The sequence below is a fragment of the Typopeltis vanoorti genome, chromosome 21 (assembly GCF_054136105.1).
Source record: "Typopeltis vanoorti isolate ZY-2024b chromosome 21, IOZ_Tvanoo_1.0, whole genome shotgun sequence".
Classification (NCBI taxonomy): domain Eukaryota; kingdom Metazoa; phylum Arthropoda; class Arachnida; order Uropygi; family Thelyphonidae; genus Typopeltis; species Typopeltis vanoorti.
In genome coordinates this window covers 36,446,855-36,735,212 of record NC_143569.1, presented here as the reverse complement: position 1 = coordinate 36,735,212, position 288,358 = coordinate 36,446,855, and the positions used below count along the sequence as shown (strand labels likewise).

The 288,358-nt window shown below is 34.4% G+C and overlaps 1 protein-coding gene across 1 annotated transcript; it reads right to left on the bottom strand.

The window, feature by feature from the left end:
- Positions 1–81,268: 81,268 nt before the first annotated feature.
- On the bottom strand, positions 81,269–252,095 carry LOC150094742 (cell adhesion molecule Dscam1-like). Its single transcript, XM_090411346.1, has 24 exons — positions 251,830–252,095; positions 219,028–219,348; positions 198,447–198,605; positions 194,227–194,397; positions 191,595–191,888; positions 158,004–158,273; positions 157,505–157,912; positions 148,966–149,127; positions 143,234–143,512; positions 138,324–138,443; positions 131,538–131,711; positions 129,703–129,850; positions 127,562–127,710; positions 122,381–122,515; positions 118,882–119,040; positions 108,848–108,918; positions 108,435–108,672; positions 108,085–108,183; positions 106,457–106,642; positions 100,284–100,577; positions 92,122–92,289; positions 91,841–92,020; positions 82,054–82,205; positions 81,269–81,640 (listed from the first exon to the last, which is right to left on the bottom strand). Exons 1-24 carry the CDS (start codon positions 251,876–251,878, stop codon positions 81,521–81,523), a joined length of 4,506 nt encoding a protein of 1,501 aa, XP_090267472.1. The 5' UTR covers positions 251,879–252,095; the 3' UTR covers positions 81,269–81,520.
- Between the last annotated feature and the right edge of the window lie 36,263 nt (positions 252,096–288,358).

Here is a 288,358-nt window from a genome sequence, read left to right as displayed (position 1 = left end):
ACCTCCATATATGAGCATTTCATTAGTCGAATATCATCTACTCCAGCTGGCTTTTCGTATTTTGGGTTTTGATGGTTTTGTCTACCTCAAGTGTTAATATATTCCCTGTTTCCATCTCTTTCTTGAATATATTATTTTACTGTTCTATCACTTGCTTATTTTTTAACAGTCTTTCAAAGAAATTACTCCAGACATCTAGTATATCCTTATCTTCAATTTTCATGTCACCTTTTATCATATCTATTTCCTTTTACAGTACCCTTTCCTCCATTTCTAAGCTTCTTCTCTCAGAACACAAGCTGACTTACTTGCCAGGAATTTTCAATGTGCTTTCTCGTTCTTATCCTTGACTACCTCTTTAACTTCCAGAATCCATCATGCTCTGTCCAGCTACATGAGTTCTAATCTATCTTTTCAGACAATCTTAGCACGCTTACAGTCTACTTATCCGTGATTTTCCGAGGCATGTGTTTTTTTTTGTTATTATGTTTTTTATATCCACTGTAAATGAGTCAAATGTGATACCGTATGTTAGGTTTTGAGGTGTTTACATAGTGAAGAAGCTCCCACAAAAAATCCACACGTGATACTAATAAATTTATTTCACAGAAAATCAAACGTTAGTGCATTTTCGAAGTTTACGGATTTAACAAGAAAGATCATATCATTGTAAAAACTAAAACAAGTGGACATGTGCTGTACTGTTTTAAACATCGTTTTTTTGTTTGTTAAAATTTTCATGGTTTTTTATTAGTAAATAAAGTGGGTGGTTTTGATTGTGTCATTATTATTATAAAGGTTTTCAGTTTATATTTTTCTTTAAAATTTGTCAAATTTTTATATTATTCTTATTATTAAGTATAATTTACAGTTGCGTTGAAAAGAAACGATGAGGAACATTTTTGACATATTTAACAGGATATCATTATAACAGCAACAGTTAGACGATTTTATTGGAAAAAAAATGATCCTTTTGTTCATCGATCGTTAAATTCACTTACCGAGACGTTCGTAGGTACAGATTAGTCAAATAGATCTCGGAGCACGTTTCGTACAAATTCATATGTAGAAAGAGATTCGATAGCAACTTGGTCCCCATTTTTGATTCCAGTTCATCACAACCAGCAAATTTCATAACCATTAGGATACCTCTTCTCTTCAACAATACAAGTATTATAGTTAAAGAGAAGAGATATGATAGTATAGAATAGTTAAAGAACTTTTCGCTAAAATATAATAAAAAATATAAATATAACAACTATCATATATTATGAAAAGATATTTATAGTTTATATTCCTATCCATTGCAGAATTATACTTTCCTTGTAAATATTCTATAGAATAAAGAAGGTAAGAATTTTTTTTCTATACGTAATTACTAATTGACTTCACACACAACTTTAGAAATAAATTTTATTTTCTTCCCTTTCAGAGATTGTCATTTTTTGAAGGGAGTTTATCACTTAAAATTATCAAAAGTGATCCACGCAAAGAGAGCCATTCAATCGATAAGCCATGGAAATGAAAATATTTTTATTTCATTTTAAAAGCACAATATTAGTGTCATTTTATAAATCAATTTCAATAAATCAGTTAATTCTACAGAAATCTCATAAATTCTAATTTTTCAAATAAATTTTTGATTCTATAGATCTTCTTTGAATGATTTCTAAACAAATAACGCTTCACACAAGTTTTGCCCGTCTACATCCAGACGACTTGAACGAACCTAGAAAAATTGTCTGATATCACTCATGCTTGATTGAAAATATTAGTCTTTTTCGCATAGGGATTTCTGGAATATTTTAATGTAAGTTTTTAAGTATTTATTATATTTCAAAATCTACAAGAAATATTATTTTGTAAGAATTTTATTCATGCTATACGTATTTACATCTCCTTTCAAACTCGATTCCATTTCGTTTGAAATGAGATTCTTGATTTTTAGCTGTTAATATTATTGTAGATAAAAACAGCATTCTTGACATGCGCAGTTTTGACGTCTATGGTGCATTATTTCTCGTTAGTGATTGTGTTTAGATTGACTACATCTGATTAGCTACATGTTGCCCTTTATTAATTTATCTATAAATGCATTAAAATATACACTGCACGATAGCTCGACAATCCATATCCGTCAGCAGCCTCTTCCTACTAATAAAGCATTGATTTCGTTCCACCCTCCTTCGTAGAATACACCCAGGTTTATATCTATGTTCCATTTTATATATAGGAGAGTTGAGGGTATCCATTGTGGATGAGATACAAAATAAGCACTTCATCTCGTCCTTCTCTGAATAAATTTAAGTATTCATTTGAAACAAGAAAAGATTCACGTTTTCATTTTGAACTTGCTATAAATAAATAAAAAGGTTGTTTCTTATTTATTGAACAGTAATATCTGATATCTAAGTGATACACAAAAGATTGCAGTGTGTGTGTGACATTTCTTTTCTGTTTTTGCGATAAAATATGCACTGTGAAAAGTGCGCGCGCATCTTTATTGTAAAAAAAAGTTAGCAATTCGTCATATTCATCCAACAAGCTCTTTATCAATAAACATCTCTATCGGTTTTTACCAAAGGCAGAAAAACCTTTGGCAATAAACAATGGTTCTAAATGGCTATGGGCTCGTTGCTGTTTGTATATTGAAGATTTCGCTTCCATAATCGTTAAAAAACGTACAAATAACGGATATTGTGACTATTTATAGTAATCTCTTGTCCTTCAAGAAATTTTCTACACGGAGGGTCCCGTCTGTCAAAGCAAACATTAAAAAATACAGCACTTCTTAATAGAATTGTTATTGACTTATGAGAACAGAAAATAACTCGCTATGCAATTATTTTGAACTATGAACAAAACAGTTCATTTTATGAGGCCAGTGTAGCTAGTCTTTCCTTGAATGCGTTCTCCATCCAGTCCATCTGATTAGCGTGGTGAAATATCCATTTGAATGGTAGAAAATCCTGGTAGAAAATTCTTGTATACAATATCCGTTTGTATTTATATGGAACTGCTAAGCTTTGATACTGCTTTATCAACATCTAACTCCGTTAGCATCGACGTTATCCTGTTGTTGGAGAGACCATGGTTCGAATCCTCTCCCAAACGCGAACTTCAACTGAAGGTGAGTTAGCTTGTCTGAAACTGAAATTTTTTATTTCGATTAATTGGTTCTTAGAAGCCCACACTACACATTTACCTAAAACAGACTACTTTAATTCTTTTCGAACTGCTGACTGAATTACTAAATGCTCATAACGAGCATTATTCACTCCATCTGGAGTAAAGTTCGTTTCATCGGCGAGTAAAGCTTACTTGCAAGCATGGGATTGGCCAGTACCCGAAGTGGTAATTCTACTAGAGGCTCGTAATCTTCCTATTCAAGGGAATTAACTCCACTGCAAGAGTTGCAAATGCAAGCGCTGTTTACTTAGCGCTTTGCAAACAGTGTATGGTACCCTAATGCATATGGACGAGTATATTCGGTGAGTTCGAGGACTGCATTTCCCACAGAAGTCGGTATATATATATATATATCAATAAAACTGTCGATTAGAGAGAATACGATCATGAAACTTCCGTCGGTATTATTCTACAACAGCTCTCTCGTTTGCGGTTACAGAAACCGTAAAGGAAGTCGATGTCAGCATATTGAGTTCTCAACTTGGGTGACATTTTTAGAAGCGCACAGTTAAAGACGGTCAAACTAATAACACACCAACTGAACACTTTAGAAACTCTGTAAACTCTCAACAGCAGACAAGTTAAATATATATATAATTTATTTCACAAGTGAATGAAAAGAATTTATGTGAATGCCGTCCACAAAAGATTGTAAAACTATCATACGTGAGTACTGCATTTGGGCTAAAGGTTAAATGAGCTGGAAATTGTGCTCTAGCAACCAAGAATGAAACCTTTTTAGCTTCTTCAGTCTTCCAGTAAGCAGGGAAGGGGGAGTCTTACACTGGGATATAAAATTCATTTGCCACCTAAAATCTAACGAATATCCACGCTTTAATGGAATCTGAACCGAATCCACATTTTTGGTTAGAGAACGGAGACTATCTACTAGGACAGCTAATAACACTCGTTTAAATGGACCTCTCTCTTAAATCTATCCAGACATCTCTGGGTTAGTAATCCGTGATGGACTATGTAGTGTACTGAAGTAGTCAAATGTGGGGAATGTTTAATAATAGTTACTGCGTGGAAAGAGGAGCTTTTTATTAAAACCAATAAACGATTTTCGTAAAAAAATAAATAAAAGGTAACCAGGATGAAAAAGCGATTGTTGCTGGACAGATCTTGATTTCTTTACTTCGTATTGAAGACTTCATATACGGTCAACTGACAGTGGAAATTCTGTACAACTAGGGATGAATAAGTCATTCAGTTATGTGGATGTTTAGTTTTATCCTACAATCCGAGTTACCTCGTGTTTGTTTTGTACATCGGTACTATATTGCTTTTTTAATCACAGACTTTGCAAAAGAAAACTATCTCAAAAAAAGAAGCACTAGAAGACAAACATCTGCTAAGCCATAGCTAGTTATAAGGAGGGAGAGATCTTTGGTGTAGAGAAATCGATGGCGCGTCTCTTGCATGGCACTTCCTCGCACCGTACCAAAAAGAACTGTTATTAGATTCATGATTAAAATTTCATCCGGACACGATCGTTAACATGCGCTCCTTTCTATTTCTATTTTCGATTTTTGTACGTTATAATCCACATATTGAAATTACAACGTTAAGGATAATCATCTTCTGTCGGTTCTCATTATGTTTCCTATCTTGGTATTATGTTTTCGATATTGGCAATGAGGACGAAGCGTTGTAGTTTTTCAAAGCTAGAAAGACGAAGAATTAAAGATGTAAATATACTTCTGGATTTTATTAAGAGAACTACTTTCCGTATGTTCTAGTTTATTAAAAACTGATAGTTTTCGGAGTTATTCCAGATAGTTTTCCTCTCGTATTTTTATAACCAGATAATCTTTGAAATTCCCAATGTTTTGCCACCATATCCTCATATTACAGATTAAAATATTTGTTGATGCCAAGAAATTATAAAAGTTTCATTGAATTATTTTATTTTTATCAGGATGTCTAACACTTAGTTGTTTTGTCTTTTACATATATAACATATTTTATTAATATTTGGTATTTAAATTTTTTATCAAAATGATTAATAATTTTCATACTGAAGCTAGAAAAATTAGATTAGAATCACACACCATTTTCTATCTTTTTGTTTATTTATATATGTAGATAGATTTCCTATAATGTGCTTTACGGGACGTTTAGGAATCAATCGATAGTGAGATGCAGTGATTGATTCATTCAATCCAATACCCTTGAAGGGTAATGAATGGCGATGCTGTAGCCGATGAAGTTCTACCTGAGGCTCGGCTATTGCTGTTACCCTCCTGCCATGATCAGAGCTTTAATAGCTCAATAACACCTTATCCCTACGCTGTCCTCTACAGATGACGGGGAAGATGGAAAGCATTCTTGCTTCGCCCCTTTAAGCCAGTCCTTATAAGGACTATAATGTGCTAGGAAGAGAAGATAGAGGGTGGTGGATTAATACCCTTGGAGGGTACTGGATGGCAATGCTGTAGTCAATGAAGTCCTAACTGGCTCAGCTATTGCTGTTATCCTCCTGCCATGATCAGAGCTTTAATAGCTCAAAAACACCTTATCCATGCATTGTCCTTTACAGATAACGGGGAAGATGAAAAGCATTCTTGCTTCGCCCCTTTAAGCCAGTCCTTATAAGGACTATAATGTGCTATCTCATAAATTTTACTCTCACTGTAACCACAACAGATAGCGGAGAATATGAAAAGCATCTTGCTTCACCCCTAAAGACAAAATGTCAATTATCAGCTCATAATGTGCTATTCCCCGTGTGGTTGCCGGGATAAGAATAGCGCCAATGTAGCTCATGCGTGTCGTAAAAGGCGACTAAAATGGGTACCTAGGGAGGGTAATGGATGGCAATGCTGTAGCCAATAAAGTTTTGAGGCTTGGCTATTGCTGTTACCCTCCTGCCATGATCAGAGCTTTAATAGCTCAATAACATCTTATCCTTACACTGTCCTCTACAGATAATGGGGAAGATGAAAAGCACTCTTGCTTCGCCCCTTTAAGCCAGTCCTTTTAAGGACTTATAAGGATAATGTGCTTTTTATTAAGGTAAATTTTGCCATCCTGGAGTGTATATAGGAAATCGAGTTGGTTTTATTCATGTTATTTGAAAACGAGTGAGGAGTGAACTTTGTCAATAGTTTTAAAATATTTGTATGAATAACCATATAGTGGATTATAACGTATAAGAGATCAAAGTACTTTATGAAGGAGGAATGCATATTTCATTAAGCAGATAAGCAAAAAAAAGTGTATTTAACCGTAATTAATATGGAAATTAAAAATGTTTAGTAAATTTAGAAAATATTAGGGAGTCATTTTCAGCAGAAGAATTTAAAAATCATCCATGTAAGAAAAAAATATGCATGTTAAAATTAATCAACTTTAGATTCTGAGAAAAAAAGGCATTTTTTTGCATTTAAAATGTAATTCACTATTCATGATCGCACATTCCAATAAATGATTTCTAAAGAACTGCATTGTTTCTTAGTTATCGTAGGTAATTCTTGTAAGCCAATGCCATCTGCAAACGTGGTTGTTTATTGTTATAAACTTGGTATCTGGTTTAGTCAAGATTACACACTTCGGAAGTTCGATTTCAGCCATTATCGTTTAACAGGATGAAGCACTTGCTCTTATAAGTTTGTCTCCTGAGTGCAGTAAATTTGCAACCTTCCATCTTTGTCTTATTTGTCCCACGAGACTTTATCAGCAACCATACGGATTGTATTTAACTTGAAACAATTGGACTGAAGGAATACAATAGAATTTTTCCAAACACTTCGGAATTTTATCTCCAAAATCGGAACATTATGTGTCAATTGATTTAGTTTTAACTATTTCTGTGACACATTGATTAAATAATAACATCCGCGTAGAATTGCATGCTTTTCTAATGATCTTCATGGAACAGAAGTTTGGTATTTCCGATTCAGATGCTAATACCTTTATTTTCGTTGTCGGAGATAAAAGCAAAAGAAATCTAAATTGGTCCTTTGCGTTTGTTGAAAGCGGCTTAGTTAGTTTAATGCTTATGTTTTCTTTATCACTAGACCAATTCTGGAATACGAGCCTTTTATTAGGTTTGATTTTTCTGTCTCATTTTAGTTAATCAAATAAACATACACATATTGTCTTTGTAAAGAGAAATTTTTCTAGACAATCATCTGAATCATAAATGTAAATTCTAGTTCATGTTTGTTTTATCAACCACAACTGTTTGTTATTGAAACTAGGCCTGAACACATGGTTATTATGGAAGTGCATCAACATTGGCTGGATAAGAATAACCGATAACATCTGTAGAAGGTGGAAAGAGATTCACGAACAGCTGAGATATTTGTGCAATATTTGATATTTTAACCCTTGATGCATACTTTCCCAAGAGGTGATACGCAGCACTATAAAAGGTAGATTAATCAAGTTATAAAACATTATTGAAAATTTCTATTAGTAAAATATTTATAAGGAAGCTGACATTCGATTATAAATGTATGAAAGCTTCTTTCTGAAACAAATTATTATGCATGTTGAAAGATTTGCTATAATCACTCCATTTTATCTCCTTATAAGGACTGGCTTAAAGGAGCGAAGCAAGAATGCTTTTCATCTTCCCCGTTATCTGTAGAGGACAGTGTAAGATAAGGTGTTATTGAACTGTATAAAGCTCTGATCATGACAGGAGGATAACAGCAATAGTTATCAATAACAGCAATAGCCTCAGTTAGAACTTCATTCGCTACTGTATAAGTAAAGCCATCTCTAAAAATTAGGACGATCCCTAGACCACTCGATAGTGGCCGAAAGACAGTCCAACTCAGCGTTGGCTCTCCCACCACCGACACAGCCCCTCACCGGGCAATTCCGGAGAACACTCTCCCTCAGAGACTCAAAATGCTCTCTCGGGAAAACCCCCCCCTAACCGGGAGCAAACCTAAGAGAGCGAAAGTGAGCATCCCAACTCTAAAATTCGGACGATCCCGAGACCGTCCAACTCCGCGTTGGCTCCCCCACCACCGAGCAGAACCGCTCATATTCCGAAAAAAAGCATTTGCCGACAAAGCCCCTCACCGGAAAACACTTTCTCCGTAGACTCAAATTGCTCCCTTAAGGCAAAAAACCTTAAGAGAGCGAACTCAATCTCTCGAATCTCTGCGCCCCTGGGGGTAACAGCAACAGCCGAGCCTCAGTTAAACTTCATTGGTACAGCATTGCTATCCATTATTACCCACCCAGGGTCTACATTCTCCATCTCCTTTAAAGGTGTTTTTATATTACACTTCACAATTTGACCAAATAAAAGTGTATTAACGCATTTATTAAATTATTTCGTTATTTTTTTACATTTAGATATAATTTTAGACAAAGTTTTATATTTTATAGGACTTTTTATAATTCTATATAATTAGCTTGAGTTAAACCATCGATAGTTTTTATTTTAAAATCGATTGCAGCTCCCTCCAACAGAATGACACAGCGCATTACATAATCAGTGATATAAACGAATAGCAATTATTATAATATATAGAGATTTATTAATATAAACGATATTATATGTCCATTTTTATATTTTTTGTATTAATAACAATATCCTTGTTTGAATAGCATACTTTTGCCAGTATGAAGTCTTTGGGGTTCTTTATTTTATAATTTAAAGATTTTTTTTTCATTCAGTAAATTTAGCTAAATACAGTATTTGGAGGGCCTTAACAATTTACTCCTTTCAATGTCTTTACAATCTAAGATACAATTCTAAGATCAAAATTAATCTAAGACTACAATTCTAGTCTTAAATGAGATGAAAAAAAATTCAATCAACAGTTGTGAGATAACTTACATTAAAAGACTTTCATTTACCTTAAAGGTTCTTAGGGTTATATATAGTATCAATAATCGCCCTTATAGAGAGCTCTTTCCCACTTTCTATGCAACTAAATAAGCGAAATAAGGTGATAAACCACACTTTATTCTTCTCTTTTGTGAATGAAGGCTTAATGACGTGGAAATAAATGATCCAATCATATTCTTTAGGCAATATATTATGTGAATGTTAGAGTAGTTTTTCAGTCTATTCTTAGAAGCTCGTATTACTAACTCGAAGATAATGATGTAACTTGTCGTAATGGACCCGTCTACCCTCTCTTTAATGTCTTGCTAAGATTGGCTATAAAAATCTGAGAATACATAATTGCCAAATGACACCAGCGAAGATTCATAAAGAAAAGAAAATTATCATTTAGTGTACCGCATAATCACAACGCAATACTGTGTAGGGTCTTGATCATGTTAATTATCAGAATCGGATTCGCCATCTCGAGACACATCAAATCGTTTATTAACTCAATCAGTGAAAAGATTTTAATTCTAGAACGAGATGGTAGAGGGCAGCACTTTGGTCAGGCAGATCGAAAATATATGTATAGTATCCATCTCCCCCCAAAAAAATTCACCAAAATTCTGTTATTAGTTTCTTCGCATCAAGCAATAAAATACCAATCTTGCAAACATTTTTAAACCTACTCTCCACATCCCATTTTACCCTGAAAAACATCCAAACACTTCCCAATAAATCACTATATTTGCTTGCTATCTATGAAGTTTGACGTCATTGTAAATCCATTTCGATGCATTGAATATAAAGTAATCAAATGACCATTTAATATACATTGAAAAAAATATGCATGTTAAAATTATAGTGCTTTATTCTCACATTTAACTATACTGTATTTTATTTACTCATACAGCACACATTTAACGAAAAGGGTTCGATCGAAATAACCTATTCAAAGAAAAAACGTAACGGCTGTAAACATAATGAAAGAGAACAGGAGTGGTGTACTCAATGTGGAGTACTCTGAACTCACAATGTCGTACTTTTCGGATATAAAAATGACGAGCTAATTAATTATCTGTGTAGCTTATGTTGCCTTTGTTTTCGTAATGAGTACTTAAATGGTTTTAACTATAAAGGATTTCAAAAGCTCTACAGTATTACTTTCATTCAACTTTACGAAATAAAAAACAATAGCATGCAGCGACAACATCGTTATCCAGTTATTAAAAAAGGCAAATATATATGACCAAGTTCGGTTTACGAGTTGGCACAACCTCGTTAAGTAGGAAAAATAATGTATTGTGCCGCTTAACTTCCATGCACGAGAAATACTCACAAGAGGTCGCTGCTAAGTGTGAACAGTGACGTCAAGTACGTTCTTTGTTTTCTGTGGAGTGTAAACATGTAACCACGTTACTGTGAAACTTAAATATTTTCATTAGTGAACTTTTTATGATGACATTACCTTGGGGTTGTATCTAGTCTCTATTAATTATTTAGTCTATATTAATCAGCGCAACTGGAAAATCGACCCTTTGATAGAAAAAGACCTGAAAACGTGAACTGTCACAGGTTTATCTTTAAGAGCGAGTGGAGATAAGCTCAATTATATGTTACACTGATAGTTAATATTTCTATTTCACTTTAAATTCGTGTTATTGCAGTTTTAAACATTTTTATATGTCATCGCAGAGATTATTTACGATTTCCATGATCAAACTTGTCTAAAAGCTCTTTGCAATCTACAATAGTTATTAATTCGATGAGATTTTGAAAATTATTTTTGTAATCTAAGCAGAAATGCATTGCGTCGTGCAATCATATATATAAATAAAGATAAATGTCACTTTTCAGCAATTTAGAATATTTCTTCCATGTTTTTCGGAAATATTAATTTTAAGGATAAAATAGAATCCAGTGCATGATGGTTCATTTCTAACTAGCTATCCTTGACCTTTCCGGTATGTATCATTTCAAAATAAACTTATTTTAGTTGATAAAACATTAAGCAGTTTTCTTCACCAATGAAAAATCTTATCGAAGCTATTTCGTTTGTATTATTTATCACTTGCAGGGTCATTTACAAAAGTTCGAGTTTTCTGTTTAAGACGATTTTTCTCTGATAAGCTGATCCCAAGAGCGACCTACAAGCGAAAATGGACCACTATTTACGTACATCGTCCATTCTGACAAGAAGTTTACGGGAGAAAAAAATAAATTCACGAGGAAATGGTTTCCACATTGTGCAATCGATAGTAAAGTAATTTAAAAGATACGCTGTCTCTCGGACACACTTCAGTAAATGCAAAAGGAGAGAAGTTGGTGTGACGTAATATATAAATAAAGGAGATGTAATTGTCCAGAATCCAGATACAACTTTTTTAGCTTATACAGTATTTTTTTTTTTTTTTTTTTTTTTTTTTTTGCTAGATGGGCGAAGCAAGAAGCTTTTCATATTCCCCGCTATCTGTAGAGGAGACAATGTAAGGATAGGGTGTTATTGAGCTATGATCATGGCAGGAGTGTAAGCAATAATTAGAACGTCCTTAGTTAGAACGTCATTGGCTGCAGCATTGCCATCCATTACCCTCCCTGGGTATCCATTTTAGTCACCTCGTACGACATGGATGGGCTGCAGTGGCGATTTTTAAGTAAAGCCTTTTCAAAAAATTAAGACGATTCCCCCGGACTACTCCCTACGAGTGGCCGAAGGATCGTCCAACTCAGGGTTGGTTCCGCTCAGTGATTCCCCACCACCACTGAGCAGAACCGCTCATATTCGAGGGGAAAGCATCCACCGACAAGACCCCTCATGGGCCACGTCGGAGAACACTCTCTCCAGAGACTCAAAATGCTGTCTCAGGGCAAACTCACCGGGAGCAAAATTCCAGAAGAAACCTAAGAAAGCAGAAAACGAATCTCTGCGTCCCATTTTAGTCGCCTCTTACGACATGCATGGGTTACAACGGCGCTATTCTTATCCCAGCCACCTCACAGGACATCTTACTGTATTCCTTAAAGTTCTTGACTGGCTTAAAGGGGTGAAGCAAGAATGCTTTTAATATTCCCCCTTATCTGTAGAGGACAGTGTAGGGATAAGGTGTTGTTGAGCTATTAAAGCTCTGATCATGGCAGGAGGGTAACAGCAATAGCCGAGCCTCAGAACTTCATTGGCTACAGCATGCCATCCATTACCCTCCAAGGGTATTAGTCACCGCATCTCACGGCTGTAGTATTCCTTATAGTCCTTATAAGGGCTGGCTTAAAGGGGCGAAGCAAGAATGCTTTTCATATTCCCCGTTATCTGTAGCGGACAGTGTAGGGATAAGGTTATTGAGCTATTATTAAAGCTCTGATCATGGCAGGAGGGTAACAGCAATAGCCGAGCCTCAGTTAGAGCTTCATTAGCTACAGCATTGCTATCCATTACCCTCCAAGGGTATTGGATTGAATGAATCAATCACCGCTTCTCACGGTCGATTGATTCTCTGGCTGTAGTATTCCTTATAAGGACTGGCTTAAAGGGGCGAAGCAATATTGCTTTTCATATTCCCCGTTGTCTGTAGAGGACAGTGTAAGGATAAGGTGTTATTGAGCTATAAATAAAGCTCTGATCATGGCAGGAGGGTAACAGCAATAACCGAGCCTCAGTTAGAACTTCATTGGCTACAGCATTGTCATCCATTACCCTCCAAGGGTACCAATTTTAGTCGCCTTGTACGACATGCATTAGCTACATTGGTGCTATTCTTATCCCGGCAACCACACGGGAATGGCTGTAGTATTCATTTTGTTATGAGGTAATTAGATTATTATGATATGAAAATATAAAAGGTAGCTGATTGATATTTTAAGGTATCTTAAAAATTGAATTAAATTTTAAGCAAAATGTATTATTTCTTTTATAACTCTTATATTTCTAAAACGTTTTATACATATAGATGTTATTTTGAGTATACTTCCCTAAAAATTGCGTTGGTATCAATAGTACACCAACTTGGCTGTAGGGACTAGAGTGAGTATTTGGAGAAAATTACAGAGAAAAAAGAACATAGTACACTTTTGTAGTAATTGTTAATGGTAGTATTTTGCAACGGAGAATCTAATAATTTGTATAAGCGGTGTACCTTCACTTTAGAAACTTGAGTTTTAATGAGAATGCAAAGAACATGTTGACTTGCAAATTAAATTCATATCTTGATGACAAAATGCTAATTTCAGAGCAATTTTTGCATGCATGCCCAAATTAATTTAACAAATGAGTACGCTCGGCTTATCTAATTAAAGTAAACCGTGTGTTCTTTTTACTGATGCGATTTTAAGTAAAAATTATATTTTTATTATTGCGTTTCGATGTACACAAACAAGTGTAGCTGTCTACAGTGATTCTGAATTTTTGTAACATGAGTAAGATAACAGAAGAGACTGTTAGGAAGGAAAAGAAGACCTACTTTAAACATATTTACCCCATAAATCTGTATGCATTAGTGTGCTTGGGTGGTAAAGAAAAGCCAAGACTTGTTTTCAATTTATTTTTAATTTCAGAGACACTTGTTTACGATTATATGTTTGTAAAACTAACATTATCATCTTTATGATTCAACTTCAACGTTCTCTTATCAATCAATAAATGCACCCTGAATGATAAAAAGAAATAAAAGAACCCTTCATCGAAATAGACTCTCAGGAAACTATCGATATTGCTTTTACTACAAATCTATTTATAATATGGTTGGATACTTTCGGAAAAGTAAATTTCCATTTATTTTCGCGTACGGTATTGGATTACGTCTGGAATATTTAATTTAATAAACTTAAATACTAATATTACATTTTAAAGTCAAATATAAATACCTCACTTTAGCCAAATGTGCAATGGATTTGTTTTCATGGGTTAGAGTTACATAAATTATAGCATAATAATATTTACGTGTTATACCGGAACATTTCTGATTCAGAGGGTGAAGATTACCGCATTTTATACTCCTGTTGTCTGATACCTAGGAAACAGTTATGGGAAAACATTTGAGCATTTAGCTCGCCCTGTGTGGGCAGGGAGGGATTACATAGCACCAGTGGATATTAAACTGGCTTTAGGTCTTTTTCATTGTACTTTTCATTGTTGTACCAGTTGATTAGGGTATGTAGTCGTTTTCGAGAAGAGCTTTGCTGCTAGAGAGCGCAAGAATGAGGGGATATTTGTGTCCCGCCGATAAATTTGAACATTTCGTTGCAATTTAAGTATATTAACATTGAAAGTATGGCTCCAAGCTCGAGAGGCATTTGTAATTATAGGACGAATCACCATCTGGTAGAGTAGCAGTTTGTTTCTTGTGTTTAGTTTGCTGTATCTATTAATCAAGGGATAGAGTTAGGTGATGGCTTTAGATACTTCAGCACATATGTTCCTAATATGGTTATTGAAGCTTAATCTTTTGTGTAGTAGTATGCCGTTATATTTGGCTTCTATTTGCCAGGGAATGTTGATATTAATCAGAACGATGTACCCTTTGGGAGATGTTAATCGTCTAGTGAAGAGTATAGCTATACTTTTCTGAGAATTAACTTGCAATCCCCAATCAGAGAACCATTGTTCTAGTTTTAGAATGCTATCTTGAAGTTTTTTGGTTACAAGGTGTGAATGAAGTGACCAAGCTAATACTGCCGTGTCAGCTGCGTAAAGGGCCATAATGTCATCTGCATTATGGCCCTTTATGGAGTTATGTGGGATTTCTGCCATATAGATTGAGAATAGAATCGGGGCCAGTAAGGATCCTTGTGGAACCCCAGACAAAATTCGACATTGGGTTGAGACTATTTTGTTTATCTTTCTGTTCATGAGATGATTTGATTAATTGCATCATCTTCAATGGAATGTTAGAAATTGAGTTTATACAGCATACCATAGTGCCAAAATGTTGTCAAAAGCCTTTGTCAAGGAATACTGCACCAGTGTGTTGTTTCTAGTTGTATCCCCTGTATGCGATCAGCCTGTGTATTTGTTGGGTGGTGCTATGATATGACCAAAGCCACATTATTCTCGTAGAATGATTTTTAGATTGTCAACTGATTCTTGAAGTCTGCGGAGGATGATTTTTTCAGCAATTTTTCCTAGATTTGAGCAAGCTAATGGGGCAATAATTTTGAGGTAGATGTAGATCTTTGCCCGATTTGTAAACTGGGACAATGTCAGCAATTTTCCAAGAGAGGAAAATATTGCATTCTGAAGATTGAATTTATAATGTTAGCAAGTATACAATAGCTTTATGGGGTAATAATTTGATAAGTTTGTGATGCCATCAGGATCTGGAGCTTTTGTTTTTATTCTTGAGGTACTTTATGATGCCAATTAATTCCGCTGGTGAAGTCGGTGTGACCAGACCAGAATTATTGTCTTCCAGTGTGAGTCTAGCATGGCGATGAACTTTGTATATATCGTTGATTGTTAAGTTTTCAAATGCAGGACTACACTTCTTTTCCAAATTCCTTGTTATGGCTTCTGCTTTTTCAGTATCTGTGTGTACAAGACCTTGACCTAATTGGAGAAGGGGAAGCGTAAATCTTCTAGATGGAGTGATCTGTATGAGTAATGAACGATAACTTATTTTTCCATTGCTGATTTATGTGACTATTGAGGAGATATTTGTCTTGGTGGGTGCGCGTGTGTGTATTGTGATATCTTTTCCTTGCTTTATTTTTCTCTCTAATTTTACTCATGATATCTTCTGGGAGACGATTGGGCTTGAATGCAGTTGTAGTTTTGGTGCATCAATCAAATCAATAAAGCCCTAGCAGCAGTATTACTGCTGCTAGGGCTTTATTGATTTGATTGGTGAGATTTTCAATTGCTATGTCAATTTCTTCCTTTGATCTTATGCAGGCTACAGGGCCAATATATTCAGAGAGTACTTTAGGTAATTGTTCCCAAGCTATGAAAGAGTGGGAGGGAGATAGTTGTTCTTGATTTCCTAAATGAAGCAATATGGGATTATGATCTGACAATAATTCATTTAAAGATTGGAGGATATACAGATATTCAGTATTCTGTAGAATTGCAATATCTAGAATGTCAGGTGCACCAGTAAGACTGTAATGAGTTGGTTCGATGGGTTCACCCACAACAGCGTAGAAAAGGATGCGGCCGTTTTTGTTGGTAGTTTAGCTATTCCAAGCCGGATGTTTGGAATTCAGATCCCCAGCGATGATGATGATGATAGGTTCCCTTATGCCAAGGATGGCGTCTAAATCAGAAAATAGTAAAGTTCGTATAGGTGAGTTGTAGGTAGCATAGATTTGAAGCTTACCAGCTGAGTTGATGTATACTTCGATGCTTGTAATCTCTAAGTTAGTGGTTGGAGGGTTGGAAATTGAATTGTGCTTGATGTAGTTTTTGATAAAAATGGCAGCACCACCGCCTCTGAAATTCAGTCTACCATTTCTGTGGAGCAGGTATCCTCTTAATTTCGGATTATCTACAGGTCTTAGATGAGTTATATCTTTGTGAGAATTCTTGCAACACTAAAATCTTTTAGACTGTTGGAATTCCAAGCGACAAACAATATGGAGTGAGTTTGGGAGAAGATTATTTCTGTTCATTAGTAAGTGCTGTTAGAATAGAATGTGTTTCTGAAGGAATCGTTTTGTATAGGTTAGCGATGGGTTTGATTTACTAAAATCTTGAAGCATAGCGAGAAAAGTTTTAATGATTACAGTCAGCTTAGAATGTGCTTGGTCCTGAGGCGTTGCCTTCATCGGGAGCGCCACCTCAGCATGGTCCTGCCCTGGCGGTGATTATCCACTCTCTTTACCTCTACCTGAACTTGTGGAGATTCTGCTTTCTTTTGTTAAGCATTATGATTTTGGGGAAACTCTGCTTCCGTTAACTGCATGCGAGTTTAAGAGGACTATTACTTTACTGACTATTTCTTACTGTCATCCTGTTCTTTGGGTAGTAGATATGCCCCCTATAATTCGCCGGGTGAGGGCCACCGCAGTTCGCACATTTGGCTGGGGTAGTTTTAGGCTTGGTGCAGGTGTTAGCATTTATAGTCAGCTGCAAAGCTTTTGAGCATGCCCACATTTTTGACATCTGTGGCACTTGACCTGATGAAGCTCGTGTGTCCTCAAAGGTTCATGATTTTGAGCCCACAGATCGATGTTTGATCATATATATTTTTGAAGGAGTTTTGAATATCCACAATAACTAGTGGCATCGGGCTTCTGTCAGCTCGTAACATTCTGCTGAACTTCACTGGTGGTAGTCCGTGGTAGCCGAGATCTGCTGCTATTTCCTCAGTGTTGATATCTTCTGTTTCTCCTCGGAGCATCACCTTCAGATTACTCTCCGAACTGAGGGAGAATGTGTGATATTGGATATCCAAGGCATCAATAGTTTTAATTAGGTGACGAAAATCACCCACTGTGGCAGGTTGAATCTCAATGGCCTCATCAACATTCTTCGCCCATGACTGTTATTTTTTCTCTCTCTGATAATTGATACCAGAGTCGTCCACTTGTTCTTTTCCCAAAGGACAATCGGCGTTGAGGGGGGGGGGTCATCATTGGGGATGTCATCCTCCAACCTGTGTCATTGTTGTGTGTTTCTGATGTTCTGCATGCATGCACTTCCTTGAACTCTGTAGATGAGAAACCACCAAATCAATCGCTTCCTCCTCTGGTCTTGTGTCTTTCCCTTCATTACCTGTTAATACGGAATATAGGTTCAAAAACCCTGGTCATTCCTCTTTTTCTACAGCTTTTTTTGAGTAGCTCAAAAGCAGGTTTTTTGTCTAGGTTTTGAATTAAATTGTCCATATCCATATTATTCATATTTAAATGTGACTTACCTGTTTGCCAACTATCACTTCTATCAGTAATAAAATCAACAGTCAGAGTTCATAATAAAACAAACTACATAAAAGAGACCACAATCATCTAAATAATCCTAAGTTTCAATTTTTGATGGTAATTTTTAGACCTCACATGTTATAGTCCTTATAAGGACTGACTTAAAGGGGCGAAGCAAGAATGCTTTTCATCTTCCCCGTTATCTGTAGATGACAGTGTAGGGATAAGGTGTTATTGAGCAATTAAAGCTCTGATCATGGCAGGAGGGTAACAGCAATAGCGGAGCCTCAGTTAGAACTTCATTGGCTACAGCATTGCCATCCGTTACCCTCCAAGGGTATTAGATTGATTGAATGAATCAATCACCGTAATGTGTAAGTAAAGGTGATATCTCAAAAATATCGGACGATCTCTAGGCCACTCATTCGTGGGCGAAAGACCGTCCAAATCTCAGCGTTGGTTCTACTCAGTGAACCTCGAGTACCGAGCAGAACCGCTCATTCCGAAGAAAATAATTCACCGGCAAGTACCCCTCAGCGGGCCGTGCCGGAGAACACTTTCCCCGGTAACTCAAAGTGCTCCCTTAGGTCAAAACCTAAGAGAGCGAACTCATTTACCCAGGATAACAGCAACAGCCGAACCTCAGTTAAACTTCATTGGTTCAGCATTGCCATCCGTTACCCTATATGGGCATCTCATATGAAATCAATCACCGTAATGTGTAAGTAAAGGTGATATCTCAAAAATATCGGATATCGGACGATCTCTAGGCCACTCATTCGTGGGCGAAAGACCGTCCAAATCTCAGCGTTGGTTCTACTCAGTGAAACTCGAGTACCGAGCAGAACCGCTCAAATTCCGAGGAAAATAATTCACCGACAAAGCCCCTCAGCGGGCCGTGCCGGAGAACACTTCCCCGGAGACTCAAAGTGCTCCCTTAAGGCAAAAACCTTAAGAGAGCGAACTCAAAAACTCATCGCCCAAGGGGATAAGAGCAACAGCCGAACCTCAGTTAAACTTCATTGGTACAGCTTTGCGTTGCTATCTATCACCCCCAAGGGCATTAATGAATCAATCACCGCATCTCACGGTCGATTGATTCAGCCTCCTCCCACCTCACATGTTATAACAACATGTTTTGTCTTATTAATACGAACCATTTAATTTAACGGTATGGTGTACTTATGGTATATTTTCTAAAACATTTAAAATTAGTTAACATTTTAAGGATCCATATTTAACTTTTAAAAATAGATAAATTGCATTATTATTTTATAAATATATGTGATTTTCGAAAATCACAAAATCAAGTGGAATGATCTTGTAAAATTTCCAGCCCTGTTTTGTTTTTGAACAGTATTGACGAAAGGGAATATTGCTGTTTGTAATGCCTAAGGTTATTGCAGATCATTAAGTTCTGTAATCTTACGAAGAGGACACGCAATACGTTATAAATAGAGGAACAACCGAGAATAGTTTCATTACAGGCTCTGAAATCCTTAGCTAGACAGACCATTCAGACCAGACGTCCACTGCCAAATGATGTATCATTCGCCGTGATGTTACAATTTCTAACGGCACAAGAGATCGTGTCACAACCAGTATTGGGTAACATGTTGTACTCCATCTTTGATTAGAACAAAGCACGAGCAATATTAATCCAGCTGTATACGTGACATATATTAGAAATGACCTCTGATTACCGCAGATGGTAACCTTTACAGAACAATAACCATACAGATGGCACGGGGTTCATTATTGTTAATATTCTTAGTTCGTTTACATAATAAGAACATTATTCTGAAGTGGTATAAAAATGCAACTGTTATTTAATTCATTTTTTTATATATTCAGAATTTAATTTGCTTTTCTTCCAAAATTAGAGCAGACTTATATGAATTCTAAATTATTTTAATAAAATATTTAATGAATTAAAAGTTTTTATTAAATTTCATTTTATTTAACTAATTTTTAACTTATATTTTTGGTCTTCTCTTAAAATTTATACACCTGATTAATTTTAAAACTGACTAATAATATAAGCTGCAGCTTAACAATTTTTATGCAACATTAGAAAATTCTAATTTAAGAAATGCGTATAATCATCTTCTTACTTAATTGATAATATGTAGGTAAAAAGAGATACTCGTGCTTCATCTTTGCTGATGTGACCCCATATATCACTGCTATCATTAAAGCTCTTTATCGAAGAATATACAGCTAAATGAATTTCTAATAAATCGCATATCCAGAATAATACACAATACGAAACTCAGAGTTCAGTCATATTTGGTTGTTTTTCTACTAATACTGTATTATGTAACTGCAGTGCATTCTCTGTTATACAGTAACGTCATGCATTTCGTTAGCGAATAATAATCACAGTACCTGAAAGTAATGGCCAATGATACAACTCAATATAAAATAGCAGTAGACAAAAGCAAATTTGAAATCTTAATCATCTGCATGAAAATATTTTTTTTTTTTTTTTTTTTTTTTAATTAGCAATATCATTGATTGAAGAAAGTGAATTCAAAACTCAAAATCTATTTGTATAAGTAACTTTATATACTTAATTATAAAAAATGTAAATATTTGAATTAATTATAAGTGATAATTAAATTTAAATATTTTAAAAAAAAGGAAAAAATACTGCAACACCAATTATTTTCCTTCATATGGTTTACCTTATTCAATTTTTATGAACTTGTTATTTTGTGCCTTTTTAGGACTCCCAGGGTAACAAATGGCAATGCTGTAGTCAATGAAGTTTTAACTGAGGCTCGGAAATTGCCGTTACCCAGCCATGACTAGAGCTTTTTAGCTCAATAACACTCCATCCACACAGATTTTCTTTATTCAGATGACGGGATAAAGAGTCACGGACTCAGTCCATCGCCCAGTTCTTTTAAGAACTTTAAGAACTTGTTATATTTTGTAATGTGTAATTTTATCGTTATGTATTTCGTAATTTGGTAATACGATTGGGTTTTTGCAACTTTTATATTTATATGTAATTGTTTATTAATCTCTTATGCAATGTTTATATACTTAATATGTAATATTATATATATAATTGATTAAGCTATGTAATATGTCACTCTCTATCACGAAAGATTGTGGACTTATGGTGCATCAATAGTGTGGGAGGAGCTAATGATATTTATAATGATGTAATTAAAATAGTACAATTAATATTAAGTTACTTATTAATCACGTCCTCAGTCTTATTAATATTACTGACATACTTCTCAGTACAGTTCTAGTTGATCTGAGTGACAAATGTAGGAATTAATTATTTACTTGTGCCACCACACTTCATAATGAGAATTTCTATGCAAATACTAATATTTAATTAACTACCGTACTGAGTTCCTGTAGCATTATAAGACAACGGATCAACGCACAAAGAAATTTCATCCATTAGTAATAAATGAAATGAGGGAGTTCTTCGACGAAAAAAAAATCCTTTTCACCTTGATGGGAAGCAGCAGGTGTTTTCTACATAGAAGTGCAGTTAATGTCCCTATAGACCTGTCACTTACGAGAACACATCCAAGTATCGACTGAGGATTCTCGAGCTTCCCGACACCACTTCAAACACTTAACACTCTTGAGTTTAACAGAAGAAGTGAAAGTTGCAATTGAAAAACCCGCTAATTGTAAATTACTTTGCTTAATTAACGAACATCTTAATATTTAAAGACTTAATGGATTAAACTTTTTTTATTTTATTTTTTTTTATTTGGCAATCATCTAAATAGTATACATTTAATAATTTAAATGGATATGAATTGTTAAAAATGTGTTAAATAATACTGTCCTATTCAACATATAGTGATATTTATCAACTCTCTCGAGACTAAGATTCTTCAAGCTGACCATGATATATTCGTGAAATAAAACCATACATTGTAGATGATAATATAACACACGTTTTGAATTCTTCTTGGATTTAAACTCCCGCTTCCAGGATATAAAGATTTTAATTGTAAACATACTTTCTAAAGGTTCTTTTGCTATGTAACTTCCAATTATGGGTACCTGGACAGTATGTTAGCACGTCAGCGCACATCTAAATGTAGTTTTCTTGGCAGATAGGTTTACTGGACAACAAACGCATTAATTTATCAATTTATATAAATTACTGTCACAATTCACGTAGCCACCAGACTACATCTGTTGATGATGTTCCTGTCACACTTTGACAAAGCTTCCTTTTTTTGACAAGAAGTCGTCATCGCCCGTTGGTGCAATGGTCGAACGTTAAAATAGCGTCCACTTGCTACTCTGACGTTAATTGTTTACCGAGATATTTCATGTCAGCGCGTAGAAAGAACTCGAAAATAAATCACTTAGAAAACACAAGCTGTCATCTCAAGAGAAGACAGTAATTGCCCGAGTCTTGGGCAGCCACAAAAAATTCTTTTCATGTGAAAGCATCGGCGAACTTAAAGATCAGTTGATACCATGGTAAGCACAAATTAGTTATAAGTGACCATTAATCAGACGGTTCCTTGGTGGAAAGGTAGGATATGAAGTAAAGAATACATTTCAGACGTTGTTTATTTCATGTGAATCCCACCCACAAAAATATGAAAACCTGTTGTACATTTAAGTTAAGAATGAAATGATACTGGAAACTGTCTCTAAAGATAAAAAATGACACTTTTCAAGCCATTTCAGGTCACTCGTAAAAAAAAAAGTGGTGTCACACCGCGGGAGGTGAAAATCATCTAGCATAAAGTCGTAAACTTGCATACCTTCGGTGAGATTCTAAGCCATAATCGATAGCTCGGAAAGCAGAGACCAACAACAATCATCAATGTTAAACACTCGCCTTAATACCATATGGTTATTGATTGACAACTGAAAGAAAATTATGGAAATAGAATTCGATGACATAATTACAGAATTTGCACTGTAAAAGTCGATATTTTAAATACTTATCGTAATGTTCTTTTCTTAATTATATAATAAAATTAGTTTTTCTTTTCTGCATCTAATTCTATTTTTGTATTTTACTGTTTGGTTTTTTTTAATATAGATTTAACGGGGGGAGGGAGGGGGGCGTGAGAACTATTTATGCCAGTGTGTCGTATATCCTTGATCCCGCCTTTCGAATCATGCTAATATTCGAAATCAACTTATTGCATTTGAATCTAACAGTATGACCTGTCTGATTGCAAAATACTTAAACAAATATCGTTTGTAACTTGACTAGTTCTGAGTTAAATTAACTTCCCCATGCATTTTTAACGAGATGCAAATTTATGTATAGTTGGCTTATTACAGCTGCTTCCACGCGATGTCTAAGACAATGAAGATTTTTCATTTACTCTACGGAAGAAGAGTTCGCTAGCGCTAATTTATTCAGCATTTCTAAATCAAACACGGCTACATTTACTTAAAGAATTCGCAAAGTCAGTTAGCCGTTTGTCTTGTGAAAGGGAAAAATTCAGAACTAAGACAGAGACGTCTTGTTAAATTTAAGTAGGCATAGATAACAAATGAACTTAATGGAAATGTCATGTTAGTTGTAGTGTCTAAAAGTGACATCACTGCGTTTGGAGTCTTTATGAAATACGGTAACACTGTAAGCGGAAGTTAATTTGCAAGGCATTCTTATTAAAACTGCCGATAGGGTAATTCGAAAAATGGTGTTTGGAAAAAAAAAAACTGGGAAATGCTCGTATTGTTTCCTTTTTTTGTGAACACTGACATACTTTCTGCTAACAATAGATACAAGGAGCATTTTCTAATCAGTTCCTTTTAAAGGTGTTCAGTAAGCTTCCCTCTAATATATTTCTAGTTATTGATCCCAACATATAAACAGAATTTTTTTTAACAGATATTTGTTAAATTTGTTCTTCAAGAAGGCAGAAAAGACAAAATTGATGGATGACACGTATGTCTTGTCGTAGCCTGCCCACCCTAAAGATACGTGTTTGGGGGTATAATGGATTTAGTAAATATGAGGTTAATGCATTACCTGTTAATTACGTGTGTTCTTTTAGCCCTTTTGTCTGTTTGAAGGAGGAAAGTGTAGAAGTGGGACAATAAAAAGGGATTTTGATTAGTTAGACTAAAAGAGTTAAGACTACGTAATCACGAGGGATTCTTTTAAGTATAAAAGAATCCCTCGTGATTATTTCACCATTTAAGCAGTATACATCGCATCGCTATAATTGCCATCTTTCCTGGTAAGTAGTATTTGATATTTGACAGGCCTACACAGTTCTGTGACACCAAAATTTCATTGATTGACAATGAAAGTATGTCATGATACATACTAACATGAATTTAATATTCCTGTAATATATGCTTTTTAAGTATAAATTATAGTATAAATGTTAGGCTTACACTTTCAAAAATGAATACAATCATACGAAAACAGCTTTCATTATCAGTAGAATGGAGTCGCAGAGGGCACTGGTTTGTGGCGTATTCGTATAACAAGTTTCTATTGGATCGCATAATGTGCAATTTACTTTTGCAATGATGTCTATTAAATATCTCTCTCTATTTCTCTATATTCAACTTCTAGAGCGAGGTTGAATCAGATTCATCCTTGTTAAGGATTTTTTTTCCCCTCCAAGAACAGAAATTTGCCCGATTGTTATATTAGACTTTAAATGTTTTTGAGGGCTAGAAAATTATTTTAAGACATTTTTCAATGATGCTTAAATTTATTTGCCTTCGTTTAGAAAACATTTTCTTCTTCTTTGATCCAAGTCATGTTTTTAATGTGGAAACTTTTACATTCAAATCGAGGAAAAATCTAATTTGATTTATTCCAATGTTTATATTCTTTTCACATTGATTTCTTTTTAACGTTCATTCATGACATTACATAAATTATAACAGTTAAGTTTGCGAATCGCTATAGAGTGACACTTTAGTATTTTTTTTAATAAGTGAACTCAAGATGAGTAACTCATAAATTAGAATTTGAAATGTTCGACTCAGTGAATAGGAATCTCGCTTATTTTCATTCATGAGAATGAAAATAAGCGAGAAGTTCTGTTAATGCAACTGACATCTCGAAGAAGAACTGATTAAAATCAACAGCGACTAAAGATAACTACACTGCGTGCACCACTTGCTCTGTGAATTTACTGGTATTATTGCCACAATGAAAAATGTATTTGGTCTTCAGGTGAAGTGATAGTTTCATTGTTGGATTTTAACAACAATTTAAATCATAACGAAACTAATAAACCTTTGCTTGCGAACGTCCTGTAAAACTGATGACGCCAATTGGAGATTCTGAATTGTCTTTAAAATTCTATGTTTGATCTCTAGAACAAAATTCTTCGATTATTTTTGGATTACATACAAATCGACCATAATACATATACAATTTTCGACCAAATCTACTATTAGTGGCGGTAGATGGCGTTGTATTTGGATTTCGGCCTTGTTCATTCAAAATTAAGTAGTGTAGACGATGAGCTGCATGATGTGGGGGTGCCTTTCCGCGATGATTCCTTGAGATATCACATGATGATCATAATTTAATCCTTAATCAATCCACCGTTCTAATACTAATGTATGAAACGTTCGTTGGTGGGACTCTAAAAAGAAACAAAAGCAAACCATATTTACTGTTGGCATAGAAATATACGTCACTTTTCTGATTAAAATGGACGAAAAATAACTGGTAAGTGACTGGGTGTTGATCATTTAATGAGCGTTTCCTGTACTTGGGATGAACTATCCTAATTGCTTTAATATTGAATTTGGCTGTTGGTTGTTAATTTACAAGCGGAGAATCCACTGCTGTCCAGCAACAACAAGGTGGTGTTCAGAAGAGTTAGAAATGGATTACTAATTAATTCATTAACAGTTAGTGTTGATCAAGATAATTACACGCGGTTTATAAGCAAATTATTATATCTTAATGGGAACATTGGGAATACGGAAATAAAACTGACAAGGAAGTTGGAGTATAATAGATTCAGTTTTGAAAGTCATTATGTATAGCAGCTAGACAGAATATTGGGCTCTTCTCCAGAAAGAACATTTTAAAATTGGCTTAAATTATTTAGCAGAATTTTAAATTTACATATTCATCATCAACAATAACTTCTACAAATTTTTCCAATCAGATGGATCAAAGATGTGTATTTCTTGACATTTTCCCATATTTCTTTCTTGATGAACACTGTTCCAACTCACTAATTATTTTCTAAATCTTCCATTATCTGTCCACTTTACCTTTTCCGTGTTTTTTTTCTCTTGGTCTTCTTCCCTGAAATTTCTTTTCATGCGTTTTTCTTGGTATTCATTCTAAACTAATTTTCACTATGTATCCAAATCACTTAAACCGAGAGTTCATAATCATTTTGCCAACACGTTCTAATCCCGAAGCATTCATAATGTTCGCATTTCTTGTTCTTTCTCTCGCTGTGTTTGTTAACATTGCCCTTAAAACTTTCTTCATTAATTTTATTCTTCTGATGTCTTTTTTTTTAGATGTCTCTGTTGCATAAAATGAAATGTAACTTCTGTTAATCAAAAATCTTACAACTTCAGAAGGACTTTACTTTCCAAGGCAGGCTCTCCTATTCTAAATAAGCCTTCAATTATCAGCAACGATCCTCCTGCTCCGGGCTGCACTAAATCCTATAAACTAAGTTCTATCAGAGTACACATAGTTATCGTCCTTATCCCGGATAGGACCTATATTTGTCTGGGTTCGAATTCCACTACTACTCTTTGAGTTTTTTTCAACTGAAGGTTGAAAATCTATCTCATCCGGTGGGTGGCAAGGTGTTTCTCCCCCCCCCCCCAACACCCATTGGAAAATTCGTCTTTCATCCAGAAAAACAGGCAAACCAGCCGTGAGAATTTAACAGACAACAAATAGCATATTGCTTTTCGTTTTCATTTCAACCTAACTGAAATTATGCATTTTTTTTTTTTCTCGCAGAATAATACGCTCATCATAATATAAGAAAAACAGGTCACCTGGTTTTCTTTGGAGTAACATTTATCTCTTGCCTTTCTTAGACTGAACTTCGTCCCAATGGCTATATTGCTTTTAAAAACTTAACTTTCTTATTCGCTTTAAGTCTTTCTTCGCTCTTGACCAATTTGTGCACGTTCCGTGTTCGAATGTCCTTTGTAGTGTTCAAGGAATTTTGAAACCGATTTTTATTTGTACGCAATTTAGCCAATTTCATACCGAATAGAGAGTTTCTTTCTTGTGAAGACTTGACTCCTCTTGTTAAAAAAGAAAAAAAAACACCTTAGCTGCTTGGGTTTCTTAACGAACAAGATTTTATTCCTTTTTATTATGCGACTCCCATCCAAGAAAGGGGCTTAAAACCTAAAGGACATTAATACCGTGGACAGGCGAAGCGTTTTTCAATATTCCTAAATTTTATGTTATTTATTTTGTATTTTCTTTTGCAAAGTCCAGTAACTGCTTTGGAGACAAACATGGAACTTTTCGAACCACGTGATCTCTAATAAGTGGGTAGTTAGTCTCACACCGGACGATAAAATTCTTCTATTTTCTAATCACAAACACCTGTGCCAGTGGTTGGATTAGAACCTAGCTGATTAGATCGAGAGAACGTTGACCACCTAGCCAAACACTTGGAACATTCCCACTAAGTTTTCCCCAAAAAGTTGCTTTGTGTGCCTCACACCTAATACATTATGTTTTGCACCCTTTCGTTTGATCGATACATAAACGTTTTAATTTTGAAAAACGGTATGCGTATTAGGTAGTTTATTAATATATCTGTTTTTGTTCGGTTGCAAACCTATTATTTCTATTTCTTATGTAAGCTTTGTATGCATATGTATTAAACTTCGGCTTTCTAGGTAGAGGCGGGGGGGGGCAGTGTTTTGGTCCGAGATTAGCTCACTTAGTTCGGTAGTTTGAACCTTCGTTTATTTTCCTAGGCAAATGAGAAGGGATGGATCCGTACGACAGAAATATATAGTGCTTTCGATATAATTAAAAACTTGTGAAGGCAGTTAACTCTGTTCTTAAATGAAAACAAGTTACTTTATCAGAAACGAAATAAGTGAACTACACACATCCTGCTGCTTACTTCAAAGATACAGACAGCTTGCAACTGTCAGTTACTTTATAAAAGTGAATGTGTAGAAAATATAAACGGAAAATGTAGAGAACTTTCAGTTATTGTGCATTTATTTGTTTATTCGTGCGGGGTACCCCCGTTCCTCGATCGCCCCTTAGGACTGGTTGAGCCCTCCTAATGAGGGATTAAGTATGTATTTTTTTTAATATAGCCTGTGTGTGTTCACGGGTCCGGTTTGCCTGCTTGCGGGATGAAACCTCAGATAAACTGGGGAGGGGGGAAACCCTGCTGTCCATGCCCAAGACTGGCTGACTTGGCTATGGCTGAGAAAGATCCTTAAGCTCCTCACGTCGTCGACGGGAATCGAACCGTGGACACTCCTTCCCCAGGCATATGGTTGCGAAGCACATAGCCACTAGCTAACCGCGTGGAGAGTTATTGTGCATTAAAAAATGAGATATAATATTTAGCACTTTAGGCGTGCCGAAGTTCTAGTAATTCGTAAAAGTTGTGATTAATAGGGATTCCACGAAAAAGGATACAAATCGACAAGTCATTCTTGTAAGATATTTATTATACTTGAAGATTGTCGAGATTTGAATGACACATGAAGGACTTTTCCCCCATCGATCTGTTAAATGCAGTTCTATTTTTATCAATGTTTTGCCACAGCGACACGCACCTTAATTAAAACAGCTAAATGAGTTTTCTGTAACAGGGTTACAGCGTTATATATTAAGAGAAAATTAGTTGTTTATTGAAGAAGAAATGAAACATGTTAGCAAAATTAATAGCTTACTAAACTCTTAATAAGATTTCAAAATTTCCTTTTAAATGATTAGTGCGAAGTTGTGTGTGTTGTTTGTACACCCTCTGTCCAAAAAGAAACCTAACTTTTCGAAAATAGGAGAAACTAGTGGCGCCACCTATTTTATCTTTTTGTTGTCGAAAGCGGCAATCTTCATTAGTGTTATGTCAACTGTTTATGACATTTGTTTCATTAGAAGCCGAGTTATTATAGTGCCAAGAGTGACAGTGTGTTTTGATGAACGGTCGGTCGTCACGATATTCATGACATACGCGACGAATTATCGCTATCAATCGCTTCAAAACTTCGAGATAAAACTCACCATTGACAGTTTGGCCAGGCGGAACGAATTCTTTGTGGATAATTCCTTTGGAATCGTAGAAACAAATCAGCATTGTCTTTACTTTTGACTTCTTCAAGCGACTTTTTTTCGGATGCCCTTCTTCTGGTGGTCTCCACTTAACACTCTAGCGCTTTGTTTCGGGCTCATACTCAAAACACCACGTTTCGTCACCAGTAAACGATCGTTTCAAGGAAGTTTGAGTCCTTACGAGCGGTTTTAATGAGGTCCTTGCAGTGTTCAATTCGATACATTTTTAGTCGTCGATCAACTTGTGGAGAACAAATCGCGAATTCAATTTACGAAGGCCCAAACTCTCGGTCAAAATGATGTGCACAGTTGATTATGGAATCCCCAGTTCATCTTCAATCAATCTCACGGACGATTGGGGGGTTTCCTTGATGAAATCACGCACTTTTTGGATGTTAACTTCGCTCAGTCCAGTTTTTGGACAGCCTGGTTTTTCGTCGTCCTCAAGCGTCTCACGACCACTTTGAAATCGCTTAAACCACTCGTAAACTTGAGTACGGGATAAGCAGTCATCACCGTATGCTTTTTTGAGGCATTTGATGCGTTTCGGTAAAATGTTTACCAAGTTGAACACAAAAGTCAATCGCAGTTCTCTGTTTGAAACTCATTTTCCGACCGTTCGTCAAAACACACTGCCACTCTTGGGCCCTATAACTCGGCTTCTAATGAAACAAATGTCATAAACAGTTGACACAACACTAATGAAGGTTGCCGCTTTGGACAACAAAACGATGCAACAGGTGGCGCCACTAGTTTCTTCTATTTTCGAAAGTTCGGTTTCTTTTTGGACAGAGGGTGTATTACAGACTTTAATGCAACAATGAATGCTTTAAAATCTTAGCATATCATACGCTGAGCAAATGATTTGTGGAAATCTTGAATATGTACAGGGGGTGGGGAGGTAGCTGGGGATAGACCTATAGCATGTTATTGACTTGTATCTGGAAATAAATTTAGATATAAACTACTGGATATCATAACGTAGCTGTAACATGCTTTGCAATATTGGGGATGTTACTGACGAAGAGAAAATGAACAATTTTTTCCGATTTATTTATTTATTTATTTAATATTATCCCAAACGATCTCGTGTACTCCAAACTTGGATAGCTGAAGAGTACACGAGATCATGCTCAGGGGAACGTGCCCAACAATACTATGGCATCTAGAATATTTTCAAATGTCAGCAATACGTTTATAAGTTATTTTATAGCTGTTGTTTTCTTGTAATGTTTAGTTTTGTATTTCTCTTCATGTTGTGCACCCGATGAAGTCTTCTGAAATAATATACCATTTCTAGTATAGCTGAAAGACTGATATACCAGGAATTTTGTTAAGACAAAAACTCGTGTATTAACTCTACAGAATATCAGAATTATTTTCTAACGAATTCGGGAAACGTCTCACTTTTTTTTTTCTTTTTACCATGACACTAGTGCTTAGTTACACAGCATTACCATAGTTCCTCACCATATCTTATTCGCCAGATTTTGTCTGTGCAATTCCATCCTCCCCCCACGGTTTTATTCCTGAAAAAGTCGAAATCAATAACATAAGATGTAAATAATTTGAATATTACGATTCATGCATTTACCAAAGAGGCATACGGGGAGTTGCGCAGTACAATGGAAGGATCGGTGTATATGATCAAAAGTTTGGAGAGCGCTTTACAAAGGAAAAGTCAGTGTATGGAATTTAAATTTTTTGCAAAAAGTTCTGTGTAACTTTGATCAGCCATTGTACATTTAAATCAACACACTATTAAATAAAAACACAAATGAATCAGTTGTTTCCGTTCATATTATTTTGTAACTCAGAAAGTTATATTTGCAAAGGTTACACGAAGGTTATATATGGAATTTCACATATTTTCTGTATTTCACATTATTGTTCTGTCTCGAAGTTTTACTTTTTGTGTATGAAGGTAATTGAATTACTCAATATTTATTTAATAACGGCGTAGTGTAAATACAAATTACGGGAGATTGGCACACACGTTTACCCTCCAGGGGTGCTACAAAAATATGCTCGCGAATCATTTTTACTCGCTTCCATAAAAATCTCCTCGGTTTCGATTCTGAATACATTCAAATAACTTTCTAGCAAGACTAATTAAGTGAAAATATTTTATTTTTATTATTATTTTTAATTAATAAACTGTTTCTCACAAAGACGTCATTGACTGTGTATGGTTGTGAGCACATAAATTTATAGTTAGGAAACTGAGCTCCACTGGATAATTCTACGGTCTTCTTCAATAGACCATAAACTGCTCATTCAGATTAGAATTAGAAGTACAGCTGGAGCAACTAAGGCAGTGATGCTAACATATGGTCTGCATACATTTCTACAACAGTTTTTTCTTGGATTACGAATCTGAGTCTCCATGTATATGTCGCAGGGAGAAGTGCAACTACACATGAGACTCCCTTTCAGCTTAAATTCCTTTGATTTTGTCATAGTATAATAACATCAAAATTAGATCGTACAATCAAAGCGCGGAGATTATACTTAATGGAGCTACTATTCATTAATATGGAATTCGGTAATACGAAATGTGTATTGATGTGTGCTATTGCTATCTAAATATAATATATCTGCTTGCCGATGGCTATTTATTTCAGCATTTGTTTGTACCCCTTTGAAGAACAAATTAGCATTTAAGTTAGACGAGGACTTGAAACACTACTTTTCAAAGTTTTTGTAAAAGCTCCTTATTCGATGCGAATAAGGAGTTTTTACATAATAAAGCTCCTTATAATATCGATGCGAAAAATAAAACCGCCTACACGAACACGTGTGCCATAAAGAGCAGATCTCTTTTTATTGTACATCTCTTGAGGGAGAGTTAGCAATGATAGACCTTTTATAACAGTTATTTTTAAATATCACCTTTTACGTTAGGATATTGTGGTTGCTTACCTATCTGATCGGGTAACATATCATTTGTTATCTGCTGTTTATGTTTGCTTGTGTCGTATAAATGAGATTTTGCCTTATCTCGCTATTTATAATGTCGTTATATATATGTTATTATTTTGAGAAACAGAATAAAAATATACTTGTCTATGGCAAATGACTGCTTATTGTTGTCTTTTAAGAACACTGAAGAGAGGAATGGTGGGTGGGGAGCAGTGGCGGCTCGTGGCTTGAAATCGTGGGGGGTGCTGCAACTTTCGAAATATACATACACACTAAGTACAGTGTATACGTGTTTGGATAAAATATCAAAATTATGGTAAAAATTAAAAAAAAAAATTAATCATGAAAAAAGATTGTTTATTATCGATAAAATTATACAGTTTGGTATAATTCAAAATTACTTAAAAATAAAATCCATTATTTTATGTTCTAAAATAATGGATTTTATTTTCTAAAATCCATTGTTTAAATAATGTTCTAAAATAAAAACTATTAAATGTTTAACATGTTCCTACAGTTCGTCAGCATGCTTCCCTGGCAGAGAATACACAAATGATTGGATTTAAGTGAAGTGACCGAATAAGATATGAAATGAATTCACTTAAATCATTCTAATTTTCAGGAAACTTGATAAAGATACTGCTGGGCCTCACGTATTAAAAATGTGGATCTAATTTATGCATGAACCACAGGTTTCTCTTCCATGCACAGGAGTCGTCATCAAACATATCATGGAACCGATGATGGAACTGAAACTTTTGAGATTTTGCAATAAGTCACGACTCAAATGAAAGGTACTTTAAGCCTGTGTTTGGCTAAAGGAAAACCCCTATTAATCTGTCTTCAAAGATACTTGTACATATTGTACGTTGATGGAGAATTGCTTCTGATGGCTTTAATGAATAACTGCATGTAGGTTTGGAAGAGCCTCACGTTTCCTCTGTGAAAAGTGATAGATCGTACCAATGTGAAATCCGATGCCAATTGTGTGGAAAAGGTGCTTGGATCTACTGGTATATGGTTCAGTAAAGCCAAATGTTTCATCCGGAACGCTCCCATGGAGGATTCTACATGCAAATAGAGGAAAAAACCACTTGAGAGTCATCCTCGTCTACTGTAATCTTCAATGTCGTGGCGCATGAATTCCATGCCAAAGACATGGAATTCACCATTCTATCGCATTTCGTGGGACAGTTGACTACGCGGTCCTGATGAGGACAAGTGAACTTTCGAAAACATGGAATTCGACGGCCAGAGCAAAGTCTCTTGATAAACCGCACGCGTATAATAAAAGTGCATATTAACCAATTTAGAAAACGTGAACACATCCTCCATTGCAAAACGCAGAAGATGCATGGCTTAGAAACAAATGGCATATGGCACTTGCTGGCGCGATCCTATTAGAATGAATAGCAACTCCAGGTACGCATTAAAGCGATTGTTTACAATCACCTGATTCATTTAGTAGCATGCTTTGAAAATTGCTAGCATTTACTGCAATAGCAAACGACTATCTCGAATATACATAACGGTTCTCGATCAGTTTTCTTGGGATATTTTCGCTGGTTTTCAGATGTTTAATACACTTAAAGTTTGGCATGTGTGTACACGTAGAATCATATCAGTGTGTCTCAAATTGTGATATTTCCTCCCGGCTTTACCTATTTTTCTGGCATATATATTACACACAGTAATTTGACAACTATTTTTGCTATTATAATGGTTCAATTATATCGAAAAAATAAAAATAAAAAGCATTTCAAATCATTTAACAAAAAACAATCTTAAAACTACTCTCTTGTTTTATATATTCACAACACAAGTCATCGGTAAAGTGTTTTCATAACTTCTTATGTCTGTGTGAATATTTCAGCAGTTTATAACACTATTTGTAGTGCGAATCTGATCCAAAAATTTCCATAGGTCGTTCCTCTTCTCAAAATTTCTAATATTATAAATAATACAGTTATAAGTAAATGAATTTCGATATATTCCTATGACACTAAACGTAGCTTCCATAAGCAGGTTAGAAGTAAAGAAATTATTTTCTCGATTAATCCTTTGTCCAAGTATAAGGAAACAAAGTTTGTGCATCAGATTAACCCTCTATATGCAAGTAATCCAGTGGTGAAGATATTTCGCGCGCAAACTTTGTTTGCTTACACTCGGATAAAGGTTGAAACCCTGAATATAATTTTTTGTGGAGGCTATTGATACGTGCATGCCAGGATAAACTGGATGTGATGATAGACAGCCCTAGAATGGGAAGCTGATCTTGAAGGGATAAAGGAACATTATCGAAAGATAAAGGAAGAGAGTGAAGCAGGATCGATCTTTCTTGCGGGTATTAAGACAGGAGCATGTTGTAATGGCTGACTTTGAAATTCAGTACGTAGTCTTCATCCCATTGTAGAACAGTAAGGAGAGCAGTATTGGTTATGGAAGATCTTTTCAATCATTTGAGTGCGTCTGCATGGTTTTCTTGAATAAAGGAAAGTACAGTTATCAGCAAAACTACGAATAGGATTTGCATTCGCAAACAGAACGCTATTGATATAAAGGAGGAAGATCGTGGGTTAGAGTACAGAACCGTAAGGTACTTCAACATGGATAAATCAGCTTGAATATCTTACCTTTTGATCGAAAACAATTTCGGCATTCAGGCTTTTAATCCGGAAGACTAGTAGATTATTTCGATCCATTTTCAAGCGAAACCGGCCGAAATGAATGACGTATATGCCGTAATACATCTGCCGCATTCCAGCATTCTTTAGTAACTGATTAAAACTCAAGCACGATGTTTGTAAGCGCCTGCTCTGGTTGAAGTTGCACTATTACTTGAGTTTAAGATTTGTCCCTAAAACGTGCAACAGAAATGTAACAAATTCATTAACATTGTATTTTCGTCTAGGGTTATTACTTCTCTCTACGATGGATCCATGTTTCTATGTTGTATCGCCTTTTTATTGAAATTTAATGTCTGTCTGCATTTTTTGATGTTTTTATATACTAAATGGTGTTCAGTTCACAATGCTCGCTATAGTAATCTGCTGATACTTAATTCTACCGTGGCCGTAGAATGAACTTGTCGGGTGATGCTATCAGACTGCATCGTCTTGATAAGATTGTATGATCTGCAATATGAAACTTGCCCATTTGCTTATATTGTAAAAGTATTGTATGAAGCGATGCTCTGTTATGGCCCCATTTTTCAATTTGATGGACTTATCACGTGTCATTGGATTATTCTCCCTTTATGCTCGATGACTGTTGTCTTAAAAACCCAACCTTTCTACAATAATGAGTTTCGATGAACTGAAAGATTGTAAGGTGGAATTCGGTCCGTTGAACGATGATGTTCTTAATTATTCGAACACCATTCAGCTGATTCTTCATTACCTTGTGCACTCGCCTCTTGAGGCAGCACCCTTCATGCGATTTTCAGCAAGATGTTTCTTTCTTCTTTGCTCGACAATTTTATATCTTGAGGCAACATCATTAAGCTCATGAGATTCACTGCAAGAAGTTCCAAAGTTTCGTCAGTAGTTTCTAAGAGCTGTTGAGGCGAAATTTCTTATGCGATTAGTAACACCGACATTCTTGTGTAATAAAGTACATTCGATCCAATTTTCTGATTAATAGAACTGGCGGGTCATCCGTTTGTATTTGTGCCTCGTATTGTGTGTTTAGGGGGGAGGGGTTAAAACTGTCTCTCGACAGCTGTTTCGTACGCTTCGTTTACACGTATTCTCTCCATTCGTGGTCTGTTACAGCACCACTTGTGTGCTCCTCTTGAACCTGCACTGATTATTGAAATTCATTTAAAAAAATTTAAATAATATCATTCGGCAATTTACATCTTTTAAAGTTGAGCATTTTATCAAAATGAAGACGGGGTGTTATATTATTTTCAGTTAAAGATGGTTAAATGACAAATTTTCGTCATCCGACTTTATTAATATATTTATAACCGGTTAATTTTGCTAACATTTCTGGTGACATCATTCTACCTGTTACCATAACAATAAATGCAACCCATTAGGAAGTTACAAAAATTGCATGCTGGTGAAGTCTTTATTGCAGTAGCGTGTAATTTCTTTAAATCCATTTAGTTACAAACGAAGCTTACAAAAAGTTGCATCGCAATGAAAAAACGAGTACTTTATAAAGGAAAAGTCAGTGTACTGAAACCAAAGTTTTATCCAACTTTGGTTTGAGATTGTATCTCCACAAACACTTAAATAAACAACGAATAAATTAAATCTAAATGTATAAACCAGTTATTTCAATCCATATTTGTTATTTCGTAATGCATTTGTAAAGTTGCCTTTACTGATTCTGTTTGTAAGTAAACTTTACTTTTCTTAATTTTGTTTTCCACGAGTAACTTTTCAATTAGATTGTGTCCCTTATGTTCAGTGCATCTATACAAAAGGAACGATAAATCAATGAACTTGTGGTATTTGATATATTTTCAGTATTTTTATTGCATCCAGAATTGCAATAATGTCCAAAGCTCTGTTTTCAGAACATGCATTATTCAAAAAAAGAAAATTAACCCACGAAGATAAAACAATTAAGCACACTTGGAATTAAATTTTGCAGCAAATGTATATAAAAAATATTGTCCTTGTCCTGAAGTTTTACTTTGTGTGTATAGATTTGAAGGCAAATTGAATTACTCAATATTTATTTAATAACGACGTAGTGTAAATACAAATGACGAGAGATTGGCACACACATTTACTCTCAGGAGAGCTACAAAAATATGCTCGCGAATCATTTTTCCTCGTTTCCATAAAAATTGCCTTAGTTTAGATTCTGAATAAATATATTCACATAACTAAATAAGTTTCTAGTAAGACTGATTAAGTGAAAAATATTTTATTTTTATTTTTTTATTAAGGACCTACTTTTTTACAAGAAGTCATTGACTGCTTGTGGTTGTGCCACAAAAATGTATAGAAGGACGTTTAGGGAAGCCACTTCTGTTTTCATTCGAATCTCACTGCGTTTTGAGCCTCATTCAAATATATATATAGCATCCATGAAGAAAACTACAATGAAAGGAAGTGATTTTTCATTCCAGTCAGAAATATTGAACCATCACGAATTCAATTCTTACTATTGACATGTGAAAAGCAGCTCGATAGTGGCATTGATTCTGCATCCAAGCCGCTTTAAGCTTGCATTGGTTGACAAGTACTTGATTAGTTAATTTCTTATGTTAATCTTATCTCCAAGATCATGGAACCTCGTTCATGGAAATGTAGGAAACTGAGCTCCACTGGATAATTTTACGATCTGCTGCCTTTCAATAGACCATAAATTCCTCATTCAGATTAGAAGTACGGCTGGAGCAACTAAGGCAATGATGCTAACATATGGTATGCGTACACTACATCAGTTTTTTCTTGGATTACGAATCTGTCTCCATGTGTGTAGGAGGAGTAGCCCAACTCCACTTGAGACCAGCTAACTCACCTTCAGCTAAAATGCCTTTGATTTTTTATTAGCATGAGAAAATCGAAACTAGATCGTGTACAGGTAAAAGGGCGGAGATTGTGTTCTCACGACTCTACTTAATGGAGCTGCGATTCATTAATATCGAATTCAGTAATACGAAACGTGTATTGATAAGTGCATGTGCTATAGATATAGCACATGCACTTATCGGTACATCATTTATACCCTTTGAAGAATAATTCCGCCGATAAGTGAGATAAGGACTGGCAACATTACTTTTCAAATGTTTTGTAACATCCTTGTCCTCTTTTTAAAATCAAATTTCTTACGAATAATATCGATGCGAAAATAAAACCGCCTACACAAGCACGTGTGCCATAAAAGAGCAGATCTCTTGTTACTGTGCATCTCTTGAGGGGGGAGTTAGCAATGATAGACCTTTTATAACAGTGATTTTTTAATATTACCTTTTACGTTAGAATATTGTGGTTGCTTACCTATCTGGTCGGGTAACATATCATTTATTATCTGCTGTTTATGTTTGCTTGTGTCGTATAAATGAGATTTTGCCTTGTCTCGTTATTTATAAAGAATGCAAGTATATCTTATTTTGAAAAACAGAAATAATGATGAGGCCTTAAATAACAAAGCCCTTCTAAAAATGTTTACCAATATGCAGGAAAGGCGAACTATTGTTTACGTCATTCTTTTCCCTTAAATATATTAAAAATTCAGAGCGAGATGTCCGATCAGCCAACTCCCGACATGATAATAGCTGAGGTGGTTTTCAACTCCATGGTAATTGTGCGGTACCTGCAGATATTGCTATTTATAATTTTAAGTAATATTTTTATAGACACACACACACACACAGTTGATGGTTTTAAGATTCTGCATAACATTCTCAAAAATAACTACCGGTGAAAGTTTTTTATGACCTTAACTTTCTCGGGAGTTTTGTACTTCTATCTTTTATTCCGTTCATGTGAAACCTCCCTTGCATATTTCTAATTTCGAGCTAATGAAAATGTAGGTGGCGCTTTCCATCAGTTTATTAGCTGCTCTGTTTAAATATGAAATAGGATATGATCAAGACTTTCTTAATATAATTTTAAATATAATTCCACAAATAAGACAATATGTAATAACGTCGTTATTCTACCTATTCTTATGTGTTCGTCACCCATTCATGTGACTTGGTCAGGTTTAATCCGTACCTAAGTGTTCGTTAGTATACCTGGTTTGCTTGCAACTAACAGGTGTTTATGATATTGTTTTTCAGAGGAATTCGCAAAGTAACATCACTTGTTATTTAGCCTAGTGTCTGATTAAGTTAAATAACTCAAGAACGGATGAAACGATCATCGTGGCTTTCATAGAACTGCCAAACGGTTTTCATTTGTTAAAATAAGACACTGAAAGTTCCCACTTTACAAGAAGACTAAGATACATTTTTAATTACACCAGTGATGCAACTTTCGAGTTTTGGTGATTTTAATAGTTCTCTCAGGAAAATTAATCGCATTAAGTGAAATATGACCACCATCTTCTCGTGTTTTTAGTTAGTTATTAATGAAAATATCTTAATATTGCAAACTTACCTGCGTTGGTGCATTGAGTTCATTTCTCAACGTATTAATGTTCTTCCTCGGATTTTTTTTTATCTGATACATTATCGGTATTATCTTCAGAGGAATCGCACTTTTTTTTTTTTTTTTGAAAAGAACAGCTTTAGTGTTTTTGTGTATGTGATATTTTTTATTCAGTATTGATTTCTGAATATTTCAATAATGAAAAATTTCTATTAATCATTTAGTTGACATTTTATATATACCTTTTTCTCTTATTACTTTTTATTTTTTATTACTTGCATTGTTCCAAATTCCGTGTAATTCGAAGATCCTGTACTACTCCCTTATCCACTCGGATGCTACTACTAAATAACAAATACGAAACGAAATTATCGTATGTAGACACTCATAAACAAGGTGCATCTCGTATAAGCATTCTTGGATCACAACAATTGAACTTCGAGCTGTTAGTGACAAGCTATCATTACTAGTATTTACAGATCCATAAATACAATCCATACAAGCCAGGGATAGTTGGTAGATCCATACAATCTATCAATTATCCCTGGCTTCCAAAGGTACAATCACAAATATGCATCATGATTCCTCATCCATGTCATAAACTTTAAAATCATACTCTTCACTTCAAATTAACACGGCCCAATAAACGTAAGTATGGAAATCTCGCACATCCGTTGTAGTGTGACATGAACGTTGGCGAAATGTGATGCAGAGAGGAGGCGAAATGTTAAACAACAAGAAATCTCTTGTAGCCGGCAAAAGAAACAAGCTGAACGTGCTTCACTCGTTGGGGGGGGGTTCAAAATGAGCTCCGTTGGATGCCACGCAGCCTGTGAGACGTCCCATTATTGACAGCCTTACACCCTCGAATGTTCCTGCCACCCCCTAATGCATGTTCAACATGTTCCTGCAGTTCGTCAGCATCCTTCACTGGCAGAGAGTACACAAATGATTGGTTTTAGGTCAATGACCGAATAGGCCATGAAATTGGTCCACGTGAATCACTCCAGTTTTCAGGAAACTTTTAGTACGTGAGGCCTAAGGGTATCTTTATCAAGATACCCTTACGTATTAAACGTGGTGAATTTAATTTATGCGTGAAACGTCATCATACACCATGAACCATGTTTTATATGAGATTTTGCAATAAGTCACTATTCAAAGGTCCTTCAAGCTTGTGTTTGGCTACACATATGTCCCTATTAATCTGTCTTTAAAGATATTTGTACACTGATGAAGAATTGCTACTGATGCCATTACTGAATAATGTATGTAGATTTTGAGGGGCCTCACATGCCCATCTGTGAAAAGCATGCAAAAGAAGTCGCTGGTAGATCGTACACTATTGTAAATTCCGATGCCAGTTGCGTGATAAAGGTGCTTGGACTTGCTGGATACAGTACACTAAAGCCACATTTTTCATCCAGAATGCTCCTATATGAAGGATTCTAGATGCAAATAGAGGAAAATGTCCACGCGGTTAGCCTAGTGGCTAATGCTCTTTGCAACCACATGCCTGGGAAAGGGAGTGTCGCGGGTTCGATTCTCGTCGCCGACGTGAGGAGCTTAAGGATGTTTCTCAGACATAGCCAAGTTAGCCGGTCTTGGGCGTGGACAGCAGGGTTTTTCCCCAGTTTATCTGGGGTTTTTCCTCCCGCTAGCAGGAAAACTGACCCCGTGAGCACGCACGGATTACAGTCAGGAATACTTAAGACCCACCCATAGACCTGATTCGTTAACTATGCCAGTCCCGAGCCCGGATAAAATTTGGGGGGGGGGTTGAGATGGTGCCGTACTTCCCCGTAAAAGGGGCCTCACGACCATTACATCATCATACGCTATAAATAAATAAATAGAAGAAAACTACTTGAGAGACATCCTCTTCCTCTGAAATCTTCAGTGTGGTAGTGCGTGGATTCCATGGCAAAAACACATTGGTAGGGAATTCACAATGCCTTTAATTTTCATAAACATTTTATATTGAATACAGATACCAGAAATGAGTGCTAAATATCAAACAGTACATAAATGAATACTGTAATATGAACGAAGGTAGTATTTCAGTCATCAACTGCGACAAACAAATCAAATCTCCCGATTTCGCCATCCAAATATTGAAGTACAGACATTCCCCAGTTCATTAGTGAATGAGATATCAATATAGTTCAACATCTTTATAAAATTTGACACGTTGTTACTGTGTTAATTACAAAAGTGGATATCGATACGGTATTCGCTACTATATTATTGCAAATATAGCAGAAGAAACTATAGCCACACGGAATGAAAATTAAATATGGATTATATATATACGAAAAGATTTTAAGTGTGAAAAAGCAAAACTGTTAGACAAACTGAAAGGGGGGGGGTGGATGGGACCCTTTACAATTCTTATTAATAAAACTCATACCTTCTTGCTGTCAGCTGCACATGTTAGTGATATATATTTGATTAATAATTTTCAACCGATATCATTTTGGTTGAAACTAGTCGATTGCATAGTTAAGAATCACGCCCTGATTTTTATTATACAGTATTTTTGTTACATTGTGTGGTAGTGCGAGCCACTTAAGATGCTTATTGGAATGTCCCATACTTTTAGACACTTAGCGCAAAAGACAATTTAAAATAATTACTTGTGATTTTTAAGGAAAGTAATACCTAATAAATATATATACTTTTTATTTATTAAATGTACACGTATACGTTTTGTTTTGTCTTTTTACTTCCTAATAGAAATTGTTCAAATACTGTTAAGAAGTCCGAAAACCCAACATGAAATCACGTAAGTTAGAGAAGTGGGAAATATCTTCTTAAAACGTTGATATTTTTTAACAACAGCCCCTCCCCCTCGTTCATAAACGAAAGATTAGTAAATCTTTCGTATATTAGAAGTGTGAGAAGACTAAGAATTGGTCGGTCCAGGAATAATATGGCTCTGGATACCAAACAATTGGAACTTTAACAGATCACACTTTTTTGCTCTTCAATAAGTAAGGTAGTGGTCTCACACCGAGTAGTGATAATCATTTGTCACACGAATTTCAAACTATATGGAGCTCTTGTTGAATTCTTCCATTAATCAGTCCAGACGTGATTGCATCAAGGATCCCTTATTTGCCTCAATGTTTGTCAGACTGCTTCTATTTGACGTACAGTGTCTTTAGAACGTTCGCTCCGCTTGCCTGACAGCTATTTATTTCAGCATTTGTTTGTATCCTTTGAAGAAAATCTCCGCAGATAAGTTAAATAACCGCTAGCAAGACAAATTTTCATAGTTTTTGTGAAAGTTTCTTGTCCTCTTCTAAAAGTCAAATTTTTTACGAATAATATTGACGCGATAATAAAATCACCTACACGAACACGTGTGCCACAAAGAGCAGATCTCTTGTTATGTGTATTTCTTGAAGAGAGTTAGCAATGATAGACCTTTTATAACAGTGATTTTTTAATATTACCTTTTACGTTAGGATATTGTGGTTGCTTATCTTTGTGTGCAGTTAATGTTTGATCCATTTTCATGTCTGCCTTCGTATAAATGAGATCTTTCTTTATCTCAGTTTTTTAAATGGAATGCAGGTATATCACGTTAAAGAAATTTTTTGAGACACAGAAAAAAATATTTGAAGAGTCGACAAATCTTTTCGTGTGGAGTAAGCGATCTGTGTTTTTTTTTTGCCATTTAAGAGCACTAAAGGAAGAGTGGATGGGGAGATTATAAATGCTGGTAGTGGCACAGATGAGTCTTTGAATCACAACGCTATTCTAAAAATGTTTGCAAATCGGCAGGGCATGGCCCTTTTAAGAGTTTGAGAAGCAGATCTCGATGCAAAGGAGAAGTACTATTGACATCATAGCATTATTATTTTATATTTTTCATATCTGTTATATATATATGAAATGTAGTCCAGAGCAAGATTTCGGGTTTAGCTAACTCTTTAGCATGGTAATAGTTTAGGTGATGTTCCATCCCCCTGTGTCATATAGTTCACAAATAATGACAGTTCTCAAGCTTTGCGGTACTTTGTAAACATTAGGACAGGACGTGGGAGATGCGAACCGATGTCCCACAAATGGAAATAGATCGACTCTCTACTGCAATTCTTAACCGGTGTTCCGTGGGTGAAAGATGTCACATGACACAGTTCTGAGTGTAATTGGCTACTCTGATCCTAACAACCGAAGACTGCTTTGTGAAATTTTAAAATTTCATGGGAGCTGCGTGTAGGGATTTGTATGGACGGTGCTCCATCAATGGTAGGCTCTATTAAAGGATTTGTTACCCTTGCAAAGAAAATAAATCGACATTTTATATCTAGCACTGTTTTTTTTCAACAGAGAATCCCTAGTTGCAGAAACATTACCAGTAATATTGCAATATTAAAACCTCTACTAGGCCAAGTTGTAAATATGGTAAATTACATCAAGTCCTTTATAAAAGCATGCATTTAAAAAAAAAACTTTGCATATCTATGGAAAACGAATCTTTTGCTTTTGCACACTGAAATAAGATGGTTATCCAGGGGTAAAGTGCTGTTCCGAATTTATTTTAGAACTTAAGAATGAATTATTGGCCCCCTTTTTCAAAATGAAGGTAAAGATGCTTTTGTAAAAATGTCTTCAAAATGATATTTGGTGCGCTAAAATGGCATATTTAGCCGATATTTTTAATTACTTAAATACCATTAATACAGTATCCAAGGGATAAATGAAAATTTTTGATATCCACTTTTCAGAAAAAGTATCTCTTTGGAAAAACCGCATATCAGAAAAAAATACAGCAGATATGTTTCCTGGTTAAGGAAAATTCATCGAAAAACAGTTAATCGACATACAATTCATCGAATAGCAATTCGCCGAATAAACAATTCATCGAACGACAATTTCACGAACGGCAATTCAATTTCATCGAAAAGTCATCACAAAATGACTTTTCGATGAAAGAATTCATCGAAAAGTCATTTGTCTTGCTAAGTATTGTTTAAAAATGTTCAGTAACAATACGGAACTTACTCATGATACAGACAACATATGGAAGTGGTTATTGAAACGTATTAATTATTTTCTTGCATTTTAGAACATTTAATGTAAGTGTACATCCTGCTTCATTGTGCAGATAGCGATTTATCTGTAGAGAAGACATTTCGTTCTACCAATTTTATTTTGTCACAATAACTGTAGTCCGACTGAAATTAAAATTTTCATTAAATTTTACCCAGCCAGAGCGGAATTGCTAATATCATTTCGGTTAAGGAAATGATATTAGCAATATCATTTCCTTAACCGAATAAACAATAATGTTATAAATAATGGATCACTTTTATAACAATAATGTTATAAAAGTGATCCATTTGGAACTAAAACTGAACAGTGCTGACAGCTTCTTGTACTGAAAACCTCTGCGAAGTTCGCTCTTCAGCGAGTTATTGTAATACATAATTTCGACACTTTTCTTTGTAGCTCTGAATATAGCTGAACTGAAAACTGGAACGGTTCGACAATTTTTTGTAAAAGTTTCAAATACCGAATCCGAGTAAAATTCTGTAGGATGTTATTTTCACGAGGATGAAATACCTTTATGAAATGTTCATTTAACATCTCAGCTATATGCGGCTCACTGGACATCATTCATTTCAACAGTGTGTCCCCCTAAAAAAAACCGCTTTCCGAACGAAGTCGGATAAATAGTAGTTTACCGTATATAAGTGACCTGAAAGATATATCCCTCTCAAAACAAAAAAAAAATTCACACACATCTTTATGCCTTATAATTCATTTTTCGGTGAACTGTATTTTTGATGAATTGTTGTTTTTCGATCAATTGCGTTTCGATGAATTGTGTTTTCGATTAACTGCTGATCGGTGAATTGCCTTTCGAGGAATTGCGTTTTCGATTAACTGTTGTTCGATGAACTGATTTTCGATTAACTGTTGTTCGATGAACTGATTTTCGATTAATTGTTTATTCAGTGAATTGCTTTTTTGATAAATTGTCGTTCGATGAATTGTCTTTCGGTTAACTGTTTTTCGGTGAACTTTCCGGATACCATGTTTCCTTCGTCCCATAAAATATGTCGAGGGAATTATTTCCGTTATAATAAAATAATTAAGAATATATGAAGAAAACATTTCAAGTTACTTTCCTCCCTTAAATACACACAATTATGACTGGATACGAAATCCATTTGGCACAGTTAATACATCGAGTTGTGAATTTTCATTACAAGAACAATTAGTTACCCTGTCAACGGGATCGTACTCTAAAAATGAAATTCTCTGAAATAACTCTTGAGGAAGTTTGGTTTTTTGTCCAAGCGAACACCCATCTCTATTCACAAGAGCACAGAAAATTTGTTACAGTTTTCAACAACATATTTGTGAGCTCGATATCTTAATATTAACCAATATAAAAACTAAAAAGCGTGAAAGACTTACCAATATAGACAAAGAGATGAACGTAGCTATATCACATACTAGACCTGATAATCTGCAAAAGCCGACAAGCTCAAGTATCGCATTAAAATAAGTTCCATTTTTATAAAAGGCAAGTCCCTGTAGGTTTATTGTTAGTTTTATGACCCTAATGTTTTTGGTGTTTCCCAAATTTTTCTTATAATCAAAAGTGTTCCGTGACTTCGAAAAGGTTAAGAAACACTACTCTACTGTGATGATGTAGATTGTGGTTTGACGCTTCTATTCGAATTTGGCTTATTTACTTTAGACTTTAAATTATGTTTATATATATATATATATATATATATAAACATAATTTAAAGTCAAATTATATATATATATATATAAAACTGTTTATTTTCCCAGATTAATCCAACTATGCAATATCATTTTGGTTATTCTAAATGCTTTATTACCGGAAGTTTTTCCTCGGATGATGATTATAAATGCTGCTCTAAATATTTTCACCCTTATTCCATCACTGTTATCTTTCATTTATTTCCAGAGGGGAAAAAACAGACAGATGTTCTACGTATTTTGAATATAACCAATCAAATTTCAGTTCTGAATGAAATGTCGCCATTAATTATTTTTTCTAACAGAAAAACAATTGAGCATATTTGAAGAATCGTAAATTGACAACCGAATTTTAATAGAATTGAAAATTGCGTGTAACGATAAAAATCCCACAGCAAATCGGAGCAATTGATTTTAATGAACATAGAAATTATTTTGCAATTTCGGTACATATTATCTTTATGAAAAGCGTTTTTTTTTTTTTTTACTTTTGTAAACTATGAATATTCTTATTTTATCGCTTTGCTACTTATATTACTTAGACCGCTGTTAATTACCAGTTTTTGTAGACAATGTGCAGCCTGCTAGAGGATTTCTGTAAGACGGACGCTTGATGTATATTTTTTCTCTACATAAGTTTCAATTTCTTTCAACAATAGCCTTTCCAGGTTACATTAATTGGCGTTTGCTCAACGAAGGATAGTGCATGGAGTTGACATTCCAGTGGTATCTGTCAGCAACAGATGGGAATGCCATCTAGTTGCAGCAATTAAAATTTAATTTTAGACTTTTAGCTTTTGACATCAGCGGTAGCGTGCACTAGGCGGAACGAATTAGCAGAAGTACCTTAGAAAGCAACAAAACTTTGATTTAAGATAGAAATACTTTTGAGAGTCTACGTCTTTGAAATCATTAGCTCTTGCTTCTTGACCTTCTTTTATTATTTTTTGTTATATATTTCATTGTATTCTCTCCTTTTTTTGTTAGTCCCCCTTTTGGGGACTAACAAAAAAGGAGAGAATACAATGAAATATATAAAAAAAAATCGAAACAAATCGAGTGAATAATGGAAAAAAAAAGTGCTAGAGAGTGCACTCATATTAATTTTATGCATTTTATAAATAAAATTTACTTTATTAATAAAAATATAATGCAACTTATATTCTACTTGTAATTTAAGTTTAATATTTAAGATTATTTAAAATATATTTTAAAATTCTAAAAAAATTAAATATACCTTTTTCTATAAATAATATATCTCTTCTATGATGCATTTATAGTTATGTGAACAGATTTATATTCTTTCTATAATGTAATATGTAAACAAATCCTTTCTATAATATCTAAACAAATACAGAATGAAATCTTAGACCATTTATTATGGCATTACGTAATTTTATTTATACATGTAATTCATCAAACACACTGCAGTTGTATTCTTTGTCAGCATTTCTAACATAATCACTTTTAAACTTAGTAACATGACTGATTACGATGCATCACGGTATAGTAATTAGTATGCTTACTTGATTAATTATTTATAAAATTGACAATTGCCGAAACCCTAGCGGTCAAAGCTAAAGTCACCAGTAAGGATTGTATCCATGGTTTGATTTGTTGAATCGATGTAAAACAAAGTGAAATACAAAAAATTAATTGCAGAAAATTGAAATTAATAAATTATGAATCAACTTCAGAGATTTAAATTAACTTTGAAAGTTGAAATTAAAGGTAGAAGATTTAATGCTTTATGACGAATACTTAAGACTTAAGTAGTCATCAAAGAGTTCGGTCAAATAGAGAATTAGGATTATTTAATAAGGATAATTAGAATTCATTATTGGAAAGCTCGAGTTAGAAATTTTAGACATCTTTCTAACTTGAATTAACACGAGCAACTATTAATTATTAATAAATTAGGGTAGGTAAGGTAACTGATTTTCAAATCGTGAAATGTAGTAATTCCATTTAATCCCATATACTTGTGATAGTAATTCCATTTAATCCCATATACTTATGAAATTCCGCCCCACGTGATATGTCATATGGCATGCCGTCAATATTCAAATCAATAAATTATGAAACAAATACAGTACAGTGTTAAAAAAGAGCGTTATTAACATAAGCTAGAAAAGCCTTTCATATTTTGTATTTTAGACAACAAATATAAAGAAATTTGAATTCGGTCCGTCACCAATTCCATAGCATTGTTCTTATGTTATGGAATAGGTGAAGGACCGAATCCGAATTTATTTATATTTGTTGTCTAAAAAAACAAGTTATATTTTAAAATTTGTTCTTTCTTTTAAAGTATAAGAGTTTATTAAATATAAGAAAAAAAAACTTTTTATTCCAGACTATGATTAGAATACAATTATACACCATTTTAGTTTTTGTACACTGAAGAGTTATCTTCAGTGGACAAAAACTTAAATTTAGCTTGCTTTAATTTAGCTCGATTTATTCTTTAATCTTAGATGTTGGGCAAAGATTTATTGTTTATTATGCAAATATACTGAGATTAAATGTCTTAAACTTCGTAATCTTTTTCTTGATGATCGAATTATTATTGCAATTTACACTTATAATAACTCTACTAAGTTATTGCTCTTAGTTATTCTATTCAACAAAAGATAATTCATGGAAAAACATGTTTGCAACTTTTTGAATGTTTATAGAAGTAGCACCAGTTGCTATTACTGAGCACACAATTTATACAATAAGAAAGATTGGGATGCATTGCTTATATGAACTGCTTCCATGCGCAGAAAAGAAAAAAGTGTTTTCATCATTCTTTTTGTAGCCACATACAATATGTGGCCTCAACAACCAAATCACGAGTTTCTCATATTATTCTTTCCCTGTTGTAACGGTAATGCTTTTCTACGTCAGAACACAATTTAGTTCAGATTTGGTGTTACCATAGAAACCGACCATTGGTATAAGATCCTATGCTTTGAAATGAAACCTCCAGACATTTTATAATAGATCCAGTACCTTTTGAAATAGCGACCATCCGACTTTCACATAACTTGACAGATTAAATAAATTAAATATATGAGTACTTAACCCACGTTTTTTTTTCAACGGTTGTTTTAATGAATTATGTTTGTCTGTTAGCAAGTTGTTATATAGCATTCTCGCTTCCTGTACAAAATACTTTTAGATCAAATCTTTAAATTTAGTTTCGCCGAATAGACACTTGAATGTAAAACCAGGTGGCTTTAAACATTAATGCGACAATTCACATTGCAGTTTCTCAGCAGTAGTTGTGTGATAGAAACTAAATAAGCTTTGCAGCCTTAGAAGCTACCTGTATTTCAAGTTTTTTGAGTTTGTTGCATTGCTAAGGCTTCCGCGAACAAAAGCGTCCCGAAGTTAGAACACCCATCAAAAAGTATATTTGTGTCTTCGCCTAAGTTCCTTTCTTTCTTGTTAGTAGAGAGTTTAAAGAGCAAGTTATTATTAGCAGAGAGGAAACAGTGTGGAGGAAATAAGTACAAGAGAGTTTGCGTGTGAGAATTCATTTCGTAGTTAGAGGAGGAAGAAATTGTTTGCACAGTCAAGTAGAAAAAAGGGGATAGTCGGGAGTGTGTGATGAGGTTAGTTCCGGAAGCTATCTTAATTTTTCCTGCACTTGCTAGTTCTGTTACTGGGAAATCTAGATGAACCATAGCTTTAGCAATAAGTCGTGAAGACAAGAAAGAAATCTATGAAACAAATTACGAGATTTATTAGTCATGCCATTTTTTTTCTTCTCTATAATTAAATAATTCTGTCGAATTTCAAGAATACGCATACAGAACAACAAAACAACAACAAAAAAAAACCGTTTTAGACATCTATGAGCGGCACTTATACAAAAGGAAAATCGTTTTGGACATATGAGATCTTCAAACGTTATATTTTTCTCCTGAAGTATACGTGAGAGGAGGTAAATCTTGTAAGCGGAAAGATTAAAATTTGTTCATGTTCAATGGTTGAATTTGCAAGCAATGAACGAAATAATAATAAAAAAAAATCATGCGAAAGCTGTCCTTATTGTTCTATTAACACAATACTTCATGAAAATCGCACTGTTTTGCAACTAAAATTAATTATTAAACGAAGCATTAAGTTGATATTAGCGCACTAGTTGTTAATGTAAGACTACATATATTTTTAAAATCCCAACGACTCATTAAAATTTTAGATTTTTATTTACAATACTTTACAAAACGTTTTCTACAGATGTACTCAAAATATCTGCTTGATATATGCTATTTTATCTGCTATTTCAGGTTATTTTCTATCTTTTATTAAATATACAAGGAAAATATTACTTTTCAACTAAAAGTGAATTTTGGATCCATTCTTTATTATAATCTAAATTAATCCGGTTTATAAATAAAACCGTTTTGCTTAATGTCAAGTTTCATTAATGATCGTAAATTCTTACAAGTTCGGGAGAAGATGCCGAAAATGGAACATACCGAAAATGTTCACTTTGGAGTGATGAATGTTTTAAGAAATTCAGCTAAGATTACGGAAGAAAACATGATAAATATTCATCTTGAAATTAAATATCAAACAGTTGTTGATTTTTGATTCTTACCGCCCTGAACACACATTTAAAGAAATTGTTAAGAGAAGACTGATGAAACTTTTACCTCTAAGCTTTTCATTTTTAAAAGACAAATAGAAAATTATTAGTTCCATTACGACAGTTTTTTAAAGTTGCTTCTTGTTTATCTTCTGTCGTGCTGTACGTTACGGTTTAGTGGCATTTTTCTGACACCACGGTTAACATTGGTTAAAAACTTAACGATTAAACTAGATAAATTAATATATACGATTTTGTTTTCGAAAATCATTCAAGTATAATAATCTATTCATGTATGAATAGGGAAATATATACAGAAATAATCATATAACTCGTGGAGATAGCAACTTGACTTACTTTCATCCAATAGACTGTTTTGTCCCAAAATAATTCATGAGTTGCATATTCAAAATAAAGTTTGCTTATGTATTTCCAGAACTGTTTTCTTGGTCTTCCTCGTGTCCATTAGTTGGCCTGTAGAGAGCAAGAACATTGAACGTAGGTGAAAGTGGATATCTAAGCTGTGACCATTCTGTTAGCGTCTTTGCTGGATTTTTTCAAACAGTATTAGGAATTTGATCTTGACAAATATATTGTAATAATGTTCGAAAGCATGTTGTTCTAAAGCTATTAAGTGCTCATTCGGTAGTGATGTTTCATGCCTGAGCACCATATGTAAATATGGCATTTAACTGGTTTTGTACAGACATATTTTCATATTTGTGATGAGATTGCATTTCTAAATATTAGACTATCAGACGTTTATGAAATTGAAGAGCTTTGTGTGTTCTTTTCATTGTCTGTTAGGAGTATCGATGTAGCAACCAAGGTACTGAAAATCACTCTTCAAGAACGTGGTCATTTAACCTAATGTTTCCTTCTGTTCTGTTCTTTTGGCCTTCAGTTTTTACTACTGTTGACTTCCAACCCAATCCTAAATTATCTAAGTGGTTTTGGACAGTCTGAATATTAGTCAATTAGTACATCTTCAAAACAGAGACAAGTTATTTGGAATTGTTCTGCTCAGTCTCAAGAGTTATTCCGTACCCATTTCCTTGAGTCTGAATATATAATCAAGGGTAATAATGAAATATAGTGCCAAACGAGTCTCCCTGAAGAACAGTTGTTTAAAAGATCTTTTTTTCCCATGTTTAATAGCCTCTGTTGTTATACCATCCAATCCAGGTACTTTCTCATTCTTTTTGGATTTTAGTGCAGTTTCAAATCCGTGCATTGTAAGACATGTAATGAGAAGTTCTTTTTGGATTATCATTTCTGGCAAAACATCTGTAGTGGAGTTTACTGATGATTTACTTAATCGTTTTTCGAAGTGGCTCTTTTACAGTAGGAGTTCTTTTTTCTCTTTAGGTACCTTGCCGTGTTAGCTTTTATACCTAGTATTTTGTGATTTCTTTCTTTGATGCATAAGGAATAAGACAGTTGATACATTTCTCTGGTTTAATGGATAATTTGATAGAATTCTCATTTTAAACCGATAGTCTGGATGTGGTTTTCCTCGACATTTCTAAAGGCCATATACGCTTGATCATTTAGCTCCTAACTATATAGAATGTGCATTCTCTGATTCCTGCTTAATGTCATTGCGTTTCTTTACCAATTCTTCAGTGGTGTGTTACTCAATTCCTTTGAGAAGATGAAGAGGTCTTGGTAACCAAATTTTTTGCTGCTACTTCATAGATGGATTGTGTATGAGCGAAACTCTAAGATGGTTCTTCAGGCATTGGTCTGATACTACAAAACAAATTTATGGAAGTAAATTTGTTTTGTAGTGCTCCTTTATACTGAATTTGTAATGGTAGAAACAGTTAGGTTATTCCAGTGATATTTATTTGTTATTCTGGTTTTTGGTTTAAAAGCGTTGAGACGAAGTTTTGTATGCATGTTTACTATTCTTTAGTCAGAATTCAGTTCTACACTGTTATAAATTCTGCAATTTTGAGCTGATCTCACCCACTTTCGATGGATTAAAATATGGTCAATTTGTGATCTTGTTTCATTTGGAACAAAATCACAAATTGACCTCAGACTTCAGATAATTCCAAACATGCTTTCTACAATCAATTATTAGACTTTCTATACACTCTCACAACGCAATCTCTACATAGGTGGAGATTGTAATACCCAAATAGAATGTTTCCAGAGTCACCTAAAATATAGGGCCTTTCATGTACCACAATACAAGAAACGAAATTGGATATCTTCTAGCTGAACTATGCAACACTCATAACCGTGTCAATCTATAGAGAAAATTTCCACACAAATCTAGAACCAAATGGACCCGGAAACAGACATAATAAGGAGAAAAATGTGCAAAAGTTCTTAAAAGAAGTTGGGAGATGGTCTGAGTCCTTGACTCTTTATCCCATCATCTGAATGAAGAAAATCTGTGTGGATGAGGTGTTATTGAGCTGAAAGATCTAGTCACGGCTGGGTAACGGGCAATAGCCGAACCTCAGTTATTAAAATTAAAACTTCATTGACTACATCACTGCCATTCGTTACCTTGGAAGTCCTAAAAAGGACTCTTCTTGGCTCGCCCTGTGCAAAAGTTTCTTATAGTCCTTATAAGGACTGGCTTAAAGGGGCGAAGCAAGAATGCTTTTCATCTTCCCCGTTATCTGTAGAGGACAGTGTAGGGATAAGGTGTTATTGAGCAATTAAAGCTCTGATCACGGCAGGAGGGTAGCAACAATAGCCGAGCCTCAGAACTTCATTGGCTACAGCATTGCCATCCACTACCCTCCAAGGGTATTGGATTGAATGAATCAATCACCGCATTTCACGGTCGATTGATTCCTCCTGCAAAAGTTTATAGTCCTTATAAGGACTGGCTTAAAGGGGCGAAGCAAGAATGCTTTTCATCTTCCCCGTTATCTGTAGAGGACAGTGTAGGGATAAGGTGTTATTGAGCAATTAAAGCTCTGATCATGGCAAGAGGGTAACAGCAATAGCCAAGCTTCAGTTAAAACTTCATTAGCTACAGCATTGCCATCCATTATCCTCCAAGGGTATTGGATTGAATGAATCAATCCTGCAAAAGTTTAGTCCTTATAAGGACTGGCTTAAAGGGGCGAAGCAAGAATGCTTTTCATCTTCCCCGTTTTCTGTAGAGGACAGTGTAGGGATAAGGAGTTATTAAGCTATGATCATGGCAGGAGGGTAACAGCAATAGTCGAGCCTCAGTTAGAACTTCATTGGCTACAGCATTGCCATCCATTACCCTCCAAGGGTATTGGATTGAATGAATCAATCACCGCATCTCACGGTCGATTGATTCTCCCTGCAAAAGTTCCTTATAAGGACTGGCTTAAAGGGGCGAAGCAAGAATGCTTTTCATCTTCCCCGTTTTCTGTAGAGGACAGTGTAGGGATAAGGAGTTATTAAGCTATGATCATGGCAGGAGGGTAACAGCAATAGTCGAGCCTCAGTTAGAACTTCATTGGCTACAGCATTGCCATCCATTACCCTCCAAGGGTATTGGATTGAATGAATCAATCACCGCATCTCACGGTCGATTGATTCTCCCTGCAAAAGTTCCTTATAAGGACTGGCTTAAAGGGGCGAAGCAAGAATGCTTTTCATCTTCCCCGTTATCTGTATTAGACAGTGTATGGATAAGGTGTTATTGAGCAATTAAAGCTCTGATCATGGCAGGAGGGTAACAGCAATAGCCGAGCCTCAGTTAGAACTTCATTGGCTACAGCATTGCCATCCATTACCCTCCAAGGATATTGAATTGAATGAATCAATCACCGCATCTCACGGTCGATTGATCCATTGAAAAAGTTTATATCAGTACAAAAGTCATATATTTTATATACACAAGTAGTAAAATGGTGTATTGCTATATTTGTAAAAAATTCGGATTAAAAGAGACCTTTATATTTTTTAAATTGAATTGCAAAGAACATTATACTTAGAAAGAAATTATAATTTCATTTTAATCCTTTATCCAAGAATAAAGAAAATTTGCGCATTCTTAAGCCCACAAATATTTGACTAATAAAACATATGTAAGATCCGATTTTTACTTTTATTATTTTACTGTTAAATCCCGAATTTCAAAAAGTATTGAGAAATGTATAAATATTTTATTGTTTTTCAGCTTATCATATGGAAATTCAGTTTAAACGAAAGTTATTTTAAATCTTGATTTGAGCAACTCGCTTTGGTTTCTCACATTCATATGGATCAGAACATGAACAAACACAAATAAGTCTTTCTCCTTATGTATATTTTTGTGCTAAACTATGCAATGTTCTATCAATATAATTTATTTCTCTTGGAAATAATATTAAAACTTTATTTTATGTATATCTTATAAGTTCTTATTTATATAGATAAAGCCTTTTTTTAATTTCTCAAAATATAGCATACACCTGTAATTATTTAATATCGTTTTATTACAATTAATTCAAGCCAGATATTTAATATCGTTGGGCGTTGATCATGGATTATTCGACCGTGAGATGCAGCGATTAATACCCTTGGCGGGTAATGGATGGCAATGCTGTAGCCGATCAAGTTCTAACTGAGGCTCGGTTATTGCTGTTACCCTCCTGCCATGATCAGAGCTTTATATAGCTCAATAACACCGTATTCCTACACTGTCCTCTACAGATAACGGGGAATATGAAAAGCATTCTTGCTTCACCCCTTTAAGCCAGTCCTTTTAAGGACTTAATATCGTTGGATATTCCGACACCCAAAAGTCCTTTTTAGGACTTCCAGGGTAACAAATGGCAATGCTCTAGCCAATGAAGTTTTAACTGAGGTTCGGCTATTGCCGTTACCCAGCCATGATAGAGCTTTTTAGCTCAATAACACTCCATCCACACAGATTTTCTTCATTTAGATGATGGGATAAAGAGTCAAGGACTCAGTCCATCGCCCAGTTCTTTTAAGAACTTATCGTTTTATTACAGTTAATTCAAGCCATTGATAATGTATCATTCCCCGTGTGGTTGCCGGGATAAGAATAACACCAATGTAGCTCATGCATGTTGTACGAGGCGACTAAAATGGGTACCCAGGGAGGGTAATGGATGGCAATGCTGTAGCCAATGAAGTTCTAACTGAGGCTCGGCTATTGCTGTTACCCTCTTGCCATGATCAGAGCTTTATAGCTCAATATCACCTTATCCTTACACTGTACTCTACAGACAACGGGGAATAAGAAAAGCATTCTTGCTTCGCCTTTTTAAGCCAGTCCTTATAAGGACTAACGTATCATATATCAATATCATATATTTAATATCATATTATTACAATTAATTCAAGACAGATCATAACGTATCATATATCAATATATATAATTTTGGAAGAAATAATGTCAGATCTTTAATATCCGGTTTTCTGTTTTTTAATTGATAAAAAAATTCTGTTTGCTAATTGTGCGTCTGGTGAATGTTGTTCGTATTAATAGGTATATTTTTAATTACACATGTGTTTATAAATATATTGATGATTGATGCGTTATTAATTTTAAGGGATATTTTCAGAAAGTCGTTTCAATACAAAAACATAAGGTCATAAATAAGCATGTCGGTGTATATATGTAATGAACATAACACTTGACATGAAAAGTAATATATAAACATAATGAGGCTCTCTTTTCCAATTTCAGTTTTGATTGCGCTTCAGATTATTATTGCCAAGCAGAAATCTTTTTTAATAAAAGAATCTTCACGATAACACAATTAATCAGAAAACACACTTGTGAAAGAATGCACGTTATCGTCATAAACTAAACCATTATCGAACCTCCAGGCAAGTACCAAGTAGTTTGGTTATCAAATTTACGAAAATCATTAATAACTAAAAATAGCTGAAGGGTCATGTTTGCATAGTGCCGTTACATTGTCTCATTTCGGTGGTTTAGTAAGGAGCTCAAAGTTAGAGAAGTCCTTTTAATAGGACACTGATTTAATAAGCAGTCGACATCAGTTGTTAATGGTTTTAAGAAATGACATTTTGAAAGTCAAATAATGAAGACAACAGCGTTATTGCTTGGTCTGTAAAATTCAAATCCCTACCAATAGGCTAAATAGTTATTTGCATTCTGTTTTATCTTTCCTGTTCTTTCCTCATATCCTTATATGGACTGGCTTAAAGGGGTGGAGCAAGAAGGCTTTTCATCTTGCCCGTTATCTGTAGAGAACAGTGTAGGGATAAGGTGTTATTGAGCTATTAAAGCTCTGATCATGGCAGAAGGGTAACAGCAATAGCCGAGCCTCAGTTAGAACTTCATTGGCTGAAGCGTTGCCATTGATTACCCTCCCAGGGTTTCACGCGCTGAATACAATCAAACTCCAACCTCCTTTTCTTTTCTTAAGTTCTTAAAAGAACTGGGCGATGGACTGAGTCCTTGACTCTCTATCCCGTCATCTGAATGAAGTAAATCTGTGTGCATGGGTTGTTATTGAGCTAAAAAGCTCTAGTCATGGCTGGGTAACGGCAATAGCCGAGCCTCAGTTAAAACTTTATTGGCTGCAGCATTGCCATTCGTTACCCAGGAAGTCCTAAAAAGGACTTTTTTTTTCTGCTTCTCATCCTCCCCCTCCTGTTCTTGTATATGAAAACTAAATTATTAAACAAAGGTATTAAAAGTACTTATTGGTGTATGTTTAAATCTACAAAAAAATGTAACCAAAAGAGGACCTTCTATTTTCCTTTAGAGATATATTTCTTTAAATTATTTTTACATAAATTATTTAAATTTAAAAGGGAAAATATGTTAAATTAACAGAGAAAGGAGCTTACAGGATCCATTCTAACCACCGACTAGAGGAATTTGTCTGCGTCTTTCTTTTTTCTTTGGTATTCCTTTCCGAATTGTAAGCAGACAGTGTAAACAGCGCAAAGGAAAGAGTATTGTCGAGAATGTAGATAATAAGGAGAGATTGAGAAATTGTGGGCTGCAGATACTAGAAAACAGAAGAAATAAAATTGTTTAAGAAAGTTAATGTAGTTAAAATAGTTACTGTACAATTAATTTCTCCAAATAAGTAAATTTGTTACGCTGGAAGTTTTTTTTTTTTAAATTCTCCATGAGATATTTCTTGTTGCGATTCAATGTATCTGTTCAAATGTTGTGTCCTTAATGCAATTCTTATATTTTTGTTATGGTTGTAGATATTTATCTACTACAAACCATATAAGTTACTCGAAAGTGCAAAATCTTAAGTTTGGAGATTGACCGCCTCTCAGGATCTAAAAGTTCGAGAGCGTTAAAACAGCCTCACATGCTTCCCATGAACAGGCGTTAGCGGATATATTTATTTTGATAGAAGTTTAAACAAATCCGTTTTCTTTTCTTTTTTTTTTTTTAAATCTTCAATAAATGCACCTTTGTGATAACCTAACATAAATGCAGTTGATGTTTGGGATTTTTACTTTAGCAATATCAACTTTGGAGGCCTGTGTATAGGTTCAAGTATAGTCGCCGACTGGAGGAACCCTTTCTAAGCCTATCTTCGACCGGTTCCCGAGTTAGTCGAAATCTGGCACTGGTAAGCGAGTTTTTTTCTCCCGGAAACTCAAGAAAATCGACCGTAGAACCCACATTATTTCAGACAGTAACATATCATGTTAGGGTTAGGTACCAAGATATGGCAGCACTTGTTTGTCTGTCTCTTCATCAGTGGCCTCCCATAATTAGCGATAGACATGGCCAGCTATCTCTGATTGGCTACCGATGGAGACTGAACTGCCCGCTCAGTCTCCAAAAGCTAGATAGGGTATAAATGCCTCGACTAATCCATATAAGGGAGTAAAAGGCGTTACTGATTTCTTTATTTTAATCTACTTTTGAAGAATCGTTTAATAATATTATGGAATTTTAAGAGCATTGAACAGATAAGAATCCAAGCTCTGACTAAAGTTATGAATAAAATTTGTTATTTTAATAGCTGTCACCGAAATGTTTTTCGCCGGCGCTGATTTAAACTATTGTATATATCTATCAGCCTGTTTATATGTTGTATATGTCTATTTGTCATTTAATATATTTATTTAGTGTCGTAAATGAGCAGTCTCAAAAACAGCCAAGTATATTTTTGTTTTTTTTCTGACTGATGTCCAGATATTAATTTTCAAAATTAAACTTAAAGTACACTGATCTGAAATAAGATAAAACTGAGGACTGCTTAATTATAACAACTTTATATATAGACTAGGGGATCCGTCCCACCCCCCCCACCGAGTTCCGAACGGGTAGGCCTGTTCTCCTTGAATTCTGATGACTCGAATTTTGAAGAGTCGAAAGGGGTTTTCCCTGGCGCCTACGGCACCCAATCCCCCGAGTTCCGGACTGGTAGGCCGGTTCTCTTTGAATTCAGATGACTCGAATTTTGAAGACTCGAAAGGGGATCCTGGCGCATACGGCGCCCAACCCCCTGAGTTATGGATTGGTAGGCCTGTTCTTGAATTCTGATGACTCGAATTTTGAAGACTCGACACTCAGGGTAGCCCTGAGTTTAAAAAAATTTTCAAATAACTTGACAAAAAACATGACACAAAAACGTTACAAAAAAGGCTTATCATTTTATATTATAGAGTAGATTTATTTTGGAGTTTAATCATATTTAGATGTAAAATATCTATTTAACTGAAGTATTATTACAAAATTATTGCATTTTAAAATATTTCAGTAATTTATAAAAAAGAAGGAAGTCCCGCGCGGTTAGCCGAGTGGTTATGCGCTTCGCAACTATATGCCTGGGAAAAGGAATGTCCTGAGCTCGATTCTCGTCGGGGACGTGAGGAGCTTAGGGATTTTTCTCAGACATGGCCAAGTTACCCTGCTTTGGGCGTGGACTGTAGGGTATTTTCTCCAGTTTATTTGGGGTTTTTCCTCCCGCAAACAGGCAAACCGGTCCAGTGAACACACGCATCTACAGACATAGGACACGTCTGGAGGCATAGGGCTAGCCACCTTATCCTCGAGAAGAGTATTGCTTAGATGGGCTAAGGATAGCTCCGTAGCAGGCCACTAGGCCTAATACGTGAAGGGAAGAAGTTAAAAAAGAAGGAATCCAGATATATTATAGTTTCCTTATTTCATAATTATACTACTCAAATAATTTAAAAAAAAGAGGAATTGCTTCTTAAATCTGGAATTAACTTAGAATATTAACATTGCACCATTTTGCTTTTCGTATATGTCAATTATTAAGTTTAGACTAAAATATGATTATTGATGATCCCTGTGTGGTGGCCGGGATAAGAGTAGCCCCAATGTAGCTCATGCATGTCGTACGAGGCGACTAAAATGGGTATCCTGGGAGGGTAATGGATGGCAATGCTGTAGCCAATGAAGTTCTGAGGCTCGGCTATTGCTGTTACCCTCCTGCCATGATCAGAGCTTTATACAGCTCAATAACACCTTATCCTTACACTGTCCTCTACAGATAACGGGGAAGACGAAAAGCATTCTTGCTTCGCCCCTTTAAACCAGTCCTTATAAGGATTATTTGAGCATGCGTAGTGATGACAGTTGGGCTAGACATTTTAAAATTCATTAATTCATTACATTAATTCTGTTGTTCAAATATCAACTTGACACGGATCTAGAATAGTCTAGAATTAACTTAGAATATTAACATTGCACCATTTTGTTCTTCGTATATGTCAATAATTATATTAAGTTTAGTCTAATGTGGCATATTACAAATACTGTATACATATAGCTCGATTTATGTCGCATCTGAATTTCTGAGCATGCGTAGTGATTACAGTCGGGCTAAACACAACGATGTTCGTGATTCTGTTGTTGAAATATCAATTTGGCGTGGTGATAGAGAGATTAAATAATTTTTGTATATAACTGAAAGAGATGTCTATAAGAAAACCTATTGAAATTTTAGTAAGTTATAACGATTACAAACATAATTCCACTTTGCAGACAATAAACAAGGAAATTGATACTGAAAAGATATAATCTTAATTACGCATTGCATGATTTTCTAGAACTGTCTTAAAAATGGAATTCTCATGAGGTTTATTGCTGACAGGTTAACAAAGGGGAATTAACGTTTTACAAAAACAGTCTTTGTGAAACCTCTCATTATAATTGGAAGAAAGGAATCGAAATGCCCTCTGAGTTAATTATAAGGAAGTTTTCTTCATTAAAGAATATGAAAAGAATTTCAGTAATGAGGTGGTAAATGCAAAGAACGGATTAAAGAAAAATCTTCTCTCTTCTATTTTCATTAGGCTGTAATTAAGTGGGTTAAAAACAACTTTTTTTTAATATTTTAAACAGCAGTGCATTCTGACAATTTCGAAATCAACTGGATTATTATTGTTACACTTGAACATTAAATTAGTCTTGATTTTAATTTCTATTCGTCTTTCTTATAGATGTAATTTATAGCAGAATATGCAAAAGATGAGTTGACATACTCTATGAAAATCATATTTTCACTTTTGCCACTCATTTATGGCCTTTGTAAGCTGGGATTTCTATGCCTTCATACATAAGTTTCTTCATATGACTCATCAGGCAGCCAACTGTAATACTCCAGGCTCCATACTTGCACGCCGTGTTAATTTTTCGGTGGTGGATAAACCATGCTCTTCCACACAGATCACAGTGGCTTTGATGCTGATCTACTTGACCGTTTAGCGATACACAGATGACCCGTGTTTAAAAAGTCATATCAATTCTTCACTACGGATAACCATAGCCAAGAAGGTGCATCTTATGAAACTTCGGGTAAAGTGTACATTGAGCTGTTGTTGATTATTTCGTTCCAGGTAACCACATCACTCATTTCGCGAAGTAACTACTGCATACACACGGGTGACCAACTTCATGTGGCGCCATCTTGCGGTAAACAAACTCTTGGGATCTGAAATTTGGAGATGTTCTCTATCCAACATTTCCTGTTTCAAGTGGGCTTCCATAATAAAATTCTAAAGGGAAATAGAAATAATCCTGTATAATGGCAACTTAATGAACAAAAGACATTTACTAATGAGGGTATTGATGTTTTGGTGGGATAACTCAGAATATTGAAGAATGGTGGCAAACAGAACAACCATCCCAATCAGGAAACTAAAAAAATTAACAGCAGAATTTAAATAATTGTACTAAATGAACAATGACATATAAGAAATGTTCATAAATACTTTAATGAATCTAGTTAGTTTCATAAAACGGTTCGAATCTTCTCGGTTTTAAGATCTTTACATGTAAGAAAGGCAATAAAGAACTTCTAGGGATTTCAAAGAACTTGCATATGGAATATGCGAGTTCTTAGAAACTTGCATATATTCAAGCTAAATTGAAATTAATTTGCTTTATCAGACATCCATATTTATGTTGATTCAATGTACAGAAGTAAAGTTCTTTAAATTCTACATAGATCTTTTCGTATTTCTGTAGGATGGGTTAGTTGGATGGAGGAGATACCAGGTACTTTTGATTTATATTGCGCATGGCTTTAAGTAAACACTTCAATTTTTATGCGACATGAAAAAATGCACTCACGAAACATCTAATCCAATTAATCTTGAAAAAACATTAGGAAGAAAGTAGGCCTTAATAAAGCACCTCACAAATACAGTGTTGGGAAACGTGTCTGAATCGCATAGACGCAATGTTCAGTAACATAAAACTGAGTATTGATCCTTTTTGCTGTCTGTTTAGGTATATTATACGTAGGGGGCGGGGAAGATCCCTTTCAAAAATTGCAGCTCAATGACATTATTTGAACAGAAAAAGAGTGAAGACTGTTTAACATACTACTTTGAACATTGTTACAAACATTTGCAAAATTAATTTGATTTTGAAGCAATAATTTCGTGTTATTTAAGTGAAATCAAAACTTGGTTATAATAAATGCTAGAAAGTATAACATTCTGCTTCACATTCTTTAATTTTATATACTATTAAGCCAAAATAAATAAATCGAATATTTAAAGTGATTCTGCAGTTTATTACGATCTAATGATGTAAGTTTGATTGAGTAACAAGATTGGTGTGTGTTAGCGTTATTGCTGTAATAAGAGCAAGACTTTTCTTGTAATGTAGGAACACTTACAAAATCCTGAATAATTTTAAATTTATATGGAATAGAGTTAATATTTGCTATTAGTTATTGCGTGGAGTTAATAATAGCACGTAAATAAATTTTCAAATAATGGAAACATCCATGCAAAAGCGTATTTTGCAAAGCTGATTATCATTTATACATCGAGAGTCCGCCAAACATCAGAGGTTTTATTTTAGTGATTTAAACCGAAAACAAGTTTATATCAATACGGATCCGATTCCTAACGAATGGGAAGATAAGATCATTTTACGAAATGGCTAGTAGTAATTTCAGTGACTCCGATCGTATCGTAAGTCCAAAGGTCCCCTTCAAGGATTGTAAATAGTGTTTCATTTTATGTAACGATATTCAACAGTGTGGTTGAATATGTCTGTAAACGAGGAGTACGCAAACACCTACTTCGTTTACGTTTTTTGCAACGGCAACGAGAGACACCTGCTGTTTAATGTCGATGGCGATTCCGTAACGTGTTGTGAATCGGCAAGTTTTTAAATTGATTTCGCCAAATGGAATCAATTTCATTTGCAAAGGTATGTAAATAAATCAATTTTTTTATATACCTGAATAATATCCCCCCTTGACTTGGAGTTTCTGAAACGACTGCGTAGACGATGCTAGTTGAGGAAAACCGCACCCTGAAGAGGAAGATTTCGAGTAAATATTTTTTACTCGAAATCTTTATTTGTGAGTGACTTTTGTCTTTGGGTGCTCGCATAATCCTAATGTATGAAGTACCTTTTAGCCAACGATCAAACAAAATCTTTATAATGGGCCACCTAGATCTACAGAAGTAATTTAATTTAAGATTATTGGATTTAGATTATCTAGATTTTTTCTTAAAATCCATCAAGAAATTACTAATAAATAAATTAACACTTTTTTTTTTTTTTTAACGAGGAGATAGTACAGAAGCGCCATACAGTTAAAGCGGCCATATTACGAACTACTATTCAATCGAACATTCCATTTGCCACTCCTTGCAATATTTTACGATGTTTACCGAAGCGAGAGATATTTGATATATCGAATGAAAGGTTTTACTACTTTACATCTGTTGCACATGCTTATAAGGTGGAAAACTGTTAAACAATAAACCAAGTGTGAAATAAAAAGCTGAAAACATATGAAACCTTCCTTTCAAGTAGTTCTTGAAAGGTACAAGTACAAGAAAAGGTTCTCGAAAGGACAAGTAGTTCTATATAAAATGTTTTATTTGAGATGGAAACAATGTCGTGCATTTTATACGATGTAAGAAAGAAATTTATTTCTTGGACATAAAGTGTAACTATTTTAGTTATAGTGCATAAATCAACATTATAAATTACTTTCTAAAATTTGAGAAACAAATCTTTTTAAATGGTTCGTATGAAAGTATGACAATAAACTTTGACAAATATATATGAAACTTCATAATTACTTATTGCATTGTGTGTGTGTGTGTACACATAATTTTCATATATAACAAATATGGTAATATTTATCTATTTAGTTCTACGTGGATCAAAGATTTAGAAGTTTGGACTAAGTATGTGTATTGAAATTCACTATGTGAAAAGCTTCCCCGATGATTTTAGTAAAGTCTTGTGCGTCAGTGAATGTATTGGGTAAGTAGCCTTTAGAGTTTGCATTTCTACGAATGTGTGATATAACGCAATGAAGCTGTCCATCAGTAAACTTAATTCGATTTCGCACTCATTTACATTAAAGAAACTAATTATATCGATCGCAATAGCATGATCAAAGGTAGTCGGTGATAGCAAATTCTAGCGTAATGAAGTGCTAGGTATTGGCTAAAGAGCCCATATTAAGTCAGGAATTTATGTAACTCTTAGGACTAACTATTGACAATAATAATGTATATATATATATATCCTTATAATAAGTCCTTATAATTTCGCCCCTTTAAGCCAGTCCTTATAAGGACTGGCTTAAAGGGCGAAGCAAGAATGCTTTTCATCTTCCCCGTTATCTGTAGAGGACAGTGTAGGGATAAGGTGTTATTGATATATATATATAAAGATCTGATCATGGCAGGAGAGTAACAGCAATAGCCGAGCCTCAGAACTTCATTGGCTACAGCATTGCCATCCATTACCCTCCCAGGGTCGACATTCTCCACCGTCCCTAATAATAATGTATAATTGACAATTGACATTTATGTATTTAGGGGTGAAGCAAGATGCTTTTCATATTCCCCGCTATCTGTTGCGGTTACAGTGAGGTTAAAATTTACGAGCAGTATGCTCGCCCTGAATGGGCATGGAGATTATGCATCGCTATAGGAGGCTAATATAGCTTTTGGTCTTCTATATTTGAATATGTCCGTTGGATCGTATGCTGTAGCTTGTTGAACCAGATCGTTGGGGTGTGTGGACGTCTTTAGGAAAAACTTGGGATTGCTAAGGATTGTAGAAAAGAGAAAATATAAGGAATATTTGTATCTCTATGAAGTTTGATTGTTTCTAACATACCATGGGGCGTTCAGAATCATTCTCAAGCACTTGTTCTGTACTCGTTGTATTTTGATAATGTTAGCATTAGAGGTGTGGCTCCAGGCCGGAGAGGCATAGGTGATTATGGGACGAATCGTCATCTGGTATAGTTGCAATTTGATTCTGTTGCTGAGCTTGCTATTTCTATTAATTAGCGGATAGATCTGAGCGATGGCTTTAAATGCCTTCGCGCACGTAGACTTGATGTGCTGGTTGAAAGATAGCTTTTTGTCGAGAATTACACCCAGGTAATTTGTTTCTGTCTGCCAGGGAATTTTAGTATTAAATAGTAACACATCTCCTACAGGAAATATTGTCCTTAAACCCAAGTCTTAATTTAGCTGTAATAATATGAAATATTTAAAGGTGTATCCTGTTCTTCATGAAGTTAAGATAAAATTTTCAATGTAAATAATTGATTTTCAGGTTATCAAGAAACATAATATTTACTATCATTTACAAGAGAAATATGTTATATTATTAAATTATATTTATTGTGTAAAAGGATAGCTATAGGTACCCAAATATGAATCATAAGAGCTTGAAAAACAGCCGATGCAGGCATATTACACGAGTTTTTTAGGAATTCCATACCCTTGCACGTGTAATATTTAAGGAAGTCAGTTCCCTATTCAAATTAGGACTTTTATTGCGATTTTATGTATTTGGTTCCTACCCACGATAGGTTTATTTGGGAACCTATAGTACATTCGAACCGTGGGTTCGAATATATACTCTCTTCTGCCTTCGTAACCAAAACAATTCCATAATTCCAATATCACATTTGTTGCTCTTCTTTGAACCCTTTCCACAGCTTCTTTGTACCCTCAGAATCCAGGAAACCAGATCTGGGCATACTAGTCCAGGTGCGATCGTATTTCCAGTCTTGTAAAGAGGAAAAATGACTTATCCTTATGTGTCAACGTTCGTTGCAATTATCTTCTCCGTTATATTTGCAATTTTTTTTCGATGTGGCCTTTTGAACTTCAGGATCTTATGGAGGATAAGAACCTGAAGAATCTTATCAACCAAGATTCTTAGCCTCATCAGTTTCTTGTAACAATCCTACCAATATAATATACCATTGGAAATCCCGCCGTTGGCATAGATGTTTGCGATTGTGAAAATACTAGTGGTGGTGGGAGGTAGATTGCGTTGGCGTAGTTGGTGAATGGAGTCGTGGAGACAGTTGTAGAGTAGATATCCTCCCTCGATGAGTCATTGAACTCCCTGGAGGTATTATATAATAATAATAAATCTCGTTGAAAAGTTATATTTGGTCTTTATTAACTATAATTAACACAACAGATATTTAGATTATAAGACCATAGGTTTAACACATATATGTACAAATTCGTTGACTAGTTTCGCTAGCAAAACTTAATCAGTAAAATGCTCTATAAAAACAACCTCCAGCAACAACGTATAACAACTCAGTACGTATCAACTATTGTCATACCCTCTGTTGGTTTAGTCTCCAATAAAATAGCCAGAATTTTAAAATCTTATAACATCAGAGTGTTGTTTAAACTGACCGCTACCTAGACACTTTTTAAGATCTCCTAAAGACAGTGTACCTTTTTTCAGATATGTAGGTGTTTACAGCATACCTTGTACATGCGGACTATCATACATAGGCCAAACTTCGAGAAGCTTAGAAATTAGACAGAAGGACATTAGAGACGTTAATCATAATAGAACAGACACCTCAGGTTTGGCGCATCACTTCTCAACTTCAAACCACGCTATAGATTGGGATAACAGCTCAATGCCATACATGGAGGAAGATTACAGATGTCGAATATTTAGAGAAGCTGCAGTGGTCCTACGAACAGGAAACAAACTTAATAGAAACCAAGGAGTAATATTAAAGGATATATGGAAAGAATCTTATTAACTCATTAAGTTTAGCGGAACTACAGTATGCCAAAAACTATGTAACGCGTATTTATAATGATGACTGAAATATCTCGCTTCACGCGTTTCCATGTCACGCGTTTATTAGTTTTTTCACTTTAGTCTTGACAAAGTTAGTCAGTTTTGCTAGCGAAACTAGTCGACGAATTTGTACATATGTGTATTAAACCTATGGTCTTATAATCCAAATATCCGTCGTGTTAATAATAATAAATCTCATCAACCCAAAGTGCATAACTTTACAATTCATAGCCGTTATCATTTGCCCACTGTATTTCAACTTATCCAAATCATTCTGTACGTACTTCCATGATTTCCCTGCCTATCTTTGCATAATCAGAAAACAGTCTTGAATAATCTCCTTTCATATCCTTACCAATATCATTAATGCTCGTGTACATTTGAACAAGGATGGTCCAAGAAGTGATCCCTGGTCACAATAAATCTGATAGATTTACACCCACCGTATATTATTTTCTGATGCCTATCCATCCACTTATGCAAGTCTATAGTTTATATTCCAGTCTTATATTCTACAGTTTATTCTTCTTCTTCCAAGTCTAAGTGTATCAAAGTCTATCGAATTCCTTAATCCAACTCAGCGTAGCGTTATTAAAATGAGCAAATTGCTAAGACACGCTCCCTCCTTTTTAGTAAACCCTTTTTAGTAAATTATACTTTTCAAAGTATACTTTGTCTGTCAATCAATTTCTGTATCCGAGTTCTTACCAACCTCTAAAATTCCCTCACTACACTCCAAAGATACAGAAAGATCGGTGGTTAGACCAATCGGTTGTTGCACCTTCCTTGTACAACGGAACTGCCATCCATTCTTTTCAGTTCTGTGTGATCTTTCTTAATATAAGACTCAAATTATACAAACATGGGTCAATCCAGTTTGGCTCAACATTCTTTTAGCACACGTGCTGATATCTTATCTGTTCCAATTGCCGAGTTATTATCCTAGTTATGCAACTGCTCTAGAACCTTCTTCTCATGCACATCTCTCTTTTCATCCAATGCAGTGGTGAGACTCTGCACTGTGTTATATATACGAGGGTGGTCTGAAAAGTTCTCGGCCTAACAATGAAAAAACGAATTTATGATTTCAAAATTATTTTTATTTTTTCAATATAATCTCCCTCAAGACTAATACATTTATTCCAGCGATGCTCCAGCGCCATTATCCCGTCCCTGTAGTGGTTCTCAGTAAGATCTGCAAAATACCCCTCTACAACTGCAATCACCTCTTGATTCGAAGAAAAACGCTAACCAGCGAGGAAGAGTTTTAGTTTTGGGAAGAGATGGAAGTCAGAGAGAGCCAAATCTGGGGAATAGGGTGAATGTTTCAACAATTCATAATGCTGATCGCTTAATTGCCATTGCCAAAACACCTTTGTAGGCAGGTGTATTGTCCTGATGAAAGATGATTTTTTTCTTCTGCAAACCGGGTCTTTTCTCACGAATTTTTTCCTCTAGTCTGGTTAATATCGGAATAATATTCCCCTGTATTGTTTTACCCTTTGAAATATAACTAATAAACAAAATGCCTTCAGCATCTCAAAACACCGATGCCATGACCTTTCTTGCTGATGGAACCGACTTTGTCTTCTTTGGCACTGAACAACCGGCTTTTCTCCACTGTTTTGATTGCTGTTTGGATTCTGATTTATTTATTTATTACTATGGAGGAATCTAAGTCTCATCCATAGTAATAAATCGACGCGCAAAATCAGTTTTATTCTTGTTAAAACACCCCAAGCACTGTTCAGATATTTTCATGCGAGTGCGTTTTTGATCTGCTGTGAGCAAGCGCGGCATCCATCTTGCGCAAAGCTTTTTCATATGCAATTCTTCATGCAAAATATATCCACGTTCTTTTGAAATGCCTATAGTCTCAGCAATTTCACGCACTTTGACACCCAGGTCCTCCAATACCATATCGTGTACTTGATCAATGATTTCTGGTGCTGTTAGATTTTTGGACGTCCTTCACGTGGATCATCTTCAAGGCGGGTACAGCTACGTTTAAACTCGGTAGCTCATTTCTTAATTGTCGAAAACGAAGGAGAAGTGTGCCCATAAACGTTTATGAACTTCCAATGAATTTATTTTGGCGTTAAAATTTCTTTTAAAAAGAATTTTATAACTGCATGATACTCAATTTTATTCATTTCAAGGGATACAGACAACACTTTTTCTTCAGACAGCTGTATAAAACTAACTACTTGATAGAATGACTTGCAATTTCACATGGATGCTTATGACAGATGTAATGTACCGACTTAGAAAAAAAATCTTGAAGATAGTGTTGCCATCTGTGGTCGATGCCGAGAACGTTTCAGACCACCCTCGTAATAGATTGATAGATCTTGGCGAAGTGAGCGCTCATTATTTGAACTATTACATCTGCTTTTGATACAAGGGTACCGACTGCATTCAGTAGTCATTATTCTTTTCTTTTACTTACAGCATAACGATAAAATTCTTTCTGGTTGCCAGCACATTCAATTTCTTTTCACCGTGTCTTAGCTTTTCGTACAAAAATCGTAATTTTTCTGCCTGAGTTTTATATATTTCATCATAGCTCATCTCACTCTACTTATTCTCCCTCTCATATTATCTTCTTATAGATCTCTTGTTTAATGACATCCATTTCACTCCCATCCTATTTGTTATTTGAACTATAGAAATACGTTCAGATACTGCCTCATTTAAGCACCTTTTCATAGCTTTGCAATCGTTGCTGATATCCTTCCCATCCAGGAACAGATACTAAAGGTAGTATTCTCCTAAGTAAGTCATAGTTTCCAGGATCATCCATGTAGTTGGCCACTTCACAGGACAGTACGGCATGATTACTGTCACCAACTGGTGATATTAGTATATCACCAGGGAAAAGAGAAAATTCTAGAACAAGACCAACTAGATTGCATATCTAATTATAAGAATAGGCTAGGTCGTAATTTGTTATGTCTATACACAAATACCAGGAGCATTAGAAACAAAGGGGTTGAGTTTGTTGCTTTATTGAATACGATGTGGCCTAAGATTGTTGGCATTAGTGAAACTTGGCTATCAGAATCAGATATGATAAGTGAGATCGAGTATAACGGGTATACTATTTTTAGGAATGACAGAAGAGATAGGAGGGGAGGAGGAGTGCTACTAATGATATCAGATAACTTAAATCCAGTTAGAGTAGAAATACAAGAAAACAATGATGGTAACAATGTAGCGTGCAGCGATGAGTTTGTCTGTCTGGTGTGAAGTGGAGGTTAACAGAATGAAATATATGGTGGTTTTTTTTTTTTTTTACCTACAGACTTGTGGCTCAGTTGTAGGGGCGAAGAAATGCATCGTCAATTTAGCCTTATGGGTACCAAGCGAATGATCATTATTGGTGACTTTAATTTTCCAAACATTGATTGTTAGAAGAGAAATCTCATGATAAAAAAGAACGGGAATTTGTTGCGAGACAACTTTCTCAAGCAGCATGTGAAAGAAGGAACTCGAGGGTCAAAGAGTGATGGATTTGCTCATTACGTCAGAAGGGATCTGTTAAGAATATGGCTATTTTACCAACAATTGGTGACAGTGATCATGCTGTTCTTTCTTGGGAAGTATCTACTTTTATTGAAGCTCAGATTAAAACAGGCTGCATGCTGAATTACAAAGCTGGAAATTATGACCAAATTAAAAGAATACTATTTTTGGTCCCATGGTATCAGTTACTGAATACAAACAATGTCAGCAATGCAATGAATATTTGGAAAAGTGCTTGAATAAGGTGGTTTCTGAATGTATCCCTAGTGTTCGAGAATAAATAGTTGGGAGTGAAATGGATGTGCAACCTTGTTAAGCAAGAGATCCACAAGAAGAATATCACGTGGAAAGAATATCGTGAGAATAAGAGTGAGAGGAGTTATGAAATATGTGAAGCTCAGGTCAGAAAAGTAACGAGTATTGTGAGAAAAGCTAAAAAGGAGTATAAAAAGAAATTGGCCATGCAAGCTAAAAGCAATCCCAAAGAATTGTATCGTTATGCCGCAAGCAAAAGAAAGAATGAATGTGGAAGAATAACTTTATTGAATGTAGATGGTACGCGAATGTCGGAAGCTAAGCAGATTGTTCAGTTAATGAGTGCTTATTAATAATTATGTTAATAATTAGCTGATGTAAATAATAATATCGTATGAAAATGAAACACGCGACCCACATTTAGAACTTCGATATATTAACCTCAGGTTAATCACCCACATCTCCATTTTTTTTTTTTGGCTATCAACAATCTTGATAGCCAAAAGTAAAGGGTGAAATCATAAATCACAGGAAAATTGCATGCTGAATCCAAAAATCAGACCCTGAAGATGAACAAGAAAATAAAATGATGAGCAATCTACAGATGGCACAGCTATACATTCAGAATACAAAGATGCAACCAAGAGATGATTCGACATGGATTATTTTGGCTAGCTTTGGAAGTTAGTAACAAAGTGTGGAGCTGAAGAAAATGCTTCAGTGGATCTGAAAGTGATCACAGTGTAAATAATTCCAGTCAATAGTAGCTAACAGGTTAAGCTAGCACAAGGAAAGCCCGATATTCAAGAGTAATGGGAAGTTTTTCCACTTCACATACCTCAGAAAAGATGGAGACAGAGGAGGAATATCGTGAGATCCATACAGTAATAGATAGCTTTTGAAAAGCTATATTTGAAGCTGAAGTTATTCTTCAATAACTTCAGAATCAAAACAACATCAAAACAGAATCAAAAGTAAATAAAAAAATATAAGGCAAAAAGAATGCGTATATGAAAATCATTAGTGAAAGAGGTGTAATTTAAAATTGAGCAGAAATAAAACAATTTGATTGGCAGTGTTAGCACAGATAATTAAAATACTATCCCTTAACATTAGGGATTCACATTTCTAATAGCAATAGCTGAAAATTACTGAAAATTTGCTAATGCTAGACAGAAATATGTGTGTATCAACATTTTTAATGATATAGACATAGCTGATGAGGTAATATTGGAATGGGAAAATCAATAATGTTATGAATACAAAGATAAGGTTATTCATCACCGTTTGGTTCACGTTTGCTGCCATATCTTATTTTTGGGTATACTCCAAGATATGGCACTAAACATGAACATGGATCGGACGACAGCATTCTGTTTAAGAGACACCAGACGTATAAAAACCATCGGAAATAGGACCCACCGCATCTTCCAAATCTGTCGTTCTGAAATTGATAAAATTATTGCTGGTCGCAAGACACTTGCAGTATGTTTATACCAATCAATTACAAGATTATGTATAAATATTATGCTGTTGAAATACTTCTCGTAAATTTTACAATTCTAGAATATATCACAGTTAAATAATGTAGAACAGGGAATATTAGTATGGATGTAGCAGAAAGATGGAGCAGGAGAGAATCTAGCAAATTAAAGGAAAATACTAGAAAAATACAAAAACTTTGTACCGAATTATTAAATTATCTGAGAGTTTAAATAACAATACATATTGTAGATATTCAGAAAGATATTTTACAATGCTATTCACGTATTCAACAGTTAAAGCGTTTTAGTTTGCTAAACAGACAAATCCAGAGTAGAAAAATTTAAACCATAAGCACTTTGTCCACTCCCTTTTGTAGATGTAAACACAAATAAAAATATGAATTGTTAAAGTTAAATATGATAACGTTTATATCTCAACAAGACTTTATGAAATTGTTTCATGATTTTTATGCTAATTTCGTTTTCGATAAAAAAAAAAGATGGCTCTATATTTGGTAAAAGATAAACCTGCAATTTCTGAGCTTAATAAACTAGCTTTAGAACAGAATTAAAACAACAAAAGAAGCAACAATAACATGAAGACTATTCATGATATTGTATCGTACCCACTAATTGATGGATCGAACGTAGTTCTGAAGGATTTTTCGGAAACGTTTAGGTAATACTGGAGTGTAATGAAATTAGGTAACAAGAATATATATTTTTTATTGGATAAGCTCAAGAAGAAAATCCATCGTTACTTTATTTAACGAAATACGAATATGAATTTAATTGACTGAGATCAGTATCACTTCACACTGCGAATTACAAGATTTTTAACTAGAACAATAAATTATTACTGTACAAGAATTCTAGTTTCCACTAGAGTAATGAATAGTATTATTTATATCACAGATGCTACTAATTACTTAAACTAGCAGAATTATCTATTATTTATTGCACTTTGATCAAATCAGAGCATTCTAGAGTTCATCATCAGCTCATTTTTCAGACATTATATGCACGTCATTTTGGTGAAAATGTGTTTGCAGGATCAAGGCTTTGTATAATAATATAACTAGTCAATTTAGAGTTCATAGGAACTATCAGATATCATACTTGCAAAGTATGATATCTGATAGTTTCTACGAACTGTAAATTAACTAGTTATATTTTGGAGAAAACATAAAATGCAGAGATGAGGTCCCTGATAGTTAAAATGCCTTCTATATACAGATATCGCTCTCTGAGTCATTCACAGTAAACCACCTGAGTTTACTGTGAATGGCTTACCATATTATTTTAGACAACCAGTCTAAAATAATAAAATATTGGTAGTCATTTAATCAATTTTTTTTATCCGGTATGAATCTTATGAATTTCTTATAAGGTATTTATGATGTCTGTCATCTGATACTTGCATCTATCGTTGCCTGCTCTTCTGCTAAAACAGTGGTTGATCAACTTAGGACATCGCTAAATTTTGTTTGATAAACTGAAACAAAAGCTATGATTTATTAATACTTGATTCGATCGAAATGTATATTTAAGGATACATTAGCACTAATAATTAAATATAATAACCCCCTTTATGTTTATGACAAGAGATCAAGTTAGGAGCTCACTAGTTTTTCCACCTTTTACGATATTAACTTCAGGGTTATTTATTTTTATCGCTTACTTAAAATTAAAAAAAAAATAATTAATAATATCTAGCGAACATGTTTAAGATTTCTTACCGACCTTGATAACGTGGGAAATTTTAATTAAACCTAACCAAGGGTATTGGGTAGTTAATGATGTAAATTGAACAAGAGCGCTTCTCATTCTCAAGATTAAACTTATTCTTCGTTAATTAATTACGTGGCTAATAACTAACTAGAAATATCAAGTTTCACTCTTGGCGATGTTCATAGAGAGTTAATTAAGAGGAAGTGATGAACTGTTTTTGAGTTCACCAGAAAAAAAAACAAATATGACATTAACGAACAAGTGCCTAAGCATTTAGCACTGTTAGGGTATAATATGCAAAGTGTTAGTCTATAGTCATACGAAATAGTTGTGGAGTCCCTCTCAGCCATTTCTATTAGCAGCTTCTTCCCCCCTTTATGTTGTATTTTGGGCTGTTTATTTTTTTAAATTTTCATCTTAACATATTCCTCTATCTCTCACGTACTTTCGTATGTGAAAGACAAGGATTGGTCTCTTGATAGTAGCTACATCTTTCCACTAGCTATATTATAAAAGAGTTATACAAATTCTCCTTACACTTTGAAACAAATATCGTATAGGAATTGACTTTGAAAGAGTGGGGGCATAACTTTATACTCTACGTTAAATCATTGCAATTAAAGTTCTGCTAGTTGTTATTTATGATCAACAACTAGCAGTTGTGGTTCATAAACAGAGACTCGTTAACAAAATTCCTCCCCTCCAAAAAAGAAAAATAAAGCCTTATCGGGCCTTCATTTGCATTGCTTTCATCCCTCGAGTAGATTACGCAGAGAATTCGTTTGATTTCTGGAAAATATTTAACGTATTCTATTCACAGTTCTTTTATAAGACAACTCAATTATATATCATATTGCTTTCACCAAGCGTTCTCCATAAACTGAAATCAGAAATAAATGATTTACTTTTCATGTGATTCATTAGAGATTGGAAACAACTAGCTTAGATGAATTCCGTAATGATTGTTCGAATCTCTTTAAATGCTTGGGAAAAGATTCGTGAAATTACAAAACAACGTATTTATGTTGGTAATATGGCATGCCACCTAGTGCCAAAGGTTGGAATTAATACTTACACTTGAGTCAAACTTTTGAGAATGATTCTTCTTATTAGCGTGCAAGCCTTTCAGTTTTGTTATGTTTCAAGATAAAGATTTTACTATAACTATATAATGTGGTATATTTTATGGGAAATTCTTATAATCATAACTAATGTAACGAAGCGTATTCTCACTAGTTGCTAGTCTAATTGTCCATTATAATCGATTCATAATGCAACTTCTAGTGAAATCAATTGCTTTCACTATATAAAAATTTAATCTAAATTTTTAAAACTTTCTGAATTTTCTTGATGGTATTAATTTTTTACCATCCTCCTGAACACCCTTGGAGGGTAATGGATGGCAGTGCTGTAGCCAATGAAGTTCTAACTGAGGCTCGGCTATTGCTGTTACCCTCCTGCCATGATCAGAGCTTTAATAGCTCAATAACACCTTATCCCTACACTGTCCTCTACATATAACGGGGAAGATGAAAAGCATTCTTGCTTCGCTCCTTTAAGCCAGTCCTTATAAAGATATATATACTTTTCTTGATTTAGATTATCTATCACTATCCTATATCCTATAGAGTTTTCTATGTTAGATTACGAATTTAAATTTGTTTTCTTTCCAAGGAATTTATTCTATCCAGCTTTCGTTTCATTTGCAATTGTTAATAATCTTCTATGAAAGAAGACGGCTGTTTGTACGCTAAAGCATACCTATAAAGCGGCTTCGGGCGCAAATTTCTGTTTGGGTACTGCTAGTAATATACTACAAAGACAAGCGAGGTGGGAAACTTCCATACATATACTGCCCTACCAAAAGAAATGATAATGCAGAATATACTGAAACATTTTTATTAACAAGAATTATATGTTGCTGCCCACCTTTGGCTATAATAACTACTTACAATCGGTATACTATACAAGATTTTCCACTAATTTTTGATAGAACTTGGCTATATTGTGCACCACACCTTCAAAACATCATTCAGACTTCACCAGTCATGTCTGCATTCCAGTTGAGTTTAGCACATTAAGGTAAAAAGCATTCGTGGTAGGCATTCTCCATGGCAAACATATCCATCAGACTGGACAAGCATAACATGATTTGGGGATGCTTAGACACTCATTTGTGTTTGGAATTACACTAGTTTTTCTGTAATCATATGTGCCATGTCCGAATTTAAGGTCGTTATGGCTCCTCTATTAGGTAAATTTTAAGTTATATATACCGAGGTGGAGGGGACCTCCGTTTGTAATGTGAGGCCCTAAGCTGTAGCTTGCACTGTATCTTTCTGTCAAGTGAGTGTATATTTGAGTTGTCTGGCAAGTCGTCAACAGAAATATAATCTGAAAGATGCATTATTTAGAAATATGGGAACTAGTTGAATATAACTTTATTAGACATAATTATGGAAATTAAAAATGAAATAAATAATTTGATTCATACGTACCTGCAATAGGACTGTTCATTCTTATGGTGATTTCATTGAATTTTACATGCTTTCAAATTATATAAGAACGCCTTAAACTTTGAAGATTTGATCAAACTTTAAACAAAAATTGAATACGTTCTTCTATAACAAGAACTAAAGATACTTTGATTATTTTCAATATCAAGTTTTTTTAGGCTTATAGAAATTACAATATAAATTGACTTACAACATATCTCACTGATATTCATCATCCTATAATGACCACGAACGGTCTTTAGGTCTTATATATATAATTTGTCGCAGATAAGTGCAGGTCTATTACGTAGTTAATTTCTGAACAACTAAAAAAAATCTGAAGGAATTTTTAAACAAAATGTCTCTTAGCGTGTATCGATCGGTCTTCATTGGGACCACGTCTAGTTGAATCCACAATCACATTTGAATTGCGTGGTTTGACCTGTTCACATTAAACGTTTACACTGAAATAGTTCGAACCATGCAGTTAGAACTTCCAGATGAATTTGGAATCATTCGTGCTTTAAATGGTAACTGCCTTTAGCGATTCACGCATCCATACATGTTTACATCGCATTGGTGTTATAAGTTGTGACAGATTTACAGCCTAATATAAATAATACTCTTACATTTTCGGCAGTTTTGTTGGTTACTAACAAACCTTGAAGTGAATTCTAATAATAATTAACATTTATATTTAACATTATTAATACCTTTTGTGTTTCTTAAACACTTTCATTTAATGGATCGCTGGTTATAAGCTCGATGTTCGAAACGCACAATAAAAAATAATGAAAGAAATAAAAATGAAATTAACTGCAAGGACCAACACGTTGATACATCAATAATTAATTAATCAATAATAATTATTGGTGCTTGAATGAAATATTACTTCAACTTCTCCAAAATTGTCTTTTCCTCTGAGAAAAGGGGGCACTGAAAGTTTTGAATACATTGCATAGTCGTTAACCATAACTACCATAGCGCCCCCATACGTTGAATACCGCGCTACTGTTTTCTGTGCATTTAACAAAATATGCGAGTACCTATTGCATTCAGCATTTGCGATCTCTCAAAAATGTGAACTATTTCAATTCTTTTTACAATTCTCCCATCTGCAAGTGCTCAAAGGTGTCGAAGAACCGAATCAAAATAATACTGCAATAACTCCGCTCTGAATGGGATGAATTCAGCGAAAGTTGAGATTTCGGAAATTTATCCTAGTCATTTTAGTTGAGCTATTTTAATGTCAAAGATAAAAGAGAATTATGTCACAAACAACTCTAGGTTTGATTGCTGCGATGACGTCACACTGCTGGAATTCTATTACAAAATGTAATGATTTGTTTTTGTGATTGCGCAGTCATTCCTTTTCTTGTTAATTTGATTTTAATTGAATAACACGATCTATCCAGATATCAAATCTTGTGGCATTTTTTACATGCATACATGTTACCGAATACCTTTGACCGGTTTATATATATAACTCGTCAAGTGTTTACAAAACAAGTGTAAAGTGCTGCATATTTGAGCTTGCCCTCAATTATCTTAGAAGCACATGAAGTGTCTTCATGTACTTCTAAGAAAAATCAATAGAACTTCCGTTTAATTGCTGTTGCTTTAACCTCGTCTAATTTGCATCCTGATTAATCACCAGTATCTGTGCGGACTCAAGTGAATTTTCTCTTCGTTAAAGTTGTCGAAACGAGTTGATTATTGCATCTGATAGCCTGGATTAACTAGGATACAAGTGATTACAATATCCGGTACGCAATTAAAGGTAATATGCCATAATTTAGATGCGACTCTGCTTAAGTGTTTGTTAACACTGTAAAAAAATAAACACTCGTCTGTAAGCTGGTTTCGTATGACGATTAACTTCACAGTAAAGTCTTGTCTTGTTTTTTCTTTAACCTATCTTACAGCTTTGATTATAGTTTTGATGCAACAGTTTCGTTTCCTTTTTTTCACTTGATAAGTTTTAGCCTGCAATTCAAACTGATTCCATTATTGTTGTTAAATTCTCATGCAAAACAGATTATTAAAGGGAAATAATAGCTTTATTCGCATTTCGCAGAATGCAATATCGGAGAAATATTGACATCCTGCGAGCATCAGAGAGATTTAAATGGTATAACGATGGTCCAAACTTTAATGACAGAAGAATAAAGGATACATTTATAATCAGACTATTCTTCTCTCTACCAGTTGTGATAGAACAGCACCGTCTAATTTTTTCATGTGATGTCCGCCTACTAAAGGTTGTAAACCTATAGATACTTTGGCATCGTTTTTTTTTCTCTAAATTTTTACATAATTTGGAAACTCTGTTGAAGAGACAAAGGTATGAAACTTTTTCAAACCATTTCAGGCGTGTGGAGGTAGTCGGACGTCGATCAATGAAATTTATCCTCATCTAGGCCATTCACAAACGTCCAGTGCTCACATTGGGACTTGTTGAATCGGAGAGCAATTATGCTATCCACTCGGTCGAACAGGCTGGTAATTATAATTAAAATCCTTGCAATGTTTAGCAAAGAAAAAGTATTGCCAAAAAATGAATTAATATTTGAGTCATATTTGAAGGAGTATGAGGATAAACTAGGCCATCGTATATATTCAAATCAGAACGATGTAATACTCCTTTATAACTTTTATAGTCTTTCCAGAAGTAGGATTTGTAGGACTTCGTCGTTTTTTTGGCCAACAAAATGTGGGATGATAGTATGCTAAGCAAGCCAAACTTGTTCTGACTTCGCGACGAACAGCAAAAATTTCTGAAACGTCGCTAGAAGCATAAAATACCAGAAAGCAGAACAGTTTTTACTTGTGCAATTTACTATCATTTCAACATACGTCAGGTAGAAAAGACTGACGTTATATTTGTGGAAAGTAGTGCAACTTCGGACTGCTTATCAATAGTATAATATCTTTTTTTTTAAGTTATAAGTAGATCGTGCTATTTTCCCTACTTTGTATACCACTTCTGTGATGTTCACATACAACATTGTTACATCATATGAAAGATGGGCATGTGAAGAGCGAAAATGGTACGAATAAAAATAGTCTTACGTAGTTTTTGTGATATAATTTAAATCTCAATAAATATTAATGAATGATGCCCTTAATTCTAGGCTTTTATCATACTTTATTAAGGTCACAACAAACGTATTTAACGAAATGATTTTTTTTTTCTATTTACATCTAAATTTTTTGTGTCTTATATGTACTTCAAAATGATATTAAGGAAGTACGAAAGAGGAGTACTCTGTTATTCTTTAAGTATGTAAACAGGAATTACGAAATAAAAAAATAACACGTATATCTAATGTAATACTTCTTACACAAAAAAGTTCTATTAAATCTTTATTTGAATCTTACGCTATGTGCTTTGACTTATTAACTTTTTGTTTTATTTTTCGTTTTAGTTAATCATCCATTAAAATTACTAAATGACACTCATTCTAGGGTTTTATGAAATTTCGTGCTCCAATTTCCTTTTCACAGCACAGCACAGCACAGTTTTATTAAAGTCATCACAGTTCCTCTACCGTATTGAGAAATTCGAGAACCAGGATATTAAATTCCTCCTAAATGAAACATTTTCTAATTACGTAATTGTTTTCCATAGGAGTAAGAAAAAAAAGAAGTTTTTTCTCTCATCATTTTCTGTATCTATCCTTTACCAGAGATCAAAGATGCTTTATTTTCTCTTCAATGTTTCGTGTCTTAAATGGTAACTGCCTTTAGCGATTCACGCATCCATACATATTTACATCGCATTAGTTTCACAAGTTGTGACAGATTTACAGCCTTATATAAATAATACTCTTACATTTTCGGCAGTTTTGTTCGTTATTAACAAACCCTTTATATTTCACTCAAACAAAATCATTTTTGAACTACTTGCAGTCTGATAAACACCTTTTCTATTCTCTTTCTCTGCAACTAATTGCGTCTCATCTCAATGAGAACTTAAATGTAGTATTCGTAATATAAAGAAATATTTTCGAAGAATCTTTTTAAGTTAATTTAAACTGCGGTTTCAATTTGGAGAAGTAAGAAGTTTGATAGTTATCAACATGCATTTTTAGTAATAAAATCCCAAAATAGCAGACATTGTGATCTGTAAATGAATTGTAAAACCGGGTTTTATTTCCCAAAACAAATAAATCGGTCGTTGGACATCACTTAAAAGGTATGAAGCGAGATACTCGTTTCCTAATAGCCTTGGTAACTTCGAGAATCATGGACAGTAGGCTACTTGCAGCACAAAATACGAAACACATGAATTGATCAAACACATCTGTAGAAAAACAAGCAAAAAACATTCGAATCTTTTTGACACAAACTAAATCAGTGCATTGAGAAATCATCGGAGATTGCAAGTGACGGAATGTGTAGCTTTTTACTAGTTATAAAGAAATAAAAAAAAATCGCTGTGTGAAGATTGCAATTTGTAAATCACAAGGGTCTTAACCTTGAAGGCAATAGAGTAGAAAATTTACTCACTAATCCATTAAGTGCCCTTTATTGAATTCCGTGACGAATTAGTTTACTTTTCATTAGTTAATGGAATTGTGCAAGAGTCAATTTAGATTGTTTTTCTATCCGAATGACATATTACAACAAAAATCGTTACAAATCAAGGACACCGTCAGTGATTCAAGCATTGCCGTCCGTAATTTGGAAGTGTTGATCAGAAAGAGTTTGCGCAAGTGCCTTTTAAAAAAATAGGATTGTCTATCAGATACCTCCTTAACAGTACTAAGTTGAAACATTCCATAATATGAAAACAAAGGACTAAATCCTCGAAATAAATATGCGACAATACCATTTGACACGGTATTAAAGTTTAATGATTTCTCATCAGTAAAATCACAGTGCTTAACTCTATCGGAGGTCAGTCCTTTGAAAGGTATTTTTTTTTTATTTTACTGAAAAACAGCGACTGAAATGAATAAAATGTCAGTTTCTTAGTCTTAAAAGAATCGGTCAACGTCACTTTAAATGAAACGCTTCTGGTAAAACGTAGAACACACTCCACGTTTTGGGCCATTTCCAAAAGTACATTAGACTCGTGGAAATCTTCCAGATATGTACGCCATTTCTTTGTAATGTCCAACTCTGTCAGTCCCACGTATCTGGAACTTCGATGTCTTGCTGCTGAAATACGCCAGATGTCCCTTTGACTGCTAAAGGCGGAAGTACACTGGGCTTTAGTGCTTCGTACGGTCTCTCTGGACGGCACTAACAAAAAAAGAAAAGAAGGAAAAAAGCTATTGAAAACTTTTATAGTTTCCTTAATTTTAGCTTAATTTTATTTATGCTGTTTTATTTTAAAATTTAAAACCAATAATTTAATAGCATGTTTAGTACCTCTAAAACAGAATACTACAATCTTGCAAACTGCATATGATTTGATATATTTATTATATATCAGAAAATATATGGTGTATATGCTTGTTTTAAAAAAAATTAAGAAAATTCAAATTAATTTATCTTCATTTCTCTTCATAAAGTATTTTAGATTAATTTATATTATTTACCTTTATTTAAATATAATAAATATTTCCCATTTCGTCGCTTATATGACGAATATTTTTGTTCTTCCAGCTGCTAGATATTATGAATTATCTTTAAATCAACAAACAGTTACTTACCTGCCTGCTGTACAGGTTATCTTCACGTTTGTCTTTGCCTCGTTTGTTCAGCGTCCGAATCCCGGAAGTACCTGGCTCTCCCAGCTGTCTGTAGTCGGGAAGTGTATCATAGGGGGTAGCGTAGGGATGGACTTCGTCGTCTTCATTGGGAACTGCAGGTAACAAGCATCATGTTCTGGAATATAATTTGTTTTCAGTTAACGCGCAGATTATTATTAATATTATTCGTGTGCAACCAAGTTTTTGTGTTGACGATACGGGTGGTTTTATCATTGCTATCGGTGTGACGGACTTGTGTTAGCGCCCTATGAACTGTTTCATTATTAAAAGTTAGAAGTGTCTTGCAAGAAAGCAGTTAACGAAATATATTTTATTAATTTTTATAAAACATCATTATTTTAAAGTGATTTCTCCAACTTCCTTATACATCTAAAAGAATGTTTCATAATTGTTTTATTATTTCGTTATATAGACACGTTAAATATTTTTTCATAAATATGTAATATAATTAATTGTCATCTTTTGTTGATGTTGATATTGGTTACCCCGTGTAGTGGCCGGGATAAGAATAGCCCCTTGCATGTCGTACGAGGCGACTAAAATGGGTACCCAGGGAGGGTAATGGATGGCAATGCTGTAGCCAATGAAGTTTTAACTGAGGCTCGGCTATTGCTGTTACCCTCCTGCCATGATCAGAGCTTATAGCTCAATAACACCCCACCCATACATTTTCTTCTACAGATAACGGGGAATATGAAAAGCATTTTTGCTTCGCCCATCTTAGCCAAAAAAAAAAAAAAAAATGTTGATATCGGTGCGTGAATTTTTTTTTTATTTTTTTATTTTTATGCTATTTCGTAGCATTGTAAAAATCAATTTATTAGTTTTTTTCTGTTTCATATAAAGTCAAACATATTCGTCATTATGTTAATGAAATATGCACTTAAGATTTTAAAATAGAAAAAAATTAAGGGATCCAAGAAAATTCTGGATTTATTAGTACTTTTCTAAGAGTTTGCTCGACATGAGTACCATTAAACAAGTTTTCATAGCCAAAGACAATTAAACAGATCGTTTTATCCAGTTTAACTTGTGGCTGTCTGTCGTAAATATATTTGTATTAACAAGTGTGGATGCGATATTTGTAAATGGATGCTTCAAGTTTTCATGTTCTCTTCAAGATATCTCATATACCCAATACAGCAGTTATTATAAAGGGGGCAATGTTTGATATAATAATTTGAACAAATATATAGCTGCCTTACTTGATAATTTGATACAGTGCAAAAGTGTATTGCGCGCATTGGACCATCATTTTCAAATGTGCGATGAGTACCTTGTTTATTATAAGCCTAAAAGTGGCCGAGAAAGTTTCATGTTTGGATTTTTAAGATCAATTTTCTGGATTATGTTCAATAAATGTCCTTATGTACTGTAGATTTACTGTCTTTTTGTGGAGGATGGTGAGATTAAAATGTGAATACTGTTGGTTCCCAAAAGTTTAAATAGTAGAAATCGCTGTTTGAAATGTTTGAAGCAGATTAATGCTGTAATTCTGGTAATTAACCACACTTGTTATAAATGAATATCGCAAATGAAAAGACTCCGTGAAAGAAGTTATGTTTATTCTGTTTAAATAAGTATAAATATGTAAATGTATTCGTATTTCTGACACCATTTGGTTTCAGAAACATGAATATTTTAAAGAACTTTTTAACCAGAACGGAAGTCTCTTCTGTGGTGGCCGGGATAAGAATAGCGCCAATGTAGCTCATACATATCATACGAGGCGACTAAAATGGGTATCCTGGGAGGGTAATGGGTGGCAGTGCCGTAGCCAATGAAGTTCTAACTGAGGCTCTGCTATTGCTGTTACCTTCCTGCCATGATCAGAGCTTTATATAGCTCAATAACACCTTATCCCTACACTGTCCTCTTTAGATAACGGGGAATATGAAAAGCATTCTTGCTTCGCCCATCTAGCCAGTCCTTTTAAGGATTTAAGGAACAGGTTTATTTTATTTAAGGGACTGGTTTATTCGTTGAACACAGTTGATTAACGAATAAACCAGTCCCTTAAATAAAATTGTTAAGGCTTTCTCGGAGTTATTCTAAACAATTTAAGCATCACTCCATTCCTCAAGCCACTTCACTTGTTATATCGATTCTTACAGTAACGAAGATATAAGGTAAAATGTAAGAAATGCGTTTAGAATAGAGATATTTCCCTTAAGGTGTGCGAACTTGGAGAAATTCGATTACTGTATCCTGTTACTTTTAAAGAGAAAACACAATCACTCAAACAAAAACATAATAAAAAGATTGGGAAAAGGAAATCACGTTTATCCACGTAAAAATAATTCACATTTTCTCCGTAAAATATAAACTCCGTTAATATTTTATCTAATACCAAAATGAATATTTTTAGACAAATTATATTCACTTGTTGATGAAAAGAATTCGCTGTCTTAGAAAAGTTGAACATTTTGATTTAAGTTTTCTCTTTTTTCAAAAAGAATTCAATTCAAGAATTTTCCAAGCAGTATTGCAGAGTCGCTTCCTTTCATATAATAAACCCTTTTTCTCCGTTTTCTTTACCTGCAGGCAAATACGTCTCTTTAGAGTTCTCCAAAGGTTGCCTTTCATGTTATGTTACCTCTTTATTCTACAAGAGTGGATTTATCTCTCCCGTAATTCTCTCCCCACCCCCCGAACATCAGAAAAATAAAGGACACAGATAAACAAAATGGAAAATTTCAATTTGATTCAAAGCACAGTTATCTTACTGTTTGGCGATTTGTTTTGGGGAAATTCTTTAACAGTGGAGATTTAATTTCTAAATTTAAAAATTATAGTCTATCTACTCTCTGAACGGCCTCAATTAAGAATAAAATTTCACACTATTAGATATCGGGGAGGATGATAAAAATAAAAAAAGAGAAAGAATAAGATTTATATATTTGTTATCGTTAATTATTGACCTGGAGCTTCTGATCCTGGAGTAGTCTTGGGTAAGTCTCCTGATCGGCTACTTGGGAATCCTCCTTTCTCGGGTTCCTATTTTTACAGTTCCTAATTCAGCGATATTCTAGTCCTAATTCAATCATAACTAGATATCCTACAGAAAGGGTGGGGTGCGGGGATACTGCTCTTTCTGTAGCGCACACGCGAAATTTACTCTATGGGAAGAAAGAATCGATGTCCCATTTAGGACGCAAAGAAGACCTCCATAAAGTTTTTTTCCACCTGAAGATAAGTTTGCTTTTTCATTCCGTAAAACAATTAATTTATGACACCCAAGGAATTCTGCGCAATACACTGCCTTCCATTACCTCAGTTGATTCAACTATTTCAACCCGACATCCGTATAAGGTTTTTTTACTTTTACTCTTTTTTTACTTTTGGTTGAAAAAAGATCTTTTATTCTAAAGAAATCGGCAATGAGAATTGCACCAGAGGTGTGTGTTTTATCCCCTCATGTCATACATCCATTCGACTACTCTACTGAAATGTATTTTTATTATTGTGGACAAGTGTATATACAGTAATCTCTCGATTAGTGCGTCATTTTTTTCGATACGCAAATTCGATTAGTGCGCTTATATATACATCTTAAAAATAAATGTTGCAGATTTTAAAAATTTTCTATCTACATTTTTATGGCTAACTATTTTAAAAAATCACTCACCAGAATGAAATAATTTAGTTACCGATTTAAAGCATTTTACAAAGTTATTTTTAGTGACATACTACACTACTTCCATGTACACTATGTTCCAAGTTTTTACCGCTTAAATTTATGTCGTCTGCTATAGTACGCCCACAGATTCGAGACCCATCGACACTTCTGCGCATGTCACAAAAAGGAGAATCCATTCCGATAATAGGGTAATCAATCCGTCTTCTGGGATGAGTTATTTATTATTACACGTCGGAAAATTTAGCTTTTCTTTTATGATCCTTATAGTTTTTAAAGTGGTAACTATTTTGCTTGTATAACAGTCGGGAAATTTTATCTATAAAGCACGTGATTTCGCGTGTTGGCGACCAATTCGTACGTCCTTCATTTCTTTCTCTCCTTCAATGATAACGTCCAAGAGTTAATTAAATCTCATTCTGAAGAATTGAGTGATTCCGACCTGCTAAATTTAGATGCACAGCTGGAAGATCCCGAAGAATATGAAGAAAATTTAACCACTGATAGTCAGCCAAAAGAGATTTCACAGAAACAATTTAAAAAGATTTTTTTTACAATCGAAGTTTTTAAGCAGCAGTGCTTAGAGGCTGATCCTGATGAAGAGAGAAGCAGTAAAATTTGCAGAAGAGTAGAAGAGGCAATAGGGCCATAACGTCGGTTGTATGAAAAAAAAGAAACAAAATGCCCGCCAAACTGCGCTAGCTCAATTCTTTGTTAAGAAATAGAATAATAAAATTTATATTCTGAATATGTTTTATTGTCTTTAGCTTCATGGTTTTTCTTTAACTAGACCCTGAGACATACCGTAATTCTTTTGGAAAAAAAATTAAGGATCAAAAAAGAAATCTGAGGAACAAATTATACATTTCCTCATAGGTTAATATATTCAATTAGTGCGTTTTCGATTAATGCGCCTGTTTTAAAGAACGCACTAATCGAGGGATTGCTGTAGTTACTTAGGCATCATTTATTTCAGTCTTAAATTCCGAAATAATTGGTCTTTTTAATGGTATGTTTAGCTAATATTTAGACTTAATTATTGGTTGCATTTTAGAATGTTAATATTTCGCGTGTACTATTAAATGAACTCATGGTTGCCCACTGTTTTTATAATAAACAGTCAACATGCTTTCCAAATTAAAAAAAAAAAGTAAAATGTGCTACTTATATAAGAATAGTAATTTATACTCAGAGATACAATAACGAAAGAAAAAGAAATAAATATAGTAAATAATTTATCCTTAATAACAATTTAAAGTATAATACTCATTTCTGGACCATCTGAAATAGCATTTCGTTTGGGTGAAATCATGGACATATGCGATTTCATATGAAATCGCATATGTCCGGGCAGTTGTATTGATTTGGAGATCTTAAGACATTACGTTTATGTTAAATTCCAATAAAATTACAAACCAGATTTGTCATTGTTTCATAAATTGTTACGATCTTTCTCTCTCTCTCTCCCCTGCACGTAAACAGATGTATTCAGCGGTAACAAAAGATCCTAGGGTTAGATCTCTCCATCATCAGTCCTGATATGTACATCATTCCTCAAAGGAGCATATAGGAGATTATGATAGTACCTACTTCATTAAGTTTCTATTATTGCTGGATTCCTCTAATTTTTTCCAAATTAATCTGTGTTTGTTAGATCTTATTTTCCACTAACTGCATCGATCCACTTACATCATGGTCTTTCTCTGGATCTCTTCTCTGGCACCAAAATACCTATTTGGCTAACCTTTCATGTTCCATTCTTTCAAGTAACCCTACCCTCTTAGATTAGTTCTGTTTATTCATTCTTGAAGGCTACCAATGTGCTTTTCATGTGTCTTCATTTTTAATATGCCTACTTTATCTTAGACCCCCCTCCCATCTGGAGTAGAACTCTCATAGTTCCCATCTATAAAAAAAAGAGAATAAAGCTGAATGTGAGAATTACAGCAATTTCTCTACTGAGTGTTCCAGGTAAGATTTATGCGAGCACATGCTTGAAAAGAGATTGATAAAGATTGTGGAAGAGAAACCTGGAGAAGAACAAGTTGGGTTCAGGCCAAATAGAGGTTGTCAAGATCAGATTTTCACTTTAAGACAATTAGCTGGGAAATCATGGGAATATGACAAGAATCTGTACTTTAGTTTTGTAGATCTGGAAAAGACATAAGACAAGGTACTTAGAGAAACGCTTTTCAAAACACTACAATTATATCGAACATTATACAGAGACATAATCTATATTTAAGTTGTCAGTCGGCAGTTAGAAATGAAGGAAATACAGGAAGATGGTTTGCTGTAAAATTATGGGTAAGACAAGGATGCACATTATCTCCCATCTTATTCATAATCTAGCCGGATTACGTTATGAAAGAAAGTATCCACATCCAGGGTCGCTTTCGAACGTGCAGCCTGTTAGTTAGCGAGCAGATACGCTAACCAACCAGGCCGGCAAAGTTTTGGTCCCAGTTTTATTTTTACAAAAATATATAAATTTGAATAGGCCTGATATTAGAACTGAAGATGTCAAATATAGCTCTTGGCTTTATGTAGATGATGTTGTATATTTGGTACATCTAATGCATGTTTCCAGGATTCTCTAACTAAATTGAATAACAGCTGTAACCAATTTGGCATGAGAATCAATAATAAAAAGACCAAAACTATGAAAATAGGTAGAAACATTGAACACATAAACTGTATTCCGAATGGAGATCCTATAGAACAAGAAAAATATTTCAGCTATTTAGGCACAGGTTTCAGTGAAGATGGCAAATTAAATCTGGAAATAGATAACAGAATAAGAAAAGCTGGTATGGTGAATAAATTTATATTGAATAAGAGAGAAATTAACCAATACACCAAAGTAGCGGTATACAAGACAAGCTTTCAAACGGGTTTTAAGTTATGGATCTTAGAGTTGGGTTAGAAATAAAGCAATTGATCAAAACTAGAGACGATAGACATCAGGGTTATGAGAAAAATTAGGGAAGTGAATCGTGACATCAATGGCAGAATCATATTAAAATGAAGATATTAGAAAGGAATGTGACTCGTTTATTAATGAAGAATGTGTAAGAAGAGCTAATCTAAGGCGGTATGGCCACTTAAATAGAATGGGTGAAGAAAGGTTAGCAAAGATGCTAAGATGGCAAGGAAGAGACCCAGCGGAAGACCAAAGTCTAGGTAGATTGATTCAGTCAGAAGTGCCTTAGAAGCACGGAATGTTAGATATAACGATATTGGAGTGTTCACAAGTAATGGACTAATTTGGAGGAAAGATGCGGATAGGTGAATAATAAGAATGTAAACGTAATCATGTAGTGTTCTCATAGTAGCCTGAACATCCCTTGAGGGTACATCATCAAGGAACTGATGATGACTTTTCTGTCTGTGGTCTCTACTTAATACTACGGCTTGGATCCTTTCTTTTTTGAGAAAAAACTAAGTTTAAGTATTGGTGTGGCTTTAGTATAGTTCTAATCCGAATGCTGTACCGTATCGAATTAATATCGACACCAGAATATCTAATTTGGACTCTTAAAATAGTGAATGTAATGAAATGTCATCTATCATAACAAATATCCAATGTCGTAAGGTATAATCTGACTTTGCAGCTGGATTTTCTGTTGAAAGATTACACGTAGTTAATGCTGAGGCTATACTGGGCTATTAAATTCATCTTCCACCAAAACGCAATCACAAATATCCACGTCCAGGGTCGGTTTCGAACGTGCAGCCTGTTAACCAACCAGGTCGGCAAAGTTTTGGTCCCAGTTTTATTTTTACAAAAATATATAAATTTGAATTAAATATTTCTTTACACATCTAACGCTGGGGACTCTCTGTACCCTAGTCGGTATCAGCGATACCTTTTGGTTGGAAAGATCTAGGTCGATTTCCGTCTAGGACATGAAGGCCCTTTATGACGGCTTTTTAGGTGAAGGTGAGTTAACCTGTCCTGTAGGTGGAAGCAGAATTTTTCATCCAGAAGAATACACAACCAAGAAGAATATACGCAGTCAACAGACGTACAACACTGACCTCATAACCCAAGCTGATTCAGTCATAGATCAAAGTAACCGAATACTTGCACAACCGGTTTTTCATTCGTCTTAGACAATGTTTGTTGCAAATCCATTTTTCCATCATTTTCGTGGTACTTGTTTTTCACTTTGTATTCGGTTTAATACCCTTTCTTTTTGCATTTTGTTGACATCTTTTTGTCATCTTTTTTTTTCCTTCTGTTTTTTCTATCCATTCATTTACTGATTATAAAGCACACTTTTTGTATGTCTTCATTTCTGACCATATCAAAATTTGTTTTTCCTGTAATTTTCCTAAGAGTTTTCATTTCTGTAGAATTTAACTATTTGATCTTAGCGGTTTCAGCTATTTTCTCAAATACGTAAGTTAAAATTGGTGTTATTATATATACTTAGTTGCAACATTTAATTTTTTTTCACATTGGTCTTGTTAATCATCCTGAAATCTTATTTTAAGCGTTTGATCTTTTACTTCATTTACTGTAAATTCTTCTGAATTCCCAAGTATTTAAATTTTATCACTTGTTTGATTATTTTTCTGTTTATTTCTAGCTTGCTTACATCTGATTGGTTGCGTACTAATCACAAGAGTTTTATTTATTTTTCATTCTATTAATGTTTCCATATTATATTTTTGGCAAATCTGTTGGAAACGAAACACTTCTCTTTTTCAATCTCTAAAAGAGATAAATCGACAATTAAAACAGTTCATAGATGCATCATGTACGATATATAAGATACGATCAGAAATTCTCCAGATTTTCATTTAATAAATGTCTCTTTTAGTTATAGGTAGAACAGGATCTACTAGACTTTTATTTCAAAGTTGTAGCTTAACTCCGATTAAGAAGTAATGTTTTGTAAGATCTGTGCGACCTCTTTTTATGACATCGGTTCTGTTGAAAATCAGACTTCAAAGAATAGCACGTGCAAATCAGGGTTAGATTCACACGTGCTATCCTTTAGTAAAAACTGTGTATGAAACAATAATAGCAGAACCGAAACGTTTGATTGATTTTTTTCCCCATCTTCAAAAGAAGTGAAGGATCTAATATTTGTCGACCGTCGTGGAATCGTCTTTGCTAAATTTTGTTTCTAAGTGTTAAATAATTGTAGCATTTCAACTGAAATGCTTTGGATCGTCTACAGAAAGATATGTGGTGAAATCCGAGAAGTATTGTAAGAGATTAGTTTTTCTCACCATGACAATGATCCAGCTCATTAAGCTTAGTCTCTACGCTGGAATTTCTGATCATGCGCAGTAGACTCTGAATGTAACTTTTCTTTCAAACTTCAGTCAGTACTGAAGGAATTTGATTACGCCATCGTTATTAAAATTTACTGGCTCTACTTGTCGAGTTTTAAACAGAACTTCTGTTGAGAATGCAAATCAGGGTTAGATTCACACGTGCTATCCTTTAGTAAAAACTGTGTATGAAACAATAATAGCAGAACCGAAACGTTTGATTGATTTTTTTCCCCATCATCAAAAGAAGTGAAGGATCTAATATTTTTTGACTGTCGTGGAATCGTCTTTGCTAAATTTTGTTTCTGAGTGTTAAATAATTGTAGCATTTCAATTGAAATGCTTTGGATCGTCTACAGAAAGATATGTGGTGAAATCCGAGAAGTATTGTAAGAGATTAGTTTTTCTCACCATGACAATGATCCAGCTCATTAAGCTTAGTCTCTACGCGGGAATTTCTGATCATGCGCAGTAGACTCTGAATGTAACTTTTCTTTCAAACTTCAGTCAGTACTGAAGGAATTTGATTACGCCATCGTTATTAAAATTTACTGGCTCTACTTGTCGAGTTTTAAACAGAACGTCTGTTGAGAATACTGGAAATGTTGTGAAGTCACAAGGAAATTATTTTGGTGGGAACCTCACCATAATATAAGTTGTCTTTGAGATACACTAAAGTTTGCCACGTTTGGTTTACCATTTAGCGTGAATAAATCGTATAAGATTAAATATTCTCTCAATAAAAAATTCCTTACGAAATTTTATAATAAAATCTTTCCCAATAAGGACTTTTCTACCTACTTCCAGCTGCATTCACTAGAGAAGACATTGGACGCGATTGGCTAGTGGAAGACGACGACCTCTGGGTTCCTTCGTCACTGGATACAGTTCCTGACATTGGAGGCTGTTGAGCTGCATTGATGTCCTTAAGGACCATCGCTTCCATGGCTTGTCGTTCTTTGTGAGAGCTTCCGGAGCCATCTAGAATAAAGACCAAAAAGCAAAAAAATCTTAGAGTAACCAGTGCGATTTAAAAAAAGGCGTGACCACAGCATTCGATATATTGAAATTTCTACACTTACCGCTTCCGTAGGTGCTACGTTGGGATGCTCTCTTATGACAGAGCACACAACCCACTATAACGATTATAATCACAATAACGCCTGAGGTGATAACAGGGATGACCACCGTAATGTCCAGATAGAACGGAGAAGTACCGTTAGTTTCAGAAAGTTGAGGAGTTCGAATTTCTAGAGAAATAAAATACGATGCATTAAGAAGATGCTGTTTTGACACGGCATACAAAAGTTGCACTGCTAAGGGTTAGAGAATACATCAACGCATAAAATGCTTTCAGTAGCTACAACGACTTTTTTTTTGAAAGACTACAGTATACACGACTGTGGTTATTAGCATGGCCTTCGATGATGTGATGTAATTCTGACCATCCCCTTGATTTTCCTCTTTTAGTATGAAATATGTTTTATCGTTATAAGTTTCATCTTCATTGGTCTAAGGGAGGGTGAGACTACCAGAAACATTTCCTGTCCAATCTATCTGCAGATTGGACAGGAAAGATTATTAAAATTTCTATAGGAGTTCAAAGCACTTATACTGTTAGTGTTTTCTATCCGTTTACTTCTTGGTATTACGGAAATGTATCGTTCCTTATAATCTTTAAGGGTTTGGAGTATTTGAGGAAATCTTGTAGTAGGCATCTCTATACAAGTCCATACCACTGTAACTTTTTTTTCATGTAATTGAAATATGGTCGTGTGATTTTTCTCCAGTCATCGTGATTGGCATTTTATTTTTCAAAAACTCTTTCAAAGTCTATGGTCATTGAAAGTGTTTAATAGGAATAATAAAAATTATTATTTCTTCTGTTTGAATAGTCTGGTCCATAAAGCTGGATTATCTTAATATGTTCATTTTTCTATTTTAATGTAAGTGAGATTAATCCTACTGCTATTGGGATAATTTCTGTTACATTCTACATTAATACTGAATTACATTAATGGTTAAGGTGATATTTTACATTAATTTCTGTATTAACAGGTATCAGAAATTCTACTCTACAGTTTTTAATGTTTTTATGGTACTTAAAATTTAAGTCAATGATTCTTGTAAATTCAAAATTGAGACAGATCTATCGAGCTAATCTTGATGATAAATGTACACCAAGTGGACGTGGCCGGATAATTCGCCGTAAAAATTTAAACTAACAATCTGGTGACCTTATGAACCAACTAGTTATAGGAAGGACTTTAAAATTAAGCTTTTTAACTCAGAGTCTGCTTTCCTTCATCTCTGATGTCGTCTCTAGCAAATTTGTGTCGTAATATTAGATGAAGGCAAAAGAAAGGTCAAGAAACCCGTATCTCAACTGAAAGAAGTGGATATATAATTCCAGATGAGTATAAATTTCTAGAAAATGGAGAGAAGTTATTATATGATAGTGGTGAAGATAACGAAGAGAGAATTTTAGCGTTTGGTACACAAACTGGATTAGATGACCTTGAAAATAATAAGGATTGGGCATGTGACGGTACTTTTAATTAAATGCATCCCAAATATATATTATCAATTATTCAGGCTACATATAGTAATAGGAAAGTATTGGCATTCCACGTCTTTTTGCAATCATCATCATCATCACGAACTATGGGCTCACTGCCCGTTGGTGTCCGATGCCTCCTTCACTATCTTCTTCCACTGTACAGTGTCGCAGATACTGTATACTCATTCCACACCAGTCCTTTATGTTGTCTATCCATTCTCTGTATGGTCTACCTCTACTCTTTACACCATCTAATACCAAACATAAATGTCTTTATTTCCCGGGCTGTCTTCACTCATTCTACAAATGTGTCCAAATAATTGCAGCTTCCATTTTATAATCTTCAGCATTAGATTCTCTTTTGGTTGTATCTTCCGATAGAGCTCTTCATTGGTGATTTTCTGTACCCATCCTATTCTTAGAATCTTCCTGTAACAAGTTCCTTCAAATACCAAAATTCGTTTTCTTGATTCCTTATTTATTACCCATGTTTCAGATCCATACAGTACACCGCTAAATATATACATGTTTTCCATTACTCTTAGATGGAGGCAAAAGAAAGGTCAAGAAAAAAAGTGATTAGCCTGCAAACTTTTGTTTGCAGGCTGATCACTTTACTTTTCCAGATGTTATCCATGGATTTCAATTTGTTCTTCCCATTGCAATCCGGATCTTTATTTCTGTTTTGCAGTCCAAATCATACGTCATTTTACTCCACAAATATGTCGATTGTTATACATTTTCTATATCAGTTCCAACCACTTGTATCTTTTGTTTCATGTTCTTCTCACCAAATACCATTGTCTTCGTTTTTTTCAAGTTCATAACAAGTCCAAATCTCTTCCATTCCTAATTTAACAGTTTCAGTGTCTTCTTCAATAATAACAATGTCATCTGCAAATCTCAGATTTTTAATTCTCATCCCATGCACTGTGATATTCTTTTTGCATCTTCCTTCATTTTATCCATTGCTCTTTCTAAATGTGCGATGGAAATGCTTGGTGATATTGGGTCCCCCCTGTCTTAGCACCTCTGCTTGTTCTAAACCATTTCCCCAAATGATCTATTCTAACTGCTGCAACTGCATTCTGATAAACATCTTTTAATATAGCTATTAGTTTTCTATAAATTCCATAGGATTAGCAGTGCTAGAATCCTCTACTTTCTGGTCGGTACTCTCAAATGCCTTCTGAAAATCAACAAAGCAAGTATATATATATATATTTTTTTTCTCCTACCTTTCTCTGCTATTAACCGCATTCTCAAAATCTGTTGATTTGTAATTCAAAGTATGCTTCTCTTCTCAATCTTTCTGTCAATATCATCATCATCACCTTACCAAAGTGACTTGTCAAGGCAATTGTTCTATAATTTTTACATTCTAGCTTATTTCATTTCTTATATAATGTCACTAATATCGATTTCACCCACTCCCCTGGCATTTTCCCTTATTCCCGTAGCATACATAGTTCGGTCATTTCTGTAACCATACTTTCGCCACCATATTTAATAATTTCTCTGGTGATGTTATCGTTACCAGGACTAGTTGTGTTTTAGCTATCCTATTGCTTTTTCTATTTTTTAGAAAAAGTGTTTTTAGCCATCCTATTGCTTCTTAAAATGTCCATATCATACCCATTACCTGGTGGTGATATCTGCTTCAATTCTTCAGTCAGTTTCCCAACTCTATCTAAATGTAGTTTTTCTTCATATAACTCACTACAGTATCTTGTCCACCGCTGTACAGTTTTTTCTTTATTCATCAATACTTTGCCTTTTTCATCTTTAACTATGGTCTGTTTTGGTTGCCACCTTCTATTAATGGTTCTAATAATTTTATACACCTCCCTAGTTTTATGTTCTCCATAGTACTGTTCTATATTGTTGCATTGGGCTTCTAACCGTTTCATCTTATCCATTTTGACTGATTCTTTCACCTCATTATACTTTCTTCTATATTGCTCCTCTATTTGTTCTGATATATCCCTTATTATCTTCGACATTCTTTTCTCCTGTACTAACTTCAGTGTTTCTTGTCTAATCCATTTCTTCATGATCTTCTCTTCTGGTACTGTTTCTTTAACTGCATCTTTTATTTTATTCCTTCATTACTCTTTTCACTCTTAAATTCGAGCTTTTTTCTTTCTCCACCCTTTTAAGTTTCTCTTCTAACACTGTTTTGCACCTTCGTCCTATTTCTGCTTCACTTATTATTGCTGTATCTCTTCGTTTCTGATGATGGGGTTTATATTTTCTTTTTAATTTCTACTTGATGTTTGCAATCACTAAAATATGATCCGAGTCTATATCCGCCCCTTTTAATCATAATCATATCAATCACGTTCTTGGTTTTCCCATCAGTTGATCGCCACGTACATTTTCCACACTCCTTTTGCTGGAATCGTGTGTTACAAATCATCATCTCGTGCTCCACAGGAAATTCTAACATTTTTTCACCTCCTCGTTCATTTCTTTATTGAAGGAGATTGGCATTGCTTTGGTATTGTTTCTATTGTTTCAGATCTTTGTAAAATAAGTCAATATCCTCATCTGTGCTGTCAGATGTGGGTGCATATATCTGGACTATTGATATATTAATTGGTTTTGCTTGAAATCGTGCTGCTATGATTCGTTCATTAACTGGTTTGTACCCTAACAGTACCTCTCTAGCTCTTTTGTTAAGAAGGAAGCCAACTCCTGCTTTGTGCTTGGTGTTATGCCCTGACCATATGACTTCGCATCCATTTATCTCTCCTGATGATGTCCATCGCATCTCCGCCAGTCCTAGTATATCACACCGATAACTCTTCATTTCCTCTCCAAGTAATTATAGTTTTCCTGACATCCAAAGTGTTCGTACATTGCATGTTCCTACGTTCTGTTAGTTTCTGTTTCCTTTCGCTATCCCACTTTTCGATCTAACCCCAATCGCTCGATTGGGGTTAGATCGCGGACCTTGTTGATCCCGGCGACGTCCAAGCCGGCATGTTGTAGCTGTTGATCGTATAGGCATTAGATAACAATTGTGTTTTTTTTTTACGGTCAGAGCGTCGACCCTCCTCCTTTATCCAGGCTTGAAACTCGCATGAGACCCCCCACTAAGGATTTCATGGAGGCTTTTTGTTTTGCTTCCTGGCAAATCATAATTAACTTACAGGAGATCAGTGCCTTAAAGGGCTTGCATTCATCTTTAGATTCCGAAACATTAATGGGTGACTTCGGGAAAGCAATTACCAACGCTTTTTCTAACATATTTATGTCGACAACTATATAACAGGTTGTTTATTTCATATGGCACAAAATCTTTATCGCAGAAGTGTTGGCATTTGAAGTTATTCTATCAAACAGATGCTGAATTCCATACGAAAATTAAATGCTTCACAGCATTAGCATTTCTTCCAATGAGCCATGTTACTGATGGATTTGTTGAATTGAAGATCCGCAGCTAAAAGTTAATTATTTATGCAGCATCTCCTTTAATTTGCACAAATTTAACTGATTTCATTATGTTATGTATCACTGACATTCACCTTAATGAAGATTTGCCTTTTTAATGACTTTATAATACCCTTTATCATCCATTGATTATTTACAAAAATGAATGCAAAATGTCTTACGGCTTAAATGTTTGCAGCGAATTTTCCTAGAACCCCAAGAGGGATGTAATACTTTTAAAAGAAACTAGCTGTAATAAAAAAAAAAAAAAACGAGTCGACAAGACATCCAAGAATTTCGAATGCCAGCTTTGTTAGTTGGAGAGAAAACGACAAATTTCCAGCACTTTGATTTTTATCCCATTTTCTCTTTGGGATTTTGTAACGGAAAAGTGGATACAATAATGTGCTTCAACAGAAGTTGAAAAATACATTTTGAGTTGTTCCGGATACAGTTACTGAGGAAGCATTTCATTTCCAATTAAAAATGCACTATAAACTCCCAATATTTGTTACCTCTATATCCTGATTTTGTAATAAGATTTACATTTGAAATATTGTTCTTTTGTGGAAATAGCATATTTTGATATGCTATCGCATTTTGATCTATATAGTTTGATCATTAATGTGTCCTTATTTAGATTGCGTTGTTTTATTATATTCTTTGGCTTTCCATAGGTCCATTTAGCTGATTCGCTGAGAACAGGTTTTCCAGTATGTATTTTGTTCTCAAATGTTTATCCCATCTACGTTATTACTTTTTATTATTTTATTGACTATAATGAGAGGGAATAAAAAAAACAAAGGTAATTTACGTGTAAAAGTAACATGTAGCATCTAGATATGCTCTTAAAGTCTTCATCAATTATATAAATAAGTTGTGAATAAGATGAATTAAATCTCAATGTATATAACTAGTTGTCAGTGTTCCTTGTGTACTGTACAAAATACACATATTGGCTCTACACCTATAGGGAACGTGTCGCCAGATTTATCTCATTCAGAAGAGATAACATCTTCGATATTTAAAGAATAATGTTAGCGGTGTTAGGTAAAAAAGTGTATATGAAAGGAGTCAGCATGATCTACTTCCAGTTGTAACAATTGAACTCAGTGTGAAAATTTTCCTGGACGACCCTTTAATTTGGACTTTGACCGAAATGATTAACCCCTTTCCTTGGTCCTCTACAAGAAAGGTTTCATATGACGACGAAAGACGTGCCTCACTAGGAATTAAGTAAGCTCTTGGAGTAATTTAACAACTTTTGTAAAAAGCTAGAGAGATCCATGAAAAATAATACTCAAGTATCACGAATTCATTTCAGTTGATTTTATCGTCATATATACTTTTATCAGTTGACATTATACAATAGCGAAACTTCTATGCAATGGGTTCTATTTCATCTCTTCGATTTAAGGCTGGTGAGAATTCGTGTGACACATAACGGAGGGGCCCGAACCACACAGCATGTGACGATGTCCACTAAATTATGGATGATGAACTTAATAGATTGATTAAATTAGCATGAAGAATTCAGTTAAGCTTCTTCCTCCAGTATTAACGGAGTAATATTTATTAATATCTCATCTGTTGCATTTCTCAGACTTTTTTTCGAAATAAAAAAAAACGTATATTTACATACTCGAGATAATTCAACCAGTCGACGTCCAAACTATATTATTGATGACTAGGCCCGATGTGAGGTGCAAAAGAAGCCTGTACGAATTATTGCAGCCTGTTAGTATTAGCGGTTCGGTTCTTGCTTTTTTGGAGGGAGGGAGGGCGAACAGAACATGGTCTTGTCGGCTTTAATGACCATCGCCTGCTCTTATTTAATTCTTTCGGTAGAACGCAATGAAATTAAGAAAGGACCTGCATCAATGTATTGTATGTGATTTCTGGCTCTGCCAGACCAATGGTTCCTAACTTTTTCGGTTCATGGCAAGTCAGAACATGTCCTACCTAACAGTTGCTGTGCTCAGTTGGTGCAGTTAGGTTGGTTAAGTTAAAAAAAATAAATGAAACACGTATTTCTCACAAACAATTTATTAAAAAGTATTAAATGAGTACATATTTCGAACAATCAAATCATTGAATAAATAAATCGTAATTAGTGGGACGGGTGAGCCTGTTCTTCACCGTACATCTTAAATCTTGGAATCAAACCGGACGTAGCCACCCTCATTTCCTGTTCCACGTTGATTTTCTTTCTTAATCCCCCTCCTCTTTTACCTTTTACGGTGTCGAGGTGAGTATTCTTGTAACCGCAATAGTAGTCGAGGATAAGGTGGGTAGCCCTGTGCGTCCCGATGTGTCCTATGTCTGTAGATGCGTGTGTTCGCGGGACCGGTTTACCTGTTCTGGGGGACGAAAAACCCAAGTTTTCGGGTGAAAAAATCCCTTACCTCCGTATGAGACCGGCTAACTCATCTTTGGTCGAAAGAGACCAGATAAAGGTTCCTCACATCACTGACGGGAATCGAACCCAGGTCTTTCCGACAGAGCTATGAAGGCGCTTTTCGCACGGTACCTTGCTTTGTATCACAGCGACCACCGAAAACTCATATTCGTACAAATATGACATCGCAAATGGAATTCGAATTCGCCGAGCTTTACCACTTATCAGCGGATATTCATCTTTTGCTGATATCCAAAAGTCAGTTGGTTCCATGCTGCCAAATTTTGTCTTCAGTGTATTGTCTCAAGACAGCTCAATAAGATTTCAGTGAAAATACGGGAATATTTCCGGCGCCCAGTTTGGGGACCACTGTGCTAGATCCATACTTGTTTTCTGTGTTATCTCTCACGTGTTCAGAATAAGGAATTTCCAGGAATCCTCCGGACTATAAATATATTTCTCTGCAAGAGCCATATAATGTAAGCAACCCGTTTCGCTCCAACCATACACACACACACACACACACACACAGGGAGAGATATTCCGTTTGCTTGAAACCCCATCCGTAGTTTGACAAGGATAATTTATTCAGATATTCTTCTAAATAATAATATAACTTATAATTTAATATTGATATTGTAAATTATTTAAAGCATTTTCGAAATTTCTAAAAATATAGCAAATACGTTTTTTTTAATATTACTTATCATAATACATATAACAACGGGTTTTATCTTTGCTTGAATTAGCATGTACTGGATATCAAAACTTCCAGTGCTTATTAAAGAAAGTTGTAAGAAATTTTCATTAATTGATATATATTTTACTTAATAAAAAATCTTCAAAATTACCTTCCGTTATATTTTGAGTTTGGAATTCGTACTGGGCTTCTGTAGCACCTGCTGTGCTGTGAGCTGTGACCTGTAACTCATACCACGTTCCTGGATTCAATCCTGGTATTGTGTGCTGGGAATGAGATATCGTTGGTTGGCCTGGAACAGGAATCCAGTGAGGATGATGCTTCTTTCTCAGTTTTACTGTGAATTTCCCAATCGGACAACCTCCATTCTGCCAAGTGTGAAGTTGTAAGATCGCACTGCTAGAGTCAACCACGAGAAAATCCTCTTTGGATGGAGATAATGGAGCTAAATTGATAGAAAATTTGACTTAAGTTCATCAGAATACACTGATATATATATATATATATATATATATGTTGTTCTTATTTTCAAAACAAACGTGTAATATTAAGCAGCGAATCTCGCCCTCTTTTTATAAATTAAATAAAATAAATTTTATTTAATTTATAAAAAGTTTCGATCATTTGAGTTACAAGCGGATGTAACGTATTACATTTTACTTCACGTGGTTTATTAAGAAAATATTTTAGTTTTCTTAAATTAAATAATGTAATTTATATTCTCTTATAAATTTAAGTCGAATCCTTTAAATATTATAGAATGAATTCTTAAATTTAGAAGACACACTATATACCTTTACATTTTTTATATCTTAATATTACAATATCAAAAGTTTTTTTTCTGCGTCTTCCTCGTCTCCAGATGTGCACCGAGTTTTCTTTCGGAAGTTTTTTTTTAAAACCGATTCTATGTTCTGTGCCCATAGACGTTTCTCCAACTGTAATTCCAACATCCTAACCTTTATCCATTCCAAACCTGGGTCTTACTTTGGGTTTCTTGGTTGAAGTGACGTCCATACATCTGCTCAGCTTCTAATGCTAATATTCTCTACACTCCAGTTTGGTTTATGCAGGCTTTTTACGAATGTCATAAACAGACAGTCCCTTGATATATCAACCTATGATAACGCCTTTCTTGTAAGCTGTAAGTTTTCCAGATGTGCACTCGACTTTCGAGGGGTGGGGGGGAAGAGTGACAATAAGTAAAGACGTAGCATGTTTTATTCCAAAATTCGGATTATGTCATTCCTAAATTATTTTAATGGTATTACAACACCAAACCAACTAAATTATAAAAAAAAGATGTCTATGAACCGGCTTATATTTGGCTGGATTTCAAACCACCATGTTCAGAACACGTGACAATGAGTAAGTGAAGCAATTCATTTGACAAAAGATCTATAGTCAAAATATCTAAAGTTCTAATTTGGTGCCCTCTAATGTTGTAAAAAAGAAGTATTTTAGGTATATAGTAGTCGATCTTAAGATAACGGTCTCCCCATACGTGTTCAGGTTAGGAGAGTGTTTCATAGTTATGGCTGACTAGAAAACAACTTATTTTTAATCATTTTAATTCTAGAGAAATAACTAATGAACTTTTCCACAGATTTTATCTCTTGAGAACAAACTAAAGATTGAAGCGTTGCAGTCGCTGTCTTTCAGTGTCTGGCATTTTGCCAACCAGGATCACGGTGTTGAAAGTGGATTATCACATTTTATGTACTTCTCAAAAAATCTTTTTTTCTCTTCTGATCTCAAAATTGTTGCATTATATTGCTGAAGTTCTTAAATTCAGCAATATAATGCTGAATTTAATAATTAAAAAACTTAGAAGACATTATCGGCTTAAGAGTTTTAAGGTTATTAAGCTCAAAGCCGAAGTATATAAATCCGAATAAGTATTATCAAGAATATAACGGACAGAAATAGCATTAAGTTCACTGATTCATTTATAAACTAAAGCAGTATTAGTGAAACAGCGAATATGTTATATTATTAGAAAAATAATTTCTTTAAAACCGATCGTGACGAACACACACACAACGATGTAACCCCTCGCCCCTATTGTTCCCTCCATGAAATGTTGATTCAATTTTACTGCTGAAAAAGAAACATCCAACTATTGTATGGAATGGATCTATGTACCTTTTGTTTCTCTGATTAGAATTTAATCCCGAGATGCTCAAGGCATTTTTTAAAGAGATAATAAAGCAACTTTTTTATTTATTTTTTTTTTATAACTCAGCTGGATCAGGTGATATTGCTAAAATATTTTATATCCACTGTGAACATTGCTCGATTCGTGAATAAATTAGTGAATATCTTCCATACGAAATTTTTTTTTTTTTCTTCTAATATATAACTTTTCTTGTTAGCCAATAGTTAATTTTTAATGGTTTCGCCATTTTTTTGTTTCGGCTCAAATTATTCACTCCCTTGGTAATTTTATCAAACGACTTCACCAATAAATTTCCTGTTTTATGCGATTGGTACGATAATTAATACAAACATCGTAGAAAATAGGGAATTTTAAGCACATAAGATAGTAAGACTGGATGTCGTTTATTATATTGCAATCGCTTTGTTGATTTCCATTTTTTTTCCTCTCAAAAACATGCTTAGCATTTGTTTAGAGGAAAATTTTTACAATTTATAACTTATTGAAAAATGCTAAATTTATGTAACATTCATTTACGAGTGTGAACAATGAGAAGATCCTGATGAGTATATAACATAAAATTGCCAATCATAATATCTTAATTATGAGCCCCATTAAAGAAAGAACATCAGTAGTAATAATGATGAAACTTCATAGTTATAGACAATATAACAACGCATGAGATGTGCACTGTGATTGTAAATAGCACTAAATTCTTCCACTAACAGAATTGTTGTGTATCAGAGTAAACTGTACTAACAATGCGAGTCACAAGTTTTTTGTTTTTTTAATCTTCTGCCCCCCCCCAATTTTATTCTCCGAATGTAGTAGGCGGAACTCTTTTTAGCCATGACTAACTTTTTGGAAATCAGAGAAGAGGAGGATCCAGTTCCACCAACAGCCGTCACCGAAAGCTGAATCTATAGCTATCAATGATTTTAACACATGGAAGCTGCAAACAAGTGCTGCCATCTTGTGATCTAAATTGTAAGAGTTGTACTCTTATCTGAAATAGTGCAACTTCTAATATCGTTCTGAGATGCGGTTTAATATCCGAGTTTCCGAAAGAAAGAAATAAAGAAAACTCGACTTGCCAGCACCAGACAGAATAGCTTAAAATAGGAAAATATTTTTATATTCGACGACTAGAATCGAACTAACATTGCGGTAGTACAAGAAACGTCGCCATAAAACTGCACAGACACTTGCTATAAGCTAAAATATTTTTTTGATATTAATAGGTAGGGTGGTCAAAACTTGACTGTTTAAATTTTGCCTCACCCAATCCCAAGTAGCTTGAATGAGTAGTACCTGCTAAAATGCCTTAAACATTTCACTGTGTTTAGTTAATATGGAGGAACACGAGAAAGAACACATTCATACTACCAGATGCTTTATCTTTTTGTGTCGTACTGACTACCAGCATGTATTAACAGAATAAATTCAGTCAGATACTGCTAGTAGATCTAACACAGACTGGTAGGCAGTGGAGTGGGTGGTAAATCTGAAGACCTCGCAAATAATATGTAGGAGAATGCTTCCAGATATGAGATTATGGTTAACAAACATACAATATTTATGTCGAGCCCATAAAGAAGAGGATGGTTGATCAACCTATAGTACATTAACATCGTATATGGGTGGTGGGTTGGGAAAGGAGAAACTTGTTTACATTTGATTTAAATGACTGTATATTGTATTCCTTGGGAAATACATCAGGGGGAAGAATGTTCCACATTACAGCAGTAGTAGTAGGGATAAAGGATGAGAAGAAGAAACTTGTTCTGTTGGTTTCAATGTGTACTATGAAAGGATGTTGGACAGCAGCTGTACGTGTTCCAATGGGCTTAGTACAGAGTGGGGGAATTATTGGTGCTATTTCAGATGAAAACATTTTGGAAATATTTATAGAATACACAAATTGCAGAGGCCAAACGTCTGTGAAAGTGGGGGGGAAGTGAGTTGGTAAGAGATGGGTTATTTAAGTTGAGGGGATTGGCTTTTCATCTTAGTTATAAGATGGGTTATTTATCAATCTAATTGCTCTCCTCTGTATTGAGTCGAGCATTTTGAGGGAGCTTTTAGGAGCTCCGTTCCAAATGTGAGAGCAGTATTCGATAGCTGGGTGGATTTGTGACTTGTAAAAGGTTAACAGCTGTTTAGAGGTGAAGTAACGTCTTGAGCAAAAGAAAAATCCTAGGTGTTTGAAAGAAAGCTGAGGATGCAATGGTTGTGATGTGTTTATGTCAGAAGAGGTCTGATGTCAAGGTAATTCCGAGAAGAGAAATTTCATCTTGTATGGGAATTTGAGTGTTATCAAAAATAATACTGGGGGAAAATGGTTCCTTTTTTGTGAGAAATAAGACAGAACTGGGTTTTAATAGCATTGAAGTTGACGAGGTTATCTGAGCCCCATTGAGGATGTCTTGGAGATCAGAATTGAGGGCGGTAGTGGTTGATATTCTGCAGGTTGAAGTGAGTTGTGTAGGGTAAAGTTTATCAAATGAAAGGGAGGAGTGCAATGTGCTGCCATCTGAAAAACTGTGTATTGGGTTGGAGGTCAACTGAAGTAGGTCTTTGATATATATATATATATATATATATATATATATATATATATATATATATATATATATATATATATATATATATATATATATATTAGGATAACCAAGCAATTTTATATGCTTGGTTATTTTAGCTCCTAATCCCAAGTATGCAAACAATTAAGTTTGCGCCTGAAACAAAGTTCAAGTCTAAAGATGGTACAACACCAGGGCAACTCATTGTAAAGGTGGTTAAAGCTTTGATCACTATTCTTAGTATTTTCCCATAATGTAAAGCACATCTCACTAGAAGATGTATACTGCAATGCATTAAAAATTTATTCCCATATATATATATATATATATATATATATATATATAGCAGGAAGAGAACAGAACCTTGTGGAACCCCGGCATTAGTTGGATGGTGAGAGGGATAAGGAACCATCTACCATCACACAGTGTGCGTCCAGACAAAAAGCTGGCAATCCAACTGCAAAACTCCTGAGATAGTCCAAATGATGAGCGTTTCCTTAGTAAGCTTTTGTGCCAGACCGGTCAAAAGCTTCGGAGATATCAAGCGCAACCACTTGGGATTCGCCAGATTTCTCCATAGCATTTTCCAGAGATGGACGATATATATGAGAGTAGTTCTATTGATCGGCATCGACGGAATCTGTACTTGTGGTCGATTAATAGCTGGGTGCCTTCAAGGTAGTCTAGGAGTTGGAAATTGACGGTTTTCTCCATCACTTTAGACAGTGAAGTGGGTGAGATAGGGCGGTAGTTAGATGGCAGTGATTTCTGGCTCTTCTTGGGAATGGGTTGAATATAGGCCAATTTCCAGTCTTTGGGATAGATATCAGTAGAGTAAGAGAGTACGTATAGGCGGCATTAGATAGGAGTCAGTTCTGGTGCGCACACCAATGCCATCAGGGTCAGGAGACTTTTTTGTGTCTAATTTAGGCAATAGATTTCTGATCTCTTTCTGGAGGGAATATAGGGGGAAATTTTATGTTGGACAGCTAGAATGGTTGGGGGAATTGACCATTGTCAGTTATGCATGCATTGGAGGCAATGTGTGAAGTCAGGTGATTGTCTACAAATATACTGTGGTTTTATGTCATTTATTAATTCAGTAGAGACTTTTTTTTACTTGTATTTGGAAAACATCACGCAATTATATGCACGTAAAATATATTTCTACGTAAAATGCGTTTTAAAAATATAATAGATTGATTTAGGATTAAATCAATCTAATTTCAGGATGAGTTTGTTTACTAAGATTTTTAAATTTGAAGAAAAAGATACCGCATTAAATTAGTTTGTAGAGAGTGTGTGCGCGCGCTTACGTGCTGATATATAGATTTTTGTCATTACAGAGAACTTCAATTGTTAAGCATAAAGTTGATTTAATTAAAACATTTATCAATAAGCAGAAAACATAAACGAATTATATTTTCTTATTAATTATAAAAACTGTAAAAAGTGAAAATAAAGCATCTGATGAGATTTTTATTCTGAATTTTAAAATGGAGTAATCACTGAAGATTTAAATGTTAATAGAAACACTTTTGTTTATAATGAACTATGAGCATAGGAATAAATAATAATAGTTACCTGCTCCAGCAGTACGAGCCGTAAGCACATCACTGGGTTCGCTTCTTCCTACACTGTTATGACAAACCATGTAGAAGTGGTAGCGGGAGCCGCAGTCTAAAGTGGTGACCGTGTGGGTAGTACTATGCGAAGAAACGGTGTATTCCTGCCATTCTCCGTATTCCCTTCGGTGGTAGAGAACGCATTCTTGAAAAGAACAGAAATTAATTTTAGCCAAGATAAACCCAAATTCTAATAAAGAAGAGCACACTTTGATTGGTTAGTAAGTTTCTAGTTTAAACAAAATTATAAGGTACTTTATTTTAAACATTATGGAATTAGTTTAATATCATAATATTTATTAATATTTTTTGCACATTGTCATCTAGGTTGACTTCTATAGCTAAATTTTTAAGGCCTCAAAGCTAAGAAGTAAATTTTATTATGGCGGGGGAAGGAAAAAGTAACTTTGTACAAACATTTAACAGAAGATTTTCATATATGTGAATATTAAGATTCCATTTTAAATTTTAATAAGATTCCTTAGTAAAGCAACGATTCGCCACCTGTTTTCAGAACCGGTAACAGGATGACAGATGTGTTTTAGTTGGTATCCTCTGAACTGAACAGAAAGACCGATTGTAGATGTGATTGAGTGCTGTCCAGCAGAATTTAAAAGTGTATTCAAAGCCGAAGTTTGGAACTTTGTGCCGTTCATTTTGTTCAAATAGAGCAAGTAATGAATATGACCACTGTTTTACATAACCATATACTTTTAGTCAAGGCATTTGAAAGGTAGTCAGAGAGGAAGTGAACCGTAATTGTTTTGTGATAGGCTTGTATTTGGCTACTCGAAAAAATGGCATGAATGAGTAAAAAATGAAACTTAAAACAAGAGTTACAAACTCCAGTTGTGTATTAAAACTGATTAAAGTAGCCACCATAGAAAAATAAAACATTTAAAACTGTCATCGAGATAAAAGACAAACCGTAAATTACTGTCTGTCAAAATATGATTTAATTTCATAATTTTAGTCCTTAAAAGGACTGGCTTAAAGGGGCGAAGCAAGAATGCTTTTCATATTCCCCGTTATCTGTAGAGGACAGTGCAGGGATAAGGTGTTATTGAGCTATTAAAGCTCTGATCATGGCAGGAGGATAACAACAATAGCCGCGCCTTATATCTAAGTAAAACCGTCTCTAAAAATTCGGACGATCCATCTTAGTGACGAGCTCCCCCCACCACCAAGCAGAACAGCTCATATTCCATAGAAAAGCATCCACTGACAGCCCCTCACCGGGCCATGCCGGAGAACACCTTCCCCGGAGACTCAAAATGCTCTTTTAAGGAAAACTCTCCTAAATCAAGTCTCCCTCAGCGGGAGCGAAACTCAAAATAGCAATAGCCGAGCCTCAGTTAAAACTTCATTGGCTACAGCATTGCTGTCCATTACCCTCCCAGGATGGTAACCTAACTTTATGTAACATTATTATGTGAGATTTCTAATAGTGTCAAAAGGTTTACGATACAGATCATACAAACTTTAAAAATTAATAAAAAATAATTAAAATTCAGTATTTGTACTTCATTTGCAAAATATATTTATAATTAAAGTACATTTAACTTAGTTTACAGAAATGGACGATACCTGTAACTGGACTTCCAAACGTTCTCTTGTGTGACCAACTCAGCGTTATGGAAGAAGAATTGGTGGATATCACATGAAGCAAAGGAGCGGTGGGAGGAACTGCAAAGAACCAGAAAAAAAATCACAATCGGTATGTAGAAATGCATTTAATTTAGAGCAAAAGAATTAGTCATAATCAAGTAGTTAGTAACTTAATGATTATTTTGAAATGTCGTATATGTAAGGACAATTTAAATGAATAGTTTACATAAGGTTTAAATAAGCCATATGTTTCTAATCTTAAATATGTTAGAAAAATTATTTTGAATAAATTATTTAAACCCATTTTATAGAGTAGGTGGACTGCTTACCATCTGCTAATGTCTGGACAATGACTTCGTCGGATCTGGGTCCTGCACCTTTGCTATTAAAGGCTTGAACCGATACACCATAATTAGTTGACCTTCGTAAATTTGTCAGATGAACTTCTAAGTCTCTTCCTTTAGCGATTTCTAATGTCTTAAACATGGAAGGTTCTTTGGAATCCAAAATTTTATATCCAATATAATAACCTTTTAATCTTCCATTCCAAACTTCTCGTTTCGGCATCTTAATAACAAAAATAGTTAAATAATTAGGAAAAACGTTTTCACTCCTTATTTCAGTTATTAAATATTTTTTTAGAAATTTGAAATTAAAATATTTTTCAACTCAATAGTCCTCATTCAAGTCAAGTTTTTGTTTTTAATTTTGAAAGCTTTTAGAGACAACTTGAAATATTTACCTCCCATGTCACCTTGATAGAATTAGGTCCTGTAGGAGACACACGAACATTGACTGGTGGTCCCCCTGGTGCTAGAAAATAGAAACCAGCGGTTATTTCAAACTTTATTAAATGGCATTATGATATAGAAACATCTGTGTAGAAACAACTAAAAGATACATTAGTTAGTTCACTTGTTATATTGATTTCATATATTTCACTATTGAACCTAAGCAAAAGAGATGGAAAGAAACCCAGTGACCAAATTGAGACAATTTTACAGTTTCCGACTGTTATATGCATAGAAACTGTCTTATTGATCATTACTGTCCCGAAGTTGTCTTATCTGAACTATTCCTGTCAGTATTGCGTGTGCTAGATCACCTATAGACGGCTAATACAAACATCATTTCTATTTCAAGTTTGCAGGACTTTGTAGGCCTAGGAACGTACAAGTTGCGGAGCCTATATCGCTTGAAGCAAATGTAATTAATTTTGTAAACGGCATCACAATTGGTATTGCTAGATTGCAGAGACCTGGACTGGAGTCAAAGTCAAGCTTATGTGTTTCGTGATAACCAGCCCTTTTCTTTTTCTTGAAGTAGTAGAATTTGGCGTACCGTATTCAATATTCAAAATCTGTCTTTGCAGATAAATATAAAAAGTAAGAAATTCTTTGTACTATTTTCTTTTTGTGTTTACATGATTAAGTTCAACACGTCTTTAAGTGTTCGATGAATAGACTAGTGTTGTCTTTATAATTCTCATGTCTTTTTTCCAAGATGGGGCGTGCTTACCTGACACTTGAGAAACTAAGTTGCGATTAGCATTATGAAAGCATGCACTTCATTTTGGTAGTGTTATAGTATATATTTCATATTAAAATTGCTCCATTTTTATGTGCACATGAATTACGATATATATTTGCTCTAAAATGTTAAATGCAGTAAACTGCAACGTTGTAATGGAAGGCAGTGTTAAATTGGCGGAAGACTAGGGAATGACAATTTCTTCACAAATTTGAAGGCACTTTACCTTGGTTAATGAATATAAGGATGATGCCAAGTAGATCTGATATGGTATAACCGTACTGTTGCAAAAGAGTGAGGCTTAACGCTTTTTATATTCCCCGTTGTCTGAACCGGAGTAAACCTTGAATAAGAATAATTTGAGCATTTAAATCTCCCCGTGGGGGATGAGGGATTAAATGGTATCATTGGTAATTAAAACGGCTTTAAGTCTTTTGTGTTTGTAGAGGTCATGTTCGTTGTAGTCTGCAGCTTGTTGTATCAGTTGATTAGAGTGTTAGTCTCTAGATCTCTACATCTCTGTCAGATCTCTAGCAGCAAAGTTCTTCTGGTCGAGAAGAACTTTACTGCTAGAGAGCAAAGGAATGAAGAGATACATGGATTATTGGCATAACCGTGAATATGTTCGTTTCTGACGAGCCATGGAGCATCTAGTATCATTCGCAAACACTTGTTTTGTAATTTTAGTATGTTGACTTTGGAGGTATGGCACCGAGCTGAAGAGGCATAGGCAATTATTAGGAAGAATCACCATCTGATAGAATAATAGTTTGTTCCTTTGTTTAATTTGCTGCGTCGATTAATCAACTGATAGAGTTGAGCGATAGTTTTTGGATACTTCCACACAGATGTGCCTGATAGGATTGCTGAAACACACAATATTTTGTCTAGTAATAACCCGAGATATTTGGTTTCTGTATGCCATGGGATGTTGTACCAAACAGAAGAATATCCCGTTTGGGAGATGCTAGTCTTCTGATGAAGAGTGTGGATACACTTTTTTGAGGGTTTACCATTTTTCTAACAATGATATGCTTTCTTGACGTTTTTTTATTACAAGGTGAGGAAACGGAGTGATCTAGCTAATACTGCTGTGTCTGCGCATCGACCCATGATGGATGCCATGGAGGTCTGTAGTATATCTGCCTTGTAGACTGCAAACAAACGCGAGGCTAGTGAGGATCCTTGTGGAACTCCAGCCAAAATTCTACGATGGGTAGAGCTTGTTCCATTCATTTTGACCTGCATTTTTCTATCGGTAAGGTATGACTTGATTAAATATATCTTTGATATGTTGGCGGTGATGAGTTTGTCAATTTTGAAATTTATCAAAACTCTTTGCAATGTCAAGGAATACAGCCCCCGTGTGTTGCTTCCAAATGTATCTCGTAGTAGTAGTATACTCCACTAAACGATGAATTTGTTGGGTGGTACTGTGATTCAGATGATATGTAATCTGTCTGTTGATTCTTGAAGTCTGGAAAGGATAATGTTTTCCTAGATTGGATAGCAGGCTGATGGGGCGATAATTCTGATTATAATGCTGGTGTAATATCAGCAATTTTTCAGTAAGAAGGAGAAATATTGTATTCTTTGGATAGCGTTTATGATGTTGACAAGAAGCAGCATTGATTTGTGCGACAGCAGTTTGATGATTTTTGATGCCATCCGGACCTGGAGCTTTTGTAATGTTCAGATGCTTGATGTTAATTATTTGCTAGAGAAGTAAGGATAATCAGATTTGAATTATTGTTAGGTTGTCTAACATGACGATGCATCTTATAAACATGATTGATTTTGAATTTTCGTATGCTGGATTGCACTTTTTTCCAGATAGTTTCTGCTTTTTCAGCATCAGTGTGTGCTAAACTCTGATCTGATTGAGCTTCTCTGACTGAACTGTTCAATTTGTTGAGTTTTTCTATCTTGTGGAGCACGTGTGTTATCTTTTATCTTTCCCTTGCTTTATTTTTCTCTCTAATTTTGTTCCTGATATCTTCTGCAAGATGGTTGGACTTATAAATAATTGTAGTTTTGGTGACTGCTGCTTGTGCTTTGTTGATGTTTGACTGTTTTGTTGATTTGATTAGTGAGGTTTTCTATTGCTTTATCAATTTCTTCCTTTGATTTTATGCTGGGTATAGGACAAACGTATTCGGGGAATACTTTGATAATCTTTCCCAAGCTATCAAGAAATGATGGGGGAGATGGTTGTTCTTGATGCGTAATTTAAGTAAGATAGGATTGTAGTCCTAGGACAGTTCATTCAGTGATTGAACGCGGTATTGGTATTTGACGTTCTGTAAGATAGCAATATCTAAAACATCTTAATTGCTAGGGGAACCGTGATGAGTAGACTCAGTAGTACCAGCCACTACAATGCACTTGGACTCTGTGTAATTACATAGTAGGCGACCGTTTTTATTGGTTGTTTTGCTATTCCAAGCTGGGTGTTTAGAATTCAGATCTCCAGCGATGATGATGATGGATATCCTGATGCCTAGAATGGCGTTTAAATCAGCCAACAGTAAAGTTTCAGTTGGTAAGTTGTAAGCAGCATAGATTTTGAGATTATCAGCTGTGTTGCTTTAGACTTCAATGCTTCTAATCTCTAAATTTGTGGTTAATTATTGAATTGTGTTTAATGTAGTTTTTAACAAAAATGGCAGTGCCACCGCCTCTGTAATCAAGTCTATCATTTCTACAGAGCAGGTATCCTCTCAATTTCGGATTGTCCGCAAGCTGTAAACGTGTTTCATTTATTAGTATAATAACTGGATTGTATTTTAGTGAACATTCTTGTGGTTCAATATTTTTGTTGGAGAGGCCGTTGGCAATTAAAAGGGAGTTTAGAATAAATTTTATAATCATTAGATGCTGTTAGTATAGTGTGTTTCTTGAATGAATCTTTTCGTGGAGGTTAGCGATGGGCTTGATTTACTGAAATCTTTAAACACGGTAACGAGAGAGGGAGTAATAACAGCAGTTAGGTTAGGATGGGTTTGAACCTGGCATGTTGCTTTCTTGGGGCGTGCCAAGAAAGCAACATTTTTTAATATTGTTTGAGTCTGAGGAAATCTTGCTTCCTTTAATTGCGTGCGAGGAAGTTTGATTATTTCTTACTACCAATTTATTTTTTGGGTAGTAGCTACACCATTTGTAATTTGCAAGATGAGGGCCGTTGCAGTTGGCACATCTGGCCGGTATAGTGCTAGGTTTGGCACAGGTGTTAGCGACGTGGTTCTCTCCATATTTTAAACACCTGTAATTAGCTCTACATAATTTTTGAACATGGCCATATTTCTGACATCTGACACTGCCCTGTAGATGTTCGTTTTCCTTAAAGATTCAGGCGTTATCCTGAGCCCACAGATCTCATAAACATTTTTTATGGGGGGGGGGTCTTGAATTTCTACCTAGAGAAGTGGCATCGGTTTCTTGTCAGCTCTAAACATTCTGCTCACTTTCACCGGAGGTAAGCCGTGATAGCTGAGATCTGTCGCTATCACTCCAGTAATGATATCCTCAGTACTACTTTTAGATATTTTGCGAGCTTTGGGAGAATGTGTGATATTGTACGTTGAAGTTGTACATTACTTTGGTTAGATCACGATAGTCTCCCACTGTAGTAGACTGAATATTTATGCCCTCGTCTGTATTTTTTGTCCATGAGTAGACAATATTTTGATCCTTCATGATTGATATAAGCGACGTCCATTTGATTTTGTCTCGTAGGATGATTGGAAAAACTTCTCTTTAACAGTGCTTGATGTATCTGCATTACGAGTGTCATCATCCATTTTGTCGTCTCTCCGTACCTTTTCATTTCTGCGTTTTTTTTTTTTTTACGAACATGTACTTCTTGAAATTCTTTAGGCGGTGAAACCACCAAATCTATCTTTTCCCCCTCTGCATCCATGCCATCACCGTCAGGGTCACTGAATATAGGTTTAAGTAACCAGGCCACTCGATTTCAAATTTCTTTAAGATTTTTTTTAAGCGAATCAAGTGCTAGGTTTTTGTCCAAATTTTGGATTGTCGTCTGTATCAAGTTTTTTCCATAATTATTGCGGAGGATCGGTCATTGTCAATTCCGTTATTGTCGAGTGGTCATGAATTTATTAGGTGAAATAGTTTATTTTATGTTCTACAAGTGACTTGATTTTTACTTTGGTGTTAGTAAGGAGTAGTAGCTGTTCAAATAGCTTATTTAAAGATATTATTTTATGTTTTGTATTAAAAGTTTTTAAAAGAACTGGGCGATGGACTGAGTCCTTGACTCTTTATCCCGTCACCTGAATGAAGAAAATCTGTGTGGATAGGGGTGTTATTGAGCTAAAAGCTCTAGTCATGGCTGGGCAATGGCAATAGCCGAGCCTTAGTTAAAACTTCATTGGCTACAGCATTGCCATTTATTTATTACCCTGGAAGTCCAAAAAAGGACTATTAGTTCTCCTTGTATTAAAAGTCCTTATAAGGACTGGCTTAAAGGGGCGAAGCAAGAATGCTTTTCATCTTCCCCGTTATCTGTAGAGGACAGTGTAGGGATAAGGTGTTATTGAGCTATTAAAGCTCTGATCATGGCAGGAGGCTACAGCAATAGACGAGCCTCAGTTAGAACTTCATTGGCTACGGCATTGCCATCGATTACCCTCCAAGGGTATTATTAATCACCGAATCTCACGGTCTTCTTCCATTTTTTCTATTCCAAAAGATCAACTATGGATTTAATATGTACATTGACTATAAGAAAAATGAATTGGTGTGAATCGCCTTATTTTCAAGTTTGGGGGATGTTACTCAAATATTACTTGATGTATCTGTATTACGGACTAAATTTTTAAACACTGAGGAAAATAGGTTATTAATTTTAAATTTTATTATTTTGAAATATTTTTTCTTAAATTTCATAAGTGTTTTTGTTTTATTTAAGCACAAGTGTTAAAGTTGGGATTTCCCATTAGAAGGACCCATTGACTTTTTTTTTTTCATATTATAGCACATTTATCCTCCAATAAACTTGACGGTTAATTACATCTTCAATTATCTGTTTTTAATTAAATCTATTCGTAATTTACCGCATTATTTTATAACAAGATACTTGAATTGATCGATTGAGTTTTCAAAAGCATATGTCGCAAAAGAAGTTCAAGAAACCCTGATTTATATCGCTTTTTCTACTACAAAATATTGTCCACGTGTCTGATGTATGATTCGTTTATCCCAATTCGTAGGCTGTAAGCTTCTGAAGTCCTCACTCGGAATCCATTACGAAGCTGCAAAGTTTATTTTATGATTATGAAACTTCATTCGTGTTTCAGTCTTTGACGAAATCGAGACGATACCAAAATAGCAAAATCGTGGGTTGTCCTAATGCTGAACATTTTTATACTTTTAATGGTTGAAGTTGGATACTGCAATTAAGAATTTACTTAGAGGAGAGCTCATCGTATCACAGGATAATTGGTTTCAAAGGGCCCAATTTATATATATCGATAGCTAGTATTCTGGGAATTCTGCCATGTAGAATCTTAAGATCAGAGAAATATTGCCTTAAACTCTAAGGTATGCTATCATTTGATTCCATCTTAATTTATCTTCCTAAAGAAATCCGTAGTTATTTATCAAATAATCCGTCTAAAATCATATCAAATAAAATAATGAACACAAAAATATACCAGTAAAAAAATTCATGCCTGCATCTTTAGCGTTAACCCACTTTTTTTTAACTTGTTAACGCAAAAGGTATTTATTGTAATCAAAGTTAATCAAAAAAAAATGCTGAATCGGATTTGTTCGTAATGAAGTTAGTCATGGTTTCTGTAAGATTACATATCAATCATTAAGCTTTATTATACTATGAAAACTACGCTTCTAAAACACAGAATATTTTTACCGAATGCTTAATACGTGATTAACCCCTTAACATACAGAAACGTCTGTGACGCGTCTTTTGTTTATTGCACCAAAATTGATTTTGAATTTTGGTTTCACATATAAATACAACCGAATATAGACACTCGACAATCTTGTGCCCATTTCCTTTCAGCCGAGAAAAGTTGCCAAGGGCGTGTATCGGCTATTTCGTTTGCGTTTGCACAAATTCATCATTATTTGAAAAATAATGATGAATTTGATCCAGCAAATCACCCTCGCCCAAAAAATGGCATAAAAAACGACCGCTTTCTGATTTTTAATTGGTACGTTAAGGGGTTAAGTAAACATTTTTATAAGTGAAAAACACTTATAAAATTTAAGAAAGTATTTAAAAATAATAAATGTAATATTTAAGGAACATCGCATAAATTTGAATATAAAAGCGAATCGCACCAATTCGTTTTTTTATAGTCAATGTACATGTATTATGTATATTTTGGGACACTTCCTGTATGGTGACCGGGATAAGAATAGCCCCAATGTAACTCATACATGTCGTACGAGGCGACTAAAATGGGTATCCTGGGAGTGTGATGGATGGCAGTGCTGTAGCCATTGAAGTTCTAACTGAGGCTCGGCTATTGCTGTTACCCTCCTGCAATGATCGGAGCTTTATAGCTCAATAACACCTTATCCCTACACTGTCCTCTACAGATAACGGGGAATATGAAAAGCATTCTTGCTCCTCCCATCTAGCCTGTCCTTTTAAGGATGACATAGTTGGTTTTATGACATATTTTGGTTCTATGCGTAGTTGGTTTATGATTCCAGGGTAACGGATGGCAATGCTGTAGCCAATGAAGTTTTAACTGAGGCTCGGATATTGCCATTACCCAGCCATCACTAGAGCTTTTAGCTCAATAACACCCCATCGACACATTTTCTTCAATTAGATGAAGGGATAAAGAGTCAAGGACCCAGTCCATCTCCCCCCTCCCTCCCCAAAAAATTCGTAGTTGATCTACTGGTATCATCCCTTGTTGGTATACTTATTTTTAACAGTGCTTGAAGCATCTGTATTAGGAGTGTCACCATCCACCAAGATAAAGTACTTTCAAATTTATGAAAAAATGCTCATTCCCTAGTCTTCCGCCAAAAAGTAATTATAAAATCCTGAAGAGTTTGGATATGAGCAAGGCATCTGCTCCCGACAGTATTCCCCCCCCCCGCACACACAACAATTGTGCTAAAAAGAGGAATGGTGTATAAATCTTCACTGAAGATTGACTTCAAGCCAGTAAGAACAGGTCGTTTATGTACAATAGCAAGAGAATGGATGAAAGTACAGAGCCCTACGGCACTCCTTCAATTATGGCGATCGGATTGTAAAGTGTAGAAGTTGGGTAGGATGGTATTTCGCTGAGCAGTCTCTATGCTAGACCCGATCAGCAACTACGCAAGTTTATCGAAACCTCTCTGTGGTTTGGGTTCGAAGGTGGGTAGGTAAAGCCATAAAATCAGCTGTAAATCGGGAGTGACGAAATTAATTTTGCTAGTTAGCTGGTTTTTCTCCAGGTTATTTAATCTCTCCTTCTCAGTTACCTTGTTGGTTGGAAACAGATCTACATTTAGCCCATTCAAAAATGGTGATAAAAGTAAACAAAATGATTGTTCTCAATTTATTTCTGTCGAAAACCGCGAAGAAATTCTCAACAACCATCGTCTTCACCTGGAGGAAAACCAGTTAACTAGCAATATGAATTTCGTCACTTCCGATTTACAGCTGATTTTATGGCTTTACCTACCCACCTTCGAACCCAAACCACAGAGAGGTTTCGATAAACTTGCGTAGTTGCTGATCGGGTCTAGCATAGTGACTTCTCAGCGAAATACCATGCTACCTAACTTCTACACTTTACAATCCGATCGCCATAATTGAAGGAGTACCGTAGGGCTCTGTACTTTCATCCATTCTCTTGCTATTGTACATAAATGACCTGCTCTTACTGGCTTGAGGTTAGTCAATCTTCAGTGAAGCTTTATACACCATTCCTCTTTTTTTAGTGACAAACAATGTATGGTAGTGTGTAGTCCTTATCAACGTGTTGGTTGGTAGAGTAGCAGTATGCTACTTAACCAGGGAAGTGATTATGGAATAGTGTGGTTTCCCGTTGCCTTCCTTACCCAGTAAGTATTTTATTACTGTAGATGCGTGTGTTCACTGGGCCTATTTTGAAGCATGAAAAACTCGAGTTTCCGGGCGAAAAAAGCCTCCGTATGAGACCAGCTAACCCACCTTTAGTCGAAAGAAACCAGATAAAGGTTCCCTACGTCATAGACGGGAATCGAACCCAGGCTTTCCAACTAAAGGACTTCATCTATACCGATTGAGCTACGGAAGCTCGAAACAATGTATATTGTGCCTAATTATTAGAAGCTTGAAGATCTGTAACAAATCCTGATCTCATTTGCTACAGTAAGGTGAATGACTTGTAAAATTAATCGCTACCAAAATTCAGTTTGTTCTGCAGCCACTGAACAAACTCAATGCATTATTCCACGCAAGGCACTACTTCTTACTTGCACAGCTGCTAACTATAAATCGCAATCACGAAACTGTGCACCCAAACTGTCTCTAAGATTGTTTTATGCTATTCAGGAGAGAGAGATTCAGCTAATTGATGAATCCTCTCACAAATCCGATCTTTCTTTCTCTCTCATAATCCATGTTCTGCCATATACTTTCCTACAAGTATTTTCATTGGCGAAGCTCCTTTTCTTCTTACCTTCTGTCCATATATGGCAGCTATGCCTTGTAAGTCTTGTGAAATTTCGTGTTTATCAAATATTTGTTTATGCTTTCATATATAAGCATAAATAAATAAATATTATCTGATCTGTGTTTCAATCTAATTTAAATTTAATTTTTTCAGACTATATTTTTCAACTAATTTTATTTATTTGTATGTCATTTTATGTTTATAAATATTGTATTAATGAATTTCATATCTTGAGTAAGTAATGTTCTAGAACTTTTGAATCCTTTTTGGTGTTTTTGTAACACTTTGTTACAAATTGTCTTCAAAGAATTCATATTTTAGCAAAATTTTGTTTTGCTAAAAATGCGACTTTGTTTTGAGTTATAATAATTACAAAAGTCCTGACTAAATTCCTTATTGGTATTCGTACGTTGATCTCCTGTTAGTGAATTTCACATTAGGGTAATTCTACTTCTCTATATGCCACCCCCCCAGGATAAAATACACTATACCACACACACACACACACACACACACACACACACACACACACACACACACGAGCACAGTTAATATATATCAACTTATCCATTAAAATGATTTTTATTACCTTCTTCATCTGTCATGAATGATATTTGCTGGCTAAAGTTGCTCCTTCCTATAGCGTTCTCGGCCTGGACTCGAATGGAGTAGACTGTAGAAGGATGCAGCATACGGATTACACCAGTGGATTTCGATGAGGGGACTGTCACGTTCATCCAGTTATTACCTTTAAAGAGTTATGATAGGTGAGTACATTTACAAAACCTTATTAATTAAATATAATTGTACAGTATACTAAAATAACATTTTTTTTGGGTTCTGTTATGAAAACTTTCAACTGGTCTGATGGACGTAAACCAGTTATTCCCAAAGCTATTTTTTTTTCGAACTCAATCCTCGGGAAGGAGGAATTATATTAATATAATTCAAGGGAGATTTTTGTGGAAATACACTTGGAATGCTAAAGAATCGAATTAAAATAATATTGCATGCCTTAATGAAGTTGGTTTCAAATTCTTTGAAGAAGCGCCTCCTATATTTTCATCAAACAATACCGAACCAATAGCTTCTTAGCGTGTATTTTATACTAGTAAAACTGAAATGTTCGTCAAGTTTTTTTGATAGTACACAATTACACTTCAGATCAAAATAAAAGTAAAATAACACGAAGATATCTACTTTAAAAACTACAAATTTTAAATTCCTATCTTAGTATTTTAATGCCATAAAATATTTCATAAAATATTTAATAAAAATAAACAATTAGACCATTGCTTCTCACTCCCCCCCCCTCCACCTGGTGATGCGCGTCCACAGTTAAAAAAAAAAACGACTGCCTTAACGTGATATAAAATCATTTTAGATAAGACTACGGAGAGACATTTGTGGCTTGTTGTGATTATTTACTTTGGTTGGAAGTGGAATCCTTAGTGATGATCAAAGATGCCCAGTTGGTGAGATCAGCTAGTCAACATTTCCTAGACTGTGACGTGGTTAGATAAGCCACGATCGCTGTTCTGAAGATCAGTAACTTTCCGTCTCTTTTTTCCAATTCCTATCGAAAACGTTGCGTAACAGTTACATTAGTCTGTAACTTCTCATTTGGTCGAAATTCTTTTCTCTTGTGTTTTATAATCAGCATGTTCATTCCCTCTGATTTGAATTTGTGCATTCAAAAATATTTTACTACACCAGCACCGAAATTATATATATATATATATATATATATATATATATATATATATATTTTTTTTTTTTTTTTTAATAAAGAATTGAATGACTAGAACCGAGATTTAAGTAAAAAGGTTTTAATATAAAAAAAATCTACTAACATCTTCCGTTGCAATGATGAACCAGAGAGAAAAGTCGTGGAATCTAGAGAAATCATCTTCAATCCTGTTCATCTAAATAATAACTTCAGCTACAACCTTCCAGATTGTCATACAGCTGTAATCACGTACTGGCGTTCACGAGATGCTACCAGCACGCACTTTCCCAACAATAAACAAACGAAAGAACAGCTTTAAATACAACCACAACGATTTAGTGTCAACTATGTATAGAGACTCTCTATGATGTTCATAGTTTATTTAAGTTTTAGTGTTTTTTCTTTCTTTTATAATCTCACCTGATGAAGGCTGTTAAGCCGAAACTAGTCGTGTTTTTATATTAAAACCTTTTTACTTAAATCTCGGTTGTAGTCATTCATTTCTTTATAAAAATATGTGTGTTAACCGAGTTAATGATCATTCTTTCATATATATATATATCAGAATGTTTCTCGAAAGGATCTTTAGTTAAACAAAATTAAAACAAGTATGGAGATATGTTTAAACGGCATTTTGATGTTTTAAAGAAATCTCCCAATTATTGGGAAATGTACTAAGGAGATGGCATTAAGCCTTTTCGTTTATTAACTAACTAATAAACATTACGTGTAAAGTGGACATACGTGTTGCTATTTTATATATAAAAATATATTGATACTTTGGTTCAACCGAATTAGACAAACAAAACTTTCCATCTGGGAAATATATTCAGGATATTTAGTAGTGGACAGACTCACATGAAGGTGTAAGCAATGAATGCGGTGGTTGTAGAATGAGCAAGTATTTGTCGCAATTTTAGATACGCATTTAGCAGACATTTCTAATTATTCCCAGCTCAAACGATTGGCATAACAATTCTAAATTGTTTTGTGATAATATTACCAACTACATTGTACGTTACAGAATATCTATTGAACCTCAAGTTTGTACCTTTTTCTTATCTTAACATACAAATTAAAAAGTTAATTTCATCTAATTTTCGTGATAATTATTATGAAACAAACCATTTTAAGTTAAAATAAAGTTAACTGAATTTGAAAAGTATATGGTTTTGTAAACATTCGGGTGGGAGTAATCGCTTACATTTTACAAGAAAATTGATTCATAAAATGACATAATGTATCAATATAGTCAAAGTAAAAATATTTCACATTTTAAATAAAAAAATATTTAAAAATAAAAAAAAAAGTAAAAGTATATCAATACTTTTTATTATCAGCCAGAAAACAACAGTTTCTCCAAATTTATTTATAAACTTAAAGTACACCTACTTAAAATTCACATATTTTGAATATTTAAGATGCAGTGGAATTAGCTGATTCAGGTGAGAACCACCATACCCTTGGAGGGTAATGGATGGCAATGCTGTAGCCAATGAAGTTCTGAGGCTCGGCCATTGCTGTTACCCTCCTGCCATGACCAGAGCTTTAATAGCTCAATAACACCTTATCCCTACACTGTCCTCTACAGATAACGGGGAAGATGAAAAGCATTCTTGCTTCGCCCCTTTAAGCCAGTCCTTATAAGGACTGATTCATCATTTCCCATGTGGTGGCCGGGATAAAAATAGCCTCAATGTAGCTCTACGAGGCGACTAATCCAGGGAGGGTAATGGATGGCAATGCGGTTGCAAATGAAATTCTAACCGAGGCTCGGCTATTGCTGTTATCCCCTGCCATGATCAGAGCTTTGATAGCTCAATAATACCCTGTCCTTACACTGTCGTCTACAGATAACGGGGAATATGAAAAGCATTCTTGCTTCGCCCATCTAGCCAGTCCTTTTAAGGACTGATCCATCATGTTTTGGTCGTGAACTTAAGAGAGACACATTTTAATATTCGAGTTAGTCCGTGTTATTATATTATATTATATATGATATTTTCGGGGATTTTCATCTCATCTTATATTTATAATTACAAGATAACTATTATAATTATTATAAATATTCATTAAATATATTATAATTTTAAAAGACAAATATCTAAATAAAAAAAGCTTGATAGTTTAGGAATTTGCTTAACTTCAATTTTAAATAAATTTATAAATGTGAAAATGAATTCAAGAATAGTTTATTTATGGGCATATTTGGTATATTAAAGCTTTTGAAATTCAGTTTGCTTTACTTTTATTGTTAAACACTTCTACTGTCCTGATTAGCAGAATGCAACACGAACATGTTTGAACAACACAAAATATATTTCATGATAAATTAATTGGATTTTAAAGTTAAGCCTACCATCCTTCTTCTGCAAGTAGTGCACGATGTATCCTGTGATCGCACTATGGCCATTGAATGGTTCATCCCAGGAAAGGGTAACGGATCGTCCATCCTTTTCCAACACTTTGACACCAGAGGGCGAGGACGGAGCTTCTGCAAAAATCCTGTAGTCAAGTTAATGACAGGAGTCTATCACACCAGCAAAATGACGAATATTTTTGAATTATTTAATACTTTGCATTTAGGGAATGAATATATATCAGTGAAAGTATTTAATAAACCAAGAAACAAAGTGTTTTAAATATCAAATCAAACTTGACAATATAATAAAGTAACTCGGCTTGACTTTTCGTTATAGGTAGGAAAAATATTAAGGATAGTCCTAGTCCAACCAAATCATTAATAAAATATCAAAACAAATAAAAATTTTAAAATATTGAATAATAGATAAAATTTCAAATTCAAGCTATTTATAGTTCTTTCTTTTTCTCTTTAAAGTTAGTTTATAAATTCTACACCATATAATTATTCATATAATATTTGATGTACTAGCTGTTCGAAGATTACAATTACAATTTATTATTTCTATGGCATATCTCTTATGAGGGCAACATCACACACACACAAAACGTTGTAAAATACGTGTAAGGAGGGGGACAGGTGATTGAGAAGAAAGAAGGAACCTGTTATGTTTTTGAACAACTGAAAGTGGTACTCTTTAGGGAAAAGTGTATGTGGGAGACGGTTTCAAATTATACAAATAGATGGAATGAAAGAGAGCGATAAGAAGTTGGTTCAGTATGTTTCTAGCTCGAATGCTAACTAGTAGCAGCTGGTGTATTCATAGATTTAAGAGAAAATGGAGGATGAGTGAAAGCCAATTTTGCAGAATGTTATCCAAGAAAATATCAGAAGCAGAAACAGAACGGTGATGGAATTGGGAGAATCATACTATTTACACGTATTATATTTAACAGCAGTTCTGAAGGTGTTTTGTTGAGTGGAAATTTATTATCTGATACTCCAGGAATATATATATTTACAGAAGAGTCGCGATTAACTGACATAAACGAATTTGTACAGTTATACAGAATATGTTGGTTATTATGGAAACTCGAAGGTAAAATAATGCAAATGTGCATCCCAATCTGGCGTTATATTACGTTGTATTATTTAAATCCTTTTATATATGAAATAAACATCGTGGAAAAAAGTTTTAATAGTTAAAATGAAAACGTCATAGTTTGCATGAGGTCGTTGTGTGGATAAAAATATGTAGTCTGGTCTTTAACCAATTTTGTATTGGTTAAAACAGGGTGGTTCGGTACTGGGGACCCTTGTAAGCGGAAATCATTCCTTTCTACTCCAGTCATATGTTCTTGAGACGGTCATTACTTAGTTTTTTTTTTTTTAAACTCATTACACCACCGTTTGCTGCGTGTGTGTCATCGACTGGATTAGGCTGATGATTCGCTTAAATGCTCGCTGTACTAGCAGCTGACTCAAAATTTTGCATCAGATTATCGACAGTTTTGTTTCAAAATATTTGCGTTAAAAATACGATATTCTTTTGTGAAAACTCTGTGGTGAACAGACATTTTATGCACCCCACTTGTTAAATCATTCTCTGCTTCGGTAACTTGGTAGAAGCCAATGCTGCGGGTTCGAATCCTGCGCCAGGCATAGATGTTTGTAAAAATCTTGAAAAAAATCTAAACATTTATGAATTTAATGCAAATTTCTAAAACCCGTTAGCAAATATATATAAATGTTGTCGATTATTATAACTTTGTAATAATCCTACTTTCGATAAATATTTAATTTTTTTGGGAAAAAATTAAAACAGAGAAACTTGTAAAAATTACTTTGTTTATAAGTAACACTTTGATCGAACTCTGCATTATAGTAAAATAGTGATAATCACTTCGTAATAAAAGGGGTCTGTCGTGTGTTCATGCATTAATAGATAATTTCACTGCTAACTCCTGGAAAATAAAATCATATTAAGTTATACCGAAGTCTTCTCTCCTGTTTACCCAATCCAGGTTCTGTTCATTTAGTTGATATTTAAATTTTTCCTCGATTTGTGTGCGTGTTTATGTCAATATTTGAGGTTTTATTCTTATTTCCAATCAGAAGTTCACATGATTACATACGTAGTCCAATTTTTATCAGTTACTGAGATCTAGCAATTCGAAATATATCTTTACTCGAGTTGAATAAATTTAGTTTTTTTTTAATAATTTTTATGCGAATTAAAATGTTAGAAATATTCGCACATTAGGCAGGCTGATTGTTAGTTAATTCGATTCCCCTGCTCAAAACACAAAACATGGAACATTTTCTAGCCACTTCAAGCCCCCAGTAAGTAGGGTGGGTCTCATACTGGGGTCATCAAATGCATTCTACCACCAAAAATATTCACAAACATCTGCATCTGATCGAACTCTGCATTATAGTAAAATAGTGATAATCACTTCGAAAGTGATAACCACTTTCGAAGTGAAAGCGCTCTCCTCTTTCTGAACAATCTGGAAAAGAAATATTTATTGATGGTAGGGGTGGGATGCTTAAAATGGCTATCATGAACTTATGTCTACGCGTGACTCGTTTGTAGAAAAGTAATTTTAAGGACGGCAGAAAACAACTAAAGTTAGTTGAATTAGTTAATTTCATGTTTCCAGTTTGGGCACATATGACTTCGATATTGTGATTGAGATGGCTAATTCTGATTATTAAAATTATTATAATCAAAAGAAAATAAGTTTAACTGCTTATAGACATTAAAATATTTTATTGTATAATTCGCATATATTTTACTTAAGTCATCAGATAACAAATTATTTTAATAAAATAATTTAAAATATGTCCCCAACACGCCTATCAACCACGTCATGTTCTTTTCTGTATTATCTGTTTGGTTCTGGCCCTGCTTATGAACAAGCCACTACTTGCTTGCTCGCGTTTGTATATGTATACAGATTTCAAATGTACGTAACTGTTGAGTATCGGAACCTGACATTGACGACTTGGAATAATCGTAGGAATCAGATTTTGAATTACAAATATAATCACCGATAACCCTGTGTGTGTGTGTGTGTGTGTGGAGAGAGAGGGAAGGGGTGAAATGATAGTTCAATATTTCTTCAGCAGATTACATCTATATATATACAACAATTTTTGTTGTATTATATAGATGTATTTGAGAACAACATATACAGATATCCAAAACTATAATCAGTAACGTTTTACTAGAAAATGCAGTAAAAAACAGTAATAGTATTTAAAGATATGTTATAATAGTATTTTATATAATATTTAAGTGATTTCCAGAAAATGACATTTTTACATTTAGTGCTAAATAAAATCATTGGTAATTAACAAATACATATACAAAGCGGAGAAAAAAAATCACTTTTCGGTTTGCTCACTGTGCTACAAATTGTAGAATTCATTCAGTGATAAAGTGCATATTTAAGGGTTATTTAGATAGGAAGTCAAAATAAATAATCTTTCTCTCGAAGTGGAAAAGGCGTGTCCTTATGAGCTATGAATATTATGGCTCGATCATTAAAATCAATAATCAAACTAGGCGCTAAATTAACGATTCCTGCAGTAGGTGGGAAGTGTGGCAATGATAAGACAGGTGCTTTTGACTTAGTAAACACCGAGTTCTGTTCTGATACTTGTAAGAACATTTACATGGTTTTCAACTGAAACATTAATTCTTCTCAAAGGATGTTGCAATTTTTGTGTCCTAAAAACAAGTTTTTACATCTGCAAAAACAGACAAACAAGCCATGAAACACATACAATTAATAGATATAATATACTATGTCCATGTATTTGTTTCTGTGTAATGAATTAGAATATGCATTAGCATATTCTAATTAACAGAAATTTAGGATAACAAGACTAAAATTAAGGAAATTTTGTTAGCTTTAATAAGTTCGAACTTTTGTGTCCAACTCATGTTTATTAAATGCGTGTGATGTTGATTACCCAGTACAGAACACATTCCCATCGTGCAGTGGGAAATCTGTGCTATTGCACGTCTATGAGTGATTTCATCGGATGTAACACAATTTCCACAGAGAGCGAAAGATTGTCACAGCGCACTCATTAACAGTGATGAAAGATTTAAGATATCGAAACATCTCATCATCTTATTAAGATGTATCGCAGTACAGCGTTTCACCATACGACATGTTCTACTTACATCCCTTGGGTATAATCGGAGATCATAGTCTTCTTGTACGGCGCTTACTTAATTAAACTTAGTTCACATTCTTAAGTATTTTACGTGTTGCGAATAAATCTCTTTAATGCTTGAGTAGCGTCGAGAATGCGTTATTAGCCGTTCGTTCATTAATATTCATGCTTGCATCACCCAAACTTTAACTAATAGTGAGATGGAAGCAAAGCTTTTTATAATAGTACGTTGATTATTCTCCAGCACGCATTATTACAAAATTGGCAAAATTCCAACGTCAAAACATGCGGCTCTCATTTCGCGAGCTGGAATTACACCAGACTCTTAGTTTTCACGAAAATGAAAATCTCTGCCATGTTCGTGTATTATTCACTAGACAAAGAATACTGACCACCTGCCTATTATTTCCTTCTCTCACAAGAAGAGTAATAAAAGTAAGTTTGCTTTCTTTCGTAGTAGTCCGAAAGTTGTTCTGCGAGATTCACCGGTATTTGTACTAATTATTAATTTGTGAGACATAATCTAAACTCCACTTATCGAAAGACACAAAGCACAATAATGTAACATAAATATAATGTATAATATAGCATAAATATAATATATAATGTAACAAATATTTAAGTAAAAATTAATTAATTATAATAGCATTATATAAACTATTTAAAGGTGTATTTAATTTTTTCTATTTTAAAAATATTTTATATTTTTTTGAACTTTATATTAATATTTCTCTTACTTTGTTAAGAAATATTTTCTTATCCTTATATAAACATATGAAATCAAGTCACCAGATGCACAACAAGAATGGTTTGACGTCATTGAATAAAAAAAATATCCACTTTAAATATTTTGTATATTCTGGGAGTTAAAATTAGTTTTTAACGTATCAAATATCAATAATTGGATTATTTAAAAATCAGCTGATGATGATTGGTAGTAATCTATTTAAGAAAATACAGCACACTCACAGGTTTATATGGACTGACCTTGCACAACTACTTGATATGAAGCTTCAGAAATCCCATAGGCATTGCCCACCCGACATGTAAACACACCGGAGTCATTCCTTTCTGCCTGTTTCATCTTCAAAATCGAGTGGATTATATTTTCTTCAGTCCTTTGAGTTATGTGAATCCTGCATTATTAAATGCTTATCCATTAATTAATACATCAAAATTACAATTTAATAACATTGCAGTTTAATAAATACAGACATCTCACCGTTACGAACATTATTAATTCAATTATTTAAATTATTCTTATACTACTCATGGTTATCATAGCAACTTAGTACACTATTCATCACTTTTAAAATATAGGAAGATTTTACAATATTTTTGAAAACAGTAAACTTTTAGCCTTAGCTATTTTATTTCTTTATAGCAAGATATTAATACATTTTGTAATAATAAACTTTCATAACTTTAAACGTTTCCTCTACCTTAAAATGCCACTCCCTCCATCCAAAGCATTACAAATATACCTTTTGAGATTTTACCATGTACAAAATGTAGCGCCACCACAAAGCAATCACTAAAATGGCAGGTTAGTTCATAACTATATAAAGTAAAGCAAAATTGACAACATTTGCGCATTTAGTAGATCGAGCTATTTGATTGGGTTACAAAAAGAAACCACTGTATTTACTTTTTCCATAAAAATAAAGGTACTTTTCATTTATTATATTTTTTCATTAAAAAAACTCTTCTTTAAATATTCATTATCGAGATAAAAATAAATTTCTGTACTATATGTTTAAAACCATTACACACCATTTTCTAATAAGCTGATGACATTTTATATTTAAAATGGAAATAAGCGTAATTAGGAGAGTTTGTCAGTGGAAGAAAGTTTTGCTTTGTGTTGTAGTTTAGAAGTTTTATTCCAACAGTAATATTTTCGCCATTTCATCTTTAAACTCCGACATTTTATCATTTCCACCAATATTTCAGGTAGAAACCCAAGTTCACACTTCATTTCTCATTTATTTGTAACAAAGCTGCTCATTTCCCAAATGACACAGTTATGTAACTCATTCATCCTATTATCTCGCTTTAAATAATTAATGTGCGAACGTTGTTTCATTTTTGATGAGAAATATTCTAATCTGGACAGATTACTCCGCATGGTAAAGAACCAGTTAATTTGTAATCTGCGAACCACGGACCATCCATCGATCTTTACCGCCGTGCCAAGTTTTCCTTCGCACTGGCGCTGAGGCTTTGTAATTAACATACATCAAACTTCCATTATTAGTGTGTGTAGGGATGCTCCCATTCGAACGTGCACCCAAACTAACTCTGTAGTTACCTATTAAAGGCCTACAATCAACGTTAAGGTAGCTCATAGCGATAGGCACAAATTGCTTATGTATAAGATAATAGTAGAGACTCCGTGTACGGTTAAATGCAGAGGGGAAAGCTTGGCTACGTGCAAGAGAATCTGCTTGCGCCTTCAACTATTTAGATACTATTCTAGTGGTTATCAACAATACAACGTGTCGCACAGCTATTTCTGAAATCTCTTTTGTAAATGAAGATGACAAGTAGCTCCCTCTGCCGGGAGGTCAAGTTAATGACTTGTGCTTTTAAATTATATTTGTAATTTTTTCTTTTCTGCGAATGTTAGGACGTCATTTAATAAAGGAGATTATATTATACAAAACGATTTTTAGTTTAAATCAAACTTAACGATTGATGATTTTAGCTTAAAGAAATATAACGTGTGTGTGTGTGTGTGTATACACACACACACACACGTTTTGCCTCGTCTTATAATTACTTAAAAGTACGATATTATTTCGCGCTTATACTTATGATTCTAGTACATATTATTTTAAAATTTTTATCGTGTTTGTGTTCGGAAGCATGTTAAAGCATTTAAATACCATATCAACAATGCGATAAATAACTTCTGTTATGTACAATATCGCTCGTAAACTATGATTTATTTTTACTACAATAAGGACTTGCATGAAGAACGTTCTTCAGTTGCCCAACTTCTTATATCATAATATGCAACAAGACTTCGCTAATATATAGTTTCTTTATTTATTTAATTGCTACACTGATACGAGCGAAATAAATTGTTCTTGGCAGTCAATTGGTGAGGGAAATCTGGGACTTACCTTTCATCAGACTGGTTTAACAACTGAAGGTTGTCCTTCATCCAGGATGCTTCCAGCGGATGGTCACCTTTGGCTTCGCATGCAAGTTCAAGAGGTGATCCAAGACGAGTTGTTCTTACTTGATGTTGTGAACTGAATTGTGGAGGTGCTACGAAACAAAAGATTTAAATCTGAAATTTTTACCGCCTTAGATTGATATCGTTCATGAAGCAAACAAAACTCTCAAAAACAGTGACATACATAAAAATGGATCCCACTCGAATATTGGAGAGGAACTTTAATTTGTTATTCGACACTGAACGTTTTAGTTATATTTGAAAAAATTCTAATTCTATTCAGATCAAAATCGTATTTTTATATTTCGAAAATTATCAATACAACATATTCATGAACACATTTCTACGTTAAATGCAAATAACGTTTGCCGAAAAGCCATATAGTTAAATATAACAAATAATTATTTGAATTGTAGGTAAATGAAAAATATTTAATCCGAAACCAATGTCATTTTAAAAGTAATTCTTTAACTAATCTTAATTTTGAACTCTTGGAAAGGGATGGTGCATTAAATTGGTTTTTAGAGTGGAAATTTAAGATTAAAAACTGAGAAAAATGCAACTTGAAAAAATTCCTTTATTTGTAATCTAAATCGAATGTGAAGATGGAAAACATACACGCATATTAATGGACCTAAATTTATTACAATCGCATTCTGCGTCACAGTGTGGCTTTGCTGACGTTTTTAAAGCGACCACTTCGCTCCACCCAATCTAATAAGATGCCATGCAGGTTTGGATTACATAATATGAAGCATCTTCATGAGACATGCTAAAACGTTTTGCATTTGCGTATTACTGTTATGACATGTTATTCTCGCGAACTTTGTTAAGCCCAAACTGAAAAATCCAGCTATTTTCTCAACTAAATGACCTCTGACCTCCATGTAATCCGCTTTACGAGTATGGAACTCTTCCGAATCCTCACATCAATCTTCTTGACTGATGTATCGCAGTTAATTCTCCATATTTTTAAAATATCGTCAAAGTAGAAACCTCGGTCGTTTACACATTATTCTTCTATGACTTGCATATCCTCTCTCACTTTATAAATCATTTTTGTTTTCGCATAGCTTTTGCTGGGTCTAGTTTCGCTTTCTTATCAATAATGTGTTTCCAATGCTTCAAAAAGTAGCTTAAAGCATTAACATTAAGCTGTGCGACCCCACAATATTAAATAACTTGTTAGTTACAAAGATACAAGATCATCTTGTATGATAAAATATATAACACACATCACATATGAAACGCTTCTGTTATTTATAACTTTCCAGCGAGTATATTTTTTTTATTACTAACCAAACATGGCTGAGCTGTCGTTTACTGTAACATCAAGACTTGCATGAAATATGCTTCATACTATTAAACGAGTCATCCATTTTCTGGTGCTGTCAGAATAAAATACTTGTGACTAGCGTTATATTCGGATCTGCCTACGACAATTTAATATTGATTGCAACCACAAAAGCTATAATAATAGAAGAAAACGAGGCCGACTAAAGTTGGGAAAATATACATTCTTTCCAGTAGATGTCGCCATGATAGTATTTGCTAGACCTGTCTGTGACGTCACATCCTACACAAAAACAGTTTTCTGTTATTTTGGTACAGATTTGTTCGAATGTAAATCAGTATTTCTCCTTTCAAAAGACAAAATATTTTCAGTTTAACATGCTAAAAACATACATAAAATAAACAACTGAATATGAATTTTGTAATTTTCTCGTCAAGTGCTATATATAAACTATCTTAATTTATATATAAATGTCATACACTTACTGTGAACTGTAACTTTGACTAATTTTGTCAGCGCAGCTCCCACATTGTTTGTAGCTAGACACAAATAGTAACCTTCGGTATTAGGGTCAGAATCACGCACAGTTAGGGAGCCATTTGCATAAATAACATAGTTGTAGCTGTTATAGACAGGTTCGAAATCCCTTGGAGTTTTTCCTAGTTCGTAAAAAAAGCAGAGGCTATTAATTTACTTCTAAGGCTGAAATCACCACTTACCTTTAACAAAGTTACTAATGAAAACTACATAAAGTTTGCATAATTTCAGTTAAAGAAAAGTAATTGACATTGTACAAAAATGTTAAATGACACTTAGAACGACTCTCCCCCCCCCACACACGGATATTAAAACAAAAATATCTGATTATGTGATATTTATTTTCAAAAGTTTAAAAAAACAGTAAGTTATGAAATAATTTGTAGTATTTTCTTTATATAACAGTGGTTTATTTTTCATTTAAGAATGGATATGAATCAATATTAACAATAGATTGTTTACAGGATCACTACACGTTTTCCTATTGTTTGTCTGCAAGGTCAATATATGTCACTTTTTATTCTTGCTATTTGTTTCATGGTTTCTATCATATCATGACAGCGAGCGATTTCAAATCACTCGCTGAAGATTTTTGAGGCATCTGAATTACCCTTGGCTTTCAAAAAAAAAAAAAAATTGAATTTTCTCGAAATAATGTTTAAACGACTTCTCACCTCTAAAGTCTTCATACGAAAGGTGCAGAAAATGCAAACCTCTACATGAGGCTGTCGGGATCACTCCTTGAACTGTTCTGTGTCCAACTGCTACATCCCGTTATAAGCATGCTCTGTTCAAGTTTCGGATTCTGATCCTTTCTTTTAGTGTTGCATGGTGATCAACATTCATTTTAGAAATTACGGAATTTACACCTGCGTTAAAAATAACTCTTTTAATATCCCGAAGTTTCGATTTTCATATTAAGATCCTCATCTGGAGTATATACAAATACACAAGCGCAAGCTGAGTACCATTACATACAGTGAGTAAAGAAACAATGAATGTGATCACATGTTATTCTACTGGCATGACCTCTAGTGAAAAAAAAAATTAATTATTTAGAAATTACATCAAGCTAAATTCTATTTATGATAACATGAGCAAACATCCTTTCTTATAGATAGTTTTCTTTCGGTAACAATGATGTCCTATTTTTAGCATTACAATTGTTATCAGTGATTTAGGATCCTGGATTATCTACAGTCCTGTTTATAGTTGCTCTTAGAGAGGAAGGTTCCGTGGGTCGAATATGAGCCTTCCATGCGTTTGGGATTTTCAGACCATCATTATTGTTCAGATTGGGGTGGTTGATAAAACTCTCACATGCTTCCTTAAATTTGCGTTCCTACCGTGTTTTGGTGTGATGTAGACAGTACTTTTCCAGTCAATTCTATGTAAAGTGTTCGGGACATGATCAGAAAGGCCAACTTCACCATAATTATTATATTTGATGTGTCATTTATGTTCTTTTTGTCTGATCGGAATTGTGCGTCCTGTTTCCCCTATGTATGGTATGCTACAAGTGCAATAAATACGGTATACTCCAGGGTGGGTCAGCGGAGGGAGTGGGTCTTTGGATGAGTTGAGGAAGCTATTTAATTTTGCAGGAGTTGAAAGGTGGCTTTGAAGTTGTATTTTTGTAGTATTTTGTTTATTTTATCTGAAGTCCCTTTAATGTAAGGAATGGTTATAGTTTTATTGTAGTCTGGTTTGTCTTTGTTTTTTATTGAGGTCTTGTAGAGAATTTTGTTAATAATGTTTTGGCTGTACCCATTTTTTTGAAAAGTATTACTGATCACTTTAAATTCGTCTTTAAGTGCACGTTCACTGGAGCAGATCTTCAGAGCCTTGTTTTTCAGAGTATTAATGATACCTAGTTTTTGTGTTGGGTGGTGGTAGGAGTTTGTGTGTATATATTGGCCAGTATGTGTCGGTTTCCGGTTAACAGTGAAGGAAAGATTGCCAGAAGGAAGACGTGTGACAAGTGTATCGAGAAACGGAAGTGTATTCTGTTTTTCAATCTCAATTGTGAATTGTATACGTTTGTGTTGTTTGTTTAGGTGGCTAAGGAATGTGTCTGGTGGCCATGGGACCAGATCGCGAAAACATCGTCAACGTATCTAAGCCAGACTTTGGGTTTTAAAGGGAGGAACTTAAAGCTCAAAATGTTCCATTTAAAAGTTAGCAATGGAGGGGGGGGGGATAATGGCGAGCCCACAGCTGTGCCTTCTTTTTGTAGGTAGAAAGCGTTTTGCCATACAAAATAAGCAGAACGTAATACATGCGCAAGGAGCACCGTGATGTCTGGAGGGAATTTGTTCTGTAAAAGAAGGATTGTGTCATTGATTGGGATATTCGTAGAGAGGGCAGAGACATCAAAACTGACTAACAGATCATCTTTTTCTAATGTAATGTCTTTGATGATGTTTTTGAAGTGATATGTGCTTCTGATATATAAGAGGGAGAATGACTTACCAACTCCTTGAGTGTTGCGGCTAATTTCTTGGCTACGTGATAATTCTTTGCGTATGTATTACGTTCTGGTTATTTTGTAGGCAAAACGCTTTCTACCTACAAAAAGAAGGCACAGCCATGGGCTCGCCATTATACCCCCCCACCCTATTGCTAACTTTTATATGGAATATTTTGAGCAACATGCTCTAGATTCCTCTCCTTTAAAACCCAAAGTATGGCTTAGATACGTTGACGATGTTTTTGCGATCTAGTCCCATGGCCGCCAGACACTACAAACAACGCAATCGCATACAGTTCACAATTGAGATTGAAAAAACAGAACACACTTCTGTTCCTAGATACACTTGTCACACGTCTTCCTTCTGGCAATCTTTCCTTCACTGTTAACCGGAAACTAAACCGACACATACTGGCCAATATATACACATTAACTCCTACCACCACCCAACACAAAAACTAGGTATCATTAATACTCTGAAAAACAAGGCTCTGAAGATCTGCTCCAGTGAACGTGCACTTAAAGACGAATTTAAAGTGATCAGTAATACTTTTCAAAAAAATGGGTACAGCCAAAACATTATTAACAAAATTCTCTACAAGACCTCAATAAAAAACAAAGACAAACCAGACTACAATAAAACTATAACCATTCCTTACATTAAAGGGACTTCAGATAAAATAAACAAAATACTACAAAAATACAACCTCAAAGCCACCTTTCAACTCCTGCAAAATTAAATAGCTTCCTCAACTCATCCAAAGACCCACTCCCTCCGCTGACCCACCCTGGAGTATACCGTATTTATTGCACTTGTAGCATACCATACATAGGGGAAACAGGACGCACAATTCCGATCAGACAAAAAGAACATAAATGACACATCAAATATAATAATTATGGTGAAGTTGGCCTTTCTGATCATGTCCCGAACACTTTACATAGAATTGACTGGAAAAGTACTGTCTACATCACACCAAAACACGGTAGGAACGCAAATTTAAGGAAGCATGTGAGAGTTTTATCAACCACCCCAATCTGAACAATAATGATGGTCTGAAAATCCCAAACGCATGGAAGGCTCATATTCGACCCACGGAACCTTCCTCTCTAAGAGCAACTATAAACAGGACTGTAGATAATCCAGGATCCTAAATCACTGATAACAATTGTAATGCTAAAAATAGGACATCATTGTTACCGAAAGAAAACTATCTATAAGAAAGGATGTTTGCTCATGTTATCATAAATAGAATTTAGCTTGATGTAATTTCTAAATAATTATTTTTTTTCACTAGAGGTCATACCAGTAGAATAACATGTGATCACATTCATTCATTGTTTCTTTACTCACTGTATGTAATGGTACTCAGCTTGTGTATTTGTATATACTCCCGATGATGATCTTAATATGAAGATCGAAACTTCGAGATATTAAAAGAGATTTTTAACGCGGGTGTAAAGTCCATAATTTCTAAAATGAATTTCAGATGCTGACACTCCAAACAGAGAACATAAACTTCTGTTAATCCACCATGTCCCAATTGTGAATAATGAAGAGGTACACAACGGACTGGCCTATTTATTATTTTTTTTATTTACTAACCATTGGTAAGAAATTGCAGAGTATACAGAGGATGAAATATTGACTCAGACAACCATTTATTAATCAGTACTATTAAGGTCCCAAACCAAAGAAATAGAAACAATACAAGAACACAAAAGCAGGAGCAATTTAAGATAGAACTGTTACAGCAAGATAGTATCAAAGAACACTTACAAATCATACAAAGAAAATAAATGAAGATACAGATATAGAAAATGAATGGCAAAACATTAAACAAATAGTAAAACAAGCAGCATGTGAAGCCATAGGAACAAAACTGCGAAGAAAAAGGAAAGGACTAAGAACCTGGAACCTAGAAATAGAATCTTTAATAAGAAAGAAAAAATAAATCTACCTTAAATGGTTAAACGACAGAACCACAGGAAATGAAATAGAATATAAATGAATCAGAGCAATAACAAGAAGAGAAAACAGGAAAATCAGAAGACAAGACTGGGAAAATTTTTTTATCAAAATTAGAGCATGACATAAATGGACCTCAACTAAAGAGCTATAAAATCATTAAAAAATGACTCAAAAGACACAAAGGATAATCTACAATTAGAAGGCCTCCGCCACAAAAGAAGGACCAATCACTACACCCAGCTTCTAAACAATAATAATCAAATTGAAATAAAATAAGTAATAAAGTCAAGAAACAAATGAAGAACCAATACAGTGCTAAATGATCTAAAGAAAATATTTGAAAAATTAAAAAATAGAAAAGCTACAGGAGAAGATTGAATAAATTCAGAACTACACAAATATAGCTCTAAACATTTCAATTACGATTAATTAAATTTCTAAACAGAATATGGGAAGAAGGAAACATCCTACAAGAATGGAAGACAGCAACAGTCATAAACATATTCAACATATTCAATTCAAACATATTCATTTCCGATTGCGGAAACTACAGAGAAATATTCTTATTAAAAGCATGCTATAAAATATATTAAAATATATTATATTATATAATTAATGTAAATTAACACCATGGGCCGCTCCAATAAATTAACAAATTATTGGAGAAGAACCTTTAGGAAAGGAAGATGATCCTGCAAAGATCCCACATTTACACTCAAATTATAGAAAAAAAGAATAGAATCTAACCTGACCAACATATATGGCCTTTCTAGATTATGAGAAAACATATGATTAAATCACAGAACAATCTTGATCAATATACTGCATGAATTGAAAACTCCACCTCAAACCACAAAAGCAAAGCAAATATAATGGAAGAAAGCTATACTAAAATTAAAATTAATAATGAAACAACCGAAGAAATTAAAACCAATAGAGGTCTCATTGAAGGAAATGGATTATCACCAATACTCTTCAATATATATATATATATATATATATATGGAAAAAATTTCAAGAGAATGGAGGAAAAACAAAATCATAGGAATTAAAATAGGAAATAAAGAATTAATCAGCCTTTTGTATGCTGATGATCAAGTTATTTTTGCTGAAAATGAAGACCAATTACAGACAAATCTACACGTATTGAACAAAACAATAGAACAGTATGACATGAAACTCTCAATAAATAAAGCGAAATCAATAGCGTTTCGAGGTAAAGAAATTAAAAGATGCAAACTAGTCATCCACAACAAAGTAATAGAACAAGTGAACAAATTTTCTAGGAAATTACATAAGCCTCAATCGAGAAATCGAGAAGATTGCACGTAAAAAGCCAAAATTCTTAACAGTCGTTGGAAATTTGAACAAACACTTCAATAAACGGATGTTTATTGAACAACCCAAATAGAACTATATAAAATAATAGCCAAACCAATTCTGAAATATGGCAGTGAAACATGGACGTGGGGAGAACGAAATAAAAGACAAGTGGAAGCTGTAGAAATGAAGTTCTTAAGACCGCTCGCAGGCTATGAAAGAATAGACAAGATAAGAAATGAAGAAATAAGAAAACAATTATCCATAATTAACATAACAGAAGACATCACAAACTATAGAAAGAACTGGAAAAACCACGTAGAAAGAATGAATGAGGACAGATGGCCAAATATTGCCTGGAAATATAAACCAAAGGGACGCTGATCAAGAGGAGGACCCAGGAGGAGATGGGCAGAAGACTTTTTAAATCCTTGAAAATGTTACAGGCAAACAATTGCCTACGGGAAGCCAAGAAGAAGATTTAATAACCATCAGATATGGTGGATGAAAATGACATCACTTATGTGGAAAGATCATTACGGCTTAAGTTTCATGCATCGTATAATTTACGCTTAACTGCTACACAGTTGAAGTTTTATAATGTAGATCACGCCTTGTTTAAGACACTGTAATTTCAAATTTATGCAGCTCCTGTGTATTTGTATGTAGAGGGGGGGAGGGGATCTTTTTAGTAAACAGTCTTCTGAATTCTACTGTGCTTCTAACAGAAATTTTCGGTTTTTAAATAATTCTTAACAGTGAAATTTGTTTTATAATTCTGTTAACAAAACAGTGTTTTTTATAAACTTTTAAAATCAGCTATATATATATATATATATATTTTTTTTTTTTTAACTGGCCTTTTCTTTCTTAATTCCTGTATAGGGAATTAAACGAAACAAAGATAATTATTGACACTTTACTAATAATACACCAAGCTTAACTATTATATGAAACAATAATTCAACTCGCCTTCAGATTTTTTCCACGTTATAGTTGGGAGAGGAAGACCATCCGCTTTACAATCCAAAGTGAGAGACTGTCCAAGAATGACGGAGGCGTTTTTTGGCTCGACTATCCATCGTGGTGGCACTACATCGACCAAAAAAAAATTAACAAATTAATTACAGCAAAATATAGACTAATCAACAGACGACGTAAGATTAATCAAATACCGATCTTCTAATGCATTCTCTCTCTTCCACCCTGTATATTCTAAAATAAGTATCACTTACAGCGTATACAAAGCATATTCATAAACCTTGTCTTTTGGCATACCATACAACATTATGTAAGAAATATAATCGTTTTCTCAAATTAATAAAGTTATCGGATAGTTATCCGGAAGCACAGAAATACATGAGCGATGCTCTTTCACTTTGTCTTTGCTTTAAAATGATTCATTTCAAAGCATTGTTCCATTTTTGCCGATTATAACGCTCTAGCTCAATGAACTTTCTAAATCTGTAGTAAAAGAGTTTACTATAGTTTCTAAGTTTAGAATCTGTAGCAAACTCTCACCTAATTTCATTTTTGTTTAAATTGGATCCAATAAGCGAAGTATATGTAAGGGGGGGGGGGCTGACAAGTTGTGATAATCACCATGAAGGAATTGGAGGTAGACCCGTGTAACCTGTTATTCCACATATTCCCCACGAAGTGTTATGCACTTGTTACAACGCTTCTGCATCATTTGCAATCCTCTGAGAAAAACGTCTTTCCCTTGTTGCACAAACCAGTTTTTTACCCCCAGCCCTTCGTATATTTATGAAGGAACCCATCCACGAGAGATTGGTCAACTAGAGTACACTAGTACTGTGGATGAGCAAGAAGGAACTTGTTCACATTTATCTTGAAGAGCTGTAGATTGTATTCTTAGGAACTACATAAGATAACAGACTGTTTCAAGAATAGCAGTGGAAGGGATGAATTTGGAGATTCGCTGCGCACTTTTGAATTGGATTGACAGAGTGGAGGTATTATTGATGATAATTTCTGATGAGTAGCGGCCGTGGAAGTATTCCTAGAATATGCAAACAGCTGAGTGTCTGTGTGAATATTAATGAGTGAGGATCATCAATTAGTCTCACTGCCCTTTCTCTACAGTGTCCAGCATTTTTAGGGAGCGCTTAGGGGAATCATTCCAGATAGGGAATAATATTCAATGGTCGGATCGATTTGTGATTTGTATAATGTTAATTGTTTGGAGTTAAAGTAATTCCTTGAGTGAAAAATAAAACCCTATTTTTTTTAGGCAATATTTGTAATACGTTTGTGTCAAGAGAGGTTTGAGGTTAGTGTTATCTGAAGAAGATAAATCTCATCATGCATGGGGATTTGGTGTTGCGAAAAGTAAGGCTGGAGGAGAAAGTTTGTGTGTGTGTGTGTGTAAAATAAGACGATTTTTTTTTGCTTTCATTGATATTGACAAGATTATTCAAACCCACTGATGAATGGTTTTTGGATAGCTGTATTTAAATTGGCAGTAATTAAGAGTGCAGATATTGTGGTGATTTGTGCATTACTGGGTTTGTCAAATGAAATGAAGGAATGTAATGTGATGCTGTCGCTAGAAAAACCATGTATTTTGTTGGTAGTCTGCTGGAGTAAGTCACTTATATATATATATATATATATATATATATATATACAAGGTATAAGGTGAGTGAGAAAACACAGCATTGAAGGACCCCTGCATTGGTTGTGTGCTTAGAAGATAAGGGATCATCGACCATCAACCGGAGTGAGCGTCCAGTTAGAAAGCTTGGAAGTCTAGCTACATAAATCGGGAGGGAGACCAAATCATAGGAGTTTACTTAACAGGCCTTTTTTCCAGACTCGGTCAAAAGCCTTAGAGATAATAAGGGCAACCACTTGGGACTCGGTAAACTTTTCCATTGTATTTATCCGTATATGGGAAACATAAGTGAGTAGATCACGTATTCACCGTAATGACGTAAACCATACTGGCAGTCCTTGAAGACAATCAACGTACAGAAATGTAAGGTTGCTTACTTATTAGAAGTGTTTTACTGTAAAATACAAGAGCCTCCGTAGCTCAGTCGGAGGTTTTATAAACGAAGCCCTTTGGTCGGAAAGACCTGGGTTCGATTCTCGTCTATGAGAATCGAACCCAGGAACTTTTATCTGGTCTCTTTCGACTAAAGGTGAGTTTGCTGGTCTCATACAGAGTAGGGTTTTGTTTTACCCTGAAACTCGGGTTTTTCATCCCTCAGAACAGGCAAACCGGCCCGTGAACACACACACACACACACACGGATTTACAGTCATAAATACATAATTAATCCCTCGTTAGGAGGGCTCAACCCGTCCTAAGGGACGGATGAGGAATGGGGGGGGGGACTCCCAAACGAATAAATAAACTATAAAATAAGAGACAAGTAATCTTGGCATGGTATGAAGTGACGTTCCAGGATTGGGAAAAGGAAGATGACACAGAAGAATCTTGAAATAGTGAAAATCATATTTGCAAACAGGAACACTTAACGGATGTTTCATTTTTAATATGACTTCGATCAGTGGACTATTGTGTGCATTTGTTTTCTTTCTCTGAATTTCTGGGAGATGAAGAAACTAAAAGCTTCAGATGTAGAATAAAGGTGATAGTAGCCCTGGGGAATTTGATCCACCTAAATGGGATAAGAAAAAAATAGCAAGACTAAAACGTAAGTTCTTGAGAGACTGAGAAATAATTTATTTTAAAGATGGGAAGTGATGCGGGTGTGTAGTGATGCATATCCATGAGATAGCGAAGGTATCATCCTCGAAACGAAGCCTTTTAATAAATGAGTCATCCAACTTAATTATACATTACATTTTCGTTCCATACAAAAAGCTGGAATCGCAATTTTTCTAGAGAATTAGTTTTGTATTAAACAGAGGGAAGAATTCATTCACACGCTAATGCACTCAAAATTAATAAATTCTTAAAAGGACTGGCTTAAATGGGCGAAGCAAGAGTGCTTTTCATCTTCCCCGTTATCTGTAGAGGACAGTGTAGGGATAAGGTGTTATTGAGCTATTAAAGCTCTGATCATGGCAGGAAGGTAACAGCAATAGCCAAGCCTCAGTTAGAACTTCATTGGCTACAGCATTGCCATCCATTACCCTCCAAGAGTGTTAATCATCCTCAACCACTCTATTCTTATCCTTATAAGGACTGGCTTAAAGGGACGAAGCAAGAATGCTTTTCATCTTCCCCGTTATCTGTAAGGATAAGGTGAGCTATTAAAGCTCTGATCATGGCAGGAGGGTAACAGCAATAGCCGAGCCTCGGTTAGGACTTCATTGGCTACAGCACTGCCATCCATTACCCTCCAAGGGTATTAATCAACGCATCTCACGGTCGATTCCAGCATCCATCTCCAATAATTAATAAGAGACGCAAGACGTTGCTGACTATAACGGTGAAGCAAAATGCTTTTATAATCCCTTCTATCTGATAAGGTTGCTGTGTGAGGAAAAGTTTGAGCTAAGTGCTCTGCCTGAGTGGGTGCGATTTAAAGATCTTCATTTGGAAGTAGGATGGCCTTGGGGCTCCTATATTTTGAGAAATCTGTTTCATCATAATTGCTGCTTGTTGCACTAATTCATTTGGATGTGAAGAGGATGCTGAGAAGAACTTTACTGCTGAAGACTGCAGGAAAGTGTAGATGTAGGGGATGTTTGTATCTATAAGGAGTTGGACATTTCTGATATACCATGGTGCGTTTAAGATCATGCGGAGACATTTTTTTTTGCACTCTCTGTAGTTTGAGGATATTTGTACTTGAGGCGTGGCTCCAGGCTGGGGACGCATAAGTAATAATGGGTCGAATCATCAACTGATAAAGGAGCAGTTTTATTTTGGTATCCAGCTTGCTATTCCTATTGATAAGAGGGTAAAGCTGTGCAATGACTCTTGATGCTTTTGTACATGAGGCTTTTATATGTGAATTGTAGGTTAGTTTTCTGTCCAGAAGTACACCGAGATATTTGGCTTCTGCTTTCCAGGGAATCTTGGTATTAAATAGGAAGATGTCATCTTTGGGAGATATTGAGTTTTTAGTGAAGAGCATGGCGATACTCTTCTGAGAGTTTACTTGCAATCTCCATTCCGAGAACCAGTGCTCTAATCTCTGCAGGTTTTCTTACAGTTTCTTGGTGACAAGGTGCGGTTTAATAGATTTGGTTAGTATAGCTGTGTAGGCTGCGTATAGGGCAATGATGGATGACATTGGATTGTGCGGAATGTCCGCCATGTAAATCGTGAAAAGTATCGGTGCCAGTAGGGACCCTTGAGGAATAATTAATAAGGCCTTATAAGGTCTGGCTTAAAGGGGCGAAGCAAGAATGCTTTTAATATCCCCGTTATCTGTAGAGGACAGTGTAGGGATAAGGTGTTATTGAGCAATTAAAGCTCTGATCATGGCAGGAGGGTAACAGCAAATAGCCGAGCCTCAGTTAGAACTTCATTAGTTACAGCATTACCATCCATTACCGTCCAAGGGTAATAATTAATAAAGTTCTCAATAATAATATTTCACTATTTTTATGTTAATTTATAAAAGGGTGTCGGAATGATTTTAAAAATCTTTTATAAATTTCTTATAGTATTATATTTTTTATTTAAATATGTACATAAGATGAAAGAAGCTTAAATTATATATATATATATAATATATATATATATATATATATATGTAGGTCATCCCTAATCCTAATTCTAACATTAAAAAAACAAACGAGATTGGGTTGTATTCCTTTAGTGGGGAATATAAATTCATGAAATATGAATACAGAAAAAGAAATTCTGATTTACAATATATCACACTGGCACACTTCAGTATAATAATTTGTATTACAGTAGGCAGTATTCTTACCATCAACCACCAAGATGGCGCTGTGGCTAGCAGTGCCTCCAGCATTGCTAACAACGCATGTGTAATTACCAGCATGTTGTGGCCCAACACCGGAAAATGCCAGGATTGCGAACATATCATGCATTTGTACCGTTAAACCTCCTTCCGGGGTAAGTTTCTGTCCGTTCTTTAACCAACGAATGTCAAAAGGTGGGTCACCCTGATTAATGGCACAGGTGATAACCACAGAAGTTTCCGCCCGAACTCGCGGAGAATCGAAAGGCATAATTTTAGGTGGAGCTATAAAAAATGAGAAATCGAAAGACTAGATTAGTATCATAATTATCTTTTCCTAGGGCATAATTTTAGAAAAACATTGTTCGTAATTATTTTTATGTATCATTTTTTTCTTTTTGTCATAAATTTCTAGTATGTAATGTTACTTTTCTCATTAAGGACATTTACAGGAAATTTTTATTGTCAAAAGACAAGCAAATGAAAGAATTTGTGACGTGCTGCCATCTGATGGGAATCTCGAGCATTATAATAATACTTTTTTTCTTTTTAATAAACTAGCTAATTATTTCAAATGTTTTTGATATTTCTCTTTATTATTACATAATTTAAATATACAAATATTAGACTGAGTAGTAATAATCGGTTTATCATGTTCTTAGAATATTAATAAGTGACGAAAATTTAAAGTCGAAATAATTTAATTAGATTTTTAATCAATAATTCGTTCTTCCATCTTTAGAAACCGAATCTAAATCTCCCCTCAAATGCTAAGGATGGAAATTCATTACTTCTCATCATGCACATTAGTAAATGTACACAATTTGCTATGTTATCGAAGTAATAACATAATTTATGAATATACATTTTTTTTTTTTTTACTGATTTTACTATTCTCGTCTGAAATAAAATTGATCCAATCATTTCATGTGAAATGCTTGAAATCTTCGCTGAATGATAAATAGATTGAAAGTATGTAAATTTTGTTATTAAAAAGTGTTTTATATTCTATTAGCTTTTTTTTTTCTTTTGGTCTTCTGTCTTCCGAAAATTAGTAATGAATTTAACACACTCTCCAACACCTGTGAAAGTTCTAGTAAAAATGAGTTTTACGTACTAAAATAAGTGTCTAATATAATATATGTATGTATATATAATATAATGTATGTATATATGCACACAGATATACATCGTTTCAGTGTATGGTTAACGAAATTGACGATTATTGACATAATCGCTAGAATCGATAATTTTACTTGCTTGGACGCAGGACATATATGGCGCAGAGGGTGAAGCTTGACGCTTTTTATATTCCTTGTTGTCTGTTTCGGGAGCAGTGATGGGCGAGATTTGGGAGCTATTTTAGCTCGTCCTGAGTGGGCAGGAGTGGTTACACGTCGTTGAGTGTTAGGATGGCTTTCGGTCTTTTATGTTTCCAGTGGTCATTACCGTCATAGTTTCCGGCTTGCTGAATTAGTTGGTTTGGATGCGTAGATGTCTTCATAAAGAATTTTTCTGCTAGGGAGAGTAATAGTGGAGAGATGTAGGGGATATTTATGTCCCGGTGGATCTGGGCATTCCTGATGAACTACGGGGCGTCCAGTATGATTCGCAGGCACTTATTCTGTAGTCTTTGTAGCTTGAGGATGTTTGTCTTGGAGGTATGGCTCCAGGCTGGGGAGGCGTATATAACTGTGGGACGGATCACTGTCTTGTACAGTAGAATTTTGTTTCTTGAGCTCAGTTTGCTGTGTCTGTTGATCAAGGGGTACAGCTGGGCGATAACTTTTGAAGCTTTGGTGCATGTGCTCTTGATGTGGCTGTTGAAGCATAATCGCTTATCGAGAAGTATTCCGAGGTATTTAGCTTCAGTTTTCCAGAGAATTTCCAGAGAGTTGAACAGGCTCCTTTGGAGGATGCTCGTCTTCTTGTGAAGAGTATCGTTTTGCTTTTCTGGGGGTTTAATTGTAGTCGCCAGTCTGTAAACCATTTTTCTAGATTCAGGATGGTGTCTTGTAGTTTTTTGGTTACGAGATGTGGTTGGCAGGATCTGGCTAGTATAGCCGTGCCATCTGTATAAAGGGCGATGGTGGATGTGAGAGGATTTTGAGGGATGTCTGCCATAGAGATGTTGAACAGGATCGGGGCTAGCAGTGATCCTTGAGGAACTCCAGCGAGGATTTTCCGTTGGGTTGAGACTGTTTCATTGATTTTGACTTGCATCCTCCTGTTTGAGAGGTATGCTTTAATCAGGTGTATCATGTTTAGTGGAAGGTTTGCGATGATAACTTTGTAGAGGAGGCCTTGGTGCCAGATCTTATCGAAGGCCTTTGAAATGTCTAGGAAGACGGCTCCAGTGTGCTGATTCCAATTAAATCCTGTGGTGATGTATGCTATCAGTCTATGGATCTGTTGGGTGGTGCTGTGATTTTGACGGAAGCCAAATTGTTCTTGTGGAATGATATTTAGTTGGTTAATGATCTTGGAGTCTGATGAGGATGAGTTTCTCTGCTATTTTTTCTATATGTTGGATAGCAGACTTTATATTTATGTTTATATATATTTGCGTCATACGGACAATTTTTTGTACTTCACAGATATTAGTTTTTCATTGCTGTTTCATTTTATTTTTTAATATTGAATTATTTATAAGGTTAAACAACTTGCAAAGTTGAAATTTTCTTTATAATTTATATAACAACTTATCCATATTGCAGGTATTCATTTGAAAAATGTAAAATGTTAAATGAAAAATAACAAATGACAAAATCGCTAAATATCTAACTGTAAATATCTTCAATAAGCCTATGTAGAACTCTAATAATAAAAAAGCACAACAGTTTTTAAGAAGCGTGATTTTTTTGACAATTACTGTATTTTCTAAAGCTTATAAGAATTTTGTGGTTTCCGCTAATGTTACAAGCGCGTCTCTAAAAGGAGTATTATCCCCTAAAGAAAAAATACGCAACCTGAAAACTTATAAAATTTTTGGTATGCATGGATTTAATTGAATTAGAAATTTATTAATATCGCTTTTTTAAAGCATAGTAACTCAAATTGCTGCAATTATAAATTCTCACACAGTGTTAAGGTTAATGAGCATAACTATAGCGCAGAAATTGAACTTTGTAAGAAGAAATGCACTGCGCATGACTACATCGAGTGTTATTTGCGTCGAGGTGTCCTGCAAATGAATGTTTTCTCCTCAAAGTAATATACATTTTTTTTTTTATTCGTATGTTTATTATTTTTTACATGATCTCCCATATTTTGAATGAATGTATCACATGATTTTGTATCTTTAATTATCGTATTATCTTGTAATAAATAGTGGTAGATGTAGGATTTTTGTACAGATATTTTAACGCCTCTGAGGAGAACCAACAAGTTCGAAACCGTGCTATCGGTTGCGCAGAACTCTTAACAACAACCAAAGTCTAGTAAGAGAAAACTATACATTTGGTGATCGTATCTTTTTAGTAGTGTGCCACCAATGCAACGCGTGCTAGCGACGGTCGTAAACGCCCTGAACATAATCTCGTTAGCGCTTCCACGTCACCTTATTCGATGTTTCTGCGTTCAAATACAAGCTGGATATATTCATAGAAAAATCATTGGACCTTAACTGTAATATATTAAGCCATAATTATATAATGTGAACTTATCTATGAGGAAAGCAGGAAAGGTGATAAATAAATGGCGTGCTCAGCATTCGGAGATGTATTATACGTTATTACCACCAATAACGTATCAAAAAAAATCTCTTAGGAACATTATAAAGGTCGCTATCGTAAGCGTATCTTCAGAAGAATTTCGGTACATCATCAGCCGCTTTTTTTTTTTTTTTTTTTTTCTGTTAGAATTTAATACGTCCGTGCTGTTCAGTCGTATTCCTCTCTTTCCTCTGAGGCGCCGAATTGGGCAATAACACAGATAAGTGTGCATTCTCAAGCAGAGGGTTGTTAAATTTCACAGAACCGATGTGCGAGCTTTGGGTTATTCATCTCGCCAGTTGAGGTAACAACGTTTTGCTTTGAACTTTAAAAGTTTTCTGCGACACGTATCTTATGAAGCACGCGCGTCTCAGTGATGTCCCTTGCGAACGCTTCCACTTGGCTAGTTTCTGCATAAACATCGCTTTCTGCTATAAAAACCGAAGTGCGAAGCTTACATTACCGCATAAGTTACAGTTATCTGAAATCGTATTTTGCTTCTTAAATTAGTAGTGGGAGGTGGAGAGAGAGAGAGAGAGAGATACCAGATCAATTCTCAATGTATTTCTAGTTTCCGAGATCTCGGAGAGTAAGTGAGTAATGTTAAAATAGCGATAACATTGAAAGGAGATGAACGATAGATTACTTTGTACGTTTTATGAGGTTGTCAGTGCTCACTTTGTAGCATCTTATTTACAATTTTTATTCTGTAAGCATCGATTTAGTCTTTTGTATATTACGCCATGTTTATTTTTCTATCATGACTAAAATGAGCACTTCATTCGATTTTTATTTAATCAACTAAAATAATTTTACAATGCATTTCGTTATCCTTCATCTAATAATTAAAACAACCTTTTATATAAAATAAATTTTATCGTATAATTGCATTTTTTTATTCTTTCTTGTTTATCAAATTCAAAAGATACTATTAATGAAGTTATGGCGTCGACCCATATAATGGCTCTACTTAATTTTGGTTAGGTGGCCATGTTATTTTATGACTATCAGTCAGGGGTTCGAGCCTTTGTCGCTCAGTTGGTTTCGACGAAGCCCTTTCGTTGGAAAGACCTGGGTTCGAGTCTCGTTTATGACGCGAAGAACTTTTATCGGAGCTTTTCCATCAAAGGTTAGTTAGCCAGTTACATATGGAAGTTGAGGGCACACCCTTTCCAGGAACTCTGGTTTTTCGTCCCTCAAAACAGGCAAAAGCGCCCTGTAAGAATACGCACGCATATCTACAGACAGGTAATCCAGGACAAAAAAAAAAAAAAAGGGGGCAACACACCTTGTTCTATAATTATTCCCTAGTAATGTAGCATTACTACCTCACCTAAAAACTATGTGCAGTTATATGAGACACAATTTAAATCTTATAATTTCTTTTCTTTATTACTGTTCTGGATATGGATAGGTCCAGTGTACCAGTCATGTGATGATATGTTCTTATTCGTTTTATTTATTCCAAATGTTGTTACTGATAGAAAAAATATATATTTGCAATTCATTTACTTAAATTAAGTTTTTCTCCATATATATTTCAATTCTTATTTGATTAAAAAAAAAAGAAAAGGTTTTGGAATAATTTTCTTAACCTGTCCCTACGTAATCTCATTTTTTGTGAAATATCTGTTCATGAAGAACTATGCATAGAATCCCCCCCCCCAGATAATTTGTATGTAAAGTTATTTATGTTAAACAAATTAATTTAGATCGTAAAATAATTTTATAAAACAAATTCTTGTTGATTTTTATTATTAATTAAAATTACCTTTCACAATTCTTTCACAGCTGGCTACATTGATAGAAAAGTTCCATTGTGTGTCATTATTATTTCGTGGAGTGTCACAATAGCCAGGAAATAATGTATTATGAAAAAGAAGGTAATTTCGCTTTCTTCACATCATTAGCAAAATGATGTGAAGAAAGCGTTAGTTCATTGCGACAAAGAATGACAAAAAACCACCGCGAACTTTCTTTATAAATCATATTTGCTTATTAGAGAGGAACCTAAGCATCACTTACTAGTTACATTAACGACGACCGTTTGGGTGTGGCTTTGACCTTCTGTATTACGCGCGGTACATTTGTATAGCCCTTGATCGTAGTCTCTTTGAACTTCTAGGATAATTAAGGTTCCATTGGGATAGGTTCGTTGTCTTCTGTTTTCTGGAAGCTGAAGTCCACCTGCATTGATTAGCAAAATTAAAAACAACATAAAAAAGCACTCTTCGCATTCAAAAACTAATTTACGTAATGCACTTCGGTGAAATACTTTGAAAGTGATCTCTAGTTGCAGACAGGTGGATGATAGAAAATTAGCAAAAAAAAAATGAGTTGGTGCAGATACTTGAATAAAACAATTTATTATGAAAACCAGATTGCTTCTGAATCGTAAAACAATAATTACTTGATCAAGAATTACTTTTTCATTAAATATATTCAAATTCCATTTAAATTATAGAAGTCAGATTAAACTTTTAAAACAGCAAATTAAATTTCTGAAAGCAAACTAATCCTGAATCACGTTATATTTTTCATGTTAAAAATTTTGTAATGAGTTTATTTATAAATGCTTTTGTTGAAGTTTAGGTTTATTTATACAGGGTGTCCCAAAATTCACGCAAGGAGTAATTTTGATAGAAAACACAGGTTTTTAATTAAAAATTGTAATTTCTTATTGATTCATGAAGTATACAGTACAGGGTTATGAATGGAATAGCATATCGGGTAAATGGCCTCCACGGCTTTGCTGGCACATACGCACTCTTTTGTCGAAATTTTCCATGACCGTTTTGCATAAATGTGGCTGAATTTCGTTGATACAGCGCTCAATTTCCTCCTTCAAGGCGTGGATGGTCGTGGGCTTGTTGGCATAAACCTTAGACTTCAAAAAACCCCGAAGAAAAAAGTCCAATGGCGTTAAGTCACATGATCTGGGCGGCCAATTCTGATCACCAAAACGGGAAATTACACGACCAGGAAATGACTCATGCAGTAATTGAATTGTTTCTCGGGCTGTATGGCATGTGGCACCGTCTTGTTGAAACCACATGTCGTCCACATCCATATCTTGCAATTTAGGCAACTGATGGGAAAACCAAGAACGTGATTGGTATGATTAAAAGGGGGGATATAGACTCGGATCATATTTTAGTGATTGCAAACATCAAGTAGAAATTAAAAAGAAAATATAAACCCCATCATCAGAAACAAAGAGATACAGCAATAATAAGTGAAGCATAAATAGGACGAAGGTGCAAAACAGTGTTAGAAGAGAAACTTAAAAGTGTGGAGAAAGAAAAAAACTCGAATTTAAGAGTGAAAAGAGTAATGAAGGCGATAGAAGATGCAGTTAAAGAAACAGTACCAGAAGAGAAGATCATGAAGAAATGGATTAGACAAGAAACACTGAAGTTAGTACAGGAGAAAAGAATGCGAAGATAATAAGGGATATATCAGAACAAATAGAGGAGCAATATAGAAGAAAGTATAATGAGGTGAAAAAATCAGTCAAAATGGATAAGATGAAATGGTTAGAAGCCCAATGCAGCAATACAGAACAGTACTATGGAGAACATAAAACTAGGGAGGTGTACAAAATTATTAGAACCATTAATAGAAGGTGGCAACCAAAACAGACCACAGTTAAAGATGAAAAAGGAAAAGTATTGATGAATAAAGAAAACATTGTACAGCGATGGACAAGATACTGTAGTGAGTTATATGAAGAAAAACTAGATTTGGATAGCGTTGGGAAACTGCCTGAAGAATTGAAGCAGATATCACCACCAGGTAATGGGTATGATATGGACATTTTAAGAAGCAATAGGATGGCTAAACACAACTAGTCCTGGTAACGATAACATCACCAGAGAAATTATTAAATATGGTGGCGAAAGTATGGTTACAAAAATGAACGAACTATGTATGGTATGGGAATAAGGGAAAATGCCAGGGGAGTGGGTGAAATCGATATTAGTGACAGTATATAATATGGCTGGTAAGGCAATAACTGTTATTGCCTTACCAGACGCATTTTCGAAGAAGAATGGACCGATGATGCCTCCAGCCCCAAATCCGCACCAAACAGTGACACGTTGTGGATGCATTTGTTTCTCAACAATCACTCGTGGATTTTCTGAACCCCAAATGCGACAATTGTGTCGATTAACGAAGCCATCAAGATGAAAATGAGCCTCATCGCTGAAGATGATTTTGTTCGAAAAATAAGCATCCACTTGTTGTTGTTCCATAATCCATTCAACGAACTCTCTTCGCTGTGTGTGGTCAGTAGGCTTCAGTTCTTGAGTCATTTGAACTTTGTATAAAGAAGCAAATCTTTCGTGAGAATACGCTGTAGAGAGCTTCTCGAAATGCCCAATTCAAGACCACGGTGCCGAATTGATGTTCCTGGACTCTCAGCAACACTCTCACGAACGGCTTCGATGTTTTCTGTTGAACGACGGCCAGAGTGTATAAGATCACTAATTGATCCAGTTTCCTTGAATTTTTTAATTAATCTTTTCACAGTTGATGAAGTTAAATGACTATTCCGACCATATTTTGTACGAAAATTGCTAACTGTAGCTGCCAAATCTTCATTGTTTTTAAAATATTGCTCAACAATGAAAATGCGTTGTTCTTTCGTGTAGCGCTCCATTTTTAATAACCCTGAATTGTCAGCTGTCTTTTTTTTCTCGTTGGCAACACTTGACCGCACGAATGTCGCTAAATTTAAATTTTGCGTGAATTTTGGGACACCCTGTATATGGCTTAATATTATTAACATACTGTTATATTTATATATTACTGCTATATATATATATATGTATGGCTTAATATTATTAACATACTACTATATTTATACATGATTTAAAATTATTCTTAACATAAGATATATATATATATATATTTCAAAGATAAAATATTTCTGTGTAAAATATACTACAGCTTACTAGTAAAATCTCCAATACATTAGTAAATAAACATATTTCGAAAGCAATGATTCCAATTTACTTACACGTGTGAAAATAAGCCTCCTTATAAGGACTGGCTTAAAGGGGCGAAGCAAGAATGCTTTTCATCTTCCCCGTTATCTGTAGAGGACAGTGTGGGATAAGTTGTTATTGAGCAATTAAAGCTCTGATCATGGCAGGAGGGTAACAGCAATAGCCGAGCCTCAGTTAGAATTTTGGGACACCCTGTATATGGCTTAATATTATTAACATACTGTTATATTTATATATTACTGCTATATATATATATATGTATGGCTTAATATTATTAACATACTACTATATTTATACATGATTTAAAATTATTCTTAACATAAGATATATATATATATATATATTTCAAAGATAAAATATTTCTGTGTAAAATATACTACAGCTTACTAGTAAAATCTCCAATACATTAGTAAATAAACATATTTCGAAAGCAATGATTCCAATTTACTTACACGTGTGAAAATAAGCCTCCTTATAAGGACTGGCTTAAAGGGGCGAAGCAAGAATGCTTTTCATCTTCCCCGTTATCTGTAGAGGACAGTGTGGGATAAGTTGTTATTGAGCAATTAAAGCTCTGATCATGGCAGGAGGGTAACAGCAATAGCCGAGCCTCAGTTAGAATTTCATTGGCTACAGCATTGCCATCCATTACCCCCCAAGGGTATTGTTCATTCGAAACTACACGTGTGAAACCTCTATGATCAAATACTTCAAAATAAATTATTTGTAAACTAAATAGGTGTTTTTACAAATTTACTAATTTAATTCTTATACTTTGAAAATATTTAAGTTCATGTTTTGAAAAGCTTCATAAATTTTAGAAATATATAATGTGACTTAAAATTATTATTAATATATTTAAAATATAAAATGTTTAATAAAATTATAAATGCTATAGCATTGATAAAATTGGTAAAACGCTAATAAAATCACTAGTAAAAAAATAGAGCGAAATAACTTGGAGCAAAGAGCCGTAGTTTAGTGTTTACTGCTATTGGAATCAGTTTGGCTCATTTTGTGATGGAGTTTGTAAAGAAAAAGATTGCGACATTCCTTTTGCTGTTTGTCTGTTTTGAGTAAATGCCATTAAAACTTAATTCCTAGAAATTCCTGGTATTCATCCCTTTTAACTACTGAATGGCAAACGTCGATAAATAAAACTTTATATCCAAAGTTCAAGTGAGACTTTTCTCAAGAGATGAATGAATACGACGTCAATAGTTTAAAAGCCATTCGCGAGTTATTGATTCAAATCGGTAAAAGGTCGAATACATGGAGATAAGAAAAGCCAGCCGTCGTTGAAATATAAAGAAACCTAGCCGTTTTCAAAACGTGAGTTTGTAATACGTGGAATTAGAAAATCTACACATAAAGAGAAATTTGAAGATGCTTACTCCATAAGAATCCTGTATTGTTCTAATTATTAGAGCGACGTTTTAAGAGTCTTCTGACAAGATCCAAACAGAGTTCAAAAGATGTTTTGTTAGAAATCCAAAATTTCTGAAGATAAAAATAAATCTAGGAATTTTTGGAATTTCCTCTAGCGAGGAAATTCCAAAAATAAATCTAGAGATTTTAATATAATAAACCTCACTGAGAGAGAAAGAGAGAGAGAGAGAGAAGATTCGTAAGTATTTTATATCAGTTTTTATGCTATATATTTTATTCAACTTAATGAAGAGTATTAAAATTAAGCCATTGTAAACACATGCGAAGTAGTAATATTAGAACAGACGGATTTGAACCACGATAAGCTAATGCATGCCAAGATCGATTTAGGAACATCATTTAGCGGTGGAATTAAGGTGAACGGTGCAGGCTTGGTTGGTGTATTGCCGGAGTTCGATAATAAGTTCTAATTATGGTAATAATAGCAGGAAAGTGGATCTTAAGAAGACCTTCAAGAGTAGAATAGTCGTTCATTTATCGACCGTGTGGGATAAATTTATCGGCAGAAAGGGGGCTAATTCGATGAGATGGGATTCAGAATGGACTCAGTCAGGTATGTACGTGATTATAACACGGTTTAATGAGGGAGGACCGTTGATGAGGATGCTTAATTTAAATTCCGATATAGTATAGTCAGAAAGTCGAATTCACAAAATAAAATATGAACTTGCATTTAAAATTGCTTCTAAAGACCATTTTAGGAGGCATAACGTTGATATCATTTGTGAAAAGGAGAGAAGATGTAACATGTAGGAGATTGTGATAATTCTAAATTAAACCGTATTAACACTATCATGCTTGAGTAATTACGGTGTCTAATTTCTCTTGTAGTATTTAGATTCCAGGCAAGTAACTGTAAATATTTCCGAGAAGGAGGGGTGGGGGCGACAGCTGCTAGCTGATGGTTCCTCGAATGCTAGAAATCTGAATTCCTAAAAATAAATCTTGTGATAACTTGATACGGTGTGTTTAAAGCCCAGTCAAATTTTCTTACTTATATAAATCTAAATTGAAGAACGAATAATAGCTTGCTACTTGACTTGTAGATGGCGGGGATTTGCCATATCATCGGCTCATCTTGGTCAAACTAAACGTGTCTGATTTAACGTGTGACGACAACAGTGAGACGTGTCCTTCCATAGATACAACACTTGCCTAAATTATGTTATTGGTAATCATGGCCTGGCAACTTCCATACGAAACATTCATTAGCGAAGGTGGTGGTGGTGATTTATTTCTAGTTTCATACAAGGGATTATACCGGTATTTACCTGCCATTACGATGAGCAGCTGCATACAGGAAGGTGTGATAAAAGCATATAACACTGATACATGTCTGATTACGTAATTACTAATTGCACGATTGTGCACTTCGGCAATTTTCATCATCATGCGTTTAAGGATTTAGGCCTAGCTTGGCCTGTTCCGGCCTTAGAAGTCATCGTTGAATCGTTCAAGAGGACGTCCTGGTTTTCTTTTTCCTAATGGCTTGTACTTGAAGGCTTGTTTTGGTAATCTTTCCATTTTAATTCTTTGAACGTGTTCCATCCATTTATATTTATATTTTTTAATTTTTTCAATTACTGGTTCTTGATTTAATTCTTTCATAATTTCATCGTTTCTTTTGTGATCAAATAGGGTATACTTTGCAGTTTTTCTCATAAACTTCATTTCTGCTGTTGTTAATCTTTGTTTGTCTTTTTGTTTTATTGTCCAGATTTCACTTCCATACAATAGAACTGGTAGGGCTAATGTATTGTATACTTTTAGCCCGGTTTGTTTTTGAACTAGGTTTGGTTTAAATATAGAGTTAATTACTCCTGTTATTTTTAAATATTTTGCAATTGTTACGTTTATATCTTTTTCATTTTCATATGTGATCATACATCCTAGGTAGTTAAATGAATTCACCTGTTCTAAGATCTTGTTATCTAATACTATCTTTAAATGCCATAGTTGTGATTTTTCTGTTGATATTATCATACCATAATCTTTGGATATCTCATTTAGATCTAAAATAGCTTTCTGTAAGTTATCTTCAGAATCTGTAATTATTATCTGGTCGTCGGCAAAAAAAGGAGAGTGTTTAATTTCACAGTAGGAGAAAGTTTAATAATACCTTGATGGAAATTTTTATTCCATTTTATTATTATTTCATTTAGGTAAATATTAAAAAAAGTTGCCGAGAGGGGACATCCCCGTCGGATCCCTTGGTTTATCTCTCTCATATATGATAGCTCGTGATTTAATCTTATTTGTATTTAATTATTTTCATACATACTTGTGACAGCTTTTAGGATATTATTTGGTATTTGTCTTTCTTTTAATATGTTAAATAATATGTTTCTTTTAACTTTATCAAATACTTTTTCAAAGTCAATAAATGCAATATGTGTTTCTAAATTGTATTCTCTTCTTTTCTCTATTATTAATTTTAGGCAAAAGGCCGGGTCTGTACATGATCGTCCTTTTCTAAATCCATTCTGTACTTCTAAAATAAAGTTTTCGGAATATTTCATTAGTTTTCTATTTAAAATTCTACTCTATATTTTGTAACAGGAATTTAGTATACTGATACCTCTATAGTTTTCAGGGTCATCTCTATTACCTTTCTTAAAGATAGGAATCACAATTACCTTTTTTCCATTCTATTGGGGGGGGGGGTTACCAGTTGTATAAATTTTATTTAAAAATAATAGGAGTCTTTCTTTGAATCTTGTTCCTGCATATTTATATAGTTCTGAACCTAGCTTATCTTCTCCAGGTGATTTTCCATTTCTTGTTTCTTTCAGACTGATTTCTAATTCTTCTTTAGTTATTTCCTTTTCATTTTCATTAAATGTTTGCCAGTTGTCTTTTTTAAAATATTTATCTGTCCACAATTCTGTGTAGAAATTTAGAATTTCTTCTAATTTCAATTCGTAGTTTAATTTTATGTTTTCTTTGGTATCTGCATTTAGGTGTTTCAAAATCATATACATTGAGTCTTATTTTATATAAATCATGTTCTAAATTAGAAACGAATTTGTTCCATGATTCTCTAGGTCTTTTTCTAACTTCTCTTTTAGCTTTTAGGTAAGTAATTTTCATTACTTTCTTATATCCTTTTGAAAATATTTTTCAAAACCACTTGAAAAGTGCCTTTTTTCTGTTGATTGTAATAGACGGAGTAGAATTCACTACTCTTTGCTCGCTGTTATACAGAATCTGTCAACCAACCATTGCTGTCAGCATGGGCTTAGTCTCTCATTTTAATTTATTATTCATGTCGAGACAACGAAATAAATTTTATTTTAGTTTATACATCTTTCTTCAATTTATAGTAAACGTCTTTTTTTTGTTGTCAAACTTGACTGATTTTATTGCTTTTAGACTTTATTATTTTATTAGGATTACTTTATCGTTACCTCTGGATAGTTATACTTAAAACATACAACGAGAAGTAATGTTAGGTTTACAGTTTAAAATTTAAGTCGTATTTCAACCGATGTCTTGATTGAACACATCTTATATTGTGAATTATGCAATCTGAGTAAACAAGGACCAAATGCCCCAGATCTATGCGCATTTGGCATGAAGTAACAAGATTTCCTTGCTTGAATTATTACCACTGCAAACTCTGCGAATAAAAGTGCGAAGTTTATAAGAACTTAAATAAAATCTGAAGAAAATTATTCAAATCCTATTTATAGCTGAAATGTTTGCGTTTTTAGGTGGTAATGAATTTAAATGTCTTGCTCGAGGTGACGTCTTCTGAAGAAGTGGCTTAAAATTAGTTTGCTTTTCTGTGCTAGAGCAGGATTGCTGAATTCTATAACCTTTAACCCACCCTCGGTACTAACATATAAGTTTGCAACCTTTTGTGGGTGGGATTATCTTAAAAAATGTACTTACAGTAGAATCTATTTCCAGTATTTTTGCTTAAAGCAAACAAAGCGTTTTAGGATTGCTTGTGCAAATATTGAATTTTTAAATTTAGTAAAGAGAGAAAGAAGTTACGTTATCGTTCATTTGGCTTATCCAGATACATACTGATATATATATATATATATATATCAGTATGTATATATATATATGATGCACACATATCGTGACAATCTTACCTTTTTCCCAAGTTATAGCTTCTAACGGATAGCCTCTCACAGGACAATGGACAATAAGAGAATGACCTTCAATGACTGACACGTTGTACATAGGACGGATAGAGGGAGGCCCAAACACATTGATCCTCGCACTGTGTGAGACGCTGGCCACAGAATTGCTTACGACACACTGATAAAGTCCACCATCTTGAGTCAGTATGTGAGAAATATTTAAGTAACTCACTACTCTTCCCTGAGGGGTCAGCAGGTCCCCAATAATAAAACGACCATCCTGAGGAAGGGAATTGCCATCGACATTCCAAGTAATTACGGGCAAAGGATGTCCGGATGCGACACATTTGATTGAGACGGCCACATTGGGACGCAGAGTTCTTTCACTGAAGACTTCGTGTATGACGGGACCGACATCTAGATGGCGAATAAAGCAACACGAAGAATTAGACTGTGATGCCTCATGTTAAATAATTCCAATAACATGCACGTAATCTTCCAGACTTACCTCCTACAGTTAACTGTGCAGATGTTTGTTCTGTCCTGCCAGCACTGTATACAAAACACTGGTACATTCCTTGATCTTGTTTCCACACAACTGGTATATGCAGTACATTCGGAGCCAAGAATTGGACTCTTCCGTCTTCTGCTAGGTGGCGAATGTCTTTCATCCAAAGTATGGAATCTATCGGGTATCCGCTAAGACTACACGTGAGCGTTGCCGATTCTCCTGTGAGCACGATCAGCTGATGGGGTTCCATTGTAACTTGAAGAGGTGCTAGAGAGAAATGATGCAGTTCACATGCAAATACCGATTAGAATTATATTTGAAAATGTCAACAGATATTTTGTGTATTTGATCCAGTAAATGTTACAAATAGCTTAATACGCTGTTCCCCTCTTTAATTTGTCGATGGATTTGCAATGTTCATCCGAAATAATTATTACTAGAGAAAGAGATACGAGTAATATAGAACTCGAATATAGAACGTACCTCGCTTACCATATCCCACTTACCATACCTATTTTATACACCAGACAAAAATTAGTTTTCTTAAGGAATAGATATAATTTGTCCTCCAGAGTATTATTATGCACTATTTCGAAGTGTTTATTATCTAATATTCAGAATTTAGTCTGACACATGTAATACTTATTTAGGTTTTGTTGGAAACGTTCACGGTTTTTTATTTTATTTTAATATCAAGGTGAATTAACGACCGCTTGTGCGTTTGACTTGAAATTGTCGATTACTTTCTTAAACAGTCTAATTTATGCATATTTTATTAAATTATTAAAATGTTTTTATTTAAATGTTTATCATAAAATATTATTTACAATGAAGTAAATAATAGTAAACATTGCGACCTATCCATTTTACTTTTGGCTAATCCTCCAGTCTCTGTTCTTCAAAAACAGGAGTAGTTTGAAAGGAAACAATATAGAGCAAGTGGGTTTTTGCGAAAGCCAGGAAACATCGATTTTTGACCCTAGGTTACGAACTTTCTCGAATACTGCTTTCCTGTCTCCGTGCAGTTCGTAACTTCCGCCAGCATCTCTACTTGTGTTGAAGGACAACTGATTCTTCAGTCGGAAGAATAGACCATTTCCGAAAACTGTTGAATCCAATGTTAGAACTTGTTCTTACACTGAAGGATTCTCTTTCACACCTATTTGACTTAAGTCCTCCGATCTTTCGAATAACCAATTTCACTAAATTAAGTGAAAATCATAAGAAAAAAAGTAGTTTATTTTAAAATGTATACGTCAATCATATTATTTTGGGATTAAAAAAGGTTAAGCGTCATCCGTTAAGTTTCTATACAAGGGTTGAACCCGATTTTAGAATAGAAAGTGCTGATATGAATATTCTTATCGCATCTGATTTGTTGTATAACGATATATTCTGATAAATAACACATAAACCTTGAAACAAATGTGCTATAATAGGATGTCAGATCATTGGCCTATCCATTCGTGATGTAAAAGTCATCCAAAATCAACCTTAGATTACTGGAAATGTGAGGAAGCTAATTCTACCTGAACAAAGGATTATTGGAAGTATGGTGTGGAAATATTCAACTTTGAGTTCAAAAAGCTCTACATATGTTCAAGGTTTGTATTTGGGCACTATAAAGCGTTTCAATGTCTCCTTTTCGATTTGGAAAGATAGCTGTACATAATCCAAACGTCAATTATAGCAATGAACAGCAATGTCTAGAATACATGGTTTAAAAGCAACATTGACGGATCTGTAGATCCTTAGATGAACCTGATATGGTGGATTCTTGGGAAACGCTTTATGCGTGGTGCATATTATATTCTTCTTTTATGTATTAGGCCCAATTACCTGCCAGGGGTAAATAACTTGACTTCATAGAAACTTAATTATAATATACCACAATTTCGTTATAATTAAGTTTCTACCTACATGCCCCTCTTTGTCAAATGCGTGTATATATACTTTGGCCGGTTTCTCTTGCAGGTCGAAAACTAGAGTTACAGGGAAAAAAACATGCCTGTCTCATATGCAACCGGCTAACTCACCTTCTTAAAAAGTTAATTATGTCCTAAACGCATTCGAACTAATGTCATTTCCCCCCAAGGATGTACTCGTTATTACCGACTGAGGTAATAACTAGTAAACGCTTGATGGGGAAACAGTTCTTAAGGACAGTTGAAACCTATGATTTTTCGTCTCTCAAAGAATAATTTTTTGTGAAATCCCTTTATAAATTTCGTAGAGCCATCCCCTAAACTGGGCAAGCTAAGTTATCTAGCCCTGGTCTCCTTCACATTGCAGAATTTAGCAACATTTGAAACGAATGTTAGAACTTTTCCCTTGAGCGTTAGCATCTGAAACTTTTATGAGCGCTTCTCTTGATTCTGAATTTATTTTAAGAGTTCTCACTACAATCCATCGCTCAAATATTAGTCTAGAAGATGTTAATAAAGTTAGCCAGTTCACATAGTGATTGTTCATGTTTAACATAGCGGAAAAAAGTCTCGAAATCTTTTAGCCTCACTCCCTCAACAATAAGCAAAGCAAAACCAGCGTTTTAGTGTGTTTTATTTAAAATTAAAAAAACAAAAGGAAATCTCGTATTACACTACTGAACGAATTGGATTTTTTGAGTGCTTTTATTATTAAGTAAAACACAGAATGGATTATTTGAGAGAAAATTAAAATCAAACGAATTCATTTTTTTCTGGTAAAACTTGTTTGGAGGTTAATTTTTTGTTTGAATATCTTAAAAAAATCCAAATAAAACAATTGTTATTAAACAGAAAACTTTAAAAAAAGTGAAATGAGAATGGAAATGTTTTCGAAACTGATTACAAATGAAAAAAAAAATCTTTAGCAGACTCACGTTACTATAGATGGGGTATAGATATGCAACCTTTTACTATTAGAAATCACATAAAATAGGACTGGAGGATTTTCCCACTGTATAATAGTTTATAATTATGATCTTCATGATAAGGTTTTCATTAATGGCTGTCTTTATAATGAAAGAGAAAACACTAAATGAAATATAGTGTCATATTACAAACAGGTTCGTTTAGAATTTCATTTCCATAAAGGCATTGCGATCAAATTCTATAGCGAAAAACGTTCACAAATCTCTTTAATTCATAATTACTTGAAAGTATAGTTCGTAATGCTCATTCATGACTTTCTATCTCGCATTTCTCCGCAATGATGGGAGCCTTATGTGTGAACTAAAGTATACTGTTTTATACAATAGTCAAGAATGATGAGCTACATAAAAATATAAGGAGTACTTAACTCACCGCGGGGTGTTCATCATCTAACACGATAATGTGCTCCACAACACAGCTTGTTTCGTGAGTGATGACACTTGAATGCAGTCTGACGTTTGCGAATGTTTATGAAAATGATGGCATACCGTTTGGAGTTTTACATACGTATGCATGCACATCGCTTGGATATTATACACTATGTTTCAAAGATTACACGGATAATACTTGCACGTTTTGTGCATGCAGGATAAAGCACGAGTTACCATCCATAAATTGAAAACATTTACTTCAGTTGCTTATATGCTACTGGCTAGACTGTCTCTGCTGTGTAAAACAAAATGGGCAGAGTAACTTCTGTTAATCAAAAGCTTACGCTTCACTGAGGCCTTACTGTTGTCCCAAAGCACTCTTAGAAAACTGTGCGAATGTTCTTCGTGTTTTGGACAAGGCCCATTGTGGTAGGGGTCCGAAAAATAACACAAAAGTTTATATGGGCATTCTGATCAGAACCAGAATGTTAATTTGCTCATGCTACGATGATTTTATGGATCCCATCAAGTTGAGTATTAGCATAATATTACGATGTTAATACTGCAAAGGCTGTGACAACATGGCTTGAGTGAACTCAAAGGACAGACTAGCCAGTACAGCGTCCTGTTCCGAAACAAATCTATTATGCCATATTACTTTACCTGCTTGATGAATAAAGGGATATTTGTCCTTTCTAATTGTTTATTCACCAAGATCAAGCTCTTTTTTTCTTCGATATTAATTATAAGAGCAAGGACAGCCTTTCAGCGAAGCTCTGGTGTAAGACCTGCTTATTCGATACATTCTGAATCCAGAATCATACAATACTCATTATAATCTATTCAGATATCCCCCTATGATTGTCTATTAGACAATACATCCTACTGAGGACTGAAACACAAAATTTTCAAGCCTTCCTATACCAATTACAGATAATAGTAACTTGTGTTGATGATTTTGTGCTTCCTTTGCATGGTATTTGTTCATATATTCATATAATGTGTGTGTGTATGTGAGAGAGAGAGTCCGTGGGAACTAGTTTAAAGAACGTGATGTTCTTTAAACTGGTGTTTTTCCTAATTAACATAAATACAATCACTTTTTTCGAAAGCATAACAGACTAATATCAGACACTCGTGTAAACATAAATACGTTTATATCATTCTCCTCGAATACATGATATGCACCCTTTGATTCTGCCATCTGTTCATGCCCTTAATCTTTCTTAGAAATCTCATATCTTTGATCTCCAGTCTTTGAGCACGTGTTCTATTACTAATCTAGTGTTGTCACATCCATAAGTCACAATTGGTTTGAACACTGTCTTGTGTACAGCTAGTTTTGCGTTTTGACTACTTTCTCTCTTATTCCATGTAAATTTATTCACAAATTCCGACCATACCGGCTTTGCTAATTCTGCTGTTTATATCCAAGTTTACCATTTAATTGTAATATGCATTCATGAAGGCTATTCTCATGAACATCACTGAGTTCCATTCATCCATCCCTACTAAACACATCTTCACCACTGATTCTTAAGTGGGGATTGTTCCGGACTAGGTATTGCCTTACACGGTGACAATGTAGCCCAATGGAACTGTAGTTTTCCTAGAAGACGAGTTACTAGGATTCCATTGCTTACGCACTGGAATCCTAGCAACTCGTTTTAGAGATTTCGTTTGTTCCGCTGGCCGACTGATCTGATTCTTCTCATTTGGCATCCCATCGATCATTTCTGAGTTCATGTGGAATGAAACATAAGCCGGTTGACATTAATGCCTAGCTCGATCACCAACCTCAAGGACGCCATTCTGTCTAGTTGATTCAGAATACTTCAAGACATATTTCTTGGTCTAGTAGTCAATGCCAAGACGGGTGCAAGCATTTATCTCGACCCAACACAATTCTAGATAGGTTGTCATAGTGTTCGTTAGGTCATAAGTGTGTGCTAGTGTGAGTTGGTCTCTTATTATTGGCCTCCTGGGAGTCAGGAAAGGAGAGAGATAGTAAGATGATAAAATACGAGAGAAAGTTGTGTCACTGAATCATTTTTAGCTATTGATTGACTCACTGGTTAAAACTGTCGTTTGACTTTTTATTCCAAAGGGAAAAATGCACTAAGGACTAAAAATAAAGAACATTAAAATTGTGTAAAAAAATGCTGGAGACGACTTCAATTTTCGCACATGTGGGTATAAAAACGTTGAAAGAATGAAAACAGAAAGATCACTAAAACAAGCCTTAAATTACAAAGTTGTTCCGGCCTTAGAAGTCATCGTTGTTTTACATTTTTAAATTTGTTTTCTATTACTGATTCCTGGTTTAATTCTTTCATAATTTTTTCATTTCTTTTGTAACCGGATAGAGTTGTAATTGGAAAACAATTAAAAGAAATAGACAATATGCTAAACAGCAATGCAACATGCTAGAATTCTTCTAATTTACTTGCTTATATTGTGTTCTTGAAAGAAATTGTTCTCCTGCCATGGCACAAGTTTAATACGATTTCTTCCACTCAGATATCATCAGTTTAACACACTGAATTAAGCAGACGTTTTAGTAGAAATGAATAGTGTAAAAAAAGTAATCTAAGTAACCTAAAATTATCCTAATTATTGAATCAATAAATATTCAGTCCAATTAAAGAAAAAAAAATCTTGAAGAGAGCAAGAAATTGAAGTTATATCTTAAAGAAACTTTTGACTTGCTAAAAAAAAGTTCTTTTTATACAGAGTCGGATCATTAAGGAACGTGGGCATATGTAAATTAGTCTTATCTCAACACATCCACGAGAGAGATAAAAGTCAAGTAAATGAATAAAGTAAATCTTACTTTCCGCCAAATCCTGGCGCGTGAAATACGACGACATGCTTGAAAAGCTCTCACAAGATTACCTTTCTGCTGAATTAAGCATGAGACTCTGCATGTTTCACTCTTAAGACTTGAAGCAACTCTCGAGGCATCTTTAGATTCTCTGACGGCGTAGAGGGGTGGCCTACAAACTTGAAGTTCAAAAGTCAGTTCCAAGAATGAAGGAGATTAATGGGACTTGGAAATGTTGAACACTGATCGGATCCACCTCATTCGATATTTTGTAGTTGTTGAAATCTGCTTTGACTAGTTTCGGAATCTTTTTTTTTTTTTTTTTTCATTATTGAGGCGAGGAGTAAGAAAGATCCACATTTTGGCAGATTTGGCATCTTACCTGTCATTTCTCTCAATATCTAACACTATATTAATGTGCTGTTCATATATGCGAACAACGCCTCTAAGTTCTAAACGTATATTGGCCATCTGTGCCACGACCATGTTACTATTAAGTACTTAACATAGTCAAGCAGATTGAAGTTATCTGCTATACCCCTCTCACTACTTTCGGACTGAATGATTATCCAATCTCAAATTTCTGAGCCAATCAGCGAAAAGACATCACAAATTACTTCAACTACGTACAGCAGACATACATCTTTTAAAAAGGAGTTTAGGCGGAAAATATTATGTTATGGAATTTGTATGATTTTGGAATATTATCGATTATCAAGTTGGTAATTGATGTCTTGTATCAAGGGCATTCGACAGAGAATGCAAATTGCAAGTTTATTTTTCTAATAGAGTATGATATTACAAAAATGGTTTGTGTGTATTTTTATATTTTATTTTATAAATTATTCTTATAAATAATAAAATAAATGAACTAAATAAAAACAAAATAAATATAAATAATTTTATATAAAATTCAAACCTACTAACAGAAAACGCTGAAATTAATGAACTTATTAAATTAAAGGTAATTATTATCACATGCTGTTGCCAAACCGCGATAATAAGTTACTGATAATCTTAATGTGGATTCTTGCATGTAAATATTTGTAACACCATCTATCCGAAAAAGTATCACTTTGATTCTATTTGCATTAGAACTAGACGATTTGTTATTCTTTGTCGACAGTTTGCTTACCAGGTTTGCCTAGCGGATAGATTCTCCGTTCTCTCAACAGGCTGTCGATTCGAATCCTATTGGGTATGGATGTTTGTGGATGACAAATGACACGTTCTTGCTTAATGGAGGCCCGACGTGACTTAAAAAAAGGTCATGTTTGATCTTTAGAGTAGATAAGCGATTATCTAACCTTTAGCCTATCACTATACTAATTATTATACGATAGGTTTACAACCTTTAGTTAGTGTGAGTTTGTGGATTATGATGCACGTCAGTAACAAGTGCTGTGCCTAATAAAGCAAGAAATCGTTTGAAAAAATAGCTATTATGTTTAAACTAATATGTCACATTTTCGATATAAAGCTTTCATTTTTTAAATTACTTCAAAACACGAAATCATTTAAATAATTTTACCAAATAAAAAAAAAAGAAACTTTAACACCTTAATACACCTTTTACTTTTCAAAATAATTTTATTATAAAATGATCTCTTGGTAGGTAGGTGTTTCTTGTAGGTTATTGGAATCGAATCGAATCAATCGACCGTGAGATGCGGTGATTGATTCATTAATGCCCTAGGGGGTGATGGATAGCAACGCAAAGCTGTACCAATGAAGTTTAACTGAGGTTCGGCTGTTGCTCTTGCCCACTTGGGCGATGAGTTTTTGAGTTCGCTCTCTTAAGGTTTTTGCCTTAAGGGAGCTCTTTGAGTCTCCGGGGAAGGTGTTCTCCGGCACGGCCCGCTGAGGGGCTTTGTCGGTGAATTATTTTCCTCGGAATTTGAGCGGTTCTGCTCAGTGGTCGGGGAGCCCGTCACTGAGTGGAACCAACGCTGAGATTAGGACGGTCTTTCGCCCACTATGGAGTGGCCTAGAGATCGTCCGTATTTTTGAGATTTCACCTTTACTTACATAGTCCGTGAGATGCGGTGATTGATTCATTCAATCCAATACCCTTGGAGGGTAATGGATGGCAATGCTGTAGCCAATGAAGTTCTAACTGAGGCTCGGCTATTGCTGTTACTCTCCTGCCATGATCAGAGCTTTAATAGCTCAATAACACCTTATCCCTACACTGTCCTCTACAGATAACGGGGAAGATGAAAAGCATTCTTGCTTCGCCCCTTTAAGCCAGTCCTTATAAGGACTATAAGGTGTTTCTTAGGCAACGAATGGAACTGTTACCCTGGGAGGGTAATGGATGGCAATGCTGTAGCCAATGAAGTTCTAACTGAGGCTCAGCTATTGCTGTTACCCTCCTGCCATGATCAGAGCTTTAATAGCTCAATAACACCTTATCTCTACACTGTCCTCTACAGATAACGGGGGAAGATAAAAATCATTCTTGCTTCGCCCCCTTTAAGCCAGTCCTTATAAGGACGATAAGGATAAGGTGTTTCTTATCCGAGAGCTCAATGATATGTCGTTTGTTTTTGTATAAATTCATTTGATTTAAATATATTTCAAAGCCACGGAAGATTAATTATTACTATTGAGTATCATAATAGCAAAAAACCAAGTAAAAGTATTGAGGAAAAAATAATAAAAAATATTCCCATTTCTAAAAATAGATAATAAATTTTTTTATTATTAAAGTTCTGTTGATGACAGCAATGAAACAAATAAAAAAGTGGACGGTACCAGCTATTCTAGAATTGAATCATTCTGTTCTATATTGAATATTTGAATTATGTAAAGTAACATTGAATCAAATTGAGAAAAAAAATCTTATAATGTAATACTAAATTAGAGCTTTATTATATGATTCCCATAACTCAACAGTGCCACTGTACTGAAATTAGTGATTATCGAAACCAATAAATCTTATCCCGAAAACAGGAAGGAATATGGGGATATTAACCTCTATGCGTCGAAGATAACGGGTGAAAATATTACAATTCACACGTGGAACCAAATTATTTTGTCACTTGGTAATTATTTTGACCATAAAATTTTAACAGGATACAAAAGAGTTCCATTTGTGCTTTGTGTCAACCCATCATAATGATATTCGATTTATTTAAGATTATATAAAGACACTCGACGTCACGAAATGAGTGTATTTTTTCTATTAGTTGCTCATTGTTTTCTGCATTCGTTTGCTGTTTGTGTTTATAACTCTTTAAGGACGTTTCTAATCGTTTTGAAATACCCATCAGATGATATGAATATCTGCAGTAAGGTCGGAAATCGATTATTAATGGGAAATGTTGAGTAAATATATATTATTTATTTATTTTTCTTTCTTATCTTGCAAAAATCTGTATATTTTATTTTATTTCATCACAGATCTGTCTCAAAGTCCGGATTTATAAAGATATCTATCTGAAAATTGGAGACTACATAAGACACATGGATTCTAAAGATCTTAAATTGCCATTTATAATACGGAAAATTAGAAGTTGCAGTTGCTCCATTTACTGGAGGTAGAAATAAAATCCAGATAAAGAACGTTGGGATGGGGGGGGGGGATAAAGAGATGTACGCCTCTCGGAAATTCTCTATAGCGATCCCAATCTGCAAAGAATCCATGAAAGTGTGAAGTCACAAGAGTGTAATTTCATAAAGTAATTTAGAAAGTGACATTAAAGGACACGCACATCTTAAACTTCAAGCGTTAAAATCACAGATTTTAAGTCCCGGTAATGGAGAAGTAAATGAATAATAATGAGGGAATCTTAATTTAGGTGCTTAGTTTTGATAGATTTGTTTCTAGTGTACGAATAACATGGGAGTGAATGGAGGGCATAAATTATATAATATGAAGGAATTCGATATTATATTATTAGCAGAATATTGTGGTGAGATATAACACTGCTATCAATGAATGAAAAACTGACAGGAAAAACACATGTATGGATGAGTCGTTGCATTCTTAAAATCTTAAAGTTCTTAAAAGAACGGGCGATGGACTGAGTCCTTGACTCGTTATCCCGTCATCTGAATGAAGAAAATCTGTGTGGATGGAGTGTTATTGAGCTAAAAAGCTCTAGTCATGGCTGGGTAACGGCAATAGCCGAGCCTCAGTTAAAACTTCATGGGCTACAGCATTGCCATTTGTTACCTTGGAAGTCCTCTAAGTTTATCTACTAAACTTATTTTTCCTTTTATGTTAATTGATGAAGAATTTTTTTAGGTGTCTTATTGTAATCCCAAAATTCTTAGAATTGCTTTGTCTTTTTTGCATATTACGTTAATATTAATCATTAATCTTTATTTTAATATTAATTACATATATTATTAAATAATATATTTAAATTAGTAACTTATGTTTTTGCTATTATTACTATCTACAGTTCGTTGATAAGCTTTTTTTTTCCTTAAGCGAAGCCAGGATGTCAAACTCTGTCAAAGTTTTATAACACTGCCGCAATTAACATAGTGTTTTGGCATTCGCCATAGCAAAAAACAAAAAGCGGCTATTCTTAACTTTTTCCCTATAATTTGCTCCCCTCGTACGTTTGTAAAAAATGCCATGAAATGCGAATAAAAAAAAACTCAGTTTTACTACCGAGCAGCGCGCTTTTCTGATAAAGTTCCGAAAGAAATGAACATTTTATGTCAACTGGTATTTTTAAGCAAACCATTTAACTGATGTATCGATTTTCGTTAATGGTTTGGGCATACAGCGATAGCTGCTGCGTCACTTCAGAAATCCTGTCAAGATAAAGAAAGAAAGCAATATCTGTAGCAGTCTAGGTTTTCCACCAATGTCTCTCGTTATCACGAACAAGTATTTTTATCGGACATCATAACAATTATGTCACGGAAAGGAAAAGCACATTCCAAACTCCAGATGCACTTAGAAAACTAGTTTTTGTATCACTGTAGGAAGGAAAAAATCTTACCTAGATATTTAAAGAAATCTAATGGTAATCAAGTGATATTTTTTTATTAAAAAAAAGGGACAACGGAGCCATCCATATTTTTCTTTAAAAATGGATCATAATTCAAATAGAATTAATGACCATCAAAGTAAGACGAAGAACAACAAAGACGAAACGGAGATGAGAGGGATATTACTATATACACTTTGCATTGGACAGCGCAATTTAATTGTATTTTAATAATATGAACTTTTTAGAGGTGTATTATACATTTTTATAATTTAGAAAAGTAGCCTTAGAAATTTATTAGATAAAAGTCTAATTTACAAATAAAATATAAATTACAATATTATTACTAAGGAAAGTTTAAGAAGATAGATTATAACAAACCGTGTAAATGTATAATGCATGATTTTATTGTAGTCACGCTTTCCAATTATTTTTACTTACTATTGTCGTGAACGGAATATAAAAAACTAAGGAAGTTTTGAAAATGCGAAATATAGGAATACGCGTAAACATATCTAATAGTAATCCAAATGATGTAATAAATGAAACAGTTCTGCATATTTATTATTAATATATTAGAAATAAAAACTTGATTGGCAATATTATGCAATCAAAAAAGATGTTTGGTTTGGTGTCGATTTTCGATCAACGAAATTTTAATCCTGACAATAAGAGAAAATATACAGCTCTGTGCGGCACGTGACTGCGATTGTAAGAAAAAAAAATCTAAGGATTAAAAGTTAAAAGAAAATATTGAGTTAAAAAAAGATAGACCACTGATATATATAAGATATTTACATAGCGTATGATCAGATTTTATATCATATATATGCAAGAAAATGAAATAAATAGTCCAGAAAGGAAACTGCTCTCTACACAGTGCGACGAACAATCCTGCAAATATTCCAGTGTTAAACCAAAGAAAAACTGAATGCGTTTAAATATGAGTCTTTGTTAACTGCGCATGCTCCCAACTGGGAGTATGCGCAGTTAACAAAGATAATGTATTGGTCTCCATAACCTTAATTTGAAATAAACTAAATCGAACTAAGGTTACTAGACGAAATGAATATTATATTTATGATCATTTGTGCATTAATGTTGATGATATAATTGTTTCAAAAAAATTAAGTAATCATGTGTCAATCAACGGCAACTATTTTCAAATCCTTAAATATTTATTATTGTACTTTTCAATTTAATTGAAACAAAACTTCCAAAACTAAGTTTTATACGAGCCTTACATTTTGGTGCCCCGTTCACGTAATGTACGTTTATTTCCTAAATGTAATAATTTAATATAACGGACTGTAAAATGTCAGGCGAGCATTTATCCTATTCACATTCCACTCCTGATAACGAAGGGATGACTTAGATAGCGCTTGAGTTAGCACTTGGTTTAATCCTCAAATAATTACTCCCCCCCCCACTTTCTCTCAGGATTACGAAGTCTTCTCTCAGACGTTCAAATTAACCATCTACAATCCAGAAGAATTCTAATGCACTACTTGAAACAAACAGCGATGCTGTAATGTTTATTGCACCTTTAATACTTACAGATTCAATTAGTAAGTTGGAATTGGGAGTTTGGCATCGCGAGAGTAAATAACAATTAGAGATATTACAATTAAGGAGGTTGTTAATTTTCGGGAGAGGCGGTAACAGCGGAACTCAGAGATAACAATGAAAAATAAAGGTATGACCCTCGTTTTTCGAACTAGGAATGCCATTAGGGACACAAACTGCTGAGTATTTACTATCTAAACGACTTTTAGCCTCAGCTGATGTAGATTTTTATTTCTTTTAGCACGATTTTTGTTCGTTTAGTTCATCTTTTCCTTCTTTCACGGAAAGAATTTGATCCAGGGATCACAAAGAAGAGTCTCGAGTATTAAGATTGTTGTTACACAAGTCCTGTTCCTTTGCTTTTTAGGATTAGTATTAAGCCCTGTCTCTGCTCATTATACTTATAAATGAACTGAACCGTGGTCTGATCTTTTTCGTTTACGGAAAATCTAACTCGGCGTGAAATTCACGTTAATTTTAGCGCGCGTGCGGCTTCGTCACTAACGAAATAAGGCTTCAATGAAATACTCTAGTCGAAAAGGGCTTCTAATAATTTGGTACCGTACTATATGCACTCGAATTTTCAAATGCTCGATAAAGAAATGAAAATCGACTTTTCTTTGATCTAAAGTAGTACGGTAACTATACAATGAACTTTATTTTATTTTTTTAAACTATGCTCCACTAACTTTGCTTTTCAAGATTTCTTTGTAAATAGCCTTTCAACTGACATTTGATTCTTTGGGCACATAAATTTACTTTTCAATACAGTCGAAGTTTTTTTTTTTTTTTTTTTTTGATAAAAGGAAATATTTTTTTTAGTAGGACTATTTGATTTTTTGATGTCTTTCTCTAAGTCTGAATTTCACATAAATATTCAACTATTACAAGAGCCATTCTCTTCCACTATGAACGTCGACTAAACGGCGAGGGTAACAAGAGATAAAAGGCATTCGAATCTCGAAGGTAGCCTAAATACTCCTCCTAAATTGTTCAGATTAAAGAAGGATCATTTTTCTTTCTGGCTGTAATAAATCATTCTGCTCCATGTGGAAGCATTTTAAACTAATGATACAAATTTGGTTAAGTTCTCAAAACTAAGTATTGTGGACACTTTCGCTGACCAGACAGATCCCCTGTGGTGATTATAAACTCTTCAAGCTTGCAGGATATCGGAGTGATTTCTGTTGTAACTTTCCTCTACGTCAATATATCGCATTTTCAAATAAGAAGTTGGGACCATTTTTGTTGTTGTTCAGAGGTTATCAGGGGTAATTGAGAGAGGGGGGAAAGCACTAATATAAACCAAATTTAAATATTTTTTCCCATCCCTCGGAAGGATATTTAGTAAGCTAAAGCAATTGGCATACATGTTATTTTGTGTATTATTAACAGGAGTAGCAAAGTGTTGTTGCTGATATTACTGTACGAATCGTTAGTTCTACATATTAAGAAAGATATAAAGGTATTACTGGGATATTATATATATAATTGGAATTTTTATTTTTAAAGCGGTATTTTAGAATTTTTTTATAAAAAAAATAAAACATTTATTCATCTACCTTTTATTTTTTAAAACGATACTTGTTGAAAAGGAATTAGTCGATGATGTTGCGACGAACGCGTGTAAAAAATATTATTTTTGTTTTCGTTTCTTTAATGTGAAATCCACTATCGACCAATAATGTCCGGACATCCCTGCTATTTGAGGTTATGGAATATTCCAGGTTTGTTAATAACATAAAAACCTGGTGTACAGATAGTATAGTAGGAAGCAGTATTTCATCATAGCAGTTGAATAGAGGTGGTATAGCAATACCACGTGAACTCAGTGACTTCGAGAGAGGTGTCATCGTGGGCTGTCACATTGGTGGCAGTTCCATACGTGCTATTGCCGCTGAACTGGAGCATCCAAAATCAACGGTTGGTGATGTGATCAACAAAGGGGACGTTCTGGCATCATTAGTGCAGAAAAACACCCAGGGCGGCCGCCGAAAATGACTGACAGGAATAAGGGGTGTTAAAACGGGTGGCACGCAAAAAACGACTACAATCGGCACAGGCCACCCGCGATGAGTTCCAGAGCGCCAGTAACACCACGGTAAGCCCTAATACTGTAAGAAAAGAACTCCATTTACTGGGTTTCCACGGAAAAGCAGCGGCACACAAGCCAAACATCACAACAACAAACAAGGTGGATCGTCTGGTCCGGTGCAAAGAGAAGAGCGTGTGAACTGGACAATTGACCAGCACAAAACGGTATTCTGGAGTGATGAACCTGTTTTTAGTCTGATGGCAGGGTGCGGTGTGGAGGCAGCCTGGTAAACGCTTGTTGCCACAGTGTGTTGTATCCACAGTAAAGTTTGGCGGTGGTGAAGTAAATGGTGTGGGACCACTGGTCGATGTCCGTGGTTCCATGGAGGCAGCTCAGTATCTTGCTATTCTGGATAATCAGATGCTGCCTGTACTGTTGAGTTTTTATGGAACCGACCGTGTTACTGTCAAGACGACAATGCCCCAAAGATGCAGCTGTTATGGAATGGTATGACGAGATGGGTGTTAATCGACTGCCCTGGCCTGTACTCAACCCCCATCGAAACACCTGTGGGTTTTGATGAGGGTTGAGGTTAGGCCACTGAACTCAGTGCTGCTTTGATCACCTCCTGTACCATTTGAGGGAGGCTTCCCACCAACGCGCGCCGACATCAGGTAGGATTTGTCTCCATTACTCCATCAAAGCAGCACTGAGTTCAGCGACAGATCGAGGACGCGCTGCTCTGGACCTCAATCGCCGCTCTAATTTGTCCCATAGTTGTTCGATGGGGTTGAGGTCAAGCCTCAGTTGCAGGCCAAGACAGTCGTTTAACATCCATCTCTTCATACTATCCCATAACAGCTGCATCTTTGGAGGATTGTCGTCTTGATAGTAACACGGGTCCATTCCATAAAAACTCCACAGCAATTTACAACCGATACCAGCAGGGTTCGCCTGCTGGTATCAGTTGTAAATTGCTGAAGTGTCCGGCCAATTATTGATTGATAGTGTACTTTCATCTGAAAGCGAGATTTATTTAACCTCCAAAGTTAAATTAAAATGTTGAAATAAATATTAATTTCCTTACTATTAACAGACTAATAGCCGATAAAGAAATGGCCGTGCAAACGCATTTCTCTGTAGCCTGAGCAAAATCTAGTCCTCACCCTAAGAAACCCGAAACTACTATTTTTATTACACAATTAATAGAGAATTCGCAGTTAGGAATGTTCATTTTCGAGTGCTTAACACAATTTCATCTTCGTATTAGCTAGAATCCCTATTCCACTCTCCACGTTTCAACGAGGAATCGGACTGCCCTGCAGCAAAGACTGAAGAATAACTTAAGGTTTACGTTGAGAGATTAGCAATTATCGTTTGTGATTGAGCTACTCGTCTGTCCTAATAAAGTTATATTTGTGGTGAAGGTAGCTGTAATCAGGTTTATTAAGAAGATCAGTTGTGTCACTCCGAACAGTCTTATTTCAATCATCTTGAATTTTCTGGATTTAGTTAGAGCGACACAGCTGATCAATATTACAGGGAAAAAGTTGACCGCAGCTGTTATCAACATACTGTAATTACGATTAAGCAGCCTTCTATTAATCCTGTACTCTGTTTATTTTAGAGATGTAGAAAATGTTATTTTAATTAAAATATTTTCATTTATAAGAATTTTGATTTGATATGTATTCCGCGTTTAATATGGCATGTTTTCGCCGTAGAGGGAGTGACTTGAGATGAATAATTGATATGCTGTAGATGGTGACACGGCATTTTATCATGCATATCAAGAGGATTAAAATTAGTGCTGCCAGAAAATCCAAATACTATTGGCTACAAATCTAATGTATACATATGGAATGTGATATATTTTGCCAGTTAAAGAAAATACCAGTGTAGTCTATTGTATTACCTTTAATTAATTACCAGGTATACGAATAATAAATTGTTGTACAGTGACAATAATACATTGTCAAAAATGTCAATTGTTTTTTGCCTACACCTACTGAACACACACACAAAATATATACAGTTCGTGTATTGACTCACAGATGGCGCTGAATTTGTTTCATTCTTTTACTAGTTAGGCTTTTTCTTTATGATTTGCTAATGTTTTTTTTTTTTTTTGTAATCCATATAGGGAGATAATTTCAAACTAGAAATCTTTCTAGTTTGAAAGAGATTCGAACCGGGCATCTTCATACAGATGAAGATGCCCAATTCGAAGTATGAAGTCTTCATACTTTACTGCGCTATACGCACAGGGATACCGAGGCTCGATACGTCGTTTGCTTAAGTGTTGCTTCTATATCAGCTGAACCAGACCAAGCGCGCGTGCTTCATACGTATACTAAGCGTAAGAGATTGAACTGCATACGTTTTACAGTCAACTTCTGGATTTTGCTGAGAGATAAAACAAAATAAAATCATTTTAGCTGAAAAGTACTTATGAAGTATACGAGACGGTCTTTCTAACAGCGCCCTTTATTTGAAGAACTTTAAGGAATTTGATGCGATTCCTATTAAGATTTCAGAAAGGAATTTTTCTCCAAGGAAGTGTGCATGTTAATTATGCACACAGATTCGAATGTGCCCGATACACAAGGGAAGTATTTTGTTCGCATGTTCCGTGTTCTATTAGCTAATGGTTTCCCAAAAAAAAAAAAAAAACGTTACAGGTCGATAATTGTGTTATAAGCATGCTTGAGCTGCAGTTAGTCATGCGTTAGATTATAGCAAACAGAAAATACAAATACGCTTCGAAGAATAAATTCTAAGATGTTTCCAACATCTGTGAGTGTGGAAATTGCCTTTTATCAAGTGTTTCGCCTTTTTAAACAATTCGAAATTGAAAATTGTGAAAAGAATTCTTCTTTTAAGCGCCAAAAATAACTTCTAGCATTTCCAGTCTTAAACAGTAAATTAATTTCTTCAGAAAATTACAAACTAATCGAAGTCTATTTTGAAAACGATTTTTTTTTTCATTTAGTATGAGTTGGAAACACATTCGTTATTTTTCTATGCGTTGTGAATTATTCAAAACAAACAAATAGAGAAAAGAGTTAGTTTTTTAAGGAACGTGGAAGAGACGTTAAAATTATTATCTGGAAGAAAGGCGTGATTGGAAATGAAAATTTGTTAAAGGGATATTATGCTTTAACTCAAGTACATACAACTTATTCAGCAGCTAACAACTTGCGTTGTCTCGTTCAAGCTAAGTAGACTTACAGGTATTTCATCTTTAATATATTTCTATTAGGAATAATGTAATTTATATTATAATTAAGAAATTATTTTAATTAACTAACCTTAGGAATTTTTTAAAACTGTTAACTACACCATTAATTTTCCAATATCGTGATATTACTTAATCAGTTGTAAATTCTTTCAAGGCTAATTGAAAGGTTTGTACTGCATTAGCATGATTGCAATGTTGGGGAGGCTCGAATTTGAGAGTAAATTTGTATACTAGTAATCCTCAACTCTCTCCTCTTTAGACAAATCATTCCAGCAATAGGGCAAACACATCATTTTATTAAATAAAGTATAACTAAAAAATAAAAAGATTTTAAGCACGCGACGTTTTCCTACCAATACCTAAAAAAATCGAAGACAAATGCGAAGAGTACAGAACAATCCATCAGATAGCAAAAGTTATGTTATATATCATCCTAGAAAGAAATAAACATAAAATCAAATTGGAAATTAATGAAACACGATCTGGTTTTCAGGAAAATAAAGGAACTAGAGAAGGACTCTACAACATTAGAACTATTATAGAAAGATATCTGGAGAAGCAGAAAGAAGTCTACTTATGTTTTATTGGCTACACAAAGGCCTATGACAATATACAGCATGAAGAACTAATCAAATGCATCAGAAATTTAGAATTTAGAAGTAGATGGTAAAGATACCAGATTACTGATAAATCTATGTTGGGAGCAAATTGCCTCAATGAAAATATCAGGAAAAATCTCGGAGAAATTCCCAGTAAAGGACGGTGTCAGACAAGGCTGTGTTCTTTCTTCTATATTGTTTAACCGCTATACTGGAAATATCTTCCAGCAATTAGAAGAATTTAAAGGAATCAGCATAGGAGGCAGGAATATAAACAACTTAAGATATGCAGATGATACAGTACTGCTAGCTGAAGATACAAAAGAACTTCAAAACCTATTAGAAGAGACGTTAAAGCTAAGTGACAAATATGGACTTAATTTCAACTTCAAAAAAACTAAAACCATGCTGGTAACAAGAGAAAAAGGGAAAATATCCGATATAAATTTAGATTAAGATCAGTGGAAATACTTTAGATCAAGTAGAGAGTTATATATGTTTGAGTGAACTAATTACAGAGAATGGAAAGTGTGATAAGGAAATATTAAGAAAAATAGAAATTGCTATATCAACCTTCATTAACATGAAAAACATTCTGACCTCAAGGGAAATTCAAAAAAAAAAAAATAAGAATTAGGCTGTCCAAATGCTATGTATGGTCAACACTGCTATATGGAGCAGAAACCTAGACAATATCAAAATATTGCGAAAATAAACTAAAAGCCTTTGAGATATGGATCCTCAGAAGAATCATTAGAGTCCGATGGACTGCCAAAAAATTAATTTAGAAATATTAGAGAAGATAGGAATCTGTTGATAGCCATTAAGAAAAGGAAAACCAGTTACCTTGGTCACATACTAAGGCATGAATTCCTACAAAAAACACTTCTAGAAGGAATGATACAAGATAAAAGAAGAAGAGGAAGACAAAAAACAGATTGGATGAGAAATATTAAGGACTGGATCGTTTTGTGCTATGACGAATGCAAAAGAGAAGCACAAAACCATACAGGGTGGAAGCTCGTGGTAGTAAACCTCCTGAAAGGAGATGACATCTGACAAGACATTAATTACTTGCAGATCCCCCCCCCCCCCCCGAAATGACAAAAGTTTAATCGCACGTATCACGTACACACTTATTTAAATGTGCAAAGGCTCTTGCTTGTCAACATCAAACTTTTGTTCATAAAGGTCAGCAGCCTTTCTCTTAGGAATGGGAAAATATGCAAACCGAAATTGATTACTTTGATTATATATTTTTAAATTGGAAATATTGTCAGTCACCAGTGGCTCGAAAAACAGTATTCTGCCCGCTTGTACTAAATTCGTGATGAAGAAAGTGACATAAAAGCCTTAACCACCACCTGGCTTTCTGGTTTGTATTAAGAAACTTAAGGTAGGTAGGTAAGATCAGATCTGATGTACTACAGATGTGAAACCTACTGTACTGTGATTTTTTTTTCGGTAGGGGGAGTGCATAATTGCATCTCTGTTAAACGACTGTAATGATACATTTCAATTTATGGTAATAAATTGAATTGTTAATATTTTAAATATTACTTGTTAACGTTAAATTCCATTATGTAAACATCAGTCTAACTCAATTCTTGACCTTTACATTTTTTGTGAATAAAAACTATAAAATGATTTTTTCCCACTTCAATTTAGTGTATTTCTTACACTAAACATATATTATATATTTATTATAAACATATATTTTATAACATTACAAAAAAGGGGTGGGGGAGTGTCCATTATCAGAAAGTAGAGAGATAATAAACTGTTTAATACACTGGCATTAATGAATACCGGTTTTAAACCATGACAAAGGATATGATGTATACTATTTCTTTCCTCCATCGAAAATATATTAACTTGATCTACTTTATGCAACTAACGGAGGGTCGCCAATACCCTACAGCACCCTGAAAGATTCCATATATATACCTTTTCAGTATTTGGTAATAATTTCCAGCGTGGACATTGAGATTACTTGCTATTCAAACTGCAAAGATTGGCTTTCTGATCAGCTATTCAGATATATAAATATATAAATATTTGAAATATAAATATTTGAAAAAAAGAACATGCTTCATAGCATGTCTTCCATAAACCTAATTCTAATGCGCTTATTAATAGTTAATGTTTTTGAATGATAGATACATTTAAAAGGTGTAGTTTAGATCTCCTTAAGATATATTATTAATATCTTCGGTTTTTTTTATTTTATTTCATGATATCTTCAAGTATTTCTCAGCATTTTTTTATAGTGGAACTCAACATTTTAATGCAAATTATTCCAACTTGTTTTGTTACGAAGAAAGTATTTTTTTAACGCTACCTATGTGCCACGAAGTATAACCAACTTTATATTAATATAAAGAGTCCTTTTTATCCATAGAAAAATGTACTTGAAAACAGGCCAAGATAACATGTAAGACGTTGCTGTTTAGAAATGGGGGTTCTCATACTCCAAAAGAGGAAGATTTTTGAATTTGAATAGTGCTATAGAAATGTATGCTTTAAGTTGGAAATAGATACACGTTGTAAAACCTTCACGTTGTAAAACCTTCACGCATTATCAATTGTGTTTACTCGTCAAATAGAGTATTGCATTATACAGCGTAACACAGACATGCGACATTGCATTATGAATTAATGATTAAGCTCCCTGGATAGTAAGTGTAGCTGAAGTTGTTATCATATGTTAAAGAAAATAAGATATTGAATTACACGGTATTGAAGTGTGTGACAAGGAAAAAACCGCCCGTCCTCTGACGAAACACCCATACAAGAACGCTTGCATCACAACTGTTAGTGGAGCGGAAGAACAGGAGTTTCCATGGTGGCACACAAGCCTTAACATCAACAAGGACAATGCCATTGGACTCTGGAATGATAAATCACGCTTCATCATCTGGAGGACGAGTCAGGAGAAACGCTACGTGCACGAATGGACGTAGCGTTTTTCCTATTCTTAACGTATAGCGTTAAGAATGTTGTACGAATGTGTTGTACTAACTGAAGTTTGTCCAGGAGGCATCATGGTTCAGGTTTGCCTCCCCTAGTTGCTGTGACGTAATGCTGCGACATAGAATGACATTCTTGTAGACAATTCTGTGCTTCCAACTTGATGGCAACAGTTTGATGAAGGCCCTTTCCTGTATCACCCCAATATATCCCGTCCACAAGACTATGCAGGAATGATTTTATGAAATGTGTTGAAGAATTTGACTGGCCTGCATAAATTCTTGATCTTAGCCTCATCGAACATCTATGAGATAAATTGGAATGTCCATCGCAAGCCAGGCTGAATCGTCCGACATCAGTGACCGACTTTGCTAAATGCTCTTCCTTCCGAATGGAAGGAAATTACCATGGTAACATTCCAAAGTCTAGCGGAAAGCCTTCCTAGAAGATTGAAGGCTCTCTCTCATAGCATCAGAGAGTGAATCAACTCCATATTTAATGCCTTTCGTATTAGGTGAGAGTTGAGATGAGTAGGTGTCCGAATATTTTGTGATCAGATGGGGTTAACCGTGTATGGTTCTTAACAGAGAATATATCTTATTGAATACACCTACAAAAATACCTATGAGGAATCACGTGTGGCCAGCTTGTTACATTTTCCACGCTCATTTGCTAAAATTAGACCTACGTACTTCTTGCGATAACTCTGCACGTAAAGTATTATTTTGAACCTAGATTTGTCGAGCAATATTCGGTACTTAGGGAACATTTTAGTAAGTTTTTACTAAAACGAAAATGGTGTATTAAAATTCATCATCATGCGTATCAAGGATTTAGGCCTAGCATGGCCTGTTCCGGCCTTAGAAGTCATCGTTGAATCTTTTAAGAGGACGTCCTGGTTTTCTTTTTCCAAATGGCTTGTACTTTAAGGCTTGTTTTGGAAATCTTTCTGTTTTCATTATTTGAATGTGTTCCATCCATTGATGTTTATATTTTTTAATTTTTTCTATTACTGGTTCTTGGTTTAATTCTTTCATAATTTCTTCGTTTCTTTTGTGATCAAATAGGGTATACTTTGCAGTTTTTCTCATAAACTTCATTTCTGCTGTTGTTAGTCTTTGTTAGTATTAAAATTCTTTACATTATTTTCAAAAACTTACGTATTTATGTTATGCATAATATATTGAAATCTATTTATCAGAACAAGAAGAGAGTCTGAATGATCGAAAATGAATACGTATTGAATCCATTAAGCTTAAATATTTTAAAGCTCTATATATATGATTCATAAAATGGAAATCTATTTGTATTAATTACGCATATTTCTATATATAGTAATATTTTCATAAAATGTTTAAAGATTTAATGGGAATATAACAAATACTTGCGATTAGGAGTTAAATAACCAAGCTTATAAAATAATGTACTGTATATATATATATATATATATATATATATATATATATATATACTTACAGAAATGTGTGGTAAGAAATGCGCATAATGAAATTATATATATATATATATATATATATATATATAATTTCATTATGCGCATTTCTTACCACACATTTCTGTAAGTTTAGGAACAAAGAAAAATCACGAAAAGTGCAATAAAAAAACAAATCTGACATAGGATGTAAAGGAAACGTGTACATCAATTGTAAATGAATACTTTAATTCAGTAACAAACAGGTACACGGAAGTAATGGTCATAATGAGATTGTCAGAGTGCCTCAGAGGAATGAGCAGCGCTCCCAACAATGTTTCGTACTGTTGATAATGTGTCCAGAAGCTCAGTTGGTAATTGTGAGGAGAACTGAGAGGTAAACACGTCTACCTAAAGCATCCCGGGCATGCTCAATTGGATTAAGGTCAATAAACCTGACTGGCCAATCCATACAATTATGTTTCAATAAATTATTGTTTTGTTTTATCTGTCTTCCGAAATTAAGTTTAATTTGAGATTATGCCACATCAGCTTTGAATTCTTTTATTCAGGTTTATCTTTACGCATCCATCATCATCAAATTCTTTAATTATCCTCACGGGGTGTGCAGGATAATAATGATGGCACAGCATGATCATTACTAACTTATGATCAACAATTTTCCTCCAAATTAATCTGTTATCAATCAGGACACCAATATCGTCAGATCTTATATTTCTGTATTATAAGGCAAATTTTGTCTTAGGTCTTCCTCCGGATCTTTTTTTTTTTTTTTTTTTTTTTTGCTAACCTGGAAAAGAACACTTCTTTTGCTAATCTTTGCTCTCTCATTCTGTTTAAGTGACCACACCACCTGAGATTAGCTCTGCTAATACTGGGAACTTCTTTCTTAATATCCTCATTTTCACTGCACTAATCTTTCTCGGACGTCTCCAGTCTTTGGTCAATTGTTTTATTTCTAACCCAGCTCTCAGATCCATAAGTTAAAATTGGTTTGAACACCGTCTTATACAGCTAATTTAATGTTTTAACTAATTTCTTTCTCGTTTCATATAAATATATTCAGTTAACTTCCTACTATACCAGCTTTACTAATTCTGTTGTCTATTTCCATATTTAATTTACCATCTTCATTAAAAATTGTGCCTCATTAGCTGAAATGTTTAACTCGTTCTATAGGTTCTCCATTCACATTGCAGTTGATGTTTGTTTCTGCCTATTTTCATATCAAATTTATCACAACGGTTATTCAATTCAGTCAGGGAATCTTGAAGACTTGTACTCGATTTATTCAAGCTTAACTACTGACTTACAGCTTAAACAGAGACCATGTATTGCTTGATATAATGTCCCATTTACACCATATAACTGTAGCATTTTGAAGAGCTTTCATCTTGACACATGAATTTTCCAGATGTAAAAAACTTAAGGATTTGTATTTGTTATATTCCCATTAAATCTTTAAACATTTTATGAAAATGTTACTATATATAGAAATATGCGTAATTAATACAAATAGATTTCCATTTTATGAATCATATATATAAAGCTTTAAAATATTTAAGCTTAATGGATTCAATACGTATTCATTTTCAATCATTCAGACTCTCTTCTTGTTCTGATAAATAGATTTCAATATATTATTCATAACATAAATACGTAAGTTTTTGAAAATAATGTAATGAATTTTAATAATAACAAACTACTACTAACAGCAGAAATGAAGTTTATTAGAAAAACTGCAAAGTATACCTTATTTGATGATTGTAAAGGTGGGTAAAGCTCTGATCACTATTCTTAGTATTTTCCCATAATGTACAGCACATTTCACTAAGAGATGTATACTGCAATACATTATAGGTGGGGTCACTACCCAGACCGGTTTCAACCTTTTTTGAGGTCTCCTCAGTGAGTAGCTAGACCCTAAATACCAAGGTTTTAGTAATACAGAGTCTTATCAACTTTACCTATAGGAATTACTGCAAGGTGTTTTTATTTTTAATAAGAATCTCTGGAGGAGATATAGATGTAATTAATTTTCAGTGAGTTTCCCTGGTGTTGTACCATCTTTAGACTTGAACTATGTTTCAGGCGCAAACTTAATTGTTTGCATACTTGGGATTAGGAGTTAAATAACCAAGCTTATAAAATTACTTGGTAAATATATATATATATATATATATTAATATTATTTTTTGGGGGAGATGGACCGAGTCCTTGACTCCTTATCCGTTCATCTGATTGAAGAAAATGTGTGGATGGGGTGTTATTGAGCTGAAATCTGTTACCATGGATCTTCTCGTTATTTCTCCTATCATGAAATTGTATATTTCCCCCTAAATGTATTAAGAATGCCACACTAATAAAAAAAAAAGGATGCATGTAGATAAATTTATATAATTTAAAATTTTGTTTTCATATTTCTTCTGTTTTTTTTTAAATAAATTACATTTAATATATCATTTGCTTCATTGTGTTTAAACGATATTAGAGCAAAACTTAGGTTTTGTTCTGGACAGCGAATGATGCCTTTAAGTCCTCCATCCACACAAACACTAAACAGAAAAAAAAAAAAAAGTGATTTGCCAGAAGCCCGATTGTTTTTCATTTTAACAGCAGCGTGTATGCACGTGTGTCTTTTGTAATTTTTATTCCTTTAACGAAAAGTTTTATTATGAAACTACTGCTTATATTAAAATCGGTATTGATGAAACGATCAAGTGGATATTTTTATAAAGAAGTAAACCAGCATTTGTTATTCATGAGCTTAGTACGCTATTAATTAGTAATTAAAGACTTTATTATGATTTAACGCTATAAAGTCTTTAAAAGGGATGTGGTAAATGAAGAGAAAAAAAGACAGACACAGGCTTTTGCTAACACGACAACAGAATTGAGCACGACACGTGTTTTATAATACACTTTCGGCAGCTGAGAAGGTTCTAAAAGTTACGTCAGCTCTGTTGTTAGGGTCACAAAGAGTGTCGTATTTGATCGGAAGCAGATGCCACTGATTAGATGCATCTTCTTTTGAGTACCAGCTCCAAGAGGACAAAGCCTGGTTTGGGGTTCGTCAATGACATGACCGTTTCGCTAATGATACGAAACATTCCATCATTTAGGTTAACAAGCCAACCAATTTTAAGAAAGAAAGAATATTTGAGAATACTAAATTTGCTTCTTCGATAGCAAAACTGAAGTTATAGAAATATTTTATTTTTTAAATCGTATCATACAAAACTAGATGCTGGATAGACAGAGAGCTTTATATATATATATATATATATATATATATATATATCCCATGGTTGAAGATGCTGCAATTAGATGCTAAGGACGTCTAGAATTCAGTTGTAATGATGGCACAACTATATAATACGTTAGTATTAGGACCTGGGTTAGGCTGAGGATTCTAAAATCTAGGAACTCGGTTATTCAGTTTGTTTTTATTCTTTTCAACAAGGAAAAATTGAATGTTTCCTTTTTTTAATATAAAATTTTGACTTAGGCTGTGTATCATTTCTTAGTATCATACTATCAATAGAATTTTTATGCTGTTATGGCATTCAGCGATAAAACAATTTTTCAAGAAACTACACTATACTAATTACATTCAAACTGTGCAAGTTTATGGATAAACGCTTGTTTTGGTAATTGGTTATTAGTATTCTGAACTGCCATAATTTTCCACATTTATCGGTAAACATTTGAGAGCTTAGAAACATCCAAGCGTGAGAATTATGTAGAAGGGTTAAAATATCGATTAATGTAGTTTGCTCAGTTAATGTTTCCTACATTACTTTTGCGATCTTACGATTATTAGGCCATCTAACATCAAAAGTCGTTATAGGAAGGGATATTTCGCACGTGCGCAAAGCAAAGACCAATCAAAAATGCTCGTGTTGTACTCTGTCTATTGAGCATTTTCCCCTTCTCCCACTGTGTGTCAATCCAGTAACCAATTCGTTTTTCGGATCATAACTGTCACATAACGTGATAGTTATGCGTCATTTTATGCCTTTACTTCACTTTTCCGTAATTAGTATTTTTGCTTATTATAGTTTTTGGTTTAATAATTATTAATAGTACATTTACCTCCCAAGACAAAGTTATGTTTGAAAACAAAAAAAAAAAGAGTAGCATTGCTTCAACATTCATCTCATTCCAAAATCTTTAACCAAAGCATCTGTAATGTACAGTCAGAAATTCTTGCTTCTTGAGGTACTTTACTGATGCGAATCTACTATCATTGCATGCTTCAGTGACTCTTTTTCATTTGATTCTCCATTTTAGCGATTTAATGGGAGTTCACTCCCTTTTAAAACGAAGGAACCACTCAAACTCATGCACCGTTTGCTGCATCATCATTAAATGTTATTTGCATTCATTTCTGTGTTCCGCTTGCTGTCTTACCAATTCTTACACAAAACTAAATGCACTCACATTGCTGATTATCGAATATGATGTGTAGTAGCAATACACCAACTTTCATCACTTGATAGCTGAAGCAACACAATAGCACTTGACCATATTCCACCTGGTAGACGCAAGCAGAAACTGTTATTTCCATGGAAACATGACGTCACGCCTTCATGAGCAAATGAAACTCTTACTAGATATAAACAGTAATTGGGCAAAACGTTAATTTCTCGATATTAAATACACATTTATCACTACCATCCATGCATAAAGAAGAGGGATAAAATTGTTTATTTAAAGCATAAAGAGGACGGATAAAATTGTTTATTTAAAGCTAAGAACTGTTAAAATAGGATTGAATATTTATTAAGACAGAAACAGGACGTCTCCGGTTTAGAAATAGCACGATGATAAATACTATTGGGAAGTTCTCTTTTTTTTATAAAGAGAACATGAGCTTCTTTTTGAGACGATTATAATATTAATAATAGCTTTCTTGCTATGAGGAATTATAACCCTTAGTTCAATTCACCGTGGCAAAACTAGGATCAGTAATGATCTGCAACAAAACTCCCTATTAAGATGCTGGTTTTAATGACGTGGGGGCATCATCTCCTTTAACCAAATGAGTTATTTTTTCTCCCATTTTTGTAATCTTTCTAACTTAGACTAGGTTAGTATTACACCTTCCGTAGGGAAATCAAAGAATCTCCGGTGGTCTTCAAAAAAAAAAAAAAGTGTGTAAAACTGCATGGTAAAAATAACGTAAAAAAAGTCTGTATTATAAGAAATGCGTTGTAGGCGATGCAAGATCATTTAGATTTCTTAGATTACCAGCTGGACTGCATTCAGCAAACAAGAATTATTATTTAAAAAAAAATCTAAACGAGTTCGCTAATCATATTCGCTGTTTCTTGCGGAGCAGTTATCTTGAACAGAGATGTTTAAGACAACTGCTGTGCAAGAAATTCATTTAATGAAAAAAATAACAAATAAAAACGCAGTTCAGTTTTTCTTTGTTTTTTGATTAACTGTAAATCAATCCGTCCATATAGTTAACGAAGGTTGGAAATTAAGCGAGACTGAGTGCAATTACTTTTCTTAGATGACTACCAGGTGTCGCAACCATGCTCAGTACAAATCCGCTATTAGTTACTTTCGATTTTAAACATTTCAATATCGATCATTTATTATTAATAATTCAAAATAAGATAAACGAGTTGGAAAAGGTTACAAATTTGTGCTGTGTTTTCTTGTTAATGGAATTTATGAACATGAAACACACTAAGCTTCTCAAAGTTTACACTAGGGCGGCGCAACAATCTTCACACGAATGAGACAGTAGAAATAGTGAACTTGATCAAGGAACAATGAAACTATATCAAGTGTAAAAAGTAGAAACCGGTGGGCATTAGTAGTGTAAAGAATACTGATTTTTACTTTAAAATAAATGGGATAATATCGGTTTTATAGTGATTTGTTTAACTGAGATCATTGGTTTGAATGAGTATTTAATCGATATCAAAACTAAATATCTTCTTATACACCGCAAACTTTGATTTCGATTATGAATTATTTTGAGATTACTACTTACAAGCACTACCCGATGCCAATAAAGCAAACTTAAATAGTGATATTAGTGATATATATATATATATATATATATATATATATATATATATATATATATATAGTTTCTCTAGCGTATGTAGAAAAGTGTACTGATTATGCCAAACTCATTATATCGAAATACCCTCTGGGTCAGCATTCCTACTTAAGTGAAGTGTGTGGTTTCTTTAAGTCCGGATAATTCTACATCAAGAGAGAATTCATTTGCCTTCAGCCTCGTTTATTGTTCATTAGGATCTAGACAACAATCTTCTTTATTTCTGCAGGATTATGAGATTTTCAACACAGATACCAAACCCCCCCCCCCTTCTTGATGGTATTAATTTAGGTTTTCTGCTTTTAGCATAAGATATTGCTAGGGAAAAAATCGGATGTCGTGTGCATAGCTGCCTTACAGATTATGTAATGGTTTTTGGGAAAAAAATATCCTTCAGGGGAGAAATTTGTTTTAAAGAAACAGATGATCTGCAAAAATGGATCGCTCTGAACTCTGAATTTTCTTGTTTTGATGATAAAAAAAAATTTCCTATAAAAATCTTACAGATTAATTACTTGACCAACAGGCATAATAAAACTTAAGATATTCCGATTTTAAAAATGCAATTTTTATCCCGTACAGTTTATTTAATTACATAAATGCTCTTGAAGATTCCGCAGTTGTTAGAATCGGCCTCACCTCCTTGTTCGCTTTAACATTCTCCTTTCCACTACTTCGGCTACGTTTTCTTAAAGGCGAGGTCATCCTCCTTGCTGACATTGTCTCATAGCGAGTATATCGGACTTGTCCCGAGCATAAAACACATCATTCAGCCTCGAGCTCTTTCTTCATTCGAATCCATTCTCCGCATAATCACAGTTTCTCCAAGTCTCCGACGATACCCCGAATGGCATTGCTCCTTTCTTTTCCTTTTCTCAGAAACTGCTGGTCACTCGCCACTCTTACGATCATCGTCACGCTCCTCCTGGTGATGACACCCTTGAGGCAGAGCGGAGTTTCCCTCAAACCCGCATCTCACTTGAGAGAGAGAGAGAGAGACGTTCAGGGAACACGAGAAGACAAAACTACTCATGACTTTTTTTTTTTTTTTTTTTTGCTAGAAGAGACTTTAATGTTTATCATCCTTGGGGAACTTCTTTTGAAGCTGGGTATTTCTCGCCGCACGTGGTTTTTCTTTCAGACATTAGAACGATCGTGATAATAACGTTGAACTACCGAATTCAGTGACCAGCTACTGACTGCAATACGAAATTGCCTTATAGAACGATCTGTATAGCTACTGTGAGCGTGCAGATAATTAAGCATTAGAATTCGTGTTAGATTGTGCTTATTTAAAAAAAATGTCAAACTGTAATCCTCACTGAATTAAATAATGAGTTATTTAAAAAAATGTGTCAGCAGTTAAAGTATTCAAAAATACTTCGGATATTTTTCAAGATACTTAGTTTCTTTGAACCTTTTAGAATTTCTTCGAATCTCTTTAATTGAAAAACAACAATACCTTTAATGCTTACTAGATGTGAAACGTTTGTATTTAAAAAATAAAAGCACGTGGTTTTATCTCCTTGAGGCATTAAGAGAAGTATTCGGGGTTTTTTTTTTTTTGCAAATATTTAAAAGCATTTTTAAGTGAACAAAGAAAATTAAGACTAATCAATTTTTTAAGAAAACGATAGATAATCTATAACTGTCTGCATGACAACAATATTTTTCTGAATATAATGAGGTTCTTTTAATTTTATTGCTTTGTACTATACACACTTCTAAAATATGTCTTTTCTTGACTAAAGAATTAAAATTTATTTTATACCGAATAATTATGTTTTATTGATATTTTATTGATATATTAATTAAGGGAATATATTAATAAATACAACTAAGTTTTATTTTTTTTATGAATATAAAAACGTAACTTCGGTATGCCTTTTATGACATCTCTGCTCGCATAAAATACATTTAAAGTACATTGCATTTTTATAAATGTATGACTAATATTGTTTCGCTGGATGAATTATTTAAATCTGGTTTTATTGCATCGAATACTGAATTGAATTTATGCATTGAATTGAAAGAAAAAAAATGGATTACGTAGCTGAAGATTCTTTTCCAAGGGAAATAAATTAAGAATTCTTCATAGAACTACAACGGTGAAGGAAATCGCATGACACAATAGAGTTTGGATTTTTGCTATAAACATTTCCTCTTCATTCTTGCAAGCAAAGCATTTCTGACGGCTTGTAGCAAAACCACACTTATGTTGCAATCTCTCGAGAACAAACCTCAGATAATTTACCTTCATCTTTACTCTCTCTCTCTCTCTCTCTCTCTCTCTCTCTCTCTCTCTCTCTCTGTGTGTGTGTGTGTGTGTGTGTGTGTGTGTGTGTGTGTGTGTGTGTGTGTGTGTGTGTGTGTGTGTGTGTGTGTGTGTGTGTCGTATCTTCCTCATCTGTGGTTAATGACGCGAGAAACACTAGTGCCGGATAGATATCCTATTTTTGAACACGAAGATCACTTGAGCGGAACGTGTAAAACTGATAAGGGTCAAAATGCCAAGATTATGTACAATGGCAGTCCTGCAGCTTCCTCTGGTGATGAATTAGCCCAGAATTGCTCAGATCGTCTGAACGGAAATTGGATCCTCTAGCTCTCTGCATTAGAATTTCTGAATTGTCTTTTTTTTTTTTTTTTTAATATCATATATATGCACAGTCCGGATTACAAGGTCGATAAGAGGTAGGGAAACAAATATTTTCACAAATCAAATGCAGACGAGAAAAATAAATTTTTTTGTAATGCAGCATGAAAGGGAATCTGTTATTTTTCTCTTTCTATAATATTATAGTCCTTATAAGGACTGGCTTAAAGGGGCGAAGCAAGAATGCTTTTCATCTTCCCCGTTATCTGTAGAGGACAGTGTATGGATAATGTGTTATTGAGCTATTAAAGCTCTGATCATGGCAGGAGGGTAACAGCAGTAGCCGAGCCTCAGATAGAACTTCATTGGCTACAGCATTGCCATCCATTACCCTCCAAGGGTATTAATCACCGCTTTTCTATAATATGGTTAACAAGTTATATTTTATACTACAAAGTACAATTTTTAAAACAAGAAACACTCGCCATTATTTTGAATACGACAGTACCTTTCAACAATAGAACTATTGATGCATGGAGAATATTATAGATCCAGTCATATTTTATAGCCAAATATAGAAAGAAGCATTAAAATGTTTCGAAATTCACCACAGAGCTTATTGAGGATGTTACTTTGCACTACTTAAAAAAAAAAAAAGGAGTTCTGCCTAGGAGCCCGTATGTTCGTTTTTCATTAGTGCTTAAATTAGATTTCACTAGCCTGACAGTTCTTCGAACTGTTTCTGAGCAATGATAAACGGCAAACATACAGGCTCCTGGACATTTTTTAAAGTAGTACAAACCGAGGAAACTGGTAATTTTTTCTATGTTTAGCTATAAAATATGGATGGATCTATAATACAGTCTATTGTGTTGTCTTATATGCATTGAATTGCAGTTTTTTAGCTCTATATTTTTTAAATTACTTTTATTGCCTTTTAGTTTTTTAAATAGGGATTATCTTGTACTGATGGCTCAATCAACAGTATTATATAATAGAGATGCGGTGATTGATTCATTCAATCCAATACCCTTGGAGGGTAACGGAGACAATGCTGTAGCCAATGAAGTTCTAACTGAGGCTCGGCTATTGCTGTTACCCTCCTGCCATGATCAGAGCTTTAATTTAATAGCTCAATAACACCTTATCCCTACACTGTCCTCTACAGATAACGGGGAAGATGAAAAGCATTCTTGCTTCGCCCCTTTAAGCCAGTCCTTATAAGGACTATAAGGACAGTATTATATTATATATTTTATTATATTATATATTATATGTCTTATAAAAAGTTTAAATGCTAATTTACTCGGTTTTGATGCTATTAGCTGTTAAAGAAATGCAATTTTGATAATTTCTGCATTAGTTTTTGTAAAGAAAAACGCACTCATAGTTATTTTTAAATAATAGGTTTCTCATCGTAATTCTGTAACAAGATTTAATAATAATGCACTCGCGCTAGTAGAAGCTGGATAAAGAACCATTACCCAAAAGAGATAGCAATTTTCAAAAAGTGAGAATAATGGTAAACAGGAAGGATTGGTGTACGCATCGTATTCTGCTAATTGGATAGTGAATTCTTTTATGCCGAGGAAGGTAAGCATGAACCTAATATTACCGTTGATGTCGCATACATCTTAAGTGGATAAGAGCCCGTAATAGGATTACTCTTGTCGTTCTCTTGTTACGGAAAGAGGCTCCCATGGGATTACAGCTATAAGTGGTATAATTAATGAGTCCGCTTGCGCCTCTGTTTATCGCGAACGAACCCTCCTAACAATTCTGTTTTTGTATTGTTTGAGCGAACAGAAAATTTTCGAGACCACAAGCCGGTAGAAGTACTTTAAATTTTATTATACATAGATTAATGAGGAAATTTTTTATTCATTTTCATGTTTCCATAAATTAGAAGAAGAAATCATTAACTTGATTTACTTTTTTTAAAAGAAAAACATGCATTTTTTTATATATTAAAAGTCGATTTTCATACCTGTAACAATAAGCTCTGTTTCACTACTGTCTTCCCCATAGCTGTTGTTGACCATGCAGACGTATCTTCCACTATCTTCTGAGAGAATTCCATTTATTTTTAAGGTGCCATGGATTTGTTCGAGACGAGGTTCTTTATCGACCAGTAACTTATCTGCGAAGTCTTTCCTTATCCAACGATACGATGGTGGAGGTTGTCCCTGAGCTGCACAAGGTAGTAATGTTAAGTCTCCCTCGCTAGCCCAAACTTTAGGTTTACTGTCGATAATTTTAGGGGCCAGACCACCTTGAGGATCTGTAAAAATAACAAAAAATTCTTATTGCATTTAAATGGAGCGTTTAATAATGATATTATTTAATAGCAAGAGCTGTGTTTAGAAATGTTAAGTATCTTTGCTAGCGATTTACTTAGCCGATCTCATAGTGGTGGTGTGTAGAATTTGAAGATATATTGAAGGGATGCAATTTGCAGAGTCTAGTGGATAGAAGGAGGGGGCACGGACATGATTGAGACTTATAAGTTGGCAAGGAGTTATTAGCGGATTAATGTAGATGAGATTTTTCATGGAATAATTTGAAATGGGGGGTCTACACGAAGCCCACCCTGGAAACTGTAAGCAAGTTTTTTTTTTTTTTCGCGTGGTGAGTGGTAGATAATTGAAATCTATTGCCCGAAAATGTGGTGAGTGCGGAGACTGAATACATTTTAGCCTCCGAAAAATAGCTGTAACTGTGAGAGTGGAACCTGTCACATTGAGTCTTGACACCATGGAGGTCTTTTTTTTTTATATTGGGCCCATATACGAGAGGTTGGCTGGTCAACCTACAGTACGTATATGGTGGTGGGTTGGGAAAGGAGAAACTTGTTTACATTTGACTTAAACGCCTGTATGTTGTATTCCTTGGGAAATACGTCAGCGGGAAGACTGTTCCACAGTACAGCAGTAGCAGGGATGAATGAGGTCTACTAATAATATAAAATAAAAGTGGAAGGATTTTATTTCCTTGGAAACTTGGTTTTTACTCCCTCAAGAAAATAAGCTGGTTAGAGAACCTACTGACATGAGCAAGCAGTTGATAAGTTTAGCCATCCTATTATTACACTGAGTTTATGAGAGAGTTTCTAGGCCACAACTGTTAGGCATTATACCTAATATGTGATAAGATGGGATAGCAGACAAATCAGTCAAAAGGCGCTCAGACGTTGATTTAATTCAGAATACCCAAATTGTTTTGGGTATTCTGAATTCCCTTAATTCCAGATATTAAAGTGTAACCAGGAACGTAGCAGTATATTGGAATTAAGATCAATCTTTAATAACCTCTTCCAAATATTTGACCAGGCTAATTTATTTCAAATTCACACCTCAAAAACGCGTATTCATCGGACATTCTGACTGGTTTGCAGGCGTAGATGAAAAGGAAGAAAAATAACACATCAGATTGGTTTACTCAACTTCTATCAAAGTCCTGCAAAATTTTTTTAATTACCCATTTTTGACAAAATTAGAATTCACATTTTTTCCAGCAATTGATAAGTATTATTGTTTCAGCTGCATATATTTATTATTATTTTTTTTTCCATATCGATCAAATCCACTAATAGATTGTAAAATCTAATTATTACCTTGGATAAGCTAAAATTATATAATCCAGGGACCCTTCTCTAGAGGCCCAAACATGAAATTTAAACTCACTATTTCGAAGAATACAAAAATAAATAAATTAATTAAAATCTTTTGTTTTTTGAAGAAGAAGAAAATAATGTTTTCAGAAACCTGACTGGATACTCGAAATCTTATCACTGCCTGCACATCTCCACGTATAGATGTGACCTTTCTTTTTAATTTGAAATTTTGTTTTCCCCCTTTGTCCATCAATATAAACCGAATTCTTGAGGGACATACCATTCAGCTATAAATAGCGAGCGACTAGTTTAATACGCACATCAAAAAGGAATCTCTGTTGTTTTTATACGTTTAAACATTACATTTCCCAGCCACATAGTTAGCTCAGGAATCTTGCAACACAAAAGTAATTACCCTTCGCTCCATTAGGTTCAATCCTCGCCGTTCTTTCTTTAGGGAATAATTTTTCTAGTTTAATGCTTTCTGTAGCGATTTCTCCCAATGTTTTCTACAACACACACAGACAGTAACAAACGGCACACTTTCGTTTGTCAGAAAACTATTACCAATACAACAATGCTTTACAATACCCACACAAACTTTTAACTAGTTTCTGGTTGCCATAGAAATGAACGTGGGAGCGTTTGCTTAACAGGAGTCGCTAACAATAGGAACAATTAAACCGAATATTAAAGAGTTACAAAACACGTGCAATGTGAGAATGGGGAACAGTTGATGGGAAAATTGGAATTTTAACCCCAAGCAGAAGATGAATTTCGCGAAATCTTCAGAGAGATGACATGCAATACTAAAAGAAAATTGAACATATTTTCTAACTGACTGGTAATCTGAAGTATGTTTATCTGAAATTTTTTTTTAGAATTATCTATATTTTATGAGATGAGAGATTGGCCGAGGAAATGCTTATAATATTTAAATACGAACTGGTCACTCGAGGAAGATTTAGATTTCTGTCACGTAAAAATATTAATTATCTGAAAGTACCTGTGACGACAACTTTTCCGCCGGTAGTGCTGACTTTTTCTTCTCCTGTTAATTGATGAACAGATTTGCAGAAGAACTTTTTATGGCCATCTGAAGAAATAACTTGGTGGATGTGCAACTCGCCACTTGGGATAACCAAATACTTTTGTCTTTTCTTGGAGTCTAAAGAAACTAGATGGTAAATAAAATGTTATTAGGAACAAGTCGGCCTTAGTTGACGACTTCAATGGTATGAATCGCATTCTTGGGGACCAGTGAGCGTAGGAAAAGATCGGAAAACTCCACCTCTAGAGAAAGCGGGATTGCGAACTAGTTGTTCGCAATCCCGCTTGAAGACTTTAAATAAAATACATATTTTTAAAATTTTAATTAACAAGTTAGAAATATCCGTAAATTATAAGTATGTTTAATACTTGGTTTACTGTTGGACAGTGACTTTTTTTAATGTAGCAAAGCTTACTTTTATATGAAATAATTAAAACAATGAAAACTAACTGGTCAAAATCAGTTAAACAATTTCACGTCTAGAGATGTCCGAGGAAGAGAAGCTACTTTTCGCTTTCAAATTATTTTATTAATAGTTTTTAATACTGCACATTATATGGAAATAGTTTAATATTATAATATTCAAATAAATAAAAAAAGTTGCTTTTTCCTTTACAAAATTTCTATAAAAATCATACATGTAATGTTTGGCATTATATATTTTATCTAAATTCTGAAAAGTTAAGCTTATTTGATAATTAACTATAAATGATTTTATCAAGCAATTTATTTTATAAAATCAAAATACTTTTTTGGATGTTTAAGGTTGTGATATGATACTACTACTTCTGTGAATTCAAATTTCCATTTCAATGATAAACGCATGATGATGAAAATTACTTGGATAACTTATTCCCCCCATTATATAACCATCATCATATTCCTGTACACCGGAGAGGGGGCGTAGAGGAAAGCATAGTATTAATTTCCTATCGAACATTTTCTTTCAAATTAATGTTATCTATCATTACTCCAACATTGTCAGTTATAAGACACTTATTGTATCAACCATCTAGATCTTGGTCTTCCTCTAGGTCTTTTCCCTGCTATCCTGGCAGAAAAAAAATTGTATTTCTCTAACTTTTCTTCTCCCATTCTGTTTAATTGACGATACCACCTGAGATTAGGTCTGCTCATACATACTTGAATGCTAACGCTGTCAAGTTCCTTCTTAATATTTTCATTTTTAATGATTCTGCCATTGAAGCCATCTGTTCACTTCCCATATCTGTGATGTCCATTCTTTGATCAGTGTTTTATTTCTAACCTAGCTCATATCCATAACTTAAAACTGGTTTGAACACAGTATTGTTTGCAACTAAGTCGGTGTTTTGACTGATTTTTTCTCTCTTATTCCTCATAAATTTAGTAAAACTGGCTATCCACCATACTAGCTTTACGTATTCTGTTATCTATTTCCAGATTTAACCTACCGTCTTCACTTAAAACTATGCCTAAAGAGCTGAAATATTTTACTTGTTCTATGGAATCTCCATTCAGAATGCAGCTGACGTTTTCTATGCTCTTGCCTATTTTCATACCAATTTTATTACAACAGTTATTAAATTTAGGCATTGAGTCCTGCAGACTTGTACTGGATTTACTTAGGAGGAAAACAGCTGAATATTTCCAATTTTGATATCAGGACTAATGCCTGTCTTTCATAATGTGATCCATGTAGATGATGAATAACAGTAGAGATAGTGCTTACTGTTATTCGTCATCTTTTGTTTCACACCTGATTTTACATCAAACCATCTTCAATTCTGACAGCTAACTTACAACTCAAAATACATACATTATTGCTCGGTATAATGCTCCAAGTACAATGTAATTCTAATGTTCTGAACAACTGTTCTCTTGGAACCTTGTCTTTTCCAGATCCTCAAAATTTAAGTACAAATCCCTGTTACATTACCACGATTTCTCAATTATTTATCTTAAAAGGAAAATCTGATAATGAAACCTCTGTTTGTCCTGAACCCAGCTTGTCTTTCCAAAGTTTCCCTTACCACATACATAAATCGTACAAAGGGATTTCCACGTGGAGTGTCCTTGATAATTCTGAAATGCAGTTTTATTTTTATGTTTATGGATGGCTGCTATGAGAACCCTACACTAATCATCCGGAATTTGCTTTTAGAAGACCATGCAGTATGGCGACTATCCAACTCTTATATCCCAATATTTAAGCATGTCTGGTCGAATAGCATCTACTCTAGCTGCCTTTCCACATTTCAAGTTTTTGATGGTTTTTTTCCTACCTCAATACTTGATTTAGAAAAAGCCGTATCCATAGTATTTTCTACCACTTGTTTTGTTCGGTAATCTTTCAAATTAATTACTCGAGATATTCAGGATATCTAACTTCAGTTCTTATGTCATCTTTATTATCTGTGAATTTTAAAATTTTCTACTCAAAGCAAGAACAGATTTTAATTTCTTGAAACAGACACACACACTCATTTTTCTCGGCTTTAGTTTGTTTCCTTCACTGCCCATAAAAATGATACTTATCTGTAATAACGTAAAAAGAAATTAATGAACCCGTCGCCAGTCATGGACAACATACCTGTGTAAATGTTTTTTCCCTCTCAGTATCCAGTCAAGTAATAAAGAGCTTATATTAAAAGTTTATTCCATGTTTCCCTTTATAACAGCAATGTATTTTGAATTTTTCTCATAATTTCAGCCGCGTAATACGAGGATTGATTGAAATATTTGAACCAGAATTATGTTTTCAAGAAACTTAAAACGCGTACAAGTCTTTGAGGTCTCTCATTCAAGGTATGGTTGTTTTGTATCGTACGAGGACATTCATTCTTTTTTTCTTTCATTATGTTAAGCATCTCTTCTCTGATAAGCCTGTTTGGGAATTTCTACAGCTGCCGTGTCATACTCAGGCGTATCAGCATCTTCCTAAATTTATTTTTCCATTGGGATGTTCTCATCATGAAGAAAACATATTATGAGTACGGAGGATTTACAAAGGCTAAGAATTCGAGGAGCAAAAAAGATGTGGAAATGATGTTGGCAAATTCAGGGTTTGTTCTTGGGAAAGAAATACCTCACGTTACAGATCCTCCGCGCCAAATAAAGCAATGAACTTTCATCCATGAAAGTGTAACTAACTTTGAAGCTTGAAATATCATACGTTTCTGGGATTTTCGGACAAAGTTTACTACATACACGATACTCCTTCACAAGTCTCCATTTCGCAATGAGATGAAGGGGAAAATATGCTTCCACTTTGGATCAGCTCATTCCTGACTGGTAAAGCTGCCATTATTTGTAGTAAGTGGCCCTAGAAGATGTTGCTAGTGAGTGTATCGTAGTGGCAACCGTACGGGATTACCATTGTGGTACCTTCCTTAAAATCCCTCTCGGTTATATTTCTATCACTTGTTTTCTATAATCGAGACTAATTATATAAACTGAATAGGATTCAATAATATCGCACTTTTTTGGAACCTTTTCAATCTCCTTTTAATATTTTAAAATCACGATAAAAATTAATAATTGGAATTACCTTCACACTCTAAATTTTCGATGAACATTTCTTGGTATTATGGTCTTATTCTTAGATAGTCTCGCTAAAAATATCCAATTTTCTATTCCCCCTATCATAAAGTGTGATATTTAAACATAACTTTTTCTGTCAGTCTATTATATTTGTCAACTGCGTTCTCCTATCCTTTGTCTGCCTTGAAGAGAGGAAAAAACTCTTACGTCTGGTTAAATTAGTACCGCCACGTCTTGTCACGCCCGCTCTTCCTTGAATACAACATTTCAAATAATTAAGAATGATATCAGTTATTATTATTCTTTTTTTAGAAGTTAATGTAAAGCATAAATCATTTTGCGCAGATAAATAAAACAGCCAAAACAAGTATTTTTACAACCAGCAGATCTTTTTCAATGGAAAAAGTATTTGATCAATGACGTCATATGTGCAGGAAAAATTAGCTGAAACATGCATGCATGAGTTGATAAGAAAATCGCACTTTGGAATGGTCTGTAAGTATATTTTCTTATTTGCAAACAGTAGCGCGGACCAGAATCGATTGTAACAGTAAACCTCTCAAAAAAAAATCTTTATTTTCTTTCCAATTGTGCCGTTGTAGCTGTTTTATGGAGATAAAGAAGTAATTCTTGTAATTGTAAAGAAAAATTACCTTTCTGGGATATTTTCATAGAATTATTGTTATCCGACACCCATGATGTGACTTTGACATGTTCTCTCACCGAACTAGGGACGTGGCACCTCAGTACAGCCGTCGTGCCCTGGATGGCGTATTGATCGTAGACGTGGGTTTCATAGTCTTGACGTAAGGCTGAAACAGAGAAGATGAAAGATTCATGAGTACTCGGAGATCGGCACACTAAAGAAAGTGGAAACAAAACTTTACTTGTAGTTGGCTGTTCGTGTATCCAACAGCCTTTCGCATTTATTAAGGTTAATGCTGCGGAACAGGCTACACAAGGCGACGACACGGGCCCATGAGAACTTTGCGTGACAGAGAATTGCAAAATACTTTTTTTTTTAACCATCTTTCTCTTCTTCCGTAGTACTCTAGTTAGAGATGCATGTGGAAGAGTGTGTTTATGAGGCTGAATTACTTGAAAACTATGGACAATATAACAGAGAACTTTCTTTTTCGCGTGTATGTGTGCGAGGGATGCATCAGAAAGAATTTAAGACGGGGTAGTGTATAACACACATGTAACTTTCTGCTACTTTGGGAATAGAAGAATGTCTACGGCAATTTTCAACGTGTGTGTTAATTTTTCTGTTTGTTTTAGAGATTCATGAGCAAAAGGGAGGTCTTGCATGTTTAATGTCTTCAAATGAATTTTAGTGAATAATTTTATTGAATTTAATTTAATTTTAGTGAATTCTGCCACCAAATTTTCTATCTGGGGTCGTTCTTTAATTACAAAATTCCAAGAAAACTGCTCGCACATATTAATGATCTAAATGGCGAAAGTATCGACGTATATAGAAAAAACGAATGTATAGTCAGCTTCAGGTTATTAATAATATTAACACGCTCTTAATATTTATTTTAACCAGAAATAATAATTAAATTTTAAAATTTAAAATAATTATAAGATTAATTTACAAATATTTATATAAAATAAGTTGCAAAAGTTTAAAATATAAAGACACCTTTAAATTTGAAATATCACATTATTACAAAAGAAAATGTTACTAAACATTTTCTTTGGAGGGGAGATGGACCGACTCAAGAACTCGGTCCATCTCCCCCCCCCAAAAAAAAAAAAAAAAAAAAACATTTTGATGAACAGGTTGCACAATCGAACCCTTGAGAACTTTATCTGACAGAGAGTTGGGCAAAATAAATATATATATATATATATATATTTTTTTTTTAAATATTTTTTTCCCACTTCTCTTACTCTTCTTCCCTAATTGTGTGTATACTCCAGTTAGAAATGCATATGGAAGAGTGTGTTGAAGCTAAATTACTTGAAAACTATCGGGCAATATAATAAATTTTCTCTCTCGCGTGTGTGTGTGTGCGCGTGCATGAGAAGAAAGTACATCAGAAAGAATTTAAGGCATGGTAGTATATAACATAGGCATAACTTTTTGCTTTCTTGGGAATAGAATGTCTACGGCAACTTTCTACGACTGTGAATAGTTTTGTTTGCTTTAGAGATTCATGAATAGGAAGAAGGTCGGTCCCACATGTTTGTTGTCTTTGAATGAAATATTCTCGCACCAATTTTCAATTAGTGACTCACGGTCTTTGGTGTTCGAGCGTAGACTCATCTATAGCAACAATTGTTGGATATTATGCTTTATATTCATATTATGAATTAACGTGTTATTAAACTTCTTTAACTATTTCTCTAAAATTTATCGTATTTCTATTAGTAATAATAACATTAAATGAAAAATATAAGTTTTCCTAAAATATCAATTTAAAAATAATTTGGAAAAAGTTTAAAATATAACAACACCTTCAAGTGTTTCATATCATGTTAGTACAAAGATCCCAGAGAGATTGGGGAAATGAATATGGGGTTATGAATATGGGGTTAAGATGATTGATACATTCAATCCAATACCTTTGGAGGGTAATGGATGGTAATGCTGTAGCCAATGAAGTTCTAACTGAGGCTCGGCTATTGCTGTTACCCTCCTGCCATGATCAGAGCTTTATTAAATGCTCAATAACACCTTATCCCTACACTGTCCTCTACAGATAACGGGGAAGATGAAAAGCATTCTTGCTTCGCCCCTTTAAGCCAGTCCTTATAAGGACTATAAGGAAATGAATGTGGGAGAAAAGAGGTTGTGGGAATCAATCGACCGTGAGATGCGGTGATTGATTTTCAATCCAATACCCTTGGAGGGTAATGGATCCTCTACAGATAACGGGGAATATGAAAAGCATTCTTGCTTCGCCCCTTTAAGCCAGTCCTTATAAGGACTAAGGAAATGAATGTAGGATCAATTTAGATTAATACCCTTGGAGGGTAATAGAAGGCAATGCTGTAGTCAATGAAGTTCTAACTGAGGCTCGGCTATTGCTGGTACCCTCCTGCCATGATCAGAGCTTTAATAGCTCAATAACACCTTATGCCTACACTGTCCTCTACAGATAACGAGAAAGATAAAAAGCATTCTTGCTTCGCCCCTTTAAGCCAGTCCTTATAAGGAAATAAATGTGGATTCCTTAACCTGGAAGGGTAATGGATGACAATGCTGTACCAATGAAGTTTAACTGAGCTCGGCTGTTGCTGTTACCCCCTGGGGCGCAGAGATTCGAGAGTTTGAGTTCGCTCTCTTAAGGTTTTTGACTTAAGGGAGCAATTTGAGTCTCCGTTGAAAGTGTTTTCCGGCACGGCCCGCTGAGGGGCTTTGTCGGTGAATACTTTTCTTCGGAGTTTGAGCGGTTCTGCTCGGTGGTGGTGTGTGGGTGGAAGGCCATCACTGAGTGGAGCCACCGCTGAGATGGACGGTCTTTCGCCCACGATTGAGTGGCCTAGGGATCGTCCGAATTTTTAGAGACGGCTTTATCTTTACATATGGCAATGCTGTAGCCAATCAAGTTCTAACTGAGGCTCGGCTATTGCTGGTACCCTTCTGCCATGATCAGAGCTTTAATAGCTCAATAACACCTTATCCCTACACTATCCTCTACAGATAACGGGGAGGATGAAAAGCATTCTTGCTTCGCTCCCTTACGCCAGTCCTTATAAAAGAGATACATAATATATTTATATGTTTGCAATAAAGTTTGCTGGAGATTAGTGTTGCTGACTTGTACACAAGTGAAGTTGATATTTCGCGTCCATTTCATACACTTCAGTAACCTTTAACTTACATGATTCTATATTTCTCTTCATTAGCATGAATGCTTACGTTGTTTGCATATTCAGAAGACAAATGTGTCCGCTGATATTTGCTTGTGCTTGTATTAAACAAACAGGAGTTGTTCTAATGAGAATCTTACGAGAATTCCTAAGAGAAACAGTAACCGTTACATAATGCATTCATCCGTTTGTCTAAAACGAATAGTTAAGAATATTCAGTCTTATAATGATGATGTAAGAAATTAATTCAAAAAAAAAAAAGAGAAAAGACAATCATAATTTAAACAAATACCATCAACAATGACGATACAAAGAATCATTTCCATAAATGCTATTTCATTAGCAACCAAGTATTGTTATATTCTGAGTCAACAATGCCAAAGGGTAGCACGTGGCTTGTTAATTTCAATGAACAACAAATTAAAAATTGTTGTAAATGAATTAATTATTGAAAGATACATTTAATGTGCTCCAGTTTAATTTTTTTCATTTATAGGGCAACGTTATCATTTTTCGCATTATATTTTATTTCAATAATCGCCTAGAGCAACACTTGGAAAAATGACAAAATAATAGAGAATTTTTTTTTAAATGACGTAACACTTCAAAAACCAAAACAAAGATAAATACGAAACACAAAACTAATAGTAATTACCCATGTATAAATCATGATTATTTTTTCATTCAATAATATTTGAATGACAGATATAGTGACACGAAAAAGTGACCTAATGCAAACATCTTTCAAATGTAGCTGAAGACTAAGTGCTATTTCGCATGGTTTTATGACAAGCCGATTCATTTTTGATTTTTAGTGCGGCAACGAAGGTGTCAAATGGCTGATATCTGACTAGAAAATTTGTTAACCTATCTATATAAATCTTCCTGTGGCTAGACATTGTTTTAACATTTTCTTCCCCAGCTGGGGAACCATAATCGATGCCGAACATCGGTGGGCGCTGTTCAACATGCACGCGCTACTACCGGAGTTGCAAATAACCGTCACTCATGCGCGCCGAGCTCCGTAACGTGCTAGATCGATGACCAAGAGTACGGGGGTTGGCAAGGCTGTTGTATATCCGCACACAGGGTCGTTTTCCGTAATGACAGCTGAAAAATGCAATATGAAGCTGGGTTATCTGCGAGTCACGTGGTGCGCAATAATTAAAGCCTCGGATAATTATATTTGGTATGCCGCCAATTCCTTCAGGCTACGGGAGAAGAGAGCGTAATGAGAAGATCTGCAGAGAATCGCTGGTGTTCACGTGCTCTACTTACCCACCCTGTTTTCTCACTCGCTCCCTCTTTCTCTCTCTCTCTCCTCGGTGTTTGCTGGCGCCAGCGCTTCTCGAAACTTCGAAATTTCATTACAGCCCAATTAAAGTCCACTTCTCACCACAATTTTCCGAAAGCAACGAACTCTTGTTCTGTAATTATCACATTTTTTTATTTATTTTTAAAAAGCACAAGCAGGCCCCGAACCCTGATGGATAAATACAGCAAAAAAATTTCACTTGATTGACACGACCTGAAAATAAGTTCTCGTAACAACGTTACAATGTTTTTGCAAAAAAAAAAAAAAAAGGAAGAAAAATACGAAAAAAACTTGAAATTAAACAAAAAAAAAGTTTCATTTTCCTTTCTATCCCTTTTAAAGAGCGTATTATGTAGTAAATTTATGAGTATAGACACTAAAGGAGGCAAAGATTACCACTTCTTAGAAAGGGACACCATACAATGGCTCCCACCAGAAAAACATTTCTAAGAATTATTCTTTCTTTCATCATACTCGTGTGGTATTCACTTTTTCTTTTGTGTGTATATATATATATATATATATATATATATATATATATATATATATATATATATTCACAGAGGCGTGTTTTCAATACAAAGATATAATTATTTTTTCTATTTTTTTTCATCTTCTTTACATCGCTTACGTTAGAAAATCTCTCAATCTACTAGTTTCAGAATGATTAACCACATGAAGTAGCTTCATGTTTGGTTTCTAGAGCAGGAGTCCCAGATTATCTAGCTGTTAGTCAACTTACAATACTAACGTATTATATTTTCAACTTTTCGTGAGTGGGCAGAGTATCATTAAAAGAAAAAAAAGGCGATTTATTGGATTTCAATACCCCCCCCCCCCTCCCGCGCTTCTTCCGTCATCAGCACCAAAAAACGGGAGCCTCTACTATTCGCCTAATTCGAAAAAAAGGCCTTTTTAATTGCTAATATATTCAAATTAAAAATTAACTTACTTAAATGAGGCGAATACTTAACTTCGTCATTAGCAACGCAGAGTTGGATTTCCTACTAATGACGAAATTTAAAACTGTGGGGAAGTCGATTTACCAGATGTCATCCATTGCTTTTAATACGAGTTCCGATAATTTTTATATCCTTTGTAAAGCAATATTTATTAACCTTTTGGATTAATTTCAGTAAATTTAAGCCCTTTGTCTTGCTTATGACACCTTCAATAATGTTAATTCCTCTCCAAGCAACGACTTATCGTCGGCCACATACGATTAAAAAATTCCACTTAATCCAATGAACATCGGTGTCTCAGCATCATACAGAATTTATTTATTTTCAGTACATGGCAAATTATTTTTCTTTCATTTTAAAAGTGTAATCGGATTCCTGAATTATATTTATTACCAACAACCGATGTATTAATATTTGGTTGCTGCAAAATCATAAATCAGTAGATAACTGATTATGTCCAGCCTTTCAGGACGCTATAATCCAAGCAAATTCATCTGCTTTCAGATAGCTTTGATACCTTATTCTCCTAATATATTTATTCTCCTATTTTGCTGCGCTCTGCCACAACCAATCATCCCTGACAAGTCGCGTTAACAAGCTGTTATTACCAAGGCTTTAAACAAACATATTTGATAGATTTGTCTTGTGTTGGTTTACGTAACAAGTCGAAGGAGTTTTAATGAAGAAAATAACCCATCTTTGACATAATCGCTTTTAGACAAGTTAATTAACTTCTAGTTTATCACATTCACTTAAAGTTTTGGCTAACCCATAGACAGGAGAATGATGTGGATTATCGGATGCCATTGTATATCGCAAGGAATATTTTGTTTCGAAATGCAGTATTGTCATACAAACATATATTATTAAAAATTAGGTTTAATCACTTCTTTTTTCCACTCTTTTTTGTTAAAAGTCGCCCACAAAAAATCCATTTTGCGCACACTTGAATATACTGCACCCACGCATAAGCTGTAAACACCGAACAGACTTCTTTTTTCTCTCATAAGATTTCCCTTCCAGGCCAACTGCATTTACTTGTCTGTGTTCATCAATATCAACCTCGGAAAACATTCCTTATGCTGATCAAATCTTTTTACGAAAAAAGGGATTGCCATTAGCACTTTCTTTCATTCACTTCTTATTCCACCGATCAAACTGTTCAGTTCTTGTTTCTGACAACTGTTTTCAAAAGTTTTTTTTTTATTTTTTTTTACTCTTAACACGTTTCTTTGACTTGAATTTTTTTTTTTTTTTGAATTATTGCGATGCCTTTGGTGGAAAAGCACCGAAGATATTTTCTTTGGGTCCATTTATGTTGCACTGTTAGTAACACTTGAAATTTGGTATTGTCCGGTGCAAACATCCTCCAATTGTGTCATTCGTCACATCAGTTTTATTTCCACCTTACTAAAATGAAACATCAGTTGCAAAATCATTAAATAAGTAATATTAGATCTGGACCCAAGGACGCTTATTAGGTCAAGAGTTATAAGGATGATAAATTATCAAAAGAAAGAAATTTAGACACTAAACCTCTTTATTCGTCATTGACTAGGGTAAATTAACATTATCTAAGCCTTTTCATCGAATACTTGTTCAGGCTGGTCGAACTTTCCCAATTCCGAAAAATCAAATGCAAATCTCATAACATAATGTTGTGTATAGGAAGCCAGTCTCCACCCTTAATCGTTATCAGTTGTTACATTTTACTTCTAACAAAAGTTTTCAGTCCTTGCGACGCTAGTATGGCAGACAACGTCCGCCATTTCGTGTTCCCAACTCGTACTAGTATTATTATATATAGTAAGGGTTAGGCTAAACGAATTCCATTCCTTTGAAGAATACGTTCAATGGAAAGCGAACGAGTTCTATTTAAAATAACACAACTTGATTGTACTCACTACATAATATCTTAGTACAGAGTAAATGTTTCAAATGAAAATCCAGAGACTGCAGACGCAAAATAAGTACTTTTTTCCAGTTTTTTTCATCCATTGCATTCCAGCAGTTTTAACAATTTAATTTTGTCATCCACTCTTTTATCTACTGCCATCCATAGGACCCAATTCTGTCAATTATTTAGGCCGTCTTGTGTTGTTATATCCCCCCTCCAAAAGCTATTCAACCTAGCTGTATCCTTCTTTTTTAATCTTTAAAACTGGTCCCAGACAAACATATGAATCTACCCTCTCCACGTCTGTCTTCCATTATAATTCTCTTTGGTGTTTAAATTGTCATTCATTATTTTCGTCTCGCTTATATTCATCTTCATTCCCGCTGAAGATGAATATAAACAGATGAAATAGTTCTCTTCTATCAAGAGAACTATATCATCAGCGCAACAGATGACTTGAAATCTTTCGATTAATTTTAATTCCTCCAGTTCTCTTCACGTAAACCTTTAAAAACATGTAAGCAGTATGGGGGATATTTTATCGCCCAGTCTTATTCCTCTGTTTATTAAGAATTTTTTCGCTTTTTTTTATTAGTTTAATAACAGAAGTGGTATGACTATTTATGCATGTTTTTTCTATTCTCTATTTTAACAGTGATTGTAGGATAGCTAAAGTTTAGATGAAGTTAATTTTTTTTTTTTTTTGAAAAAAAAAGAAGTCCCAAAATGAACCTAACCAAGACGCCAGACCTCGGACTGCTAAGTTTTCGGATTTAAATGCGATTGACTATTTGTAGGACGACCTGAAAAAAAAAAAAGGCTTATTCCATTCCTCTTCCCGCATCATTCTAACAAATATTTATCGAAACATGCCAAATGGCCTTGAAATGTGAACACTTTTAGTGCACATCAGAAAAATCCATTAGATTTAATTGCACAAAATTCCTTTGCTGCTGCTAAACATAATATTTGATTTGCTCTAAATAGAACCTTCACGCAGAAACAGTTATTAGAAGAAGGAATATATTATTTTGGACCATCGCTGTTGTAGTTAATATTATTCAAAGATGATAGTTATATTGCGTACAATGAAAGCCCTTCTATAAATAGATCTGCAACCACAAGCATCCATCTTTCCCTGTTATCGACACTCCGACTGTCCTGAAACAAACCTAGAAATATGTGCTCCCCAAATGAACATTTCTAGGCGGTTCTTTCATTTTTCGTCTATATAGAAGTGATTTTTTTTTTTTTTTGTTTATTAACAGTTCACTACCGTATTATGCATTGATGACAAAAACTGGATACCATAGAACGATTAAGAATATTATTTTGAATAAGCAAATTACATACGATTATAATATGCTGTACTGCTGAAAGAAAGCTATTGTTATTAAGTAAACTCCATTTGTATTTCTAAACGACCCGACGTACTGATAAAAAAAATAGCTAGGAAAGCCTAGACCACATTTACTGATTTCAAACACCTTTCTGACTCACTTATGTGAATTTTGATGAAAGTGCAAAGTACCATAAACACTGGATGAGACAACCGAACCATAAGGAACAACTTTACACAGATACAACGGTACTATCATTTACTGTCTGGCCAACTCCTGTATGCAGTTGCCTTAGTGACCAGAAGTCATCTTGTATTATTGACTGGCAAGTTTCCAAATTCGCTATTGTTTCGGATATATCTTCCACTTGAGTGATGTACTTCCTGCCTGAATCCGTGTGGAATAGTGCACAAAAATGTGTGCTGCCAGATCTGAACTATTGCCAGCATCATTTGTATTATTATATCATCTATCATCGCGGAGAATATTTTGAATTTGCCATTGCGATTTAACATCGTATGTAATGTGCATCAACAATAATTTAATAGACTCCCACATTATAATTAAAAAGGTTTGTTTAATATTTTTAGAAGATATTTTAATATTTTTTTTAAATATTAAATTTTCAATTTAAAAAGAAATATGACATTTAAGTTACATTATTATTTCTAAGAGAAATAAAATAAATTATATAAGTACACTGTAAATTATGTATAAAGTCATTTATTCGTTTGAAACTTGAAAAATAAATTATAGATTTAGTTAAAAGTGATTTTAACTGTTTCGTTTGTTTCTCTGATAGTAATTAAATCTGCGTTATGATGAATAGCTACTGAAGGCTTGTCGCCGTCTAGCGAGAATTTCCATTCTTTTGTCTGTAGTTAGATTTACACACTTCAGAACGAAAAAAAACTGAAATAAATACGGAGTTCTAGGATTATGGCGGATTTTCTTGAGGTAATTAAGATACAAACGGTAACCGATTTTTTTCCTTTCTCAGTTATGCCATTCGGCTCTCTTTATCCATGTAAAAACAGTGAATATATAATTGCCTTGATTTTACCGCTCTCTACTCTCTTGGTCCGTAAGAGCTGTGACTAGTATAATTATCAGAGAGTACATCACATTTGCATGATATTAATATACATCCAAATAAAAGTAGGGCCGCCCATTCAAATTTGATTGGTAACATGTCACCATCATGGAACGTAATACTGCTCTATGATAGTGACGTAAGTGAGCGCATTTTAGCCAACCGAAGTCTTCATTTATTTTGAAATGATATGTAAAAGCGTGAGGGGGAGGGGACGTAATGCCATATGCTATTCTGTGAAAATGAACAATTCCTTACGTAGAATTATTCGCAATAAAAATATCAGGCTGCGATATGTTTTGTTCGAGCTAACACCACCTCTGCTTCGAATCCTCGTTAATTTACGAGAAACATATTAGTTTCCATGGTAATTATACGCTACAAGGCAAATGCTATGTACATAGATAATTAACATCTGCGCTACTTCCCATTTATATTCTCTATACTTCGAAAACTGTTTGAAACCGGCAATGGAAAGAAAGCAAAGTACAAGAAAAAGAAAATGAAAAATAGTGTGCTTACTTAACGATAGGTGGCGCTGTGGAGTAATGCATTTCATTAAATTGTAGCGACGTTCTTGTTTATTTCCAGAAACTTAAAAAGTCTCAAGGGAGAGTTCATCTATGGCTTCAATGACGGATTTAAAGTCGAGAGAATTTTGGCTTCAAAACGAATCCATCGCGAGCTTAATTTGAGATTTAACTTCCGTTTGTAAATCGCCATTCAGCACGTTAAAGGATGTGATGAAATGTTTTATAAGTCTGTAGCCTCTACACCAACTACGACCGGAGATCTGGCACGGCATATATTTATCCTGTTACCATAGCAACTGACAGTGTGTTTGCGTAGTTCGGTATACGAAAACAGGAGCTTGATTCCAAAGGCAAAGCTTCTATCAGTTTCTGACTGTTTTCCAATTCCTTTTTGATGAGAAAGCACCACAAGAATCGTTTGCATCCTGTTTTGTTTTCTTTCTATGGCGGTGTCAGATTACAGTTTTCTGGGATTATTGATGCCGAATGTACCTTCGCTAAATTTCAGTCTATGGAAAAGAAAAATCAGTTGCAGAACACTTTGGGAGAAAATTGAAAGTTTGCGAGCAATAAAAATTCTCTTTTCTGAAGTCAGTTCTTTCCTAGTAAACTAGACGAGTTACGGAAATGGAGTTGGAAATTATAAGTTAAAAGACAGACGCTGTTTTTTTTTAACTATTTTTATTTTAGATTTCAATGCTTTCCAATTTTGGTAAAAATACCAATGGGCTATCTATAAAGGCTAATATAAAACGAGCTCTCCAGCACGCTAACGTCTAAACCACGTGACATTCCTTTCCAGATTTCTATCTTTTGATTGTCTAGAAAGTATCACTAAGAAGTTAAAAGACATCTTAAGTTTCTACAATACTCTGATTTCTTCTTCTGATGCTTCGATATTCTTGAGCAAAATTTCAACTCCTATCTTTCTTATAAATGTTCGTCATTCTTAGGTACGACATCGATTATATTCTGCTTTCCTTTCTGTTTTACGCTTACTTAAAACAGAAAGGAAGATGGCTGGGTTTCGGTAGAAAAAAATTGCCACCTCCATATGCGACTTCTAACTCACTTTCAGATGAAAAGTCCATAAAAAGGTATTTGACATCCTAGATGAGATTCGTACACGAGCGTTTACAAACAAAAGGCATCGTTGAAACCGACTCTGACCCACGGTGGCTTATTATATATTATGAAAGTTCATTACGAAAGCTTTCCTATTAATAATTAAATCCACCTATACTTAAATATTTGCGACTTAACTTTGACTTCAATCATAAGATGCAATTCTGAAGGGTTTAATGTTTCCTTGCACTCTAAAAGCGCACCGAGTGGTCCAAATATTCTCAGACTGGACTGTCAATAAAAAGCGAAATATATATATATAATAGAAAACCGTAATGATCATCTTTTGCTTATTGAAAAGTTTCGGATCATTACAAGGACTTGTTTCCAACTAGTTGAATTCTTTGAACGATTTTTGCTCTTGTATTCCAAAATCCATTGTTTGATTTCTACTCGATTTATATCGCCAATCGTGAGTGAAAAACCGTCGTAAATGTGCATTCTAATTCGAGATTATTTTCGAATTCCAATTCACATTCGTCTGCTTTTCAATTAAATATTAAGCATTTCCCGTAATGCATTTCGTTCGTCGGTTCCACTTGCATTAGCTTGTCTATTAGTCTGATAAAGCTATATACTTGCCTACGACTGGCTGTTTGCTTCATGTAATATCTCGTATAGAAGTTTATGCGGCCCTGCATGTGCACGTAATTACACAAATTACTCCGAACTCATTAAAAGCATTCTTGTATGGTATGCTTGAATTTCCTCACGATTCTCAATCTAAATAATAAGCGACTTTCTGGTTTTCCAACAACCCGCCGTACTTTCCACCTAATTGCTCTCACTTTACCATCTCGGTAATCACTATTATCTGTATGTTCAGCCAAGGGAATTGTTGACGCTATAGAAATCAACACGAGAGCGTTTTCCAAGAGAGAATTTCTATTGAGAGTTAAAAGAATGAGACAGTTGGAAGCTATGGGACTTCATCAAGAATCTCTTCACTTCGTCTTTCTTAAGTAGCTGGGATTTTTTTTTTTAATATTCGTTTTTTAATTTTCTTCATCACTCTAGAGAATCCAGTCGATTTCAGCTTCATTTTCCTAAACGTTTTAGGGAAGATCTCCCCAATGGGTCTTTTTGTTTTACGTTTTCTCATCGATTGACACACACTACTGCTGTTCGTCCGAGAAAGCCTGGAGCTGTTTGCGATATAGGAAACAAGTGATCTGTACACAGGCGAAGAGCACGTATTACATACACTCTTGTTCAAATAAGCATCGATAATTAATTAACATCGCCATAGTCTTAGGCTGTTTCGCGCATCTTGCGTATTGATTTCCCATGTTCATCGTCCACAGAAGTATCCCAGCTCATGTAAGCAACCGAACGGGTATCTGCACTCTGTGGTTCGAGAAACCCAAATTAATATTGTTCCCGGCAAACAGTTCAGAATTACGGTATCATCCAGTACAGCTCGGTAGAGGGTGAAGTGGAGTAGAGTAGACTAAACTTTGATACTTACTATCAGGCAATTAATGCACTGCTAAACAGGAATATTGTGAAGTAATGAGAAAATGGAAAGAGAAAGATGAATGAGGCGATATATATATATATATATATATATATATATATATATATATATATATATAGGGGGGGAGAGAGAGAAATTAATAGTAATAGGGATCGTATTTTAGTTTAGGGACGACTTTCCCCCCCTTAATGAAATAACAGTATACTGCATATCTGCTAATAAATCAATGATCGATCGATGGGGGTGCCTATTATCTGCCTCTTGCTCCTTCTACTTCGCTCTGTTACCCATTACTGCCCTGCATGTTATCAGCCTGATACTAAGCAAGGATGAACAATTGATTCACTGGGATATTTGCACTTGAAAAGCAAGGACAGAACATGTTAAATTAACAAACAACGAAAGGTTATGGAAATCAAACTAAACAACTGATATCTTCTTCAAATTATGAGTTGGTATTTATGTATGTCATAAAGGTACATGCATTCATCTGAATGTATATACTGATTTGCGTTTTATTATGATATCATCTACTTTTATTTTTTATACAATATCATTTAACTCAATCCTGATATTACAAGGAATATTGTTAAGGACACGTGTTTGCACGAACATATAAATTTCTGTTATATATATATATATATTTCCATCTTAAATTGCATTTCAATGATAATCCTTTTTTTCACATAAATAAAGCAGTCTGTTGATTATTTTTTTATTATTATAAAAAGTTCTTAAAAGAACTGGGCGATGGACTGAGTTCTTGACTCTTTATCCCGTCATCTGAATGAAGAAAATCTGTGTGGATGGAGTGTTATTGAGCTAAAAGCTCCACTCATGGCTGGGAAACGGCAATAGCCGAACCCCAGTTAAACTTCATGGGTACAGCATTGCCATCTGTAAAGGTAAAGCCGTCTCTAAAAATTCGGACGATCCCTAGGCCACTAATCGTGGGCGAAAGACCGTCCATCTCAGCGTTGGCTCGATTCAGTGATGGCCTTCCACCCACACACCAACACCGAGCACAACCGCTCATATTCCGAAGAAAAGCATTCACCGACAAAGCCCCTCAGCGGGCCGTGCTGGAGAACCCCTTCCCCGGAGAGTCAAAATGCTCTCTTAAGGCAAAAACCTTAAGAGAGCGAACTCAAACTCTCGAATCTCAGCGCCCCAGGGGGGTAACAGCAACAGCCGAACCTCAGTTAAACTTCATTGGCTACAGCATTGCCATTTGTTACCCTGGAAGTCCTAAAAAGGACTCTTCTCCTCTCCTCTTTTCAGAGTCGTATACATAAGAGATGAATTTTATTTTCTGGTGTGAGATCAATTAATCGCTTATTGGAAGCTTAAATAGGCTTAAAATGTTCAATGGTTGTTTTCTAGAGCAAAGTTAATAAAACAAAATCCTTAACTCATTGCACTAATGTACCATACTCTTACAATCTTTTGTGATTGGGAGTCAAATATTCGCACCTTGTGAGACACTAAGAACAAAGTTCCTACATGAAAGTATCCCTTAGCAAAATTATACCTAAGTTATTTTGGAGTCGAGATTATGCTCGTATATTTTGCCTAGAAAACCAAATTTTTGTGAAAGTGTCGATTCCTGCAAATTTCTATATAAGTGTGACGTCACATTGTAACAATGTTGCACTCTGTTTGGTGAAAGCAACAACAGAGGAATTGTTAATGACATCAACTTTGATGACGTCATTAATTCGTCGCTTTTATTGGTTCGCTGTATTATTAAAATAACAAAACAGTAGCATGATGTTTATATTTCTATCGTATAAAAACAGATGAAAGTTATTTCTTTTACTGCTTAGTTTTTCTTGATTGGTCTGAATGAATTGAATACTCATTGAAATGAGTATTCAATTGCATCTAAGTTGATTTTCTGTGATTATCCCAACTACCTAATCAGAAAAGTAACATCTAACAAACAAAATAAATATCCAAACCTGGACAGAATGAATCTTGTCGACTTACACATTTACAAGACATCTAAAGTTATTCAGAAAGTAATTTATATGTCGTCTTATCTTCGTTCCCATCTCAAGGCTATTACATTTCGTATCTAAGTAGAACATACTGATTTGTTACACAGTCAACTGCTGTACATTGGTATCTGTACAACTATATCAATACATCACACGCAGGCACTGAGCACATCTCAGGTCATCCACCATCCATTATATCGTATAATAATTCCTCCCTTTATCTGAAACAATCAAAAATAATGGGTTATTATAGTAATTTCTGGCTTTCAGAAAGTTAATGGCGGATTTGATTGGTCTTTAGAAACAACATTTATCTTTACGATGTTTCATATATGAATGAACACACTGGAATTCTCGTATCATGGAAGGATGAACCAACTCTTGCATTATTGCCATGTACTCCTTTAGGTCACCAGAGATACATTCTCCAGAAGAGGAATAAATGTATCTAATGGTACCAAAAGGAACAATATTTTTAAATACTCAGAAAATAGCAAGAAATTTTTCAGTAACAAACCTGCATATTTAATTTATGACATTACATTTCTGTTAAACAATTTTTGCTGAGCGCGTGCAACTATTGTGATTATCAGTTACGTAATACATGAATGATATCTAACATTGTTGTATGACGTCATGCAACTTGCCTTTTAGATTTCTTTATTATTAAAAAAACAAATGTTGCTTTCCATTTTATGATTAAACGACATTTGTTTGATTCTTCTGGCTCCTAACAATCTTTTGACCAGTTCAAATAGTTACTGCTTCTTGTATTTACTTATAAATCGACTACTGGTGCATTATACACCAGACATATACGTTTCTTTGAAGTTCTAGTGTGAAATAAATGGGCTCAGATAGGGAGAAAGAAAGTACAGGATGGAGACCTACAATTCATCTTAGTTTTTAATGAGTGCAGATGTAACCTGTAACGATTCCTATCAGGGTAGGCTCGACAACCTCTCGCAGTGTGAACGTGTTTCCTGGGCATGCACACAAATTGAACGAGTCCATCCAGTACGGCATATGTCACTTGGCATTACTGCTGCCTTCTCGCTAATGGTTTCGAACGTCAAGATCGATTGGTGGCTCAGCTGAAGCCGGTCCATCTGTATCGCGGACAAGAAACTGTAACAGTGACACAGCAGGGGGAGTTTGGCACCTGACAATGGTGACAATGTGACAGATGTTTAACTGGAAGATATTAGTTCACAAGTAAAGACCTGTGTTACACCCTGCAGGACTTTATTTATAGCTAAAAGTCTTCTAAATACACTCACACTTTTTGACTTCCTTTACTTTTTTTTTTTTTGGTCCTTGTGTTAGTCGATAAAGGAATAGGAAGTCGACTTACTACAGTTAGGTTTAAAATGTAAACCAGAAGATTTTAGCTAACAGTCATTAATTTAAAGGATGAATCTTACTCGTGTAGACCATAATAAATGTAATATTTGTTAACGATATAAAGTAGTAAAAAGAATAAGTGTACAGCTCATTGCTCATTTTTTACAACTATGATGCAACCAAGTATTTTATTCCATGCATGCCACATTGCTTATTATAATTCTGTGCATCGAAAATTAATTCCGATTTTTTTTCTTCGATTACGTTAGTTTTGAAAAGGATGTTGTCAGTTTAAAACTTGCCATCAACGTTACAAAGAAAATAATCTCAGAGTAATTGAAAAAAAAAAAAAACTCTTTGCAACTAGATTGTCGCATCTTATGTTTAAGACGGTCCAATGCTAACCTTAATAAATAAATAAAAAAGCAATCTAGTGTCTGAAAAGAGATTATTAAATTGCTGTTCTAGATTTGATGAAGATGGAATTCAGACTGGGTGTTAAGGTAAATAGGCGAAAAAAAAAACTTTCATCTTAGATGCATTTAAATTAAAATATCCAGAGATTTTTCAAATTACCAAAAAAAAAACGATTATCGCTAACATTTCTAATCATAATAGAAATGCATTTCGAGAATATTTCTAAGACAGATGCTGAAAACTAAATCAGACAGTCGTTTGAACACTATTGAAATATGGATTCACTTTAAATTCCATATAATTTTGGGAAAATTCTAAATTTCCTGCTAAAAGCAAACTCAAATTTGTAATTAATGTGCTAAGGTTTTGAATTTATTATTTACGAGGGAAGTTTCGATTTTAAAACCGGTAGTTCATAGAATGAACTATCGATACGAAGGAAGAATCAAATTTATTCTTGTTGCATCATCATTCAGATGATGAAATCTTCCTGATAAATACCACAAGGTAAAAAAATATTAAAAACGATAAAGTTAAGATAGCAGTTACTGCAAAGTATACGTGGACCAAATTATTCTGATCATTGATGCATTTTGGATTGACAAGCGTTGACAAATTGAATGCGAAAGAACGGAAAGACAAGAGAAGTACATTTATTGACATTTCTGGCTTCCGTTTGCATTTAAACGTCACTTCTGACGTATGCCTAACCCTTTTTTGGCTTTATACACGTGCGCTACTCTAAGGCACTTTTTTGTCTCTTTTTTCTCTCCTTCTGAAATATCGATTTAATAATCAGATTTATTTCGCACTCTGTTTGTTTTCTGACGAATCCTTTCTGAATTTCTCTGTCACAAACCAACTTTGTCCGCTTTTCTGCACGCTTCCTGACTTTTAAATAAACGTTCGTTATCCAGCGCTGTAATCCGAGATATCTATAGAGTCTACAGGATTTTATATGCTGTTCATGCAACGGTGACTTGAGAAAATGCTACGAACAGTATTTTTTTTAAGAGAAAATATAGTGTCCAAGTAAATTCAATGCAAATATGACAATCACAAAATGGCTATTCTATATGCGCATGTGCGATGTGGAATACAAAAGAAATATAACTACTCCAGTAAAAACAAGTACGTTTTATGTCCTTAAAAGGACTGGCTTAAAGGGGCGAAGCAAGAATGCTTTCATCTTCCCCGTTATCTGAAGAGGACAGTGTAGGGATAAGGTGTTATTGAGCTATTGAAGCTCTGATCATGGAAGGACGGTAACAGCAATAGCCGAGCCTCAGTTAGAACTTCATTCGCTACAGCATTGCCATCCATTACCCTCCAAGGGTATTCCTCCTCTCAACTACGTTTTCTTGAAGTTCTTAAAAGAACTGGGCGATGGACTGAGTCCTTGACTCTTTATCCCGTCATCTGAATGAAGAAAATCTATGTGGATAGGATGTTATTGAGCTAAAAGCTCTAGTCATGGCTGGGTAACGGCAATAGCCGAGCCTCAGTTAAAACTTCATTGGCTACAGCATTGCCATTTGTTACCCTGGAAGTCCTAAAAAGGACTTTTTTTATTTAACCACAAAAGCCCCAATCCTCAACTACTTTTTTACGAGCCATATAAATATTAATTATATTTTCATTTATAAAACAATTCAGTGTGGGAACTATGTAGAATTTTTTTTTACATCAGTGCATTTTTTTTTTGGTCTACCTCCCCTCCCTTTAGTCCTAATGGTTTCCATTCAAATTTATTTTTTAACTCCTCTATATGTCCCAACCACGCTATTCTTTGCCTTTATATATCTTACTATACTATATCTTCACCATTAATTATTTGTTCTGATTCTCCATGTTTCGTTTTCTTCTTTTATTGGTCCATATATTTTCCTTTCAAAGATTCCCGATCTATCTTTATCGTGTTGTGTTAATGGCCACGTTTCACATCGATATGTGGTTATAGGTCTTAAATTGTTTTAAAAAAGTTTTAATTTAGAATCTTATTACTCATTAACTTTTTGTAAATAAAATAACACTTATTTCCAGACATGATTTCTACTATTAATTTCTTCGAATATAATATTATTAATGAACCTAAATATTTAAAACTATCTACAACTTCAAAATTGTATTCATTTATATTGTATCGTGTAATATTTTTATTTATTGTCTTTTCACATTGCATATATTTAGTCTTCAGTTCGTTAATTTGTAATCCAACTTCTTTAACGTTTCTATTAAGTTCTTCAAATTTCTATAATAAATCTTTTCTCCTGCGACTTATTGCTGTATCGTCTGCATATGCACATTTGTATTAAAAAAACATCTCATATTTAACTTTCTTATTATTGCTTCAAGTACATCACCTTTTCTTACTCCACAGTTTATTTCAAAAGGTATCACATATATGATAAGATATCACACTTTATCTTATCTGCTTTTTTATATATTTTGGTAGGATTATTCTAATTTTCCACTTTGGCATTTTTTCTTCTTTCCATGTATCTAATAACGAATAATAAATTTCTTTTCATGAAATGTCACCTGCATTCTTTATAAGCTCTCCCATCTATTCCTGGTGCTTTAAAACTTTTAATATGTTTTATTTTTTCCACTATTTCTTTATAAGTTGGTTCTTGAATTCTTTCTTCTATATTCTTACAATTATTTTGATCTTCATATTCTTTATTTTCTTCTGCTGTCATCATAATAATTCCTTCCATCTTTCTTTAACTAATTCTTTCTCAGTTGATACTTTTCCTTCTTTATCCTTACATCCTATCATTTGTGTATCAAAATTAACTTTTAATTCTTCATAAAATTTTCTAGTTTCTCATTATACTGAACTATTTCTTCCAATTTATTTTCCATCATTTCTTTCTTTTTACAAATTTTATTTGCCTGCTTTCTTTCTCTTCATATTCTTCTATATTAGTTCTTGTATTCCTTTATAAATATTGTTTTCTTGCTTTTTATTTTTCAATTAAATTATTCTTCATCATACCATTCATTTTTAGTTTTCCTACACCATCTTATTTCTTTCTTCAGTTGCATTTATAATTTTTTGTTGGATCAAAAAAAAAAAAAAAAAAGAGGATTGATTGATTCATTCAATCCAAAATACCCTTGGAGGGTAATGGATAGCAATGCTGTAGCTAATGAAGTTCTAACTGAGGCTCGGCTATTGCTGTTACCCTCCTGCCATGATCAGAGCTTTAATAGCTCAATAACACCTTATCCCTACACTGTCCTTTACAGATAACGGGGAATATGAAAAGCATTCTTGCTTCGCCCCTTTAAGCCAGTCCTTATATAAGGATAAGGAATTCCATTTGTCTTCTATATTATTTTCTTTGTCTATTGCTTTAATAGACAAATTTCTTCTAATATTTATCATTATTTCTGTGTTTTAGAATGCTTCAGTGTTCCATTTCTTTAGGTCTACATTTAATATTCTGTATACAAATTTAATTTTATTAACATATGATTAGAATAAAATTTTTATTTAAATATCTAAAATGTTTAACTATTTAAGACATTTTTATTTATAAATTATTTTATAGGAAAATTTAATAAAATATATCCATCAAGTGTGCTACCTCGTCAGTATTTATAGGAAACTTGAAAAGGAAACTGGATACCTTGTTGATCAATAGCACATCATATTCTTAGGCTTTTAAATGGTATATTCTAACGAAACAATACAAATCATTTCTTGTTACTAACGAGCAGTTGATTTTGCTTTATAGTGTAAAAAATATTATCAAAACTTGTTACTGGTTGACAGGTAATATTAGTTTAAATTTGCTACAGTTTAAGAATATTTTTTTTCCACTTCGAAAGAACAAAAAGTTCATTGTTTGGACACGATAAACAAACCAAAAAAAACCCCCTAAATTTTCCACTTACCTGCTCTTACTCTGACCTCCCTACTGCCGACAATTCCGACGGCATTTTCTGCAGTACATCTGTAAACTGTATCGTGAACTTCCGAACGAAAATCTTCGTGGCGAAATGGGTAGAAGTACAAGGATCCATCCTCGCGAATATCAAGGAGTTGGGGAAGAGTAACCACGGGTCGTCCATCTTGGTACACCCATCGTACAACGGGACTCGGAGTTCCGGCCGCTGTACATCGCACTTCATATCCTTTGGTGTTGACAAAGTACGCATGACCTGGAGGCTCTTCCAGAAACCGAGGACCCTCCAGGCTGACGGCCGAGCACAGGACTGTAAAAATAAATATAGAATGTAGTTAAGAGTGACTTCCCTCCCAATAAAACTTGCATCTGTTCTATTGCAAATAATCGGTTAGCTTCGAGATTAAGTAACTATCAGTACCTTAAGTCCTACCGAATTTAAGCATATTCCACCTTAAAGAAACTGGTTGTCCAATGCTTGTAATGGCAGCAACAGATGCCCTAGTGTGCTGGAGAGGAATGCTTGTTAGCAACAACAAGAATATTTTGATTAATTAAATGTCTCCAGCAGTTGCCAAACTGAGTTTCTTGAGCTCTATAAAATGCGTTTCCCCCCCCCCCCCCCTCCACGTAAGGAAATTGGTGCAGAAAATTTTCACTTTAATAGTTTACAGCAACAAAAAATGTATATTAAAATTAAATGTTTTTATATGATAAAACCAAATTCGTAAAGAAGGGGTGTATTAGTTTTTTTTTTTAAATCCATATAAAGCATCTTATCCATCTAAAAAAATAAACAGAGCAAAACAGGTTTAGATATAAAACGTCTTTAACAAAGAAACAAAAAAACAGAATTCATGTAATAATAAATGGTAATAAACATGCATAAGATAAAAAGCTACAGAACTGAATTTTAAGTTTTTGCTTTTAGTTTTCCATATCGAGAATCAAGTTACCATCCTTTACACATTTTAATTCGCAGAGTTAGTGAGAACATAAAGAAAAATATATTATTTCACCGGTTATGCATTATGGAATTTAATTAATGAAACTGCGCTGGGCCATAATGTATACTTGATACATCATGACTATGTTTTTCTAATCAAATTTATAATTAACTTACAATTCTTGATTAATTTTTAATCGATTTATACGGAACGATTGTTTCGTATAAATAAAATGTACGTTATTTGGCAATATCTGATGAGGACCGGTGGTTCGAAAGGCTCGTTTGTATGCAGTCGAAATCTCAATAAAAGCACATTTATGGATCTTGGGGGAAAGATCGTGTTTTAGTAAGTAGTGCAATACCAATGTAACTCATACCAAGAATTTCGAAATTATAAAGTCGCGACTTTCTCGGGAAATATCTAAAGCGAGCGATATGGAAGCCATAAGATTAAGTTATTTAATTTTTAGCCAACTCCTTGGGTCATTTTAAAGTACTAAAGTGTTTCCTAAGATATCAATTACTATTCTACATGAAGCAGGTTAACCAGATAGAGAATTTATAGCCGAAATATGTTGAAAGATGCGATAGAAAAAGGGAGTGAGATATAACGAATGATTTTGAACATTTTTCACTACTTAAGTTCAGTATTTCTTTCTAATATTACTTGGAATTCAAAGTTGAAAATTATAGAAGCTGGTTTGTGCTGAATAACTCCATGAAATAAAAATGACGCATCAATATTATTCCAACTAGAACAGGAGTTAAGCAAATCCCACTTCCATCCGAATAAAAATGACTGTTGCGACTGCTGAAAAAATTAACATAAAATCCAGTTTGGTTCAAATCGTTTATAACATTAAGATTTCTTGTCATCATCTACATTTTAAAATTTATTAGACATTTGTAAAGTTAACAAACCCAATCCAATCTATCTAACAGTATTAGAATTACAAGCTGATTACACATCCACATTAGATATTTCAGCGTCCAACGGTAATGGCAAATGTGCGTAGTGTAATGTACTATTTTATATTTGAGCCTATTATACCCTAAAGTTATAACATAAAAGTTCCATAATTGTTGGGTGCCTCCATTTCGTTGGCATTGTGCCAAAAGGGAAAAATCACAATTGTTGCATTCTTCACAACCGTATCTCACTCTCTAAAATAGAGCATGCGCCAAATATTCATTGTATGATTGCAATATTTTGTCTGCTTAAAATTTCATATTTTGGGCTTCATTCGAATTTATGCAACTGAAGATCGATGCTATTGTGAAGTTACTGATTAAATATAATACTTATGAAAACATTCATTAGTAAAGCATAGAGATCATACTGCTGAAAGCAAGTCAGTGAAATAAAACAAACTGTAGACTAAAGAACACATCTAAAAAGCCTTAATATTGATTCGATGAATTACACTTTTCCTACTTGTTATGTCTGCGTTCTTTTTGTCTCCACTTTTATTCCTTTAATTTAAGTTGTATTTTCAAATGAAAGAAACTGTTTTCAAGGGGAATACAAAGGTCAATGGATGGGGTTTGTGTTCTGTGACCCAGTTCCTTATCGTTGATTTGATTCTGTTTATTCGAAAAACAAAAACCTTTTCCTATCTGAATTCTATTTTTTTTTTTCGCTTTCTTCCTTTGAAGTATTTTTTTCGGACAAGGAAGCAAGAGAAATCGTAACTTTTCGAAACTCTATCTCGGATTTTTTTTTTTTTTTGCAGTGGTCGCCATTCGTTGCATCTATAAATAACTGTTTAACGTAAGGATTTGAAATTCGGGCAATGAACATCGATCGCTAACCTGCAAAGAGGGGAGAATAAGGAAAAGTGATCCAAGTAGTCCATTTCAAAAAGGATAAATACATTTTTCTTTAAAAACAATAAGTTATAGAATTTTTGTGATCATTTTAAGCACAAAGAATGACTAAACGTTTAGTGAAATTGCCAACATATTTCACGCACGAGATCGCTTTGACATTTCCATTTTCCCTAAACTTTATTTCTTATATATCTTTGAAACTGTATCTTTACACTATTCTGTTATATCGACCAGAAATAAATCATATTTAACGCGACTGTTTGATGGATTTGGTTAATAAAACATTTCTATAATAAATATAGATTTCCTACCTTCCATGTTACATGTAATCCAGAACGATGACAAAATAGTTAGTCTTGGATAATCATCACCTACTTATTGTTACTGATTTCTATTTAATTTATAAATAAACTACTTTTCTGATGCCGCCAAGAAGAGCACCCGACTATGTATGAAGTACTAAATAGAACTATTCAGTACTTCATACTAAAAGAAAGCTTAATTGAGACTCAGAAGCAATAAATGCAATTAAATTAAAATATTGTATTCTTTATTTCAATGTAAAGTCTGAAGTTCTGCGTTCTGATAAATTTAGGAAACGTAAAAGTTTCCCAATGTGCACATTTCCAAATTTTGTTAATAGTTGAATATAATCAATGTAATATGAAATAAATGCATTTATAATAATAGTAATTTAACAACCATTGTTTAATTTTAAACAATGGTTGTTAACGTTTACTTGTTATGTGAACTTGATTATTGCCCAATGTTATCTGAATCGAATTGTTAAGAATGTTTTAGCATTGAAATATCGGTATATTCTATGACAATCTTATTAATATTTCGCATCCAGCGCTATGATTTAATGAGGTTTAAATTATAATCAGAGATTAAAGAAACTCATACCTTGAAGATTAACTAAAAGATGATACTGGAGTCGCCTAATTAGGATGGACCGATCACGTCTACGAAATAGTTGGTGAATCAAAAGAAATAGCAAAATGAAAAATTAATCTAATCACAAGTGTGCAGTAATTGCATTATGCAAGCGACTTTAATGAATGCCTAATCGTAGATAACATTAATTAATAAGTGGCTCATAGTAATACGTAATGATCAACTTCCAGAGAAATAATTAGTTACATTCCATTTATAATTTTGTTTTCCTATTTTTTTTTAAAGAAAGAATTAAGTAAGCATGAACAAAAAGGAGCAAGAATTCTATGAAGGAAAGTTAAATTCCTAGGAATTATTGTTATAAAAATAGACTGCATATTCTTAAGAATTCCCCACCCCCTTTACAAGCATCTTTTATTTCCCTGTTTAGAAGACTGGAATACAATCTGCATTTTATCACCATCAGTTTCCTGATGTGTGCTCTCAAGGGATGTTCAGGTTACTATGACAGCACTACATGATTAAGTTTACGTTCTTATTAATCTCACATCAGCAGTTTCCCTCCACATTAGTCTATTACCTGTGAGCCCCCAATCCAATATTATCATATCTAACATTTCATGCTACGAAGGTACTTATGACTGAAGCAATCCACCTAGCTCTAGGTCTTCCTCTGGGTCTCTTTCTCTCCATCTTGGCATCAAATCCTATTCTGCTAACCTTTCTTCAGGCATTCTATTTAAGTGGCCATACCACCTTAAATTAGGTCTCCTGATACATTCTTGAATGCTAAACAATGTCAAGTTCCTTTCTAATATCTTCTTTATTATGATTTTATTGGTTCACTCTCCTAATTTTTCTCAGAACCCTCATATCTACGGTCAGAGCTTTGTTTCTAATCCAACTCTCAGATCCAAAACGTAAAACTGGTTTGAATACTGTCTTGTATACTGCTAATTTTGGGTTTTGGCTTTCTCTCTTATTCCATGTAAGTTTATTCCACTGGCTCCCCATCCTACCAGTTTTGCTTATTCTGTTATCTATTTCCACATTTAACTTGCCGTCTTCACTAATAATTGTGCCTAAATACCTGAAATATTTTTTACTTTTTCTGTAGGATCCTCATTCAGAATACTGTTGAAGTTTTTCTATGTTCCTGCCTATTTTCATGTCGTATTTGTTACGGCTCTTATTCAGTTATCCACGCGGTTAGTCTAGTGGCTGTGCTCTTCGCAACCATATGCCTGGGGAATAGGTTCTATTCCAGTCGCCGACGTGAGAAGCTTAAGGTTATTCCTCAGCCATAGCCAAGTTAGCGGTCTTGGGCGTGGACAGCAAGGTTTTTACCCAGTTTATCCAGGGGGTATATCATCCCGCAAACAAGCAAACCGGACCCGTGAACATACAGGATACAGACATAGGACATATAGACAAACACAGACGAGAAAATGGGCACCATCTGTCTTAATTCATCGCCCAGTAGACATTTGTGCCTCAGCCATGAGTGATCCAACAGTCCATTAAGGACTATGGGAGAGGATAGGTTATTCAGTTTAGTTAGAGAATTCTGGAGACTTCACTAGATGTGTTTAGGAATACAACATCGTCTGGATGAAGCAAAGAGCTAAGTGTGACATTTTCAATTCTAATATCAAGCCTAATGCCACTTCTTTCATAATGTATCCATCTAGATGATGAATAAGAGTGGAGATAATGTGCATCCTTGTGTTATCCCTGATTTAACATCAAACCATCGTCCTGTATTTCTTTTAGTTCGAACTGCCGATTTACAACTTAAATATAGACCATGTATTGCTCTGTATAATGTTCCATTTACCCATATTACAATTCTAGTGTTTTGAGAAGTTTTTCTCTGGATACCTTATTGTATGTCTTTACCAGATCTACAAAACGTAAGTAGAGATCCTTGTCATAGGCCCATTATTTTTCAACTATTTGACTTTAAGATCTTAACCTATATTTGTCCGGAATCCAATTTGTTCTCCTAGTTGCTCTTCTATAATCTCTCTCAACATCTTTTCGAGTATGCTGGAATACCTGGAACACTTAGTAGAGAAATTCATCTGTAATTCTCACATTCAGCTTTATTCCCTTTTATTATAAACAAGAAGTAAGAGAGCCCTATTCCATCTGGAATTCGACCCTCTGACGTATGCAGTGTAGCCGCTGCAGAACTTTTATACCCTCATATTTAAGCATTTCTGGTCGAATATCATCTACCTTTCCTCATTTCAGGTTTTTGATGACTTTTGTTTACGTCAGTTATTATTATCTGTATTCTTTTAAAGGAATCTGCCGACTTGTGTGCCAGGAACATTTGGTATGTTTTATTCTTTTCCAGAACTGCTTCTTTAACTTCTTGTATCCACCGCGGTCTTATTTTTCTATCCTTGCAGACAACCTCACCACATGCTTCCCTAGCTGAATCAATCAATGTCTTCTTTGGTATTTACCACTGAGACTCCAAGGTTCGGTTCTTGTTTTCAAACTGCTTCAGATTTCTTCGATAATGTTTGTATGTAGTCTACAGTTTACCTGCGCTCAACTTTAAAAAAAAATAAAGTTTCTGACGTACTGTGTTCTTTTAAATGTAATATCCGTTTTATCATGCTTAGCATTAAGTAATGGTCGTTTCCGATTTCAAATCCTAATAATCTGATCAATATCTCTTGTAAGCTGAACAAACATTAAGGTATCGCTATCAACAATGACGTAGTCAATGAGCCTTTTTTATGTCTTCTCTCCACGTGAACGTGTGCGCGTCTTTATGTTGGAATGTGGTGTTAGTAATGATTAGTCCGTGTCCTGAGCCGAAATACAGGAGATACCTAACATTAGTGTTTGTCCTTTTCTCCAGATTTTCCCAAAATGTTCCTATAAGCCTGGTGGGATTCATTTTCTACTCTATTGTTCAGATCTCTAACAAGGACCATCACATTTTCCATTATGTCAACAACTTGTTCTTTTAAGGTAGAATTTTCTGCGCGCCATTGGTACAAATAAGTTTCATTGTCCATGTCTCCTTCTCTCTACTTAAACTTCTTGATGTGAAGGAAGTTTTATCTTCATGTTTGATGCTATCGGTATTCCTAACTTTCCTTGATCATTATTGCCTGAATATAACATCCTATATTTCTCACCTATTTTGTCTTCTTTCTCTCAATAATGCCAATTATGTCCAGGTGGTACTTCTCCAATTCTTTTGCAAGTTAGATGCAAAATGAAATCGTTTCTATTTCAGTTTTTCTGACCTTGGGTTTCTTCTACATGTTGAGTTGAAACTTGTTCCACTAGCTGAATTTTCACTCTTCTCCCTCACAAAAACCGTGAGGACCTTGTTTAATCGGCAACGCCCTATTCAGCATTAAATCTCATCATGTTGTAAGGCAACAGAGAGTACAATTTGATCGGCTAAGTTCTAAATTGCCAACCCATCCTCTTTTGTTCAGCTCCTAGTAGATACCTATTAAGGGGTGCACCACGTAGCGACTGGATATTAGCTCAGAATAAAACTGTAATAATTAGTTAATACATTTTTATTCCTTGTAAGTGGTTAAGTGAAAGCTTGTCAATCTCACCCACTGCTCACTTTAAGAGCTACTTTTTTTTGCATGTAATGGTAGCTTCTCTGCAGTGTTGTTAAGTAATGCAGGCAAATGATCTTCACACTCGACATAACGACTTGTTCTTCTCTTCAAGGATTAGGCATTTGCCTGTTCCGGCTATACTAGTCGTCTTTTTTTTTTTTTCTCTCTCTCTCTCTCTCTCTTTTCCCGTTCTCTGTATATTCCTTTATTTACTCATTTACGTCGTAAATATCTAGTTCTTTTCTGATGTCTTCAATTTTTTACATGTTCCAATTTTGTGTATCCTTTAATTGCTTTAAAAAAAATCTCATCTCTGCACCTTATTTTACTTTCATTTATCTGACACATACAGTAGAGTAGCCTTTTATAGATGTTTAGTCGAGTTTCTCGTCTTATCTTATTTTTATTGTTCCACAGACTTTCTAGAGATTTATTTATTTTTTAGATGGTTATTTAGGCTGCCTAATTCTTCTTTTATTGTTGTTTTCCATATTAATAATCTGATCTATCTATCTATCTATATATATATATATATATATATATATATTGAACAGAGTTGGAGATAAGCTCTATCTCATTCTAACACTTTGATTGAAATTGATCTCTGTTAATTCATTAACAGACTATATTTGTGCGTCTTTATTTATATACGAACTCTGTATATTTTCTACCAAATATAATGGATATCATTGTTTTGTTTTTTTCATTATATTCCACCATTTTTCTGTATATTTTATCAATGCTTTTTCGTAATCTATAAAGGTCGTATGAATCTCTAAATGAAACTGGCGTTTTTCAATAATAATTTGTTTCAACAGTCATCTCTGTCTCTTTTCTTAAATATATTACCGCACATTTCCATCAACAGTTATTAATCTGTGATATAAAATATTCTCCGCCAAAACTCTGTATTTATATTTATGCCATCTAATCTGGTTGATTTCTATTTCTTTTTATGCCATCGTTTAGTTCTATCTGGGTCATATAATAAATTCTTAAGTTGATTTGCGCTGTATATTTTTCTTCGTTGTTTAATTTCCTTAATATTTTATATGCTATATGTTTTCAATTTGATGAATAAATCTGTCTCAAGAATCTTCATGAGCTTTCTGTACTATGGTTTTATCAATTTTATTTTGTTTCCTTTTATTGCTTTTCCTATATTTGTGTTCAGCGTTTTAATGGTTAATATTTTATTTTCCTTTCCAAGTATATTTCAGAGACTGCTTTATGGATTGTCTTTATTATATTATTTTTTCATTCGTACAATTTGTGCCTTCTTTTAGGCAATCTGTTAATCGTGATTGATATTTTGTATACTTGTTCTATTTCTTATTTCGTTCCTTTCTCGCTAGCATTTCTATCTTAGAGACTGCTAAATAGTGATCAGAAACAACTTCCTCTCTAAACGTGTACACCTCTCACACGTGGAGCTAGTTTCTGATTAACAATGTTATAATCAATTATAGATCTTGTTACTATTGATTCGAAGTATATTTATTTATAGTCTGTTTTCAAGTATTGGTTATTTTAAAATTATTGAAAGTATAGAAATCTAATAGTTCTTGACCATTGTTGTTTAGGCAAAATTTCTCCATATTTTCTTAAGACATTTGGAATTCGATTATTTCCAACTCTAGCATTAAGATCTCCCGCGATTAATATAATCATTTTTTATTACACTTAACTGTTTCTGTAGTTCCTTATAAAATTGTTCGGAATCCTCTTGCCTACCTTCATCAGGTGCATATATACTCTGTGATATTTATTTATTTAGCTTCTGTTTGTTTTTAATTTAACTATTATAATTGGATTATTTACAAAATTATACTTTCGTTATATTTTTCCATTAAAATAGCCACACCACCAGAAGCTCTGGTATGTTGGTCCACTCCATAACATGGTTAAACCATCGGCTATCTTTTGTTCGTTTGGTGATGTTTATAAAATGTTACGCCGATAATGTTTACTGTAGAATTACAAGCTATCCTTTATATTTATGCGTAATGTCCTAATGCAGAAATACGAGACTAAGATTCTATTTATGGTTAACAAGAGTGGCTTGTCTGCACTTTCGATACAAATTCTACTTTTTTTAAGCAAAAAAAGTATTAACATTGTCGCAGATTGTAATTATATTTCTTGAACTCTGATTCAGATATCGGTCATATATTCAATACAAAATAAATTTTTGGGATCTTATATAGGATGCTAATTCTGTTAATGTAACAAAATTAGCATGATTTTTTTTATATTATATTATATTATATTTGTATATTCAGTTTTGGAAATTAAAGAATTATTAATTTGTTTATAAAGAAGAAAATATAAAAACAAAAGTTAAATTCATTTCATAAATCTAAAATATTTAAAACAAATTATTTAATACACCACAACGTATCCTACACCATCCTACATAACGATACATGATTATGTCTCGTTATGTAGGATGCGTTGTATATATCTAGATATTAGACATGAATCATGTCTAATATCTAGATATATTAAAAAAAGTCCTTTTTAGGACTTCTTGGGTAACGAATGTCAATGCTGTAGCCAATGAAGTTTTAATTGAGGCTCGGCTATTGCCGTTGCTTAGCCATGACTAGAGCTTTTAGCTCAATAACACCCCATCCACATAGATTTTCTTCATTCAGATGACGGGATGAAGAGTCAAGGACCATCTCCCAGTTCTTTTAAGAATATCTAATAGGGAGTGGATGAGAATCGACCGTGAGATGCGGTGATTAATATCCTTGGAGGGTAATGGATGGCAATGCTGCAGCCAATGCAGTTCTAACTGAGGCTCGGCTATTGCTGTTACCCTCCTGCCATGATCAGAGCTTTAATAGCTCAATAACACCTTATCCATACACTGTCCTCTGCAGATTAACGGGGAAGATGAAAAGCATTCTTGCTTCGCCCCTTTAAGCCAGTCCTTATAAGGATTATAAAGATAAGATGTCTAATAAAGATCATAATGCTTCCGAATTGTTGTACGCATTAATCTTCCAAACAAATTGTATTTCACCAGTAGATGTTTCTATCACCTTACAGCCCTCCAATAGGTGAAATATCCTCCAAGAAAGAACAGCTTCTGTAGGCCATTTATGATAAACGAAGAATAATACTTTCTTTGATGAGAAAATTTGGAACATCAGAAGAGTCCCTTAAGCTATGTGATCTTTATGGCAAGTTTAAATAGCTCTCGTACTTGCATGGAGTTGAAAAAGGTTGCTCATAAAACTACACCCAAGTACGTTTCAAAGCCCAGATATGTCATAAAAAGCACATAAAAGTAACCCAAAGTGGGCACATCTAAAAGACTTCAAAATACATTAATCCCAAAGAGGTCTATCAAAGAACATAATTCAATGAACACTCTTAACCCCTTTCGATACGAACCTGTCTGACCTCCAATGAATTTTCTAACTAATCCTGCTTCATTTCAAGTCTATAAAACTAAGGTGCTTGCTTACTTTTGTTTTTTTATTTGGATCAATAGCGAGTAGAATTGCATCTTCGTTCTTTTACGATCTTTTCTTTTGTTCTTGGAAGAGAAAGTTCAGTTAGAAAATGGCACACGCCAAGACAACTGTATTATAATACAAGATAACAAGTTGTACAGTGAATTACCAAGGATAGAACAGAGGGTTGGAGTTGCTTTTAGTCGAAATAAAAAGATCGAGAAGATGAATGTCAACAAATAAACGGGTTCTCTTTGGTAAAGATTGAGGTAGTAATTTGTTCCACAGTTCACTGTAACTATATGCTAATAAGATCCAAAAAAGTACTTTCTGTCAGCTAATATTGTTTCCTTACCGCATCGAGTAGGCACTAAATCACACGTGAACGTTAAATTTCTTCATGTTCTTGCTGATCTTTCAAAAATATTCTTGTATTAGTTTTTTCTTTTGCATTTCATTGATTTCGTTATTAAGTGATGTAAAATACACTAGGGTAGTCGAGCGCACGCTATTTCCACTTTATTGACCCCCCCCCTCCGTTCTCATCCCCTTCTTTTTTCTAGTTCCAAGTAGACCGGCAATTGTAAATCCGCATCTGAAGTTTATTATATGAAGGTAGAACGGACCATCTCATCAAAAGATCTGCTACGAAAAAGGAAGTAAATCGGACGTACAATAATGGCTTAGATCGTTATGCTGAAGGTACAAATGAACGGGAAATAAACTGAATAAATGGGGAAGAGAGAAAGCTATTACAGAATGCAGTATAAAAAAAAAATAGAGAAAGCATGAAGGGAGGAAGACGCGGATGAAACCTGAACCCGCATAAGGTCTGCCTTAGGCAGCACAGAAGAGATTAAGCTAAGAAAGACAGGCAATTGAGAGTGACGAAGAAAAAAAAAATCGAAGTGCGCCTTCAATATGAAAGATTTTTCATAAATAAATCTGCATACGCTTTAGTAGTCAGAAATAAATTTGAATTTGTAAAAAAATAATGAATGGTAGAAAATCGGCTTTAGTTACTTTGTTTTGATCAGCGGATGATACGCTTTTATGGACTTCTTTATGCGCAATCAATAAGTCCACGGGACTTATTTCGGATTATTTACAGCCCTTTTAAAGATTAAAGCTCAAGGACTAGTTGAAAAGGTTTTTTTTTCTTTTTAAATCAAACTAGTTCTAGTTTTCTTTGTTCAAGTTTGGCCATTAATGCCACTAGTTTGACAAACGACAACTTGCACCTCTTTCCTGGTTTATTTGCTGCTAAACTAGGCCGTGTTTCTATAAAAGACAAAAATTTAAATTCTATTCTAGTTAATTTTTCACAACTACTAATTGCCTAGAACGTAAAATTAGTTGTTGATACTCAGGTCAAAAGAGCTGTTTTACAAACTTCTGAAGTCGTAAACATTGTGTATAAATAAATATAAGGAGATTAAAAAGCCCTTAGGGATAGGAGTAAATAAACAGTTTACGATTCTTAGACTTTTCGTTAATTTAATCCTATTAATTAAAACAATGCTATCCTTTTAAATTAGTTTGCACTGCTTATAAATTCCCACTTTTGCTTTATTTGTTATTCAGTATGTTTCGGTCAGACCATGCAATGAAACTTGAATGACCGCTATAAGCCAGACAACAATAAAACACTCAACAATGTAACTGCTTGAAATATACGTTTCTGTAGAACATTATTCGGAACAGTTACATTGTTGAGGCTTTATTCTCTCTCTTTGTTGAATCAAATAGTTGAATTCTTAACTAGAATCATATATAGACAGGAAACTAGAAATTAATATTTAACTAAATATCTCAAGCAACAAAAATAATGGAATTCTTATAGTCGTTCACAAAAACGCCCTCTGGTGTCAATTTCAATATGTTAACGAGACCAGATGAAAAGCAGACAACGGCAAAGCGAATTGATTAAAAACGTTCTACAGCTGGAAAGTCACAAGCGCGCACGTTTTAAACAGAATTCAAGCGACAAGCAAATGAGTTTGGATTCACATTCTCCACATGGCCTGCCTTTCACTATAACGCGGACCTGGAGAAATGCAACTATGTCAAGTTATATGGCTGGTAAAATCAACGTTGGTGCAAGTCGCGATATTACATGGTTTTAGAGATTTCAATTATATTAATACGACATGAAACCTTGAAAATGATTATTATATATATATATATATGTTGTCAGTGTAAATAAACTGTTCACTATTAAGTGTCTTTACTTATTAGTCCTTTTGTTATTCTCCATCTGGAGACTGCTTAATACTATAAATCGATTATATTCTCTATTTGGTAATTAACTTTTCTTTAGAGACTGAGGTCGGAGTCAACGATTTTAGAAATATCCGAACTGTAATTTGTATCTGACGCAAATGGGTCCTCATCAAAGCTTGGCCTAATTTGTTATTAAAGTACCTCGGGAGGTACTCGACAAATAAAAAAACTTCTCATATTCATTTAAAATAATAGCAACGATCTCAATATTAGATTACAACGTTTGAATTGAAGAAAAAAGGTTTCAAACATTACTAAGAACACCAATTACAGTATTAGTATCAACGAAAAATATTCAAATTCATTTTTATATTTACAAAATCTAAACGTTTGAAGGTAAAATAAAACTGTCCACTCAAAAGCAAGAAAATTGATAGCCTCCTTTATTCTTTACCCATAATGCTAAACATACAAATGTTTATTCTCTCTCTCCCCACAATGGTCTAAACTTATAGACAGCATTACGGCTGGCTATAATTTCATTTTTTTCGTAATAAATTCTTAATATACTCTCTCTCTCTCTCTCTCTCTCTCTCTCTCTCTCTATATATATATATATATATATATATATATAGAAAATCAGGGTGTGGTCTGCAGACATCAGGATGGAGGGTCTAAAGCGACACCTCCTCCTCCTTCCTAAATCCACTATGAATGTAGACTTGACATTCAAAACGCCTTTGTTCTTTATTTGTTTCTTTTAGGTACAATGAAATTGAAGTTACTGCGTACGAATATGTTAATCTATACAATATGTATTTGCTGTTTTAGAAATGGTACTCGCTAATCTAAAAGCTATACAGAGCAACCTATTATGGCGAAGCTTTCCATCCAGACTCAACCATGTCGTAAATATTTCAGCAGCTTGATCATAAGCTTTTTTTGTTACGTAACCTGCATGCATGTTCGATAAGTGGTATGCAATTTACATAAATTCCATAACAACGAAGAATATCTCCTTAAAAAATATTTTTCATGAATTTTAGGAAGATGGAGAGCAGTGGAATGATAGTCGAATACTTTCACCTTCAAGCTTTGAAGTAGCGTTCGTTATTCGCAATATTTACACAGCAAATCGACAACGGAAAGACTAAATCAACAATTTAGCAGACTAAATAAACTATGAGCAAACTCGGAATATTGTTGGTGTGTCGTCATAGTGATTAGTTGTCATGGCAAATATACCAGAGGCAAACAAATATTACAGTAAGTGCAGATATTAAAATAACATCGTGCATAAAATGTAGTCATTCTTCCACATGCAATTAAATTATTTATAAACTGTAGACATTATAATAAATTTTAATGTGAACTGAATTAAACAATATATTCCAGTAAATTCAAATCTAAGACACAAAGTGACAGCTGAAACATATGTATGAATTATCACATGCAGGAAAATTAGTTGTTGCCATGGAAATGCGTGGCATCTATTGTTGTCGAAAAAATTATTGCATATGGAGAGATACACGTAAGACAATTTCATTTAATGTATAGAAGCACAGCAGTTCTAATATAAACCGATACGTGGATATCTCAACATATTATTACACCCCGCCATAGACTGCTGGATTGGTTGGGGAGTGTTTAGCGTTCGAATCCCGCTGTGACGGATGTTTCTAAAAGTCTTCATGTGGCAGCTTTTCAGTGTATACTTATTCGAAACGTGAAGCGCCATATTTGGTGTTTAACAGTGCAGCATTTTCGGCTAATTTAATCCGTCTACAGTGGTGGTGTAGTCTGAAACCTTTGGTAGGTGAAGATTCGCATTAAAAATATATTACGGGAGTCTTTCGTTCACAATGACCTACTTCTCGCTCGGCTTTCGAGTCTTTACTTTAGCTAGATCATGCCATACTAGTGTCGATTGCGTCGTTAGATGCCAGGTTATATATTCGTCATCAGCAACTGTCCTATTCTACCTAGTCGATCAAACGTTCTCCATCTGTTTTCCCACGTTCGTGAACATCAGTCCAGTTTTTTTAAGTCTCTTATCTGGTTTTTGTGTCTTCTCTTCATTCCATAGATTATTTCTGACATCTTTCTTAATTCATCCTTTTTAGATGTCCGGACCACTTAAATGCACTCCTTAATATTCATATTTCGTTTCTTTTTTCTAGCATTGTCCCTGAAAAAAAATTTTTTTTTTCATTGCTTGTGTAATTTTGATAGTCTCTGAAATATACATGACAAAATGGGAAAAAAAAAAGTTAACTTCTGTTCATCAAGCGAGTCTCCACTGCTCCAAAGTAGACTATAGTGTTAAAAACGTTGGCCCGCGAAATGTTTTTCACTATCTTTTGATTTAAACTTCCATCACGAGAAAGAATGTTTTCCAAAATGTCCGAAATGTTCAACCCTCTTAAGAACATGGGCATGAAATCTAGTACCCATTGATATGTATACATTATCTCTGAATTAAAATTTCTCTTTCTTTTGATTTAAACTTACTGTGGATGTATACAACTCATTTGCTGCGTCACGCTGTTCCATTTGTTTGTTCGGTTTATTTTGCAAATCTTCTTAAAGACTCAAACCATCAGATCATCCTCAAATGTAGCTTTTCGGGCGTCGAGGTTGTCAACGTAAGACACTCATCACTACAAACGACACCGGAAAAAGTCACTTCCTTGTCATAGTATATCAAGTGTAAACTCCTAGAAATAACCAAATTTATTCTTCGCACAATTCTCACATTTATTATACATATTTTATCCAACTGTTTCCCATCCTATGTCAGACTTTTCCACGTTGAATGAAAAAAGCATTTCCAGTATTGTCTCATTTCTTTTCCAGAAAATGATCAAAACAATTCAATATATTTTGAAAAACTAAACAAATATTTTGATCTTCTCTACTTTATTCCTTATTCTTCTTACCATTATCCCTTCGTGAATGTTTGTCCATTGGCTCAATGTTATTCCATTATGATTACCACATTCCCCTTTTGAGTTCTCGTCGTATACTGGGATGATAATGCTCATTAGCGCTTTTACAAAAAAAAAAAAGTCCCCGCCCCCCATTTCAGCTTGACTTGGATGTGGTATTAGACTTGATAAAGCTTGTATACTAATTTGAAAAGTTTTAATAGTTTATAGTCATATTAAAGATAATGTTATCTTTACTATTTAAGGGCTGAATATGAAGATCGGAAAAACTGAACTAAGGACAGATTCAACAAATTATAGAAATTTATTCATATAAAATCGAGTAGTAGTTTAAATAATTTTTCAACTGTTTAAATTATATTTAAACATAATATAATATAAAGTATTTTTAAAATAATATCTTAAGCTACCAGTAGCTTTATTATATCCATAATAATCAAATAAGAATATCTCTCAACATTCTTATTTGGGCGGGGAGCCCGTCACTGAGTGGAACCAACGCTGAGATTAGGACAGTCTTTCGCCCACTATGGAGTGGCCTAGAGATCGTCCGTATTTTTGAGATTTCACCTTTACTTACATAGTCGGTGATTGATTCATTCAATCCAATACCCCTTGGAGGGTAATGAATGGCAATGCTATAGCCAATGAAGTTCTAACTGAGGCTCGGCTATTGCTGTTACCCTCCTGCCATGATCAGAGCTTTAATTGCTCAATAACACCTTATCTACACACTGTCCTCTACAGATAACGGGGAAGATGAAAAGCATTCTTGCTTCGCCCCTTTAAGCCAGTCCTTATAAGGACTTTGACATTCCTTAATCTTTTATTTTTAGGATGTTGGTCTGTACACTTACACAGTTCTTTCACAAGTACTCTCAAATTATGCCTGCCACAATATGCCAGTGTGATTTGAAAAAAAAATCGCATCTATTCTTAGAATGTTAGAAATCTTGTTCCTCACGAAATGCATTCATGCACGTTTACAGAAAACTGTCAAATTCCCAAATTATATGGGGAAGGCCATTCGAAGCTACCGAAGTTTTCAACACCGTGTATGTTTCTTATAGAAGTCAATTATCTAAACAATCCATCCAAATCTACAAAACTGAAGACATAAGCGAAATCCTTTTCATTTGTTTTGTCTGTTCAATGAGAAAAAACATAACATAGAACATGGTGTCTATATTAACAAGAGTCCATACCACATTAGGTAACTGAGTTTTCGCCTTCAAGCATTTTCATCTTTACATTTTTTATGTAAAATTTCCTCCTAATTAATTTCCGGATTCCATTAACGCAGTTTTGTATTTTTTTCCCGCTATTGTTGATCAGATTTATAGCTATCTTTACGAAGAATCGTTACAACAGTGAAATTAAGTTACTGCATACGTTTTTTCAATATTCTGGCATTTAATCCGAAGTGGATATCTTAATGTTCTTAGTGATAACTAGTGATGAGATTCAATCAGAAATCTTAGAAAAAATGTACATCAGACTTACGGGATATAAAATGTTATTTTCTTTTATATAACACTTTACTCCTCTCACAGACTATCTTTAGAGTGTGCTTCCTTACTCATAATATTCATTATTTCTAGATGGTTATTAATAGTCTAAGCGTCTATTCATTTTTATTTATATCACAGTTTCTCTGAATATTCCCACGTGAGGCACCATCTTCATCTTTCGGACTTGCGTGTTTATGTATCCCATCAGAAAGAGCTTATCATTAATATTGACTCTGCCCATAATGTCTTGTAGTTGTTCATACAATTCGTCAATGTCTTCTTCTGCAGGGAGCAGGAAACATCTCGAGCTTAGATTTTCATTTCCTGAAAAATGTTTTCTTTCGGATTATATTTTAGCCCAGTTACGTGTTCGCGGTATTATTTAATGTTTAGCGATGTGGTCTTATTTTTTATTGTTGAATTTTATATTTAGGGTTCTTATTTTCTATTCGCAAAGTACATTTAATTTGCATTACATTTTTTTTCTCATAACGCAGTTAAATTTGGTTTTCTGATGGAATTATCCCCCCCCCCCTTGAAACTTTGAAAATGGTTCATGGTTGGTCAATTTCAATCGTGAATCATTTTTATGATTGAAATGATGTGATATGGGATCGATATTTTTAATTAAGTCCCACCAAGTAAATGTTGTATTAAAACCTAGGTTTCTGATTTAATACTATTTAGATCTTATTCTACGGGTTCGCTTTCGGCACAGCTAGCGAGTGACAAATGCGCCGCGTTTGATAGAGAAGAGGACCAACAGATGATGGCTGTTGAACATTACTATCGACCTGATCGTTTACTTGTGTTTTATATAACGTCTTTTCCTGTTTCTATAAACAAACTCTAATCAGCATCTATTACATTCATTGTGCGAAGCTTTATTTTTATTTTATTAAAGAGAGTCAGCGTTAACGAATCTTTTTGTAAATATTATTGGTGTTTACTATTGTTCAGTATGGTTTGAGAAAATGAGGAAGGAGAAGCGTAGTGTACGGAACATTAAGCATCCAACTGAAGGAGATTGTAGAATCTTTTTTCTCTTGAAGATAAGAATATAACAGTCAAGAACAAATGCTTCCAATAGTATTTATGGTGTTCCTTTTGAGAATAGGTTTGATATCGGCTAATTTACAATACAATAGAGGTAGAATGGGGAACTACAAAAAGGACGCTGTTAAGAAGGATGCTGCGTAAATAATTCGAGGGATATCGCTCTCTTACTGGCAAGAGAAAAAATAACTATGACATGTGTACGTCAGTCATTTAGAATTCTAGTGGAAAGCATTACAAATTAACTTGTTTGAAAGCAAGAAACGATAATTGTTTAGTTTCAGTGGGGAAGGAGTAATTTTGAAAACTTAATGTGAAGATAAACGTCGTTAGATTTGGAATCAAGTCTGCATATATTAGTATCTTTGGCTAACAATGATTGAAAAATAAATATTTTTTTATGCGACTTCCACCCACTGAAGATTGCAAATCCATAGTATATTAGTGCTGTGGGTGAGCTAAGTTTATTTTTATTTTACATTATACATATAATTATGTTGTTTATTGCAGCTTCTATCTGAAACTTGGTACAAATAAAGACAAATGAATTAGTACTCAAAATATTAACAGCGAAAAAAAAATCAATTAGCAAAATCAGACAAATCCCAAAGTAAGTTTGAATTATGCCAGCAAATTCTTCGGCATATTTAATATCTGGGTCACTGAAATTAGAAAAAAAGGAGCCAGTTGGGATTATTGGTAATTAATCCACGTTACAAAATACAGGCTGCTCAAAATAGATTTGTATGCCTATGTGATAAACATACGTATTACTATTCATTGGTAGAAATTTAGAATTTATTGAATTCTAAATTTCTGGCAAAAAAAGAATAATCACTGCAGCATTTACATAGTTCAAGATTTGATTTAGAAAACTAAAGGAAATTTAGCTAATTAGCATTTGGTTTGGGTTCTAACCATTTTCGGTAGGAGTTTTTTTTTAACTGAGTTGTAATGCATTCATTTTCCTTTTGCCTTTGAAATAAATCTTTAGAAGCAAATTAGTTATAATCACTAGCGCATGACATACTTCTAGAGGAGCTAGTGATTGACTTTTAAATCTGTCAAACTGTTGACACAAATGCTATTAAAAATCAAATTTACCCGAGTATTATTGGCCATCTATTTAAGTGCAATTCGGTTTCATTATCTTTCGAAGTTAAAAGTAAATTTGCATTTGTTTTTATTATAAAACAAGTGCTTAATAAGGTTTCTGGCGAAGTAAGAAGAGAGCCTAACGGTTTAGGAGTGTTTAGTATTGCAACAAACCAAAAAGTCAAGAGAATACGATAATATTGCTCTATTTCATCGGAAGCATTTTATTCGGTTGGAATTACTTCAAGTTAATCAAGATAAGGTCAGTGTACTTTATTCGAAGAAAATGTGGAGCCTTTATAAGAGTCCGGTTCGATTCCCGGATCTTCCCAATCCCAAGGGCAATTTCGTATTGGTCTTCGCTTTCATCAAAAAGGAAAAGGTCAATGTGTGCTTGCTTGTTGTAGTAACAGCTAATCGCATGAGACCAAATAAGTTAAAATTTCACCCGCTTATCATTCTAAAAATTAAAATTCAGTAATTTTGTAGATTCCTTTTGCTTCAAGAACTGCATTAAGACGCGACAGCCTGTAACTAAGTGCGATGAACGCAAATGTTAGATGACTAGAAAAACCTGGTCGGAACAATTTTAAGCTAATTCAGGCATTCAATAACCAACATAACAGCCTTAAGGTCAAAAATTAGTTCTTATGGACGACTTTTAATAAACGTCTATCTCGTAATTAGTTCGAATCCACTGAGTCTGTAGATTGTGCTTATTGCAACTATGAGTAGGCTATGGGACTCATTTTTGTTAATTGTAATCTACCAGTTCGTCCGAGTGGACAAAATCATGCCATGAGAATGCACCCCAGGCCATTGCAGAACCACCAAAACCTTGCACAGTTGGAAACAAACATTCTGACTGGTAAGCTTCCTTCTGCTGACACCACACATGCATTCGTCCGATTGCAACACAAAGTGTGGATTCATCGGACCATATCACATCTCTCCACTGTTGTGTAGTCCACTGCTGTGTAGTCCACTGCCTGCGATCTTTGCATCATTGGACGCGACAACGTGCATTGACAGCAGTGATCAAAACCTTGTGTAAGACCGCCCAATCGCAATGTCGGGTTGCTTCCTTCGTGCAGCTATGTGTAGTTTCCCTCGCAGAGTTTTCGTTGAAATGGGTTGCTCACGATCGGTATTGAATGTTTCCTACAATTGCTAAGTAGTAGCCCGCCTATTTTCCGTTGTACAGCGCAGTAATGCGCTCTTGCACATTTTTAGCATCACAAATACTTTATGTCTGCTAATCGGAGTTATATAAACCGAAATATTGAACTTTTTTTCATACCACTTCAAGCCTCCCATAAGCAATGCGATGCGATGATTTAACGCCGAAATCGCTCCACATTTAAAAACATACATACTGCAACAGAATTCGAACCGATATCCTCTTGGGTGTAGCGAAGATGCTGTTTTAGATTTGTAGAAAAAGCAACTAAGGCTGCACGGCTACTGAACGTATTATGTCTTATCTGTGTGTGTGTTCTCTCCAGTTTGCCTCTTCTGAAGGACGAATAATCTTGTCAGTCCCTGTTAGGCTGGTTAACTCTGTTTCTTTTGAGGAGCTTTTATTAAAAAAAAAAGTAGAGTCCTGAACGGGATTCGAACTCAGGCCATTCCTGTCAAATGATATCAATACAGAATGAGTTATGGAGGGTCTGACGCTATTCGTTGGCAAATAAGATCGGGAAATAAAATTTAAGCCTATTTTTAAATGTTATTTAAAAACACACGTTCAATATACTTTATCTGATTTGTTTTTGATCACCTAATTCTATTTGCATATTTCATGCAAGCACGACATTACATCACTCTTGGGCTAAATGATATTATAAACAGAAAAACCACTAAATATATCAAAAAGAGGTGTGAAAATTGATACAAGTATTATATAAATGGGATAATCTCTGGTAAGCTCAGTTACTGATGTCATATTCTTTAGCAGCTGCAGACGTTATTTTTAAAATTCAGATGAATTTTTAATTCTGTAGGATTGCCTTCTTTTTAATTTAAGTACGCATAAAACAATTTAAAGAATAGAAAAGAAAGCTTAGCAGCTTAAAAAAAAGCAACTGGAATTCCTTCCGTCGAAAAAACTAACTTGTATAGCTGCACTCAGTGTAACCGGATATTAAATCCGATTTCGAAAACGTATCACAGCTAGTACGCGATTCAATATCTTCCTCGTAACCAGCAGTGGGTGATGAGATCAGATGGGATGTTCCGCACTGTTACTCTGCATTAAACTCACGGTACTTGGCGAGGAAGGTCATTGACGAGTAACATTGGTGGTTCATCAATCACTAACATCTAGAGGTTGTGCGGAACAAACCTAGTTTACAGTCAGATATTTAGCGAACTGCGGGTTGACACGTGTTGACGTCAGAGAGCACACAACAGCAGCGGCAGTAGCTCGAGCCTTATTGATTCACTCCTGATATCCGAGTTTGTCTTCGAATTGTCCATTTACAATGATATTTTAATAATAGGGAATTATTATTGATTCTCATCGATCCGTGCGGAGAACAAGGGGATTCTCAAGTTGCACGTGCGTCGCGTAATCTCGAGTCTAGCATTAAAACTGTATGCGCGAGGTAATATATTAAAGATTAATTATCTGACTTGCACCTTGTGTGTGTGGATGAAGAGAAAATACTCATCTGCAAAATTAATGCCAGCCTACTCGAACAGCTCATAATAATTTTAGGATTTCGGTTACGTATGAGAACATTAAAGAATTACTTGTTCATTTATTTTTTTAAAGATTTACTCATTTGAAGTGCCTACGTTCCTTTGCTGGATGTAGGAAATTTCTAAAAGACCCAGATAGCAAACAACATGAAGTATCGGATAAAAGATTTATGAAACAAATCTTTTTAAAAATACAGTGAAAGGCATCAAATAATCATTATACGAACTGGAATGAAAGAATCGATACTTGAAAATAAGATGGAAAACTGCATAATACCGTAATAATTAGCTAGTACTGATGTTTAAAACATAAAATTCAAGTAAGGTTGATTCGATTCGTGATGATGCCCCTCTCCATACGTTCTTCAAGTAAGGCCTTATAAGGACTGGCTTATAGGGGCGAAGCAAGAATGCTTTTCATCTTCCCCGTTATCTGTAGAGAACAGCGTAGGTGTTATTGAGCTATTAAAGCTCTGATCATGGCAGGAGGGTAACAGAAATAGCCGCGCCTCAATTAGAACTTCATTGGCTACAGCATTGCCATCCATTACCCTCCAAGGATATTAATCACTGCATATCACGATCATCCAGAATACAACCCTTATCCTTATAAGGACTGGCTTAAAGGGGCGAAGCAATATGGCTCTTCATATTCCCCGTTGTCTGAAGAAGACAGTGTAGGGATAAGGTGTTATTGAGCTATAAAGCTCTGATCATGGCAAGAGGGGTAACAGCAATAGCAGAGCCTCAGAACTTCATTAGCTACAGCATTGCCATATTTAAAGGTAAAGCCGTCTCTAAAAATTCGGACGATCCCTAGGCCACTCAATCGTGGGCGAAAGACCGTCCATCTCAACGTTGGCTCCATTCAGTGATGGCCCACACACCACCAGCGAGCAGAACCGCTCATATTCCGAAGAAAAGCATTCACCGACAAAGCCCCTCAGCGGGCCGTGCCGGAGAACACCTTCGCTGGAGACTCAAATTGCTCCCTTAAGGCAAAAAGCTTAAGAGAGCGAACTCAAAAGTATCGAATCTCAGCGCCCCAAGGGGGTAGCAGCAACAGCCTCAGTTAAACTTCATTGGCTACAGCATTGCCCTCCAAGGGTATTGGATACTCCTTACCCGCCGATTCAAGTAAGGCCCTTATCCTTATAAGGACTGGCTTAAAGGGGCGAAACAAGAATGCTTTTCATCTTCCCCGTTATCTGTAGAGGACAGTGTAGGGATAAGGTGTTATTGAGCTATTAAAGCTCTGATCATGGCAGGAGGGTAACAATAGCCGAGCCTCAGTTAGTACTTCATTGGCTACAGCACTGCCATCCGTTACCCTCCAAGGGTATTGGATTGATTGCGACCGCAGTTTTCGATTCAAGTAAGGCCTTATAAGGACTGGCTTAAAGGGGCGAAGCAAGAATGCTTTTCATCTTCCCCGTTATCTGTAGAGGACAGTGTAGGGATAAGGGACAGTTACAACTTCATTGGCTGCAGTATTGCCATTCATTACCCTCCAAGTGTACTGGATTGAATGAATCAATCACCGCATCTGGCTCTCTTCAAGTAAAGAGTCCTTATAAGGACTGGCTTAAAGGGGCGAAGCAAGAATGCTTGTCATATTCCCCGTTATCTGTAAAGGACAGTGTATGGATAAGGTGTTATTGAGCTATTAAAGCTCTGATCATGGCACGAGGGTAACAGCAATAGCCGAGTCTCAGTTAGAACTTCATTGGCTACAGCATTGCTATCCATTACCCTCCAATGGTATTGGATTGAATGAATCAGTCACCGTATCTCACGGTCGATTGATTCAAGTAAAGACCTTATCCTTATAAGGACTGGCTTAAAGGGGCGAAGCAATAATGCTTTTCATCTTCCCCGTTATCTGTAGAGGACAGTGTAAGGATAAGGTGTTATTGAGCTATTAAAGCTCTGATCATGGCAGGAGGGTAACAGCAATAGCCGAGCCTCAGTTAGAACTTCATTGGCTACAGCATTGCCATCCATTACCCTCCAAGGGTATTGGATTGAATGAATCAATCACCGCCCTCCTAAATGACATCTTCAAGTAAAGAATTTGTATAAAAGTTACTTTAATTAAATTTATGAATTTCAGGAAAAGGTGTATGAATATTTTTCTAATTTTTGAATAAATTGTTATTTCAAAATAAATATAAAAATTAAATATTTTATTAAAAATAAAAAGATTCATAGTACTTAATAAATTTATAATAGTTAAAACATTAATAAGAATTTTTCTGCAATTTTAATGGGTCTTTGTTTCAGTCTTAAAAACAAGAACTGATTTAAAAAAGAATTATGGGATGTAATAAATACACATCAACTAAATTTGAAACTTCAGTTATAATTTAATTTACGTTGAAAACTGAGTTTATTCCCAACATTGTATGCTACATAAACAGGTAATCCTCTTTGAATAAGTTTAAAACGAGGCTAAACCTGCTTTACTCAGACGTTTCTTTGTACAGTCCATACGATGACAAATTGCTTCGCAATTTTTAAAATTTCCTATTAAGTATTTCATGCATAGTGAGAAGAGAGAGAGAAAGAAAGCTTTTAATATCTCGGTGTTGGGTTCCACTTTTCCAATTATCTTCTCCTTTTGAAATTTGATATACCGGAAAATATACAAAGAATGCCAGTTTTCTGTATACCTTCAACAATGGTTATCATTAATTACTCCCAATTGTTAGGATCACATACAACAATGTGTGACGTCACAATGCCTATTCATTTGCGGACGTGATCATTGCAGACAGCTGAGAAAGGCGCAACTACCTTCATAAAACACACTTACGATATATATAAAGCTTACAGCCTAGAATAAGTTTAGCGTCTTTTTCATATCCAGCTGCGTCAAATGAAAAGCGTAACAAGATACAAATATTCTTCGCTTGCTTGAAGTCGTTTCGTATTTCTTACGATGTGTATACGGAGATCATCATGACAAGTCATAAATACTTAGTTTAATCTAAATTCCAACCGTTGCAAAAAAAAAAAAAAAATTCAAGATTATAATCAAGAAAATCTACACGATATTCTTCACTGTACGGCGAACTATACCAGTAAGAAGGTGCATCAGAAGAATATTACATTAATAAAAAGGAACGTTTGCTAGTCTCGTGCCCTTTTCAAAACGAGGACGAAAGTAATACGACAAAGAGAATATTCAATGCACAATGATTAAGTTTATTTAGTTAAAATTATGAAGGAACCGTCGACGTGTGGAGGAATATTCTCTTCAAGCCAATTACACAATAATGGTAGCACAGCGCAATTGTATTTACAAATATAATCTAAGAAAGAACGTAATTTGCATTCCGTTTTAGACTGGAATTTCGGTGTCCTTGGTTAAATGATTATCAACTTTCTTTATTGCCTCTATAAAAATAAAACATGGCTGCAAGTCGGGTACTTTAAATGTCTTCGTGTAGATGTTGTGAAAACTTACTACTGTCTGAATATTCGCTAACACGCAGGTGGTATTTAAGGAATGGGAATATATTCATGACAAGTAGGTGAACAAAATGCGACTCCATTTTTCTCTTTTGATGTAGCATTAAATAAGTTGATAGCAAGACTTTCCAACTTCGGATTTTATTGCTGACATGGGAAATTAACTTCCTGAAAGCTGTCTTAATAATATTTCTTGTAGATTCCGACTCGCATGCTATTTTGATTAAAGCAAAATATTAAAATAAAATTAGGATTTCAGTATTATGGGGGGAAAATATTTTTAATGCTGCAGTTAGTCATTTCTTACCGAACTGAGGCTTCGTTTCTGGAAAAATAATTGTTTTGTGAGTTCAGGTCTTATGGATATTACTTTAAGTTGTATCCCAAGCAAACAAAAATTACCACACTTGGCCAATTTCAACTATTCGCCTATTTTTAAAAATATAAAAAAATGTTTTGGCTAGATGGCTGAAGCGAGAATGCTTTTCATATTCCCGTCATCTGTAGAAGAAAATGTATGGATAGGGTGTTATGAGGCTTCTACCATGATCAGAGCTATAAGCTCTGATCATGGTAGAAGCCTCATTTAAAACTTCGTTGGCTACAGCATTGCCATCCATTACCCTCCCTGGGTACCCATTTTAGTCGCCTCGTACGACATGCATGGGCTACATTGGAGCTTATATGTAAGTAAAGCCGTCTCTAAAAATTAGGACGATCCCTAGACCACTGCATAGTGGCCGAAAGACCGTTCAACTCAGCGTTGGTTCCACACAGTGACGGGCCCACTGAGTAGAACCACTCATATTCCAGGGAAAAGCATCTACCGACAAGACCCCTCACGGGGCATACTGGAGAACACCCTTCCCAGAGACTCAAAATGCTCTTCCAGGCAACCCCCCCCTTAACCGGGAGCAAAATTCCGGAAGAAACCTAGGAGAGCGAAACTCAGCATCTATTTTAGTCGCTTCTTACGACACGCATAGATGACGTTGGGGATTATTAAGTAAAGCCACCCTGTAAAAATAAGGACGATCCCTAGACCATTCCATAGTGGCCGAAGGATCCTCCAGCTCAGCGTTGGTTCTACTCAGTGACGGGCTCACCCCACCACTGATCACAACCGCTCATATATTCCAGAGAAAAGCATTCACCGACAAAGCTCATCACCAGGAGCTTTGTCGGAGAACACCCTCCACGGAGACTCAAATTGCTCCCTCATGGCAAAAACCTTAAGAGGGCACTCAAACTATAGAATCTCTGCGCCCATTTAGTCGCTTCTTACGATACGCATGGATTTGCGGTGCTTTTTGTTTTAAGCAAAGCCGACTCTAAAAATTAGGACGATCTCTAGACCACTCCATAGTGGCCGAAAGACCGTCCAACTCACCGTTGGCTCCACTCGGTGATGGGGCACGCCCTCACCACCGAGCAGAAACGCTCATATTCCAGGGAAAAGCATTCGCCGACAAGGCACCTCACCGGAGACTCAAAATATATGCACTCCCAGGCAAACCTCCCAAAATCTAAGCTCCCCTCACCGGAAGCGAAATTCCGGAAGAAACCTGAGAGACCAAAACTCTCGAAACTCTGCGTCCATTTAGTCGCCTCTTACGACACGCATGGATTTGCGGTGGAGTTATTCTTATCCCGGCCACCACACGGGATACTATTCGTCTTATATATATATATATATATATATATATATATATATCCTTATAAGGACTGGCTTAAAGGGGCGAAGCAATATTGCTTTTTATATTCCCAGTTGTCTGTAGAGGACAGTGTAAGGATAAGGTGTTATTGAGCTATAAAGCTCTGATCATGGCAAGAGGATAACAGCAATAGCCGAGCCTCAGTTAGAACTTCATTGGGTACAGCATTGCCATCCTTGGGTACCAATTTTAGTCGCCTCGTACGACATGCATTATCTACATTGGTGATACTTAAGTAAAGCCAATCTCTAAAATTAAGATTAAGATGATCCCTAGACCACTCAATAGTGGCCGAAAGACCGTCCATCTCAGCGTTGGCTCCACTCAATGATGGCCTTCCACCCACACACCACCACCGAGCAGAACCGCTCATATTCCGAAGAAAAGCATTCACCGACAAAGCCCCTCACCGGGCCGTGCCGGAAAACACTTTCCCCGGTGACTCAAATTGCTCCTTTATGGCAAAAACCTTAAGAGAGCGAACTCAAACTCTCGAATCTCAGCGTCCAATTAGTCGCCTCTTACGACATGCTTGGATTTGCATTGGTGCTATTTTTATCCCGGCAACCACACAGGAATACTTCATCTTAAAGTTCTTAAAAGAACTGGGCGATGGACTGAGTCCTTGAATCTTTATCCCGTCATCTGAATGAAGAAAATCTGTGTGGATGGAGTGTTATCGAGCTAAAAAGCTCTAGTCATGGCTGGGTAACGGCAATGGCCCAGCCTCAGTTAAAACTTCATTGGCTACAGCATTGCCATTTGTTACCCTGAAAGTCCTAAAAAGGACTTTTGGCTTCGTTCAAAACTCTAATGCTTCGGAATACTTCGTCGAAAACATTTAAATTCTAATATTCAGAAGTTATCGTAAAATAAAAAAGGTGTATTAATAAAAATGAAATTATTTGGTAAGTTCTACTTTAAAACTAAATTTTTGTATTTTAATTATGTTTATTAGTGTAATTAATTTTTTTTAGATTAGTAACAAAAAGGTATTGGAGTAGGATTCCGATGTACTAGTGAAATATTTCTATTAGAAATATTTTTCTTGAAGTTAGTCCTAATGATTCATGCCTAAGAACAACTGCGATTATAGATTCAATTCATTTAATTAATCAAGTAGGAAAAATTGAAGTGTTTCTTTTACTCTTTTTTATAAGTTATATAAAGGTAGATATTTTTCCGGACACACATTGCACCCATTTAATCTTCCTTCAAGGTCGTGGGTTTGTAAACAGATTACTTGCGTCGTAAATTTTCGACGTGTTTGGTCAGATCACCATTGTTATCACGGCCACAATGCGACTTATCCTAACCCTAATCGCTTTAATCCTCAGTGATAGAATATTTTTTTTTATGACATCTTCCACCATTTTATCGTTCTTTTAACGAATAGGTTTGGCTAAAATACCATCTCACGATATGGAAAATGTATTGATTACAGATGAGTAGCCAGTTGCGGTGGACGACAGAATTACAGTCTGATTCACCTTTAAGTTATGAATTCATGAGTGTGAGCATAAAATACTGAGAAATCACCTGAAAAATGTCAGTGTGGTCCTGAGGGGCCGATATTAGGCGGTCAGATATAAATTCAAATCGGTTAAAAACTTCTCAAATCAGAATACTCCAGTTAATAACTTAAAGTACAAATGCGACAGTCCTTATACTGGTATTTTAGCCGTTTGGTTGAAAATAGCTGAAGAAAATTCACAGCGACGTCAGCTCTCCTCACGTTACCGGTGACGCAAGCTCTTCATGGTAAGCAATTGTATCCAAACTTAATCATGTGTGGGTACTGTTTAAGTATGCCACTTCAAATCAATAAATATGTATTTATTGCGGAAAAGAATTGTAACTGTTGAGTCTTATGCTTACTATATAATAAAACCAGCCTAGTTTTGTTGACTAAGATGGACGCAACACAAATACGCATGCTTTTGATAACAGGTTCTGATTGCGTATACCATGCGGCGAAATAGAAATATACATTGACTACAGCCAATATTTCTAATTAACAGACTAAAACGGATGTGACGTTTTTGTTGTCATGGTGACGATACTCTGCTTACATGTAGCCAGTAATGTTTTCAGCAACAATTACGAAAGTTCTAATTAGGTAATTAATAACCAAATTTGTTGATATTAGTTAAATGCTAAATATTCACATAATTTTCATTCATAATAATATAAGGAAGTTTTATCTCCAGACCTGCCAACGCGCCTGATATTCTCCGAGATGTTCATAAAGCATGAGCTAAGTAAGTTTAGGGTATAGTGCAGCTTATCTGTCTTGGTCCATACAAGACCACACGTGGGTTCTAAGTACCACTGGTATTTTAGATTTCCTGAATCCCTTCCGACGGCTGTATCGTGCACAATATCTTTAACGGACTGTAGAATCCAAGGGGGCGGGGGAGTGTATGTAGACCGCGAAGATTACTTAAAATGTAGATCCTTGAATTAGCTACCAGAAAATAATTACAGAGTAATGAGAAACTTGTGAAGGGAAGCCAGACGTTTGACACTAACCCTATTATCCAAGAAATTAATGAGTGTTCTGAACTGCAAACCAGCAAATCCCATGTGCCAATGAAATTGCATGATGCGAAAAGATTTTATAGAGGAGTTTTGGACCACGAATCATCAATCATGCTGGTTAATGACTGCATGGTAAGCAACAGGGAGTTCCTGAGACAGCAAGAAAACATTAAGTGTGGGGATAAATATCGTCCCCTTGTTGTTTTTAACCACAGAGAAAACTTGCTAAAATCATATGAATATGATCACTCCAGCAATATTACATTAAGAGCATTTTTATAGTGTAGCCGTTAACAGAGGAGGAAAAAGAAAAATTTATTTTAATGTCACTTACTATACCCATAAATAATTACAGTATTTAATTGTTAAAAAGTCAAATGACCACAATTTTTTCATTCATATTTATAGCCATCGTAAGCATATCTTCTTCCATTTCCTCTCAGAATATGTCCGATCCAGTTTCCCTTTCTTCTTTTTATCATCTTTAACAGACTTCTTTCTTCTTCTACTCTTTTTAAGACCTCTTCATTAGTTATTTTATCTGTCCATTTGATTTTTCCATCCTTCTCCAAAATCTTAATTTCTTCTTTCTTCAATGTCCAAGTTTCAGCTGCAGAGAGGGCAACACTCCACACATAACATTTTATTAGTCTTTTCTTTAGGTTTCTATCCATTTTACTTCTGAATAAATTCTATTTTCTATTCAAGGCATCTCTTCCCATCGCTATTCTTGCTTTTATGTCACTTTTACATCTTCCATCACTGCTAATCCTAGATATTTAAATATCTTTACTTGATTCAGTTTTTCCTCATTTATTCTGATATTCATATTTGCCTCTTTCCTTGCTATTTTCATTACCTTTGTTTGGGGGAGCGTATATACAACCCAACACATGTCAAGTGCGATTTTCGTCATTCTGCAACGGCACAGTATTTATTTGCTTTGTACGTAAGCAAGCGTTCGCATGTTTGCCTAATGCAATCTGCAAACGGGGTTTCACAGTCGTAGTCCACTGCAATAACCAGAAACCATTTTCCAAACTGGAATCCGAACATTAAGGCTGCAAGAGATATTTCAATTGTGTGTGTGTTAATTATTCTCTGGTGTTCCAACTATTTAAATTATTGCTTACTGACTAATGAAATTAGTCACTTACACACTAGAGGGCGCTCGGTGATAACATTAGAAAATTGGATGAGTTATAGCATACAAGAGTTTTCAACAACTGCGCACGAAGTTAGCGACACGAACTGAAACATCCCCCCCCCCCTTCCATCCTTCGATACATTCGTTTATGACGAATAATTATTTATTTGCATTGGAATTAGTCTGCCGAGGCTTTTGTTTGCGATTAGAAAACTTGAGTTATATCTGTATAAAATTAAAACAAAGTACAGGAATTTTTAAAATATTATTCATCAATGATACTGTAAATTTTAAAAACAATCATGAAAGAGCGAGACTCATAACAATTCAATTCAGAGATGTTATGTCAATCACATGATACATGTTATTGTGTCGGATTGAAACGGGTTGATAAATTTTAGTAAGAATTCCAAACGCAGAATTTAAAATCTATACACCAGAAAGCAAAGTAGTGATATGGGAGCTTTTTAATTAATTTTTTTTTTTTTTTTTTTGGTGGCGGGTTATACATGTATACCTCAAGTTTTGTAAACGCAAAACAAAAGCCTTGGCAGACTAATTCCAATACAAATAAATAATGTCACCGGTCTGATTTCAAAACTGGAGTCGAATTCTGTCTAGGACATTAAGCTTCATAAAAGCCTTTTTCGATTAACAGTAAGTTAACTGGTCTCATACGGATGTGGAGGAAATTTTTCTTCTGGAAAGAGTTCTTAACTCATCATAAACAGACAAACCAGCCTTAGAACGTACACAGTTGACAAATAGGCTACTTTGTAATTAAGCGATTTCTGCGCATGCACCTAAAACTAGCCTAGATGGCGCTGTTACGCATGAACTGCATTGTAATACGAAACTTGAGTTAATATTTTTTTTTTTCCAGGGGGGAAAAAACTCACAAAGCAAATAAATTTTTTTTCTAAATAGAAGTAAATAAACAAGTAAAAAACTAGATGAGGTATTAAGAGAAGACAAGTCAACTGAAGTATGTTAACTTAATGGTTTATAACTGACTCAAATTATTCATAAGGAATAAGTTATAATTAGGATAGTGATTTAAAGAAAAGAGAAAAAGTAATAGTTTGCATAAGGTAACGTAGGTCAAGACGATCCCAGAAATTAACTATTATTAGCATCCGATCGGTTTGCATTTTTTTTTTAATCAAAAAGTACTACCTTCTCCCGAAATTGACCTCCGTTAAGAAGGTCTAAGACTCGAGAGATCGTTTTCAAATACTCGGAAAAAAACATTATTTATGTAACTATTTGCATCAGCTTTCCCACCAGCGGGTATTCCGAATTCTCGACGGAGGTGTTAAGAGAAAGAAATGATTACTTCCTTGGGAAAATACGAGGGTTAACTAAAATGTTAACTACGAAAATTCTCAATATAACAAAATTATATTTATATTCTAAAATATAAGAGAATTAAAAAATGAAAATGATTTTTATACATATACAAACATACTTTCGGGTTTAGCAACTTCTCTCCCCCCCCCCCCCCCGACACCAACTATTCCCTGAACGAATAAAGAAATCGGGACGCGTTGCTAAAGTTTATCATCCCCTCGAAATACTCCATTACATAACATTATCTAATTATTAATTAATAATGAAGTGTACCAACCTCTGAGGAGCCAGGCAGTGCTGATGATAACAGCCACAATCCTGTGCATTCGGATCCGGGCCGTCAGGTGGTGCCCACTGCACGTGATAGCATACCGCCTTTACGGAACTACGGAAAAAAGGGGGGGGGGTTAAAGCGAGAAGGAAAAAAAAAAAGGAGCAGCGAATTCAGTCTACCGAAGAACGGAGCACAGCTAGGTATACATACGGAACAAGAACGGGATGCCGTATCACCACGCGCACAAAGCAAATATAGGCAATAATGTTCATTACAGCCAGGATATTCATCCAGCTCACCAACTCTTCCTGACGGGAGACTGCCAGACCTTGCATGCCAAGGTGATTTAAAACGGCGCGCATGGCAATTTTGAATGCGCGTAGTTCGCGTGGAGAGCTACGAGGCGCAAGCCCACACACTCCCAGCGAACGCAGCACTATTTCTATCTCGCGGGAAACGACAGTCATTCCCGCTGTGCATTGTCACCGGCTTGATTTCAAGACGTGATCATATTCGCCCCTTTCTTTTCGTTCGTACTGTAAAGTGATTTCGTCGTAATTTCGCAAGACTCCAGTCTACCCCATTAGATTTTAGAAGATGCGCGCCTTTAGCGGTGCCGTGTTGTTTCCGAAATGATGATGAACTTCGTTGGGGAATGCTTAAGAAAGTGAATGCTACACACGATATGCCGTGAAAGATTTTTGCGTTTCCTCATTACTGGGATCTAATTCTCTGCTTAGAGTAATAACTTGCAGATTTAGTTCTCGTGCAAAATAAATCTACAGTCAAAAAAAAAGAAGAAAAAGATACAATAAACTTGGGGAAAATTGCACTCTTCCAGAAATGTGTGTGACGTATACGCACACGCGTTTGTTCATCTATCATGAAAATTAAGTCCGTACTATTTTCATCTCATTCTAGATAATCTCCTGGCAAAGTTTTAAACTCGACAGACTTTAGGAGCTCTTCAGATTGCTCAAAAGTTCATTGTTGAAAATTTATTCCAGTCAAAACAATTGCGAGTCATATTAAAATAATTCCACTTTTGATTCATTGTTAAAGTTTCATTGTTACGTCATTGCCAAACTCAATAATGAAAATGTATGATTAAAGAAATGGCTACAATGATCGAACATGAGCATGCGTTCTACTCGTACTTTTACGCAACGGGAAAAAAAAAAAAACTTTTTTTTTTTTTTTTTTAATTCAAAAGAAATCTGTTGGAGCATTATTACATAGACAGTATTTGCTGGGGGAAAAAAAACTCACATCAAACAAAGCTGAAGTGAACTTAATTATAGCTATTGTAACCCTGCTTTTCTACCACTAATAAGTAATTTATATTCCATGGCATGGTTACTCTCGCTAATCCCTATAATAATGTTACTGAAGCGTTCTCAGAGCAAGTTAAAAACAATCGAACAAGTGTGCAAATTGACTATTGTGGAATAGAATAAACGCAATACAAGTTACTGAATGTAAAACAATGACTTATTTCCTGACATTGTTTTCCAAAAATGTGCGAAAGAAATGAAAAACATATCACTTGGAAGTTATTACAATTGTTGGCTATCTTGACAGGGAAAAAATGTCCTAAATCTTATAATAATGAGGCTATTCCGTGTCTGTTTGTAGAAGATGGGCGGGAATACAGGGGGGGGGGAGATTTATCATGCTATTATTACCCATGCGTTTGATATAGAACGAAAGCAATCGATTTGTCATTGGAAAGAACTAAAAATGGGTGGATTAACCTATGAAAACAACGCCTAGCACAAGGACTCAAATTCCATATATTTGTCTACGTCTTTTCTATTTTTCTTTGAGGTTCAATACTCCGTAATATTAGAACCCGTATTATTTTAATTAGGAGTCCCTATTTGTCATTTCTAAATGCCTCATTTTTCAACTTTAAAAATGTTAGTAAATGACCTGAAAATATATTGAGTATTCTTGATATGAAGTAAGGTTTAAATGGGCTTCGTTCCCTTGGCGGCTGGAGTACATCATAATGATATTAATGTTGGGAAGCGAAATAGCTTTACCGATTTTTTTTTCTTGTATGCGTCTAGGAATTTATCCAATAAACAGAAACTATAAAGGAAATAACGAGGATATTAGTAATGCTCTTTTTATATTGCACTTGGTTGTTATAATAAGAACGGAATGTTTTTTTGTTTTTTTTTTAATGTGAATCCAGCATAGGAACGCCCATAAACTCGTCGTATTAGTATCATGGACGGGATAAACATTACCTAGACCGAAAACTCTTCTCAAGGGAAGTGGAACGCTTTTTCAAGCCACTTCAGTCCTCCCATAAGATGGTGTGCTAACGCAAGACGATGAAATTCATCTCCGACCTAAAATTTACTTTGTTTTTTATACTTTTTAAAATTACTTTATGGATTTATGATAACAGGCTGATTATTCTACAGTTTCTCATTCGTGTTATTGATTTTCGTTTTTTAAGATGCGTTTCTCAAAATGCTATTAGAGATTTCGTTTTGTTCTTCCATATGCATATTATTAATCCGATTTAGAAAGATGAATATTAATGGAACTGATATTTTGAATACTAATACATTTTTAGAGTTACCATAGCTCCGTGGATAATAACGATGTCCTTTGGAAAGACCTGATTTTGAATCTTCTAGGATGTAATGAACATTTATATCCAATAAAATGTCTGATGAACCTTTACTAGAAGAGTCAACCCATCCTAAGACGAAAGAGATTAAGACAAAAATTTTGTCACTGTTTTAGTGGCAAAATTAAGACAAAATATGCTACAAATGACAATACAAGTCCCTAACACATTGCCAAAAAAGGGCTCTACATTCAACTGTTCTAATAATGGGTGATTCCATAATACCAGAATGATGTTGCGAAACATGTTTTTTTATTTGAAGTATGGAAATGTGTTGGATCATTTCCATACTTCAAATAACGACTACATGTTACCAATTGTCTAGTGTTCTGCATTCTAATAAATATTTATCGAATAGCATTATACACTCCTTATTATAGATGTGTAGATTCTGTTGCTATGCCACTACCTTTATTATTATGCCATCATCTCTCGCTGTTTTTCATTCTGACTACTTCAGAGTTACGAAACACAACAAGCCGTACTTTATAATATTCCTTATATTATGATCAAATATTGCGATATGTACAAGATGGTCTTTTATCAAGTAATAACGTCGCATCAGTAGACAGTTTCGAAGGATACATCGAATTCAGCGAGTCCACCATACGGGCAAGATCTCATATGCACATCAACGAATGCTCTATTTAGGCACTTAGGATGCAGTTTCGTATTCCATAATACAGCGAGAATATCAAGAAATAAGTGGACATAGTTTATACAATGCTGCTGTGTTCGAGAGTTTTCATTACTTTGTATTTTTATAAACATTCAAAGGAAACGTGATATGTGTGACGTCAACATATAGGAGGACGTCATTAAAGCACTATGATTGTAAAGTTTTCCACTTTATCTCTAATTTGCCCACAATGTTAAATATACATCCTAAAATTAACGATGTTTTGAATGAGATGAGAATGTATTTCCTGCGTAGGGAACACGTGATAGGAAATAAATTTAAATTTTTGACCTCGAAGTTTTTTACTGTACCGTATAATAGTGCATTTGACAAACATCTGTTGTTATTAAATTTGGGACAATTTGTTGGATGATGAAAGTCTAAAAATTACCGGGACCATTATTGTTGACATAATTTGCTAGAAGCCAGAGAAAAGAATGCAAGTGTTCAGCTTAGGTAGCCATCTACTAATGGAAGCACAAAGTTCTCGCTGTAATTTTCGAAACTGATGCCATTTTAATGGTAGGAAGAAACCTTTAATAAAACAAGAAAGTTCTGCGATCTTCGAAGCATTATCATCCACAGAAATGAATACATATTTCGTATTAAAGTCAAAACAATTTTATTATTTCCGATGTTTTTCCTCTTTTAAATTTAGTAAGGGAGACATTGTCATTGTTACTAATGACTGGTTAACCTAATCGTGCCGGAAAAAGACTTAGAAAGTTCTAAGTATTTCTCACAAATGTGAGGAAAAACCACTGAAGAGAGATTGTGATAGATACATCGATGGTTGCTATTAAATAATCAATCTGAAATTCTATATACAGTATTTCTTTTTAACAGTTTTGCAAGATTTGATAGAAGCTATTGTTAACTTGTCAATATGGGATGGTTTGGTTTTCGAGAACGTTTATTCCAGAGGAATGAAGTTTATCATTAATTAACTATTCATCCGCTGAATGCGTTTGAGTTCCTGATGTTGTACAATGAATAGTGTGAAGCCACAGGATCTCACTTTATCACTGGAGTCGATTTACTGTCAATGAATTGTGTTGCTAATTGCTAGAACTTTCAACCTATATCTATGGTAAAATTTAATAAGAAACTTGTAAGTACGAACATATTTTTGAGAATCCATTGGTCTAATCGGACGATATTTTTTTTTTCCTTAATGTGCAAACAAGAGTAAGAAAATTACTTTCTTTAAGCGATTTGCTTTGAGTTATTTGCTAATGTACTTTTTCTAATGTTGATGTTCGGCACTTCTTAACCTTATATTTTTCTACTCCTGTTTGGAACATTTTCCTAATATTTGCTACGCCTGTTCATCATTAACTATGCTCAAAGAGGTTAAACTCGCATCCGTGCTTTGTAATGGGAAGCATAAATATACAGACATTTACTATGTTTTTCATAATATGTACTTTATATGGAATGGAAAACTATTTGTGCTAGATAGAGTTAATTTAAAGTCTTCTGAATTAAATTTACTTCTATTTATTAAGAAGTCAAAAAGTATTATTCTCCGTGTAATTATCTTAAGATACCATGATTGTTTTCTTAATTATTAATTTAATTAAATAAATAGTAATAAATAACAAAATTAATTAATTATTAGATAAAAATTGTAAAAAAATGGAAAATACATGCAGCCGTTGTTTGCAGGTTTTGTAACCGAGTATGTTGATATGCAACTCAAGAGGTTCATTGTACCTACGTCAATATTTGTATAATATAATATTTGTAACTATAAATACAAAATATTATTCCCGGACACTTTCTTAATAATATCTCAGGATATGTAATACTTTACCTGCAAATAAAACTGATTATTCGGTTTGATAATAATTAATCACATCATCTCAATCAACCTTGGAAATGTTCACAGTAAAGTAAGATCATTACTTCTCATAAAATACGCTCCCACTTCCTTAAAGTTCTTATAAGAACTGGGCGATGGACTGAGTCCTTGACTCTTTATCCCGTGATCTGAATGAAGAATATCTGTGTGGATGGGGTACTATTGAGCTAAAAGCTCTACTCATGCATGGGTAACGGCAATATCCGATCCTCAGTTAAAACTTCATTGGCTACAGCATTGCCGTTCGTTACCCTGGAAGTCCTAAAAAGGACTCTCATGATATTCCACTTCTTTATAATAGTCCTTATAAGAACTGGCTTAAAGGGGCGAAGCAAGAAGGCTTTTCATCTTCCCCGTTATCTGTCGAGGACAGTGTAGGGATAAGGTGTTATTGAGCTATTAAAGCTCTGATCATGGCAAGAGGGTAATAGCAATAGCCGAGTCTCAGTTAGAACTTCATTGGCTACAGCATCGCCATCCATTACCCTCCCTGGGCACCAATTTTAGTCGCCTCGACATGCATTAGCTACATTGGTGCTATTCTTATCCCGGCAAATATTCTTATACATAAGAAAATTATATTAATTAAAAAAACGTGTATTATAAAACTGTAGAGTTTATTTTAAAGTTTAAGAAAATAAATGCTTTTTATTTAAAATAAAATAACATATTTATAAATACAATCTATTATATATAGAACACTCAATTTTCTGAATAATTAAGTTTATATTGCGTTATTTTTTAGTTTCACTAAAATACTGTATAAAAAGCAATGTTTTACAAATGGCATTAACAATAAAAGATTACGAAAAGAACCTAACGTTTCCTTAAAATTTGATAGCTGAGTGTACATAAAAAATAAAACAAAGAAATAAACGAATGGAGATCTTCTATTCTTGCAAAACTCGATAATTTTAAACGGCTGAAGTAATTTAAAAGCTAAAAGAGTTTATTATTCTTTTATTTTTTGAATAAATCTGCATCTTCTATTATGCGTTGTCATGTCAACAGATAAACACACTGTTATATCAAAATACAGTCTGCTTTTATGAGCTAAGTGAGTATATGATTATTGAAACGACGGGTTTATTGTTTGGGAATAACAACCTCGCTTTTATTACATGCTTGAAGTAATCACGTGGTATGCGTTATCTGCTACCTCCAGGCAGATTCTATAGTGTGGATTATAGTTCTCAAATTGAATTAATATACGCACTGATTGGATTCAATCGGCATTCACTAAATTTATATTTTAACATAGATTCAGACAAGTATTGTGATAATATTTTACATTTGATGGATGAAGAAAATGCATTTTAATTCGAAAACAGGAAATAGGCAGTGTACTTTCGGTATACATTGGAATTACCACTTGCACATGTTCCAAACGTTTCTGAGTACAAAACGAAAAAGTTGTTATAACTTCATGCAGTGAACAGCAAACAGACCATACAAAGTCCAAGTAGTCTATGGTTAGCTTTTCTCGAAATGTGTTGTTTAAAATTCGATTAATATCGGTGTATCCCAAAGTTTTGTCTCCCAGCTGCACCCAAAATAACAGTTCTATATGCGAATGGATGAAAGAGTAGCTTAGCTTACGTTAGCATACATCGATACCATGCTTGAGAATCTGAATTTCTTTACTGGTTGGTTGACTGGTTGTTTAAGTTTCAGCAAAGTGTAACGCAAGTAAATGTATTGGATTGTAAATGGCGCATTTTCTGTGCGGTTTTACTCGATGCGACCCATTGAAAGTTTTTCCTGGTACTTTTAGCTGAAATGCTTTTTTTATAAAACTTTTTCTTGTATGACAAAGGGAATCGAACCCAGTTTGTGTTCATAGTTTGGACAGTACACTAAAGCAGTAGCAGCTCCATCTGAAATTGCTCTCAGCCGAATCGCAGTATATTTTCGTTGGTCATCATTGTGTTTTGTATCGGATGACACAAACTGGTTGCTATAATGAGTTACGCGCATTGTCACATACCCAACAATCCTTATGAGGAATGGCTTAAAGGGGCGAAGTAAGAATGCTTTCATCTTCCCCGTTATCTGTAAAGGACAGTGTAGGGATAAGCTATTATTGAGCTATTAAAGCTCTGATCATGGGGAGGGTAACAGCAATAGCCGAGCCTCAGTTAGAATTTCATTGGCTACAGCGTTGCCAGCCATCCATTACCCTCCAAGGGTATTATTAATCACCGCATCTCACGGTCGATTAACCTCTGCTCCCTTGTCGCATTGCCATCCATTACCTTCCAAGGGTATTCTTCTCGACAATCATCAAAACAACTCAATTTACAATATAGTATCATCTTAGATTTAATTTGGTGTACAAATAAAACAACATTTTGTTTATTTAATAACCAAAATATAGAATAAAATATTAATGTGAAAACTTTTCTAATTATATCCTACATTATTTTATATTTTGACTGTTTGTAATTGTTACAGTTAATTGTCTAAAATAACCTTTTTTCTAACAAGAAAGTGGGTGCTATGCTTTATAATTAGCAGGTAATGTGCCATGCGTTTTCATTGCATTACAACGTATGGGAGTTAGCACAGATAAAATTATAATAAGGTACTAGATAATTAGGTAGCAAAAAGCGTTTTGAAGTCTTAATAGTAGTATCATTCATGCAAGAATTTTCCATTATAAGAGCACTTATCTTAATTTAAAGCACTTTGTCCAATATTGTCAGTTATTACCTTTAAAGATGCTGGATAAGTAGACAGTTCAGAGTGGAGTGAACTTTTAGACTTTCAATCAGCGTGTTGCTCAACAGATTAGCTAATAATGTGATTTTCCTGCAGAATATTTAGATAAGTTGGGTTATACTTCCCTCATACAAAATCATTTGTAATCTTCATTGTGGTATAATTAGGAATGTAATCTGGGAAGAGTGTGTTAGTACGGGATTATCCACTTCCTTTTCGCTTTTAACTTTGCGTATTTTAGATATGCAAAGTCAAAAGCGCATTATACCCAAGAGTATAATGCGCTGTGTGTGTATTATTCATCTTAATCATTTCCTATTTTATTATTTTTTTAAATGCTGTCAAAGATCGGTAGTTCTTTTGTATCTGTTCTGAGCTTTATTTTATGTGAATTCCAACCGTGACGGTTGTGAACTTAGTAGCAGCTTACCCAAGGATTAGATAAACTGGGATACCCTATGCTATAGGTTCAGATAATAAAGCAGGGGGGGGGGGTAATCTTAGTCGGGTGGTAAAAGCCATCCACCCCAAAAGTTGTTGTTGCAATCATTTGTGATTTGGCTATTTATTGTCTATTAATGAGTTTGCATGTGATGATGCGACAGTTTTGGCACAATATTATGAAACGAATATAAAGCTATCGGTTATAATGCATTTATGTTTCGATTGCGTGTGCCCTCCTGGCTGGTGTGCTGGAAGAATACATATGAGACCGGCTAACTCATCTCCAATTGAAAAGCAATGATAAGATTGCTTCACATCTTGGACTGGATTCGAACCCAGATCTTTCCAAACAAAGGGCATTGTCGAAACCCACTGAGCCACAGAGGCTCATTCAATTGCTTTAATTATGGTGGATAACTTTCAGAGATGGGACTAAGTCGAGTATCTGTTTTTATTCTTCTCCTCTTTTTCAGTCCCTTTATAATTTCTTCTCATCTTTCGATATCCGATTCTTGCTTTATATTTGAACTCCTATATCATTTTAACCTATTGCTTTTTCGAGTTTATCCTATTTATTTATCCATGCATCGCACTTTCTCTTTTCTGTATAGAAAATTGCTGCAAAATATAATTTAATCATGATCTTCTTCTTTTCATTGCTATGTCTTTGAATCAACTTTATCGTGTCTCGTTTTCTAAAAATAAGTATTTTCTTTCCTACCAAATAACTGAAATATAAATGTTCATTGTTTCGAGGTTTGATTTGCTTGTTCATCGGCATAACTTACTCAGAATAAGAAACGTACAAATTACACAGTTAGAAAGCAAGTGTGAAAGTGCTTCATTACAGGGATTTACTGGCCAATAAAAGGTCACTAGAATGATACTGAATATCAAAATAGAAATGATAGGAGGAAGAAAGAAAGGAAATAAGAAAAATAAAGGAAAAAAAGATGCAAGGAAACATCTATTTAATTCCTATAATTACACTCAGACGTGGTCTCTGTGATCATAGGAATCACCTCTCCCTAAGTTTCTTACAAACTCTAATTTATTTCAAAAGAAATACAAAGAAGAGAAGTAAAAGACGAGTTCATTCGGGACTGTAATTCGCTCTCAGTAAGCCTCCACATCTCGGTTTCTTTATGGTTAGGCACATCTCCTTTCAAGTTCAAGAAACTTAACTATCGAATGACTATGAATATATCAAATTAAAAGACCAGAATAAACTTCTAATAAATCTTGCCTTCAAATGAAGTAAAATACGTCTGTAGAAACCCTCAAACCTAAGAAGAAAGCACCGAATTTATCCCCCCCCCCCCCAAATCTTTTAAAACGAGTCTAAATTTCAATTTCCGCTTTTGAGAACAGGGTTCTCCCAAGAGACGTTTTTACAATGCGAAAAAAATCACCGTAGTGATTCCCAACTATTATATATATATCCTATCTCGTTTGTCACAAACAATTTCCACAATATTTTCACAGATGGAATTTAAGTGCACTAATAAAAAATATCACTATCCTAGTTTTGACTCTAGTTTCTGTCGAAATTGCACGAATAACATCTCATCTAATGTAAGTGCGGATTACCCACAGTCGATGCCAATCAGCACAACTACATGCGATCATCTAGAGGAAGGATAGGAATAAAAATGAGCTACTGTTTCAGTGCATTGACTCTCCTATCGTAGTATATAGTTTCGACTGATCCATTTTATCGAGATAAAATCATATGCCGCCCTTTGTGATAGCTATCGTACAGAAAATGGATGCTTATCTCATCCTTCAGTAGAGGTGAGCTACTTTGGAAGTAGCGAGGCTTTTTTTTTTTTTTTTTTTTTCACTTGCAAATCGATGCAATCTGTTGGAGCAATTTTGCTACTATGAAGTATTTTTTTTTTTAAAGTCGGTAATAAAGATTACCAAGTATTTATAAAATTGATAACGAATGTTTTATTTCTGGTTATTTTTATGTTTTACCTACATTATTAAGTTTAAAAAACTAGGGAAATCCACTGTCAAATTTCCCAACATTCTTATCTTAATTTAATTTTTCATATATATAAATTATTTTTTATTTACTTCATACAAAATAAAGAAAATCATAAATGAAAAATTATTTTTAAAAATCGTGCAATTTATTTTAACTAATAAAATTGAAAGTATTTAAAAACATCGGTTTAGCATAAATTCTAATAATATAAGCATTTAAAATCATTATAAGTAGATAAGCGTTTCAAACACCCTTTAAAATTTTAAATAAAATATAAACATAAATAACCAATATGATTTCTAGTTGTTGCTGGGATTGATTTATTCAATCGAATACCCTTGGAGGGTAATCGATGGCAATGATGTAGCCAATGAAATTCTAACTGAGGCTCGGCTATTGCTGTTACCCACCTGCCATCATCAGAGCTTTAATAGCTCAATAACACCTTATCCCTACACTGTCCTCTACAGAGATAACGGGGAAGATGAAAAGCATTCTTGCTTCACCCCTTTAAGCCAGTCCTTATAAGGATAAGGACTAGTTGTTTTAATGGAGATGGTTGATATTTGAAAATCCTTGGTGGATTAATACCCTTGGAGGATAATGGATGGCAATGCTGTAGCCAATGAAGTTCTAACTGAGGTTCGGCTATTGCTGTTACCCTCCTGCCATGATCAGAGCTTTAATAGCTCAATAACACCTTATTCCTACACTGTCCTCTACAGATAACGGGGAAGATGAAAAGCATTCTTGCTTCGCCCCTTTAAGCCAGTCCAGTCCTTATAAGGACTATAAGTTGTTTTAATTGTTTTGCCCTTGATTCTTGATTGATAGTACTTTTATTAACAGTAATTTAATTAATAGTATTTAAAAAACATTAATGCTAATTTAATTAGAAGTAATTTAATTAACATCACTTCTACTGAAACACGCACATATTTTTATATTTCTAAAAATATTCAAATAAATCTGTAAGATGTACTCAAATAGCTCTGTAAGATGTACTTCAAATATTTTTAGTTGATTTAGCTGATCAGGGAGGAAGTATGAGAGTAGCCAGAATCAAGATCCATTCTTCCCACTGCCAAATACAGGCTAGTGATGGTATGTGTATATGTGTTTTGGGTGGGATGTTCCACTGAACATGTTAAGTTCCCTTAGAGGAGGAACAGAGTGATTCTGAATACCATAGTCTGCTTGAATACCTGCCAGTCATATATATCCCTTGATGCTTAGCGGTTTCCATTTGATAATGGTTGCTTTCACCAGCATTATGGCCAAACAACAATGACTACGAGTTGTATTATGTCTGTTAACTGCGTGTGTTGATATGGTAGGTTTGCATATTATCTGTGATGAAAAACGTAAGTTTCAGAAAAGAAAATCGTCACAAGATCATATGAGACCCACTAACTCACCTTTGGATGAAAAAACCCTATAAAAGATCCTCGTTCTGAGATAGCATTAAAATCCAGGTCTTTCCAAGTATTTTCTAGAGACAAATGCAGCAACGACTACAAGCTAGATGATACAACCCACATCTCCTTTTGGGAAAGATTCTTCCTAGAGTTCTTAGAGCTTGAGAGTGATTTTTCCACGGAATCGATGAGATGAGATAAATAGCTGTTCGTAATAAGGATCTGCTGCATAATATTTCCAGCATTCGATCGAGTATGTATGGACTAGAATACTCTTTGAAATGCATTCAGCATCTCCCGAATTCATGCTCAAATGCCAGCATTTCAGCTATTCTACATAAACCTTATTTCTTGATTTAAATGGGATGGATTGATGGGCTGAGTCCTAGATTTTTTATTCCTCTTTGGTTTGGGCGTTTATGATGAGAGGAAGGAGTTTAGCGACAGTCTGCTCGTTGAGAGCACACAGCATAATATACTTAACATATGAGGATTGATCTGACTTGTATTTTGAGATGTCTAGTGCAATGTAACTGACCGCATGGCGAAATGTGTGTGTGTTATAAATAGAGATAAAACATATCTATAAAATAAAATATTTTTCGATTCGATGTGTGAGATATCCAGCCCTATTAATATATAAAAAAACTTTTATTTTCTATAATGGTGTATAGTTGTACAAGATTTTAGAAATTCCTTTTATTCTTATAACTTTCCAATAACCTATTTTTTAAGACTATAATCGTATTTTATACAGTTTTATATAGGGGAGAACAATAAAAGATTAATATATTTTTCAACAAAAAGAGACATTTGCATCGCTCACATTGAATACCAATAGCTGTTGTAAGCTATCGCTTGCAGTTCGTCGCGCAGTGTTAAACCAGTTGGTTTGTTCGAACTTTTAGTTATGGTCTGAGATTGCATTTTTTTTTTAATTTTTTACTATGAAACATTTCTAACATTTCTAACTTCAGATTGGCTTATTTTTATTGCCTCCCTTCGAATGTAATGAATTTCTCATCTTAAGAGCCACCATGAATATCTAACAATTTGTAAAACTTAGATGTACGTAACACAATCGAAGTTTTGGAAAGTAACAACGTAAGACTTGTAATAAATTATTTCCATTCTCAGCTGTAGGTACCTTACTTAAGTGTAATTACGTGGTAGGAGGCCGGAAGTAACGGTCTATATGGTAAAATTTGCAGCCGGCAATTTTTCATTCACTTTACATCCATGAGTTAAAAATAAAGGTGGTAGACAGCATTAGGCGTCATCTCACTGTAGAGATCGCGGCTTCTTCTCTTTGCTTTTCATGTCAGTTTGTCATCGCTCATCTGCTTTGTCTCCCATAGCGGCCGATATGATTCTTTTTAATCGATCTTTCGGAAGAAAAATTTCTTCAGGCTGCATTAATGACTTTCTCGATAACCGCATGCTTCTCTTGCTTTTTTTTTTTTTGTCACGTGTTCTGGTTAAAGTGGTGTCCTTGCTGGTGGCTGGCGCCAAAACTATAAGATTCCCTGGAAGACCATCGAGCCACTGGTCACGCTTGTCTGATTACAAAACGTCAATTATTCGGACTGTACTGTCATTAAAATGTTCGTTACGCAAAGCATTCTGGGTAATGCTTTATAATAACCAACATAAAATTAATGGCCTTTGAATTTTAATTAATTTTTCTCTGTTTGCACTTAAATGTACAGACAGCGACACGCATGTCCTTATAAGGACTGGCTTAAAGGGGCGAAGCAAGAATGCTTTTCATCTTCCCCGTTATCTGTAGAGGACAGTGTAAGGATAAGGTGTTATTGAGCTATTAAAGCTCTGATCATGGCAGGAGGATAACAGCAATGGCCGAGCCTCAGTTAGGACTTCATTGGCTACAGCATTGCAATCCATTACCCTCTAAGGGTATTATTAATGACCGCATCTCACGGTCGATTCTCCCTCTCCTCCCTCCGTGTCACGCATGCGTATTCATATACATACTATGTTATATGATTATGTTATATGTATTCTTCAGAAAGGTGTGTACAGTTTTATATTTTATTTTATTTATACTTTAAATAAAACATTAATTAAAATTCTACAGAAATTAATTATTATATTTACTTCTTTGTTATATAAATGATTAATAGTCATATTCTAGGCTTTTAGAAAAATTAGTACACCATTTCTGTACAGCAGTTATTCAGCGTACTTTCTGTAATTTATTTCAATCTTCTGATTTGCTAGATATCATGGGAGATGTAATTCAACCCGATTTCTTTCCATACGATGCACTTCTAGTGAATAATCGAATTTCCATTATCACATTAACACTTGTTTCTACTGCCATAAGTACGGAATATCTCCTGGAGTCATTTCTGTGCGCTGATGATATGTACTTTGCATTTGTGGGATTTCAACTATCACAAGACTTCAAGAGCAATCTTAGTTGACACTTCGGGCGCAAAACCAATAGTAAATTAATAAATATTACATTTGTTGTGAAAAGAACACCGCAGAAGAATGCATACGGCAGAACTGGATTAATAAAATATGAAAACGTGCCGAAGATGAAATTAATATTATCCAGTAAAATCAAAAATCTTAATAAATTAAAAACTGAATTATTAAAATACTAAATTCTTAATAAATAGCTAAAATATCTTCTATTTCTGACAACTAACTTGAAACTAATAATATTCATTCCATTAATAAATGCATTAAAATACTGAATTGCTTCTAGTTAAAAATATTCAATTATTAATATATAATATTTATGTAATAATTAATAGTTTAATTATTTCTGCTAATATCTGATAAAGAAGTTTACATAACGTTTTATTTATTTTTAATTAATATCTAAACACTAATATTAATATGAAATTTAATATTAAAATTAATATTAAATTCTTCTGATCACACAAAATACCCATTGCATATAGGCTATGTTTTAAGGATTATTATATATGTGAAATTATATAACAGTCATTTTGCTGGATGATGATTTATAAGCTACACTTAATTTACTACAACTCGTAAAATGAAATGAGGGAATGAAAGGACTCTGTATATAACAAAAATTAATAAAGATTGATTTGATTGATAGCGCCGTTATTTAATGAACTCTCTTTAACATTTTTCACTCAGAAGCACCGGTTTTCCTTTTTCATCTCATCAAAATCAAAACTAGCAAACAAAACGACAACAAAAAAGCAGGGAAGGAAGATGATTTATGAAGGCTTTGAATGCTAGTTGCCGCGCTGGCTAAGTACGTCATCGCCACCATCAGTAAGCTTTTTCTGGATGAAAATAATAATAATAATAAAGAAAATAAGTTAATTACATTGGGCGGTGATGTGTAGGGAAATGGCTAATGCAACACCACCACCCCCCCACCACTGTGTTTGTTCTATCAAACTGAATGCTCATTGACAGATTAGAATTAAAATACTGCTTCTGGCTGAGTCCATAAGGGCAGAATAATCTTCGGGGAGTGTTTTGAATAAGAGGATCATTAGCGACTGTAATTATTCATACTGTACAGTACTTATGTTTATGTACGATGTGCATGAGATTCTGGAGTCAATTCTTAGGCTGTTTTATAAGAAAGCAAAGAAGTTGGGAAATTTCACACTCGTATAATAGCGTAATGAAGGATTTAGATTACACACAGGATTGAAATCAAGATTTCGATTAGTGCGCAATGTTTACAAAATATAGGAAAACGTGGAGTTGATCCTCGTGAGTCTTTATTTGAATGTACAGAAATTTTCTCGGCTTCAGAAATGGCGGTCCTTCGGATTACTTGAAGTGACCCGCCAACTAGTAGCTGAAGAGAATGGAAATTACAGAAAAAAAATTAGCGCACGTTTAATATGAATTCTTTTTATAGAGGTATAATTTATCACCAAGCTTATAACAGCTAATTGTAGTAATTAATTACTATTAATAGAGCGCAACATCTTTCGTCCCTCTGCCATGTTGAAAATTGGTTCCTCACAGCTTATGTCTTCATGGGTTGCCATTTTATAGCTCAATGAAAGTGGATGAAATTCAACTATTTTTCAACACTGTTGCAACTCGGAAAAATGGAAATTTCTTTCAGCATTTCTAAAATTGTTTTATTTATACAGTACCTACTTTTACAAATACAGTAGTTTGTTAAATGGAATAAAAGGAATCTCTTCCTTTTTATCTTTGTCAATCAGAAGAAGTGAAGGTAGATGAGCAATGAAGACTACCGCAGTCTTATATCCTTATAAGGACTAGCATAAAGGGGCGAAGCAATAATGCTTTTTATCTTCCCCGTTATCTGTAGGGATAAGGTGTTATTGAGCAATTAAAGCTCTGATCATGGCAGGAGGGTAACAGCAATAGCTGAGCCTCAGTTGGAACTTCATTGGCTACAGCATTGCCATCCATTACCCTCCAAGGGTGTTGGATTGAATGAATCAATCACCGCATCTCACGGTCGATTGATCATTCATTCCTCCCGCAATCCTTATAAGAACTGGCTTAAAGGGGCGAAGCAACAATGCTTTTCATAATCCCCGTTATCTGTAGAGCACAGTAGGGATAAGGTATTATTGAGCTATTAAAGCTCTGATGTTATTGAGCTATTAAAGCTCTGATCATGGCAAGAGGGTAACAGCAGTAGTCGAGCCTCAGTTAGAACTTCATTGACTACAGCATTGCCATCCATTACCCTCCAAGAGTATTGGATTAAACGAATCAATCACCGCATCTCACGGTCGATTGATCAATCCAGTCCGCAGTCAGAATTTGCTTGAATCCTTTATAAGAAATTTATGTAGAATAAGAAAAGCGTGAAATTTAATTTGTTGGTTTTTAGTTTTTTAAATTTTTCTTAAACTATTTACATTTAAATTTTATTGTTTTTTATTAGTTTATTGTATTTTGTTTCTAAAAGCATGATTACTCCCAGTAACTGACGACTGACCAGCAATAGCTTCAAGAGCCAAGAAAGTCCTGTTCTAGGCTATGTAATAAATTGAATATAATTCACATATGCTAAAGCTGCCTGGAAAAAAAAAATCTAAGTGTAGAATTCCGAACTGAGCATCATCAACAGGGAGAGCTCAACCGTACCTAGTTTTGGGCACTTGGCATGTGAGTAAATAACGTTCAAAAGAAGAGAATCATATGCTTGGAATACAGTGAGCCCACGTAGTTTCAGTTCTATTTAATGATAGAAGCTTTTATCACAATAACTAGAGCATCTTTCTAAGATCGTTCTGTTGATAGCTATGGAATCTTTCTTAAGACCGGATTTCCTTTTGACATAATAGGGATATGATAATGTTCTCAAATAGGCTGCAAGCTTTATTTTTTAGACTGAAGTGCATTATCTGCTTGGTAGGAAAAACTGAAAATCCCTGAAGGTAAAATCCTTGCGATTATGAATTGAGCACGGGTTCCTTCATGCTGAGCGAAGATCGCTCCTCAAAAGAAACTCTCAATAGATGAACAAGAAAGAAAAAAAGTAACTTGGTTGCTGTTTGGATCATAAATATCATATTTACAATGAGCAACACTGCTTCCTTAGATAATATAAAACAAAAAAAATAACGTTTGTAGACATATTATACAAATCGAATATTAAAACTTTTACTTCATTAATAATTCAATAGAATAATAACAAAATATTAAAACAAAATTAGCGAACAATATACAGCTGTTGCTACTGAGCAGAAAATGATAAAGAACTACATTGTATTAAAAAAATCTTTAAAATCTTTACTAAGATTTTAAAATCCAACAGTTTTCATATTCGGCCAAATAAGAAAACAATATATAGAATATACTGAAAACAAATATATGGAAAACCTGTGTTTAAGTGTCTTATTTCAGCGCAAGGGTATCTATCTTACTCATGTAAGTGAGGAAGATGAAACATATCGCTTTAATTCAATATTCAGTGAAATGAAGACGCAACTTTATCGATACCAAATACATCAGATAGACTCCAAAATGAATTATTTAAGAGCCATTGATATATTGCCATCTAAAAAGCCTCATTTAAGAATACAAATTATGCCCCGGATGTTGTTGTATCAGAGATAGGAAACACGAAGGAGCACTCAAATCACATCCCACTATCACTTTTGATATCTGATAGTTAAGACACCGAATGACCATCGTAATAATAATCATAATCACTACGATTAAGAATACGAATCATTATTATTTCAAACAGCTAACTTGTAAACGAAAAAGGGTGTTTAAAATTAATTAATAAGATATATAACTAAACTCCCGTTAAATTCAGTATTTCAAGAAAATTTATTTCTTTATATTTTAATATATATTTTATAATACTCTTATTAGGCTAATATATTAAAAATTTAAAACTTTACTATTAGAATTATATTTGAAACTATATTAAAATAAAAACTTAACACTATAGCCAAGTTCATATAGCTTCCTTGAACCATTTAAATTTCCATGCATTTCTGCAGATTTTCAATAGAGAGTGGCAGTCAGACGAAAGATTTATAAATCCTGCTTTCATTATATAAACTAGAAGAATCTCTAAATCTTCAAAGGAGTATGAATGCAGAGACTGTCTCTGTGTGTAATCACTGCTGAAGTTAATGAATGTAAGGTGCTTTCTCATTAGCTTACTCTGAGCTTGCTCCCCATTTAAATAGGTATTATATTTATAAGAACTCTCTTTAGTGATCAATATTACTATTTTGTGAGGGTTTGACATGGGAAGAATAACTGGAAAACTGGGAGAGATAACTTGCGTTCAGGGACTGACCATCCCTGAACGAAAAGACGTGCCTCCAGAAATTGCATCTTTTATTTTTCTCAGCTAATACGCATGATCGTGATATATATAAAAAAGGTTCAGTTTCAATTATTTATGCATTTCTTTTGTTTTATTCTGTCAAATTTTGTATAAATCGTAATAATGCTTTTTGAGTATCTTTTTGAACTGAATTTTATTGAAATATATATTAAAATACATAATTAAATTCTGAAAATGAAGTACGGCCAAAGCATGTCTGTACACCGATCAATTAATATTAATATTTGCAATACACAGAGTGAAATGCTATTATCTAGAGTGTTTACTATTTGAATATATTAATGGAATGTTGTGATCCCTCCAAAAGCCCTGAGTAACGTATATTGATAACTTCATGAGACATGAGATTAATTACTTAATGCATGTAAAATATAAACAAACATTTTAAGTATTAATGTTTGTAATGTTTGCAAAATAATGGGACAAACATTAAATATTTAATACATTTTTAGAAAAAATATTTTAGCTTATGTATGGCTCTTAAAATCGCCATTGTTAATTTACTAATCTCTATACAATAAAAGAGTTTAAGCCCAGAGTGGTACACACACACATATACAAACAATCGATTGTGTTGGGCTCTGATACTTGAAATCGAATTAGATTACAAATAAGCAAATTATTATTATTAAAAAAGTAAATAAAGAAATAAGTAATAGGATAATCTTGTGTAAAATCCAATATGACATGTTAGGCGTTTAGTAAACAGAATAATCATCCGATACTATGTTGTGAAAATCATCTATTATGTACAAATTTTTATAAACACCGATTAAAAGGATTTCAATCTCTGGGTGGAATGGGAGAATTTCCAGAGAGGCTTTCGCTGACGAACTCAACATTGCGTGATGTTTTTAAACATTAATTAGTATACTGCAGTGGTCGCCAAAGTGATCAGTATCGACCCCTGGGGGTCGATATAACATTTTTAGGGGTCGATTCGGGCTCAGGGGTCGATAGAAAAATATAAGACATCATTGTACGGGTAATATTTAATTCGGTTAACTTGGATTACCTCCATCCTGAATGACAACGCAATTAAGAGTGAATGGTGGGAACAGTGACAAGAATAGGACCTGGAAGATGGAGCAAGGTCATGAAAATAGTTACGGAGGCCAATCAAGTAGGCCAAAATGACGTATTTACCAATAAACGGATGTCAGTGACTCCCGGCCGGCCGGCGCGGAAGGAGCGAGATGGCAACACGTGCGCGGTTGCTTATTTACTTATACTTACACGTATTCGATCCCAGTCACATTTTTACCATCGACATACAAGTGAGCGTTAATGTTCTAAAATTCATCAACATACATATTATAATTCAATCGTTATTCATTCACGAACTAAACTTCTCTATGCTGAAGAATTGAGAAGGGCTGGTAGTAATACCAATGACATTAATACCAGCATATTAATATCACTAGTAATACCAGTGATAGTAATAGTAGTAGTAATAGTAATAGTAATATAATAATATATACTATATTATACATACAATAAACACTGTAACTATAAAATAAACAATCTAAAAACTCACACAAGCGTCTTTTTTGATTGTCCTATTATAATTACGTAATTGTAAAATATAGGGGGTCGATAAAAAGTCAAGAAACTCTTGAAGGGGTCGACAGTCAAAGAAGTTTGGCGATCCCTGGTATACTGCATTTCGCTTTTGTCTGTTTTTATTTTAGCACTCTTCATTTAATACTCTCCAATGCTTCTATATCAATTAGAAGAAATTGAAAGCGATGTTATTCAAACGAAGCACTCTAGAAAGTAACACTTTTATATAAATTTTTCATAATATTCACTTAAATATTTATGTAATGAAACCCGCCATCGAAACGAGTATATTTATCAGAAATAAACGTTGTACACGTGTTTTAAAGAAACTAGACAAAAGCGTGTGATCGTTAATGGAAGAGTTTTCGTAGTTTAAATTTCATATTTAGTGCGTTCCAAGTTTACCCTTGCAGACATTTTTTATTTTAGTGATTTTTTTCTGTTAATGGACTTATTCATTCATTAATATTTTAGTGTTTTGTAAGATTAAGATCGTTTCCATTTATTGTTGTTTTTCTAATATATTTAAATGAGTACATTAAGCTTATAATTGTTTCTTTTATTATTAGGATCGAACGCATATTTATAATATGGGTTCTGAATAACACTTTAAAAGAAGAAAGAGAAATACCCGAAGAATGTGATATTCACAAATCTTTTTTTTTTTTTTTTTTTTTTTTTTTTTTTTTACAAATTGTTCTTGGTTCAGCTTAATATTTTCTTGAAAAAAAAAAAAATGTGTGCGAAATATACACAAATGGAAAATCAGAGAAATGATAATTCTCTTTCTAATTGAAGAAAGCATTACATTTAATCGATAAATTAAAACAAAAACAAAGCATCTTTTGTTTCTAATATAAGTATGTATAATCTCGTCTGCTATGGCGGCCGCATTTCAACACCTGAAGGGGGTAGGGTAGTGTGCAATGCGGAAAAAATACTGCTATTATAGCACTGCCAGATTTAAATTTGTTAGAGCGAGTATACTTTAAATTTAAAAAAAATTAAAATACTTTAAAAATAACAGAAAATTGTTTATATTTGGCATTTATCTATCCTGTTGTATGCATAAATATGGCATGATAATTAGAGAAAAAAACTATTACTGAAACAGCGAACAGCGAATTCATGGTTTACGATTATAATTTTATTTATTCAGGGAAAAAGCAATTCCCATTTATTTCATTGAACCTCTAATCAATGAAGCATTAAAAGTTCCATACAATAAAGATTTCTTTAAAATAAAAATTAAAACAAACTTGCTTCAATATTAATTAGAAGAAAACATGGCTAATTTGGCTCAAGAATTTAGCTTACTCTTATTAAAAGCGGTGTCTAGAAATTGACACCAAAATAATTTTCGCATAATAATCATTCAACTATGATTCATTCATCAGTGTCTCTATAACACCTTGAAATGGTTTACTGTTAATACCCTTGGAGGGTAATGGATGGCAATGCTGTAGCCAATGAAATTCTAACTGAGGCTGGGCTATTGCTGTTACCCTCCTGCCATGATCAGAGCTTTAATTTAATAGCTCAATAACACCTTATCCCTACACTGTCCTCTACAGATAACGGGGAAGATGAAAAGCATTCTTGCTTCGCCCCTTTAAGCCAGTCCTTATAAGGATAAGTGTCTCTATAAAAAAATAAAGTTTGTATCCCAAAAAATATGGCGGTTCGCTTTGTCTTTTCATGATTTCATGTTATTATTTTCTGATCATCTTCGATTTACCAAACTTAGTTTCCTTCATCCTGTTCGGTGCGAAAGAAGTTGGCATATTTATGATATGGGGAAATGGTTTTCATGAAAATTTAGCCGGTGAAATATCCCTGAATTTTGCCTTCATTCGGAGTAAGCGCTTTAGAAAGATCCCATCAGTGAAAGATTCAATCGTTTCGTATCTGAAAGCATTTTTGATGATTCCAAACGCGATCAATGAAACAATTTAAATGAAGATGAACTCAGTTTTCAAAATTCGATATTTAATTTGATGAGTAGGAAAGGCACGTGGATGTTTCGTTTTCTCCTTGATTACCACTAAATTTAAAAACTGTCAGGTAACCCGAACACCAGAATCAAGAGCAGTGTATTTCGAAACGTAGACGTATGCAAGGCGTTACAGTCGATCTTAGTGCCTGGAGGTGAAGTTAGAAAATAGTGCCTCGAAACCACAATGCTAAAGCTGTCACACTAGTAAGGAAAGTGTCTTTACATGGCTTTACAGCCTTCGTTTTCTTCGGCACCTCAGGCAGTCACTCCTCTAGCATCCCTACTCTCCTCCTGCTCTTCCGTTGCTGCATCGTTTGATGTACCCTGTCACGCCTGCTCTTATCAATGTTAACCCTACTTGCAGAATACTTCCGAGAACTTATACAAAACTTTTCTTGAAGATCAGCTCGATATAAGTGCCTTTGAAAATTATATTTACATGTATACCGTTTTCATATAATCTATAAATTACCTCCTTCAAAATGATTTTTCGTATTTATTAGCTAAAAGAATACTTTTTTAATTTATTTGTAAGAGTATATCCGAGAAAACAAATTAATTTTAAAAAATCAAACGTAAAAGAAATTTTATTCACATCATTATAACTGAAGTCAAATATAAGGCTTGAAAGAAATAGCATTTCATATAAACCCGGTTTCCTTTTTGTATGGCCGATAACAGAAAACTAATGCATGTTCATAGTAAAATGAATAAAAAACAAAGAATTCACTGCTAATTGCAAGCTGAAAAATCCCAATTTCCCGGAAAAAAACCACGCCACCTCCACATGAGACTGGTTAACTCACCTTCGATTCAAAAGTTACGGTTCTTCGTGTTCAATACGGTTCAAATCCAGGTCTTTCCAACCAAAGGGAAGCGTTGAAATCAACTGCGCTCCAGTGGATTTTTAAAATGTAAGAAAGTTTAAACTTGTCTAGCGACATGCCATTCGCATACGTAGCGCTTCATTCAATCGAAGTTTCGTCGGTGCTTGGCTAACGATGTGGTACCATTTCGACGATCCCGTCGTAAGTTAGAAGTCACCTTACTTATGTTAATAATTAACATGCCTGAATAATGTGTAAGCCTGTTTTGTTACATTTCTAAGTACTTTTACTCTTTGTGAACTAATAAAATGCGCATATTATAACATAAAATTGCTGTATCGCAATAATGAAACTGGAGTGTTCAGGGCTTCTAAGATAATCAGAGGGAAACGCATGAATCAAGAGTAATTCTTCAAAGCCTGTACTTTATCAATTTGAGAATTCAGGTTTCCTTTTCTGCATAAATGTCTCTGTAGCAAGCAACTGCGGTTACATCTGCAATAATATCGCATTCCTTCCAATGTCTCTGAGGGTTTTCTCACCCTCGGTAGTAGCAACAGACGGAGCAAAAGTATTTTTTAAATAATAAGTTTTGAAGACAACAAGAACATCTTGGTTTTTTGGTTGAAGGAACGAGGTAGTATTCCGTGAACATGTTAACAGAATGGCATTCTTAACTACGATTGGCCGTAAGTCGCAGTCGATGATTGACTGTAATTTCAAAGGGATTGAGCGTTCTCTAATATTAGGATAATAGGAAATGAAATTATCCTAAAATATCATGTAACGAAATATTTAAAGAGAAAGATGTCAAAATTTCGTCTTGGTGCTGATTTAAAGAGCCCTGGATATCCGCAAAGTACATTTTAGCTTCCAATCTCTCCGCAAATTGTGTGCTTTTACTACAGTAGTTGTTACTAAATGGTACTTGACAGATTTAAGTTCGTAGAAGATGAGATTTGTGGGGTTTAAATCGCCCTCTTAGCGACTGTAATAAATTGTGGCATAACCATGCAACAGACGTGGAAGTTGGACTTGGAAGCTTTTTCTCCAAGTTCAAAATTAAAATCTCGCTGATTCGCAAAAATTTAATTAAAACACCTTCCAATTTTTTGCCTTAGGCACAATAACGCTTAACTCGGCGCCGGCCTAGAAACATAATCTGTACAGCAAGCACCTAAATGCATTGATAAAAAGTTAAACTACTCAAGTCCATTTCCGTATCCGCTGCTAATATGCAAGCAACTAATGCAAAGTAATTTATAATCCAAATTGTTTATCTAATTGTGTTAAAACAGAAATATTCCTATAAGAGAAAGTTTATAAGTGAAAGGCTAATACTCTTTGCTTTATATACTCTATATAGATTAGCACATCTTCGGAATGTATACAAATTTGTATTAGTGAGCAACAAACAAAATGTGTAAATATATTTCCAGTTTATAAAAGCAATCCCTAACTGAAACATTGTAGAAAATGTGTTCAGTGGCATAAAAATTATAATAACAATGCTGTTGATATAATAGATTTATGACGTCACATCCAGAATTTAATTGATTTTCGGTGTATGATTTTTGTTTTAAAACTTTTTTAAAATTATTCCGTAATAATAATAATACAACTTAAATGGTAATTTTAAAATACAACGAAATTTTATAAAAAAACTAAGTTAGTTTCTAAATTTCTTAACAGCGATTACAAACACCTTTATCTGGTACATATTACAATACAAGAATAAAATTATATTAGAACGTCCTAATAAATATGAAATATGAAAATTACTGAACTCTCACCTTTTCGTTTAAGAGCGTATTTCAGTATTCAGTTCGTGATATTAATCACGTATGAACCCTTGATTAAGAGATCTTAATGAATGTCCTGTTTGAATCGTCACATTCAGTCAAAACTGAGATAATTAGTGTCGACTTTCTATTGGAAAATTAAACAGGAATTAGTTATATTGTTGACAGATATTATGACAATCTGAGACACTCTGCACAAATTCACTTAGCCGAACTTAATATCCTAATCAATACTACACGTCAAAACACTAATGAAGTTAACAAAACTCTTGTACTACTAATATATTAAACAACGAGCATCACTGAATTAAATCATAATTTAATCATTGTCCACAAACAAAAATACAGTCCATCATTCGCTGTGTAAGCGCCCTCTATCGATCAGTACGTTAGCAGTAAGAGAAGCTGAAATGGCAATGCAGCTTCTGGGCGGATTTGATTACTTAATTCACTAGCGGATTTCTAACGAAATTAAACTTCTCTGTGTTTAAAAGACTAATGCAGACGATACATATTCAGTATGAATAATAAATAGGAATAAGAATAAAAATGGAAAAACAGAAAAGTAAGAAACTTTGTTAGGTAATAATGAGGTTTGGCCATAAAGTAATGAGACTGGCTTTATTCGGAGCAGGTATCATTCCTGGATCATTAGCCATGGTTGGGATATATTCCTATTAGGCTCGAATTCTCTTCTGCAGGCTGGTTGTTTTCTTAGAGTTAATGTGTCGAGAAGGACGTTGCTTATATTGACTGAAAAAAAAAAGGAACTATATATTTTATGCCGGCCTGGTTGGCCAAGTGGTTAGCGTATCCGCTCTCCAGTCAAAAGGCTGCGGATTCGAATGCTGCTGTGGGCATGGATGTTTGTGATTGTCTGTGAAAATACCAGTGGTGATGATGGGCGGTAGATGGTGTTCACGTGGATCATGATGGTAGTTGCGGCTCGTTGTAGTTGGTAGAATAAGTGGTGGAGACAGAGAGTTGTCGAGTAGCTGCCCTCCCTCAATGAGTCGTTTGACTCCCTGGAGGTGTTACGTAGTAATTAATGATAATAATTTATATCAATTGAAAGACGGTGGTAATCGAAACACCAACAGTGAATTTTTATTATGGAGATACGATTGTCTAGTGTCGTTTACAATAATGAAATTCTTGATTTCCTTCTTCCCAAGTTCCATCATTTGAATTGGAGAGAAAATTTAGAATCTCCAGATGCAAATCAGCTGAAAATTTAGTACTCACATAACATATTTCTGCATTTGTATTAGATTTCTGAATAACTTCTTCAACTTTGCGACTACCGTGTCAAATAGGGTTTGAAAACAAAAACACATCTTACATGATTTCAGCTTATATTTCAAACAACTATTTGAAACAGTTGTGTTAAATGTTAAGAATAGAAAAATTGTCTTTGTTTAATGTTCTATTGATTTCTCACAGGACAAGATATTCTTCCATATCTGTCATGAATATGTTATAAACTAATGAAAAGAGCGATAAAAGTACTACAATTCTATTACTGTTTTCATTATTTGTTGTTATACATCTGAAGAGCTTCGTGTTTCTGAGATAAGCTTCCATTAGGAATGCATTGAACTTTGCTTTTGTTAGAACCAACTGCTTGGAAACTTCCATTAAAGGATATTTTTAATTTCAATCTTAATATAAATATATCCTACATCTTTCGATGGATATCGGAATGAAATAAGAGCGACGATAGTCAAAGTACACTCATACAATACTCTATGAACGAACGAGCATCTCTACAAGCACCGCTATAACTCCTAAGTTATAGCTGTGCTCGTAATTATATTGAAATACCACGTTAAAACTTACGTCCTGCACTAAGTATGGGTAAAATACTCCCGAGGCACCAAACAAATTATTTCAGTGTTGTTGTGCTTTTTAGTTACACTTCAATACATTACTGAAACCGATGACTTATTTCTTTCAAGGTAGTCAAAGACTTATCATGTCTCCCGGAATTCAAAGAATTCATTTCGCTGGCTTCGTTACTTGATTAAATAAACACATTACACACGATTTTTTGTTCTCATTTATTTTTAAGTTCATAATTTCAATTTATTATTTATCTCTTTAACTTCTCTAGGACAATTTCTGATTATTCCGATATCACCTGCGGGTATTAATTAATTTTCTCCCATCTTTAAATGTTTCGTATTATTCTGATTTTAACAATTTAGGAAGAAATAATATATTTATGCTCGACTCCTTTTATATACTTAAAGTTATCACAAGCCAATTCGTACTGACTAAGACAGCATTGTAAACATTTATGTATTTACAAATATTTTTTTTTCTGATTGGTTCTGAAGTGCTCCTAAAATATCGATGATTCATAAATCCTTTAATTTCATAAAGCCTTTTATTCCCTGCAGGGAGTAAGCATGAAGTCACAATTCTTTTTCTATAATTAACTGCGTTCTTAAAGAAAGTAGTTAATTGTTTCTACTTTGTAATCGACGCCGTGTCTTTGTATCGCACCAGTATACACTTTTTAGTTCTTAGCTATGATATTCTACTTTTTTTTTCTTATATTTTCTTCTATCCTTTACTTGCTTTTTCTTTATCAGAAATTTTAATTTGTTTTTTCTATTTCCGTTTCTAAACTTCCTTATCATCTGATAATGATCAACTCTGTAAATTTTATTTCGAAATTTAAATTATTTATAATTTAATCACGTATAATTAACCGTTTCATAGAGTTGATTTCATTCGTTAGGATATCCCATATTATATTTACTTGCTTTCATTGATATCTTGTCCGATAAAAACTCATAAACATACAGTTTACAAGATTTAGTAGAAAATCATTCTATATTTTACACACACAATCTTATTTTTAAAAGATTTGAATATTGATTCTGACCAACCCATAATTGCTTTCCATATTAATATTAATTTTTAATACATTTATACCACCCGTGTTTTTTTTTTTATTATTTTTTAAATACTAATACAATCACTTTTCATGGAATCTTGTTATCTGGATTTCTTCAAGTTCACCTGAAAGACCGTTTTTTGTCCTTTCCTTTTTTTTTTTTTTTTGACAAATGCGTTTATTATATAGAACTGCTGCCTTGACTCTGAAAATTCAATTAACGTCACTTGTCTTGTTTCTTTTTCATCTTAATTCAGAACTTCGTCAATCGATCGTAAAATGTTCATTTTCATCTGTACATATCTCAAGCATCGAAATTTCTCATTCGTAATTTATACGAACAAAGCGTAATAAAAAGATTTTATGTTGTTTTTATGATGTTCAAATCGATAAAAGACATTTGACCTGAACTTAAAGAATGTGGTCGGAACAGAAAAAAAAAATGCTGTTTCGTAAGAGTTCCAGTTTATTCAATAATTCTTATTGGAATAAAATTTAGCATTTTTGAATTTGGAAAATATTTTGCGATAAAACTACTGTGATGATCTCTGATCAAGCATGACTGATGAACTTCGAACGTGGACGGATCAGTAGTCATTGCTTAGAAATAAAACTATTCACAGACTGGAACGTGAGAAGCATGCACTAAAACAAATAAATGCCAAACGAAAGAAAACAAGTGAACGTTTCAATAACCCACATTTGAAAATATGTTACCAATTTATATTTACAGAAATATATTTACAGAAACACCGGAAATGAGATCTTGTAAAAAAAAAAATCTATTGGTATTCGATTAAATAAATTTTATTAATTTTCAAATTTCTAATCTCAAAGAATTTTTCATTAACGTTTCAACTACAGCATCGTAACCATCATCATTACAAAACTTGTCAAGTTTTCTTTTGTTTAAAAACTTTATCCACTTTAAGTCACATTATTTTTTAATTTCCTTCGCATTACTATGTACTTAGGCAGAAAGCGATGAATATTTCCATTTGTAATAACGGCGTGTTTTCTTTGCTGATGCATGCATAAAGTACGTCCGTTTGCCGTCTTCGCTGTTTGCGTAGCTGCAAGAATGTGTTCACTAACTCATTGGTAACAAACTACTTTCTTTTGCATCTCCCCGATGGAAACACGAGATTCCATTATCTGAAAGATTTGTCTTGTTACGAAATTTGCTCGCAGGGTGTTTCTCGCCACCCCACCGGTCGTAATCCGCAGGAGTACGTGACTGTCAACCACTCTCTGGGTTAACACGTGACTTTCGCTTTACACTGTAACAGAAATCAGAACACGACTCCTTCTTATGTTTGCTGTCATGGGTGCCGTGTCGGTACAATTCTACGGCGGCTTTTAATAATAAATGTGACAAGAAGACTACACAGACAGCTGGTCCCGCAGACAGAAGCACTCGGTCTTGCACGAGATGGAAACTTGACACTAAATCGATAGCTGACGGAGTGTGTTCGTTGCCACTTTTTATTATTACCAAGTTTCTGTTATCACCAGTCCAGAATACATACATGCGTTGTCGGCATTCGGTAGATCTCCGTATGTTTGTATGCGTGTGTACGGAGATCTCAATATTTCACGGACACAATGATCCTAAATTATGCAAAGAAATTGAGGCAAAGAAAACTGACGTCCTGGTAGGATAAAAGTGAATATTTAAACAAGGGGATATCCATATGGGGAGCTTGCATTTGAAATATGCAAGCACGACAGTCGTATTATGCACGTTTATTGGTATCGAGGGTTGGACTGGGCTCGGTGATTGTCGTTTTCTTAAAGTTTAAAACCCTTTAATGCTGAGTAAACGAAAGATACGAGAAAGGACATGCTGAATAAGGAACTTACTGGTTGTTTCCATCATTGCATTGAGAACAGACTTAGAGAGTGTCATGTGATTAAAATAAATGGATATTTCACAAAAATGGCAGCCGATTATCAATTCAGAGACTTGTCAAATCTGTTATGTAAGAGATTCGATACTATCGAGGGGAACATTACATAGCTTACCTATGATAGATCACAGTCGCCGTAGGCACTAATGATCCATCAATGCCGAACAAATTTCGAATTTTGCATCGCTCTACGCGTTCTGTCTGCTTTTCTCAAATGTTACGTATTTCCATCGTTACCAATAGTTTCTGGTAGGCTAATACTTGTAATTAATTTATTGGAAGGAGTTTGCATGTTATATGAATCTAAAAGGATTTATACTATGTTTAGGAAATATTAATTTATTAACACCAAAGAATGAATATATATATATATATATATATGTGTGTGTGTGTGTGTGTGTAGCAATTTTTCCTTAGATAAAATGATATTTTGTACTCTAATAGAAAGTTTTACATATGCACCATTTTTTTTTTAAATCATAAGTTATGACATATTGTGACAATAAAGAACGTATTTTTCCTACCCCGTGTGGTGGCCGGGATAAGAAAAGCGACTAAAATGGGACGCAGAGTCAAGAGAGTTTCGTTCTCTTAGTTTTCTTCCGGAATTTTGCTCCCGGTGAGGGGGGGGGGTTTGCCCATTTTGAGTCTCTTGGGAGGGTGTCTCTGGCGTGGCCCGTGAGAGGACTTGTCGGTAGAGTGCTTTTCCCTGGAATATGAGCGGTTCTGTTCTGTGGTGGGGAGGCGTCACTGAGTGGAGCCAACGCTGAGTTGGACAGTCTTTCGGCCACTCGTAGGGAGTGGTCCGGGGGATCGTCTTAACTTTTAGAGGGCTTTACTTAAAAATCCCCACTGTAGCCCATGCATGTCGTACGAGGCGACTAAAATGGGTACCGGGGGAGGGTAATGGATGGTAATGCTGTAGTCAATGAAGTTTTAACCAAGTCTTGGCTATTGCTGTTACCCCCCCCTGCCATGATCAGAGCTTATAGTCCTATATTACCCCATCCATACATATTCTTCTACAGATAACGGGGAATATGAAATATTCTTCTACAGAATATTTCATATTCTTTCATATGAAAAACATTCTTGCTTCACCAATATAGCTAAAAAAAAAAGAATAGGTATTTTTCCTAAATGATGGGAAATCAACAATATTATTTCAGGCAGAAAATGCGCTTTACTGAATAGCAAAGTGGACGAAGCTCCAGTTGGTTCTAATTAGTACATGTAGAATCAAATCATCAACAGTAATTTTGCAATTGTTTCACAAGATGTGACACACTAGGGGTCGAAATTTTAATTTACGAATCAAAATGACTAATCAAAACAGTAAAATTATTCAGAAGGCTGAAAGAAAACCGCTCAAGTTTAGTCTCGAAAGTAGGATTCCCACCCTTTAACTCCGCGGATGGGACTGCATTCTTTCCATCTTTTAACGCAACTAAAGATGAAGAAATTAGTGAGAAATAGCCAGAACATAAATTTAAATAACAGAATATATTAGCTGCGCACGAAAAGGTTCATTATTTCGTTCCGATTCTAAAATGTATTTATTTATTTTTGGAATAGCTTCTTACTCCTATTCGAATATACTATGAATGAGTTACATTTTTATATGTACCTGTTTGGTGAAATAGCAATTTTGAAAATAATGTCGAAATTAAATGTCTGGTTTGGAAATGATTCTCACAGTTATTATTTCGTGATAGCAATTTGGCTCAGGTATTTGGTTTCAATTTTTTTAATATTAATTATTATTATTTTTCTTTTTTTTATTGATGTCTAAAATATTTACGCATATGCAATAATCTTCTTTAGTGACATTCCAACTTGTAATATTTAAAAAATTCAGCACTAAGTGCTGCATATGTGATTCATTTTCTACATTGGATTTCAATTAAAATTTTTAATAATACTTTTTTGCATCTATATTTACAAAACGTGTCCTTCTAATATTAACAATGAAGGTTACACGGAATTTTTTGTATAATGAGTAATAATATGATAATGTCTCAGATATATATATATATATATATATATATATATATATATATATGGCAGGTGGAGATTGGATTGAAATTGAATTTGTCCATTACCATTGGAGGGTAGTGGATGGCAATGCTGTAGCCAATGAAGTTCTAACTGAGGTTCGGGCTATTGCTGTAACCCTCCTGCCATGATCAGAGCCTTTTATAGATTGGATTGATTCATTCAATCCAATACCCTTGGACGGTAATGGATGGCAATGCTGTAGCCAATGAAGTTCTAACTGAGGCTCGTCTATTGCTGTTAACCTCCTGCCATTATCAGAGCTTTAATAATAGCCCAATATATATATATGTATATATGATGATAATGTCTCAGATAAATTACATATATATATATATATATATATATATATATATATATATATATATATATATATATATATATATATATATATATATATATATTAGGGTTACCAAGTAATTTTGTAAGCTTGGTTATTTAACTCCTCCTAATCCCAAGTATGCAAACAATTAAGTTTGCGCCTAAAACATAGTTCAAGTCTAAAGATGGTACAACACCAGGGCAACTCATTGTAAAGGTGAGTAAAGCGCTGATCACTATTCTTAGTATTTTCCCATAATGTAAAGCACATCTCACTAAAAGATGTATATACTGCAATACATTATGGGTGAGGTCACTACCCAGACCGGTTTCACCCTTTTTTGAGGTCTCCTCAGTGAGTAGCTAGACCCTAAATAACAAGGTTATTAAGCTATTAAAGCTCTGATCATGGCAGGAGGGTAACAGCAATAGCCGAGCCTCAGTTGGAACTTCATTGGCGATGTGTAAGTAAAGTCAACTCTAGAAATTCGGACGATCCCTAGACCACTCAATATAGTGGCCGAAAGACCATCCATCTCAGTGTTGGCTCCACCCACCACCGAGCAGAACCGCTCATATTCCGAAGAAAAGCATTCACCGACAAAGCCCCTCAGCAGGCCGTGCAGGAGAACACTCGCCCCGGAGACTCAAATTGCTCTCTTAAGGCAAAAACCTTAAGAGAGCGAACTCAAAACTCTCGAATTTCAGCGCCCCTGGGGGTAACAGCAACAGCCGAGCCTCAGTTAGAACTTCTTTGGCTACAGCATTGCCATCCATTAACCTCCTGAACTCCAAGGGTTTAGTAATACAGAGCCTTATCAACTTTACCTATAGAAGTTGCTGCAAGGTGTTTTTATTTTTAATAAGAATCTCTGGAAGAGATGTAGATGTAATTAATTTTTAACTTGGTAATACTGTATATTAGGGTTACCAAGTAATTTTATAAGTTTGGTTATTTTATTTTTATTAAAAATAGTTTAATAAAATTTATTAATTTTACCTATATAAAAATTTATATAGGTAAAGCTGATAAGGCTCTGTATTATTAAAATCGTGGTATTTAGGGTCTAGCTACTCACTGAGGAGACGTGAAAAAAGGTTGAAACCGGTCTAGGTAGTGACCCCACTCATAATGTATTGCAGTATACATCTTTTAGTGAGATGCGCTTTACATTATGAGAAAATACTAAGAATAGTGATCATAGCTTTACTCACCTTTACAATGAGTTGCCCTGGTGTTGTACCATCTTTAGACTTGAACTATATTTCAGGCGCAAACTTAATTGTTTGCATACTTGGGATTAGGAGTTAAATAACGAAGCTTATAAAATTACTTGGTAACCCTAATATGCAGTATCCCCAAGTTAAAAAATTAATTATATATATATATATATATATATATATATATATATATATATATATATATATATATATATATATATATACACAGGCGCCTGTGTATATATATATATTTGCGCCTGCAAATATATATATATATATTTGCGCCTGCATATATATATACAGGCGCAAACTTGACAGACAACTCAGTCAAGTTTGCGCCTGTGTTGCAAGTCTAGCTGACCCTGCACCTAGTGCAAGTCAAGGCAACTCGTGGTAAAGGTAGAATAAGCTCTAATCACTATTCTTAATATTTACCCTTAATGCAAAGCCCGTCTCCTTGAGGTGATGTAAGATGCTATGTATTAAAGGCAAGGGGCCACTACCCAGACCGGATTTCGACCTTTATTGAGGTCTCGTCAGTGGGAGCCAGGCTAAGAAATACTAAGTTTTAAGTAATACAGAGCTTATAAATATTTTCCTAAAACAAGTTACCATAAGGTGCTTTCACCTTATTAAATAAAAATCTCAGGATGACAGATAGATGTAGAAAGTTTTTCACCTTGGGTATAATATATGTTAAAGATACCAAGCTATAGATACCATACGCAAACTTGACTGACTTGTCTGTTTGCTTACTTGGGATATGGAGTAAAAAAACCAGGTTTATATTTAAAATAGCTTGGTATTTTTAATATATATTATACTCAAGGTAAAAAACTTTCTATATATATATATATATATATATTCTTTAAATATAAATTCACATCATTTTTTTTCTCATATCAGTATCATCATTTATTATTATACACAGTATTGACATATACTTTACAATAATTTGCAGTCTATGATTATGAGGATTAGTTGAATGAGGCGGGCTAATCCATCCCCCCCCTACTTCGAAGCTAGAGTTAGCGTTTATGAAGAGAGTAGGATTAGTCTTCACTATTTATGTATTTTGCTACTGTATATAGATGAAATGTAGGCGTTGGATGCTGGTGATTTGTCATATGTACATAAGTGTTAATGCTATATTAACTGTGTTGGTATATTTTCCAGAGTTAGTGTTTTAATGTTCTGTAGTTGTCTACGTGTTTTAAATTTCTTGGTAGGTTGTTGAGTAGCGTGGATAACAGATGCGATCTCACAAAAGAACCATATGAGTTGTTGAAGGATGTAGGGATGTAAAGAGTTGTTGTGGTCGTGTTATGCGATATGCGTCTCTGTTGTTACTATAGGTGATGTTGAAGTAATTTCTTAGTAGCATTATATAGTTTTTCAGATTTTTAATGCTCCGGATTCAGTGTGTCGCCATAAGTGTTTCAGATATTGGATGTTGTGTATAAGGTCTCCAAATCACTGTTGACACGATTTTCCTGTGTAATATTTCTAATTTCGTTAGGTGGCTGTTTGATGTGTTTGCGTAGACCGTTATACCGTACCTGAGTAGAGATTCACAGATACCGTGATATAGGAGTTTTTTTTTTTTTTGTTAGATGGAATAATATCTTTTACTTGGAAAAGTTTTGCTGCGATGATGCGGAGTTTAGTGTGTAGGTAATCTCTATGTTTTGTCCATTTAAGGTGACAATTTATGTAAAGGCCAATAATAATAATAATAATAATAATAATAATAATAATAATAATAATAATAAATGTTTTTTAATAATAATAATAATTTATTACATATGATACATACATTACATACATTTATTTACATATGAAACAACATTACTTACATTTGTTTACGTATGATACAACATTACATTTCTTTACATTTCATACATTCATGTATTCTCATAATAATAATAATATTTTCACAATAATAATTATAATAATTAATAACATATGATACATATATTGCATACTTATGATTACATATGATACAACATTACATGCATTTGTTTACATGTGATACATTTATTTTTATTTATTTATTTTTTTTATCTTGGATGAGATGAGATGTATTTTCCCAGCTTTCATCCTCGAAGCTTATTTGTGAGCTTATCTGAGGATGACACCAGTTATTATTTATTGGTTTATTTGCTGTTCTGGGAAGCTATGAAATCAAATCTATGTTTAATTGGCTTGATATAATCAGAATAACAATAATAATAATAATAATTATTATTACTACTACTAGAGACCTCCAGAGAATCAGGAACTTATCGAGGGAGGTCACATATCATCCACTTCAGCTGTTATATCACTTCATGTTTATTTTTCTTCAATCCATTCACACTACCTGCACTAGCTCTCGCCCACTTTCTTGGCTGTATTTCTTCTGGAGTTCCAGTGATGCGCCCTTGTCCTCCCTTCATCCTCCATAAAATGAAAAATTTATCTGTTGGTATCTGTATGACCCTTTCAAAAGTTTGTAGGTCTGTCACATTACTTTTTTTTCTTCTATCTGTTAATAGTCCATAAATCCACAACTGTTCTCATAATCTACATTTCTCAATCACCGCATAGGGGCTGTGCGAAGAACTAATAGGTCTAACTATCGACCTCTCAGTAGTTCTGTGGTAGTGGAGTTTATAGATTCTCTGTCAAAGGAATTCATATCAATTTATTATTATTAATGAGTAGTTTGTGAAGTCACGGGACTCAACATGCGTGTTTCTATCTCACTAAATGCTTGTAATACTCTCTTTAAATTTATTCATAGCACACTTATTTATTCATTGCATCAGCAGTCAGCACGACATTGCAGCAACTGTTCTTAGGTTGTAAAAAACCTGGGTTTGAATATCGTCTGGGACACAAGAAACCTTTAAAAGTGCTTTTCGGCTTTAGATGAGTGATTGTTTCGTCTGAAAGCACGTGAGAGTTTTTTCTATTCCCAAAACTGTGGTTGTTTCTTCCCTGAAAACGAAAAGCTGGTGGAATTAATACACGTATTAAGTTAGATTCATAGTCTATAATTCAACCAACCAACAAGTGTACTCATCTAACGTTTGAATATTTTATTAAACAGACATATAAAACTGTTTTACAAGAAAATTTAAAGAATCCTAGCTAATGCTCAGGATCCCTATGCAATAAAAATCAAGGATTAATTTTACATCAAGTGTGGGTCTGCTTTCATCAAAAATTTAACTGCCATGGACCTTAGGATATAGTACGCGTGATAGCACAGAACGTGATAGCAACAATTATTACGTTCTGGTAACGAATTTACCATTTGTATTGGTTTATCAATTATATTTATCAATTGAGA

Bases quoted from the DNA above. Each gene is read 5' to 3' on its own strand.
- LOC150094742 (XM_090411346.1), bottom strand. From the start codon at position 251,878: ATGCACAGGATTGTGGCTGTTATCATCAGCACTGCCTGGCTCCTCAGA. The intron at 191,889-194,226 runs GTACTTTCAGAT...TTATTTTTACAG, and splicing joins CGGAAAAGTTGTCGTCACAG to ATCCTCAAGGTGGTCTGGCC. The intron at 149,128-157,504 runs GTAAGATTGTCA...TAATCAATGCAG, and splicing joins AGCTATAACTTGGGAAAAAG to GTGGACTTCAGCTTCCAGAA.